Source organism: Haemaphysalis longicornis, unplaced genomic scaffold, assembly GCF_048455015.1.
Source record: "Haemaphysalis longicornis isolate Haplotype H1 unplaced genomic scaffold, Haemaphysalis longicornis Haplotype H1 scaffold_6, whole genome shotgun sequence".
In the NCBI taxonomy this organism is placed as follows: domain Eukaryota; kingdom Metazoa; phylum Arthropoda; class Arachnida; order Ixodida; family Ixodidae; genus Haemaphysalis; species Haemaphysalis longicornis.
In genome coordinates, this window is record NW_027526407.1 from 36,999,405 (window position 1) to 37,287,762 (window position 288,358).

Sequence of the window (288,358 nt, forward strand, 5' to 3'; positions counted from 1 at the left end):
TGTGGCTACTGTTACTACTTTGCCGACTGCGATGCGGTGCGGCTGCAACTGAGGACAAGACGGTCGGCACAGCTGGGTGGTATCTTCCAGGCGAAATTGCGAAATAGACATTTTAACAGTGAGGCACTCCGACGGCTGTCCTAGACAGGTAAAAAATGTTAAGTGTGTGGCATTCCGAAGACAAGCAAAAATACCAAATACTGGCATGAAATAACGGCTTTTTGTGCCACGTAAACAAGCACACACGCTGGATGATGAGCAACCCACCACCACAAACCCACTTTTAGGTAAGCTAGTGCAAACAGTTCTAGAAAAATTGAGAGGGAACTACAGAACAAATTATTGGGGCGACAATAACTGCACTTGTCCGGTCGTTTTATTTTTCTTGTTGTTGTGATCTTCGCGCTGTAAGGTTTCGGTACAATTTTTCGATATAATATTTTGCATAGAAAGGAAAAACGTATGGTGCTTTTAAATGTACTTACGGTTTCTATTTTGATTTGGTAGCTTTATGCATACCAAACAGAATTTACATATTTCAAGAACGAGAGGAAGAAATACCGAACAAAGTATCCGTAGGAAAAAATAACATTGCTATTTATTTCACAAACGGGAGAAAGGAAAAAGAAAAAAATCAAGATGATGTTTGATAGAACTGTTTCTATACGGGCTGCTTTGACAACCTTGAAGCGTTAAACTACAATAGGGCCAATCACCGAAACAGAAATTTGGGAACACCAGAATATACAATTTGTCAATAAAACGGCAGATAAAAAGGCGCTTGTTTGCTAGGATAATGCTTGCAAATGAACCTGGAAAGTAATTAAGACATTCTGTTTGCATCGGCGTGAAAGCCGAACAAAGGAGGCAAAACCCGGAAGCTAGCGGAAGAGATAAGAAAGCGGAATTCATGTGGAGGCACAGAGTTAATTACGCTCTCCGGCGACCTTGCGAGCTTCGGTTGTTTGTTGTTAGCCCTCGCCATCTGGACTGATTAGCAGTACAGAAGCCAGAGCCAAGCAGCAGAACTAGAGTGGAAACTACACCACCAAAGTAGTCTTCAAATTTGGCGATAACAAATTTTGGCCCCTGAGGGTGTGCAGTCAAAGAAAAATAGATGCACGACTGCGACAAGGAAGTGTGAAAAGATAGAGGAAGAATTTAGGCATTCTGGATAGAATGAGCGGGCTGCAAATAAGACGAGAAAGGGCAATCGAGAGCAGAAAAAAAGGTCAGGGTCACGAGGCGCTTTTCGGGAGTCAGCTGAGATGCAGCTCCTGAAAGCAGCGCAGCGCATATAGCACCACAGCCGTGGCAATTAGCGTCATTAAACGACGTATTAGAGACATTAACAAGCAAAAACCGAATAAAAATGGTTCGCAGAAAAGTTGATTTTTAGCCACTGAGAAATAACTATGGAGCAGCGCGGCATAAACTTGATGAAAGTGAGAAGACGTAGGTAAAGAGGCTCTGCAGAAAAGCTGCTCGACGTTTCTTCGTGATTTTGGGTAACTGGTTTTATTACTGCACTTAGCTTTATATATATTTCACAGGAGTCGAAACAACTGCCCCGGTCTCCAATAGGGAAACTATTTCAGCCTATCTTCCGCTGCTTTTTCTCCTGTTTTTGCTTTTTCCGGTTTTTCCGAATAGTTTCTGCTGTTGTGGACTTGGTACGCAAAATAGCAGGTATACAGGTACCCAAACAAGCAGCTTTGAAATGTAGCTGAAGGAAAAAAAGCACCGCTTTACAAACGGTTTTCTCTACATTTAGAGGCGCTATGTGCTTTAAAGTGTTTGTACGGGGCCCGGTGTGGCTCACGTATCGATATAAAAACCTATTCTATAGCCTGTATAAGGCTGTATTCAGCTATGACATAACGTAGAAATGTCTTCAGCCATCTATAGAAAAAGTTAGATTCTTTTAGAGACACACTGATAGGATCTTATCAGGCGCTATAGATAATCACGGGGTTGTCGATACGGAGGGCTAAAATAGTTATAAAAACGACTATAGCTAAACCATAAAATAACCTCAAGACATCCGTACAGACATTGATAAGAATAGCTAATGACAGCCTTACAGACCTATATAGAAGAAGCTAAATATGCACATAGTAATTTCTATACGGATTATTAAATACGTCCATCGAACCGGCTAAAGAAGAAGCTAATGACACCCGTAGGAACGCCTATAGAAATAGCTAAGGACAAACATAGAATGAGCTATACAAAAAGCTAAAGACAACAGTAGCAATGTCGATTCTAATAGCTAAAAACAGCCCTAGAAAGGGCTTTTACGTAAATTGGGCCAAATAGGTACTGGTAACCATTGAAATAATTTCTATAGCCAGTAATATGACAGTTTTCTATAGGGCTAGTGTAATTGCAAGCTTTTTATAGCGAAAGCTTCCTATATTTTTTCAATATGGTTTCGATGTACTCGCAGAAAATGTTGGCGCAATTCTCAAGCGCATAAGTAGTTACACTGCTTAAGAAGCAGCGTTCACATACTATACTGAATTCCTAATTTCTGCCAGGGATAACGAAATGTTAATTTTTGCCCCCATAATTTCGAAAATTTAAAATTTTTGCGTCCTTCGAGAAAAACTGCCTACCTTAACCCCGCATCACAACTGGTAAGTAAACATAAAACTTGCATTTTAAATACTTGAACCCATGTTCTGAGTCCGTCCTCCACAGGTGCCTCCAGTCTATGAGATCCTCAAAAGAGATTTTCGTATGTAGAAGCATCGCGGTATTATCCACTCAGCCGAGTAAGAGAAACGCACGGAGTAAAGGACAAACACAGAATACGGCCATTAGTCCTTGACATCTTTTCAAACCCTACTGTTCAATGTCGTAAAATTGAAGCTCGAATCTTTACATCCCAATCAAGGTAATCACGCACTAATAATGCGATGCCGTGAAGATTATTAGAGCCACTTTAAAATTTTGCACCTTTCCTGGCAAAATTTAGGAGCTTTGCAAAAGCGGCATGCGGGAGAACAGTCCCAAAGGGCGTCACTTCTATGTTTTATTACGGAGACCATATAGTCGCCAACACAACAACGACATCTCATTAATTAGTAGCATTCAAGTACTAAAAACAGCTGTGGTGCGCATGGTTGTTACTCACCATAAGCCTGCATCCCAGCTCCCCCAACGCAATGCCGCAACTATCCATTAATCCGCCTAACTTGTGGATTATTTCGTGGGAGCGATAAAGAAGCTCAGCAAAGACAGAGATTTTGCTTTCTTCGACGACCACTATAGAGCCTATGAATAAATTTTTGTATTTTGTGAAGCCAGCCTGGATTTCACGTTCATTTACGTAACATGCTAGGAGACGTGGTTTCAGGGATTCGACCTTGACTTGATGATTAACAATTTTAGGTAGTGATGCGAAGATTATATAAGACGAACTCGAAGGCACCATGATAATTTATTTGACTTATCAGAAGTTCGTCTTAACAGAAGCCCTCCCGCGTAAAAACTGCCCAGGCGTACGCATGAAGATGGTGAATGAAGTAGATGTACAGAAGTTGCTGCTGAGCACGAGGACGCGTTTTCGATTCCCAGCCACGGCGGCCGATTTTTGATATAGCCGAAAAGCAATAACGTCCCTGTGTAGAAGATTTCGCCTCACGTAAATATCCCTAGATGATCAAAATTAACCAGGAGCCCTCTACTACGGCGCGCATCAAGGACTGCGTTGCGTCAGCACATTACGCCCTACAATCAATCAATAAACTTACATAGGTGAAAAAAGAGTAAAACAAAAAAATCTGGCTACACATTTTGAAAGAAGACTTTCTTCAAGTGCTCTTGCCTGGTTTTATTCAGGACCAAGCGGGGAAGCAGAGCGTATGCTGGCTACCTCGAGCGACACCGGAGAAAAGTCAGAGAGGGAACTTTTCGCTTTCTCGGTGGTGAGGCAATAGGACTCGTGACGCGAACCGACGTGAAATCACATGCTCACGCTGAGAAACGGCATTGGTCAACATAGCTGCTACGTTCGCGAACCGGAAGTCTCGTTGTCGTTTTTTTTTGTACTTTTTATTGTCCTTGTTTTGCTCCTCTCTCTTTGAGAGCAGAGCGGCCACAAAACTCTCCCTTCCTGTTCTTCTTTCATTGATTGTCGCTGGCTCCACGGGTTGAAGGGTGGAAAAATTGGTAGCTTTATACGCGTGTCTTTTTTTTCGCTCCATCTCTTCATCATGGTCGGGTTTTCTTTTACATTTCTGTCCCTCTAGTCACTCGAATGCCCCGCCACACACTGCCAAGACTGTCATGTTCGCTACCCAGAATCTGCTGCAGTGGTCATCAACCCGAAAGATGTTATTGTTAACAAAAGAGTACATGCAAGGCTGTTCGCCTTAAGCGGATCAAGTTTGCAATGGTTCTATAGAACACCAAATGAATGAAACCACGTTGGTCGGTTTAAGGGAGAATTCGTCTAACCGATTTTGTCAAAACGGTAGTTCGTACCAGTAATCTCGCCACTTTTCCTGCGGAGAGTAAAAAAAACCATTTTTCTAGTTTCGATGCCTTGAGCGTGAATAATACGTTGATTTCCTGTTCATGCGGGTATCAGTAGCTACATAGTACCGTCTTCAAGTAAATATATAGACGAACGTTCTACAGCTTCCGCAGGTGCTGTTGTGCCGGAGCTCCCTAAGTACACAGACTCTCATAGAGAGTCAAACGTTTTTTTTTTTTTTCGCGCGGTAGTTCTCCCTTGTGCACCATTGACACATGCACACAGTATGAAAAGCAGCACTGAAACTAGGGGCATAATTTTTATATAGCGGGAAATTCTGAAAAGACCATTCCTGATGTTGAATTGTAAATGCCGGAAAATATTATTTCAACTCATGGGGCTACGTGTAAGCTTGTACGCAGGAGAGTAAGGTTATCCCTCAATCTGGTAATTCGTCTCACCGAATTACCGACAAGAAATTATGGTGTTCGTAAACTTGAATACTCACAGTAAAATAGCCCTCTGCTGCATTGTTACTGTCACGATTATTTACTAATGTGGCAGTCAAAACGGTGTATAATAAAAATGGGCTAGATCAGTATTACGTGGTAGGCCTAAGACAAATAAATATATTTGCGGTACTTCAAATTTTCAATATTTTTCACACCATTGTGGCTAGTCAATATGGGCGTGTTTCTTACGTAAGGCGCGTAAGGTTCATAAAAGGCCCCGCGACGTCGTTGGTATGTTCCTATAATTATATATAGGCTGTGCGTATAATTAATCTTATACCTGACTAGTGTCTTCCATTATAAATATATTAGCTTGCTAACTTTGCAACAATTCTCACTCATGACTAGTACACCAATTGTCTGGCAATAACTAACAATAGCATTACAGCAGGAGTTCCATTGTTGTGTGCAGTCAATATTCGATCAATACTTCACCATTTGCAGTGCAAGTCGAAATGTTTGCGCTGAAAATAAATCGACTCTGACAAGATTCTCAATGGCACATACATGTAGATATATAGTTCTGCATACTTTAGTGCACGGCATCTATTCACCTGTCTTGTGCCGCAGATGTGCTACACTAGAACAGACAAATCAGGCATAGACGGACCATTTAAACTCCAAGTAGTGCCGCCGTCTCCACACCCGCAGGCGGATGTAAACTACCCAGCTAGCACACTATACACACAATTATTGCAAAATATGCTTGCGCGAAGTTATATCCAGGCTATTTGCAGAAGCTAACTGGTGGGAACAGAACTGCCAGACTATTGTGTGCTTGGAACAGTTTCCTTGTGTTTATTTCTTACCTAGGTTGTAATCTTCGTTCTGGGACGCGTTACATCAAACGCATTATATTTGCCAAAAGATATCTCTCTTATTTTTGATAGTAAGCATATTTTTTTTCCATTTCACAGCACCGACCACAGTGTACCCGAAAGAGTTTTGTATCCTTTTCTTCTGTATTTGTTAACACACGCAAGTCGTAATATGTTAAAATAAGAGGACGCGAGGTATTCTTCATTGGTGATAATTTTATTTTGTATACGTGCATAGTGCTAACAACATTGTTTGAAATACAGAATTCTGCGGCTGGCTATAAACGACAGCTCAAACAAGTTGAAATAAAATATGTTTAGCTTCATAGTATTCTCTCTCGGCTCACGATCACCTGATTAATTCCTTTACGTCTAAACTCGTATTAATCAGAAAGAAATCTAGAAATATTGCCTTGCATCACCTAATGCCTATAGAGAGCTACGAATAATATACAATGAATAGTGAGATTCTCTCGCGTAATATACAAAAGACACAACGCCATGGGCCTGTCGGAAAACCTGCCTCAAAGTATCGCTTGACAGAGCTGCGGGCTAGACCTAGCATAGCTATCACCCCCTGTCGTCATTCTTCTCTTCATTCTGCATGCCCTGATATTTTCCTTCCGTTTTCTACAACCAGGGCTACATCAAAGCATGTCCGGTAGCGGGAAGAGTCGGTAAACAAGTCTGTATGTCTTGTTCGTTGGAATTGCTAATTGAATATTCGGGCTTCACAGAGATATATTATGTGCCTGAAGCTGTACAAAAGAATGTTTCTAGCTATTAAAGTGTGTATTTTCCGGAAAGAGGTGCGACAGTTGAAGAGTTCCTGTCACTGGCACGGTAATGAAGTGTATACGGATCTAACATTGACAGAATGACGGGACCGTGCTTTGTAGCACCATGGCTGTCACCGTATGCGTCATACCTTTTACACCTGCCCTTTCTATCTATATAAGCAGGAGTGCAAAAAACTGGCGAACGTATTTAACCGAACAGTTATCGCAGCCAAGGGCAAAAGCTTCATGAAACACTCGTCGCACAATGTTGTACACATACGTGGTATTGGAGGCAGTAACCACCACATGGTTGTAATCTGAGGTGATGGTTATGCAAACCCGTACAGCTTGCACAGTTCACAAAAGTTTCCCTGTACTCTCCTATATGGCTCGTGCAACTAAAATGGTTCGCCACGTATCTGCTTCCTTCAGTGCGAAATTGGCCGACAATACTCTCGTTCATCGCTGCCACGTAATTGCCTCCCTTCTCTCCTCGGCAAACCGTCTTCCCGCGCAGGTGTAGCTCTTCCAAAAGTAAACACAGTTAAAGCTTGGTTAAGTCAATTCTATTTTCATGCATTCCACACCTCGCCCGCCATCCACTGGAGCCTTCTCTTATTGTGCAACTTCTTGGAATGCCGCCCCAAGGCACAAGCCATGGGCGCTTGCGCGTTTGGAATTTTTGGGTCGAAATATTGTTTTCGAAACGTAATCTTACTATCTGTCGCAAACATCAAAGCGCATTGTAAATATTAGCCGTGTACATCACTACGAATATAACGTATTTGTATTGCTGTTGCTACGAGTACGCCTAATGCCTTCTTTTTCGTGAACAATGATGAAAAGTATAACGTTTGTTTCCAGATTTATTAGCTTCGAAACAATTTGCCTATATAACACTCTCTTTTAAGTAAAATGCAACCTTTGGTTGAAAGAATCAATCGACCGATGGAAAGGCAGACATACAGACAGAAAGGCGGGCCAAAATGTTCGGGTTTAAGTTGTCCTAGAAAGGCTATCATCTTATAAAAATGCACGTGACTTCATAGTCTTTCTCTCGAAAGCATCCAATTTATCCTAATTATATCAATAAGACGTGTCGCTGAGTTTACAGTCTCTACGTTTTGGGGACCTTATTTTTGGGCTGCTCCAGGGAAGAGGCGGCGAAACACGCAAAACCCTAATTCTTCTTTCTGACTACCCTCCTCCACATAATACCAGAAAACCACATTTACAGATAGCAAGTTTTACGCCGAGCCCTTTTAAAGAGGGTTTACATGTTAACAGTAGTACATTGCACGAAGACTGCTTTTTGAGCAATAAAAAAGTCATAACAAAACACCGATCTCCTTTAGAATGTTTCTTTTACTTTTATATGAAGGTACGTTCGCCCCAAGTGGCAATCTTACGTCGACTTTATGCATCGCTTTGTGGTTACACGCATCACATTTATCCGCATTATTCACATCTTCACTGAGAGGAGTCGGGCAGTGACCATAAAAGCGCTCATCTTAGGGCCACAGAGGATTCACGGATTTTTGTCACCATAATTGTTTCGCATTAAAACAAGCCCGTAGGCAGATATATAGGCATTGTGTAACTTTTGCTTTCTCTCCACCATGCGAACATGGGTTGGTGAGAAGTCGATTGGACAACAAGCTTCCTATTGAGTTGAAAATTTCTGTGGAGAGATTGACGTTTTTTTTTAATGATTTTTCCTCTTACTACTCCCCAGCCCTTTCAGTAATCACCGTACATTTCCCATGCTTTGACAAAGTTTACCATAAGCTGATGGGGACCTGCACAATAGCGCGAAGGAATACCACGAAGAGAGCAAAGAGCCAACAACGATCTAAAAATATATCACCAAGAGCCACAGGAAAACCTTTTTTGTACCGTCAAGCTTGTTGCCTTCTTTGGCCTTGCTACTTCGGATGCTTATACGTGCAAATTTCCCAGGAGAAGATATCAGCACCGCCTATGAATTTTAACAGATTCCCGAAACACCGGACACGTGACAACGTTTTGCGTCATCTTGTTCCAAAAAATGTTGCTCAACCCACTCAGTCATTTTAACGTCCCTCCATACGAAATACGATCCTCAGATCTATCAGGCGGGGAAGATAAGGGCACCGGCGTTTTCCTAGAAAGGAAACCATAACCCTTCCTACACGCACTGGCAATCGTAACAAAAGCCTCCCCACAGCCAAAAAAGGCGAATCTGGTTTGGGCGCACAATCTTCTCGAGGCATGTGACGTCAGTTCTGTCGAAAGACGGCACAGGTATCTAGCCATTAGTCCAAAGCACAGCCTTTATGTGCAAAGGCGATGAGCTAAGCGGCCCACGACGTTTAAGTTTCGTAAGAGATTGGCCGAGGTTCATTTCGCCTCCCAAAAGCAAAAAGGGTAAATGCTACAGCCCTGATGTAAAATAAAGTGGCGTCTTGCATTCGTTATGCCTGTGGGCGGTATCGGTGTTAGCGAGTGAAGAAGTTCGCACGCAGACCGGGTTCTGGTTCGAAGCAGGCAAGGCGCCACTTTCACCAAGTTGAGCTTAGAAAGGAGTTACAGCCTTTTTTCGACGGATGGAACGAGTTATAGGACGGGAGTTGCGCAACTCAAGCAGAGAAGAAGAAAGCTTTAAATAACGGCATAGAAAGCAAGATTTGGGCATTTCTTTTACATTCCGGACTGCTGCTTGTACAAATGCGGCTCCACGAAAGGGCTGCTAAATCAGTTATAAAGGGTTGCTAAAACTCGGAAACTCACAGGTCTGCTATAGAAGAAGAGTTGAATGCATATCATGAGCCTTAATTTAGCAAAGCTTTTTGTGGATCCTTGTACTTTGTTGCTATTTCTTTAAGTTTTTTTTCACTGGATGTCAAAATACAGGTTTATGCTATGAGAACACGCCCCTAGCCTATATGTCACTGAAGCTTGCTTAATGCTATAAAATCATAAGAATTTCTTTAAATATTTCAGAAAAAAGACATATTCTTGAAAGATATATTATTAGAACAATTAGGTATAGATTGTTAAAAAATTTCAACTGAGAAATGATTGTCAAGCTGGCGAATTGTGCTACCACAAGCCATGGTATATTAGCCGTAACTTATGACACCCAGTACACTCAGCCCAAATTTCTCTTTGTTTGTTATTAAAATACAAGATGTTCGGAAGCGTACGAACTCTTTCAGGGTTCGTGAAATAGCCATTGGCGTGCAAGTGCTACTTTCTTACTTTTCAATATTTTCTGTTCGTCCAAAACCTTCTTTAGACTTTCTCTCTCCCCGATTTCAAAGACTCTAACTATCGAAGCTTCCCGGGAGACTTCCGCCCCATGGCCTTACGCCTTACGCTTTGTCCTCTAGCATTTGGCCATTGGGTGAAGTTTTTTATGTAGAATGCAGCGCTTCCGGCTTGACGTGTTTGTTACTGCGATCTGAAAGAAACGATTCAAAAGCTGGCCTGCTCGCTGTGATAAAAGTTAACTCTTTCCTTCCCAAGCCTTGCGTAAACATGCGCGCACGCGAGGAATATTACCGGCATGGAAGAGTGCACGAAAGCAGATGAAGGCTGAATTTTAGAGACGTCTTTATGTGGGTGATACTAAGCGCACATCTTTCATGCGCCTTAATGACTAACCATTCATTAACTGCTTTCTTGGGGACTCCATTTTGTTGCTTGGGTAATTGTTGTGTCATATGCACTGCGGGTCCCTGCGCATACGCCCGCTTGGTGAGTGACATTATGTACCCTGTTCTCTGCTGCGGCTGTCGCGTAAAAAGAGTTGCGCCTAAACTTCCGCCTTCTTCTTCGGCCAACATCTGGTGACCAATAAACATGGTCGGCACGTCTCGGTTGACTACTGCCTCCGTCTAGCGAAGAACACAACAGTAATTGAACACGAATTCTTTACTGCCGCAGTGGAAAGTGGGTTTTCTGGTAGAAATTGTTGCCTTCGATGGAGCATGGGGAGTGCACTCTACTGTAAAATTCAACAAATATTGCACTATTTTATAATAAGTTTATTATTATTTATTACTTTATTATTCGCCCGGATTAAGTGGTTTAATGACCTGCTTGGGAAAGGGGAACCTTATGGTGGAAAGTTGGAGGCAGAATGAAAGAGGGGCGTACCTTGGCATGAGTGGAAACAAGTTTTTGAAATTCTACAGTATTTTTCACTTATGTGTCTTTGGAACTCGTGGCGATATTTTTGTGGCGTGCTTTTAAAGCAGTGCTTTTCCAATTATTGTTATATTTATTTTATCCACGCGTTTACTTTGATATGAGGCGAATGTGCAGATGGCCACATATTTTCCACCAGAACACAAAAGCTTGCTGGGAAACAGAACAATCTCTTCCCTTTTTATTTTGTAGCTACGCACTTCGAGGCACGTAGAGCTGACCTGAACGTGTTGTGTACAGTTCATACACACCGAGGTACGTACGCAATGGCTTCAAGGTAGTAACGTAACCATCTTGAGGGGTGTACCCACAATGTAGAATTTTCTATTTATCAAGTATAATGCAGAACAAACCACTGACGTTACTCAAAAATATTGCGGGGGATGCCCGCAATTTCTATGGATAGCACGCAATATATTGTCAGCAAAATCTGGTCTCTATAGGACAAAGCCATACAGGTATCGGGTATGCTTTATCGGAGTACAAAGGCACTCTTAAAAGTTGGTTTGTGTTTTCGTCAGCACATATATTTTAATTAAATTGTTACAATTCAAGATGCTTCTTGAAGGGGGAGGGGTCTCAATGTACCAAAATATTTGTAGGCAAAAGAAACAGTCCGTATATTTGAAAAGCCATCCAACAAAAAAGAGCAGTGTTGCAAAGCGACATAGCATAACCATAACCATAATTTTGGACAAGCATGAGCCCACCACACCTTTCAGTTTCTTTCCTGCATGCGGGGATGCGGATGCTTTTCATTAGTTTTCTTAATAATTGCCCTTTCGGTAAGCATCGCGTCCTATTTGAAGCTGTGGCTTATGCATCATGCAGATAACCAAAGACATGAATTCCAGGCCGCGCATTGCCAAGTGGCCAATAACTGACGTCTTTTCTTCGATGACGTAGCGCCTTCTCCTGAATTGCCGTCATACTTGTTCCCTTTCTTTTCGAAAAGCAGGATTTCCATTCAGCTATGGTACAGTACTTGTAGGGCATTTTTGGACTATATTAATGCCACCGTACATAAAACGAGTAAAATATGCAAATTAATATATAATGATTGGTCGTACAAATAATGTGCCAATAAAAATTCGGGGTAATAGTTATAAAATTACCCCAACAAGGAAGGGCAAAAAACACCACACTGTTTATGTGGACAAAAAGTGTGTACTTGATGGAGGACAAGTTGAAAAAAGTTCTTAAACTACAAGTTTTGGGAAGCTCACGAAATAATAAAACCGACATCGAAAGCCGCTCACGTTTACAATTCAAGCCTCTGGTGGACCAGGTAGCCAGAAGCCGGAATATAGATTTGGAATCACCTCCCAATGCCCGCTCTAGTCATAAACGTTTTGAGTGGTTACAAATACGCAAAAAACAGTGCTTCATAAAAAATACTTTGTTGGGGTAGAACATATCTAGTATAAAATACCCTTTTGATAGCACTGATGACGCGAGCTTCCTCAAATTATCAGACAACCGGTAACTGAGTCTACGCAAGCAGTGATTAAATAGGCATGCGGAATTCTTGAGTGAAGAAGATGGCGGCTTACAATTAGGCACTCCATTGTCATGTTTGTAAGATAAATGTTCATAATGAAGATACCAAAGTTTTGGCAAAGTTTTTTCTGGCGCCCGCAGAAACAATATAACCCTTTACCACCCGACATTTTATCTTTCGAGCGGTATTTTCTGGGCCTTCCAAGGTGTAGATGGTTATAAATAAATTTTTACTTGTCCACTATAGATTGAGGGCACCGACCCAGTGGGGTGCGTACCCGTGCGGCATACCTTGATGTCGGCTGGTGGTCCAGGTTTTGGTCACCAGCAGACGCTGGGTTTGTAGTTACGGGCTCTGCAAGGGTCGACGCACTGCTTAATGTAGGAAGAGGGTATAAGGCCAAGGTATGAAGTTTATGGGCACTCCAAAATTGTATCTGGTAATACACTGTGCTGCGCATAGAACGAAAATTGCCGGCAGCTAATTGTATCTGGTAATACACTCTGCTGCGCATAGAACGAAAATTGCCGGCAGCTGAATATTGGGAGGGGTAAATCAGGTGTTCTAAGGGGCCATGGGAGCACCATCTTCCCCTAATGTTTTTGAACGGTGCTGGCTTCTGCCATTGTTAAGTGGATGTTCGGGGTCAACTATTTTCTGGTAATATTACATTAGTAACTAAGAATTTAAATATACCTGACAAATGCTTCTGTCTTGATGGTCGAAAGCGGAGTTTTTCTCTGTCGGGTGTGCAGGATGTCCCTCTAGGGTAAATTCCTGGTGTACAAACATGCGGTTAGCGGCGTGAGCCACCGCATCCCCCTCGGAGTATTCGTTGCAAGGTACCAAAAGGGGATATCAAGGAATATGCTTGAGCGTGACATATACATTCTTTCTGATGGGGCCTGGTCGGTGATCGCTGCATTTCACCTTAAAGTGGAAGAAGATTGTGATGGCAAAATTTCTTTTCATGATCTCTAGAGCAACACAGGCGTCCTCAGCGGCATTGGCGTACGTGGTGAAGATGGCGAGGGCAGTGATATTTTATTCCGCTGTGTTCTTGAGGCACACCATGCGACCCCTGGCCTGGCCGGGGAAGCAGATAAAACTATATAATAGCGCTGTTTGGGTCACCAAAAGCTGATTAGTTTTTTTTCTTCTTGGCGGAAACCACTTTCTTGGAAATACAGGTAGTCAGTTTACAACTTTCAAGCTCGCTAGAAGTATAAATTTTTATTTGAATGATCCTTCATTGAAGGAAATAAAACTTTCTGCAAGAAAAAATAAAAATAAAAAGTACTGTTGAGCACCCCACACACTGATACACGCCGTAAGCCTACAGGAAGATTTTTTTGGACGACATTGCAAAACACAAATATAGTTGCCGATTCGGTGGGCGAACTTTTTTCTGCTTTTAGCTAGTTTATTTTAAAGAACTTCCGGTTTTTTCTTACCATCATCTGTGTTTAACACACGTTCTACTATTACGTCTTGGGAACCGTCATCCATACCGCCATAAGCCGGGAGCCGCCAGAACGGCTGACATGAAGAGGCATTAAGTTCAGTAGATAGAACAACATGCAGCAACCAAGGAAAACCCACGTGCCTTACTCACTCGTACGGCTTATTCTTATTGCAACGAGTGAAGAAGGCTAACAATAAAAATTATTCTTAAGCAGAGCTCCTCTTCCTCATCATTTAACCCTTCTGTTTTGGAGTTGTGCTGATGGTGGCCAGCGTAGGCAACATGCGAGAAATGACGAAACAGGCTATGTGTAGTTACCAAAATTTTATGAGAAAAACATGACGCATTTGAGCATAAATTAAGGTAGTTATCAATTGTACCACATTTTCGCTCGAATTTGCGTAAAAATAGTCGCAACAAAGAAACTTTGCAAACACTCCCACGTGGGAGGGGCGAGCGTCAAATCGTGCATTACCAACCTCTACAGCTACTCTCCTGCGCACTTCCACCTCAAGGCACACAACTCGGCGGGTTTTTTTCTCACGATATCAGTGCTGGAAAGCATACGCGCCACATCCGTCGTAATTACACCGTATTGGCATGCTTAATTACAAGGTGGACGTACGGCCGTGATTAGCCACAGCAGTACCCGAAGCACTGATAGGACGTCAGCGTTAAAGTGGCAACATTGCGGTCATGATATTCACTCTATGGTGGCTTTAACAGGCATACATCATTTCTCTTGAAGTTGGATTCGCTAATGTACATAAATGCATTGCTGAAAATGTTTTGTTCCGGGGTTATACGAGTAACCGCTTCAAAATGTTTGGGCAGTACACAGTTTAATAAATACCTTGTATGACTGCCTGTGCACCTATATATCGCATCGCATCCTGTAAGAAGCATACTGCAAAGTTGAACCAGCTCACTCAAACTAACCTACACATTTATTTGGTAATGATTTTTCGCTCGAACTCGGAGTTATTGCTGGGCAACTCATCTTCACTCAAAGTCAAGCTCACAGCGTGAGCAAGACTTAGAAATCAAACGGGCCCATAACTCACTCGGTCTCGCAACTCGAATGAACTCAGAACTGTGTCGCGCTCACTTGGATAAGAACCCTTACAGAAGCAAGTGGACTCACAACAAATACGAATGCGTTACCAAAATTTCATCGGCTTGATGAATCATACGGGCTGAAACTCGAGTGCTCACAATCCTGTCCGCCGAAAGACGGGATCCCGTGTCTCCAAGAAAAACGGAAACAATTTTTGCTCCAGATTTATTGCATCAATAGTTCCTAGGGCATAATAACAAGCTCCCCTTGCAAGCAAACGCAAGTATGTATTGAATACCAAACCCTTCATAAAGGCGGCATGTCTACGCTGCAGGAGTCCTTGATGGTGTCACTGAAGGCTTAACTTCGCTCACAGTGACTACGGTGTTACAGGTCTCACAATGATTTGTTGCGAATAGGATTCTCATTCGCTTGAAATAGACAAAATCAGCAGCTAACAATCAGCGATCAGCTAACAATGAGATAACGAACCTGATTGGCTCATTCGAACTAAAAGGGTTACTTCGGCATCACTGGGAAAATATTACGTCCACGACAACTGTGGCCTATATTCATGACTGAGCAAATTCACTGAGGCCCATACCTACACAAATGCTGGCCCAGCTTTTCCAGTTTTATGAGGACTTTGTTTAACACAGTCTCACATAAAGTGGTCTCATGCAGTTCCACTTGGGCTCAGATTCACTCAGATCACGCGTACTTATCATACCTCCGAATTACTCAGGCTCAAGGTCAGTCGGCCTTACAATCACACGGACTCAAACTCAGTCGGGATTATTCGTGCTTAAACTCACTCGCGCTCACGTGTACGCACTCACTCGGGCTCAAACTGATGATGCCATGCTGGATCTTTCGTAATATCAAGAAATCTTACAGCCTCTAAACGGAATTAGGATTACAGCGAAACGGCTAAATACAGACATTAAAAATATAGTTTATGATATTTTTAATCGCGCGAGGCGTATCGATATCTGTGTCAAAATGTATGAGTCATATATTATCTCTATCTTATTATTGTTAGCAAAATATGTTCTCCCCGAAGATTTTCTTAGCAGGCTAACGATTTTGGCAGAGAACTAGAGTTTTCTGAGAAAACATGAGCACTCAAAAAATTTCTTAGCCCTCGCTAGCCTGTTTGTAAAACGCCTTCTTCTACATTGTGTTTTATGCCCACACCTTTTAAAAATACTGTAAGACTCTCGCTTTATTCCAGGAAACCCACAGGCACACAGGAAATAGAATAAATTTACCGTCATTCATGTTCAAGCTTGCTTTGGTCCTTTTTTGGCTCGTATGAACGCCAATGAGCGTAACCAACGATGCGGGCATTCGCAAACACCGTTCTCAAGGGCTGTCCCAACATTTACCACCTCATAATTAAAATTCTCTTTGTCGTGCAGCGTAAATCTCCCTCGTCAATATTTTCATATTAAACACTTACCCGTTCACCATCGCTAACAATTGTCATGCTCATGACAGTGCATCGTAATTGGGGAAGATAGTCGGCGTAAACATTTGCTGTAATAACGTTTTCCCTTTTAATGGTCAAATGGCACGAGAGAGAGTAAACCCAAGCAGAAAAAGTTCAAACGCTTGCTGCTTGATATGTTGGATTAGTAAACATAAAGATGAAAGGCTTTCCCATTTTGTTGCTTTCTTGAAGTGTCCTCTCCTGATTGCACAAATAAGGGCATTATTATCAGACATACTACATTTGGCACATGAATTTTGCTCGATGTTGCAAAGCAATAAAACGTACAAATCGAAACATCTGAAACAGAGTGCATGTTCCGGTTGTAATAAGGATCGGGGAGGCTTGCTGCCCTAGGGCAAACTTGCGAGAGTGGGTTTACTTGCGACATTCCGGTTACGTTTGTTTTTCAAACACGCTCCACGACCTTGAGCAGTGGTATTTCTCGGGCACCACTTTACGAGACTGAAAAAATTATTAGACAAAATCCCAGAAAAACAGTGCAGTGTTATTTACTACCACAGTTAATGCTGCATCTTCTCGGCCTTCTAGTACCTACAGAGTCGCTTTATGTCTGATTCAGGTGAACTTTCAGCATTCAACAAAAAACAGGCTGTACTTCTTAACACTTCTCCCAGTAAAAACTGGAAATTTCTGCTCTTCTAAAATTCCTTTGTATACCATAGGGTTAAATCACTCGTCGTTGTCGAGTTGTCCCATCTGACGAACTTTGTAGAGCCTAAACAATTCCATGTTAGGATGTGTTTTTTAGTAATGCTGGGTGGCTACCAACAGGAAGTTATTCTGAGGAAATAACGCAGAAATTTCAGTTGTCCTTGTAAACCTACCTGAAGTGAAATAATTTTGGTGCTATTGCAAAGCTTGAATTTTTACAATTTGATTACCCAGAGAAAGTTGTAGGAGATCTGTAAAAAGAAGCTAATAATGTCTAGAATCCCCTTCAAAAAAGGCAAAAAAGAAATTCTGACTTTATGAAACTTTTTTATTCTTACTTCCCTTCCAAAGACTACCGACACGGACGCGTACCTCCAACTGCCGCTAGTTTGTCCGAAATCTGAGCAGCGATGTTACGGTTTTCCCAGAAATACTTGCTGCTGTTCCTGTTTACGTCCGAATAGGAAAAATAAAATATTTTTTTCCGGCACATTTCCAACGTTGTTTTGGTTTATATCACCCCAACGCTTTCCCGCCTTCGCAATCTGCCTTCCTCTTTGCCAGCCGTATTGGGGTAGTTTTAAATTCGGCCGCCAACTCGACCATTTCCAATAACAGCTGGATACGATGCAAGAGCGCTGTCGTCACAGACCGACACTAGTGGTTGTTCTTCCTCTCTTTGTACTTTCCTCGGAATTGTCATCTTGATCGTACTTGCTTCTGTGATTTTTCCTGGCAACATAAAAGGCTGTTCTCCTGACGGGGTATCGGAAAGGCCGTACACCAATTCTGCATATCCGAAAGAAGTTGGAAACCCATTGCCGCAAAGCGACGTTGTAGCTTCGAGTCCAAGCCAGCACTCCCCATTCAACCGAACAATGATGCGGCATACCAGAATTCATAAAGTGGACCTAATTACTATCTTCAAGAACACCTCTGAATAGCGAAAGAACACCGCAAGTTTACTTACTCAAAACGTATCTGGTATAGCAAACGTTATCGAGATATTCCGGTCGACGGTACGTCACAGTTACAAGTAACTTCTATTCCGGAATGAAAGTCAGGGCATGTAACAAAAAAGAAGCGACATCCTTAGAAAACTTCATGTCCCTTTGGTGCAACGGAGTGAAATTGTGTTTTTGCAAGTAATGGCTATTTTGTCAATGAAGAAACCGATAGTGGCAGATGAGGAATTTAAAACGGCTAAGCGACACACCACAATGATTCGGGTGTTCTGTCACGCACAAAGCTGTGCTGAAAGAACTTCGCAGCGCTGCTTCAACCACTTAGGAAACTAATGAAGATAAGCTTTTATGATGTAAGTTTTTGCACCAATTTGCACACTACTGATACGTGCTTGTAAATATTTGTCGGCAATCAGGGCTCATTTCAGGTCGGTGGACTAGAAGAAATCTGCTCCCCTTCTTTAAAGGCCAGGACAGAGATACATAACCACGCAAAAGTGTAATCATTTGCCAACCTGCGAGTGAAGTGTGCTCGTTCACATCACCTAATGGAAGAGCGCTGGAAAGAGATCCTGCGAAAAGGTTCTATGCACTCTCCGTATTCACTCATAAAACACAAGTAAGATATCTGCAACGACAGTCATTAGCGACGTTGAGACATTTTTATCCTTGAATGGTTCTGTCGATTGACTCATGACAACTTCCGGGCTGCTACGTAAACACCATTAGCCAAAAGTGGGTCCGGTCATCCGGCTATGACCGTATGGTGTTGTGGATAAGTGCAACCACACTGCACGCTTAAGTGATCGTCAACTGCGCACGTTGGTTGCCACACCTCGAAAAACATAGTAATGGCTTTTTCAACGTGTATCCGCAAAGGAAGACAACTCACGACTGCTACAAAGGTAGTCTGTCGCACACTAGTTTGATAGAAAATCTTGCTCATCATCTTGTAAGTATGGACCAATTTTCTTTCCCCGGTTCATGCAACGATTGATATGACTCGAAGGGCCTGCATATACCATATTTTAAAGCCGCACGGATAATCAGGTTTGGTGCTATTTAATGTTTACCAAGCATTGATAGCCGAAGGGTGGCTACCTGGTTACTTGAAACCCGAAGTAGTAGCTCGTGTGGTTAAACGTGCTGTTGTGCCATTGTAATTTTTCTGCTGCGAGCTTGCATTTAATAACGGAAATTTCGGCAAGATTATTGCAAATGAGCACAACCTACTAGAGCCCCCGGAGGCGTACAGCTAGGTTAATATCGAAAAGTTTAAGGAGGAGCATAATTATAGTCCTGTGAGTGAAGGGGAAAGCATTTTTTTCAGCTAGGTGCATTGCCACGTCCTCCAGGGATGCAGAATATAGCATGGAACCACGGCATCACAGTCACTGCAGCTAACAGATCACAAAGCTTGCTGATGCGACACTGCATTTACATAAGATGAAGGCCAAGGGTGACAGCGAGGGAGGTTTTCCCGCACGCGCGTTTGTTTATTAAAATAGCATCCACAGATCATTTCTGTATGTATTCTTTTCTAGTACGCGCTACATAAATTCGGGAACGGAATGCTTCTTTGACTTCAGATATTTCCGATGCATAATATTGAAGAACGCGAGTAAAGTGTTTTTTTTTTTATGAATGTACCTCTATGCGACGTGTCGCAATTAAAGGGAATTTACTCAAACTTGTTGCGGAGGCCTTTATCGAATGCTAATCAGGTGCGGATTCTGTGGATGTCAGCCGGATGCGCATTCTTTGGACCAAAAAGAGGTCACGCTTTTGCTAAATAATGAAAAAGCTTGCACTAAAAACTGATGTGCTTTCGAAGCACATCACTCGAGCATTGCTGGCTCAGCAGGCACTCATGCACGCAACAACAATACATTATCATGCGCAGAGCGACTAGCATGTCTATCCGCTGTCGCAATGGAGCCATAATTGCTTATTCTTTCTCCATTTTTCTAATAATATTATCCAAGAAACTCCTGTATTCTAGTTTTTACAGCTATGTTTTGAGGAGTTTACAAATACGTCCGAAAATTTTTGGAGAAACTCATGTGGGACTTATTTCGTTAATTTATCTAAATTATATGCAAAAATACTGAGATATTTGATGCTACCTTATGCTCGCCATGTCCTTCACGGCAAATTATTCCTCTTCAGGATAGTTTGCTTTCTTCCACACCACGTAAATAATAAATTTATATATATATATATATATATATATATATATATATATATATATGTATATATATATATATATATATATATATATATATATATATATATATATATATATATATATAGTCGTGAAGTGGAGTCCTTAGTTGCTGCAGGAATACGCACAAAGTAGAAGTACGCTCTTCGGAGACTTTATTTCCAACGTTTCGCCCTGAGACAGGTCTTCACGTTGGAAATAAAGTCTCCGAAGAGCGTACTTCTACTTTGTATATATATATATATATATATATATATATATATATATATATATATATATATATATATATATATAGCGAATCAGAATAGGAAATGAGGGGCTCGTTGAAAATAACACAGAAAGAAGGGTTGGCAGTCGAGACACTCGAGTCACGACCCGGGGGTTAAAAAGAAGGTCCCCTTCACCCCGATTAGTCCGAATGGCGCTGGCTACCACCCCCAAGCACAGGAAACAAACATACCTAACATAAATACCCCAGAAAGTGAATGGGAAAATCGCCCCGCCGGTAGCGTAGTGGTTATCGCACCAGACCGGTATTCTGGAGGTCGTGGGTTCGGATCCCACCTGGCGGGCATTTTTTCTTCACTTTCTTTCTTTCTTTCCAAATTCTTAATCTGTTTCAATGATCTACCACATCCTCCCCTTTGCTTTCCGAGGTTTTCTCGACTGCCAACCCTTCTTTCTGTGTTATTTTCAACGAGCCCCTCATTTCCTATTCTGATTCGCTACATGCATAGCGAGGGCCTCTGTTCTGGCAGTCTTGTTGCCAAAGGGAGCTTAAGAGGGTTCAAAGCTGGTCGACCACTCTGGACATGTCGTAGACACTCGAGTCACGACCCGGGGGTTAAAAAGAAGGTCCCCTTCACCCCGATTAGTCCGAATGGCGCTGGCTACCACCCCCAAGCACAGGAAACAAACATACCTAACATAAATACCCCAGAAAGTGAATGGGAAAATCGCCCCGCCGGTAGCGTAGTGGTTATCGCACCAGACCGGTATTCTGGAGGTCGTGGGTTCGGATCCCACCTGGCGGGCATTTTTTCTTCACTTTCTTTCTTTCTTTCCAAATTCTTAATCTGTTTCAATGATCTACCACATCCTCCCCTTTGCTTTCCGAGGTTTTCTCGACTGCCAACCCTTCTTTCTGTGTTATTTTCAACGAGCCCCTCATTTCCTATTCTGATTCGCTACATGCATAGCGAGGGCCTCTGTTCTGGCAGTCTTGTTGCCAAAGGGAGCTTAAGAGGGTTCAAAGCTGGTCGACCACTCTGGACATGTCGTAGACACTCGAGTCACGACCCGGGGGTTAAAAAGAAGGTCCCCTTCACCCCGATTAGTCCGAATGGCGCTGGCTACCACCCCCAAGCACAGGAAACAAACATACCTAACATAAATACCCCAGAAAGTGAATGGGAAAATCGCCCCGCCGGTAGCGTAGTGGTTATCGCACCAGACCGGTATTCTGGAGGTCGTGGGTTCGGATCCCACCTGGCGGGCATTTTTTCTTCACTTTCTTTCTTTCTTTCCAAATTCTTAATCTGTTTCAATGATCTACCACATCCTCCCCTTTGCTTTCCGAGGTTTCCTCGACTGCCAACCCTTCTTTCTGTGTTATATATATATATATATATATATATATATATATGTGTGTGTGTGTGTGTGTGTGTAAGCAGTCGCCGACCGTTTTCTCGAGCTCGACGGGACCTGCCGACAATCCTAAAAATCGGTAGTTCAAAAATAAGGATTCACTGACAAAAAAACCTTTATTGGCCCAACGGCTGGAAAAAAATATGTATGCGCGGTTGTACACACCGGTTGTCGCTGTCTGTAAAAAATAAACCTTTATTGGCCTAACAACTGGAAAAAAATATGTATGCGCGGGTGTACACGCGGTTGACGCTGACCACCTGCGCCGGTTCGAGGACCTGGCGTACGATTTCGTCATAATCCAACTCGGCACACGGCAGGACGGCACTGGGGATGTTGGTGAAATCTTCAAACATAGCCGCTCCCACATCGACACCACTAGCATGGAGGTCATCGAAAATGTCCGATGCTGCGGCAGGCGGCATCTCATCTGTGGGGTTCTGGACTGTGGGACTATCCTCGTCCTCACTGCCAACCACAAATTCCGCATGCCGAAAGCGTTTGCGGATCGGGTCCTGCGTCACTGCCCTCCAAGCATCAGACAGGATTCTGATAGCCGACAGCACATCCACAGCGTAGCTTTGGTCACTGTCCACACACAGAAGCACACGATTCAGAAGGCGCGATCGGTAGTGCAGCTTCAAGTTCTTGATGTCACATTGGTCTATCGCACACTTGTGGTATTCGGCGGCACAAATGCCACGGCGATCGCTTTCAGGCGGCTGATGTGCCCGTGGGCACCACAGTTATAACGAACATCAGCACCTTGCCATTCTGTTGCTCGCATGTACGGTCGAGCTTCCGCATGTGCTGCTCAAAGAGGTACTGCGTAATCCAGATGGCGACACAGGTGCCGTGAGAGCACCGAAGCTGCAGTCTAAAAAAATCGAACGGCGGGCTCTACGGCGTCCGAAATATCGGTCGTGGATATACAGGGTGATCAAAGTTAAGTCTACAGGTTTTTTTTTTTTTACAGGCGCTGAGATTTACGCGAAGTCCACCTCTGAAGTCAGGTTATGCGGCCCGGGGACACATATTTATGAGGTAATTATTGATGTAGGTGGCTTAATTAACTAAAATTAATTATTTCACTTTTTAATGGCTGCAGTAACCAGGCATGTTTGTATTCAAAAGTTAGACGCAATCGTGTTTCAACGCAGTTTCAATAGGCAGAATTCTTCTAGCGCATCCGCATTCCGAGATATCAAACGGCAAAATCGCATTGCCGTTCGCAGGATTACGCATGCAAGACAGTCTGCACCAGCGCAAAGCTCCTCCGTTCTGTGCCGTCCCTGCTGTGTACGGTGTTTAGTTCGACAAAGGCATACAGGCACAGGAAAAGTGATAACTGGCAGCCATTCATTCTTGGCTGGCGTTATCGCAATCTGCAGTACTCGGAACCGCTTTCGATAGACAGGAGAAAATGGAGGAGCTATGGGCCGGTCTTGACTTCTAGCATGCGTAATCTTAGCATGCCCATCTTTGAAAAAGACCGGCCCCCAGTCGAAACGTTAAAATAAATGTTGTTATGATTTTGAGTTTGACTTCTGTATCGTACAGCTAACCTCATTGCCAGTAACCTTCTATCTAACTATATATATGTATATACACATATATATATAACACAGAAATAAGGGTTGGCAGTCAAGAAAACCTCGGAAAGCAAAGGGGAGGTTGTGGTAGGTTATTGAAACAGATAAAGAGTTTGGAAAGAAAGAAAGCGGAGAAAAAGTGCCCCAGAAAGCGGGGGGGGGGGGGGGGGAAGGGGCAGTCGCCCCGCCGGTAGCGTAGGGGTTATCGCACCAGACCGGTATTCTGGAGGTCGTGGGTTCGGACCCCACTTGGCGGGCATTTTTTGTCCGCTTTCTTTCTTTCTTTCCAAATTCTTTATTTGTTTCGATGACCTACCACAACCTCCCCTTTGCTTTCCGCGGTTTTGTTTACTGGCAACACTTAGTGCTGTCCTCTCTCTCCCTCTCTATTTCTCTCTCTCTCTCTCTCTCTCTCTCTCTCTATATATATATATATATATATATATATATATATATATATATATATATATATATATATATATATATATATATATATATATACATATATATATATATATATATGCGAAAATTCAAGGCAGCCTTTTATTCAGGTGATCGGGGCCGAAGAACACCACATCACGCGATGATAATGAATGGTGATCTACAAAATGAGGAAGTGGCTGAGGCCACTGCGTGATAATGGGAATTTACAGGTGATGCATAGAAATGCGCCCTTGTAAGGGGATTAGCTGTCACGCTAGTTTGTACCTCCAAGGCGTCAGTGAGCGACTGGACGATGCGGCCACCCATTCTCGATTTTGGGAATCGGGTTGCAAAAGCACATTCCTTATTGCGTGCCCATTGGCATCTGTACGTAGAATGCAGTGTTTTTGCTTGTTAAAGTGGCTGAGGGCAGCTCCAGAAGTGAGAGCGGCTTTGAGCCGTTCAAATTCCTCTTCGCATTCGTCAGACCACTTAAAAGGGGTGTCACATTTTGAAAGCTTGTTGAGGGGAAAGGTGATGGTCGGGAATTTCATAACAAAGCGACGAGAATATGACGCCAGTCCAAAATATCTCCGGAGTGCCTTCTGATGTAAACAGCGGGGAAAGTTAACGACAGCAGCAATCTTGTCCGGGTCGGAACGAATACCACCCTTGTTGACCACGTGTCCAAAAACTTTGATACTCTTGCACGCAAAATGACATTTCTTCGTGTTGAGCTGCAGACCTGCCGTCGCAAGGCATGGGAGAACTTGGTCTAGGCGCTTAAGATGTTCAGTAAAACTCGTAGAAACAATGACGATATCGTCCAGATAGCACAAGCAAGTTTCCATTTTAATTCACGAAGCGCGTTGTCTATCATTCGCTCGAAGGTGGCAGGAGCATTATACAGTCCAAGGGCATCAATCACGTTAAACTCATACAGGCTATCCGGAGTTGCAAATGCTGTCTTCTCTTTGTCGTCTTCCCGCATGGGAATCTGCCAATACTGGGAGCGGAGATCAAGGCCGGAGAAATACTTCGCCCCTCACAAACAGTCGAACACGTCGTCACTTCGGGGCTACGCATAGACGTCATTGCGGGCGATCTTGTAAGGGCACGATAGTCTACGCAAAAACGGACCGATCCATTTTTTTGTGCACCAAAACAACTGGTGAGGACCAGGGGCTACATGACGGGCGAAATATATCGCGGCTAAGCATCTTAACTTGTTCACTAATAACCTCACGTTCAGAGGAGGAAACGGGGTACAGACGAAGGTGGACAATGCTGTTGCCATCTGTTCGGATCGGGTGACTGGCTGTTGACGTAGTTCCTAGTGAGGTAACATAGCAATCAAAGGACGATTTGTGTTTCCTTAATAAGTCCAGTAAAGAGTTCTTCTCTGTTGGTAAGAGGTTGGAGCTGATTATGGCTTCATGAGCATCGAGAGGCGCTACTGTATTGCCAGGACGGGAACCTGATGGTAGGCAGGAGAGTGGGACACCAGGGAGAGGAGCCGTGTCCACAATTGTCACTACAGTGGTGACTTCGGGAATGAGGATTGCTTCGGAAGAGGTATCGTTTGCAGCTAGCAGTGCTACCTCATGTTAGGAGCGGACCAGACAAGTAGGAATTACGACACCCTTGCGAGGAAACCTTGCGATTGGACTCGTAAGGACGTCCCCTTCACAGATGGTGTCGAAACGAACAGGAAAAAGTTTCTCTTCTCCAGGGGCAATATCAAAGCAACACTTGCAACAAGGGCGAGGTAGCGTTATCTCCTCAACGCTGGAGTACCCTGTCTCTGAAAGATGTGTTTCCGGTCGATGACACGATATTACGGCGCCCGCTGAGCTGAGAAAGTCCCACCCTAGAATAAGTTCGTTGGCGAAGGGAAAGCAAATACCGTCTATAAAAACACGCAAAGTGTAGGTCCCAGATGGCGCAATCATATTGTCGTTGGCCCCATACAATAAAGGTCCGCTGTACGGATTCGAACTTTTCGGAGACGCGCACACAAATCTTCGTTTATGACTGATACCGCAGCTCCGTTATCAACGAGTGCAGTGACATTAATACCTTCTACAACCACTGACAACATGTTCCATGGACGTTGCGGGGAATTTTCGAATATTCTTTGTAAAGCAGTTTTTCCGAAAAATTTCAGTACTTGGTTTTCCGCCGGGTGGTTGGGATCATGCAATACCGGTCGAAGGGGTGACACTGCCCGGCGGAATGGTGATGAGGAACGGCGCCGCGTGTTTCGAGAGTTACAAGTAGGGTCAGCCGAGTCAGGTGGAGAAGGAGCACGACATGGTGGGGGCGAATAATCGCGTTGGCGATATCTCTAAGTAAAACGCATGTTGTTACGCTCAGAAGTGTCATGTCTACGTCGTTCATCCTGTTGACACCGGCGACAGAAGCGGGAGATAGGAATTTCTGGCACTTCGAAGTATTTCGCGGGGCCCGTAGACATTGTGTTAGCGGGAGTCGACTGCACAATCAATGCGTTCTGCAGGTGCTAACATAGGAAGTGTAAACGTGTCTCCTTATTAAGTACCTGCAAAGCCCACTTAGGTCGGCTCCACGCTCCATGGAACGAGGAAAAGTAGGACAAAACTTAAGAAAAGAAACCGAGCGGAAAAGAAGCAGAAACTATTGCGGAACATAGTGTTAGAATGGGTGGATATCCATCCAAATCTATATGAGGGACATATTTGGCTTCCAGAAGCCCTAGGATTTAAGGGTATCACAGACGAAGTTAACTTCAAGGCTGTCGAGGGGACGAAAAAAAGATTAGAATGCTGGTGAAAGACAAGCAGAGAAGGGAATATTGCCTAGGACAGTTACCACCTGTAACAGGAAGAAAAGTATTTTGTTCCTAATAAGCTTTTTGTGCCTGGCCTAAGCAGCGCTAGTATTAAACCAAGAGTGTAAAACATGGATATATTAGTTCTTTTTGGTTAGATGACATGTCATCACCCCGCTACAAAGGGGAAACCAATAGTACTTTTTATCATCATCTTCCTTGATCAGGGAACACACTAGAGTGGCAGATATCTTAATTCAAAATAAGAATAAAAAATCCACTTCGGTTGGAATTGTAGTGGGACAAAAGGACGGCCAGCGGGCCATCAGGCTAACATAGTGGATACTGAGAGACGGGTCTAAGAGGCGGAAAGCCAGTGCCTCGATGGAGATATCAAATTAAATAATCGGACGCAAAAGTTAGCACTGCAGCAGCTTCAGACAGAGCGATTGGAGGTGAATGGAACAGGCTTACGTCCTTCAGTATACGTAATAGGCTGTTGTTGATAATGACGATTATAACGTTATTAGGTCCACCCTCTGACTTCTTACCTGACACCAGCGGCACTTTAGTTACGCATGCGGGGCAATATTTTGTAATTATAACAATGATTCGACTTTAAAACGGAAACTTACGACGCGGAAAACAGCAAGAGAACGAGGACACAAAGCTCGTGTGTCCCTTTGTGCAGTTATATTTTTGCTGTTGCGTCCGTAGAAATTAGCACTTTCAAGCAGAACCACGTAATACATTTGCACTCGCTCACCCAATCATAGCTGCAATAAATAAGCTCTTTTAGAAAGAGGGCCATTTGTGTTGGCTACCGGATGCAATGACTGAAGCGTTGTGGACTTCTGCTATAAAAACTTAAATCAGCAATGAGCTTGAGTACCTTTCGCTATTCAAGAATGTGTTTGCGCAATAGTTTCACCTACTATCCTAGCTGTACTGTGGGCTACTGCTCTCTACTACGGGGTAAATGCATGCGACTTTGACGCGGGCCAAAAACGCGGCGGCACCGTTGCACACTGTGCAGTGTTCACAGGGTAATAAAACCATACATGGTATTGCCGTAGCATTACCAAAACGCTGTAAACTGCAGCCCCGGCATGGTACGACGACGCAGGTTAGGACAATTTCATTTCCTTCCACCATTCGTCTTTACGTGTGTCCACAATTACTCCCCTGCCTACCATGCAGGTCAAGCAACTGAACACGAGCCGCTTTCTTCTGTATTCACGTAAAAGGCGTATGGCTGGCCTAGCACAAACAGCGCCGGGAAATGCACTCGAACCCGGGCCTACGACAGCGGATGGCAGGCAGCGTTGATCTATTCAGCAGCTCCTCGAACGCCTTACGGGCAACGCAGACCTGCTGAAACCCCTGGCAGCTTGTATTGAAATGAGAGGGCTCTTATATTCCAGAGGGAATTACCCCCAGATAGAACACTCAACACGGAGGGTGGAAAGTCATTTTGATGCGGCGCGCTTGCAACTGACAGTACGTTTATGACTTTCCTCAGCATCCCACAGCAAGCATAGTGCCATACTTGCGTTCTGTTTTGCATGTCTCGGTATTCTAAAATGCTCTAGTTCTAATAATATGAGGTCTGTTCAAAACTGCTTTCTTGGTTACCAGTTGGTTTCTTTTTTTTGAGACTCCGCCACTACAGCACACATGTTTTAGTACCGTCCATGAAGGAAGGGCGAGTAGCCAATCGCCAGCTGCATTGTTTTCTCTTTTTATTGATCAGAATGATTCGCTCTTTATCTCCTAGTAAAGAAATGAGGAAACCATATATGGTCCTACTTTTATTCAATATGTAATAATGAAAAACGGCAAATTGTTGTCACTGAATGCCCACCTCAGGAAAACTTCAGAGTTAAAATTAACGTAGACACTCCACCAGACAACGTTGGAAGTTTTTCTGCACTCTCCTTTATCCTATGAGTCGTTTCTACGTAGCACTTTGTTTCGTTACAGGTGGAAGCTTCCTTGGTTTTACTCGCACGATTAGCCACTCCTTGGTCTTCCCTTGGTGCACAATCGCGCATAGGTATCCTATGCGGAAACTTTGACAAATCAGCCATCAACCATTTGGGGAGCGCTGTGAGAGCAATATTTAATAAAATCTATACGTGTTAAAGCAGCTGCCGTGCAGAAAAGTGGGGAGGGCATGTGAAGCCATTTGTTGCCGAAAGTGTAACGAGCAATTAAAAACACCTGGCCAATTTGTGCCACAACCTACAAACAGCATTCTTTCTGCAGCACGGGGCCACAAAATAATGGCACCAAAGGGAGGGAACCGACATCGCTTTCGGCAACTCGCTAGACTGATTCCAGTGCCCCTCCTTATATATTCAGTGGAAATCGATGGCTGAATATACGGGACGCATTATCCTTGTTCTGAATCTACTTCTATTGTACGCACCAGTGAAGAACGTCGATCTCGAACTAGGTCCCACAAACCGCGCCGAGCATTCTGTATGAACGACCTTGTTCGAAACAATGCCGCACTGCCTACCAGTGCAGATGAGGCCGCAATTGTTCCATTATCGCAAATTCCAGGTGAACGCATTCGTACCGCTGCTTTCAAGTAAACTGTTGGCTTCTCCGCAGAGGCACACAAAACATGTGGCAGTAGTCAAATAAGGGGAGTTTTATTAAGCCGGTAGGATAACGGAAAAACAGAAACACAGCTTCCAACTTGATTGGAAAGATGAGCAGGGCGCACTGTTCAAGGAAACAAGAGAGTGTTTTTCAGAGAACCCCCTAAAGCCGACGCATGCGCGTACAGAAAGGAGGGTGACGTGCGTTCAAGTTGTGTTTTTTCATTGATGCAACCCTCTTTTATTATTGCGCCATTTTGCCCGAGGGCATAAGAGGAATTGAAAAAAAAAAACGAAAGTGGCGGGAGTCAAGCGGCTTCATGGACTACAGAATGTCGTATACCCTCAATGCGGAGTTACATATTCTTGTGAGAGCTTTTGCGAGCGTAGGGAATTGACTCCTGTGTTCCCTTTCAGAGTATACTGGGCTGCATGTAGCGTTTTTTTCTTAACTCTTTGTCTGTGTGACCCCGGTTAAATAATACCTGCAAAGGTAGGGTACTTCCTTATAAAACTAGCCGTATTTAAGGGTTTTAAAATGATAAGCATGGATGTCGTGTCCGTAGCATAATTTATTTCAGCTCTTTTCGTATGCCATAACTTTATATATTTTATATATTACTAATATTCAAACTCGATGAAACGGTCATAATAATGTAGCTCGATTCCCATAAGAAAAAAGCATGTATAATCAAAATGCGAAAACGCTTTAAAAAATAGGCTTTTTCAAGTCATGCAATACTAAATTTATGATTACACGTTTTATAGAAGTAAGAATTGGGAATTCCGGTTCGATGTTCACTGGCTGTGAACAGCAACGTATGTAAACAGCAACGTAAACCGCAACGTAATTCTGCACTTGTCATGGACTAACACACAGTTGAACACCCGTCCTACAATTCGGTACATATGTGTTTAAACACCTCATGCAGCTGCTATACATGCAAGAGTGCCAATACAAAACTGCGGTATAACGCCTGGATAAAGTCAAAAACCGCAGGATGAAGTTGTTCTAAAACGAAGTATTAAAAACCACGATGGCGATACAAACAGAAGGGCAAAAAAGTCACCATCAACCTGTTGGTATTAAAAACTTAAGTAGGTTTCTGTTTGAACAGCGTTTTTTATGTGTCGCGAATAAAAAACAACACGAATCATATATAAAGTGTAAAGTGGCCGTGTGTTTCTCCCTTGCATCCTTCTTTTCTGCTCTAGTGAACACCTGAACTGACTCCAACCAACTCGTTCAACTTTCTGCCCTAGGTTTGGAGAAACGCGACTAGAATGTCTCGGTGTTCCGAATCTTAAGAATGTATTTTGATGCGTAATATCTTTTGCCGCCCTAATGGCTTCATGTCAATACATAGGAGAGGGAGTACCTTTTGGTTTAGTAGTCACAGTTTCAACACTCGAAAGAATAGGACATATAAAAAATGTGGTTGCTTCGTCTTTCATAGGAATTGGTAAATCACGAAAGTTAGATGTGCCTTCACAGGATAAGTTGAATGTTTATTCTGCATAGATATGAACTTGCACATCGCTATTTATATTTCATTGGTGTGGAACCGTAAGACGTATCAACATTAGACAGTGGATTTTACGCGCCGGAGTACTGCGTAAACCCGAATAAAACCACAAGCGCTCGCAACCAATGCGAACCAAACCGAACGGTTTGCCAGCGAATCTTTTGGTGAAACCACTTTCCGCTGCAGCGAAAGAGCATAATAAGCGGGGCTGTCTTGTGGGTGGGCTTGGCTAGCGAGAACCTGCTGGCGTGTCACTTTCGCAAATGTGTGAACACTGCGTCCCTGCTCCGTGCAGTGTACAGCAGACGGTTCCGTTGCGACGAGCTCCACTGGCGCCAACTGTCGGCGTCCATTAGCACCATGATGCACTACTTCGCTTCCCCACTCTTAGACGGCAGCACCATCGTAATAGAGTAGGTTATAGGAAAGACCTATGGAGCGTGCATACAGATTGTACCGGAGTCGTTAAAGAGCCTGGCACCTCCCGTACCGGCAACGGGGCATCCGGCTCGAATTCTGGCGCCACCGCGTTTTTCTGGCGGTGTCATTTTCGGGACGTATATGATGTCGGGGAAATCTTTGTGGACTCCGGTAGAAAACAGTTTTGTGTTAAAAAATAAAAATAACACCTATGTAAGGAAGTGCTCTCATGAAGGTGTAAAAAAGATCGTCAATAAGAAAACGCGGTAAGACAAGTATGTATTACCACTTACATTTTGCATAGAGGTTTTTGGTTATTGCGCAAATTTAATTGTGCTGCTAGTATATTAAGGGAGACGGCTTATCAAAGCAGTAAAATTTTTGTCGCGACTATGGATGTATGGACAAGGCGTATCAAGAAACGTTATGAACCAGAGTAAAGGTAAAGTGTTTTTCTAGTGTTGCATGCACATGACTCGGCCATTAAAGAATAGATAACACTTAACCCACACTGTCGCTGTGAAGCAAATCTACATACCTGAAACCTAAGGTGTGTTCTATTAGCAGTAACTATATCCCTGAGAATCCGCTTCCAAAACCGCAAAATATTTCAAATACGGACTGCTGGCTGGTGATGTCCTCTACGGAGATGTTCCTCTAATGCGCCTGATCACGAGGCTCTGAAGTGTGTACCTCGAAGGTAATTCATTGCGACCAGCGCTTGAGTGTTGGACATTCATCAATGATCCCCGATCGTTCGTCTTAAGCGGTGGCAGATATGTCGTCATCAGGTTACGGGAGCCGGTTTGAGACTCTATGACCGTGGTAGGGGCATGACGTTGCGTGTGTCGTGGTCGTAACTATTGAAACCTGGCGACTTTACGCATGGTTGACATTTGGGACTTGATTGATAAACTCTCACGTCCAATGAAGAGAAGGCAGACAAAGAGAACTACATTCTAGATGAAGTTAAATTTCCTTTTTGGCTAGCACAACAAAATATCGAATAACCACACAATGTTAAACGTTAAACAGCACATTAGGAGCCATCATGCGGGTTTGTTTGATTTCTGTTTAAGGCAACCTCAGGTATCAGAAAAGGTAACGAACGAGACGTAAGAATTTCGCGTACAACTATGACGTACAGATAAACCCGGTTATAGCGACCTGCAATAGGCGCCGCAATTGGCTCGATATACCCAATAATTCGATATAACCGAACCCGTCTATAACACACTTTTTTCGTTTGGAGTTCGCACTGCACATGAACCTACTGCCATTCTTCATAACGAAAGGAACACATAAAGTATTCCATTACATGCCACAAAACAATCCATTAATTGGATACAATAAAGCTACTTCTCGCTTTAACTGCCTACTTCGCAAGAAAGGGGTGATGGTTGTTTTCACTTTCGTTTTGGTGGCACCAACTAGAACCGCATCCTACTTCAGGAGCGTGTCCTTCACTATCAAAGCAATATTGGCGGAGAACATCGGCTGGAAAAACACTTTATAATCTCATGGCTTTGCGTTGTGACATCCCAGTCTCTCCAGTGCTTTCAGCAGCACCAGCTGCCATGACATCGGCGACAACGTGTGCGCTTGAGGGTCTCACAGTGACGGCAAAAACGTCGTCAACACTAAGAAAATCCGCTGAGGAGACCCCTTTTGGCACTGCATCTGGAGCGTTGGTGAGCTCTTCGCGGAGTTCTCAGATGATGCTCTTTTGTTCCGAACTCGCGGGCTGGATGGGCTCCGTCGTGAATACCATGCCTCAGAAACAGTTACGGAAGGTGTCATGTGTCACGTCGGTCTATGCGAGCCTCAAAATCTCAATCATGACCAATCAGAACCTGAATCGCTGCTCTGAGACAACGCATTTCGGTGCAAATTGCAGGCGCGCCGAGTTCGATATATCCGTTGTAACTTCATTATAAGGAATATGCTTCCCGTGCATTTTTGTAAGAAATTTGCTGTTCTTCGATCTATAGCGTAATTCGCTCTATCCGAGCTTGTTAAAATGGGGTTTGACTGTAAATCATTCTGAGCACAAGCCTGGTAATTGAAGCAATGTCACAGAAAATACCATACGCGCAGGATGTTTATTTGGTTTTTGCATTCTTTAAAATCTGTGCTGCTGTTTTGGATTGTGAATCTTGTTGTGGCCTAGCATTGAATGTTTGTATCGGTATTGTATTTGGAAATATCGGTATTGGTATTGTTTGGCTACATAAATGTTTGTTAGCTGTTTTTGATGATATTATGTCCATTTTAGTGATTTTCCTCCGTTGGTGCACCTTTTCAATCTATGGAAATTATAAATTTTATTGCTGGGCACCAAGATTGCATGTTAAAAAATGCTTGTACTAGTGTTTTACGACAGTCTATGTTTTGGAGTGTTAGTTTTTTTATTGTCGGTAGCAGAAAGCCTGCATCATTCCGTACTTTTTCTTTTTGGACTCAGGACTATCCATTGGCTACGGGTCCAAACAGTCTGATGATCATTTGTATTGTATGATTTGGCAAATAAAATAAAAATGAAAAAATGAAATGAAATGTCGGCCTGCCATCTTTGACAATGTCGGCCTTTCAACACCAATGTCGGCAATGTCGACGATGACAATATCGACGATGGTGCTGAAAGCCCAAAAGGCCAAACTTATTTCAACGTGGATCACCCTCGATGCCTTGAAGCGTTTCGAATGGATCGGTCGTCCGAGTGATGTTCCTTACACTTTGCAAATGTCTGCACACATGCGAAATTTGCTCGTATAGCTCTTCTCCAGGCACCGGAAGTGAATAAAATCCTTGAAGGCAGGCTCCGTGAGACGATTTTTCCGCGGGTCAAGGGCCGCTACAAAACTAAAAAGGCGAACACCGCTAACAACCCGAAAGTGCGCGCCTCGCCGACAGCAAGCCACTACCAACTGTGAACCTGCCCACGCGGCTAGACAATCTAGTTGATGTTATTTCTTTTTTATATAAGGCCGGGGTTGCTGACCTTGTCCCGTGTATTGGCTGTCGGCGCCGATCACCACATTTCTATTCCGAACTTTTTTTTAGCTCAACTTCTGTTGGATCCGTATTTCCGCTTATGGGTTATTCCGAATCGGCGTCTTGTAGCTGAACTCGTTCGTCGAACCCGGAGCTGCGTGTCTCAGGAGCGAGAGCGTTTCGCTTTGCACTGAATCGTGCAGTCACGAAATAACAACATTGGCTGGGGTATGTTTTGGCTCCTGCGCTTTTCTGGTCTCTGCATTTATATTCCTGCGGATACGGCTTTTACAAACATGTAAATTCTAGCCTACGAACGGACTGGCAGTGTACATGTATTATAGAATGCATTCGTCCCTCAATGACACGATCGATGATGCATAAACAGGATGAAATAGGAAATGGCCACAGTTTTTCTTGTTGCTTTCGGTCTACGTCCTACGAGAGGAGATATGAGCTAAGTCTATAGGCATTGATCTCAGCTTACGACACTCTAGCGACAGACCTCATTGTACACACGATTCTTATTTCACTATTTCTGATCGATGCTGTATTTTGGTGTTACTCTGAACGCTTTAACTTGCTTTCTATTCTTTTACAGCATATTGTCTCTAGGTGTGTTGGCCTTCGGGGAGCGCATATTGGATATCCCGGTATTTACACTCAATGTGTTGCGACCGACATTTGGAACGGACATCAAACGTTTTGCTTATTTACACCATTGCGGATTTCCCGAAATGTCATTGCAATAGGTCATGTTGACGAACACGGCATGGTTAGGTGTTGTCTATTTGGAATCAACAAAGCACGGAAGATAAAATACCAATAGCTATGCGTGCTGGGACGCCCTCATGTTAGAGGTAGCTCCTGAGTAACCATGTACTGCAATTATTACAAACGTGCCTTCTCCCATCGATCGCCTCCACCTCTGCTTATGTGTTGACACACATATAGTGCCAGCACCGTATGTTTACTAAGAATAACTTCCAGGCGTATTTATGTGCCAGATAAGCGTTCAAAGCCACGATATATTTATATTTGCAGAAAGGTGAAGGTTGTAACTCGTGAACAATAAATATGTAAAAAAGCATCGTTTAGCTAGAACGGACGTCGCAAGCCAAGACCACTGCGAACATAATTTGCTTTGGGATGCTTACACTGCACCAGAAACTTTCTTAGTCATTCGCCTTAGTATGAGAATTACAAAAAGCTTATTCCCACATCAAGAGGCCTTGGAAGGAAGATTGAGGCCTTAGAAGACATCGCTGTGGTGAAGGCATGCCCGCATGGTGGGTTGTAGGATTCATTTGCTCCCGTTGCATGGTATCTTTTATGTGCCACATTAGTGACGCGTAGAAATTTAAATGTGGGTATCGATGGTTCGTGTGCTCAGGGAAAACTAAGCTACGACGTACAAATAGGTACAACACACGACAAAGCCGACATACGGTGAAGCGAAATTGAACCATTTGTTTTCCGTAACCTAGACCAAATCCGGTAATAGTCTTATAATGTCGCCCATGGATGCCATTTCTCAATCGTAAACCCCAAAGACCACACCCCGTAGAGATTGGCTGCCGTAGCTCCCTTTCCCTGAGTAAGGAATGCCCTACTGTCACAGTGACGGACGGCAGAGTTTAAACGTGGGGTCAACAGCAAGAAATACTTTATAAGTTGTCACCAAAAAAGCTCTCGTAGCTTTTCTGTGTTTGTATTCTTCGCTGTAAAGCTGCGTCTTCTTATGAGATCCTGAAATATTGCTTCCAAAGCTCCAGATATTTACCAGGTAGGAGGATTTGGGCGTAAATATCAGCAAACCGATCATTTCAGTTTCATAAATTTGGCCGTAATAGCACATAAAGTGTAAAATACAATGAACAACATTACAAACGTTTTCACTCATACAACAGCTTGTTTTTAAGAATTACGGAAGTGTGTGCAAAGTCTCCATTCCTAGAGTAGACCCAAAAAATGGCAAAGAGCTGAACTAATAGGTCTCGCTAATTATTTGAATATTGTTCAATACTAACACTTCCTTTTCGTTGCTTCCTAAAAAATTGAACGTTGAGTAGTGGCGATCCCGATCCGGAGTAAATACCCAACGAACGGCATATCCCAAAAGCACTTGCGAGCTCGCAGTCCGAAGTGTAGCTATAGTAACACCTTCAGCATTAAAAGCTGGTGAACTGTGATAAATAGGCCAAGAAACAATTAACCAAACGCAAACTCTCTTCCAGACAAGCCGATGCTGCAAGATAAAACCCGCGCGAGATCAGCCTTGTGACCTTCAGGCAACGTACAAATCATGGGCTACTATTGTAGCACCGTGTTACTCTTGCTTACAAGAAAAAAAGCCCCATTATGCGCATGGCAAACAAGAAAACCGACTGTTTGCAGTGTATTTAGGTGAAAAACGTAAGGCAAATATTCATATATAAAAGAAATGCAGGAAAATTGGGCAAAACTTTTAACCTTTTAAAATTTTGGCGCAAAACCAAAGCACCTTGTTTTCCTTTGATTTTGTTTTATTCGCAAGGTTTCAGCACTCTGGACAAGCTACTTTTGCAGCAACAAACACCACAATCATCAACTATGCGTAATGTAATAAAAATACCTCAGAGTTGAGGCATTTGTTTAGTATCCTAATATTTCTTTTTTCTACACGAGTAAGACGTTTTTTGTGTCGGTAATAACGCGGCATCTTCTACCACAACTGATTTCCTGCGTATTCAGCGAAAAGGTAAAAACAACACCATAGGCACTACCTGAATGACACTTAATCGCAATACTTTCTCGCCGAGAAACTGCTGAGGGCGAAATTGTCGGCTCCGCCATCGACATGGCGGGAGGTGAAGTGGCAGCAGCATCGTGCCCTGAACACGTCCTATGCGGTCTCAGCGTGTCGCAAGCTGCGACACGGTTAATGCAATCATCGACCAATTTCTCCCCCCTTCCCACGCTTATATTATTTTGCATTTCTTTTCTGCGGCTCTTTCATGCTCACCAAGACACACCAAGCTTGTCATCCCTACCCGCCTGCTATGTGCAAGATTTGCGGTTATGATGGGAACGGCAGACTTGATTTCCTTTTCTGTTGTACGCAAAGCTATCTAGATAGGTCGTCAATGGGGAGGATTCGCAAAACTTGCTTTTCGCCTGCACTAAAAATTGTAGTGTGGTATTTCCGAGTTGCTGCGATGGCATTTACAGATCATGGACTGCCCTTACCGAAGAATCACAGCTACAACTAAGCCGTTGTGCTATACAGCTGAATTGACCATAGCCTCGTTTGCCGGCTAAAAATTCCGGAAGGTCGCTGGCTAATCGCTTTCAGTGATTGTGGTGTCACTGGCTACTGTTATTTGCAAATTTTCAGCGTCGGAAGCAGATTGCGTGCGTTCTCACTTGTCGGCGCTGCTGCCAGCACCAACAAGTGGCTTACCCTTGAAAGCCTGCCGGTGGCTTACCCTTAAACGCACTCCAGAATGCACGTGGCATATTGTTGCGGCGGGAACCAGTATTTGGGATACTTCTACAGAATTTTTATTTTACGCAACGGTGGTATAGGTGGGCGAAAACTTCTGTACTTATGTCGTAGCTGGTAAAAAAGGGGCTGTTGTAAGGGATTGCAGAAGCGCGAGCATATTGAATGAACCAATATTTTTTTCAGCTTTAGCACTTAATTCATCTCTATTTTTACGCATTTTCGCTTCGCCCGAGAGATTACAATTACCGGAGTGGTATCTCAAACAAAAGCACACTAGACAAGTAAGCGACGTCAGTTCTGCATCCCTTGATACTACACCAAAGCAAAAAAAGATGCGAATTACACATGCACTTCCATGTATTTAAACCACAACATTGGAAAATACATCCCTGTTCTGCAAACTAAAAATATGGGACATAGATGGCTCAAATCTTGCGGTTTCAGGCTTAAGAAGAATTTTACATGCACTATTTTTAAACGGGAAGTCGCTGACCCTAGAATCTTAATGGAAATGTTCAGATTTTAATGGAGCAGTGAAAACCTCACACAGGGGTTTTCATGGTACGTTGAATGAAAGAATTTTAAAGCAATTTTCTGATGCGGCTTTGTATGGGTGATCAACGCAGTTGTTATTTTTGTCGCACTCATATTAATCGCCAAACGTCTGGAAACAACACGAGCAAATTTTATTTCGTCTAGTGTGGAGATGCTTTAAGCGATTTGAGGGTGTGAAATCGTGCAGGCCAAGTTTATTACCTTTGAGACGTTTCACTCGTACAAAAGCTTCAAACGAGCTTCGGGAGAAGTTTTACCATACAGACGAAGGACTTCTGAAGCAATGCGAGCGTCAGCTGAAACATGATGCACATGAGGGATCTGATTGAGCTCGAGCATAAAAAAGACTGAAAGCATTTATACTCACGTAGCTGTGGTTATATGATGTTAGGTACCCTAGATACATCGACTGGCGAAATGAGTTTTGCAAGCTACATATGAGTGCACTTCGGTATGTTTACCTGCATTTTTCGTAATTCTTCATAGTAAAAATAGTCCTGAAATAGACCTTGTCGCCCGCAAAGAGTTTTCAATAAAACTAAGTCCAATGGAAGTAAATATTCAACCCAGAAACATCAAAGCACCGAATTCTTACGCTTTAGGTACTCCTAGTGTAACTTGCGCCTCTAGAAGACCCACCATTATTACAAATGAAAAAATATGACTGCAGCCTGAAAATATTTTGCACCAGAAAGGTGACCTAAGTTATCATGATATAACTCATTTTGATTTAGACGGAATCATGAACATTCTCAAATACTTAACACAGATACGCACACACACAGGCATGCACGCACGTACGCGCAAATAAGCACGCGCTTTTGCGTCTTGCTAGTGCGTTTATTGCCCAGATACAACAGCAGAAGTCGGCAAATATATAGTGAGGAGTTCAGTGCAAAAGCCGAATGACTGTGCCACACATAGTAAAAACTCAGCGCTGGTGTTGATTGCTTCCCTTCGGCTCAGCATTTTTCCTAGTCGTCACTAGCACGAAAATGGTTTGCAAAAGGCTAAACGATCATAATTTTTTCCCAGTAATCAATTAAATTATTAGTGCAAAAAAGTACAAGCAATTCGAATAAAAAACACGATGCCGGGCATTATAACACAAAATTGCTCCTTGAGGCAAAGGAGGAGAAGGAGGAAACTTTATTCTAGCAAGTGGTCAGAGAAGCGCGATGGCCGCCGGCTTAAGGCTGGTAGCGACGACTCGTGAAAAAGAAAGCGAAGCGAGTCACTGGCAAGCCACTGCGTTGTATAAAAGAGTCCTTCCAGCGACTTGCTCATAAAGTTGATGGTCTATCACATTGGCCTTAAGGCTGAGGTTTATGACCTTTTCCAGCGTCCTGTCCGCACCAACTGTGACTTCTCTATAGTGAACTTCTCTATCATCCAAAGTTTTTTTGTTGGTTATACTTGAGCCCGACAATTTTGTCTTTTTGTCGGTCTGTATGTGTGTCCGTCCTTCTGCCTGTCTCATGATTCAGCCACCCGGCCAAAAACAACAGAATTCTGAAACCAGAACATTATGAACGCAAAAGCTTCGTAAACCACTAAACCAGGCACCACACTTGACACATGCCAGTAATATTGTGCAAAAAGGAAACGTTACTCATAATCGATGCAAAACCAATACATAATTGGTAGCAGGGAGTGTTGCATTTATTGAAAATAGGTGTGCACCTAATATTTGCGGCGGGTAATTTTTTTAAATACACGATGGAAACAATATATTCACGCAAAATATAAAAACAGCTCGCGCTCGAGACAGGACCTTGTGGTCTCATTCGGACTCCATGAGCGCTGAAAGGTTGCAACAAATGGTGCTCGAGCAATGGGACACAGCAAAGTTGAATTGGCTTGAGAAAAGGCCATGGTGTTTATCCTGGCCGCAGTGAAAAGTGGCGACAAGCGCGGGTAGGAAGTGATGCTGGGGAGAGAAAAGAGGTATTTAGGCGGGAGGGGTGAAAGGAGACTTCCGTAGTTCTATCACAATTGCCATAAAATAAGCAGATACGTACTCAATTTGTCTTGCTTTTTTATATATGGGATCCTCATTACCGCCGAAGAAATATGCTGAATCAGCGGCGCAATGCTAAACGCGTTCTTTGAACCCAGAAGCGCACATCCCGTAAGAACCAATGCATGCACGTGCCTGCTTGGGTGGCTTTGGGAAACATGCAAGGCTCAACCTTTATAGCCGACTAGCAGCGTAGAGGTAATAATCCTCAGATATTTCTCTACATGATACGATAGATGACACGAGAGAAAGAACAAAGGAAATAGTGATCTTCCCCAGGTTTCTCCGCTCTCGACCCGATTTGTACAGCAGAAGTCCTAAGCTTTGTCCATAGGCTTACTTCTCAGCTTACGACAGCGACCATATAGGACCGAGATATTGGTGAGAATGTGCATACGGTTTGGTATTGGGCTTTGTGCATTACAATCTGTATTCGCGTTCATCTCGACACTTGTATTTACCCTTATAATCTTCGTCATTCAGTGCGATCTACGTCTATCAGTTCGAGGCAAGCGCAAAAATATTATTTTTGTCCTTGCGCCAAATGCCGAGAGGCAGAATTTAAGGAAAAAAATACTGGCTTTCCGTCATTTACAGGACTTCAAATCATCCATAGCACGATTGCGCACGGCCATGTGGATGAAAAAAATATGGTTCTGTCACCTTTGTGCGAGAAACAACAAAGCACTCCACAGAGAAGATGATCTTATAACAGTAGCGTTGCCTGCGAAATTCTGCTACCGCAATAGATAATCACTGCGCTTGGAGTATAGCGGTTGTTACATGCGGTTCTTTTCTGTTCGATCCACTTCTCAAGAACAGCTGTGGTCACGCGTGTTCAAGGTCAGCTCCGTATGTCTACTAGGGATGTCTACCAAAAAAAAATTGCAGATGAACCCGCGAAACCATCCTCTAAATTTATGCAGTGGGCTATGACAAAACATACATTTGTTATAATATTAACTGCTTGTATGTGGAAAAGCAACTTTCATTTAGCGGCTATACTTCAAGCTTGACAACTGGGGCTCTAATTGGCTTTACACTAGAGCCGTTGCCCTACGCAGTTACTCTCATTCACTTTGTTCCTTCATGCCTAGTTTCCTTTATTCTGGTAATTATGGAAACTCCTGCTCACCAATTAGGGTGTTCGTAAGGAGTAATTACACAAAGTTTATTCGCACAAAATGGTCGAAAAAGCAATATTCACTCATAGTTTATCCGCAATAATATCTGGGTTATTTTAAAAAAGACAATGAGTACCGGAACACTAAATATCCTAAAGTTAAATTTAAATTTCATCTACGGCCTAGCAAAAAACGCATTGGCTATTTTTTTCATCCAGTAATAAAAAAAGTTATTACTTATTATTAATTTATTATTAATTTATTTATTAATAATAAAAAGAGTTTCCGGGCAGGGCGATCCACAAACGATCAATTAGTTGCACTGGAATCTTACATTAAGGATGCCCTATACACAAACAGTACTGCATGACCGTATTTTTTGACATCGAGAAAGCTCATGATACGGCATGGCGTTATGGCATTCTTGCAGACCTAAAATCCTATGGTGTAACAGGTAACATGCTGAACACTCTTTCCAGTTACCTGTCTGAACGAACATTTCGTGTCAGAGTCGGTTCGGCACTTTCAAACGTTCACTTGCAGGAGAATGGCGTGCCTCAAGGTGGCGTATTGAGCTGCACCTTGTTTATAGTTAAGATGAACTCTCTCCGAAAGGCACTGCCGCCAACCATATCCTGCTTGATGTATGTAGATGACGTTCAACTATCTTTCAAATCATGTAACATATCCATTTGTGAACGTCAGGTCCAGCTTGGGGTAAACAAACTTTCTCGCTGGGCAGATGAAAATGGATTTAAACTTAATTCTTCTAAAAGTACCTGCGTTGTATTCTCAAAAAGGCGGGGCATCCTGCCCGATCCCGACGTAAAACTCTTTGGTGATTCAATTCCAGTAAAAAAAGAACACAAGTTTTTGGGTGTGGCGTTTGACGAGGAACTCACATTGATACCCCACATAAAACGACTCAAACAAAAATGCCTAAAAACCATGAATATTCTAAAAGTCCTGTCTCACCAATCATACGGTGCAGACAAACAACTCCTGCTTCGACTTTATGCGGCGTTGGTAGGGTCACGGTTGGACTACGGAAGCGTTGTGTATGGGTCAGCCACAAAAACAGCACTTAAAATGCTCGACCCAGTGCTTCACGTAGGGCTTCGCCTGTCTTGTGGGGCATTCCGTACCGGTCCTGTCCACAGTCTTTATGCAGAGTACGACAAATGGTGCTTAGCGTACCAGCAAACTTATGTTGACCTCCTATATGCGTCCAAAATGTCATCAATGAATAACCATCCCTTTAAACCGATTTTTAATGATACGTCCACAACTAAACTCTTTTTAAACCGCCCATCAATTTCCGTTCCCTTCTCGCAGAGAGTGAGGGACGAGGTGACTATGCATGAGGTCTCCTTCTTAGACACATTCAAATCATCTCACACTGATCTTGTAGCACCATGGCATCTCCGTCCTGTGTCATGTGATATGTCTTTCATACGATACAATAAGAACAAGACACCGAGAAGTGGGATTTTGCAGCATTTCATGTATCTGCAGGATAAATACAGGGCTGCAGAGTTTTTCAGCGATGCATCTAAAACGTCCACTGCGATGTCTTGTGCTGCGCATGGTCCCAATTTCGAAGCATGTAGAACAATGAATGTTAATACAAGTATTTTTACGGCAGAAACATAAGGCATATTTCTGGTTGTAAGTCACATAGTTGAACATCATATTCCTACATCCATCATTTATACAGATTCGCTGAGCGTCGTCCGTGCATTATCATCCGGAAAGTCATCAAAAAACCATGTCATTAATCTTGTCCTCAAAACAATTATGGTAGCTTATTCCTCAAACCTTGGGGTGACTATGTGTTGGGTGCCAGGCCACTCTGGCATTGGCGGTAATGAAGTGGCGGATGAAATCGCCGCCAATGCTGCACTCCGAAGCACAGTAGACATGGCAACACTACCTTACACAGACCTCAAGCCACACATTAGACAACAACTCCGTAAAACTTCGCAAGCAGACTGGAGCCAACAGACAGACAACAAACTACACGTAATAAAACCACACGTGGGACAATACACTACTGACTCACACAACAGGAACATTGCAGTTACCTTAGCTAGGTTACGGATAGGCGATACGCATGTAACGCACTCGCACCTGCTCACGGGATCTCCAAGACCCCTGTGTAGCAGGTGTGGGGAGGGCCTATCCGTAGTCCACATACTCATACAATGCAAAGCACTTGACACAACACGACACAAACACTTCAGAGAACTCTACAGACATGTTCCCCTACACCCATCGTTGTTTCTGGGTGACGATGCCATGGTTTCTGTGAAACGCGTGTTTAAGTATTTGTCAGATGTTAGGTTTTTAAACCTAATTTCCTATCATGCATAATCAAATCTGACCCTATACATCATGGCCATCACCATTATCTTTATTGATCTTACTATGTCCAGTTTACACGTTTTATACCTACCTTTTGTGGTAATCACTTCTTTACATTAAATACCTTCTCTGGCGCTCTTTCCCTCGTCGGCCTTGCACCATTAAACACCAACCATCATCATCAATAAATAGAGTTACCGTTCTTAAAATTTTCTCAATACTCAGATAACTGAAGCAATTTATATGCTATGACAGCTGCTCGAAGTCGAGTTTGGCACTCACTTGTTCATTTATTTTACATCAAATAGTAGCAATAGGCAGTCGCGGGTCGCGGGTTCGATTCCCGGCCGCGGCGGCCGCTTTTCTGATGGAGGCGAAAAGCAAAAACGCCCGTGTGTACGAGATTTCGGCGCACGATAAAGATCCCCAGGTGGTCAAAATTAATCCGGAGCCCTCCACTACGGCGCGCCTCATCGCCTGCGTTGCGTCGGTGCGTTAAACCGCACAATCAGATCAGCAATAGGCAGTAAGAGTGCGCTACATTCCTTGCACACGGCACAATTTTGGGCTTGAAGGCAGTTATGGTGTTGTGATGTAGTACCTAGCGGAAAACAAGAGCGCTATTGGTGGGGCTTCTGCAATCTTACTCAAGTAACTTGTCTTATTTGAAGCGACCTCAATGGAACTGGTATTTAGGGCCTCTTTTTTCGTAAAGTGTAAGGTTCAATAAACCCCCGATACGTTATGCATTTAAAGACTGTTGTCCGTATTTATCGTTCACTGCCCAAATCAAGTGTTAGCAATTCCGCAGAATTAAAATAACTAGGTTCGCGTACCTTACTGCAAGTTCCAATGATTCCAGAGCAGTGCTCAAAAATGTAAAATCATCTCGCTGATGATCTGAGCATGTCGGCTGCTACGACATGGTTAATGCGATCAGCGAATGAGTTTCCCCCACTTCCAACGGCTATGTCCTACCACATTTACGTTGTGAAAGCCTGGTTTGGCCGGAGGACCATCCATTCAGCGTTTCATCACCATGCGACTATAATCTGCAAGATTTGTTGATAAAGCCCGAACGGCAGACAGGCTTCCTTTTCTTGTTATGCGCAATGCTATCTCCATGGAGGGAAGTAGTCGTGATGAATCGTAAACCTCGTATTCCTTCTTTCAATAGAAATTAGTAGCGCGGTATTGCCTGGTAGCTGCAATATAGGTTCGTCGTCCTGACTGGTATTTATAGCAGATAAATAACTATAGCTATCCCATTCTGCTGTGCAGTTTCATAGACAAGACGCTCATTTACCGGCGAAATAATTAGCACAACTCCAGCTAACAGCCTTCCTCTATTCTGGTAATAATTGAAACTTCTGGTAAGGGTTCGTCGTGAGAGTTCTAGTAAGTCGAGGGTTCGTAAGGAGGCAGCTCCGTCGCTTACCTATCAGTGCTGCTGTCGCTGCCATAGACGACAACAATCTGTCACCTACATCTGTGCTCACCTTTACTGCCCTGTTTGTACTTTCCAGTAACGTTGTCTTGACGGTCAGGATTAGATTAGGGTGAAAATTAAGTTAAAGGTATGGAGGACAGGCTTGACTGCAACGTCAAAAAGCCTATACGCCATGCACGCAGCGTTAAAAGAACAAATAACAATGACATCTGACAAGTGAATTGGGTGAATAAACGGCTAAATAATTTTATCCCCAGTGCCCGGCGACGCAGCAAATAGTATTACGAGTTTGCATCATTCTTGTTAGCTCTCACCTATTATATTTCCTTTTCGAGTCAGAATCACAGCGCTTCTATCAGCTTATCTCCTCTTCACCGTATGGCTACAGCATCAAAAATACATTAGCATGTTAGGTATGCCCCGCTTGCGTAATGAATTTGGTTACGAAAAACGAATGACAAAGGGGGAGAGGTGACCGAACGCTCTTCCAGGCCCTTAATAAGAGTTCAAGGTTATTGTGGCGTCACCTACTTGACACGTGCTTCCTGTAGCTGCGGAGGCCATTACCGAGTCGTGCTCGGGCTTTGTGAATTATGACCACCTCGATGGTACTACCGCTTGTCACGTGACACATTGACCCCCTGTCCATTGCGCTCCCTGGCGACCGTTCGAAGATGGACGTGACCATATGAAGTATCGTTTGTTCGTTCCCAGAGAGAGGTTATACGCAACCAGCCCTAATTAAACATTCGGCGAGACTCGTGACCACATACTGCAGCGAGCGTGACGATAAACATACAGCGGCTACCTTGGACTTCACTGGGGCGAATTTCCCATAAATGCGGTGGTAGCTTTGTACAGGTAAATAAGCCAAGAGCTGGTGTTTAACTGGTAAATAATGCTTCTATTTCTTTAACACCGGAAAGGTTACTGCGCTCAAAATGCCAGCCAATTTTCGGTCATTCTAATTGTATTTGCAGCACTGTGAACGAAAGTCGAAGGATGAATAGACGGTTTTGTGTACCGTCACTTATCTATCTGCCCAGCTTGCAGCACTAGGTTGTAGGGATTATGTCCTTATTTAGAGCCTAACAAGCGATAACATATTTCTCCTCGATGTTATGTGGACATATTGTAATGTGGTGTTGTAATCTCCCATTAGTACACTGCATGAAAATGATTGCATTCGATACGCCGATTTAAATTTATTTCAGAATGTTCACTGCAAAGTGTGCAGGTTATTTTGTTACACTAAAAAGTCCTGTTACATGTTTTTTCCGGCTTCAAAACACCCCTGTTTCCAACGTAATGAAAAATTTGTCAATCGTTTGTAAAAAAGTGAATAAAGGCCCACCCGACGTAGCCTTTCAGCTTTTATCAGCAGCATATATGTCACCTTCGTTAATTCAAAACAGTTTGTTTGTATTATAAGTATCTAAGATAGATCAATCCGATTACCATGCCTGTTTTGTAGGCGTCCCTGTGCACGTGTAATTGGTTTCAACTTTCTTTTGTTTTGTTTTTTGTCGTGCTGCATCTACGTCAGCATGTACAAGGTCCTACCAAAGAAAGGAGCACTGTTATGATTTCCACCTAAAGGAAACAGGCTGGTTGCAAAGAAAAGGTAACAAATATGGCAGAAATGCGGAGAAGACAATTTGAAACAATAAATTACACAGATTGTACTTTCGTCAGAGGTAAAAAGTACAGAGTGAAGGATCCAAAACAGGCGCTTACTTACAGTTAGCTTTATCAACCACACATTGACTAATGCATACATCGGACAAAATTAAAAATTTGACAGATGTCCATCTTAACATGGCTGGCAAATAAGCAGGTTAACAATGCAGACTGTCAGTGGCAAGAATCGAGTCAGGGTGCTCCCTGAAAAACACCCTATTCTACAGAGCTTCAACAAGACAGCCAAAAAAAGAATGATAACGCTGTAGTAAGTGCTCCGGAAAAAAAACATCCTTGCTGTGAAGGCTTACCACACGACGAAGTATTGGTCTTACAAACTATAGAAAACAGCTTCCAGCTTTAGTAGTGAGAGCGCGGTATGTAATCGTTTTTTACCTTCCAGAAGTACACGGAAAAAAGAAGCAAGCATTTAAATGAGATAATAAAGAATCGCTGACGATTATTATACGTCCTAGTGCAACATTCGCGTGCAGCGCGAACTGCAGTCCTCTCAGTTAATGCGCATAGCCGCTGCGTCTAAGCAAATGGTCGCAAGATCAGCGAAGAAATGGCAGCATTCGCTACTTAATCGTTATCCCGAAGCACGTTGCCGCCGCTGGGCATGCAGTTGTAAATCATGTTTGAACCTGACGGGCAAACGTGTAGGTTTTGTATGACCCACGCAACGAAGAGTATGCTCAACTGAAGATGAACGTGCATCACGCAGCGCGTGCGTAGATTCTCTGGCGCGGGCTCGTCATACTGCCCTTCCCCTTGCACTTTTGGAATACATTCATACTCCGCTTTCTTGCGTGCTCATATCCGGTGTCCTCTTTATTCTCGTGTTATCTAGTAACGCGTTGCCGTAGGGTAGCGACTGGGGCCGCCTCAGCATACTGTCCTCCGCCTGACACTTTGCCGTACGTTCATCCTCCGCATTCTTTTGGTCTACGATGCTCCCTTCGTTCGTCGGTTAGGTGGCCGACGACGCCGCCTCTGCGCCCTACAGCGAGCTCTAAATCACGTCGAGTGGCTCCAGAGGGCTCCGGACGGATGCGCCCTCCTCGCACGGCTACGAGGATGACCTCACTCTCGAATGGGTATGATTGTCCATACCTTCGAAACGGTGATCGGCCAGCCTCCGACGGATCACATCATACTTCCTCCACCCCACGTGACGAGTGAGATCACCATAATTGCAACTCTACCGCACGTGACCTCAAAAAGGATAACTTCGCCTTGCGAATTAGTGCACTAAGCAGCGGTCTGCTTGGAGACCCTTGAGGGGCATGTGCTGATAATAACAGATGGGTCCGTGCTTCCAGACAATTGGGTGCCGGCTGCAGCATTCATCGCGGCTGCCTTCGCTTCAGCCAGGCAGTGCCGCCTGCCAGTGGTCAGCAGCTCCACCACGGCAGAAATCGCGGGCCTTCACTTGGCTATGGACAATTTTAAGGAGCGCGAGCAGAACCTCAGCAACGGGAAAGTAGCCATCCTCTCAGATTCGAAACCTGCTCTCCTGAGGTATGACCGGGCCCACCTCAGCTGTCTCGCTGTACACAGTGTTGCCAGCTCACTGCACAGCCTCTGCAACCAGAGGCCTTAGCATTCATCTGCAATGGCTACCGGCTCACGTAGGCATCAAGGGAAATGAGGTGGCTCATCGCCTGGCAAAAGAGACGCATCATCCATCCACTTCGAAGAGTGAGGCAATCAGGCCCCTGGACGTCTCGCGGTACCTTCTCCGAAGGGACCTCCAAGCCATGCATCCTGACTCTCCCGAGTTGCCTCCGACAAGTCACCGCACGCGATTCCTTCGAGGGGACTGACCCGAGCGGACCATGCTCTCCTTCTTCGTCTGCGAATTGGCTGTCACCGCTGCGCAGAAAGAAGTCACAGGCTTGGCATCGCCAGTTCACCCGACTTCCCACACTGTCCTGCAATAGAGACACTCGCGCATGCCCTTTGCGAATGTCCACATCATTCGCAGGCTCGATCACCGCTGAAAGCGTCGTATGCAAAACTGGGATTGCCTTTATGCACCTCATCAAACCTTTTGTTCCCGGATTTCCACAAACCAAATCGCGAAAAAGCGTTCCGAGCTCTGCGGGACTTTTTAAAGGACATGGGTACTATCGGACCGGCTGTGATGCCGCCAGTACTGTCCTTGCTGCGCGGCTTGTGAACCGTTATCTTATACTCCCTTTCTATCTTTTTCTTTCCTATCTCTTTCCTGTCTATCCCCCTCCTAGACTCAGTCTTGATTGAGGTGCCCTCAACCCGAGATGCAGTTATCTGCTGAGTCGACTTTCGTTTCTCTTCTAATAAAACAAATCTCTCTTTCGGGAAGCCAAACTAATCCTGCTCCGCACTGAAAGCATAATTACAACGTCCATACTCCTGTGTGTCAGCGGAAACATAGCGTTCTCATGGCCGTAGTGTTCTAGATTTGATAATACTACCAAATTTCGAAACACCCGCAATGTCCCCACAAGAGTAGACTTGTGTTTTTATTAGGCTTGTACTTAAATCGGCAAAGGCACACCAGACCGAATACACGCGTTCCTTGGTTTCGCGGGGGTGAAAGGTGCGGACATCCCATATGTGAGGGTGGGTAAACAACAACAATGTAGGTGGGCTGTGTGGCCATTGGAAAGACGTATCGCGTTATCAGGATGGTAGCTTGACCTTCGCTGCAGCTGGCCTCGTCAGACATCAGAATGCAACGGCAAGATTTCAACGGAAGATTTACCCCCGGGCAAGATTTACTTGCCTGTAGCAACCTGCCGCGGTGGCTCATTGGCTAAGGCGTTGCGGTGCTGAACACGATGACACCGGTTCAATTCCCGGCCGTGTCGGCCGCTTTTCTGGTGGAGGCGAAAAGCAAAAACGCCCATGTGTACGAGACGTGGGCACACGTTAAAGATCCCCAGGTGGTTGAAATTATTCCAGAACCCTCCATTACGGCGCTCCTCATCGCCTGCGTTGCATAGACGCGTTACTCTCTGCCATCAATCAATACTCACCTTCAGCAGTCGATCGCGTACTTGCAACGGTAGAGCCAAAATGAAGGCCGGGTGGCCTACGCACCCAAACTACATCTTACTGACTTGGCGACGCTTGCTTCGGTTACAGAGAATAATCAAAAGAGACGTGCGACCTCTCACCTCACTAGCCTGACACTGCGATGCGCAGGTGATTGTAATGGGGTCATAGTACACTCCGATGCGAAGGTTTTCGCGTGCTCGAAAAACTCTTTTAACAGAGCCACAAGCGCAGCATTGCAACTAAGTGGAATAAGTTAAAGCACCAACTTCCCAAGAGCATTGAACCCCTGTGTTGTGTACCTGCCGGCCAACCTGCACGTGTGGACAAAGCAATCACTTCATGATTCCACTGCTTGCGATGACCTCTCAACAAACCTCCAAGCATGCCATCATTATTCTTTTACTCCGTAGTGCTGATGGAAGCTGACGTGGTAGGCGGGATTGAACTGATCAATAGTTCTTTTGAGATCCAGGTGGACTACAGCGATATGCCAAACACACAACTCTACGGCCTCAGAGGAGATTTTTTTTTCATAAATTCCTGTTTACTCTTGATACTTTGAAGGCGTATGCCCGGTGCTCACCTATTGTACTTTTTAAGGGCCTCTCTAGGTGTCCATCATAACCGCGGGCAGAATTGTGTAATCCTAGATAGGAATGTGATTGCTAGTAATACTCTTACTTCAAATAAAAATAAGCGTCTTGGCGTTTTTCGGCAGAAGCAGGACAAGATTTCAATGTTTCCCGCAAGCCGCAGAGAGACAACCTCTGCCTCATTTCTTGAAAGAATGTCGCCATTATTAGGCTTACCTCTTGGCTCCCTAAATTCGGTTTAAATGATGTCAGCACCAAGGCTTTGCTTTTGTGGTGTCGTTGAATTTTTTGTTCTACACCACATGCTCCTATCGTCAGGGTAATTGGGTTTTCGGAGTTGCCTAGCCCTGTGGCAAGAGAACAAGTGTGACCGAAAGCATGCCTTCTACAGTTGGTCTATACAGGAAAAAGTGTCGTGCAGTACGACCAAAAGCTGACGCCCCTTTCTCCCTTCTACTGTCTTGGCCACGGACACGGCTAGCCTCGTTGAGGTTGCTGAGGTGCCGCAATCTCGCTCGGAAACGCTGGAGTCGTTTGACGGCTACGTCTAGAGCTTCACTATCGGGTCACTGCGGCAGACCGGAGCTCCTTAGCAGCGGACCTTCAGTACGACCCAAAGCTCTATTTTAATTATGCGCATGTCCCCACGGAACCCACTCAGCCGATCCTAATCCAGCTTGATGAGGCCACAGAGTGTTTGCGATGGGCGACGCTCCTTAGATTTTTGTTCGGTTGCCTCTCGCCCACATTAATTTCCTTGATGGCCACATTCTTAATCCCTACCGTAGATTATATTTAAATAGTAACGTCGCCGTTGCTTGCTCCAACTTGTTAATCGACGACTTGTTTACTCGTCAGTAAGATTAGGAATATGAGAGAAAGTTCAAATTTATTATGCTGCCTCTTATTTTGTTGAAGCAGTCCAGGCGATACTGTATGAAGAATGATGTGATTAACTAGAGCATATTTTCGGCACCTTTGAATCCTTTTAATTAGATTGGCACGCATGTACCTTCTCCTGAAACATTTCTGGAGGATTTACAATCAACAAACCCGGTTCCTAAAAAACCGATATTGAGGAACTGGACACAATCGCCAAGTGTCCGTGATACCCTTAGAAATATTATTAAGCGTAATACTTTGCATACCATCCACTCCTTGCGCAAAGTACTTAGAAACATTCCTTGTAAAACAAGCGCATGTATCGAGACGTCAATAAACAAAGACAAAGCCTGCGGGGTAGCGCCCCAACGTGTAGTGCAGTGCGGGTAAATTATGTTCAGCTGGTTCGCTGCACGTCCCGCTATTAGAAAGCGGACAGGCACCTCCATTCAAGGCTGAACCAAATTAATTATTCCCTTAAAATTGATCTCTCTGTGGAAAGCCGCATGAAACAAAGTTGAGGGCACAATAGAGGTACTTCATCAAGCCCGCTCCACACGATAGGCTTTTCGTGTGGGCTTAGAGGAACCCCCACGATCATTTCTTTAACAAAATGATTTGCATATCGCCCTCTTCTTTTAACTTCTAATGGTTAAAGGAAACGTATCAGACTGTTCTGGAACTTTGTAGAAAAAACGTTTAATGTATGCCCCACAAAGCCATAACGGTCCAGCAACGGTCCAGCAACGGTCCAGAAAGCAGATGAAAACGTCTGTTCACACTATACATCTAGCATATCACGTTTTTTTTTGTATTCAAAAGGCTACTTTAAAACGGAACGAGACTAAAAGGCAAGAAAACACTTCTTTAACCACAGAAAAACCAATGTAAATAGCTACGTCAATTCCGGTGTCGTCCAAAGCAGACGTACAAAATTGTTTCTTCTCTTTCTTTATTTTAAGGTTTTTTTTTCGGTGTTGAAGTGTTTTTTGCTTTCGTAATATTTCACCGGCTCAAATATAGTCACGTGCAAAGCGAATTCCGCGTTTCACACAACCAAAATATTTTTCGCTCATATTGTCATTGCTATTTAAAAGTGGATGTGAAGAAGTACATGTTCGACCTCCTTTACCACTATACGAAACTAAGGCGTAATCAATTAGTTCCAACATAAATAAGCTATAATAACCCTTTTATATTCAAAAGGCTATTATGATAACGCTTTGCTATTCAAAGGTATTTCAATTTAAGATGTTTCATATGCGTGATTTGAAGCCAGCGTCGAAAGTGGCAGAAGGACGGCGTCACGCTTCTGCCGCTTTCAGAAAGCAACCTTTTGTCCACATATAATTGCTTACTTCACGCTACTAAGGAAGGAACAGAAATACGCACACCAATAACTATCTGATAACGGAATTATATCACGTTCGCGTAATCGAACATGCACATATATCAGTTCCCCGCCGGTCCGAAAAATACTAACGTCGGTTGGAAAGCCTGAAAGGTTTATGTTTCTTACTGCGCTACAGAAAATGGTTCTGGCCAGAACCAAATTATTGTTTACCGGACCGAGACACTGCCCACACATAAAGGCTGTCCCATAGTTCCGCTTCATCAAAACGCACTATATCGTCACAAAAATGAAAATTATAAAATACCAAGCCAAGCTTGAGATTTGAATCAAACGTTTGGCCTGCGCTGCGGAAACAAGAAACGCGAAAACGACGTTTGGCATTGTGCGATGCTGCAGCCCATATCACTTTTTTAGTCAAATGGTATGAAGAATACTGGCGATGACTCCTTCAAATGCGAGAAAAGCGCTTTCAATAATCACAGACAGCCAACAGGCATAAATAAACAGGTGCAGCGGCCCCATCTTAACATCGGCGCTACAAATTCTAAGAAGCACCAGGATCAAATAACTCTTACTGTTCTAAAATTGATGCCAGGTCAATCACGTCTCAATGAATAAGAGCGAGCCCACGCGGCATCCTCAGAATGCACCCTACTGGCCCAGTACCACTAACCGGGTGACCGAGAGCCTATACAACTGCACCAGGATGGAGAGTTGGGCGAGTTGGTAAAGCGACATGATTGGTTGGAAACGGCGCGTTAAAACAGGACCACGAAGAAAAGAACCGGACAGGATAGCGCTCATCCTGTCCGGTTCTTTTCTTCGTGGTCCTCTTTTACCCCACTGTTTCCAACCACCCATACAACTGCTGCGCAGTGCATTTTTGCAACACCACTGCCTGGCCAGATGTTTCTACCCACCGCTTCACGAGGAGCTCACCCGAGAAAATGCTGTGGATTGCGGAAACCACTGACAAAGATATATCCCCACCCTAGCTTTCTGCATATCCGACACCCTACCATGTATCCACCAACATGCGCACACTAGAGCGAACATTCAACACTGTAGCACAGCCCCTGTTGTTGTCAGAACACACCATCAGCCCCCATTATCCGCACCGCAACCTTCGAGCAGTGGAAGGCCGCCCTGTGCAGCTACGCTAGGACCTGGGGACGAGCGACAGTTGGCGCTCCGGGCACGCAGGACAGCAGGCGCCGAAAGAGTCGTGCATCGAGGGGCTATCCAGCTTTCTAGCGTGAACCTCCTCTCAATTGAAATAGATAAATGTTCATCACAACCACCCCCCCCCCCCCCTCATTGCTATCATTCGCGGACTTCACTTTGTTCACTGCGGGGATTTGTCAGACGACTCCATTTCAGTAATTCTGAAGCACCGGATTACTTTAAAGTGTATGCTTGGGCATCCGCGTACCGGGTGGTACTCTTATGATGTCAGACATATAGACATAGTATGAAAATTGAAATGTTGTTAGGTGAATTTCGTTTCTATGCCTATGCTCGAAACTGCAGCGTAGCATGATGAACTAGTTCTGTGTGAGGTCTCTTGTATATTATCAGAGAAAGTCGCAGACTGAATCTTTGTCAGCACATATAAAGCACTAAAGCAGAAACTCAAGACGTCTTTTTGTTGGTAAAGCTAGTTACATCACACCCAGAAGCCATCACTACTTTAAAGTACAAGAAACATTATGCTTAGCAAAGCCGCCGTAAATATAGTACCGGCTATAACTATGTCGGACAGAACTAAACTAACTCTCTAGTCCGTACATATTACGACGAGGGACTCGTACGCCTCATGTTTTCTGATGCAGTAGTGTCTTCACAAGTTTTGCCAGTTTCTTATTTGTCAATCTTCGCCAATGGAGATTTCAGGGCTGTTTGTGGAACTCCTTGACGTGCCCTTTTATTTTCACCACTCAGTGCATCTCCAGTAATCGCACTGCGGGTGTAGTCAATATTTATTAGACAAATAAATTTTCCGAACAGCCTCGGTGTACTCCGACATTTGAAATTGGAGACAATGAAGTCTTACAGCACCGAAAAAGGTTATAAACATAATGTGGTGGTTTTGGTTTGTGTTTCTTTTTTCAAAACAACTGATGAGTTCACGTCTATGTGGTTGAAACACCAAAAAAAGAAAGCAAAAACAAAACGTATGGAGGATTTTCCAATACAAATACCGCTAGGTCTTACCAAGGAGGCAATCCTTCACACGGAAGATTTTCCGAGCCATGCGCTACACAATTTATTGTAAGTAGAGTGTTCTTGAAAGCTTGTCTTGAGATAACAAGAATGTGCGGAGAAACATCAACGCCGATTGCGGCAGCTGGATACTCTATAGAACGGGCCATAAAAGCTTTGCCGGTTTACCAAGCTAGAATATGGAGTTCGGACCGTTTCAGTAGCTTCTGTTTCAAGTACCAGCAGTTACTAAGGATAAATGGCCTCGGGAAATAGCACGGCCGCCGTGGTGCTTTGGTTAGAGCTGCGCAAGAAACATGCTATTGAAATGCAGAAAATTTAGAATTACACCCACAACAAACACCCAGGCACAGTCAAAGACTGCTCTCTAAGCTCGATTCGGAGCACGTGGCTTTGTGAGTCATGGCTTTCCATTTTTAAACTGCCAAATGCTTCGTCGTCTGAAAGTCACACAGTCTTTGCTTTTTTGTTTAAAATAGTTTGATGTTTTAAACAGTTTTTACAAATGAACATACTTTCAGAGTAAAGATGCAATTTGACAACAGGAAAAAGAGACACACGAGAAACCGAACAAAAATGAACACGCTTTTTAATGCCGCCTGCATGTCACAAAATAAAGAATCGCCCAACTCTGAAAGCAACATAGTCTCGCGTGGCTACTCCGATCAACTGAATATAAAAAAGCCGCCCGCATCTTCCCACGGGGGGAACTTGAGTAAATGCGTCGCATCTACTCGAGTCAAGCAAAGCGTCACGTCAAGCGAAAGCCAAGCAAAGACGCCCTTGACTGAATTCCGAAAGCGCGCTCCGCCGCTTATATACGTTGAGGGGGCTGCGTAAGCCGGTCCCAGTCGACGACGTTGGCGTACTTGTAAAGCGGCGTGGACTCTAGGTGTTTGAGCCAAGCGCGGATGTTGCTTCGCCGGAGAACGGCACACCGGTTATATGCGCCGCGCTAGAAGGAGAGGAAACCTCGGAAGAGAGAGTACAGCACATGCGTCGGCCCCAGCGCGTCTGCCGCGGCTATGACGCAACGTGCCGCGGGTATGACGCAACACAATCCAACACAATCCAGTTTAATCCAATCCAATCCAAATCTAATCCAAGCCAAGCCAAGCCAAGCCAAGCCAATCCAATCCAATCCAAGCCAATCCAATCAAATCCAATCCAATGCCCCTTGCGAGAGAGTGTTCGAATCCAATCCAATGCCCCTCGCGAGAGAGTTCGCTATCGCCTCGACTCGACGCGCATGCGCAGTGAGCGTGCGGACTACGGACGCCAATGCGGGTGACATCGTGAGTTACTGAAATGCTCTGCATTTAACATTGAGATGTAGTAAAAGGCTTTGACTACCAAGCCGAAAATCCAGCTGTACACTCCGCAATGTCGTTTTGCGGTGCTAGTCAATGGCAGTTGTTCCATGCTAAGAACATCCTAAGAAACAGATACACGTGAACCTGATTCTGATGGGGCAAAATATTTCAACGTTTTTTTGTACATCAGCTGCTGGCATGTTTTAGGCAGTTCAAATCAGAGTGTTGATATTCTGAATAGCGCGGTTATGTTCACGATGACCCCACACCATTCCAGCCACGTGTACCTGTGGGGATGTAGATTTTCTATTTTAGCATTTGTTTACACGGACAATTTTGTTTTCGACTTTCATTGTTTTGTAGAAAGGAAGAAAAATGAGTGCAATGGCTCTCTTGACAGTTTGAAAAACAAAATTACTGTGTTGAAAACTCCCTTTAAAGTCCTGTTTATTTTGCCTGCAAAAAAACTTCTATTCACTAGAATTATCTTCTTTCGAATGCAGAAAAATTAACCTAACCAAAGCATGCCAAAAAATTGATCCTATTGTAAAAACTGTGTAGTCCAAGTTGCGCAATTCGTGTTTTTAGCGAATCTTTTTTATTATGCTAGGAATAAAGAACCAGAAGTATGTAAGTGCAATTATTGTACGTCGTGAAGCATCTAACCGCTTTTTGGAGGATGCGCAGATTTTTTTCTTACGTCTTTGATCTTGGTGTGCCCGATCGCTTTAAGCAAAAACTCCCTAAACCCATTTGCTAGCAATGGACTTCACTGCTGCCGCAGAATACTTACTAGTATTGACTATTTTCTATTATAACTACTGCTCACGTTAGGTATGCTCTCAAAAAGTCCAGAGGCATTTGTAACTATACAACTGTGCTTCGCCGGGACCTACCTATCGACCTGTCGCAAGACTTTAGAGATAAATTAGGTTTAAAGCGAGTTTTGGTGCGGAAGAAGGAGTTTGTCTAGACCCAAGGCATAGCCTATGCCCACATAGTTTTTTGTTATTTTCAATATTTTTTCAAGAGATATCGTGTTGCAGGATTTTTGTAAATCAGTTTTAGGCGATGTAGGAGCCCTAAGTTATAGAAAACCTGTAGTCCTATTACGACGTCACGGGACTAGGCAGGGTTAGGTACCGTGTGTCTATATCATTTAAAACTCACGAAAGTGCATAGTGTGTAAATAAACACCGGAGTACAAGCACTGGTTACCCGGCCACGTCGGGCTAAAGAGCCACATTTTCAAGCCCACTAAATTCATAAAAATCAACAAGCTACCGGTTGATTGATTGATTGTAGGATTTAACGCGCCGACGCAACGCAGGCGATGAGGCGCGCCGTAGTGGAGGGCTCCGGATTAATTTTGACCACCTGGGGATCTTTAACGTGCGCCGAAATCTCGTACACACGGGCGTTTTTGCATTTCGCCTCCATCAGAAAATCGGCCGCCGCGGCCGGGAATCGAACCCGCGACATCGTGCTCAGCGGCACAACGCCTTAGCCACTGAGCCACCGCGGCGGGTAACGAGCTACCGGTAATGCAACGGACGAAAAAATAAGTCGGAACCCACACTTCTTCTTTATTTACTTTACTGCAAACCTACTGTAGTAAATGCTATTTCGGCTGGCATATACACTAACTGCGCGTAACGAAGCATAAAAATATTTTCCGCATGTGTGTATAGTTTTGAATACAATCTTATTGGCGAGGAAAACGTAATAAACCTAATTACCGCTTGTGTTCTCACTAGAGTGAATAAAGTCACAGCTTCGTTCTGTATTTAGGTCGTTTCTATTGCATATTCGGCGCATTATTCCAAAGCGATAAAAAGGGCACCTTCTTCTGAAGCCCCCATCTAAACAGTTTTATTCAATAGCAGCATTGGTATTTGCCTTAATAGTAAAAGTATGGTGAAAGGTAAAACATTCTAGATGTACTGAAATATTTCAAACTTTTTTTCGGAAGGAGATATTGGGAGGAATTAAAAAAAAACATTAATCATTCATGGGAAGCTTTAACCCTCTCACTGATACCGCCTGAAGTCCATCGAAAATTCACTGCTGAATTCAAGATTCCACTGACGAGAATAGCCGTGGGCGAAGTGAACAAACAAATCCTTCGCGTGATCGGAATCGAACCACGGTGCTTCGTGTTATGAAGCCCACATGTATTTTATGGCGCCATTTCGACACTGGTGAAGTAGTTTTGATTTAGAGAGGGGTGCATGTACGTGCAAAATTAAACAAAAAGTTATGCACCACTCCGTTTAACGACGAAAATTGTGAACGCGAAGGTTTCTTCATGCGAAATCAAATGGGCAAGGGTCAATGCGATCGCTGCAACGAACAAAACAAAAACAAACGGAGAGTCAAATTCCAAGCTCAACGAGTCAAAGTCCAAAGCGTCTTCGAGTCAAAGTTGCAACTGAGACGGCAAGCAAGGAATCAACAACCGTCGTTATAGAAGCGAGTCATGTGCATGATGTTTTCTTCCTTTTCTGGTATCGTCTGTTCTTTTTCTCTGCCCCGTATTCTCATGATAAAATTATTTACCACAATTTCGTCCGTTTTTATGTACTGACGCGGCATGTTAACATTATTTACATGCCCCAATCAATTTCACACCTACTTTACCGAAATTTAAGGTACAAATGAGCATCTTTGCTTTTGTATTTAAACATAAACTTTTCCAGAAGTATATACTTTTCGTTATATGTTGTTATTGATAAGTTTGGGGTATTCTTATCATAAAAGGTAACTTACAGAATGGCGTAAGCCTTTCTGTAATTGCGGAACGCCACGGCTTTTGAAACAGAACGCTCTTATGTTCGCTACGCAAACCCCAAAAATGAACTTCAGCTTTATGTATAAACAGCGTTATTCTACAGAACTATTTTGTGTGGTACTCAGCTATCGCGCTTTGAGGTAATGAACGTTCTACCATTCTCTCCTTTCACCTCTATGCGACATGATGTAGAAAATTCTCGTATCTAAAGCAGTGCGGGGAAAAAGGAAGTTTATGTTATTTCCTGTTAAGCGCGTAAAACGACATTGCAACACAAGTTTAGAAAGCCGGTTTTTTAAAGCCTCAAAAATTGTGCTGAAAAAATCCGCGACAAAGAAATATGTCCTTTTATAAATTTTGCTTATTAGTTTTGCAGAGTTCTGCTTAAAGCCGGTGGCGCCGGAAGGCATTTCCTGAGTCAGCCCTTTAGGGCACAAAATAAAATATATCAATGACTTTCCCGACGTGAAAAACCTGCTGTTAGTTGAAAAGTAAATGTAAGAAGGCTCGTCCGCACCACAGGATTTTTTCGCGCTTAATTCAATCTCAATATTATGAACCACTTCACTTGGTCCAGGCACTCGAACATATGGTACATAATTGTGAATATGGATAGCCCCAAAACAGCATTCTCATGGTTATTTTTGCCCATCTTTTTTACGGCAAACAGACAGCGCACTTCTCGGCTATTTGTCTATGGAATTCTATGCCACCCACCATTAAGTCTTCTAACACATTCCACAAATTCAAAAAAGAATTAAAGTGCTACCTGATGTCCCTGTCTCAGACGTAACCAAGATTGTTCCTGATGCTTTGTTTTTCAGTGCTTTTCTTTTCTAAATTGATTTTGTTTAGTTATTGCTACCTTGTAATTTACTTATTGACTCTGCTTTACATCATTCTTGTACACATCCCTCTTTTCATTTGCTGCTATTATTCAGTGTATTTGAAGTTATTCTTGGCAGGAGGTCCCGCTACAGTCTTTGACCTTGGGACCTCCTTCTGTATATAACCCCCATGTATCATTTGGAGATATTAATAAATTGATTGATTGATTGATTGGTATTGCTGCTACGCCAGAAACCACACATATGCAGAGAAGGTCCGACTTATTTTCAAAAGGAGGAGAAAAGCAACCAGTCTCTCTTGAGGGTGCCTTTTTGAAAAAGAAATCACTGTGCTTAATAAAGTTTTCTTTTCTTTTTTGCAGCTGAACGCATGTCCCACTTAGGGAATGTCGATGACCGAAGAATAATAGGGCGTTTTATACTTGCAGCCCTTGGTCGATCCTAAAGATACCTTGTATATATGTTTTATTGTGAAGAGAAAGCGATTGAGGCGTCTCCAAACTTTTTGGGCCCCGTTAAAAAGTCTCATCAAGAAAACGAGTAAAAATAATACGACATGAAATTTTTGCGACACCTTGCAGATGTGACGTCTCAGAGCAAACAATGCAGAGCACACAGAGCCCAAGGTGGTAGTTTTTTGTTGGCGACCATGGATCACTGAAGCTTTTTCATGTGACATCGTAAGACCGGTGAAAAATAGTGGGAGCGCAAGAAGTACACGAATGTTTAATGTCTAGCTTTTTTGCTTACCTGTTTGAACCCTGCAACACCATCTATTATGACTGCTATTCTCATACTGAAATATATAACACAAACGAACCTTCTACATTGGCCTTATGGTATCTTTATATGTTTTTCTTTTTGGAGAAATATGAGGCTTTGCAGTTATCAACGTCCTACAGAGAAATGTCTAGGCTAGGGACACATTCAGACATGTTGCTAAGCGATCCTTTGGGCAGTGTTAAGCGATTATTTGAGAAACGTGTTCACTGGTTGCTACCCGCTATAGGTGCAATTCTGTTTGCACCAAATAAATAGGGTCTAGACTACTCGGTTTCCATAGCAAGTCCTCCTAACAAAGCGGTGGATAAGGCTGCATTGCTGCTCTAGAATTGAATGCAATGAATGATGAGCCGGCATTCTACAAGGTAGCTGGACGATAAGCGGAGCTCCCATAAATCTTTTATTCGATGAGGGGAATATAAAACACCATAATAATGTTTTGGTTGCCAGTGCTATACATGCAGTTGACATTCCTCGTAGAAAGTACACGAAAGAGCAGGCTGGCGTCAGTCAACTTTGTTTTAAAAGGCGGCCTAAACATGCATGCTTTTAAAGCTGCCTGTACGCTTATTTCGCAGAAAGAGTCTCTTTAAACACGAGCATAACTTGCCCCTCAGAGAAACCACAAGGTGATACTGACCCCATGGTCACACAAATCGTTTATTTAAGCGTAAAGATCATTTAAACACCGTTGAAAAGTGCTTTTGAAGGTTTTGAGCATTCATATTGAATAAAACACGCCCAGCTGTTCTTTACTGAAGCCCTTTTTTTGGCCGCATAAAACATTAGAAATGTCGATATACGTTGCAATAAAACAGGTTTACGCGAATATATCATACATGTTTTTTAGAAGAGGTAGATCTACTAAGTAACACAAGACAATGTTCAATTTTTACAGCCTCAGAATTTAAAAACATACCCTTTTCGACGTAATGCAGTAATTTGCAGACATTTTTTCTTCTAAAAACAAATATAACGCTGGTAACATGAAGGCCTGCGCCTCAGTATATTATTCTCACGTTTACGTCATGATGACTGTTCTGATTTGATGAGACAGGAACATCTTTCTTTTACGAGATACTAGAACAGGCCTGCTTGCAAAGAGTTAACTTGCCAACGGTACATGAAATCCTTAACACTGAAGGCGGATTTACGGTGTTACATGGATGCTGAAAAGACGGTTTAAAACCCAAGCTCTACTTGCCGTTGCTTGAAACAATGCATTATCAAAGACAATGGGCATCCTCGATTATCCAGTCCCTGATAGTCTGCAGGCAGTCCGGGCATTGTGCTCGGAAGCAAGGCTGCGCAGAAATACACGAGAAAACCGACCACCGGATCGCTACCCTGCTAATCCGCCGACGTTCCGGGACTGATAATCGATAAGTCCCAATGTACCCACATTGCTTCGCAGAAAAATAAACCACCGGAAAACCCCACTTTTGATGGCACAAATATTTTAAAATATTCACGGCGAACGCCTAAGCCCATTTGTCGCTCCGCAGTAAAATAACGCCGAAGCACATTTTTTTCTCTTCATGACAGCATACTTTTGTCAGTTTATGCAGCGAGAAAGATTCCTTTCTAGAGAACAAGTTACAAGAAGACTAATAAACAAAATTGTTTTAAAGTATCACCTCAAAATTTTCCCCGAAGAGTAGAAAGAATAGGTGCCAACTTGGAGCATTATGAATGTTTTTGTAAAATTTCAAAATTGGCACTTCAGAGTAGAACAAATAGGTGCCAAAATTGGAGTATTAAAACGTTTTTGTTCATCTCAATCAGGTTCCCAAATTGTCAACAATTTATACTCTTATTTTTCTCGCAGCAATTGCAAAATTTGCTGCATTTCATACTTTAGCCCGTGCCATCAACCAAGAGAAGATTTGTCATGCAGATTAGGAAAGCAGAGTGCTAGTTCCTGGAAAGCCGAAAAAAAAGCTGAGGCAGGATAGGAGAGGGGCGAATAGGAAAGGAAAAAGAAAGGCAAAATTTATCACCTTTGCCAGTCCGTGAAGAATGACAACTAGCGAAGCTTTGCTGTTTTACCTAAATCGACACATTTGCACCCGGAACAAATTACGTTTAACAAATATGTTTGTAATTTGCAACTTAGCACACTTTTAACTTGGAAGGACTGGGGTTTTTATAGCTGGACACAAAAAACCATTCGTTTCCCTCCTCTAGAAGCCCATATATTGACTTCAACAGGGGATTCCTCAAAATTTACAACTTTCCCAGAAGTACGTAATTATGAAAAGTAGATGAAGTTCGCGGTAATGTAAAGCCACCCAAGCGCCTAATTGTCATATAATTTGTTTTTGTGTCATGGAGATGAGTGCGGTAGAGTGCAAGCTCGAGTACAGCGGCGCAAAAAGGAGGGAGCAAGAGAGAACGGGAGGCAAGCGGGGAACGAAGAGAAAAGGGGAAAAAAGAGAGAAGGGCGCGAATCATGGGTGCTGCTGCCGGGAGCCGCCGCGCGGGGGAACAGCGCGCCACGCTGTTGGGAGCGTGCCCGGACCAGTGTCGCTTCCGAAGTGACGGAGAGCGGATTGCCCAACGTGGACTGCGGCGCGGCCCCGGTGTGAACTCCGCGCCCCTCGTGGTGCTTTGTTGCATTTAGCGAGCGTCAGCGCTAGCAAATCTCCGCACAACACCACTTCGGGCAAAGCGCTGCCAGTGGATTATTCACGCAACTGAGTGCCTGCGGCGTAAGGGGAATAGTATTTTTCGTTCTCGACAGCAACTTGTTGTTTTCTGCCTGTCATCGTGCCGCTGGGGTGGAGACTGTTATTCTTGTCACGTCGTAAAGTGTTCCTGGGTAAGTAGAGGAAGCTTCTTTTTCTATGCTGTGCCTTGAGCGGGGGTCTTGGTGAAAGAAACATGAATCCTAAGTGCTGTTTTTGTTCTTTTAAACCATGACTGGTGAGTAGATGAGCGGAAATTTGTTTGGTAGAGCAGTTTAATGAGCATAGGGGTGTTGTATTCAAACCTTTTGGGCGAGTAAACTCAAGTCAAATTGTGAGTAAGCGACCGAGTTATTGCTGTCGAAAATTCAAGCTTTTACTAGCTTTGTAATTTGTGTAAGCTGGAAGAACTACTGGCAATTTCGATGCAGTCAGCGCCTGAAGGGAGTTAAAGCAGGGAAGCAAAAAAAAAAAACAACGCCTAAATATTTACTTCAGCTTTAATGCCAGTGTATTCCCTCGAACAGTCAGCCACGCTGGTAGGTAGATAGCAGTTCGCGTACTGTTTTGCCTCAAACACCCGACGAAAAAACGTATATAAGAAAAAAAAGGCCAAAAAATGTTTTCGGGTTCTTAAAACAGGCGCCGTAAATTTTCAAGTGGGTGAGACGTGTAGTTGTGTACATTTTGTTACTTAAAAAAGTTTGTCCTCAATGATATATTTATTGAAACTATTGCAAACAACTGCAATGTGCTTCCATAAATTGTTGTTGCGCGTATGACACCGTTCAGGTGGGATAAAACGTGTCAATGATGGCTAACGCGTCTAAAAAAGGCCTTAAGCGACCGAAAACGGCTCACCACAAATTTAGATTCTTTTTTGGTTTTAGAATGATTCGTGACATATATTTATGTGTCGTGGCAATCATTCGTTTACCGAAAGGAACCTTTCTTTGTGGAAATATTTAATGTTTTTTTTTTTATTTTGTTGAGTGCAAAAATGTTGTCTCTAGAGCAGTTATACGCAAACATCGTGATGTAAAAAAACTTGCTTTACTTGGTAAACTCAGTAGAGACGAATGTTCAACCTACTAAAATTTTGACAAGTGAAGTACCACGGAATTAACAAAATCGTAATAGTTTGGCAAAACACGTATTTAAACACCTGAACCCCGCTGTTTAAACCCCTGTTTTTTCTCGAGCAGCTCGCGGCGAAACAATAATGCTCGGGATTGTTTTCATGATTCATAGAACTTCGTACTTATTCACGACGTATTTTTGTTTTTGTTTTCTACCCCTACGTATTTTTATACTGCCTGTTTTAGGAAGAAGGATAGAACGTTTTTCCCCAAAATACGTTGAGACAACGCAGTTTAGCCAGATGAGTTGAAACTAATTAAACTTTGACATATCATTTGAATAACTGTTGGTGTTATTAGCACTTAGGTATATACGCGGCCGGAATTTAAAATTACTACGCTTTGGTCTACTGGCAAAAGTTTGCTGCAAAACCTTTGCTTCACTGAGAGGCCACATCTGAACTATAACAAGTCAAAATTACGTACCGAATGTTTTTAGGAGTGGGTAAACTGATAAAATATTTTACTTAATTTTTCTTTTGTTGGCGTGACAATTAAGCCGAACAAACTCAGCTTACCCCACTACTTCTCACCTTTCTGATCATTTTCAGCGAGGGCTGCCACAAGTATTGCGCAAATACCTTTACAAAAGTATGAATACGTCAGAACATTAAAAAAATCTGGTGAATATTGCTATTGTGGAACAAAAATTTAGCATCTCTAAAAAGCATATGCACCTGAAAAAAAAATGAAATTGCAAATGCGTGAGCAGATACCTACTGGAAAACCTCAGCTGTAAATGGCAGAAGTATCCGATCAACAGGCTGCGTACTCTTGTCTCCTTTTTATATTGAGGAATTTTTGGTACGCCGAAGAATTTTTAAAAGAGATAAAAAACTTGTTTCGTGACATACAGACGGTCTGAGGAAGTTTCTGCCTTGTTGAAAAATACGAGAGAATAAGGTAGTGAACTTAAAAAAAAATGTATGTTTGATATTTTGACGTTGCGGACAAAAATATAAAACCTTGATCAATGCATCCACCTTCACATCCTCCTCCCCGCCCTCCAGGAAACATAAGCTACGGAGCCCGAATGATGCAGTTTTAACCTCCACAATACAACCTATCGATTACGTTAAAAGATACAGGTAAAAAAAAATCTGCTACGTTAATTTATCGACGAAATAAGTGACGCCTAATGATTGTGCGCATTCATAGGCGGTCTGCAGCCCAACAATAAAAATTCCAATTTTTCGGATAATTTTTTCAGTACATTTTTGTTACTGTGGTTGGGTAAGTTCTTGTTTGCACTACGGTTGAAACAGTAACATTGATTATCTTTATGTTTTCACGGTTTCCCGCACTCTAGTTTACGCATCAATTTTTATTGTACGAGAAATAATGCCAATGTGGGATGTTGGTGTAACGCTTCGTGTTGTTTCCTTGCAGGTGTTATTTTTGTGCTTTTAGAGAAACTTTTGAACGTCTATTGACTTGCTACATATGAAAGGGAATATTCAAAACCTTTATTTATTTTATTTACTTCGTAATATCAGCTTTCGCTTGCTGTCATTGTCAATGTTTCCCTCGCGCTCTGCTTCACAGCTCTGAGAGATCACTTTTCAACTAGCTTCCTGGCTATCAAACTTTTTCGTGCCAATGTGCTACTGGCCTACTAATCCGAATTCACCTTGATATTCAGCCTGTGCTCCACTAATCAAATTTAAAATAGAAAAAGTTAGAAGAGCAGTTTTCTAGCCTGGGTTGTTTGGGTAGCGACGCGGAAGGCCTTGGCTTCTTTGCCACTCCGGAAACACGTTGCGGAGCACAAACCATGCCACTCTTAGGCTTTCTGCAAAACCCCGGTGTCTGCAAACATGATACAAACTTTTTTTGAAAGAGTTGTGTTTTTATGGCCCCCAGCGCTTGTCTGGCGCCATGGATGTTTTAGTCCCTGAGAATTTAAAGATTTTAGACAATAATGTAAATTCTCCTGTGAAAGCGTGAGTTTCGCGACTTGGACAGTTACATATCCAAACAGCGCCCTAAATTTAAAGATAGAACGCTGAGCAAGATGCCACCATCTCACATACGGCCGTGGGGTTAACTTGTTTATCGCCCACTTTAATAGATGGCGCTGAAAACCGCTGAAATACCCGTGTTCGCACTTTGCTTTTGACGTGACTTCTGTGCCTGCCATTTTGTTTAAATGGTTGATAGTAATGGTGTCATAAAACATAAGCTATGATTCGACAAACAATCATATAAGTGGCCGTGCTGGTTACGGCAGTGTGTCAGTGTTACGTCAGACAAGCGCCACGCGTCCGACGGTTGTTTTGAGCAGCGTCAGTTGCAAAGTGCCGCACTAACTGATTCGATGCTTTTTTGTTCGTTCGTAACTTTAATCGTATACCCTACCATTCTCACTAGTCTAAAAAATATATGCAATAAATTTAAATGCGAATAGCCCGCTCAGCAACCTTATATGGCCTGCCTAATGCGTTTGCTGTTCCCGGCCTCAGCCAGTCGCACAGCTTCCCGTAAAACGCCATAGGTTCTAGTGAGAAAAATTAGCTGGTGGGTCGCATGAGCGTTTTTTTTTTCGAATTATACAGCTTGTTTTAGAGAACTTTGCGTTAAAAGGGTGTCAGTGGTATATTACGACGGAATCTTTCGAACGAACCAAACATGTGTTTCGGTTGCATGGCCCCTATAAAAGGTCGCACGTGGCACCAGTCTATCACCGCCTTGTCTGAGCCGTGGGAGCTCTTAGACAGGGGTGCGCTTCCTTTCACGCTCCTGGCGACAGCACCGACAACCACTGCTGATAGCAGCCAACATCGGGTGTAACGCGCACCGAAATTTGTGCAAGTATGAAATTCAGGAGTGCGTACAATGACACAATTCACGTTACATGTGCACAGCTTCATGAGAATGAAAAAAAGACAAAACTATGGGAAAACTAATTCCCTGACATCTAACAGCCATCCCTCTTGTGGCACGCTCCACATTCGCGGTTCTGTCCAAGTGTATCCCCTTGCTGTCCCCAAAATTATCATTTTCGTCGCCCTCGTAGTTATGCTCTTGCTGCGCACAATTTCCTACGTGTCTGAAAATAAAACGTGAGAAAAAAAATCGACGTTCGCAAATGCTTGTTTGCGTCGCTTTTGTTCGGTTAAATTTATGCTCTGTTTTGTTCTCCCATGTATTATACATCGGCCACGCTTAGCGTGCCTAGCTTGTTACGGTGGCCCTAACCGCATCGTCATGCTCATTGCATATATTTTAAAGCAACGTTCAATATTTTGTGGTTATGCTAGTCGGATCAAACATTTTGTCTACCTGAAGATAAACGGCTATTCTAACTAACAAGATATTCATTGACTGTCATGAAGAACAGGTTTAAAGCTCAAGCTGACGTTTGAATACACATCATAATGGCAGACTTTATTTAGTTTAAAACTTCATTTGGATAAAAAGAAGGCGCCACTGTGTGTTTACCTCCGGTAACGGAATTGTTACAACTGTGTAATGAATAAGACGCAGTTAAAGATAGCGTGTCCCGCTTACCACTCACTGCGTAATTGTTCTTACAAGGGTCCAAGAAAGCTTACCATTAAGGGGTCCCTGAATTAGGGGCGAAAGCACGGTTTTATTTTTAGGTAAAAGATGGAACACCGGAATAAAATCATGAACCGAACGCACAGCCTATATGAAAGAGAAATGGCGTAGACGAGGAAGGAATTCATTTACACTCATCCCAGGCTGTTTTCCTTTGGTGTCACGTAAGATCAACAAGATCGTGAGGGCATTCAACAAAAGCATGGGGGGTGATGCGTATAGCTTGCAACCTAAAACAGTATGTGTATTTGTTCTTTGATGACACGCAGTGTAAGAGGTCTTCCCCGGTCTGACTCTCCACCAGGAGATCGGAATTGTCGGCACGACAAAGGACGGTCTTCGGGATATCCTTGAATACGCCCTTCAGTGAAGAGTTATAGGCCTTTTTCGACTAGTACCAAACGACGCGGTCATCTGCACTGGCCAGCCTGGAAAGAGGTGGAATCCGCGCTCTTCAAATTGGCCAATTTCGCATTCCCTTGCTTGAGGCGGTGCTGTTGCGAAGTACGCTCGTGTGGACAAGCGTAGGCGAGTAAAAAAATTCTTGAAGCTGTTTATGGTCCCTTCATCCCAGAAGATTGTTGCTCCGCCGTAAACAGATAATGGAAGGACGAGCTTAATGCGACATTGCGCTTGCTGGAAAATGTATCCCTCCGAAGTCAACAGCGACGACAGAGCGTGGGATTTGAGACCGTCGGGGACAGCGTAGAGCGGATTTGCGTCGAAACTAGGGCCGCGGAAATTTATGTTACTGTGCAAAGGCAGTTGAGTTAGCGGTGAAAGTCACTGTGTAATTCCCCGGGCGGAATCGTAGCGGCCCTGACCTTTGAGTTTAAATGTATATCCACTCTTTGGGGGCTGTTTTGAAACGTCGAGGTTTCTACCCACTTGTTTAACAAAGCGCGGATCTTCTAGTTTGTAAACAACACTGATCCGTTAAGAGCGTTTCAAAATCCGACTTCTATGCTTAACTTTTGGTTTGCCCGATGGACGACTTTAGGGAACTCTGGTTCGGCTTATTCACTAAATGAAATTTTTCCGAAACCTGAGAGCCTTACACAGCCAAACGAGGCCCGCATAAAGCAAGCTTTCGGCGCAAATATACTGCCTGTATTCAGCTGAAATTCCCGCCTTATATACAATAAAACTAGAGTGCATAACTATTTCAGAGGGTTTGCGAATTACTCAAAGGCCCTATGGATTCAGCTTCGGTTTGGCAAATGTATTTTGCCCTCTGGGAAAACAACGTCGCACAAGCGATTTTTCTCCTACATAATCAATTCCAGGTACGTGAACATCAAGTAGCGATTTTTTTCTTTCGACCAAATGGAAACGAATATTTTGCTTCGAATAAATCCCTCCGGTATGAGCAGCCAACACGAAGTTGGTGTTTTTTTTCGTGCCCACGGTTCTCATTTTTTCAGAGGGGCCAAAATGGGGGAGACGTTGAATTCACAACTCGAACGCCTAGGGCAGGGCTTGTGCATCGGCAGCTTCGGGTACGTCACGCGTCACGTGCGCAGCAGTGCGTTTTTTTTCCTGTTTTTGTCGGACTAGGCGGCTCTGTGCAAACCGCAGCGAAAAACCCCTGTTCCGTGGAAAAATTGCACAGGATCGGTGCGTCATCCCGCGTCTGACATGCTGTGGAATTTATCGCATTGCCTTTTTGCCAGTTATGGTCTATAGTAAAGGTCTCTGCGATCAGATGTGAAGGAACCACATCTAGATAAGATGAGGGGATCGAGCTTGGTGTTCGGCAAGTTTTTACGCTCGACTGTCTCTATCTCTATCAACAACTGGTTCTCGTCGGTGCAGATTTTGGAGTATTGATTATTTATTTTGCCGAAGCTGAAAAACTCACCCAGCCGCAGCAGTGGAAACAAACAAAAAGGCTTGACTAAAACTAAATAGAATATAAGGAGATTAGCAAAATATCAAAAGTAAAGATGTCATTCGAAATTAGTTTGTTCGCATTGCTCTTGATGTATTTTCTATGGTTATAGTAATGTCAATCCTGCCGTAGACTACTTTATATTTGCGCTGGGCAGAAAAAGCAATATTGCAAAACAGTGCTTCAGTCTTGCAAAATGGGGTTCTATCTTCAGAATGCGATTGAACAGGTCTTGAAGCCTTCTGCTGAAAGCTGCACTCATTGGCTATGTGCAGTAATTGATTGATTATGGGGTTTAACGCGCCGAAACTACACAGTTTATGAGGCGCGCGCCGTAGTGGAGGGCTCCGGATTAATTTCGCCCAACTGGAGATCGTTATCGTGAGCCGAAATCTCGAACACACTGGCGTTTTTACTTTTCGCCTCCATCAGAAAACCGGCCGCCGCGGCCGGGAATCTAACCCTAGTCCTTGGGTTCATATGTGCAGCAATCAATATAGCATGAAAACTACACATTTTCACCTCTCAATGCACCTCTGCATAAAAAAAAATCTCGGATGCTTCTTGAAGCTTAGCGCCTGCTACATTGCTCGCCGCTTTCAACTGGGGTATCCTCACATACTTCTGCTTGCACCAGTCTATGTTCTTATGGGGACTAAAAGCAGAAAGAATAGACAAGTCACACCTATGCTTTGCCGGATCACCAGTGTATGTTCTTATTGGGACTAAAAGCAGTAGGAATGGACAAGTCACACCTATGTTATGCCGGATGTGAAACTAGATAAATGGGAAGGATGGTATGTTGGAGAAATTTCTGACATTTGTGCCAGGCAAGTGCTGAATAGAATTGACGTCAACACCAATGCTGCCAACTGCTGTGTTTCGCAAACAAATAAAAAGACGGCATAATTGCAGCACAACTGACATTTATTTACATGACACACACTCTCCTGCATACATATTCTCAGGTGTATAAACATGCATCATTAAAGCAGTACATAATAGCACTATTTCTTGTCATGGAGTTTCTAAGTGTGCTGGATGTGCAGGATAAAGTTGTCTAAGCTCGATAAAACTATTCACACAATAAGGCCATTTAACAATAAACCAAATACATAAATCAGTGCACTGGAACAATATTCTAAAACAAAGGAGATCAATTGTGCAAGTGCAATAAACTGACAGGACAAAAAGGAAAAAAATAATGTGTCTACACTCGCACAAACAAATATACCTTGTCGGTTGTTGAACTGCACTATGGAAAAAATGATGCAGGTACATTTACTGGAAATACATGAACACCTGGGCATTAAAACGTACAAAAATCACAACTTTTTATGGAACTCAAGGAATATTGTGAAACCAAGGACAGCGATAGCACAAGTGCAGTAAACTGAGAAATGTTAAAAATTACTATGTGTAAACAAACAAAAGCATCTTATTTGTGGCGACATTTGCGGTACGAGAGCGCTTGGACACAAATACCTTTGAAAATTCTGATTTTTTTCGCCATTCTATTGAATCCAACAATCTTGGCTCAAGCTACCTTCTCAGAACTTAGCAACGCCGTCTTCGCTTTGGCAGAGGCTTTAAGGACGAACAACCTTTTGTTGGAGAGCCCCTAACTTGCAGGCCAGAAGACTGTGGCACAGCTTTTGCCATAACACTAAAACTGGACTCAAGGAAACTCTTTGCACTACGCAATGCTTCAACGTCATCACAGTAATGAAGAACTGAGTGACATTTTTCCCACTGTGCAATAATTTCCTTACGCAGTGTCGAGACACCTGCATGCGTCACACTTGTTTGTGTAATTGCAGGCTCGGAAAGCACTTCTGCAGACATGACATCATTGTCGCTGTGTTCAATATGTGGGTCCATATCTGAAGACTGCAATGTCACCTGTGACCCCTCAAGGCACCCTTCCGGCAAGGAAAGGAAGGACCACCCTTCAATGTGGTCAAAAACAGCACAGAAGTGCTTACACAGATATTTGCTCTTTGCAAAATCAAAGCAAGTGCACGATGGTGTGTTAAAATCAACTGTGTGCTTTTCCTCACTGTTCTTTTTAGAGCGAACAGCAAATGTACATTTAACGCCGAGCTCCTCTATGTCGTCAAGGGTATATTCAACTGCATTCATATGCCGTCTCAACATGTGCTTGACAAAACTGTGGGGCCTGCCATGTAGATATGAGGGAACATTTTCATTCCACTGTCTATACAGTGCCGACTGTTTCATTGTTACTTGATGATATCTTTTTTCATTCTGAGGTAGATAGCTAAACACAAGAACACTTATCAGAGAAGCCAGTGATCGTTTCCCACTTGCACTCTTAGTGTGTTGTGCTTTCAGCACTTTGTTTTGAGCCTCTATGCCATTGTTGGTGCTCAAAACTACATCAAAACCTAGACGGTAGTAGGCCACCCAGAGCTCTTTGGCAGGCAGCCACACAGTTTCAAAATAGTTCTGAAGCTTCTCATTCTTCCAATGGACAGAATTGAGATCATCTTTAGCCCTTTCAAAGCTCTCCTCACTTTGAGAGTTGGCAATCTGCTTCATCAGATGCAGGACAACACTTGGATGTTCAACATTATTCTCTTTTCGACGAAGCCACCTATTCCAGGCTTGGAGTCTGTGAAAGTCACATAAAGATATGTGACTGCTGGGAAATGCCTCTCGAATTGCACTTATTTCAGCTTGACTGAAATCTACCATGAAGTACTGTGGAGAAATGCCAGGCGACCATTCTTTAAAAATGTTCAGGGCCTCTGCAATACAATTTGCTGTTTCAAACTGCACAATAAACACTCCAACCGTCGTGTACCCCACTGGAGTTTTCACAACTAGCAGAAACAACGGTAGAGCATAGTCACTCGTTTTATGTGTCGCATCTAGACAGACAACGGAAGCACCATATTTGGCAAACATCTCTTTCATAAACCTTGTTTGAAAACAAAAAATAAGTGTCTGTTCACACTCACCGGCCACCATCTCCTCTACATTGTCATTGACGACACTAGCTTCTGCACAGCCTCCTGCTGCATATGGCCGATAAAACACCTGTGTTTCTGGTTGCTCTGTCCTAAGCCGCTCGATTAGAACAGCTGTATTTTCTTGGTCAATTGTACTAAACCGGTCTTTCTTAAGTGCAGCCTGCACATGATTGTTGATGTCTGCATGGGTTGGGAAGTATGCCCTGCTGCTACAATTAGGCTTTTCTTTTTCTGCAAAAAGCACGTCATGGACATAGTAACGAAGACATTTATCTATGTCTGACACAGATGTGATGCCCTCTCTCACAAGGTCGTGGATGCGCAGGACAACATCTTTGTCAACAGTTTGACTAAATGCCTCAATTTCGCCAAATCCATGGTTCGTGTGAGCACAGAAGTCAGAAATCGCGACATATACCCTTTTCTCAGAAGCAATATCGCGCTCACACTGAAGAGCTTCACCCAGTTCCTTCGCTTTGCTGGCCTTGAAGTTGTTTTTCTTTATCCGACCGCAGGGCTGGGGCAGCTCAACCTACGAAAAAGTTTCTCAATTTCAAATACAGATCTTCCACATCTGGACATGAGAGAGATAACGGTGCCAGCTCATAGAAATGTGCATTTTCACTGTACAAAGACCGAACTATAATTGCCTACCTTGTGTTCTGGGTACAGTTCTATGTATTTCAAGTGCATTGCGGCTTTACAGCCTTTCTTTTTTGTGCCCTGTAGCTGCAGCCTCTTCTTTTTGATGCCTTGCCAGTCTGCAGCTGTTTCATCCTGTAAAAGGTAAACAAAATGAGTTTTGGTAGTGGAGGTCCAAAGGCTTATGCTTGAATTATATTTTTTAATCACCTATTTATGGTGAACACTAAAAACTGGGACAACAGAAGCCAAAGTGGAGCCCTAGTCCAGGGAGTCTTTTAGCCTGGCCTCTTCATTAGCATGCTTCCAGTTTTCACCTTCTACTTGACATCCAGATATTCACGACTGGTTACATAGGCAATGAATGTCTGACAAAGCCAACAAGAAATAACAGGAAACCTAAATATCAAATTTTGCAGTTTTTTTTGTATTTCAAGCTACGTACCTGGTGGTGAGCATCAGACTTCTTGTAATATTCGTCCCCAAAGATGCATTGCTTCGTTGCGTCTCCCGTCACCCGGAAGGGCACGAGGTCCAAATAAATTGGAACACCGCCGTTTGCGCTGTTGAACACAATGTTGCCTGCGAAGAAAAACACACATGAGCGCGCACTTCCTTTTGTTAAACACTACATCGTAAGCAGCACCCCGCACTCCACTGCTTCTAGTTATTAAACCACGTTATGAACGCCCGCTGCACGGTTTGTGTTATTCCGGTTTCACGCACGAGTCAACGGCGGTACGTTGACATCTAGCTTTACATCGATACTTGTTTTGTTCAGAGAAGAGTGTCGAATTCATTCTTTGCTGCTGCACGATGAAAACTCGCGCCATCCCCAAGCACAGCGAGCCGATCTGCGAACATTGAAACGGCCTCCAGACTGTAATACTTCAATTACTCGGGGATTTACAACCCCCCACCCTCAAAACGCTCCCAAAATCGAAATTCTGGATAAGCTTAATAACAACTGAAGTCTTTATCGACGATGACGACAGAAAGAAGAGACAATGAGGTCCTACATTTTACTCATTTATATCATAAGTGGGCTATAAGGACGAAAGAAAATTAAGTGAAATGAGATTAAATGACACCGTAGCAGCGATTGGCCCGAATTTCTATGAGGTTCGCGGTAGTCGGCGATTCAACGTGGCTCTGTGACAGCTGTGACAGCAGTATGTAACGCCGCCTTCACCGATGTTCGCTCACCTGGCTTTCTTCGAGATGAACGCACAGAAAATTTTACGTTGGCAGCAGCCAGGGATCTTTCCAGTTGTTTGACGTCATCTTCCGTCGTTAGGTACCCAGACCAAACACCGTCGTGAAGTTTCAATTCCTGCAGGTGCCTCCTAAGGATAGGCACCTGAACATCAGTGACGTCGCTCATTGCTTCGATAAGACTTCGCTCATTGCATCGAGTCAACGAATCGAGTGTTACAACGCACGTGAATCCACGGCCGGACTCTACAGTGAACGCGCTTTTCTCACGCGCCGTGCTCGCCGGCCGCACACGTGACGCGTGACGTAGACGAAGCTGCCGGTGCACAAGCCCCGCCCTAGACGTTCGAGTTGTGAATTCAACGTCTCCCCCAAAATGGTTTGTTGCAGCTATCACGCAGTAGACGTTGGCGAAATACTCTGTACTATAAATTCGCGTGTTGGAAACACGGGCACATTACTGGTGAGGTATTTCTTCACTACAATAATATCTGAAGACTAGTCCTCTATTGCGAGAAAGGATGCGCTGTGATAATCGCAGGTATACCTGACTCACTACAACGAAGCGGCGGCTGAGCTTCCGAAGCTGAGGGCGTGTATGTGCTTCACCTAGTAGTATGTTTGTGTTCATTGGCGCTAGTGTGTGTACGACTAAAGATCGCCAAGACTTTATTAGGTGGACCTTCAATGTTGGGTTTGTGCTTAAAAAATGTACGAGATGTGGACGGTGCTGTCGAAAATGTTGTTTATATGGGTGTAGAGGGCACGTAGAGTAAAACATGAAGACGCTCATAATGGCAGATGAAGGAGACTACGATTGACTGGCTTTTGGCCTTTTGGAGGGGAGCGGACTTGATAAAATCCCGCAAAAAATATAAATGTCTTGGTATACTGCAGCTATAGCCAGTACAACGTGCCAGTTTATCTTCAACCTACATTACGATGCGCCGTCAAGAGCATCGAGTTTTTTGGGCAAAAAGAAACCCATTTTGAAGGTCTTGCGTTGAAACCGTGTTCCAATATTGCCTATTGTTCGCCAATATATTATTGTTTATACTAATTTAACAACCATTCCAAATGTTCATTCGAGTTAATGCGGAAGGGGGTGAGCATTTATCTACAAAAAGATAAACTACCCATAAGAATAAACATTGGTGGGACTATATATTTTCAGATCCTAAATGCTCTTCAATATTGTTACACGACGGCAGGGCAAACGGAGGCCTTCTTGTGACTTTTTTCATCACGGTATCATGACACAGTGCCTGATCACAAAACGTAGGAGCCCAGCATGAAGGAAGGATCTTATATATGATATCAGGGGCTGACAGAGCCCGCTTGCAGTACATGCTTAGTGCATGCAAACAAACAATATCTCCGAAACTCCAGAACCATTTCAGAAAGTGCAAGCTCCCAAGCACCGTCGGGGATCAGAGAGTCTCTACAAAGCCTTGGACGTGCACGCAGCTGTAAAGAACGCCTTGAGATACGGGCTTGTCGTAATTGTAAAGCCCACCGATTCCTCAAACATCCCCCTCGCGAGGGGCACGATCAAATGCAGAGCATTTCCGGGGGCGCACGACGTTAAGTAGTTTGCGTTACGTTAATGTGGTTGCACTTGTGGCAACTGCTGACGAGAGAGCGCGGCGACGAGTGCATTCCAGCCTCGCCGACACCCGTCTTTATCACGCAACGATCGCGCCACGCGCGTGCGATTGTGACGTCACGATCACACCACAGATGTTGTTGATCCCGCGACGCGCGCGCCCCCACATGTTGGGCGCGAACCGACCGCGGAGAGAGCGCGCGATGCGAGCGGAGAGTAGGCGAAGAGGAGCGGGGCTGACAAGTGAGCGCGGCGATGAGTGCGTTCCAGCCTCGCCGACACCCGCCTTTATCACGCCACGATCGCGCCGAGAGGGCGTACCTGCGAGCGATGCGGACTACTACGGACGCCTAGAACGGGTAAATGAATTTCGAAGTGCGGTGAAACAAAGCAACGCTTATAGAGCACCTTAGTTTGGCTATACCTTGGTTATGGCTCACTATTGCTCTCCACCTGCAAGTAATCTTGCGAGTAGGCTGCGAATAACAAGATGGCAAGTTGGGCGAGTTGGTGCTGATTCATATCGACAACAGGCGCGAATCACCACTAATTTAGGCAAGAAGATCACTGCGTTCTTTTAAATCTGTCCGGTGATGCGTACTTGCACTCGAGCGTACTCATCTCCAATTGCCACAATGAGGTAGAACCGTAAACACCTCTCGCTGCTCAAATCACGTTGGCTAATTTTATAACCTTACTTGATGCTATTTGGTTCTCTCTTACCATTTTGCTTCCGCGTAGATATTCCTCTGGCTATAAAAGTGTTGATGCTCACAGAAGCTTGCCTTGGACCCACGTCAGAGCACCTTTTTCCCGTTTTGTAGCTTCTTCTGTGGAACCTTTCTCTTGGTTTACGCGTCTTAATGTAAATTTGTTCGTTTCTGTATTTGTGTTTTTTTATTTTTTTTATTTGTTTCTCTACAGTGGTCCAAGTAAGGTCGAGCAGTATTTCCCGTACGCATACCGCGATCTTGGAGTTCTTTTCATTCATCACTCTAACACAGGAAATAGTAATTATGTGCTGTATAACCAAAGATTAAACAGTGCAAATAAAAGAGATTAGAAGGAATTCTTGAGTGAATTCGTGCGTGAATCCAGGTGAATTCTTGGACCGAGGTTAGAAAAATGTTAATCACTTTGCAGCGTTAAGAAAACTAACCCATATTTTTATTTATCTGCCGGGCGTTCAGACAGCCTAGAAGAACCCCCTAATACTAGTCGACACTTCAACGTTTTAACCCAATTTTTGCGCCTTCCCAACGAGGCTAATTAGTCATATGGGCTCTTTCCCGCACAAGTGACCTCGAAAGCACCTGTGCATCAGGAGTCTGGTGCCCACCGCATGGAGGCGAATAAATTAACTTAGGCGCTTCAAGACGACATGCGCCGTACACGCGCAGTTTTTAAGGCTGCAATGTGATTTCTAAGTTTCTGCCGGTGAACTCTCCGTGCATATGTTACACCTCTAAAGTATGCTGCAATGCTAGCAACGTGCAAGCATGAAAGTCGGAAACCAAACACATGAAAGGAGTCCTGAAATATTCATGGTTAATACGTATAAATGTAGTTATTAAGAGGCCGCACATCAGGTCAGATTGGGTCTTTGCAAGAAACAAAACAGGGTGCAAGGCCATAAACACAAGTGGATTGCCTGAACGTGTGCGCGCGGCCCTTCTGGGGGTAGAAAAAGGCCTGTTACTATTTCCCCAGTGGTTGGGAGCATCTACAGAAAATTTATTCTAACGCGTGAATCAGGTCCACTTACAAGTAAATTGAAGCGTGGACCTTTGCCTTTAGGACATAAACCCACCCACTAAGGTGCAAATGCCGTTATTATAGCATAAAAACTGCTTGCTGTGGGTGTAATTTGCTCAAAACGTCTCGAGCTTGGTTATTGGTCGGAACTGCTGGATTCTTATGTGCTAGGTACGTTTTGGCCGCAACTTGTTTGTGTAGTAGTTGCGGATAATATTTTGGAAAACTTGCCCAGAGATAAATGTGCTCAGCCACCAACAGTTGCGGGAAACGTCGAATGGCGCAACTCAAGGAACAGGAAGTGTCGAAAATAGCAGGCGCTTTGTTATTCCTGCGTTCATCTGTTTGCCACATCGTTAACGCACCTATCTACAAAAAAATATCCCTCTGTCCACTTACCGCCAGATGTTTGCCGATCTTCTGCTTGTGTACTTACTAAACCGCATTGGTTGGTACTATTGTAAAGTAATGTTACTGTTTTTTGTGTATTGAGGAGGCAAAAAATTGTATCAGAAGCTATCGAGTTAGCGTAGCTCGGATAAAAATTGGCCACAATTTTTGCAAGGGCATTTTGCTGACATAGTGAAACAAGGAAGAAGAAAAGTAGTAGTAGTCTAGAAAAAAAGAATCGAATGAGAACACTAATTTACTGCAGCTGAACATCTTTTGAAAATGATGCTAGATAATAACTAGTTTAGATAAGAGCAAATTACTTAATTCCACCTTCAAAACAAAAAAATTGGCGGTGAAAGTCAACAGTGTGCTGGTACCATATTCCGAGTGGGAAGTCAACTGTTTTTTCTTCCCTGACTAAAGGGCGGTATGCAAATTAAACACACAAGAAATATTACTCGAAAAGATCTGTGGGCAAAAGATAGCACAGCAGCATTTGTTTCTAAGCAAACGTTGGGTTTAAATGCACCGTGAATATTTCAACATGGTTGGCCCCACACACACTCCGCTTCTTCTAAATTCCACTTCTGTTGAGCTTCCAATGCTCTTTGTTGTAAAAGCAAGTTAAATTTGGAAGAGTGATCCCAATTCAGGATTTTATTCGAGATTAATGCGGAAGCACTTCCCGCAAGCTTTTATAGGCAAAGCTGGAACCGACATGTCTCATTCCCCGTTTCCGCTTGCGGTTGGGTAAAGAAAATGGAGGATGCCTAGTACATAAATTGGACTATTATATAGCTGGAAGTGTCAGTGTACGCCAGCACGCACACATATGAACACATACCAGCACACGCACACACATAGAAATAAAAAAGTTGAGGTTACCAAATTGTTTCCGAGAAAGTCGGTAGTTGTGCGCACGACAAGGAGTGGGCTTTGCTTCGTATAAGAAGACGCTAGACTGCAAAAGAAAGTAAGCTTTTGTAGACAGAATACATTGTTGTCAATACAAATACAGTACCCACTCCAACACTGGTTTTCTTTTCACTATAAATTGCCACAAACTTCAAAACAACCATCCCAGATACCTTTCAAGCACTGCCGTTTTTTTCCATCAATAAAATTGAATAGGTAATCTGGATTGGTTGAGGTTGCTGAAGCATTTGTCCTAAGCAAACCAATACAGACCTCCCAATATTACGCCAGAACCACCTATTTCACACATCACCAAAGGCAACAGCCACGGCCGCCACTACAAATCCGCATACTGTTTGCTCAAGTCGCCACACAACTGGCCGCCATAAACCAAGATCTTCAGAATACTCAGGAAGAAAACCAGAAATTTCAGCAAAATATTCAATATATGTGCCTTCTCAGGGTTTTCTTTGAATCGCAGCAGCACCATGGTATAGAAGAACTGAGCCCGGTTTTTAAAATGAATACGTGATATAACAAAACTTTTACTTATTCCAGGGTTTCTGTCTGACAAATACGAGGAGAGATTCATCGTTGCATTGTGTCTAGTGATGCTTTGTATGTGTAACTATTGCAAAATGTCATTCTGAAGGCACCCTACCTGAGTCCGTGTTGGATATCGACAAGGCGTTTTGAAGAAACGGGAGCCTTATGAAAGAACCTGCCATCCTGTGCGAACAAACGGAGAGAAGTGCTAAAATATAGGCGTATATGGTGAACAAAATGTAAGATTGCAGATGGGATCAAGTTAGTTTCAGACAGCTGTACAAAGGGCATGAATTTGCTAAAATGAACTGCAATAAAAAGAAGTCAAGTTTATTGAAACTCTTCACCCAACCACCTTTTCGTACAAGAAATATCAATTCTAAACCTTAAAGGGTGCAGCAATAGTAAATGATGCATAGGGGTAGCGAGAGCCGCACGCAAAAATTTCAAGTTATTGAATGATTGATTTCTCGTTCTATTGCCGGCTTCTTAAATTTTAGGTGCCCCACATTGAAACTAACTCATTTACAGAAAATGGCAAGGGTAACTAAGCATAGGAATATTTTGCGAGATTTGCTTTCGGCAGCAAATGACGTTTAGTCTTCTGATGTACGTCGCAAAAAATTAAAATATTTTCTTCTACGGTGAACACACTCGAAAGCAAGCCTACCAACTCGTAGAATTTCTGCTACTTCATGTTTGCACTTTGACAATTCTGTGGTAGAGGATACAAGGCAGTCCCACAGTATTCCCACAGGAAAACATAAAGCGTACATGTAGGGAAGCATACGCTAGGGAAGTGAGGATTCCGAGTAGTATCATACGACAGAGCGGCTGGGAGGCTTTTACGGTTGCATGTACCTGGGATTTAAACAGGATGAGCCTTGTTTTCTGTCCTTGCCTAAACGGGCAAAAATAAACTGGTATAATGTATTCAAAATAACATTGCGCTATCTTATAAACTTTTACCTTTATATTTACTAATTGTGGAATATCACCGTACTCCTAGAGTATGGTGACAATTGGAATATATGCTGATACAAAAAAAAAATCATTTTTTTATGGTAAACAATGACGCGCTATAATTCGCAGCAATAAATTACTGATAAACATTCATTTGGGAAGCAGGCTCTAAATGGTATAATAAATTCAAAAACACTGTTCATAAGCCCGTAATTTCAATTGAGCTGAACACGCACAAAAAACCTTTGACATCGTCACAGCAACAAGTTCAGTGTTAGCAACCACCGCGGTTGCTCAGTAGTTAATACATTTTTTTGTCCTGCGTTCCGATGTAAAATATTCCGGTGCCCGCGACCTCTCCAAATATGGCAGAAACGGCTGACGTGCATCATTGCTCGGTACGTCTGTTTTTGTAGAATCAAATAGGCATTTTTACAATGAACCCAGAACACAATAAAATATAGCCATGGTTTTACAATTATACACACTTCCAAAGTATCTCTTCCGAATTTATCTTTATTGTTGACCGGCGGTACGACTTTTTCATTTCGGCAAATACCAAGTTTTTGTTAGAGCGGAAATTGAAGTTTTTTTTCGTATCTTTTTAGTTGCATAACTTAATGCGCTAAAGTTCCGACTGCAGAAAGGTACCTCCGGGAATTCGAAAATAAAAACAATCAATTATTGTCAAGCCCAATGGCCTTCCAAGTACGGGACACGCCTCTAAAAGCACGGATGAATATCACTCGTCCCTCAAAATTCGCCATATTTTCTTGACATTTTTTAAAGCCATTATAACACCGATAACATAGCAGTTTTGTCACGAACCTTATTGATTAGAGCCAGCGTTGTGATGAATAACCAAAACGTAAGCAATGTGCAGAAACCATCCAGGTGACGCAAACTTGTGTACCTTGGAAAAAGTTTATGGGACAAACATTTTCTGAAGAATGTCACAGCCTCTACATCGAAGATATCCATGCAAAAAAACGTGTCGATGTTCATTCCGAAAAGTATATTTGCGCAATATTTGCACCTAGGTCAATAAAAAAAACATTAACGTGAAACAAACTTCTAGTTTATTGAAGTCGTGATAAAACAAAGTTCTCTCTGTATTTTTCTTCATTGCTTTCTCTCATTTTTCTCCTATTTCTTTTTTTGTCCTCGTTAGAATATTTTTAGTATTTTCCTGGAAGCGTGGTACATTAACAAAACAAAACAAAATGCTCCCAAAAAGCAACGAAGTGCCAAACCTGCGAAGAATTTTGTGAAGGTCCTAACTTGAACGCTGCGCAGGTAAATAGTTTCAAGAACTTATAACTCTTTTGTAATCCAGTACCACTTGCTTTTCCAATATTTCAAAGGCAAAGTCTTGAGATGGGGAACCTTGAATGGAAGCAGCAAAAGTCAGCCTTGCAAAACTTTAGTGAGGTCGGTATCCGCCCTAAGCGCTTTTCAGTCGTTTCAATATACGGCTTTATAAAGATCTGTTGAAACCCTCGAGTCTCCGGTAGAAAGACTTCAAAAGGTAGTTTCGCTGAGCAGACACTTTTTTCTTCTCACGTTTCGAACTTGTGAGGTGGCGTTCACTAATTCTTTCCGCTCTTTTGGCACACACACACAAAAAAAATCCAGGCCACTCCCTAACACCGTGACAACGGTGCTCCCTTTAGAAAAAGACGTTTAATTACAAAAGCTAGACGCTTTTTTTCCTTTCAAAAGCGTCATTTTGCTTAGGTACGATTTCAAAGGTTTCGTGCATGGTCATCTGAAGGAACCCTGGAAAATACTCGAGACGCACGCGTAACAATGAAAAGCCATGAGAAGATCAAGCTTAAAATTGGACAGAACTTTCTTTGATATAGTCGCCGTGGAGAAAAGAAAAGTTGTTATAGCTTGTTCAGATCAGAGTGGCAAAACCTGCGACCTCTAGCCGGGTTTCCACTACTTTGCGGAGTCCCGGTATTGCTGCTGAAGAAATCGCACAATTTAGCACATGGCAATCTAAAGTGTAATATTACCTTGATTTTACCTGATAGTTGCCTACCGAGTACGGTTGTCACTAGGAAACTTTCACAGATTTCCCAATCTGGCGTATATGAAAAGCCTACATCAGAAAGAATAAGTCGTAGGAAGTTGCTTTGATTGAGCGCTCTATTTTTTTGGCTCCCTCCCAAACAGCCAGACAGAAATATAACCTAACTCGTCAAAGAACGTGCTTGATACTGTTGTTTATTTCACTTTCTTAGGCGCGAGGTTTTTAAGCTACCCACAAGTCCGAAATTATTGTAACCTCTAAAAAGGCGTATAATTCGAGCCCAAAGAACATCTATCCTCCTCAAAATGACAATTAAGGAACAGCGCGAACCTTTCCAAAATAAAGTCGAACACCAAACGGATCAACCCAGAAATGAACGGACCTTACTCATTTAGGATTCTTGGTATTGTGGTCGTCGTCCTGAGATGGTGCTGCGCATTTTTTATTTTATTTTTAACGTTCATGCAGCCTCTCCAAAAACAAGCCTCTACTAACGCGCCGGAATCGCGGAATCGGATAGACGTCCGCTTAATAACGCTAAGGACACAGGTTCAATGCGGCTACGGGTAGCGTTTTAATTTTTCTTCAGTTAATCCACCATCGTCATCATCGCTAGAAAAAGTTGGCTATCCTATAGTGCGTTTTCGAGGATTACCGAGAAGATCACAGCGAGGTTAAATGACCCGCTTTAAAAACAAAAAAAATGAAAATGCCTGCATAAAAAATGTAAGGCATTTGCTCTTTCAAATATCTTTTGCCGGACATCTCAGGGCTTTTAAAGGGGCCATGCCAACAAAACACAAGTTGATTTTATTCGAAAGATTTGGCCTTTCACAGTGCCCCCAGCGCTTTATTCACTGAGAAAGCAATGAATTTAATTTATAAATTTTTTCTCCCGCAAAGCCGGTTATTTTGTGACATCTGCCATTAGGTGGTTCTTCAAGCAAAATGTAAGTGCGCAATTTGGTCTGGAGCGGTGGTCCGAGCCTTGTTTACCGTCAGTCCTCCTAGATGGCGCCACCATACTGCTCCGTACGACTATTCACCTTCAATTCTTTATGCTATTTGCACCTGGCTCTTTTATGCTATTGTAGGTAGTAAGCGTTTCGGGAAATACGGGGTATGTTCGACGAGAAGGCCGCGTACGCCAACCGGCCAGAGCAGTCTGAGACAAGTCCAAAACGCCTCACTTCTGTGCAACTATAACCAGCATAGTGAGCGTAGTACCAACAACAGTACGTACTACCATTTCTATGTTTACGGGTACTTTCGTAACTTCCATTATTTCATCGCACCTTTCTTACTGCTATAAAATGAATATGCCTCAGAGATAAGCACAAGTAGCTCGTTCTGCAAGCATAGAAACCGTGCCTAACTTGTGTTTGCTTTGGCCGGCCTCAGCCAATCACGCGGCCGTGCTTATGAGGTCATATGTTCAAGCGCGGGAAGTGACCTAGTCAGTAGCCTGGCCAATCTCTTGTCTAAAATTGTGTAACTTATTTGAGCTAATTTTACGTTAAAAGTGGTGTCAGTATGATTCTGAAGAGGCAATCTTTCAAATGAACCAAACTTGTTTTGTCCGCATTGCCCATTTAAGATTTTTTTTATAGAAATCGGGTTTGAGAATGCTCGAGGGAGTGCAATATTTTTTTAACTACCCTAATGTCGGTTTGCTGAAAAATTGTCAGACGAAGTTTATTTGAGCGTTCGGGGAGTGTGTCGTCTTACGCAGCATAATTTCATTGAGTATAATAAAGTATTGCGAGGTTCGATGTTTTTGTTATTGCTAAGAGAACGTTCCTCTACCCAGCTACCCAGTTTCGTTGTGAAATGCGTAATTCAAATGATAGCTTCACATCACACGTCTTCACATGTTAACTACTACATTCAAGTAGTGTGCATAAAAATGCAAGGGTTAAACACCACTTTTACATCCCTATCCTTATCCTTAACTTCTACAAGTTTTTATCACCAGTGAAATAATGCGCGGTGTCTTTTTACCCCGCTGCCAAAGAAGTGTTCCGCAGAACTAACTTAACACTGCATAGATAGGAAGACCTTGCCACACATTTTGCTGAGGTTGTTTTAGCTGGGAATTTTTTTACTCAGCCCTGTATTTCCATGTTACTCGAACGTAATCTCCGGAATCTTTTAAAGCGAGAACAACAACGTGATACACAGTAAATCACCGCCTCGACAGCAGGCGCGGGATGTCATAAACGTAATTATGAAGCAGAGGGTACGGATATTTAAATATAGTTTTCTTACAATGGGCTATGAACTGTCGCTGTTTAGTGACTCCTCAATACGTGTAATAATAAATAAATTCTTGTATCGTAAAATTAGGCGTGTCTTTTGAACAAATGTCTGGTGTCCGCGGGCTTTGTGCCCAGGGAACGCGTTATTAGTGACCAATAGTTAAAATGCCGTCCATGCACCTTAGGAGAGGTGATTTCCATCTACAGCTACCTTGACCACAAATACCATTTTTGTATTCTTTTCAAGCAAATCTTTCCTTTGTGATGTGCTTATGGGCTTTCCTAAAGGGGATTTCTCAATGTGATAAGCTTTGCGACGATGCAAGGGATCAGGGAAAACGACCGGTCCTCCCTAGTGTCATAAAGTGGATGTATGGTGCATTTTAATATGGCTCAAACGTATCGCAAGATTACAGTGACAATAAAAGTACTTGATAGCATCATGTTGTAGAAGAGCGAACATGGCGGTTCGATTAGAATTTTTGTTTTTATTTTTAGTATTTGCACTGTTACATCTGGTATGAAGGCTTATACTACTACCTGATCAAAAAAAAAAACAGACCTTGAATACAGGCATATGTACAATGTACAACATAAGACATGCCTGCATCACGAAACGTAAAATGTTCTATTATCTTGTCTCGGTGAAACTCCCCTTCGGTGGGCACGTGAAGGTACGCATACATTGTTTGTATTGCGTCAGATAAGGATTGCCTTCTCTCGTTGCGTTTCATGCATGCTCTTTGTATTTGCAAAGTGATTGTACTGCATTTAAAGGGAGGTATTTTTTCCTTAAGTTTTTTCGGCAGAGTCACAGTGATATTAGTGTAGTTTTTCATGGTCTCAACAACTATCGGATGTCGTTTAAAGCATGCTTGTCGTGGTTAGAGGTGGGGACAAAGCATTTGTGTCCTATCAGGTCGTCATGTCAACAGTTTTACATGTGCAAAGGTGAACTCCCAGACGTCCTGTTGCCACACTTCACTTGAAAGTAGCGCAAGGGATTGTGATTGGGTTTCGCTGATTTTAATGTGCCTCAGAGAGGTGTTTATCGGGCGGACGATTTTAAACCTGCCTGTATTATTTTTATAAGGTGGTTACGTAACAGAATTTGAAGAGCGTGAGAAAGGGAAAATATCTGTATATTAAGCAATGAATTTCCAGTGTTTAGAAAATTTTCCAAAATGTGAAACTTGCTCCTTTTTGCTTATGAATTTTTTTCTTAGTGTTGCTCCCGCACAACATACACACGAAGTTTGTCGTAGTAAATTTATATAATTGTTGAATTCATTCTGTACAGAGCCCCAGTCCTGTTTCATTATTGCAAAGCGTGCGCACTGGAGTGCATGGCCCCCAGTGATTACCTATTGCATATTTTCTAATGTACAGTTAAAAAGTTTGCTGTTACGTTTGAGGGAATATTTGTGTGCGTAACTCAGAGCACTGCTATTGGTGCGTCGTATTTATTGCAGGGTAAACGGAACACCGCAAAAAATCTACATTTAAAAACGAGAAAAGCAGAGGCGCCATAACCAAACGAAATCATAATGTTTTTTCTACACCACAGGAGAAATCTACATGTAGGTAAAAAGAAAAGAGGTTGAGGATCGCAAGCCGTTCTCGGATATTAACAAAAAGACGTACCAATTAGACAACGAGACCACCGGCATTTAGTGCCGGTGGTCTCGTTGTCTCGTTGGTCTCGTTGTCTCGTTGTGTAAAGCCTCTCATCTCCGCGCTGTTTCTTCCACAAAAATTCTCTTCATTTCTACACCAATTTTGCATTGAGAATGACGATAGTGTCGATTTTATTCGCATAAGGTTGACAAATTGAATGACCGTCTTTTACCTTCCACTGTATTCCCATAGTATCATATGGTCATAACTGCTTCACTTACACGGATGCCCGAGCTCTCTCTATAAGTTCCCCAAAAATTTAAAGAAACAGGTATGTTACAGCGTTTTCAGAAAACACATCAAATAAATACGATATAAACACTTCTTACCAACTGAAACAGACAACGAACAAGTCCTGATGAATGTTCTGATCGATGCTACTCCTGGTTGCTAGACTTGGTTTTTGACATTAAAAACATTAGTTTCTCTTGACGAAGGGAACGCGAACATTTATTGTCTTTTAACAATCGTTGCAACAATCGCAGCTCAGACATCATTTGTTTCTTCCGCGTTTGAGGTAAACTGTTCATAGTTTAAATTTACACATTTAAAGCCTTCCTATCGATTTCTCATAATAACCCTCGGTAATCTTACTGAAAACACAACAGGCTTTTTTGCATGTCCCCATTGCACCACTTTAAAACGCATTCGTAAATGTGCTTACAGGCGCACCCAATTACGTGCTCTCAGCATATTGCACGCCTGTCGTGACGTTTCTATAATTTTTGTTAATTTCAGCTAAATATTCTTCACCCGAAATAAGTTTACAGTTTCATACTGACAATTCATATATAGATTATCGATTACGCAGTTTCCCGTAAAGGAAATGTTGAAGATTTTCCTTCCATCCCTATCTTCCAGCAGTGCCTAAGAAGAACCCCTCAAATATTTCTGGGAATTTAGTTTCTCTGGTTTTTACAAAGCAGATAAAATCACTTTCAGCTCTTTTATTACTTCTAGCAAAATGAAAGCACATATGTGTAGTATTGTTCCACTTCTCACAAGACAACGTGGTTTGATTAGAAGAGAAAACGGATAGGCAGCACTCACAAGTTTTCGTTTACATCTTGATCGAAATTGTTACAGACTGGATCTCACTTACTCTCTCATGAATCGCACTTTCTGTCGAGAGCACTGTGGGTGACTCCATTACATAAAAAATTCGCGCAATCGTAAGCATGGCGCACCATAATGGAAACACCAATGTCCTTTGTTACGAAGTCATTTACGTCCTCTGGCCGGTGGCGCCTCCTTCATGCCTCAGCGAATACAGATGAAGCGTTATCGATACCAAACCGGTTGCATAAATATACGCGTCAGGGCTCCACCCCGACCCGTCCGGACCTTCCCACGTCATCCAGTCTACCGGCTGCATACAAAACTAAACGCCCGGTAGGAGATAGGACGTAAAACTTTGTATCACATGAATACTAATTGTGCTTATCGATACCTGGTAGAGATATGAAAAAAGCAATACTTCGTTACAATGTGTACAAATGTTGTGAGTTGCACCAGGAAAAGCGTGGTTGCTTTCGATGCGAAGATGGGCCTTTTTAACAAGGGGGCGTTCTGTTTCTCAGAGAGCTAACCGTGCTTGCAGGCAAGAGACGAAAGACGGGCGATCGATTCACGCTCGGATTTTATGACTGCCTGGCCTGTCCCATATGCCACCAACCATCCGAAACGTTTTGCCATAAGTCGTTGCAGCAAAGTGGGCGTAATGTGCACCTCACTTGGTGTTCTAGGAACGTCAATAGTAGGAGCTGACGCAAATTGTAAATCCTGCAAAAGTAAATCTTGCAAACTACACCTTAACTCTGTGCGTGAAAAAATTGCACCGAGCCTTTTTTCTATCTATTACATAAAAAGAACGAAGCGGTGGAGAAGTGGTCGCAGTGGACTGCAAATAGAGAGAGAGAGAGAGAGAGAGAGAGAGAAAAGACTTTATTCAAAGCGTCCTGCATGGGAGGGAGCAAATCCGGCCACGCAGGGCGCGGTGCTCCCCCGTCTTACACTACGTCTACAGTCCTATAGGCGTGTGTCGGGCCTAGATCCCGTGGCTACCGTGCCCCGGCCCAGCTTGGACTACTCGGGCTCCCTCTAGGGGTTCCCTTTCGCCTCTGCAGGGCCAGAGCTGCCTCGAGCTGCTGGACGGCCCATCTCTGGTCCTTCGGCTCCGCAGAGCCCACACACTGTCTCACACGCGGCGGGTACGCACCGTCCTCAACACTGTCACAGCCCCACATGATGTGGGCCAAGGTAGCCGTCGCCCGCGCACACATGCTGCACACCTCACTCTCGAAGAGTTCCGGGCACACGTGGCGCGCGAGCGCCGGGGTCAACACCGTCTCTGTTTGTAGTTGGCGCAGCCTCACCGCCTCCCACATGGTTAAGTCCCGGTGTGGGGGCGGGAAGCCGCGTCGCTGTTCGCGGTGCCACTTGAGGATTCCGCCGTAGTCCGTCAGGGGATCCTCTTCTGCCGTTACTGTCGCCGCCTCTTCGGAAGCGGGGGCCGCCGCGTCCCGGCACGTGGCGAGACCACGGGCCGCGGCGTCCGCCTCCTCGTTGCGGTTCGGTACGTCTGGTGTCAGGTCTCGGCCCGCGTGGGCCGGGAACCACTTGAGCGTGACCGGCGTCGTCCCCCGGTCCTCTCTTAGGATCCTCGCTGCAGCCTCGCACACCGCTCCTCTGGCGAAGTTGCGGATTGCAGTCTTGCTGTCGCTCAGGATCGTGTGCACACCCGGGGCGCTCAGGGCCAGGGCGATTGCCACCTCCTCCGCCTGGCTCGCTCCCCGGACGCACACGCTGCACGCGGTCTTTAGCTCCCCCGTGGCGGCGGTCACCGCCACCGCCGCGAAGGTGTTCGGACGGCTCGTGCTCCTGGCGGCGTCCACGTACACCGCCCCGTCCTCGTCGCGATACTTGCGTAGCAGCGCCTTTGCCCGCGCCGCTCGCCTCTCCGCGTTGTTGGTGGGGTCCACGTTCTTGGGTAGCGGATACACAATCAGGCGTCTGGTCGTCTCGTCCCGCAGCGGCGTTGACTCGGGGTCCGGCGCTTCTGGGGCGCCCATGCCCACTCGGTCCAGGATGCGGCGCCCGACCGCGGAGCGGCCCAGGCGCGCCAGTTGGGCTGTTCTCTGGGCCTCGCTGATCTCCGAGAGTGTGTTGTGCACCCCCAGAGACAGCAAGGCCGACGTCCTGGTCCCGTTCAGCAGGCCGAGGGCTCCCGAGTACGCCTTGCGGATGGCCGCGAACCAGTGTAAGATGCTTAGATAACCCGACAAAATAGGACGCTTAGAGACCCCAAGCCGTCACGTATGAAGTGATTTGCGGCAGGCTTTTTTACCACTTATGTGGTGTTAAATACCTTTACTCAATTGCCCAGAAGGGTATTCCAAATTGGCGACCGTCACATACTTACCATTGTTACAAATGTGTGTTAAGCTCCCCGACCGGGATATTGGGCCATGTGAACCTACAACCACTGGTTTTCTATGGAGCTGCATTAGTATATCACTTGAGTCCTACTTTAAAAAGAGTGGGTGGGAGGCTATTGCAATGAGAAAGAGTATCCTTGTAATTACCTTGTTGCTTTCAGCGTAACCTTGCAATAAATACGTACAGAAGAACGAAGATAAATCGCTATACAGAAGTTTGCTTGTTGAACGCACTCAGTCAAAAACACAAAAGCTCCCCTCGACACTCTCACATACGCACACCTGCTTTTCGATCGTCCGACTTCAATAACCAGCAACCAGGCCGGGTACCTAATTCACATTGTCAGAAACAATGCCTTACATAAGGAACTTCCAGTGCTCCAGAGCGTCCACTTAGCGGCGTTCAGTTTTACTTGAGGGAATTTGTGCAGATGCGCCCATTGCATTGGAGTAAGTATTTTGGCGAAGACTGTAATATTTGTGGAATATTATTTAGAGAACGAATGCAAAGCCACGAGACCCCTTTGCACGGAGCTAACAGCAGCATTTATACAACCTCCCAGGCAAAACACTGTGCAAGTTTTCATCGGCGCACTTCCTCATCAGTTCAATTAGCAGAGTTGTCACCCAAACCTCAGCTCTTTCAAGTGCAGAGCGCTTTAGAATTCCGTCGTAACTCGTTCCCTTGTCATTCACTAGCCACCGCCACAATCAGGTGGAGTGGGGACGTAACGAACTCGTGCGGAGCCCCAGGGTGTAACCGCGTAACGGACACAAACAGAGGTCTCAAGAAACAAGTGCTTGATATATTCAAATCAATAAAAACTCCCGAACCGCTGGCGCTTGCAATAAATCTGCATGCTGTTTAGCGCAGAGAAAGCTTTTGGTGCATTTCAGGAAAAAGTTGTGTAAATAACCAGCAACCATGGGTCCACTTAGTTTGGCACGCCCGTTGGGTGTGTTTTTACGATAGTGAGCGACAAAACTGGCCGCCAAAAACGACGCGCTTCAAAGTGCGCAATAAGGCAGCGGCACGTTCGAGGTGAAAGCAAGCACAAAAAAAAACAGAACCGTGCTGTTCCACGCACAGAGCGCGCTAGAAATGCGATGGCAGGAAATTTTACTTGCTTTGAACAAAACCTCAGTTCAATTCTTCAAGTTCTGGCTGAGACAGGGAGGGGAAGGGCATGAGGGGAGTCAGTAAAAGCGGATAACGCACTACTTTCCCTCTGGCGAATAATTCCGCGCTCTGCACTTCCGACGACCAATAACTAGGGCCGTGTAATGCTCTAGATTTCCGCAATAATGCACATTTCGCGGAATTTCTACCCTAAATTGACATATTAGCGCAAATGAACATAATTGGTCGAACAAATTTTGAAAGACGAAGGAAATAAAAAATATACAAAAACTGCGAAAAGGGAGAACCCATTTCTTAACGCCATTACATCCTTATGCCTGTTCTTAGCTTTTCTTAAGGTCCTGCATTCATACAAATCTACAGATTTCGCGAAAGATGCATTTTTATTCGTTTAAATATCGTAGTTGGTCAAACTGCATTTGGAAAAACCAAAAAAAAATTGGAAAAGACGAAAAATAGCCAAAATGCCGTGCCATGTTACGCCCTTCATTTGCACAAACATGCAGATTTGGCGGAAGTAACACCTGTAATCGATATAGTAGCGTCAATGCAGATAATTATACGGACAGACTTCACAAAAACCACAAACGTTGGATGTACAGAAGTCACACTAAAGACAAGCGGCATGAGAGTGCTTCCCATTCCTAGACAATTCTCTAAATTTTGCAGATTTTTTGCAATGTTAGTCCCGGTAATTCTTATTCCCCGTCATTTTTTGCCACAAACTCCAACATACGAGCACTGCAGAAAGACCACAGCTCTATTGAACACCGAATTCCCATTCAGGTTAAAACTCGGCCTCAAGCTGATACTTTCTGTCTTGTTGTGTTCTAACAGTTCCGTATCAATGTTTTTTGTCCAAACTTGTGGTTGTAGAAACGTTCCCGAGCTGTTTGACGTGTGGATCTGCAACGCCACTTGCTGCAGTTCCCACTTTATAGCCGTTATAACTGCTTCACGGCATTACTGCCACTCGTTTATTATCGGCTGAACTCTGTCCCTGGTTCCCCTCTTCTCGGTGTCCTTGTTTTCAGTATTCAGTTTGGGGCATATCCATATTTACTCTGGCACCCCAAATTAACAAATCTTTCCCAGCGACCATACCCCATCCTTATCTCTGCACTTTCTTCAATGTCAGTATTAGCTGTGTGGCACATGGCTCAGGAAATCTGCGTATATCGTATATCGTATCGGTTTTACCGCTGTTATGGCCTGGAATTGAGCATTTGGTGCCAAGTGCCTTTGCTTAGTGTGGTGGAATGTTCTGGAGATTACGCGAAACCTGCATTGGAATGATACCGCATCCCTTTAGTGGCTAGCTTTGTCAAACGTTCTGCATGTGCATAGTTATCACAACGCAAACGCTTCATTATAAACTATAGGAGGCAAGTTTTTTTGGGGTGGAAAACGTATCAATTTATTTCCTACGAGATGAATATTTCACCAAAATTTCAGCGTTTCTTTTTATAAAGCCCAACATATAGTTCCGCCATTTACCCCACACTATTTTTATATGGCATTGATACGGACCATGAATAGGTGCCTATAAATGGGTTGTAGAGGTAAAACTGGTAAACACTTTTTCTAGCTTTCTGCACTGTTATGTTAAAATGTAGTTACAAAATATATGTGGCTGGTTTTCTAACTGCGTTCTCAGGCTCTTTCTTTCCGTGCTACAGAATGCTTAAGGAGGGTGTTTTTTTAAAAGAACCTCTCCAAATTTAAATGACAAGTAACGTGAGTGTTGATAATGTCTTCTGCTTATGCTTGTGTTGTTTGAAAAAGGCGTGAAGCTTCACCCTATTTGAAATAAATGAACTTGAAGCTGTTATGACAAGCAAGGTTTTAATTATGTTCTGGTTCACAGTATAAGCACTCTGCATAAAATATCTCAAACATCGACAGCCCTCAAACAGCCAGTTTGTTGTTTTACTTAATATTGTTATAGGGACAATCTCAAAGGTATCCCAACTATACGTGAACCCATACGCGCACCTCACTCACCCCTTCCTCGGCACCAAGTTAGAGGTCACCAACATAGTATACCTTCCCACTATTTCAGAGGATAATGCGACCACTCACTCCACTCTTTTCAGCACGCATTCTGATACTTTCAAGCCTCTCAGCACGGATAACAAAAGTGGCTGCAAAAGTACCCAGTTTATGTGGGTTATCAGAAGTAAGATATTCTGCTCAAATCGCCAAACATACAAAAGGGCACGAAGCACGACAGTTTCTTGATTTTTGCGCGCAATATAAATCGGGGCTTCGGTCCCACGCTAAAAAGACACATCTAGGCATTCCCATTGTCAAACACCAATATAAAGACAAAAAACTGAGATCTTACCCCTCGCCTACCCGAAATCAGCAGAGACTTCTTTTTCCCCTGGTAATATCAGAGGGTAACTAACAGCTGGAACTGGAACTGGGATTACTTTGGGTAAGTGCGAACCCGATTTCACTGGCTTGGGTAAGCGTGACGCAAGACAATAAGTGGCTTAGCTGACACGCACTTCGCTTCCTTACCCTTTCCTCACACATCTAAGAGCGCTTTCTTCAGATTGTTTGCTGCACCCGGCTGGCTCACTCGAGTGCTGGCACGCCGACGCCCCCGCAAAACCAGCGCAGCTTCTCTTGTTCGTGAACTACAGAAGAAAGGCAGAGAAAGAGTGAAAGATCCAAGCCGAGGGAACGTGTGTGTCATACAACAGACGTGGCGTACACTTGACGTCAACTTGGGGCTCTGATTTTCTTCTAACTTTGTTTATTGCAGGCAAGAGGAAATAACACGGCTGCACCGAGATACACCAGACGCGGCAGGGTAATGTCATTTTGCGATTATGTTCTTTCCTGTTTCGCGGTGTCCGTACAGCCTGTTTTATTAGCGATGAAGGGGGACGGGGAGACTTTTGCACGGACTACACAGCACTGGTAAGACATTAAGTACCCCAAACTTCTACAGCCTTGAGCCACAGCTGCACTAACATTTTTATGAAACACTTCTTCTGCAACGCTAGATGTTTTAGGCGACACCAGCTGGTGAGTTTTCTGGACACTTCGTGGTTGTGATCTTTATACTCAGCAATGATGTGAAAAATAACGATGAGAAGAACGGTGTTTACGGCAATTAAGTAACCATCAGTGCGCAATGTATGCCAAAGAGCGAAAAATATACTGTTTACCCGTTCCGTCCTTAATGATATTAAGAGAAGAGGACAGTTATCACACGGCAGTGATATCAAATTCCGTGAAGGCCTTCAACAGGCACTTCAACTAAATTGCCGTTTTGTGGATTATAGCCCACTTGAACCTGAGAAAAATTGGCGTGTCAAGGAACAGGGGATCATGCTATTCGGTTTAAAACTTCTGTGTAACGTTTCACGTCCGAAACTTTCTTCATTTCGGCCGTTGGCAGCATCATTTTGGTAATTGTCAAAGCATTAACCTACCCAATGAGAATATTGTGCCGCTATTTACGGGTGAAGGAAGTAAAATAGATATTTTTATGCTACTCAGATATAAGCATGTTCTGCTTGCACTGCAGTGCAAACAACACAAACGTCGTGGTTTGACGGTGCAGTATCCTGGCAGATTGGCACCATTGTTTTAAAAACGTGGTTGTTATGTACTAGCCGGCTCAGATGGAAAATGGAACCAACTTCTTCTTTTGTACTGGCGTTCCTGAAATATTCATACTAAACGCCTCTATTCTGAAAAGTGAAGCGATAATATTTTTTATAGAGAAATATTCCTTATCTCGATCTGTCGCTGCGGTATTCTGAATTCTGATGCTTTCAAAATTTATTCCTACAAATAAATAAATTCTTCAAGCAACTATTACACCTGAGAAAATTACAGCTGCCCATTGGATATACACAACCAGTGGATGCATAAGCATCAACAGCAACATAAAGAACATATCGCTTTATAAAACAATGAGATAATCATTCAGTGCATGGCGCTGAATTTGCCACGAAAAGATTTTTTGGATTTCTTGAAAGCATGATCACCTCAAAATAACCTGAATACATTATCTTTTCATTGCTACATTTTGTCTATTGACTTCGACAGGTGCACTATCTTGGATAAATTTTCCTTAATAAAACATTTCTGTACTGGATGTCACGCACACAGAAATAAGTGACCACCGGTATAATGCAGAAACAGAAATCAGTGCACGTTTCTACACACATGACGTATATGTTTGTGGACAATGTTTCTATACCCATATGTTTTAGTCGCTTTTCTCAGACATTATATTCGCATGAGTACTATTACCATTGTTCTCATGCTGCTCGCTTGAGCATGAAAAAATACTTCCATAGTTATCATTCAGTTGTGTGATGGAAGAACCCGGAAACGTTTGTGGTCAAAAGCATTTAGAGGAAGCTGTCCAAAAACATTGTAGAGATATACCGTTCGCAGGAACCATGTTGTATACAATCCATATGCATCCGTCAATAGTTTTAAATAGAATATGCTAATTCTGTAATATTTTGAATACTTCATGGTTCGCCTTGCCACCTTATGAGATGTTGTCCGGTTACTGAATATTCTCGCGAAGGGTACTATATTCACAACATAACCGCGCTTATACACTCTGCGAGATATAGTCGAGATTGAGACAGTGCTCGATAGTTTCACATCCCGTCTAAATCAGCTAAATGCAGCACGTGGCTCATCCCAACCATGGCAAGCATTAAAGTAAGTTCGCGCTACACGTGTTACCGCTGAGCTAATGTAAGTGCTGCGTGCACACCTGTCCTCCATCGCAAACAAATACCGTGCATCACACCGCCGCACTGTTCTCAGGGTCAGCCTACTTTAGTCGTAGTGTGGCGCATAAACTAAGCACAAAAGTAGTTCTCGGTGTAAAGCTGACGCGACACCGCCACGGTCTACTGCGTTCATGGCTTTTTCAAGGACGGTACAATCGCTGGCATACGGGCAAGGCCCATTTGCCGCCTTTGTGCCTTGCACCAAAAATATACCCGCACAAGATGCACACCGCCCGCAACCACGAGTGAGGTCGCGGTCCACCCATCTCCATTACGTGCAACGACCGACATGCACTTTTTGTTTGCACGTTTGCCGAAGAAGGTTGCCGCTGCTTATCGGTCGCGACTGCGTCAGTGTATGGTTGTAGGTAGCATCTTTGCGGCAGAACGAAACATCTGATCATTACTCTGGCTCCACTCACGATGTCTCCTAGTTTGCATCAGGATGGTTTCTTTGGAAGTTATAAAGCGACCACAGGATCAGGTGAGAAGAGCAGTGTCAGACGAAGATTGCGTAATAAATGTAGCGTAGCTGTAGCGGCACGGATGCCCTGTCGTGATGTGATCACTGGGTAATGTAGTTTCCTAAGTATGCGTTGGGTGGTGGCAGATGACATTCGCATTCCCAGCGCTTGATCCCTCTGAAACTGGTCTCGTTCTAGCTGTGATTGATAATAGCCCTAAAGCATCAGTTTTCCTACCGCTTCGGGGACATTCACAAAGAATCGTTGCGCAGGAAAGCGCTTTCTAAGCGTGGTATTGTTCCCTGGTATTGTGCAAGCGATCTCTCGCTGTTTGTAGATGCATAGTTATGCATTGCTTGTCTGCAATAGGGGCCTGTTTCGATTGAGAAACCACAAGGGCATCGATCGCGATCTGAACTGTTTGCCTGGAGGGGTGCATTACGGAGCATCGTCGCTTTTCTTTAAAAATGAAATAAACTTTATTCTCGAGAACGCCGTCTTCTCTCTCGAAGTTTACGACCTTGGTTAATTCTTTCTTGGATGTTTGTTGCCCGATTTGAACAGAAGCTATTTTGCAAGTCCAAAAATTTATTTTGAATCATTTTTTACGTTCGACGAGCATATCCCCGTACCCATAACGCGTTGTTTTGCAGTTTCAGTCGCGCCTTACAACTATTATCTGCTTAAACATACGTCAGAAATGATTAATATACTGAAAAACTCGTGTACACAATTTTTTTAGATATCCCGCAGGCAACAATGGTTGCTTCTCTTTGGCGCGCCAGGGCCATTAAAGAGCTGACGCGCAAGGTTTTGCGCGTCAGCTCTTCAAGGGCCCTGATCGAGTCTTTATGCGGCTTAGACCAATAATGCGTTCTATTAATTTGAATCGTTGCCTTTGTCCGGGATGGATTACGCAAAACGCTAAATGGTCGTTACTTTCGGGTCGACCCAAATGCTGCGAGAACTTAAAAGTTACTCAAAAAAGAGGGGGCGATGGGTAATTGTTACGATGAGCTCATTGCCAACAGGCGGGCCACTTATGAAGTATCACCCGCCGCGGTGGCTCAGTGGCTAAAGCGTTGCGCTGCTTAGCACGAGGTCGCGGGTTCGATACCAGGCCATGGCAACCGCTTTTCTGATGGAGGCGAAAAGCAAAAACGCCGTGTGTACGAGATTTGGGAACACGTTAAAGATCCCCAGGTGGTCGAAATTAATCCAGAGCCCTCCACTACGGCATGCCTCATCTCCTGCGTGGCTTCGGCGCGTTAAACACTACCATCAATCAATTAATAAACATCAGGGTGAGCGAATCGTGTTGCAGGGTCCGAGCGCTGACGATACTACCTTTTGTTCCTGCTAAAGTTACCAAAAAAAGACAAAGCTGTGAAGCTAATCCAAAAGTGAAATCTATGGTGATCATTACTTGCGACGTCAAGCTGAACGTGAAAAGAATCTGTTCGGAATTCAATGAATAGTTTCCAGTCTGTGTGATCGTCTTTTCTTGAGAAACGCCGTTACTCCTAGGGACCTGTAAGCATCGATATTATTGCATCAATATTTAAATCGATTGGGTTAATTCATCAGCAGTAAAAGTCTGTCGTCATCATCTTAAGCCTGTTTCTGCCCAGTGCTAGACAATGGCCTGTTCCAAATTTCTGCCGTGATTTTTCTAGTGCGAAGTTTTAACCAGTAACGTAGTTTATCAACGTTTCAGGCGAAATAACATTCAATAGGCTGATTTTAATCCAACATAGCAGTTATCACTGAGACGTTTTACTTCAAAATATTTATAATGCCCCGAAGTATTCATTGTACCACACATAGTTTTGCCGTTAAAAATACTCGACTTGCGTGTCGTTAGTGACTCTCTACGAAAATTGCTTTATTATTTTATATCTAACTCGGGATGACAAGCTAAGAGACGGACTACTTCCTTTCCCAAACCTCCGGAAATTTAAAAATAAGAGGTATATTTCACGCAAAGCAGTAATCATAGTGTATGTCTGTCAGGAAGCTTTGCACTCTCAAGAAACCACAAAACATTAGGTTAATGTGGTAACGCCACTGTAGGTTCGAAACGCCCCATTGGTATTAAACTAGACCATTGACGAATGACTGCAATAGCTTTCCCTTTTTCTGTCATCACGTTCTTAGACATTACTACCAACCCCTAATGAAGTATACCTTACAATCACGACGCATACTACGTTGTAGCGTTTTTGCCGCCACTCTCTCCGCCACCACCTTCGTGATTTTATTCAAGGCTGCTACTTGTCAAAAACGTTCTTCATAACTTTGTAGAATTATCTAAAATCTCGGAAAATTATAAGTTTCCTGAAGGTGCCCACTCCTATTAACACTACGCTTCATAACAAAATAGTGCGCCTTTTGTCGTCTGTGAGCGTGGCATTATGGCATGCAGTGCTTCATTACTACAGATGTTGAAGACAGACACGCCACTACATGTGGTTTTCAGTATTTTTACACGCTAATTTTTGCTCTCGAGAGTGAATTGGTGTTCTTTATCGTAAATGTTTCTCGCAAACCGTAGAACATTTTTTTTGGTTTCCGAAAAGGGGTTCTGTCAGACGCATAGCTGCCATCCGGAAGAACCAAAAGCATTTGGGTGAAGATGCAGCTGAAAGATTATTTATTTGTAACAGCCTTATTTTTATGACAAAGCAGTCCTGTGTCAAAGTTATTCTTCAAAAGGTATGTGAGAAGGACAAATCTTTTTAGCATAAACTTTCGGCGATGTTTTACCCTTGTTCGACAAGGGCTGCAAGCGCCTCCGCTCAAGACAATTTTCTCAATTTGACATTTCTATGAAATGTTTAGCGATTTAGAAAACTTGTTGCTGAAAGAGATAGTATAATAAAAAGACTGCATACAGCGCCCATCCAGGAGGATAAAGTGGAAAGAAAAGTAACAAATACTCGCGCAGCCCACTGCTATTGAAATGCAAATACATTTTTTTTACTTTTGGCATCACTGTCGGAATAATGTTCATTCTTTCGGCATGTTCGTTAGTGTGACAATTTTGATATTTTGCCCCTCAAACAATCTGGGTATCTTGTCTTCGTGAAGATACTATGAACATTGGAACCTCTATTGCACCGCGTTTATCCAAATTTTATTCATCATTCGTTTACGGGAGCCTTTAAACCAAAATATTCGATGATAATCCTAATAAACTTTTAAGATAGGTTAACCGCTACCCTGCGGTTTGAGATTCTACACGAAATAGCGTCAACGATGCTGCGGCTGACATAACCAACAGAGTAACGATAAAACCGTGCAGACTACAACTGAGGTGATGATGCCCGCAGGGCATTCTTATCGGGTTTGGTGACGTCCGAATTTGACTAAGTTGTGTGTTTGTGCAGGCTAAATTCTTAAGAGCAGGGAAGGCCTTGCTATTGACAGTGCACATTCTGTGGTGATCCACAGAGGAATTACGAATAGTTGACTTCGTTAGATGTGCAGATGACAACAGTGCATGACCTCACCACGAGTTTTAAAAATACCACCAGCCTCACTATGCCGCCCACATTCTCCTATCAAATAATATAAGTGCATGAGAAAGCCTAATGCGGAAGGCATCATGAGGAAAATGAGCCCCAGGTGCATATTCGCGAAATTAACATCTGTTTTCTTAACGGAGCCAGGGAGCATAGATAAGTTGCTAGGGGTATAAACAAGCATTAGGTAAACCATCTCATGTTCTCAAAGTGAGCTTTGCCTTGTATGACGACATTTCTGTAGAGGGCAATGAGCCGATCTGAAAGGTAAATCAATAGAAAAAACAGCGCGTGGGCGACACTTGCAAAGGGAAGACCTGACACAGACGAGTGCTATTGTGTGTCAAGTCTTCTTTTTATCGATGCTGAGCTGTGCTGTGTTTTCCATTATCCCCGCTAAAGAAACACGCCCGAATAACACCTTTATTGAAAGGCAGACAATTGAGTATTTGTCTTCTTCAGGCACAGAGACCCTGCATCAGCATGTTGTCACAATGATTTAGTAACAAAAGAATCTTGTCAATTGGAAGGGTTTCTCCCCGTTAAGTGTATCACTTATTTTCCGGGTGATATCTCATGATTGCCTATGCATCGGCGATTGTAAGCACTCACAGGGTCATCTGTTCCTGCTATGACAGTACCAATTTTTTTTTATCTTTTTTACTTTCTTCCCTTTACCCTGAACTGTTCATATTCAATTTACGTGATCTTGTCAACACTTCTCGCAGCTTTTTCCGTGAAAAAGAAATCTGACAAAGAACACCGTAACTTTTTTATATCGACGTAAATAGACAGCCCATATAGAGTGTTTTGTATTTGCTCCCATTCTCTTTTTTTACCTATACCCTTATCAGTCAAAACAGAATTCATGAAAATATTTTGTTGGGTTAAATTCAATTTTCACATGCCCTTATATCTGCACATTTTTATTATTAGTCTGAAGAGAGTCGTGTTTAATTCTGCAAGCACAAGCTTTGATACTGATTCAGGTAGAATAAACTCAGATGTTTAGCACAAAAACTAGCTCAACTTTCCACAGAACTTTGGGAGAAAGCCTTGGCCAGCTCCGGCCTCGAAGATCAGCTGCGCCTGATCGAAAAGGCTGTCGACGCGGCCCGAGCTTAAGGCATCCTGGAATGAGGACGCCTCTCTCAAGCATTTTCTGGATCGATTAAATTTTATTCTCTCTCTGTCTCTCGTTGTTTTCTCTTCACTCATATACAGTCTTTGTTTCTATAATGATAAACCCCGCTCATAATTCCTAGGTATTTATTTATGTCACGCATTATTGAATTCAAATTAAATTCAAGTGAACATCACTTCGAATCCTACTGAGAAGTTTTTACGCGAATCAGCTAGTACTGAAGTCGTTCCTAGCATGCACATTAGGTTCCTCTATTAGCTTTCTCGTTACCATTTGCTCTTCGGAAACATTTATTTATCACTCGTTTCCACAACCCGTCCCATTGCAGGCGAACTTTTCGTCAATCGTTCCATGCACTGTTTAACACGACCACTTCCAATCTCGCTGTAGAACTCCCAGTTACTAGACTATGGAAGTTCTCCCTTCCATGATTGAGCTTGAACTTTTGTTCCCCGGCATGTTACATACCTAGCTCACTTCCACTTCAGCAAAGGGGCCACTTTATTAGTTAGCTACAGTAGTCGGATGCACGTGGAAGGATGAGAGCAGCAAAATGGCGTATCAATAGTGCCATTAGGGGAATGTTAAACCAACTGCCGTGAAAACTGAATTCAACACGTGTTACAGAGGTAGGAAGGCCGTTCTCTGCAGGGAGATTTGGGGACTCCTGTTGGTATCTTTTTTTAAAAAAGTAATTACAAGAAGACTGCCATGTCGAGTCACTCCACCGATGTCTATTGGAAAGGTTATGGGAGAAGCGTGGCATAAATGAAGGCCGAAAATGCACCCTCGTGTAAGAAACCGACAGTGGCCACAGACCTCTGTATACTATTTGGGCGACTGGTTCACAAACTTTCGGCACTGAGTATATCAGCAATATGTTCATATCGGAAAAAGGTGTTAGGTAACATTCGCGCGGAAAAAAAAAATTAAGGTACCATGTCTGGGACACCACTGGCCAAATATGTTCCGCTAAGCTTGCAAAGTCACTCCAACGATTAAATAATGCCCGCACTTTCAAATTTTCGTTCCCGCGATCAGCGATTCTTCGATATTTTCTGGGGTAAAGTAAGAGAGAAAACCCACCGATTGGCGAAGTAAAGAACAAACCACGTGTAGGCACAGTTGTACGCTCTTTATGCAGGTTTTAATGATTGCGAGCCATTCTTGCATATTTGTGGAGTTTAATACGCCTTCCATAAACCATGACGAGTCGCTATGATGCAACATTACATTAAATATTGATCACCATTTTAAAGCGCACAGCAAAACGACTTTGAACTTATAGTCTACATATTCTCGGGCATGGTCAACGAAAAAGCGCACCGATTGGAGAAAGGCGCTTAAAAACAAGTTGCGACCCTAAAGTCGGTTTTACCAGGCCCCTATGATGGTCTTAAAGACTTAAAGCATTGTTGCTCCATAACTGCCTATGGTTCCTGTTATCCGTGCAAAATTGCAAAACACCCGCCGCGGTGGCTCAGTGGCTAAGGCGTTGCGCTGCTGAGCACGAGGTCGCGGGTTCGATTCCCGGCCGCGGCGGCCGCTTTTCTGATGGAGGCGAAAAGCAAAAACGCCCGTGTGTACGAGATTTCGGCGCACGTTAAAGATCCCCAGGTGGTCAAAATTAATCCGGAGCCCTCCACTACGGCGCGCCTCATCGCCTGCGTTGCGTCGGCGCGTTAAACCCCCACAATCAAATCAAATCAAAATTGCAAAACGCTGCAGAAACGGGTAACCTTTAATAAACAGTCTCAAGAGCGTATGGCTATAAATACACGTCGTTAGCTATGCTACTTTATGTGCTCGTAGTTTTCCTGCTAATAGGAAGCAAACCATTCGGTTCTCCTGCAGCAGGCCAAACTACACTGGGAGAAAGGAGGGAGACTTCACCCAGGTATTCATGTCTCTTTACGCGTTCAGAAACCATTTAAAGGTAGGGTCACGTAGCGGCTGCACCTTCAATTTTCTTTCAAACTTTTTTTTCGGAAACTAAGGCGACTAGTCCAGAATGTTTCTTAGACTGTCATTTTCACCTCGTTCTATGATTTCCTGAAAATGCCTCAGGAAAGGCGAGCTGTCAGATGCAAGCTTGCCTTTTGTAACACAATTTGGGTGCCTTGAAGCGCTTCAAATCACGTAGGAGCTGCCTGTCGCCTAGACAGATATACTTTTTTGGAGGTGGGGAGAACTAATTGAGCAATTATATTAAACAAATGACAACGCATATTGCGGTTTCAGCTTTGTGGTTGAGTATGCGTTTCGCTAGTTAAATAAGCAGGCCCAAGTCACCGTCACATATATCGTTTCATTCACCCAAGTGCTCCCAGGACCGAGAGGCGCTCTCTGCTGTCATCGAAGGCAGTTGCTACGTCACCAGCACAAATTTCCCGCTTAATTCACAGATTTCGAAACAGGACGAACGTAGGTCTCATCTTCTTAACGGCATTGCCTAATAGGAGGCGGTGATCAGTGTCGGGTATTGATTTTTTGTTCTTATTTCACATGCGTTCTGCTGCAAATTGCACAGACCCGGACAAGATTTCTCATCTAACGAAGACTCCCGTCTGGGGCTGTAGCCATTGCGACATGGCAATTTGCCATCGCAAATCCTGCGACGTGTCAGAGAGTACCGGAAAATTATCCGTGGCGCTAGTATAAAAAATCTACGTTGATATCGTGTTGCCATTTTCTTTTGTGCTTGCATTACTATAATACCTGTTCATCGAAGTATATGCAGCAAAATCCAAGTGATACAGCTTCCATTTTGAGATATCAAAAGCGTCATTGTGAAACTGAATCGGTAAAGCCAAAACACTTCTATGATTAGAAACTTTGCTTGTAGTTTCGTATATGTTGCGGGTGCCACAACAAAATAAAGCGCACATATATAACTTGCTTTTTCCCAAAGTATTAGGAGTGGCGCTCACAACAGCCAAATTTACCGCACCTATTTTTTTTATCTTGTCGTGAGGGACCACCCTGCAAACGGTTTCAGGAAATGGTAGATGATCAACACATTTTAAAGTGAAAGATTATTGGGCCATGGAAAATACGCCAGATTTGATTTTGCATTTCGCAATATTTACTGCTCGCCATTGCAGGCCCGCCTTCCGGTGTAGAGACGCTGGAAATGGTTGCTAATGACTGCTGCTAACGTATTATTCAAAGTTAACTCAGTTTGGGATGCAGCGACACTATTTTGTTTATGACATTGACATTTCTATTTGTCAGATATGGCACTTCAGTGCAAATGGCTTGTGTTTCGCTTATCGGAGTGCATTTAGTGGTAAGAACTGTTTAGTTCCCAAACTAAACATGCGATCGAGGGCGCGTATTACCCGTATTGTTCTTATAACTTCCAGTGGAAGGTGTCTTTAGGCAGATACTTCACGTTATTATTATCCACATTAAACAGAGTTGTGGACTGCCGGTCTCATCATTAACATCGCTTTCACAACCAGGAGTGAATCGCCGCACACACAATTCCAGTAATGCTGCATGATGAAAAAAGCGAATATACATAGAGAAACGAAGCCAACTTTCTATGCTCCAGACGTGGGCCAGTGACCCACGCCTTACCAATTGGGAAATAAGCAGACGAGTGCTGCTTATGTTTTCCCCAGGCGCGAATTTGGCGACGATAAGAACTGCTGCAGCTGCTTCTTCGTGGTCCTTCGCAACATCGATCGCATCGTTCAGGGAGCAAATCCTCTCAGTGGTACCCACCGTCTGGCAGAAGGTCCCGGATGCCGCCCTAGCCCCATTGCAAATGGAGCGCAGCGAGGACTACACGGCCGGAAGAGGCAGACACACGGATAAGGGGACATTGGCAAATAAAGCCGATCGGAATCAGGACTTGTTTTCCGGTTTTGGGATTGGGTGCGGGCGCCCGCGACTTTGCGTGACACGTTTGAGTTCAACAAACGCGCCAAGTGTTTGGAAGCCCAGCTCTAGTCATTTAATGGAAATACTGGTCATAGAGAAAAGAAAACGTATCCCAGAATAACCGGACATACCAAATAAAAAAGCTGTTTCGGCAACCGAAAACCGTACTGGCGAAGATGTCCTGTGACATAAAGCAGATTTCATACTTTCGAAATGACATCACCCTGCCTACGAAGCAGTTCCTCCCGAAAGGGTCTTTCTTAGAGAAGTGAAAGGTTGGTAACCATAAAATTCGAAGTTTGTCTGCTTGATGCAGGTTGGCGTGTGCCAGTCAGTGTCCTGAAGCCAATTCCATATTGAGACATTGCTGTTTCAACTGCGGTTAGCCGTTACAAGGTTTTCTAATGGCTTTGTTATTTTTGGTGTGAAGTCCGGTAACTAAATCTAGGAATCGGTTGCGGTCGACGAAGTGTTTCAAGAAAGAAAGTTAAGTGGCCTCTCTTGACCTTTACACAATCTCGGCATGACGTCGCCACCATCCTTCTTTTTTCACTAAAACTACTGAACGTAAGGAACCAGCAGGGTTTTCCATAAAACGTGTTGAACAGCGATAAACATATAGGTGTTTGTTTATGATACAGTATTTAACCTTAGAACAAATAGCTTTTGTACTTTGTATCCGAAAGACGTCGAATTTACACACAGAATCTCCTTGTAGGTGCCCAGTAACACATGGAAATCTGGAGACCTTTTAAGAGAACAACAGGGAGATTTTCCCAGTCGCCTGAGGAAAATGATACGCTCGGTAACAATAACCAGAAACCAGTTTATACAAAAGAAATGTTTCATGTGTCATTTAGGTGCTTTCCTGGCTGGATGTTTAAGTAAAATTATACGTATAAGGGCAGTATACCTCACTGCCGGCATTAGGCATTGTACAGAAATCAGGGTATCCTGATTATAGAAAAGTGCTTACGTCTGCGCTTTACTACGCAAATAGGTTGCAGAATTTATCTTCTTTCCTAATACACGTATTGGCCTTCTTGGGTTCTATTTAGCGCATAAAAGATTACTTACAATGGAGCGTTCCAAAGTAACGGGTGCTTGAAATTAAACAGCCTGGTTACCATTTGAAATTGCGTGCTGGGATTCAAACGTGCTCCCGTCATTCTCCACATATTCACCATCGCCCGCCAGACAAGACACAGCGCGTTTCTCAAGGCCGTTCTTTTTTTGTGAGCCATTTTCCGTGCTAGTTTGCAACACTTACAGACTAATGGGAAATGTTGGTACAAAAGCGCTGATACTTTCATGGTATATTTTCATACATAATAAAACGAGTGCGGAAATGCTTTCGTAACGTGAAACCCCATTACCCTCTTCATCATTTGCATTTCCCCCTGCTCGCAACAAGCATCATTTTCATTTGAAATACGGCATTTAACAAAAAAACCCACATTATTATTTCGGCGACTTCTTAAGCGTCGTGTAACACTTCATTTTATTTTACAGTGTATTCCGAGAGCTGTTATTTGAAATTTTCTTTTCAGCGAACTTTACGTTGGAACGTCGTTCGTCCCAGTTAATTCTCCGTATTAAGGTGAAGTAATACCAGGCTAGGCGAAAGAACAAAGTCGGATATCGCATCGGTGCAGAAACCATATATATCTACTCCCGCATATCTACACATACTGGTTACTCAGAGCGGTGAATCAGAGAGAGAAAAAAGAGCATCTCTCGCAGCAGAACGCACGCGCAGCAAGCTACTATGTTCAACACAGGTTTAAGTCACAAAAGGAGGGCAGCGGCGGCGGCTGTGCGGGCGCAGCAGCGTTTACATGGCAACGCAAAGAAAAACTGCCCGTTACTTCACAATTGGTAGGCTATGTGTAAATATAGGCCGCACGTTACAGCTTCTGTCGTTAAACCTTGAATTTATAAATTTTTGTTTAGGCTTTTAAATGCTGGAATTTACCTGGAAAATGAGCAGATCTTTATTCAGTACCTTATACTCAAAAATTGCTCCTTCCCTCTTCACGACTAGTTTCCGTTGTGCGGCATTTATTCGCTCTTGTACACTATGTAGGCGAGAGAGTTTGGCCTTGCTGTTTAATGAACAGGTTCAGATTCGCGCAAATTTGTCACTTCAGTGCATTTGTCATGCAGATCAGTAAATTAGAGTAATGAACAGCTTCGACCACTTTCCCGAAAATAATGGACATGGTGTCGTTATATCTTAGTCTTTACTCCAACAACCACGTTTTGGCTGCCAGTATTTCTGGTAATTTTTTGGCTTATTACCGTAGTTTGTACCTACCAGATCCGGTCAAACGGGGCATGCACCGTTACGTGTGTTACGCCAGGGAGCTTAAAAACTCCTTCCGTCTATTTAATCATGCTGGTGTCCCAAGTTTCCACAAGCTCTACTGAGCACAAAACCTGCAGCAGCCGTTTTTACAGAGCTGAATTATAATCAACTACTTCGATGAGTGCACCTGAAGAAAACATTTTTACGTTGATCACAACTGATTTCTAGCGGCTTTCGCAATACTTTTTCCGTCACATACCCACAAGACATCTTACCCTCCTCCCTGTATTCAAGTCTCACTACGTCTTAGGTTAACTGAACCGTGCCTGCATGGCCGCTGTCTAACTGTGCTTTCTTAATGAAATCTCTGATTTTGAAGCCACCCCGAATCCTGTCGAAGAAGTGTTTATGTTGTGGAAAACGCCCAGTCGTTTTGCGAAGCTACCGGGCCGTTTCGGAAGGCCATAAGAATACACGTAATACACGTTGCGTATCTCAAACGTCGTGCACCTGGGTTGGGGGGGATGGTGGTGAAGGGAATCATCATTTGTAATTTTAAAAACTCTTCGATATTGAAAAAAACACCACGTTTTAGCTTAGCGCTAACGGAAATATACTTGAAAACAATGCAACTAACATGAAATAAAATGGCGCAATATCTCGGCTCGTCATTTCCAATTTTTTCCTCCTGATTCCATGCATGTAGGACCACGTTCTCTATTCTTCATCGCATTTCGTTCGAAGTGCCATCAATAATCATTCTAGCACCCTTTAACTGCGTCACACCAGGCCCACACTCGCATATCAATCACCTAGGAGGTGTTTCATCACGTGCCACTTGTTGATATGTCACCGTAAGCTCGCTAAGCCCACGCTTGCTCCAGTCCGGTGATCGAAGCGCATTATTCATCACCCTCCAGAGCTTCTTTACATGAGTGACGCAAGAGTCCTCGCTTAGCAGCTTTTTTATTTCCAGGCGTCTTTATATCAAGAGCAGAAACATGTCATGAGAACTTGACATATGCAAAGCTTCTTAACAGTTGTCGCCCATTCTCTCAGGGATCGAAACGAAAACATTGCGAAGTTACCGCAGCTTCTGTTTATTTAGCTTAAACGCCGAGCCCAGTATGGGAGAAAGCCTCGGTTACGTAACAGTTTGAGGCACTACAAAGTGAAGCAATATTTGTACCCGTTGTTCGCAAAGGTGTCGAAGATGATGGCGCAAAGGGTATTGGGAAAAAATTTGACTAGGGCGTTTACAATGAGCAGCACGATGATAGACACAATTGAGACTACCAGGTGCTTATTTCTGAGGAGTTTGATGACAAGTTTATTATTGGCAATAGAAGCTATTGGGAGTGGGATAGAAAGTTAGCTGAAGTAACTCATGTTGAAAATGACAAGGGGCGCCAAGGATAGCTTTGAATAAATCGACTGATGCCCTGGCGAGAATGCTAACGAAAAACATTGCTATGTAGCATTTTTTATCCCTTTCCTGCCCACCAAAAATATTTGAGAAACAAATGGCCACAAGTAATTAAATTTTGTGTATTTGCCCCTTCCCAATAATGCTTAGACAAGTGAAAATGAAATGAGAGTATTTCCCACAGAAAACTGAGAGTATTTCCCACAGAAAACAAACCCACACATATGTGTAGGCTGGGCTTCTATACGTATGATCTGCGCATAGTCAGAATACCTTAAAAACGGCATCAGGCGCAAAAAACTGCATTGTTCCGCATTATTTATAAGTTTTATATTGCTTTCAGGGGTACTTATATTAAAAATAGGATTTTGTGAAAATAAATAATAATGAAGTTGTGATTAATTTAATTAATAATTATAATTAATATTATGACCTCAAATCCGAAGCTAGTTCAAGGTTCAGGCGCAAGAAAACATTACCAACGAGCCAGCACAAAACCGCGAGTAAATGAGACACCAAGAAAGCAAGAAAAAAATTTTTATTGCTAGCGCTGCAGTTCACGAGACCGCCAGCCTATACCGCCCAATAAAATTTTTGTAACGACGAAAGCCCAGCCCACACATTAGTGTGCGTGCATTTTTCAAGCGTGATGACGGAACGCACACGAAGGGAACCGGTGTATTTCTTAGCGGATCGCGTTTTTCAAATTCCTGCAAGTCGTGTCTTACGCTTGTTATTCAGAAAATACGAGAATGGCGAGAAGAAATATCAGTTTTCGCCTTGAAGGCGGCTAGCGTGATCGCGCCTGCTGAGGCGCCGTTTTTAATGTGCGGTTTCTCGTCCCCTGGTGGCAAAATGAGTGAGCTACCGAAACCAATAAAGTCTCGGAAGCGTTCGCAGCGGCTACCAAGGGCTGTAATACCGAAACCGAAACAGGCCCCACTAAGTAAACGAATTTGTTGACCCACACGTTTGTGTGGGCTGGGCCGTAAAGGGTTAAAGCCACCCTTACCGTTTCCCTCGCAGCAACAGACAACGATATCGTAGTTATTTTTAGTATTCTTATTTCAAGGTCAATCACACGTGAGACAAGAAGTGATTTGAAAGTGCTTCAGTCACAGCCGTGTTTATTCTCAAACTCACAGAGCATGTTCCATCTCTCACCATCGCTCTTCTTCCTTTTTAAGCTAGAAATGAAAAAGTCCTGATCCCAGCAGTAATGAAGAGAGTGAAGTAGGAATGAGTGAGATGTGTAATAAGGCTGTAAGTCAGAATTCGCATGCTGGGAAATAGCATGCAACGACGGGGAGAAAAGGTTGTATGAATGAAACAGGACCATCATATAGCACTTGTCCCGTTTCCTTTCTGCCAGTTGATGTCTCAGTTGTTTCGCTGCATTCCAGACCATGCATTTTATGTGTAAACAACTCGCCAAAACAGCCACACTGTCTTTTGCAAACCTTTTCAGGATCATGTTGTTTTATTCTTTCCACCCACCTAAGTATTTCCATCTGCCCGGCTAATCTCACAGGGTTCAAGTTATTGGACGAAGCGTTAAGCATAACACTAGTGACAGCAGTAACAGTAACAGTAACAGGCGTAGGTTGGGAGGTACTTGTATCTTTTTTTGAATCATTTTAAAAATCCATCTGCAATCTTGTAACACCCATTACCTCATCTTTTGGGCGAGGTAGTAAGGCTGACACAAGGTCCTCAACTAAATTTGTTTCTGTAAAAAGGGGTGCATAACTTTAACTACGACGTTTTGCCTCATCGGTGTTCCTTACTGCAACTTTATCTTCCATATCCTCTTGGAAATGCTGCTATAACTTTCACACACATTTTATTACGAATAGGCTGACCTTTCAAACTACTTCAGCTAATCTTCTAGGGTCATTGTCAGGCATCGTTGCGTGGGATGCGTAAAGGAATTTAATCTGAGCCAGCGCCTCATACCATTCGCTCGCGTCCTCCCTCCCACTTTTCTTTAAGGCTATGCTCCCCTGTTAGCTACAAACCTCGCACAGTTATGAGGTGGATTTTAATGTACTCGGCAGCTGTTCACTGGTCGCAGGTTTTAAAGGGGCCGCAAAATATTTTTGAAAAGTGACTGGACTAATATTACAACCAAGTGCTACAACTCGTGAACTATTAAAACTAAATCTCGCGTAGCGGGATATTTTTATACAAATAAACTATAGAAAGCAAATAGCTCAAGAAATAGAAAAACACGTGCGCTTCTTAGAATCTTGTCTCTTGGCTGAGTATGTCGAGCAATGACGTGGCTACATTGTAATTTTCAGTGATTAATAAAACGGCATAGTAATTACTCACTGTCATATCAGGGCTGTTTTCTCATCAGTAAATGCGTTACAAAGAATAAAGACTTCAAGAAACGGTGCAGGTGGCGGCAGGCATAGAAGTGTTGGATAGCTCAACATGCCTAAATAGGGGTTAGGGCTAACGTGACCCTCAAGCGCGAGCCATGCTTTGGTCAAGAAAAATTTCCATTGTTAGTGTTTACGTCTTGAAGAGAAACTTGTTAAAAACATAGTTAAAGCCCAAATACGGAAACCCAACATGTAATAAAATACAAGATGGGTAATATTTTACCAGGCCTTTGAACAAAGCCGGTAAATACAAACCAGACGTTTGATATTATGTTGGAAATTGTCCCTGTCCTGTAACAGTAGAAAAGGAGATTGTCTTCAGGGTCCACTTGGCTCGATAAAGATTTGTGATTTGTAAACTTTCCAAATGTATCAGAGCATGAAGATATAACTTAGAAAAGTTAGTGTTTCTTTTGATACAATAAAAAGGCAAAATGTAGATCGCAATCCGGGAACGAGTCCATCTAGTTCCTCAAGAAAGGCGATTTCTTACACGGAGAGCCAATATATATAATGCAGGTCGACATTTTTTACAATTGGCCTGTTCATTTCTAATGTGAAACACAGCATATTTTCATCTAGGACGAGATCGGTTTAACCCTAAGTGCGGGTAATTAATATAGCAAGCAAATGCAGATACCACTAAAATTCACTCTTCCTTCTCCCTTCATTTGTATCAGCCCTAGCCCTGCCATGTGTAGTTCTCGCAATTGCTTGAAGGAAGGCGGGTGTGCTGACAAGCAAAGTGCAGCAGCGCCTTTTGACAAAAAACGTCAAACATTACTTCCTGGTGCTAGTTAATATGGCGGGTCGTTGGTACTTGGATTTCCCGTTGCGACTTTTGTTATCCGCTAGTTGCCGCATATTTAAAGATGTTCCTTCGGTGTTTTCCTTAGTGTGTGGAAGTTATGCGCGAATCCCATTCTCTTGAGAGTGTTCAAAGTAAACAATGGTTTATTGGAGCTGTTGAAACAGGCCCAGAGTATATTAAGCAACGGCAGCTGCTGTCACAGCTCGGCGCCATGTGTGAATGGGTACCGCAAGCTAGTGAGCACTGTGCTAATGATTGGCGTTGCTAATGGTGGCAGCTCTTCCGGAGCTCCACACTAAAGAGGATTTCATGGCTGCAACACCGGAGCTACATAAGAACGTGGAGCAATACCCAGTGTGGACGAATCAACGACAAGGCGTGTCGTGCTGCCCCTATCTCTACTCTTTGTCTTCGGTTGATCCTCTATCTGTGAAACACGGCTGTATCGATTGCGAGCAGAGGATGTCGGAGTTGAACGCTCACACCACTTTCACGTACATCAGAAACAGGGGCTTTCCGTTCAAGGTTGCCGTAATTCGTTTATGGGGAATAAGGTTGCGAACGAGAGTCAACGGACTGGCCAATGAGCTGGGACTAAAGAGGAGGCAAGAAATCGAAAAATCACTTAATGTCCTCCGGCGATTTCGCTTTTCTAACAAGCATGAAGGTGGTGCGTGGTGCTGTAGCTCAGTGCTCAAGGACTTGCATTCGTGCGCGGGATCAGTTTCTGTACTAGTGTTCTGACTCTTAAAAAAACGACAATTCGTATTTATTCTTTTGTTTCAATAAACTGCTGTGATTACAATAAAGCGACTTACTAAACCATGATTCTAACAAGGCGAAAGACGTCATGACATTGGCAGCACTTATGGGATGGACAGGGGGATAACAATTCAGGAGAATACTGCAGAATAAAAACAAACACCAATGGAGTTTTACGTGTACCCTAGATTTATGAGGATCGTAGCAACGTCACTTGAAACCGCGACGCCAGCTTGACTTCTTTCCCATTCATGGCAACTTTTCCTCCGTCAAAACCGCAAAGTGGCGCCCATGATTCCGAATCCTGAAAGCATGAGGCGGCTACTTCTCAAAGATTTCTGGTGTGCGTTAGCGCCACCTTTTCTATTGAGCTCATCATAAAGCAAACACGTTATCCTCTTTTTTCTTTTTTTCTGACAAGTCGTCCCTTTCCTTCTGTCTCGCTCAGTCATCCCAAAGATGACGTTCGAAGACGCGGGGGTTGGGCATATTCCACTTGTGACGAGCAAGCGAGTTCGGTGCAGGAGCTGTGTACCGAGTGCTAGCGCGCTTAGCGCAATTCTGCACGCGAAATAAAATGTCACACTTCGCTGAAACACGCAATACAACGGCTTTTTCGATTACCACAAGCCAAATTTCGGCCGCTGCAAAGAAATGGCAGAAGAGCCCACTGTATCATATATTATGCGTTTTTATTTTTGACTGGCTTGAAAGTTCATTTTGGGTTTGCATGACTGAGGTCATATTATCCCTCAGTGAAGGTCCACATTTATAGAAATTTCATTTGCCGGGAGATATGCTTGGGCTATCTGGGAATATATGTTTTTCAAACGCCGCGACTTTCCATCATAATACACAGACGGTGCTTTACAGCAACTTTTACATTTTACACTTGTAGTGTTGCTCGAGTGCGAAAAGGATTAAAAACTTTTGAATACGTCCATGTTTGGTTATAGCAGGACAGCCCTGATAACATCTGCCATGTACTAGACACAAAACAATAAGGAGAAAGCCTGGTAATAAATGCAGACATCTTTAAGTTCAAATACACTACCGACACAACCTGGGCAAGCTACTAATTTATGTCGCTCAGCTATCAATGCATGGGTTTTAGTGCGCAGCCTCTCAGCGTCCGCTACTGTGGTGTGGCGGTAGCGACGGGGTCATAATCTGGCAAACGACGGAAATACTAAAGACTGAAAGAATATGGAGGAGGAGAGTGTCGCGATATTGTGAGGGGGAGGGAGGTGGGCTGAGGCGGCGCGAGATAGACGCTCCTCTGAAAGTGTGAGGGGGGGTGGAAGGGGCAGTATGCAAAGCCCTCTTCAAGCACGTATGTGAAATTCTCCATCTGCGTCTACTGGCCCCGGACAAAGTAAACGCAGAAGCAGGCATCCACGAAAGCAAGTGTTTTGTCTTTTCAAGCTAACAAAAAGCACCACAGCGCAGCAGGCGCTGAGTACTGCCCGTTGCTCCAGTAAGTCGTCGTAGTCCTAGTTGTATAGCTCATCCGAACAATTGGTCGTTGTCCTGGTTGTGTGGCTCATCTGAACAATATTAAATTTGCGCAGGAGGTTCAAACACGATTCGCAACATGCTCGGTGGAGCCGACGAGCCGCGAGATAACGGCAAAGTAGCGGGCACCGCAGTGCATCTGTTAATCACGCGATGCTTTTCTGAGACAGAGCAACTATGTGGGTTGAACGCGAAGACTGCCGTTCGGGCTGCGCACAAATTTCGCATTAGAGAGTATCGTAATCGTCCGCCAGTTTTTTGCAGTGAACGCGCTTTCTTTCTAAACTACGTAAGAAGTAACAAAATAAAGTGACAAAAATTATGGAAAACTCTAGTTCAGTAACCCACTTGTCTACTGGGAAAACTGTGGCGGCAGCCATTAGTCACTGCACACACCGACGGCTGCTTCATTTCGTGGGGCTTCCTGTTCCAATGATGGCTGATGGCTTCACTATGCCACAGGTCGGTGGTGCGAGTACACATCACAAGGGTTTGCTACCTTATCAGGCTCGAACGATGAAGTGAACGGAGCCTCTACAGTGCTCCTTTCGACCAGCATCCATTCGAACTTATGGGACACCAAAATCCAGCGCCGAATTGGTGTGTATAGCATGGCCAGACAACGTAGTCACTGGCCTATTTGTTCCGAATTGCGATGCCTTTCCGGCAATCGCTCATAGATGAAAAGCCCCTTGGCTACAGTGCTAGCTGAACGACCTGGTGGGCGGCTGGCACGGACTGCTGATCAATAAATCAATTCTTCTTTGCGCAAATTTCTTTGAGCCAATTGTTGGTTCCTGGAATTAAGCGAAGCGTAATAGCACCGAGTCGGGAAGCAAATTGTGTTGGCCTAACATATGCTTGAGTTCCTGAATACACGTCAAAGATTCTCACCCACATAACGTTTTTGGAGTACTGCGTTATGTACAATAATGTACTCCTTGCATACAGATGTGAACGACGCTTGCAAAAAACTTACGTCTGCACCCAAATCATTCGTTAGGTAACATACAAAATGCTCTATGTGCTGCTCTGTAATTAGCATGTTTCACCGTAAAACTGTGTATGGCCATGATTAGCAGATCGTCTCCGTGGATGTAGACCAACCGTTCGTTTTATGAATAACAAGGCTGAACACACGTGTGAAAGCAGACGATGGATGGCCCATTGTTACACCCTCCCCCCCTTCCGCCATGCCCTTTTCGCAAGTTATAAAGCTACTGAAACGGAAGGTTTATTTAGGAAAAGCATTTCCAAACCACCAAACCGGGTAACACACTTTGTGCTTGTCCAAATTGTTAACCATAAAGAAAATATTGGGCTTATTTGAGGCAAAACATCAACACAAACTGATTCCAGCAGAGTTCTTTTTAAAAAATGTGAGTTTTATATTTGAGGAAAGCAATCGTCGCTATTCCGTGTAGGCGCGATGAAGATATGACTCCTTGCCAAATCAGGAACGAGCTTAGCTGCGCATTCACTCTCTGTGACTTCCGAAAGCATGCGAATAGCGAAACAACGCCTACTGCGAGTCTTTTTGTGATACATACAAGATGCGCGACGCAACCTGTGTCGCGATGGTGGCTGCTAAAAAAATATTTCACTTAATAAATACACCTAATCATCTGCGCGGCCCGTGAACACGATATCGGTGCGATCTGCCACCCTGACCCTCAGATAAAAATAATTTACCAAAGCCTAGTAATCTTCGCGCGATTTGTAACTAATTTTATCATTTTGGGGGGACGTGGTTAGGATTATTACTGTAGCGAACTTAAATCCTGTAATCAATCATGCTCTGTTTAGTTTTAGGCTACCAGTAAGTTCGTCTGCAGAAACGGGGAAAACATCAAGTGCATTTAAGTAGCCACTTTTCCCATTTCGCGGTTGAAACGACTGTGGTAAAATGTATCCATGACTCCGCGTGCTTCGTCGATACATTTGTTCCAAGCTGTAAGTACGTGTTTAATATAAACTACACTGCTTTGTGGCCAATCACAATTGTAAAATGGTTGTTTGTAAAAGTGGGGAACAACCAATGTTGCCATACAATTGGTTGGCTGAAGGTAAAAAGGGCTGTTTGTGGGTGTAATGATATCGAGCCAACCACACAACTTCATTGCTTTGCAAGGGGTTCCTTGAGCATCCAGTCTTTGTCAATACCTTTCTACCGTTCACAGGAAATAGGGCTTATAAGGGCTTGAAATAGGCATCGACGTTCGAATCGATTTCTTTTTCAGCGGGAAGTTTAGAATACGAGTCCCTGCAGTTTTATCTGTTCTGACAGGCGGAAGAAAACAGAATCCAACAGCTGCTTTGGCAGCATTCATTACACCCAAGTGCCACCAATGCTTTTCATTATTGGTTTCCGCGGTGAGGCGCAGTGAACAAAAAAGGCGAGAGGCGACCTTTACCAATCACGAAAGAGTAAATAGCAGACGGAGGTCCAAAGTAACACAAGTAACCTTTATGTAACAACCGTTGAAGAGAAGGGCGAAGAAAAGTACGGACACAGAGATTTATACGCAAATTAGGTGGCTCCCTTCTTCATGTAACCTAATTATTTTCCCTCTTATACTGTTTAAAACCAAAAGGTGTAAGAAAAGCTCACAGGCTAACCCCGACTGATCAAAAGCCCACTATGATGCATGAGGCTATGGATATCGGAAATTTAAGGATAACTAACTATGAACAGATCGCACTGAGTGATCTTTTCAAAGCTGTATGGAGGTCCTGTTTGCATCCTTTACTGCCACTTCGGGCAGGGGTGCTGCTATCCAGAGGAAAGGTATGTTTACCCGGAAGATATGTAATGTATTATTATGATACGTAATGAGTTGCTATTTATCACTTACTTCGGCCTTCCCCTCCAACAGCCACACCTTGAAATCGAAGCGCTTACCATCCACGCGGTACCGCGCACAGGTTTCTACAGGTTGATTGCAGAAGAAGCAATGACCCCTGTTTCAAATTTTCTGTTAAAAATGTCTGGCAACCTAATGTAGACCAGAAAATCCGTATTAATGACATAAGAAGCACTCTACATGATTTTGGTTTTGAGAGCACTTTATTTTCGCAAGTAAAATGTCATTTTCAGGGCTCCCACGAGGCTGTCACTCTGCCTCGTGGTGTCTAAACCTGCCAGGGACGATGTTAAAAGGGGATGGCCGGTGCCTAAGAATACGTTGCTTAGGACGGATCGCGCACGCTCATCTCCGCTAAAAATATCTTGATGGTGAGGTCGGCAGATAATTTTCGCATCCGCATTGTTTGCTGAGGCAGGAATAGGCTCAGGCATTTGCGCAGCAGAAAAAGGCGAGACCGGAGATGAAAGTGGTTGATGCTCGGTTGCTGACTATTATGGCTTCACGAAATGATCACCCTAAGTTACAACACACAATACACAAGAAGAAGGTATAATTTCCGTAAACATTAATATTGTCTGAGCAACAGATCGTGCATGTCGGTAAAACTTCTACGTCTTCAAGTAACAAAGTGTGAGATGGTACTGGGTAAACGAAAAATGGTCGTATTCTGTTCCGCGAACGTGGATATCCAGAGAATCGGTTTTAAACCACAACAAATGCTGATGGGGGAGGGTATCAAATGTTTCTCGGCGTGTCTGCGAGCTTGTCGCTGGTGCTCGGCATCTCTAGCGGCCATAGGTGGGTCCTACGGTTCCAGATGCATGCGCTCCGTGGCTTGGGCAATAACTTCTCTACTTATTGAAACTAGCCTTGCGTAGACTTCAAACATAATCTGCATAGATAATCTTCAGCAAGAACCTAAGGAGGGGAGGGGGTCCAACTGTTCACAGGTGCCTTCCGCCTTATCCTCCATAATTCGGTTTGGATGGTTGTTTGATGTTCTTATCAATACGAATACTGAGCTCTATGCTGCATGCCTGATTAGTTTGTCGCATGCTTTCGATGTCTGAGGCGAAACTGCTGGGCCTTCTTAGGTTTTTGTTTACGAAACAAAATTTTCCGACCAACTAGAGGCTAACAGCTTCGGTGTAATTATGTAGCAATAAAGAGAAAGAAGTAATCTACCTTGAAAGTGGAGAGGGTGGCGTTGCCAAGGAAGCGTCAATTAGTGCGCGTCTCCAGTTGTTCATTCCGACCATTCTCGAACCAGTATCGTTCCGGAATGCTCCCGGTTGTGTCATCCCCCGCCAAGCCGTGCGGGTTCTGGGGACCGCATGATTGCACAGTGACGCCGGAAGGCATCTGCCGGCACGCGTCAGAGTGCGAATCAGTGGTCTAGGCATTCCTACTGTCCCTTGCGTGTGGTGCGACAGGCATTGTCCCGCAAGCGGCTTTACTTGGGGTAAAGTAAGGTCCAGGTGGGGGCAGTTTTATTCGAGCGATTGTTCACGCATCTCGTCGCCCTTTGTCAGCCTAGGAACGAGATGATTACAAATTCCTAATGATACGCGGATGGTTCTAACTCCTTTTTTATAAGCGTGACGCACAGTGTCGCAGAGTGCTTAAAACAGCATTCTTCCTCTAATCTGATTGAATGGGGTGTTGCTGGCTACTATGCTAATACTTTCAACTTTGCAGGGCTTATTAATCGTTGGTAGATCTTGACAATAACCGTAATTGCATTGCAGTGCATTTGACACACACTTTTCGCTTAGCTGGCGACCGTTCTCTACACGGGCTCTGTAACTGAAAAGAAAGTTGCTTAGCGTTCTTCAACAATACTATGAAAATGTCCGCTGGCATTTGTGGAATTTTCAGGTCCTTGTAAAGAATAGAGTTTACTTTGTCAAAACAAAATGAAAGCGCTCCCGAAGTCAACCGTCTACATACGGCGAAGCATTTAGATACACAAACTCCTGATATTAAAGAAGGATAAACGCTGTAAGAATGACAAGTAGAAGCTCAATAAACAACTGAACGTAAAACTCGTTGTAGTTTTACCGCCCTAAAGACCACAAAACATCAGGCAAAGTGCGCGCTTTCGCTAAATATTTACACAAAACCTCGAATTCTTCTACGGCGTGCCTCCACAAGGCGTTTCAGCACGATTCTCCAATGTCACTGGTCCTCCTAGAATCCAAGGTCAGTGACCTAGGTGCTCTTTGGTCACTGCGGCACTACGCGGATTGCAGCCCTAAACTATCCTTAGCATGCAAATTTCTCGGGAGATTGCCATGGCCCGACAAAACGCTGCGGCTCATAGCCCTGGCTGCAGCTCCCACGCAAGCACCCTCACTTTCTTCTTGTGGCTCACAAATTCCAGTGACCCCAAAATTTTCAACGCACTTACGCGCTTTCGTTCTACCTCTTGGCCACATCCCATTTCTGCTTTCATCTTTCCGAAGACCTGCCACATGTGTTGCATGTAGTTAAAGAAGTGCCGCAGCTGTCACTTTTTTTTACTCTAACTACATTCTTCCGCGTCGCTAAATTACCACTGCCTACAACAGCGAGCATACAACGACACAAAGGTGCGAAGATTCGTGGCTTAGCCGAGTTTCTTCGCCGCAAACATTACACGTAATAGGAATGGAAAAAGGTGTGAAAATATGTAGACACACAAAAAAAGAGCGACGAGGAACGACCCGAAACACAAAGAAAGCGTAGACAGAGAAACGAATGCTTGGCGGTGCTTTCGGTCGAGTGCGCTATGGACTCGTATCCTGCTGCGTTAAAAACATGCCCTCCCGTGCTCCGAGTCCAAGAATAGGGCCCCGTAATGTTATGAGGCCGCGTGTCTCGCGGAGCATAAAAAACGCAAGGTCGCGGCAAAAATATACACACAGGCCAGGCCAAGGAGAGTGTACGAGCCAGGGAAAGTGAGCAGGAGGGAGCTCAAGAGCAGAGAGAGCGAAATGCTCGTTCAAGACAGCGCTTTATGAGTCCTTTGCACGGTTCTGTCAACTATAAGTACTGTTGTGCGCTACGGGGTCGAGCACCCTATGGTGACAAAATTTAAGGGAACGCCTACGACCATGTTTTGTGAAAAACCGAGAAGGGTTTTCCTTTATAAAGATAGTTTTTTATTCTCTTACAAGGCAGCGAAATAAAGTGCTCCGTGACCTCGAACAGGAACCCCGCGTTATAAAAGAAGTGGGCAAAGAATGCAATCATATTTGCCGTGGGCAGCAGGGGATGCTTTTTTCTTTTGTTAAGGAAAAACGGGTATGAATGGCTGTTGCTCTGAGGAGGTGTCATGTTACTTGTGGCCTTCGGACCCGCAGCAACAGTAAATGTGCTTAACCCCAGCATGAGACACGACCGCATACGCTTTAAGCGCTGCTTTTGGGTAAACACATTTCCGAGATAGTTAATCAATTGTTCTACGGTTGTAATGTGCATGAGGAAAGAAATACATCAAAGAAGAGATAAGACATTAAATTCTTCATCTTGGTTTGAAACCAATTTGTGGTTTTGACCATGTTCTTCTGTGCTTTCAATTGTCTCACCACTTTCCGAAACCACTTCTTCCAAATCGAAGAGGAGCTCCGTTCTATTACGTGAAACAAAAAAATGACCCTTAAAAAACGGTACCTGTTGGTGCTATTGTTGTGTGTTTCTGAACACGGGGGCTGAGTGTGTTTCGTACTCCGATTCTGGAATTCTGTACTCTAAGCATTCCCCCTGGTGATTTTTCGTGCTGAGACCTCAAGATACTTTTTCATTCCGTATAGGGAAATTGTTACGCCACAGCATATAAAACTGTGAATCACGTAACAGTATGAGGAAAACTGACCCGATCCACAGAGAGCGTAGCGTAACTGCCGCAAATAATCTAGGATCTTAGAGATTGCTCGCCTAGCACAACTATTGTGCCTGTTGAACTTAGCCTAACGAGCTGTATGGGCTTTTTCCAGCACAAGTCTTCCTCCACCGAACAGTGCCCCCGGCGTCTGGTGCACACTACACCGCAACACATAGATTAGCTTAGGAGCTTCAAGGCACGTTATTAGGCGTCTTGAATGCCACCTCTGTAGGAAAACCCTGCTTAATTAGGAAATCAGGTTGTTCATTTAGGCCGTTTTCTAAACCCCTCACGGAAATGGGCATTTCGGAGGATATGGCTCTTGGCTGCGGTGGAACCTTTTATGCAACCATCGTATACACGTAAGATTCATGAGTTTCTTTAGTTTGATCTGCTTAAACAACGCCACATTTACATGTGCAAACGTTCAAAGTACGTTTAAAATATTTTTCTACGTGGTAGCCTAGAACGCTTAATTATTGCATTGGCCTTCCAATGCTTTCCAAAATGTTAAACCATGAAACGATTGCAATATCTTAGTGTCGATACCGAGAAGCATCATACGATAGGGCGGCTGATTGACTTTTCCTGCTGCAAAATCTCGTGCGTTATTGGAAAGAGCCTGGTTTTTTGTTCTTAGATAAAGTTACTAAAAATAAACTGACGCCATTTATTTATAAGTAAAAACCGTACCTATAAATATCAATACATATAAATTTACAAATTGCGGAGCATGGCCGCACTCGCACAATATGTTGATTATTAAAAACGAACTCATAAAAAACAGGTCATTATTGTTCTGTATGCATATATGAAGTCAAGTTACACTTTACAACAATATAATCAAGTTAAGCACGCTATTGTGCATCAGCATCTACGTGCCACAAATAATTGACCCTGTTCTTAAGCGCCTTATTAGAATCGAGCTGCCCTTGCACAATTTTTTGACCTCGTCCGGACAATGAGTTGGGTGTTAACACCTGCCGTGGTGGCTGAGTGGCTAACCGATATTTTTCGGGAGTTCCCGTGCAAAATATGCGGGCGCGTTTGACCTCAGCCCTATCTTTGACGATTTTACCTTTTGGTTGAACGGTGCTACGACTTTTTTATTTCGCCAAATGCTTATTTTTTTGCAGATAACGCAATAAAATATTTTTTTTATATTGGACCATATGACTCACATAACATATTGTCGTTCAATTTTGAACAAATTGAAGTTGCTGCTAATAACTTAAAACTGTGAAATAAACACGAAAAAATATTGTCAGGCTTAATTACCACGCAAGGACGCGGGAAACCTCAGCAAGCAAGAATAAAATTTTCTCGTCCATCTAAAATTCCCACATTTTCTATATTTTTGTTGAGGGCTATATAACATCACGCAGATAGGAGTTGAACTATGAATGTTATCTTTAGAGTTGTCCTTATGATGAATAAGCAACGAACAAGCAATGTTCTTAGGCCATCCAGCCGACGCAACCAGGGTGCCTAGAAAGATTTCTAGAGACAAGATTTTTCAGAAGTATGGCACAACCTTTACGTTCATCCCAGGCAGGGAAACTTGTTGATGTGCAGTCTTAAAAGTAAATTTACGCAATTCTTCCGTCCAGTTCAAGCACAGTATTAGGCACCGGGCGATCACCACCTTTGAAAAACTGCAAAATACTAATTTGGAAGGAACTTCCAAGTTATTGAACGCGTGAAGAAATAAAATTTTGTCTTTTCCTTCTTGCGTCTTTTATGTTGCTTCTTCTTTCGCCTCTATTTTGTCTTTTTGACGCCTTTATGAGGCGCCTTTTGACGCCTTTATGAGGCGTTTGCTAAAATCACGAAACAAAAAAAAATAATTGTGAGAAAAGAACAAAATGCCGAACCTGAACTTATTTCAGGGAAGGTGGTACGCGGAGCACGAAGCTCGTAGATAATTCCAATAACTCATCAATGTTGTAGTCTTCAAGTGCAACACGCAGTTCCCGAATTTTAAGGGCAAATTCTTTAAAGGCGCATCTTGAAAGGAAGCAGAAAAAGTGAGCATGGCTAACATTTAGTGAGGTCTCTATTTTGCCGTAAAAACTCTTGAGCCTTTCAAACGCGGATTTCAAAAGATCTGTTGAAACCTCCGAGTCCTCGGAGGAAAGACTTCAAACGGTGCTTTTCAAGAGCAGACTTTTGTTTTCTCACGTTTCGAAGTTGCGAGGTGAGGTTCACTAATTTTCGCTATCTTTCGTCAAACAAAACAAAAAATACCACAAAGGTATGGCTCAAGGGGCACTCTCTGACATCTGGAGCAACGGCCCTTTCTTTAGGAAACGCTGTTTAATTAAAAACGTTCTATGCTATCTTTTTTACGTTTCAAAAGTGTCATTTTGCTAAGGTGCAATTTCAAAGCCTTCGTGAACAAACATTTGAAGAAACCGTAGCAAATACGTGAGACGCAATCGTACCAGCAAGAAGTCATAAGAAGGTCGAGCTTCAAATTGTTGGGGTGAAGTTTCTTTGATGTATTCGTCATCAGCTCAATAAAAGATCTTCAGCGCGCCTTCTGTTTTTTGGGTATGAACACGTGTTATCCCTCATCAGGTTTCCTTCTTTCACTGAAAGGCTGTATAGCTGCTTAAGAAATCACGCTAGCCAGGAGATGAGAAGGTAAGGGTTAGTAATATCTTTATTTTGCCTGATCGCTGCGTAGTGAGTACCCCTGTCACTAAGGAACCTACTCCCATTTCACAATTCGGCGTACATGATAAACCGACGTCACATTGTGCTATTCCGTAGAATTCTCTTTTCCTGAGAACTGCATTTTGTTTGGCTGTCTCCCAAAAAGCAAAATATAAATACAATCAAACTAACTAAAAAAGGGGTGTGGTAATGTCATTGATTTTAGTTTCTAAAGGCGCGAGAGTTTCGAGCAATCTAAATACCAAAAGGGTTGTAACCGCTCAAAAGATCTCGAAAGAGAGCACAAAATGCGGAAAAAGAAAATAAGTGGAGAAACGATGTAAATTATGTTCTGTTTTAAATAAATCTAGTTGGAAATTTTAGGCAATGAAACGATGTATTTGGTAGAAATGAGGATATTCAAGGCTGGCTTTATCCAACACATTTACGTTGAATATTTTCTAATACTTCGGCGCTCGCCGTTTTTTCGGTCTTTGCCAATGGGGCTACAGTAGGCTGTGTTGTAAAATGCGTCTTATAAATAATAACTGCATGTAACACTTCTCTACATGGTAGGTAGTACATGGATAAGTTTTAAAACCAAAGGTAAAAACCCCGTTTTTACATCCTCATGCTTGTCATTACCTTTCGCAGGTTTTTATTGCGAAGGAACTGATATAAAATATTTCGAAGCGTCTTGGTACAATGATTCCAATCAACTGTCCAGCAACACGAACTTCACCGCGTATAGATCAGACGATGTTGCTGCACACTTCGGGAAAATGATTTAGCAGGCGAACACACTACTCAGCCCAGTTCGTGCTTGTTGCTTTAACGTACTATTGGCTAGTTTCAATTCGCAGCGTTTGTTCTGTGAGCATACTAGTTTGCGGAATAATAATTATTACCAGGCACCTTAACGTATTACAGCTGCTGGGTTCTCTTAAAGCGACGGCATGGAAGTGATGCACAGTAAAGTGCACGTTCGACTAAATTCTTGCGTAAAACTGAAAGGCGCACCAAGTGAAGTAATTATTAAGAAAGCAGAGGGCACAGGCAGTTCTTACAGGTTCCCTTTCGGCTGGCTTTCAAATTTCGGTGCTCAGTGACTACTCAATACTTGTCGCTATAAAGCAAGCCTTCTATCGTAGAATTACGCATGTCATTTGAACGAATGGGTTTCGTCCACGATGTTAGTGACAACTACTTTAAATGTCTTCAACCAAACCACTTGCCAGAAGTTCTGAAATCACGCCAACCTCAACCACGTGTCCTATTTTTGTTTATCTTTTCAACCAAACGTCTCGATTGAGAAGCTTTTCCCAGTTTGCCTAGAGGCGAGTACTGAGTTAGGTACGCTTTCCGGTGATACCACAGAATACCCAATATGACTGGGTATTCCTCGTGCGACGCAATTAGGCACTACTTTCATGATGGGGGCTATGCATTAGTTTCCTTTCAGGTCATAGTGACAACCGTTTTGTGTGTGTAAAGGTGAACTCGCAGTACCCTTCATTTGACAATGCACAGGGTGGGATTCAAGGGCTTGTGGTACGGTAGCTGTTTTTTCGAAGTGTCTCAGAGAGGTTTCTATAATGCAAAAGATTTAAGTCTCGTGGTATAAATTTTTATCGGATAGCGATGTAAAAAATCTGGAAACGATGAGAAACCGAAAAACATGTTTTATTTTTAAGCGAAGAATTTTAAGTGTTTATAAAATTTAGCAAAATTGACCCTTTCTTACTTTTATAGGGTGCGTTCTTTGTTGGACACAAACATCAGAGCTCTCGTATCAGTATTTTTTCTTAGTGCTTGCGCGCACACAATATACACAACAAGTTTTCGATGGAAAATCCTTACAGAGCGCAAAATTTGCTGTTTAGATAGCGCCAGCATTGTTGTCAAATATTGCAAACACTACACGCTGAAATAGGTGGCCCCTAGGGCATAGGTATCTTATATTTTTGAAGACTCAGTGAGCAAAGTTGCTATTAGTTTACGGAAAAACTTGTGTTCGAGCATACATTAACTTGCCTCATTATGTGCAAACGTACTCCCGAGTATGCAGAAAGAGGGAAAAATCGACTTTTAAAAACAAATGAGCACAAAACCGCCATACTCAAAAGAAATCATAGTGCTTTTTTTTACAAGGGCAAAATCTACAAATAAGCAAACAAAAAGAGTGGAAGCCCAAGCCCTTCTTTGCGATTCATGAAATAAACCGTACCCACAAAGGGAACTAGTACCCCATCATTTTTCAAGCCATCTAACTCTACGCTGTTTCTTCTACAAAACTTCTTCACTCCTGCACCGATATTTCCTGTGGAATGACACTTGTTTCGATCTTTTTGCATTAGGTTGAAAAGTTGTATAGGCTTCTTTTACCATATGCAGCATACGCATCGTATCAAATGGTCATCGGTGTTCGGCTTGCAGCGCCTACTAAGTACGCATTGGGAATCAAAAAAAAAAAAAAAACGATTACCGTGCTTTCAAAAAATACGGCGTTTTAATACGACATAAAACAGTTCTTGCCAACCAAATAAGGCAACAAATTAATGCAAATGATACGTGTAATAGTTGTTATTCTAGGTTACGATACTTCATTTATCGCATGAAAACATATGTTGCAGTTTACAAAGCGAACGCATTATTTTAAGATCTTTTAAGAGTTGTTGCAATGGTCGTAGCCTGGTCGTAGACACCGTTTTTTTTCATTTTTTGCGGGATCAAGGTACATTTTTATTACTTAAATGCCACATTTTTACAGCCTTTTTCTCAGTATCTTACCACACCACTGGGTGATCTTGCCGAAGACGCAACATGCTGTTTATACATGTCCAAATTATAGCAGTTTTTGTGCTTTATAACTCAGTCTTAAGAGTGGTAACGTAAGCACCCGATCAGGAACATTTTCGGAGAACTCCCGCGTGGGTTGTCTGTTCTATCGTTTTTGTCGAAATGAGCTAAAAGTTCTTCACTCAAAACAACTTTAGAGTTTTGCATCGACAATTTTGTGCATAGAATAACTATTCGGTAAGTTCCGTATAGGAAACGTTCCGTTTTATCTTGCCATTCCTCAGTGTAAGCAATGGGTAGGAAGGAATGCCTCGAATATTTCTGACCACTTATTTGCCGCTGTTTTTACTAAACAGCACAAATAACGCGGAGCCCTTTTAAGTACTTTACGCAAAACTGAAAGCACATATCATGTGTTGCACGCTTTCCTCTCCTGACAAGAAAACGCCGTTTGACAAAGGAGACAAAATGGACCGGAAGCAGCCCAGAGGTTTTTCTCCCTGAAACATTGATCAATATTCTTACAGCCTAATCTTGCTTACTCGCGCATTCACCGACCTTCTTTCGAAAGCACTATAGGGTAACGCTACTGCATAAACAGATCCACATCACAGGAAGAATAGCGTCCCATAATGGAAACACCAATTTCCTGTGTTATGGGATCATTTACGCCTTCTGCCCTGCAGCACCCCCTCCATGCCGAAGCGGATACAGATCAAGTGTAATGAACACAACGCCGACTGCCTGAATATACGCGCCATGGCTCCGTCACGACACGTACGGACCTTCTACGTCGTCTAATCTAGCGGGTGCGCCCATAATTGAACGCCTCATAGACTGTAGGTCATATAAAGAACTTTGTAATACTTCAACACCAAGTGTTCTGATGGGGGTTCGGAGGAGATAAAAATCTACATAGTCTATAGAAATGTGGTGAGCTCCACAAGGAAAAGGTGGCGGCAAGCCATGGGAGACTGACGCTTTTTAGCTAGGGGGCGTAGTGACTCGCAGAGAGCTTGCAGACGAGAGGCGTGAGATGGGCAATCGGATCACGATCGGCTCTTTATGGCTGCCTGGCCGCTCTCATATACCACTAACAATTCTAAACGTTTTGCCATCAGTGGTTGCAGCCGAATAGGCGTAATATAAGCCTTACTTGATTTCATTCTGTAGTTCACTAGCAGAAGCTGATGTAAATGGTGTAAATATTATAAACCACACGTCAAGGTTGTTCTCTGAAAAAAATTAGCAAGGATTTTGGTTGAAGTTTACTTCCTAAGGAGAACCAAACACGGCGCTAGACCGGTGCAGAAATGGTCACTTAGGACTGCAAATAAGGTGCCTAGAAAACAATTGTAAGGTAATCCAAGACGTTGAGTATGCATTGAACAGTGGCCGGCTTTACTATAACCACTTAGCGGGGCTAAACGCAAATAATCAATGACCCACAGAGGTACTTAACAATGGTGAGAATCACAAACTCATTATCGTCAGGAACGCATATTTAACTCCCCGGATGCCTAAGTGGGGCAAGTGTAACCTACCACCCAACAGTTTCTCAGGAAGATGCACTAATAGATCGCTCGAGTCATACCTTAAAGAGAATCTGCGGTACGTTACTCCAACGAGCAAGGTTATCTTTCGAAATTGAGCTTGTGCGCTTTCAATGTATCCTTGACACAAATAGGTACAGAGGAACGTATAGTTGTCGCTGTTCAGAAGTATCGCGTTTTAACGCAGCCACACAAAAACACAAGTGCACCTGCACTAATACAATCACACAGGTACGCCTGGTGGTCCGGAGTCTGACATCAGTGACCAGCAACCAGGATAACTACTTATTGCAGCTCTGTGAGAAAAATCTCGGGCCATCTTCATTACGCGAATCCTGGCAAGGGGCAAGCCTGCAGTGTATAAGTGTATTCAAGAAATCTGTCTCTCTCTTCCAGCGCGGAATGCACTGAATGGGCGCCGGAAAAGCGACGGGGAAGGCGCGATCACGGGCTTGATGAAGCGGTGGCGCCTTTTCTTGCATTGAACGGGATGCAAGTAAATAAACGAAAGCGACTGGTCGCAATTTTTCTTGGTGTCACAGCCCGCAGCATGCTAAGAAGCATGTTTTCCCGCAGAAAATCTGGCAAACCAAAGCAATTTCGAAGCGGAATTAAGCAATTTTTTTTATTCCCGGGAATTCTTGTAGACGTGCTCATTGCACTTGTCCAAGTATTTCGGTGAAAATTCTGGAATTTTGTGCTGTTTTACGTAGTGTACGAACCCAATGCTACGAGCCTTCTTTGCACGGAACGAAGAGCATTATTATCTTACCTAAATGACAAAGCACGGTGCAAGTTTTCACGAGCCCACTACCTCACCTCTTCAGTGAGCAGTGCTGTCACCTGGCGCTCATCTCTTTTTTTATCAATATGATGTTGTGATATTACTCGTGGTCCCTCCATTGTGTGCCATTTTATGCCACCAACCCCAAACGTAGTATACGAGCACTGCAAAATGGCCGCACCTCCACTGAACACCAAAAGTCCGCATGGGTTTCAGCCCGAGCTCCTGCTGATCTTTTTTTGTCTGATGATGTGTTAACAATTCCGTATCAACTTTTTGTGTCCAAGCGAGTGGTTGCAGCCATGTGCGAAATCTGTTTTACGTGGAGTTCTGCAACAATTCTTTTCACATTTAAAACATCGCAACCTATATGAGTCCATAACGGCACCACTTTCGCTTCGTCATGGTCGCTTAATCTTTGCCCATGGTTCCCCTTTGCTGGGCGGCCCTGTTTTAAATATTCAGTTAAAGGCCCTCTTTAAAACTCTACAGTAAAACGATTCTTGAAGCAACCATACGAACTCCTCATATATTTACTTATGCCCATGTCAACGTTATTATATAAATAGCACGTGCCCGAAGAACTCTACCCATAGTGCGTTTGGCCGCTGTTACGCCTTGTGTTGACCACTGGGTACAAAGTGGCTTCGCTTTGTGGGGTGCAATGTTCTTCTTTAGGCAGCAATAAGCATGCATTGGAATATTAGTTTACCACATTAGTGGCTACCCTTATGAAACGTTGCCTATGTCCGCAGTAATAAATACAAAATCCCTGAAAATTAAACACAAGGAGAACTTTTAAAAAAGGAATCAAATTATTTCTTCGGATAAGACATTTTACAATATTTTCGCGTTTCTGTCTTTATTAAAGCTGAAAAAATGGTTCCGTATTTTTACCTTACATTACGCTTACACCAATTGATGCGGATCATGACTAGGTGGTTTTCATCGTGTTGAGATAAAACTGGTGAAAAAATGTTTTTGTAGTCGGCGCTGTTTCATTACCATGTTTCTCTAAAAATCATCGTTATTTTTTTTCAGCATTGTCACGCTAGTTGATAAATGCTTATTCATTTTGTTCTGTATCTACAGAAGGTTTCAGAATTTTTTGTAGCGTGAGCTACACTGGCCGAGGTTGAGCAGTGTTGCGTGGCTTCCGGAGACCCGTGCTGTGCATGCGCGAGGAGCAGTGACGCTTCACAGCGCAGAGCTGGCCCACCGGAGCCGCTGCCGGCCGCGATTGGATTGGGTTGAATTCTATTGAATTAGAATAAATTGGATTGGATTGTAAATCGTTTTAGCAGCAGTAAGCATGATAACTAGCTAATCCTAGAGAACCAGGAAATCTAAGAATAACCAGCTAAATCTTAGCTCACGCTACGGATGTCCTGGAGTAGCCGAGCTAAGCCACTGCTAATTTTTCTTCTGAAAGCTTGTCACCAAATCGAAATGACACGGCACATGAGGGATCATAGTGCCTGCTGCCTATGGGGGGTTTCCTTAAAAAGCATGTGAAGATTTATCGTATCCGAAATAAATAGATTTGAAGCCGCCATGGCATAAAACTTTAAAATGCAATTGGCACTCTAGTTTAAACTCTTGTAAGAAGCCTCTCAAATACCGACTGCCGCCTTACATACAGTTTATTGTTTTGTTTAATTTTGGTACAACACATTCTCAGAGCTATCCCAATAACATAAAAAGCCCAACGCACATAATTGCGCGCCACGGTAGAGGCCACCATTAAGCTATATCACTTTACTATTTCAGAGTATAACGCCGGTATTCACTTTTGTCTTTTCAGTACACATTCTCATAACTCGAAATACTCTAAGCATGGCTATACAGTTAGCATCAAAATTTTTCAGTTTGGGTGTCTTTTCAGAAGCCAAATACCCTGCTCAGATGGCTGAGCATACTAAGCCAGCGACTTTCGTGATTTTGTGCGCCGAAGCCGGAGCGTGGACGCACGCCCACGCCGAAGACGCACACATAGGCGTCGCATCGTCAATCACATATACAAACAACTAAAAAGATCTTACCCCGCCCTTACAACCAACCAGCAGAAGCTTCTCTTACTCTTGGTAATAATGGAAGGCACCTCACCGCAAGAAGTGGAACTGGGATTTCTTGGAGTAAGTGCGAATCTGAGTCCACTCGCTTAAGCTAGCGGAACACGGGGCAATAAGTTGGAAAGCTGACACACACTCTGCCTCCTTACGCTTTCCGAACACACCCAAAAGCGCGCCCTTGACATTGTTTGCTGCACCCGACTGGCTCACTCGAGTGCTCGCACGGAAACACCCCAGCAAAACATTGCAGTTCCTCTAGTTCGCCAAGTGCAGAAGGAACACCGCAAAAGAGTGAAAGATCCACACAGGGAGAACGTGTGTCTCATAAAACAGATGTTGCGTACACTTGATGTCGCCTTCGTGCTCTGGTTTTTCTCCTTACTTTGTTTCTGCCGGGGCTGCCGTGGCTGCCGAGGCTGCCGTGGCAGAGACGCCGCATTGTATCGCCGTTTTGTGATTGTGTTTTCTTTCGCTTCGTGGTCTCTGTATACTCTTTCCTGGGAGCGCTGAGGTGTTAAGACAGGACCTCTCCTCGGAATAGACTGCAATATAACGACGTAAGGCACGCACTACTTCCACAGCCTTGAACCACAGCTATCTTAATATTTTGGTGAAAACGTTTTCTTTGAAGCACTACATTTTTTCGGAGGCACCAGCCAGTTTCTTTTCAGGAAACGTCCTGGTTGTAAACATGACCCTTCGAAATCATGGCAAAAATAACAACCGGTGAAAGGGTGCTAATGCCGATCAAGTGTGTACGAGTGCTCAGTATAATGCCAAAGATCTAAACATCTTCTCTTCACCGCTTTCGTCCTCACAATTATTGAGAGGAGAGGAGAGTTGTACCACACTAGGCATATCAAATTCCATGAATGCGTTCAACAGCCGTGACCGCTAAATTCCAATGTTGTGGATGATAGCCCGCTTGAGCAGGGGAAAAAATACTAAAGGCGTTGCACTAAAACAAAGGTACTCATTCTCGCCTTTTTAAAACTTCGGCCTAGCGTTGCAATCCCAACTGATTTTTACGTCTGTGGTTGGTGGTAAATTGTAAATAATAGTTGGAGCTTTAACCTCCAAAGCGAGCATATTGATCTATCGTATTTGGTTGAAGTTAGTAACAGCAAATTTTCTAGGCTACTGCGACAAATCACCCAGAGGTCTTTTTTGACGGCACAGCATCACTGCACATTGGCACAGTTGTTTAGAAACGTCTTTTTTTACTTAGTAGTCATCTCAGATGGCCCCATCATCTCCGCTTTTCGCAATAGTGTTCCTGTAACATCTACAGTAAATGCCTCTCTCCGGGACACTGAAGCGACACAATTTTCGGAAAGCTCTAATTCTACAGGGTATCTGATACCATTTTTCTGCACTCCCCTGACCTGTTTCTGACAGATTCCGCTCTGAGGTAAACGAGCTCCAGGGGACGAGAATAAATACCGTCCCCCGCAGCCTTGCGTGATCATTATATTAGCCTTAAAGCACGTAGCGAATTATTGCGACCAGAAAAAGCTGAAACACGAACTTCCTTCTACGGATCTCTCATCTCCTTATTCGCATGCTGTTGAAATACATTTCTACAAGAAGTAAGCATGCGAAGAACCATTACAAAAGATTAGGTTGTATTAGACCCGTCAAAATGAAGAACCACTTTATGTACGAGCATCAACAACAACATAACGAAGAGATTTGTTTTATAAAAACGAAAAGATGTCAATCGACGCATGGTGCTGCTTTTACAGCGTCAATTTTCCAGGGATTCCGCAGATCACGAACACCTGCAAATGCCATAAATGCATTACGTTTTCATAGCTTCCCTTGTCTATTAACTTAGGAAGATTGAGTATGCTGGATCAGTTTTCCGCATTAGGGCACTGAAAGTTAGTTCTAAACGGCATTTCACACAAACGCCTGTACAACGCAAAATTTTCAGCAACTTTCTACAAAAAAGTCGTGTTTGTTTGTGGACAATACTTCTATATGCATTTCTTTTCGTCGCTTTCGTCATACGTTGCCGACGGACGCATGAGAATTATTCCTAGGTGTTCAGATGCTACACGCTCGAGCGTCCTAGAAATGACTCCCAGAATCACCAGGCAGAATCACCCAAAAATGTTTTAGCGTCATACTATTTAGCGGAAAGGGACGAAGAGAGTTATAGAGATATAAAATTCCCAAGGACCATGTTTTGTACAAGCTTTTGTAACCGTCGGTAAGTTGCGTCCGTCAAAAGCCAACGACAGCATTCGATAATACTTCAGATGCTCCTTCCGTTCGTCTTGTCACCTTATGACCGTGCTGCCCAGATGTTTGATACTCCTCAAGAAAATGTAGTTGAATCCACAAGATAGCCGTTCCTCATACAATCTGCAAGATAGAACCGCGGTTGAGGGCTGTGCACGTTAGTTCCACATCACAACCGAATGAGTGAAATCCATGCTTGGCGCAAACCAACCATGGGAAATAGTGTACGTTTCTCGCGGTACACGTCTTACCGCTCGGCTAATGCCAGTGCTGCACGCACATGTGACTTTGTTTATCGCATAAAATACGGTTGACAAAAGCGCCCATGTTTCCACAGGGTCAGCGCGTGTGGGGCCTATGGCGCCTATGCGCCTATTGCGCGCAAACTAAGCACAAACAAGTTTTCATTCAACCAACAGGAGCTTGGGCTGCAAACGCGACGCTGACGCGACGCAGACATGCTCTGCTGCTTTTGTGGCTTTACCAAGGGCAGTAAAATCGCTGGCTTACTGGCGAGGCTCATTTGCCACATTTTCGCGATGCCGCAAAAACATACCGGCACAAGATGCACACCGCCCGCCACGACGAGTGAGGTCACGGTCCACCCATCTGCATTACGTGCACCGACCGACGTGGCACTTTGTGTTTTCACGTTTGCCGAAGACTGTTGCCGCTGCTTATCGGTCGCCCCTGCGTCTCTGTATTTTAGTCGGTAGTCTCGTATGCGGCAGAAGGGGACATCTGATTATTACTCGCGCCCCATTACAATGTCGCCCAGCTTGCATTAGAATGGCTTCTTAAGTAGTTATGAAGCGTTCAGGAGAGCACGTGAGGCAAAGAGCACGGTCAGTCGAAGATTGCACAACAAATGTAGCGTAGCAGCAGCGTCACCAGTGTCCTGTCGTGATGTGATCACTGGGTACTGTAGGTTCCTAAGTACGCGTTGGATCGTGGCAGATGACATTCGCAATCCATGCGCTTGGTCACTCTGGAACAGGTCTCCTAACTGTGATAGAGACAGCCCTGGAGCACCCGTACATCTCCCGCTTTGGGGACATTCGCAAAGAATCGTTTACCCAGGCAAGCGCTTTCTAGCGGCGTTATTGTACTCTGGTATTGCGAAAGTGATCTTCCGGTGCTTTGAGATGGGCAGTTATGCATTGCTTGTCTGCAATAGGCACTGGTTTCGATCAGAAAGCGCAAGGGCAATGCCCGCCATCTGAAATGGCCGTCTGGGAGCTACATTAGGATCGTCGTTGCTTCCCTTTCGAAATAAAATGACCCTTCCTGTGAGGACGCTGTCTTTTCTGCTGAAACTGAGGGCCACAGGAACTCGTATGTGAGAGATTGGTTGCACGATATTAAGAGAAATTTGTGTCTGAACCCAGGAGTTATTTTCGAATCAGTATTCGCAATGAACGAGTATATCCTGTTAAAACAAGTATTTTCTGTTTCATTTGTTCCTTAATAGTAGCACCTTCTTACACAAGAAGAAATAAATGTCAGATTCGAAAAAAACATGCCCTCTATGTTGCCCTCTATGTTGCGCAGCCCACAATATTTGCATTTTTAGGTGTTTTACCCTCGTCAGCTGTTTAAGGGCACTGATCGCATCATCATGATATGGCATTGACCCATAAAGCCTGCTCATGGTTTTCCCCGTTGTCTGTCCAGGCACAATTGCTCGGAAATGCTGAATGGCCTTTACTTTCGGGTCAACCCTAAATGTTCCGATCACTAAAAAAACCTAGTCGTAGTTGGGGCAGATGATCAATTCTGGCAATGTGCGCATTGCAAGCAGGCCTCCCACCTATTATCAGGGTGTGTGAATCGTGTTGGAACGACTGAGCGCCGATGGTCCTGCCGTTGATGATTGCGACTTATCCCGTCAAGCTGAACTTAAAGATAATAAATTGTCTGCAGGCTATGTCAAAGGCTTCCCTTGAGGAACGGGCTTATTTTTAATTTCCTAGATAAGATTTTATTCCTTCAACATTTCGATTGACTGGTGAAGCATTCTAAATCGGTCAGCAGTAGGCATCAGTGTCGTCATCATCAAGAGCCTGCTGGTGCTCAGTAGTAGACAACGGCCTCTCCAAAGTTTGTCATTGTTAATCAGCAGAGAGGTATCTTGTAATTCTCCGAGTACAAGCACTGACACTGACATAAAAACAATTAACTCAGAAGGGTGGCGTGCCAGCCAGTAGAAGGTGTACTTGTGTCGCCATTGATGTACACTGCCTATGTTTGCTTAACCATCAACGTCCTTTTTAAGCGCTACTGAAGTATCTGTGTCAAGCATTCTTAACATCAAATTATATTCAGTAATATTGGAGTTACCCTAAATTCAAAATGTACATATCAGTTTCTACGCAGATCACCTTGCACTCGAGGCGTTCCCATCACGTCTATACAGTTCCTTGTTAGCCCCGCCGCTACCATCTACTCGTCACTATTTACTATTCATCACACGTTTCGCGCGCTGCACGGTTGGCTGCTCTCGGGGTCGTGCAACAGCCCGTCACATTGCCGGCGAACCTATCGTCAATCATACCATGCATCGTCTAACACGGCCTCTTGCAATCTTGCTGTTGAACTCCTATTTCCTGGTGTATGGAAGTCCGCCTGTCTTCCATGGATGAGCTACAGCCTTGGTTTCCCGGAACTTTGCTCCCATAAACCACTTCCGCGAGATCATAGTGATCACAGCATCGCTTAACACAAAAAGGCGCATGCATGTTGAAGGAAAATAGGTACAAGAAGGTTTATCAGCAGTGCCATTTAGAGAAAAAATAAAACAACTGCCATGAAGCAGAGGTAGTAACGTACGTTTCCGTGCTCTTATAGCGAGCTTTGGAGACACCTGCGCGAATGTTTTTTAAGTGCGAAGCACTTCTTAGTCGGGCCAGAGTCCGTCAATGCTTTTCTGGTCATGAAACTCCCGGCCGAGTTTCGTTTGAGGACAAAGGCTCCCGCGAGAGGCGCCGCCGCAGATCGGAGGGCTAGAATATCTACATTGACGCGCGTCCCCTGTACAGAGTGGAGACACGTATGCGTTGCGCCGCCATTTTGGTTCGCTCGCTCGCCGCCGCAGCAAGTCATTGTAACGAAACCGCACCGTAATTATCGCCACAACGCGGTTTACTGGCGAAGTTTGAACCATCGTATCTGTATCGCGTTGCTGCGTCTTGTGGGAAACGAAAAGAACAGCGCGTTGAGCACTTCGACCCAATAGGGGCGGCACGGATCGTTCACAGGGTGTCTCCACCCTGTACAGCGGTCTGTTCTCGAGGTGTCCTACGGAGGGCATCGGGCCGCCGCCGCTGCAGCGCGCGTTCAGCCGTGCGCGGCAGAACTTGCGTACGTGTTTGGCGGCACTTTTCTGGATAGAAACGGAATGTTGGTAGTTGTGCCTTCAATTGTGGCTACAAAACGAAGCCGTCAGGATTGCAGCTCTTGCAGGGAAGCCGTTTGCGGCAGAACGCACGCTCAAAACTGCCGACTGCTATCTGTGCTTGATTTTTTAGAAGTCCCCACGAGCCCTGCTAACACCGCAAGGAGCGTCTGCTACGCGCCGCACTCCCCTCCGACCGCTTCGCCGGCTGCCCTCCGATCAACGCCAGCGCCGCGGCGCGGCCTCCCTGAGCAGCGTACGAAGCTCTCCCATAGCGTGACGGCGAAGTTTCACGACCAGAAAAGCCTTGACGGACTCTGGTCGGGCCTATTCCTGCTTCCACTGCCGTCCTCTGTCCGCAGCCTAACAACGGAGCTAGCTACCGTGCCTAGCAACGGCGCCGGATTTCCGACGCGTGAGGGCGCTCGCATAGCGCCTCCTCTCCCCCCTCGCCTACTCTCCTAAAGCCCCTTTACTACTCTCCAGCTTGAAACACCCTCTCTCGGCGCGCCAGCCAGGCCACTACACTATATAAAAAAAAACAGCATCCGGCGCTAGGTTTCGATCCGAGGACTTTGCGGCCGCAGCGCGACGCTCTACCGACTTAGCCAGGGACGCGACGCTGATGTCACTGTTAGTAACGCGCCTTATATCTTTAACGCATTCAAACTACGTCGTCAACGGCGTGCGTTGGCGACTCAGCGCCGTTATAGCGGCTGCAACAACCCTTAACGGTCCACTTTAGCGACCACAAGGCGGTCGTAATGACCGTCGCATACAACAACACAAACAAGTGCTGAAATAAATACTGTCGTTTCACTTTACTTTGCGTGTGTGTGTGTGTGTGTGTGCGTGATTACATTCCCTTTCGAACATCTCTCGAACATACACGTTAATTCACCAAGATTTCCGCAGAGGGACAAACGAGGCGTGTTAAGCCGAACGTGATCACGAGGGGGTGTTAATGTAACTAACGGGCAAAATGCCACCAAACTTCAACAAACTCCCCCTCATAGCATCAACCCGTGCTTCGCACTTCCTCATACTCCCCTTCGGGGAAATGCGGGGGAATCTTTTTTAAGTAAATAGAGTAATGCAATGTCGAGTCCCTGGACTGAAATGTATCGGGAAGTTCATGTCAAATGCGTGGCCACAAATACACGCCCAGAAATGAACCCCCATTTGAAAAAAAGACAGTGGCACAAGCCCTTCGGATCCATCCGCTAGTAAACCTGCGCAAAGCATGAGAAACTGGTCACAATAATTCAACCTTTTGTAAAGAGCATATAGCTACAACTAAACGTCGTAAGCGATGTTTCTTTATGGGAGCGGGACTACGATTCCGGGTAAGACGAAACAAAAAATGTACACCTGCTGCAGCCCTTTTTCCGCCCGCGGAAGTGGTGGGGACGAAAGAGACGTCAGAGGTGCATCCAAGGTTTATTAGGTGTTCAGTAACAAGTTAAAGATAAGTTTCGCAGGGGCTCACGTTCAATTTTCTGCCCCTACGACTTTTTCGAGAGCTCAGCCGAACATCCAGAATGTTTCCTTGAAGCGTCATTTTTGCATTGCTCTCAGATTTTCAGTAGCGGCTTTCGGAAGTGTGACATTCAGATACCAGATCAACCCACGTAAAACAATTCGGGTTCTTGGAAACGTTGGTAATCAACAAAAAACAGCCCGTCGTCTAGAAAGAACTATCCTATTGCTGGTAGTGTCCACTAAGCCGGCAATTTTAGCTTCCTGGTCGTGTATGTTCTCCGCTATGTAGATAAATGAGGTCTTAAGTCACGGTCGCCTAAGGCGTTTAATTTACTTACATGCTCCCCCTGCATAGAGGTGCTGAGGGTGGTCACCTGGGCGAGTTGCTAGGTTACCGGCACAAACTGGCCACGTACTTCACAGATTTCGAAACACGACGAAGCGAGGTCCCGTCGTCTCTAATGGCATTACCAAAGGGAAGGCGCTGATCAGCTTCTATATTGACGACTTTCTGGTATTACGTAACGTGCGTTCAGCTACAAATTGAATGGGCGCGTTCAAGACTTCTCATATAACGAAGGCGGCCGTCTCGTCCTGCAGATATTGCAACATGTCAATTTGCAATCACACAACTTGCGACGTGTTGAAGGGGACACGGCAATTATCCATGGTGCTAGTATAACAAATCGACTCTGATAACGTGTTTTATTATTCTCTATGTTCGTGCTGTAACAATTGTTCCGTAAAGCACACGCAGCATATGCCAGAAGAATACAGCCTGCATTATTCTGATGTCAAACGCGTCGTTTTACAACTGAATACGAAATACAACGTCTTCGTTTTTTAAACATTTGCTTGTATGTGCGCATATTGTTGCGAGATCTACAACAAAGTAAACCTCAGATATATAATTTGATCCTTCCCGAAATTATTAGGAATGGCGTTTCCAGCAGCCAGATTTACCATAACTATGCTTTTTTTTCTTCTGACGTGGCATAATCTTACAACATTTTCAAACAATGGTAGATGATCGACCACGGTCAAACCGAAATGTTATTTCACCATAAAAATTATACTCAAGTCCGGATTTAGAACGGTTGGCTTTACTGGTAGTCCTCATTAGATTTTACGTGTTGCAATGTTGACTGCTCTACAGTGCAGATGTAGTCACACCACAGAAACGATGGTAACGGCCGACAATGGCAGCTGCTAAGATCTCATTCAACGTGTACTCACTTCGCCACGCAGCAGCCATGCTTTGTTTGTTAAATTTGTATTGCTTTTTGTCAATATTGCTCCCTTCTGAGCAAACGGCTTCTGGCGGTCTTTTATCAGAGTGAATTGAATGACAAAAGCAGTTTATTCTCAATCCTGACCCTTCCACGCTACACAAAGACGCGTATTTATTTCAGTTGGTTTTGTAGGTGTCTTCTGGCTACTACTTCATATTAGTTCCACCTATATGTAACAGAGTTTACGAGTTACCGCCTCATTCTAACATTCCTTCCAAAATCAGTGGTATAAAGCAGCACCCACTATTCCAGTACCGCTTCAGAATAAAAAAAACCGGATAGACTTGGAGAAACGAAGCCAGCGTCCCATGCATCAGACTTGGGCTAGTTACCTACGTCTTACCAGTTGTGAAATACGTAGACGAGTGAGGCACATGTTTGCCCCAGGCGTGAATTGGGAGACGAGAAAAACTGCTGCAGCTGATTCTTCCCGCTCCTTTCGGAGCAAACCCTGTCAGTGGTACCCGGCGTCTGGCAGTTGGTCCCGAATGTCGCCGTGGACCTATTGCAAATGCCTCGCAGCCAGGGAGATACGGACGGAAGAAGCATACATACAAATAAAGGGACATTGACAAATAAAGCCGATCTGAACCGGGACTGGTTTTCCGGTTTCGCGATTGGGTGCGGGCGCCCGTGACTTCGACTGACACCTTTGCGTCCAACAAACACGCCAAGTGCTAGGAAGGCCAAATCTAGTCAGTAAACAGAAATTCTGGTCAAATCTAAAGGAACACTCTCTCACAACAAGCGCACATACAAAATAACCGAGCCGTTTCGGCACCCGGCCACCGTAGTGGGGAACATCTCCTGTAGCATAACGCAGATCTTACAGTTTGTAAATGAAATCATAGTGCCCAGGAAACAGTGCCGGCCGAAAGTGCTTTTTTTAAGTTTAGAAGCTGGTAACCCTAAATTTTGCCTTTTGTCTCGCGATGCGACTTGGCTGGTGCCAGTCTATGTCCTGTAGCCAATTCCTGTGGTAGGCATTCCTGTTTAAAATGTGGTTAGTGTATCGCAAGGTTTTTTAATGGCTTTGTTATTTTTGGCTTACATGTTCGGTAACTGCATGTACGAACGGCCTGCAGCTGGCAAAAGGTTTCAAGAAAAATACCGTCGGTGGCCTTCTCTTCGCCCTTACAGAATTCTTACCCAATTTTTCAGTTGTAGTGTTGTGAGAATGCGACAGTGCTCGATAAGTTTAAAATGCATCCATATTTTGTTCGCAGAAGATAAACCCTAACGACTTCTGCTGTGTCAATATACACGAAATATTTACGCCAAAGAACTGCTGCCAACAAAATCAGTCGTTGTTGAAATAATATGCACTAAAGCCACAATGTGTGCTAGCTAATAATTCCTCACATACAGCTATGAATCCTTGCCGTTGTCCCAGGCCATCAGTTCTGTCTCTGAACTAAGTGAGACGTCTGGAGATAAAGTGATGACAAAATCAAACAAGACTACTTCCCTAACCACCTTGTCTACCGGAAAGATCGTGGCGGCAGTCATTAGTCACTGGCATGGCGACAGGCGCTTCATTGCGTTGGCCAATCCTGTTCCGAAAAAGGTTTCTTGCTTTATCATGCAAAAATCGGTAGTTTGAGTACTCATCACAGGAGTTAGCTACCGTGTAATGATTAAATGATGAAGTGAACAGGGGCCTCTTTACTGGCCTTCGGCTAGGCCCTCCACGCGGTCCACTTACCGGACGCAATAACCCAGCGCCGAACCTTTGTGTGCTGTCTGGCCAGACACCGTAGCCACCCATCTATTTGTTCGGAAGTGCAATGGCTTTCAGACACTCGGCATGCAAATAATTCGTCTTTCTGCCAAGGCCCTTGATCAGCGACCTGCTTGGCGGCTGAGACCAACTTTTGATCGATAAGTCAATTCTCCTTTGCACGAGATCGTCTGAGCCCAGTTGGCGGCTGGCATTAGGATTCAGGATGAAAAATGGGTAGCCTAATATGCGCTTGAGTTCCTGAGTACACATCGCCAGATCTGTCCTGCATAACCTTTTCGGAGGACTACGTGATAACTCCTTGCTCCTTTGATATATATGCGAACGACACTAGAAAAAAGTTACGTCTGCATCAAGGGGATTTTTTATATAACACACCTATATTCTATGTACCATTGTGTCATCGTATGCTTTACAGTAAACTATATACAGTCGAACACGGATATATCGAACACGGCTATATCGAATTATTGTCTATATCGAACTCATAAATTATCCCCTTGAAAATTCTGTGTAAAAGTATAGGAATTCGTACGTTTATATCGAACCGTATTTTTCCCAACATTGCGTATATCGAACGCCGCGCGAGCTGGAAGGTGCTCTTCGATGGTCGCTGCACCCCCGATTGAGGTTGAGGAGGATATGGAGGAATGCGCGGGCATGGCGAAGAACGGCTTGCGGAACTAATCCTCCCTACCGGAACGAATTTGCGCTTGCCCAGTCGGGCCACGCTACCGGCCGCCGTAGCGTTAGCGGACGGAGCAGCCCGGTATGCTAAATCTCTCTAGGCACACAAGCCCGAATGCTCGGAAAATGTGACAATGCCAGGTAGGGATGCCCTAGCGTCACTAAATAAGCTACGCTTATAGTGACGCTAGGATGCCCCGACTGCGCACGTCCTTTTTTTTGTTTTGTTTTGCGGCTGCGTACGTTCCCCGGCTTGCCGAAAAAGGTTTTTTTTTCTCTCTCTGGGTCTGTCTTCCCCCGATGTCGTCTAGGGAAAGGGAAGAGGGAACGAAGGCGCTGTCGGCCTCCTTCTTTTGCATTTTGCTGCTGTTTGGCGAGTTGTCCCGCACCTTTCGGAGATCACTGTTTCCCTCGGAGATGACCATCGCGAGCGCTTTGTCGGAGTCCGTTCAGAGAGCCTTGGAAGTGTTACCTTCAAAGTTCTTGTGGTACGTGCACACTGTTCTTTTGCGTGCGTGTTGTGCATGGTGTGCGAAGGCGCAGCGTACTGCTGGAATTTTCTAGTTGTGCAGCCTCTAGAAGATCGAGACCAGCGTCTTTAATTTCATTTCCAGTACGAAGAAGCAGGCCAAGATCAGCGATTTTTCGTTCACGGAAATAAAGCGCCCTGTTGCGTCGTGAGTGCGGAATTAGTTGTCATTCTTGAATGCGACGATCGGTAAGTGATCGTCCGCCATAGGTGATGTCTCAGAGCCCATTGTTTTTATATCGAATTTTTCATATATCGAACTATTTCGCGATCCCCTTGGAGTTCGATATATCCGTGTTCGACTGTATGGCTGGGATCCAGCAGATGATCTGCGTGGATGTAGACCGATGTCTCTGTGGACGTAGACCAGCAGTTCAGGGTATGTATATAGTGGCTTAGCAGTTGCCTAAAAAAAGAAAATTCACAGCATATCCACGGGGTGAATGATGATGAGTGGGCGAAGCTCCTGAGGGGAAATCATCGGTAAAACCGTGACTCTTCAGTGAAAGTTCGCCCACTACATCTGTGTCCGAACGTAACGTCTACAAAGTCTCGCTTAAACCGCGCGTCGGCACCTTGGGGCTGAGCTCGCCTGATGCGTTTTGCAGACGCCTCACGAGCTCTCACTGCATCGGGGTCTGCCTGCCAATACGCGCGCTTTCTCGCCGCTTCCCGTTCTCTGACGTTTTGGAGATCCTCTTCGCGCCGCAGCCGTGCCGCTTCGCGTACGGCAGGGTCCTCGCGCCGTTGCCGTGACGCTTGGGCCTCTCGTTCTCGAACGCTGGGATCTTGGCGGCGTCGTCGCGCAGCCAGACGACACGCTTCGGCCTCCCGCTCTCGTACGGCAGGATCTTGGCGGCGGCGTCGCGCAGCTTCACGGAGCGCTTCTGCCTCGCGGGCTCGCACATCTGCAGCCTTATCCATCGGGCGACTCCGAGCGCGCGCCAACAGCGAACGGATCTTATTACAACGCTCCCCGCCATCTAGTAAACAATCCAAGAACTAAACTAGAGGTAGCCACGCCATCTAGTAAACAATCCAAGCGCATCTTTTCATCATATACAAGTACCGCCATCTAGTAAACAATCCAAGAACTAAGCTAGAGGTAGCCACGCCATCTAGTAAACAATCCAAGAACTAAACTAGAGGTGGCTACATACATACGTCGAGGATGGACAGACCCACGCCCTAAGGAGCTTCGCCCCTAAAACAGTTGATGAATGGCCCACTTGTATAGTCTACACTGCCGCTCTACTATACTCTTATGCCTTTATACACCTCTCTACTGCCGATGCATCTTTCAAAGGTTATAAAATAGCGAAAGAGGCATCGGCAGTGGAAAACAGTATACATAGATGTATTTTTTCTTCTTTATTTTTTCTTGGTTGTTTTCTTTTATTTCAATTTTTTGCGTCATTGGACGGATGCTGCGCCGCCTATCTGCCTGCCCACTCACAAGCACTGCGTGCTCAGTTGTGGCAATAAATACATCACGTACATAAACATTGACTAAAGCGTTATTATTGTTATTTTAACTAACCTTAATGTAAAAATTCTGCAACGACAAGATTTTCAAACCACCCGGTCCGGTGCCGTACTTCATGCACGTCTATATTGTCCAGCAAAAAGAAAACTGAGGTATATATTGGGCAAACCATCAATAGGAAAGTTGTTCTAGCAAAGGTCTGTTAGCAAAAATGGATTTTCGCTCGATTTTTGCAGTTGTAAATGAAAGCATGCATTCAAAACGATATGTTAACCAAACATACAAAAAGGGCTCGCGTCCAAGCCAAGACCTCGTGGCGACTTTCCAAACCCAACTGTAACGAACGTTATAATAGATTGAGCCGGCCCCAACAAACAAGAAAAACTTGCACTGCCTGTCCAAGCCTCCATTGTGTTAATTGTGACAGGAGAGAGCTGGGAGTAGAAGAAAGTAACTGGCGCACCGTGGAGAGGCGGCATGCTGCTACGTAATATTGGCGTCAGAAGACTGTCGTCTTTCAAAGCCGTTCACATGGAAGCGAGCCTATACGCCACACAGGATGAGGAGCAGGAGCAAAACTCTATTTACCATGAAGTCCAATCGCTCAGTGTGACGGTCACCTCCTTCTTCGCCCCTTCAGCGAGGCAAATATGGGTCGTTCGCTCTGAGGAGGAAGAGCGGGAATAAAAGGATCGGTGATCTCTATTTTGTAGAATAAGTACTCGGAGATTCAGCGGGCCCTCAAGCCTCGTTTCGTCGGCTCTTTAAACACGCCAATCGGCAGAAATTGTCGCTCCGCGGGCGGAGGCTACGCAGACATATTCCGCAATCAGGGGTCATCGCAGGTGCGTATGCAATCTCTGTCCCTTCGTAAAGCGTGCGAATAGTAAACGAAAGGCTACTGCCAGTCCTTGTGTATTACAAGTCACGATACGCAAGTTGTATCGAGAGGGTAGTTGGTAAAGAATGTTTTCCACAATACAGACACGTAATCATCAGCGCTGCCCTCAATCACGTCGCACGCACATTTGCAAATAATTGACAAAAGCCCAATCATCTTCAAGAACTTTGTAGCTAATCTTCTGGTTTTTTGAGGACATGTGATTAGGCTTAATACTGTGCTATACTTGTTCAAACCTAATCTGCTAGATTGTGTTGAGTTTTTAGACTAGCAGTAGGTGCGCTTGCCGAAATAGGTAAAACTACAAGTGCACCTATGTAACAATATTGTCACTTATTTGAGGTCAAACAGCTCGTGGTAAGAAGTATTGATTACTTGGCGTGCTGGGTGGAAGCATTTCTTTCAAGCTGCTAGTAGTTGTTCTTTTGATAAAGAATATTTTACTTTATTGAACCACGAGTATTTGTAGAAGTGAGGAAATAAAAATTCTGGCATAAATTGTCTGGGCTGATGGTATACGAAGTATTTTTAGGAATCAAGACATCAAGCCACCCCCCCGCCATCATTACATCAGAAAAGGTTCCGTGAGGCATCACCCTTTTTTCAATGCTGTTTTACTGTTCACAGAAAAATAGGGCCGACACGGGCAAGAAATCAACCTCGATGTTCGAATCAATTTCTCTTTCCGTGGGGACTTTTTAATGCGAAGCCCTCGAGTTTTTTTCTTCGACAGACGGACGAAACGCAATGCAGCAACTGCTTTGGCGGTACACATTGTGTCCGAATGTAAGTAACGTTTTATATTTGTAAATTCCCCAGGAAGCAACACTAACCCGAGGAAATGCATAAGGTAACCACTATGTATATACAGACAGTAAATAACGGATGCTGGTGCAAAATACAGCATGTAACCTCAATGCAATAACAATTCGAACGATGGACTGAATAAAAGTGCGAACACAGCTGTTTAGGAGGAAATCTGTTGGCTTTCCTTGTTCTTAAAACATGATTATTTGCCGTCTTCGTAACTCATAAAACCGAAAGATAAAAAAATAGTCCACAGGCTAACCACGGCTGATACAAAGGCTGCTGCTCGACATGACGTTCTCTTTATAGTAAAATTTAGGGACAATAAAAATAAAACCGACAGCAGTACACGAACTTTTCAAATCTCCTCGGAGGGCATGTTTGTATCCTCTACTGCCATCGGGCGAGTGGCACTGCTATGCAGACAATAGACACGTTTTCTCGAAATATATGTAATGTGCTCGTAACATGGGGAATAAGGGGATCTTCGTCGTTTACCTCGGCCTTCCTCTGCCAGATGCATATCTTGAAATCAGAACCGCTTCGCATCCACTCCATATCACCCTGAGGTATGTACAAGTTAAATGCTGAAAGGACAAAGACCGCCGGTTTGACATTGTGAGTTAAAGATGCCTGGCAACGTAATGTATACCGATAAAAGCATACTTAAAATAGAGAACGAGCTCCACGTGAACTTGAGTTTGAAACTCACAATAATTGACTAAAATAAAATGTCATTCTCAGGGCTCTCACGAGGCTGTCATTCTGCCTCGTGGTGTGTAAAGCTGCCGCGAACGATATTACATGAGGGTAGCCCGTGCCTGAAAATCCTTTCCTTACGACGGATACCGCATGCTCATGTCCACTAAAAATATATCGAGGTTGTTTTAGTGTGCCTTTAGAAGACTAAAGAAAATGTCCCCTGGCATTTTCGCTGTTGAAGTGGGATTTCCAGAGCACTAGTTAACAATAGAGTGCACTTTTTTATTATAAACAAACAACACTGCAGCAGTCACCTTTCGAAAAGTGTGCATGCATTCAATTACACCAACTGCAGATATAAAAAAACCTGGCCAATGCAATTCGAATGATGAGTATGAGCTGAGTAAACACCTAAGCATAAAACCCAATGCATTTCTCATCATCAGAAATGCAACAAAACCACATTCAAACAGCCCGATTTGGTTAACTATTCACGACAACCCCTGCTTTGTTCTACGGCGGACCTCCGCAATGCATTTCAGCGCACTCCTTTTAGGTGACTGCTGAGATGTCGTGGCACCCGCCAGATTGCAGGCCTAAACAATCCTTATCCCGCAAATCTATTGCGAAGTCTGAATGGCCTGTCAAAGCGTGGTGTTTCATTACCCTGGTTCGCAGCTGCCACGGCAGAACCCTCATTTTATTTTTGTGGCTCAAAAAATCTAGCGGCCCAGAATTTCTCGAAGCACTTCGTCACTCTGGTTCTGATTTCGCGTTTCTGATTTTCTCTTACCTATGATCGTAACATGTTCTGTGTGCAGTGAAGGAAGGCCATCAGCGGTCACTTTCTTTGACTCACTACATACTCCCGCATCGTCAAATGCCCACTGCCTACAGCAGCGAAGACATAACGTTACGAATGTTGCAGAATGCGTGGCTTATCAGCGTTCCTTGTCAGCGACCGTTAAACGACAGCGAACTAGAGAGAGAGATGTAAAGTTATGTAGATCAACAAAGAGGGATGTACGCGTAACGCCGCAAAATATGAACACACCGTAGGTAGAAAAACGGGAGCTCTTGCGCTGCTTTCCACCGAGTGCGCTATAGCCTTGTATCCTGCGGCGTAAAGACATGTGCTCGCTCGTGCTGGGTTTAGGAATATCACCCCGTACTTTTAAAAAGGGTGGGAAGCAACAAGCGCAACGTCATTGCAAAAAATAAACAAACACACAGCAGGCCAGGTAGTAGGAACGAGGGAGAGAGACGTTGAAGAAGAGATAACCTAAAAATAGGGAGACGGAAAGGCTCCCACGAGAAGTTGCTTTATGCGGCTTTCGCACGGCCCTGTCGACCGGGAGCGCGTTGTTGCGTTAAGGGGTGGAAGCGCACTACGGTGGTAAAATTTTGGTGAACGCCTACGGGCATGTTTTGTAAATAACCGAGAGGAAAAGACCGAGAAATGCATTCTCATTTTTGCTGTAGTTCTCTGTTTAATCATATTGCAAGGCGACGGAATAAAGTACTTCGTGCCCTAGAGCAAGACGCCACATAATGAAGGAAGCGGAAGAAAATTGCGATCATATTTGAAGTGATATGCTGGGATCGTTAAATTTTTTTACCTTTCGAAAAATAGCCCAGGGCAGCCATGCGCCCAAGCAAAAGAAGAATGGGCTCAAGCGCTTCAGGGAACATGCCCTCAAAGGCATTCGAGGCTGTTCCTCAATTTACACGTCCAGCATTTTGATTGATTGATTGATTGATTGTGGGGGTTTAACGCGCCGACGCAACGCAGGCGATGAGGCGCGCCGTAGTGGAGGGCTCCGGAATAATTTTGACCACCTGGGGATCTTTAACGTGCGCCGAAATCTCGGACACACGGGCGTTTTTGCTTCTCGCCTCCATCAGAAAAGCGGCCGCCGCGGCCGGGAATCGAACCCGCGACCTCGTGCTCAGCAGCATCCAGCATTTTAGGGGCGAAACACATTAGCCGCTTGGGCTGTCGTCGTCTCATGTTGTTGCGGCACTAAAACTCTGAGACACTTGTTTTCCAATGCCTTGCGCTAGAACGTAACGCGTACTAGAAGAATACCCCGGGACACTTGTTTTCCAACTCCAAGCGCTAGGACGTTTCATCTCCATGGGCAAAAACGCGTACTAAAAAACATAAGGTGGCACCAGTTTTTTTCAACGCCTCGCGCTTCAACGCTTCGTGATGGAAAGACACGAGACTTTCACAGCAAAGCTGTATACCTCTGCCCACCAACGATTTCATCTCCGTTGGCATAAACGACAAGGCGCAAACGCCTAAGACGCCGAGCTTCAGAATAGAAACGGTAATACACACTTCATCATAACCTCGAAGCCGTATCATACATCAAAACGGCATAACCGAAGCCGTACCATACACTTATACACTGCATGCCTCCCTTCCCCCGGTTTCACGTTTGTAGAAATGGCCTGGTTTTTTTTTCAAAGCGGTCTCTGCAGTTTTAGTGTTGCAAGAACCAGCAGCGATAAATAATCCAATAGGTCACCTTGAGTCAATAATGACCTTTTATAGTTTATATATTACGCGCGTCTGAAGATAAGAATATTTCAAATTACCATAGCCTTTCATCAAGCCACCTCTTCGAAATGACAAAACAGCTGTGTGTTGCCATGGGACGCGACAATCCTTATTTTCAGCAAAAATGGCAATCCAGGCACTGCGATTTATTTTTTTAATTTTATTTATTTATTTATTTATTTATTAAGTTATTTATTTATTTATTTATTTATTCCCTACTACAGACTGCCGTTTTATAGGTACCAGTAGGAGAGGTGCTCTGCAAACAGAATAAACAAAAAAACTACAATAAACTACACAGTAAACACGAGAACATCAAGGGGGAACACTACGGAAACACGGGTAGGGCAGTAAGGGGAGAACACTACGGCATTGAACATCATGTGTTCGGATAATTTATCCTCTGGGGAAAAAGCGAAAAATTTGGATAGCTCTCTGCGAGCGAAATACGGCGTAAACTTTTCCGGGGGATCATGGCGTAAATTTCGGCTTGAAAGAGGAGTTAGGTAAATGCTTTGGTCGAGCCCAAGATTTCTGTTACTGAAATAGGAAAGTAAATCTAAACGGAGTGTGCTCCGACGTGCCTGAAGTATACGAATTTTAATATCCCACAATAAAACCGTTTTGTGCGGTGTTGGGGGTCACAAGGCCAAAATTTAGAACATGAGGATCTAACGGCATTCCTTTGAATTTTTTCAAACTAGTGATGTTTGAAGATGTAAACGAATCCCAAGCTATACACGCGTACTCGAGCTTTGTTCTAACTAAACAAAATAACTCAACGTCTTAAAGTTAGTGGGAGCGTATTTAGGATTGTCTTAGAAACGCATCTTACATAAAGCAGCTGAACCTGCGTTGTCAGTGCGACCATTCCATGATAAAGTATTTGTAATGTAAAAATCAAATATTGGACAGACGGGACCTCTTTTAACAGTGACCACTCAAACAAGTTCTTAGAGCTCAAATGTCATTTCCTGCGGGTGATGGGCATTAGGGCACTTTTATCGGTTTTTAAAACCATTACTCAGCGGGAGCGCTAATTCGTTATGCTACTCAGGAATCTAGAAATGTATTCCTGGTGATTTGGACGTCTGATGTTTCAAAAAGGGCACAGTCGTCAGCAAATAGCCGCATTTCCACCCCGAGGCAGCTTCATACACGATATACGATATAATTTACCAAAAATTAAACGTAAATGTAAAAATATAAAAGTTAAGGATTGTTTTGTGTATCGTCTGATTGGCGCTCAATGCACTGTGATCCACCTTCAAGAACAATTAGGGTATCTCTCGTGCGAAAATCCTATGTTCGAATTCCTAAATTTACCTTGTGCAGGTTGTGCGAAAGTTCTGCCCCGCTTTGCCTTCACTTCGGAAATTGGAAACACGACAGCATTGGTCCCTGTGGCCACGCGTGGCCGCGTATTGGGCTCTTTTCGTTGAAAATGTCGTCGCTAGACGATAGTCGATCGACGCCCTTGCAAGTAAATGCATCCCTTCTCTTTCCCGCTGTCCTCTCATGGTGTTCCTCTCACGTCTCGTTCCTTACAAGATAACACGTTAGAGGTTTGCTCAAGTCAATTTAAAGTTACCATGTTCCACTACCCCAAGTCCGGTTCTTCGATGCCATTGCTGCCATACGGCAACGACACGCGTGAATCGAGGCACCCGACTACAACGTTTAGGGAGCCACCTTGTCTTACTCCACAAGCGTTCCAAGCGGAACGCAGAACAGTAGGCGAGGGGTTTGTGCAGTTGATGTAGCACTTTATTTGCTATCGCAAAAAGCAAGCAACCGGAATTTTTTAATAAAGGTACGCTGCAGATATCACTCATCTATTGATTTTCTGCCTTATATTTCCGTAATGTCTTGTTCAAGAATGCTGACAAGTATGAACATTGAAACCGGACTTAGACTTACAGGACTATTGCGAAGCAATAGTCTTATATGTTTGAATGGAGTGACAGACAGACAGGCTTATATGGTTGAATCGCTAAATTATATGGCTGAATCGAGTGACAGACAGACAGACAGACAGGAAAACCAAATTTTTCCCGTTGATGTAGCCCAAGAAAGACTATCGTCTTTTAAAACAGGGACTTGTTCAAGGCGACACCAGGGATGTCAAAGCTCGCCACACAGGAATTTGGCCAGGGCAGAAAACCAAATGAAATTTCTCAAGGTTATGACGTAGACTTCAGAAGCAAGCAGTGTACAAAGAAAACGATGAGTCTTACGAGATTGTGAAGAAACAGGCTAAGCTTTTCACAATAGGGGAGACACAGCCTGGTGCCAAAGATTCGACAAGAGTGTTTCTAAGCGCCCCCTGTATTTCCGTGGGTACTTACACGAATATATACGAAACAATGTGTATATATATTTATTTTTGAAGAAGGATGGTTCCCCGTCCGAAAAGTTGGAGTTACACGTTTATAAAAAAAAAATGTGGTTAGGGAATTCCCGAGGATCGAACGGAAGCCTTTGCACCTTAAAACCGCCATCTTAATTACTGGCTACCCGACAGGCTTAAGGGGTACTGGTTAGCAGCGATGGAGAAGAATACATCTGCATCTAATTGAAAACAAAAAAGAACACCTCAGGTGGTCGGAATCGAACCTGGATCCCTCGCGTTATGGAACCGATATCTATCCGATTGATCTGTCATCCTCTTTCCGCCGCACCGACACGCATTCCGGGCACATCGACACGCTCTGCTGCTTACGTGGCTTTTCCAAGGGCGGTACAATTACTGGATAACCGCCAGGCTCCTTTGCCGTTTTTTCGTCATACACCAAAAACATATTCGCACAAGATGCACACCGCACGTCCACGACGACTGCGGTCACGGTCCAGCCATCTCCGTTAGGCGCACCGACCTGCTTGGAAATTTCTGTTTTAACATTTGTCGAAATAGGTTGCCGCTGCTTTTCGGTCACGGCTGCGTCTCTGTATGGTATAGTCGGTAGCATCGAGTGCTTCAGAACAGAACACCCGATTATTACTCTGGCTCCATCCACAATGTCTAGTATGCGTCAGAAGGCTTTCTCGGGGAGGAACGAAGTGATCACAAACGCACATCAAGGGGGAGAAGAGCACGGTCACTTCAAGACAACGTATTAGATGGAGCGTAGAAGTACCGACCGCGGTGCAATGTCGTGATGGGATCACTGGGTACTGTAGTTTCCTAAGTACCTGTTGGCTAGTAGCCGATGACATTCGCAATCCCAGCGCTTGATGACTCTGGAACAAGGCTACCTAAAGGCGATTGAGACCACTCGAGCCACCATTTACCTCCCGCTTTGGGTACATCCGCAAAGGATCGTTCATGCAGCTGCGCGCTTTCTAGCCGCGGTATTGTTCTCCGGTGCTGCGCAAGTGATCTTTCGCTGCTTCGAGATGCGCAGTTATGCATTGCTTGTCTGAAACTGGCACGGTGTTCGATCAAGAAAGGAGGGCATTCCCCGCCATCTCAACTGGTCGCCAGGGAGGTACATTAGGGAGAGTCGTTGCTCCCCTTTCGAAATAAATCACCCTTCTTCTTCAAGACTCCGTCTTCTCTGTCGAAACCAAGGTTCAAAGCAACTCGGATGTTAGAGGTTTGTTTCCCGGTATGAAACAAAAATTTTGTTCAGGCCCACGAAATATTTTTCAGTCAGCATTCACAATGAACGAGTATACCTTGTTAACAAGAACTAGTTTATTTCCTATTTTACTCATGCCTAACTAATAGAATCTACGTACACCTACCGAAAGAAGTGTTATTCGATTAGAAGAAAATATGTGTACACCTTTTTGTTAACTGTGGCGCAGCCCACAATTGTTGCATTTTTAAAACGTTTTACCGCGTCAGCTCTTTAAAGGCACTGATCGCATCATCATGCGGCTTGCACTCATAAATCCAGCTCACGATTTTCATCGTCTGTATATGCAGAATAAGCCAAAATGATTAATGGCCTTTACTATCCGGTCGACCCAAAATGTTGCGATCACTAAAAAAAGCGTAGTCGTAATAGGGGCCGATGGGTAATTGTGACAATGGGGCATTGGAAGCAGGCCGCTCACTTATTATCAGGGTGAGTGAGCCGAGTTAAATGAACACGATCCAGGGATCCAGCCATTGATGATGTCGTCTGATAGCCGGCAGCTGAACTGCCCGAACAGTTTGTTGGGAATACCAGGGAATATCTGCAGTCTATGTGACCGTCTTTCATTGACGAACGCCCAAACTTTTGATTAACTGGATAAGGAGAATTTAGGTCGATTGGCAACACAGTCTAAATCTATCAGCAGTAGAGATCAGTGTCGTAATCATCAAGAGCCTATTTGTGTCCAATGCAGGACAACGGCCTCTCCGAAATTTCTCCAGTGATTGCTTTCGTGCGAAGTTTCAACCAGTCACGTAATAAATGAAGGTATTATGCAAGATGAAAGAGTTATATTTTGTTTGACGCTACCAATAAAGTCACCTGTTATTAATTTTGACTTACGTAATTTATACTACCTCCAAGTTAGAATTACAAATGAAATATTTCTCTGGTCAAAACAATTCAGTTGGGTGTCGTTAGTAACTAACATGAAAATAGCTTTATTGTTTCGTATGTAAATTGGCATGAAAAGCAGAGGCAATGGCTTCTCTTTTTATCAACAACATTTGTAGGAACTTTAAAGTAAATGGTTATTTTATATGCAAAGCAGTAATCGCAGTGTATAACTTTCAAGAAGCTTCTCCCTCTCAAGCACCCACTGGACATTTTTTTTCATCGTAACATCAGTGCATGTTCAAGACCATCGTCATTGCGATCGACTGAGAAACAATGGTTGCAAACGCTTTGCTTTGTCATGACATCAAGTTGTCATCTCTTAGAGTCAACGTGGAGAAAGAATACCTCACAATCACGATGCATAGTTCAAACCTGCGTCATTACCCCCACGCCTCTCCCTCCTTATCTCCTTGACATTCTTCAAGGACAATGCCTGTCAGAAACTTTTAAGTTTTATATTGCTTAAAATCTCTGTGAAATTATCAGTTTTTTGGACGTGGCCATTCTTAAGGAAGAAACGCATTAGAACAAAACACGTGCGTATGCAGGCAAAGTCCTACATACACAATGGTGTGCTTTTCCGTCTCGCAGGGTGTGGTGATGGCATGCATAACTTGTTAACAAGAGAACGTGAAGACAGACATTGCGCTCCGTGTAAAATCGAGTACTTTTACACTCTTTTCCCTTTTCTGAGTGAGGTATTACGCTCCATCTGAACTTTTTTGTCGTGGAGGCACTATTCAACTTTGTTTTATTTAGTACACATTTCTTTTTTTTTTTTGACGAAACTGTCCTAGGACAATGGTCTCCTTCAAAAGGCAAGCGACCAGGACAAGACGTTTTTGCAGGAACTTAGGGTCATGTTTTGCCCCTGTTCGTGGGGACGTGCTCGCACCATAGAGCTTGACATTTTTGCTGATTTAGAGTCCCATGACTTTTTTGGCGATTGATAAAACTTGTTGCTGAAAAAGATGGTTGAGTAAATAACAGTGCAGTGGCGATTGAGCAAGATAAAATAAATCAAAAATGCCCAAATGCACGCGCAGACAACTGCTGTTTATTTAAATGCAAATGCGATTTTTGGCGGTTTGACGTCATTGGGGTAATATACGGTAATTGTTTTTCTAACTACACCATCGATGCACCTTCAGAAAACAAAATGATAACGACGAATAGAATTGGTGATGCAAATACAGGATCACTGTACTGTATGCGTACTCGCAAACGCATATTTATTGGAAATACGAAAGTACAGTAGGAAGACACTGAAGAAACTGAACAAGATTAAAAGAAATTGAAATTCCGAAGTAGCTCTATCCGTCAGTCGGTACTGAATTTCTGCCAGCTTTCTATTCTATTTTTCTATTATTTTATATTATTCTAATGAAACATTTTTCTTACATTTGGTTTTTTCCCTAATTGGGAACATTTCTCCTATCTAGAAGTGAGGCTAAATGTTCGCCTTGCAGAGGCCTGCCAATTGTACGTTGCTGCTATCTGCCCACCGATCATCTCCATGGATCATAGAAAGAACGGCTCGTTTGGCCAAAGCACACCCATTCGTTGTTAAGCTGTATAGTGTAAATACCAGCGCTATCTGACTCGTTTGTATTGTGTACACGGTTTAGGGAGCATGATTCCTGCTTTTCTTTCGTCACAATGACATGCTTTTCCGCCATTTCTTTTGGTAGAGAACACATTGCGGACATTATATTTTACCGGAACCTTAGCGCCATCGTGCAAAAATCTGTCCGGGACACGTGCAGTATTGTTCGTTTTTCTTTAACGTCTTTCCCCCAGGTTTTCCGCCTTTATCTTCCGTTCCAGAATTTCTCACGACATTTGGAAACACTGAGGGAGAAACTGGAGGAGTATTGAGTCGGCTAATCGTGTTGCTTGAACTCTGGTTTAGAATGCGCGCGCCTGTCTTCTTTATTGCCATCTGGGCGATTATTTCGTAAAAACGTTTGGCGATAAACGTCGAGATGTAATAGGTGAAGGCAAAACCATAAAGCAATCAAGAGGCGCAAAGTCCATGGCTTTCCGTTTAATATAAGAAATTCTGAACGGCTTAGAAAAGCTGCCAATCGGACGCGATAGGCTAGCCTGTAAAGAGTTTTCACGGACGAATGCTATAAGCCTGTGTGCCGCGCAAAGCAATTGTATTCGAGGAAGGAAGTTGGCAGGACCCTGTTTCAGCGCAAGCTGGCCGTGCGCAACCTATTCTTGGTGCGCAGGTAGCGTACGAGATTTACCCGAAGGAAACATTGACGTCCGGAAGAAGAGAAAGTTTGGTTGACAAGCAAGATCTCTTTAGTCCATATAACAGCAAGCCATCCTAACACTTCTCGCGAAGCTACCGATCTTCTGAGAGAAGTTGCTCGAGGGAATGACTGGGGAGTCATTCGTAAGACGTGTGAATATTCGTAATACTCAAAATTCGTAACACTCCAATTCTCAAAATACACAAATACTCAATACTCAAACTTCGTAATACTCAAATTCGTAAGACGTGTGAATATTTACATGTGGTCTAACGTGATGTGTTTCAAAAGGGCCAAACAGACAGCATACAACGTTAGTGCCTCGGAAATAACTGTTCTTTGCATACTCAGTGCGTATTACTTAAGTGCCAGAAGCGTTTTTTAGTACAAAAACTTTAAAAATTTTTGAGATATCCATCGGAATAATAGTAAGCGCTACACATAAAACATTTTTATGTGTAGCGCTTAAAAAAAACTACAAAACTACCGAAAAACATAAAACTACCGAACGTCAGCATTCAAGTGAAATAGGCCAACATAACTGGAGACACCACTGTAATTGCGTAGTCATGTTTCGAAGCAGTGCTTAGGTAGCCGGCTTCAAGTTACACAAAAGTTATCTTGAAGCCTGACCTGCCGCCGTGATTCGGTGGCTAAGGCATTGTTCTGCTGAGCCCAAGGATGCACTTTCGATTAAGTGGCCGCGGTGGCCGCTTTTTTGATGGAGGCAAAAAGAGAAAACACCCGTGTGTTCGAGATTTCACCGCATGGTAAGGAAGTTCCAATGGTCGAAATTAACCTGCAGCCCTCCACTACGGCGCGGCTCATCCCCTGTACAGCCTTGTCACGTAAAACGTCATAATCAATCACTCAATCGATAAATCAAACCAAATCTTCTGAAGCCACCCTGTCCCGGGGAAAAGAAAAGTGTGTTGCACGTAGACACTTTTTTGCCGGTTATTGGCAACATACAACTTAGGCGCTAAAAAATTTTCTGAAAAAAGGCATCTTGCTTATATAACAGGACGGGTATTCTGCCGGCATAAACCATTTGTGGGCTCTTATTGTATTTGTGCAGAGACTATGAAAAGAAAGTATCGCCCGCAATTTGAATATTATTTCTGTATCAGCGGTCACCGATTCTTCGATATCTTCTCGGGCATAGTAACAGACAAAACGCACCAACCGAAGTAGATACAGGGCGTGTAGCAAATAGCAAAACTGGCCTCGAGTATTTTGAGCTATAGGCTCCTTATTGCACGGGTTAAACATTGTGACCCAGTCCTGCATATTCGTGGAGTTTTAAATGCCCAACAGGAACCACGAGGAGTTGCTATGATAATACAGTGCTTCAAACATTCATGACCATGCTAAGGGCAGAGTGAGGAAGATCTGGAGTGTAAAGTGGACATAATTTTGGGCAAAATCACCGACCAAGCAAACCGGTTGGCGAAACAAAAAGATCGCGTAAAATCGGATTAGGACCCTAACGTCGTTTACTTGTTATTATATTCGTAAAGATTTAAGGCATTGTTGCACCATAACGACTTAGGGTTCCTGTTTCGCCTGTAAAATTGCACAACGCTGCATAAACTGGTCACTGGAATTCAACGTTGTAAATTGCTATAGCTTTAAATTTACGGGGACGTAGGTTTCCGGCTAAGACAAAGCAAGACATTTGTATCTGCTGGAGTCCTTTTTAAAAAGGCTGAAGTACAGAGGACGAAGCGAAGGAGAGGCCAAAGAGGCATCCATGTTTCATTAGGTGCTTAGTATCCATTCATAGATATGGTCCCGCAGTAGCTGCACCTTCAAATTTCTGACGCCACTTCTGTTTCGGAAACTCTGATTCACACTCAAGATCTTGTAGACATTGTTCTGACAATCCCGGTAAAGGCTGTGAGAAATGCGGGAAATGAGGTACAAGATTAGGTCACGTCACACAATTCGGGTACCCGAAAATTCTGCTAATCAAGTAATAGCAGTCCGTAGTCTAGACGAAACTACCCTGTAGCAGGTAGTTTCCACTTAGGCGCCAATTATGTTAAGTAACCAACAATGCCTGCTACTGTTCTAACTGCCAGGTCGAGGATGTTCTTCGCTTGTTATATAAGCACGCTTTAAGTTACGGTCACCTAAACCATTTAATTTACTTACATGCTGCCCTTGCAGAGAGGCACTGTAGGTTGTAAGTGACGTGAGTTGCTAGGTAGTCAGCACAAATTACCCGCGTAAATCACAGATTGTGAAACCTGCCGAAGCTATTTCCCGTCGTATATGAGCATCGCCAAAGAGAAGGCGCTGATCAGCTTCTACTATTCTCGACTTTCTTATATTACATAACATGCGGTCAGCTACAAATTGGATGGGCCCGGTGACGACTTCTCATATAACGAAGGCTCCCATCTCGAGGTGCAGCCATTGCAACATTCGAATTTGCCATCAGAAAACTTGCGACGTGTTGGAGAGGACACGGCAGTTATCCATGGTGATAGTATAACAAATCCACGCTGATAATATGTTTCATTTTTCTTCGGTGTTGGTTCATTGCTTATTGAAGCACTGTTCAATGAAGCATTGAATTGTTCGTTGAAGCACATAGAGCATACTCGAAGGGAATGCAGCCTGAATTCTTGTGAGAATAAAAGCGTCGTTTTCAAACTAAATCAAGAAAAATACAAGGCCTCTGTTATTCGAAACTGTGCTTTTAGGTTCGTATAATGTTGCGACATCCACAACAAAATATACTTCACTGCCCTAATTATTAGCAAAGACACTCACATCAGCCACATTTACCGTAACTATTGCCTTTGTTTCTTCTCAAGCGGCCACACTCTGCAAATATTTTTTTGAAGAAATCCTAGATTATGGACACTTTTCAACCTGACAAGTGATTTGGCCATTAAAAATAGTTTTCAATTCCGGACACATACGGTTAGCTTTATTATTACAATAGGTACTGGTGAGTTTAGTCTACATTTTCGTTTGTTCACTGATCGCCAGGCCAGACGTGGCCCTGTAGTGTACAAACTCTGGTAATGGTAACAAATGACTGCTGCTGACATCTCCTTCTATGTGAACTCAGTTTGACATGCAGTGGTACTGATTTGTGTAAGACATTAGGATTTTTTTGGGAAGTAAGGCTCTCTTCTGAACGAATGGCATGTGTCGCTCAATGTCAGAGTAGACAGAATGGCAGGGGCTGTTGAGTTGAAAATGTTGAGCATTCCACGCAATCTACGACGTTTATTAGTGGCGAAGCCCCTCAGGGGCTGGGGCTGTTGGCGTCTCCTCTCGTCGTCCTCGTCGTCCTCGTATTCGTCGTTCGTCTCGTGTATTCACGCAACTAAAACACTGGGAAACTCGTTTAGGCCTCGCGCTGGAACGTAGCACGGGCTAAAAACATCGGAACCCTCCTTTACGCGTCGCGCTAGACAGCTGATGCTTTTATATGTAGAAAATCAGCTTGAAATTGGGAACATCTCCATTAATTACTTTTTACTCAAAAACCTTTTTTTTCCTTCTGCATTATTTTCAGTTACACAGATTTTATCCGCTCTTCTACACAATGTACGCGAGGGCTTTTGTTCTTGGAGTTTTGACCAAGGGTCCAGATACAGTAAGTTATGGCAGTTTACTGCATTCGTCCTATACATCAGAGCAGTAAAGTGTTCCTCATTTCGTCTAGTTCCCGAAAATACAGATGTGGTGACAGAATGGCTTGGCCTTGATCCCGAAAACTACACTTCTGACGACAGTTTTCCTGACAACTTTCCTTGGTTTATTTAGCGCATTTTGTACATAGCAGATCTGTCCAAATATGTGTCCTGCATCGTTAGGTGAGTCCTGCAGGGAGCCTAAAAAGCCTCGCTACAACGTGCTCACATTGCGGTCATAAGTGCCTGCTTATTCTATTGAGCACAAAACTTACACGAAGTACACAGCTGTTTTTTGGAGAGAAACACTACTTTTGATAGGGACACGGGAACATAACATCGTTGGGTTTGTTACAACTGATTAATGACGCGTTCCCCAATCGGTTTTCCCTGGCATACCCACAAGGTTTCTTGTCCTTCTCTCTGTATTGAAGTCGTAAAGTTAGTTACATTCAGTTAACCCTGCCTGCCCTGGTTGATATCTGACTGTAGTTTTTAATAAAATAGATGATTTGAGTGTACTTCATTTTTAATATCGGAAGTTATAATTTCAATAACGGTTTCGGAGGGCCGTAAATTATGCATGTCGGGTGCCTCAAATGCATTGGGGATTGGGGGAAAGCAATGGGCACCTCCCCCTTTAAAAAAGCTTCAATGGGGAAGCGAAATTCCACAGTTTAGCTTAACACTAACGGAAGCATAGTTGGGACGAATACAATGAAACTGTAATTAAAAAAGAGCAATACCTTATCCCGTCAGTGTCACTACCTTACTCCCAAGTCAGCAAGCGTCGTAAGACGTTGTCAATTTTCTATTGATTTTCTTCTGACGCGCTCTCAATATACGTTCTACCCCCTTTAACACCGTCTCACCCAGTCCACTATCGCTTAGCAACGACGTAGGAGGTATTCCATCACACGCCACTCGCATACGTCCCCGTAAAATCCCGAAGATCGCGGTTGCTCCCGTCCGGTGATGGAAAGGGCCATTATTCATCACCCTCCAGAGTTCCTTAACATGCGTGGCGCAAGAGTCGTTGCTTATCAGGCATAAAAGCTTATTTTATTGCCAGAGGTTCTATTCTCATGAGCACAAGCTTGGCATCAGAACTTGCCTTACGCAGAGCTTTTTTAACAATTGTCGCCCAATCTCTAAGAAAAGGAAACAAAAACATTTCGAAATTTTTGCAATGCCTGTTTGTTTTCCTTTACAAGGTGAGCGAAGTGACGGGTGAAATGACCTTGGGCCGCACAGAAGTTTGAGGCAATACACTGTAAAGAAATATTTGTACCCATCCTTCGCGAAGGTTTCGACGATGATGCGACTAGGGTACTGGGAAAAAATGTGGCATGCGTTTTAACATGAACGCCAGGAGGATGGATATAATCTTCATAACCAGGTCCTTATTGATGAAAACCTTTGTGACGAGTACAACTTTGACGGTACAAGCATTATGTGTGAGATATAAAGTTAGCTGAGGTAACCCAGGCTGCAAATAATAAGGGGCGTGAAGGATTGCTTGGAGTAGGATGACTAATGCACTGGAGGAAGCCTAAGAAAAACATTTCTGTGTAGCATTTTTCATAGTATTCCTTACTTACTTACTGGCAGCGGCAGCTAAAGCTATCATTGTTATTTTGAGCTTTTTTATTTTCAGGGTGAGTAAGGTGCTGTTCCAAGTGGTTATGGGGGAATGCTTTACTCAGTTTATTGCCAAGATCACACCGCCGGTTGCACCCACTCCTTTTGCTGCTAGAGAAGCCCAAGTCGGGATCCCAGGATAATGGCAAAAAGAACTATGCACGAATGAGTAAGACGTGGAATAAGAATATTTCTCCAAAATTGCATACGGAGAAATAGCATACAATTATGGGGAGAAGAGTTGGTGTAACTAAAACAGTACAAGTACATAAGGGTTGTCGTGTATCTCTTCTGCCAGTTTATGTCCCAGTTTTTCCACCCTATTCCAAACGATGCAATATCGCTATAACCAACTGTCTAAGACCGTCGCCCTGACTCCTGGTAACCTTTCACGAACGCCTTCTGTTATTCGATCCGCCCACATAATGTTTCCGTCTTCCCAACTACGCTTCCAGGGTTCAAGATAATGGATGAGGACTTCAGATAAAGACGACTGAAAGCAGAACTTCAATTTTTTTGTAAAAGGCACACATTTGGAGTTTCTTCACAGAAGTTGATATGTCTTTTGTATAAATAATAATATAACGCGGCATCCCTGTAGCCTAAATTGCCCCATCATTTAGCGAGGGTATAAGGATGCAACAAGGCATTCCACTAAACGGTATTTCAGGAAAACCAGGATGCATAACTTTGTTTGAATGAGTTGTCTCTTCCGTGCTCCTTCTTCAAGATCTTCTTGGGTAACTTGCTATGATATTCACTCCTACTTTATTAGGAATACAGTGACCTTTCACAGAACTCTAGCCAATTTTCCTCCGGTGTCATAAGGAGGCAGGTTGAGTAGGATGGGTAAAGAAATTTAATCTTGGGCTGTTCCCTCATAACATTCGTATCACGTCCTTCATTTGACTTTTCTTTATTTGGGTTACACACATTTGTTCCGCTAGCAACAACGCACAGTTGCGACGAAGCTGTGAATAACGCGGAAAACATTCGCTTTCACTGGTTTGAAATAAAATAAAAAATATTTGTGAAAACAGAATGGACTGCGAAAACTTCGAGGGAAGAAATTCAAAATTATCACACCCCAAAGCTAGAGCTCTTGTAGTAAAACTAAATCGCCAGTGGCTCTATATTTTATCGACATAGGCCATAGAAAGGAAATATTTCAAGTAATACGACAAACGCAAATGTTGTATCTTTTCTAATTACTCAAGCAGGGACATTGTTCAATCTCTATTTTGGATTTTGGCAGTTAGTAAGAAAAACAGCATAGGAATAACGCGCTGCCACACCCGGCACCCGGATTTTCAGCTAGGTCAATATTTTACAAACCGTGGGGATGGCCAAAAGAGGGTGCACATGCCACATACATAAACGTTTGAGTAGCTCCACCACCTTTAAATATGTATTAGGGCTAACATGGCTGTCAGTCACTGATTGATTGATTGTAGGGCTTAACGCGCCGACGTGGCACAAGCGATGATGCGCGCCGTAGTGGAGGGCTCCGGATTAATTTTGACCACCTGGGGATCATTTACGTGCGCCGAATCCTCGTACGCACGGGCGTTTTTGCTTTTCGCCTCCATCAGAAAAGCGGTTGCCACAGCCGGAAATCGAACCCGTGACCTGGCTGTCAGGCACGCGCCAAGTTGTCGACGACTGGAATTTCGATGGTGAACCTGTTTTGTGGTTACAAAACATTGTTTGAACCATTGTGCAAGCCGAGAGGAGGAAACTCTAAGTAAAGAGGAGATGCCTAACATTTCATTGGACCTTTGAACACACGACGGTAAATACAAACCAGAGCTTTCATAATAAGTCTGAAAATTGTAACCGGATTGTAATATTACAAAAACTTGATTGCCTTCGCGGTACATTCGGCTCGTATACATTTGTGATTATAAACATTTTACAAACGGATCACATCCAGAATAAACAATTCGGAAAAGAAGACTACTATTTCTTTTGTTACCATGGGAATACCAGACGTCGTTCGCAATTGGAGAACGAGTTCATCTAGTGCACCAGGAAAAGCCACCTTTCCGACGAAAAGACATTATACATAACACGGGTCCACATTTCCATCATGGTCGCCTTCTTTTCCACGGCGACAAACATGAAATAGTCATCAAGGGAGGGTTTCCCCCTAACTAAGAGGTATTCACCAAAACGTCGCTGGTTATTAATGCACGCAAAGTAGATGTCGCTTCGAATGCAGCCATTGTTACCCCTGCACTGGTGTCAGTACGAGCCGAGCCAGCCGTATAGCTCTCGCGAGTGTCGTACAGGTTCCTCTAAAACAGGAACGAAACCTAGTTCCTCGTTCCTTTCCAGTTTTAAAACGAGTTCCCGATGCGAGTTCCACTGAGGCGAAATGAACGCGTTTAAGTACCTTTTCGAACTTTGAAACACGTGTCATTTCATTGACGCTAAATTTAATTTTTTTATATAATTTATAGTGTCGGATAATCCTGATGCGAAGGAAAGTCACCAATTTAAAACACATCGAACTACGTTTATTATACGAATATAAACAGCGCCGGCAGCCAGTTTTCTGGACATCAAAAAGAATCCAAAGAAACGCTCCCAGACGAATTTTTTCAACGTTCACCGGGAAATCTATAGACATGCCTAATGGCAACATTAGTGTTCGCCTATGACAAGTGCAACGTGCATGGCAGTTTACACTTCGGTCTTAAAATCCACAGTCAGAGCTTGAGATGTGCAAATACACAGTTACTCACCCGCATAAATAGGACAATTTTTCGACAAGAAACCGCATTTAAAGGCGCAATACCCATTCTTTTATTCAACGCTTATTCACTCTTACCCTATGTGCTTGATGGTACTGCCTTGTTGTACTGGAGGAAAAGTTTGTTCAGACTTGTGAAGTTCTTTATCTGCGACACAACTAGTCAACTGGTACCACCAGGTGCCGCTAAAGATCATCCCGTGTCTCGGCTGGACGTTTTCGGTGCTTGAACGGGAAGACATCTGCGGGCGTGGATGGCGTTTCAAAAGCTGCGCAGGCTGTTTGGGCACCGAAATCCACTCTGTCTTTATGTTGATAGTCGCCTGATCTCACATAGAACTGTCTGGGACGAAGGATAACTTAAGCCATGGTAATAAGCCACTGCCGACAACAATATCACGCTTTCTTTTACGGTGTCCAAACCTGCAATTCCGAACAATTCATGAAAAATAATGGGCACGTATCTGCTCCTTTCCTTGCAAATGTTGACAAAAAACAAGAGCCGAGTGGCACCCTTACCAAGTAAATGCCTCCCTTCTCTTTCCCGCTCACCTCTCATGGGGTTCTTCTCCCCTCTCAGTCCACCCAAAACAACACGCCACAGTCAATTTAAATTTTCCGTCTTCCACTGCTTCAGATAGGGTGCTTCGATGCCAGCGCTGCGGTACTGCGGAGCCGCGCGTGAATCGGAACACCCTACTGCAAAGTTTATAGAACCACTTTGCTCTACTCCACGAGCGTTCCACGCGAAAACCTATATAGTGGATACCTTTCGTTACTTTCGACTTCTGATTTCTTAAAATGCCGCCAGTGCCTATACTATCGCGGGCGTCAGAAGGCAACAGCGGCACTTTTTTGTCTAGAGTTGATGTATTTCATTTGCTATCACAAAAACGAAGCATCCAAAAATGTTTAATAAAGGAACACTGGAAATATCACTTGTTTATTGATTTTCTGCCTTATGATTGCGTAAGTCTTGTGCTGGCTCAACAATGTTGACGCGTGTGAACATTAACACCGGACTTACACGTTCAGATTTGGCAGTGAGTATATAGGTTACAGACAGACGCAGACAGACACATAGACAGACAAGCAAACCGAAATTTCTGCGTTCAAGTAGCCCAAGAATGACTATCGTCTTTAAAAGCTAACCAGCTTTTTTTGTACTGCTCCCGTCGGCGAGGCCCCTTATTTTGACCATCAACACCTATTATTAACTGTATCGCGATACCCGAAGGGCGGATGATGAGAACTTGCCGACAGCCCAAAGGTAGCTCTTTTTCGAATATTATGAGCTAAAAAGAGTCCACATTTTGTTCTCCTCAATACATCCCTAATGACTTCTCTGGTGTAATAGACACGAAATATTTATGGCCAAAAAACTGCTGCCAAGAAAACCAGTCAATGTTGAATTTGTATACTCTAATACTCTAACACCCCAACGTGTCCTAGCTAATAATTTGTCATTCAACTAACAATGCTTTCCTTTGTCGCAATGCATCAGCTTTGTGTCACAACTAACTGAGCAGTTAGGATAAAAAGACTAAGTGATCAAAGACATTTGTTTGGTAACCTCCTTGCTTAGCCGGAAGAACGTAGCGGCAGTCATTAGCACAATGGACACGGTTACGGGCGCTTTGTTGCGTAGTCCGTCCTGTTCCCATATGGCTGAAGACTTTATCACGCAGACAGTCGGTTGTGCGCGTGCTCATTACAGGGGTTAGCTACCGTACCACGCTCGAGTGGTGAAGTGAAGACGAGCCACTCTACTGACCTCCGGCGATAACACCCTTGCGTTCAACTAACCGGATGCAATAACCCAGCGCCGAATCTCTGGGTGCCGTGTGGCCAGACACCGAAGTCACCCGTCTGTTTGTTCCGAAGTTCGATGCCTTTCAGGCACTCGGTACGCAAATGACTCGTCCCTCTGCAGCGACCCTTGATGAACGACCTGCCGAGCGGCTGGGACCGACTGTTGATCGATAAATCAATTCCCTTTTGCACCAGACCCTTCGAGCCAGTCGTTGGCGGCTGACATTAGGCAACCCGCAATAGCACGGAGTCGGGAAGAAACTGTGTTGGCCGAATATATGCCAGTTCCTGAATACACATCGCAGGATCTTTCCTGGACAACCTTTTCTGACGACCGCGTGAGATACTACTCATACCTTCCATACACATGCGAAAAACCACAATATACTCGGGGAGAACTTTCGGTGGCAATACAGTGAAGACTACGCAGCCGAACAACACCTTTTTTCAGGACACCTCAAAGTTCGTTCAACAAAAATAGTTGGCTCACAGTAACCCAAGCAGCTGAACAATACATATTTCTGATGTTTTAGTCTTGTATTGAAAGTTCCACTAAATTATTAGACAGAATAAATGAAACAAAGAGCGTTAGTTTTTTTTTAATTTTTTTGTTCAAGCTGTCCCGCTAGAGTCGCAATTGTAGCCTTCCGAAAAATTAAAGCCGTTCCACTCAATTTCAAAAATATCGGAAGTGCAGAGCAGTGATTCGCCATAATAGGCTGTACCGCCGTTATCCGCTTACTGCTACCACCCCATGCAATTGAAATTTCTCGCCTTCGCAGTGCTCGCGCGCCCCCTGCCTGAAACTGCTCCAGCGGGAGTTCTGTTCTCTTTGTCCGTTTCTCCCCGCACGTGCCGGCGTTGCACTGCCACGTTTTGCGTTTACTATCGTAAAAACCAACCCAACGGGCGTGCTTAACTAAAAGAACGCAGGCGCTGCTGGTTAATACGTATATTTTCCCTAAAATGTACCTATGGTTTTCATTGCGCTAATCAACAGAAAGATGTAGGAAAAGCGCCAGCGTTTCACAAGTTTCGAACGCTTATGTCTACATAAACCGCTTGGCTTTCGAAGCCTGTGGGGTACGCCGCGAGCATCAGTGTTACCACGGGACGCCGCCTCGGTGCTCTATATACTTGGGTCGACCGAGCGAGCTAGGACGACAAGGCGAGCGCCTAAAGTGCCCTGCACTTAAAAAACATGGCGCTGTTGTCGGTGGCTTTTGGCAGCTCGCCATTTAATTTTCCACATAGGATGGTGAAGAATCCTCGCTGTCAAAACAAACTAACCAAGTGGATTGCAAAGTGTACGTCTAGGTTTGACAAATGCAACTGGGACTCTCCGCTGTTTCCGAAATGTCTTCGGTTAGCAGTGTTCCGGGGTGAAAGAGCGTGTGCGTAGGCATGTGGCATGCTGTTCTTTCGGTGTACCGCGCCAGTACTATGTAAGTAGCCTTCATATGTCGGTGGTGCAGTTCTCTTTTGAGCTCCAAAAGAGTTTACAAATCAGAGAATACTTCCAAAGTTTACTGACAGATACGATACAGAGTATGGCGGTGTAGTACGCTGTCGATCTTGGTTCTCCAGACAAAGCGTTGGCTTGTGTTTACAAACATAGAAAACGTGAAGAAGGAGAGCCAATATGACTGCATGCTCGGTGATTGGGGTTTAGCGCAGTCAACCACGGAGCTGAAACAAAGAAATGAACTGTAGCAAATGGGCATCTGTCACGTCGAAACTGCAACCGAAACCAGTTTATTGGGAACTACTCTGGAACAGTTATAAAAAGCATCCGACTCCTCCCCCCCCCTACCCCCCATAGTTTACTCTCCGTTGCCATAGAAAGTTGTCCCCTAGTATATATAAACATACGTCTGCACCCAAAACATTTGTTCGATAATATTCCAATACTCAAAGTACCGCTGTTTCATCAATGTTTCACAGTAAGCTGTGTATGGCTAGGATCCAGCAGATTGTCTCCGCGGATGTAGACCAACGTCTCTGCGGACGCAGAAGAGCAGTTCACTTTATGTTGAAGTGGCTTAGCCAATGTGTGAAAAAGGATGATGGATGGCCCACTGCTCTACTGTTCGCCACTGCCAATGCCGCTTTCCCGAGTAATCAAAAGTACTATACGGGACGTTCCCCAAGCTACTAAATCCGGTACCATACTTTGTGCGTCTCGACATTGTTGAACAAGAACACATCTGGTATATTTGAGGCAAAATATCTATACGAAACTGGTTCTAGCAGAATTTTGTTGTTAATATGCATGTGCGCTTGATTTTTCAGATACCAAATGAAAATACTCCTCAAAAGAATATTTTACCAAAAAAAAGGGCTCGCGTCGAGCCAAGACCTCCTGGCGGATTTCCACATGCCACCGTAACAAACGTTGGAATGGATGGCGCGCGAGTAGGGTAATAAAAACAAACTTCATGAACGATCATCTTCAAGAACTTTGCAACTGATCTTGTCTGTGTTTTGAGTGCATGTGATTAGGCTAAATGCTGTACTACACTCGACCCAACGTAATCAACTAGTCTCGGTTGAGTTTTTATGCGAAGCTCTTTACGTGTAACGCCCCCCCCCCGAGCGTTCTGTCGTGACCGTTGGTTAAACTGAAAACTTAGGCTAACAAATAAAAGAAGTTACTGACAGAGAAACGGAGCGAGAGGCCGTCGTCTTACCGATTGAGCTACAAGCCCATGCTGACGGTGGACAAAGATGGTGCGCTCACCGAGATCATCTAGGGATTTCTTCACGCGTTCTCGCTGAATACCACGTGATCGCGTCACGCGACATCTCCCGCCTCTGTGCGCGCCTTGCGCATGCACTTGAAAATAGTAAAAAATAAAGGAAACTGACACCAACGCATAGCATATCCCTTCTCCTGCATCTCTGGTGGCACAGACGGAGGCGACGAGATCGAAGGGAGAAGTGAAGTCGTCTGACACCGGGTTTGAGCTTCCTGTAATTTTATAGAAAAAAGTTTCCTCTCATCTGCTGCACCAATACAACTCAACCAACCACAATTTACGGATCATGCATAGAATTAACCTTAGCAAAGACGATTTCTTTGAAGTAACAAAGGGTGTAGTGGAGTGCATTTCACTGGGCTGTAGTTTCACTCTTCGCAGAGCCATGTGTGTGTATTCAAGTTACGTCACATGGGTAATCGCTGTGGTTCTCATTTAGTGCTCCGCTTTTTCATCACCTTCACCGGGTAAATCGGTGCGCATTTTTTTAGTCCATCAATAGGTTGTCCTGCAGAAACAGGGAAAACTACACGTGCCCTCAGTAACCATATCGGAACTTATTGGAGTTCAAACGACTCGCGCTAAGAGGTTTTTCATGACTTCGAGGGCCGGGTGAATACTTTGCTTGAAGCTGCCAGCAACGGTTTTGTTGATAAAGAAGATGTTGGTTCAGTTTACTATAGTTGCATGTAGAAGTCAGAAAATATCAATGTTGGCATAGATTAGCTGGGCTGGTGGCGAAAAGGGGTCTTTCGGGGCGCCATGATATCAAGCCACCGACACAACTTGATTACATAAAAACAAGTTCTCTGATAATCCACTCTTTTGTCAATACTCTTCTACCGTACACAAAACACTGCTGAAACGGGCGCGCAGGGAAACCTCGACGTTCGAATTGATTTTTCGTTCCGCGGGAACTTTAAATGCGACGGCCTAGATTTTTCTCCGTTCCGAAGGATGGAAGAGGACACAATGCAACAGCTTCGTGCCGTGTCTATTGCGCCGGCATGTTACTAATGTTTTACATTTGCTTCGCAGGAACAACATCAACCATAGGAACCCTTTAGGGCGACCTCATCTGTAGTGAAAGAAAAAATAACAAGTTCTGGTGGAAAATTTAACACATAACCTGTATTTAATAGCAGTTGCAAGGATTGTCTGAAGAACCGTGCGACCACCACGATTTATACGCAAATCAGGTGGCGTTTTTGTTGATGTAACAAATATTTGCTCCCTTCTACTTTTTAAAACCGAAATGTGCCAGAAAAGGTCCGAGACTAACCAGGGCTTATCAAAAGCCCATTTCGCGACAGGACGCTCCAGTTACTGTAAAACTTAAGGAATAATAACAATAGAACCAACCGAACAGCCCGACTTTTACAAAGCTGTCCGGAAGAAACGTTTGCCTCCTCTACTGCCATACCTGCTAGAGGCGCTACTATGCACAGGACAGGCCAGCTTCCCCGGAGGATATGTAATGTACTCATAAGATAGGGAATAGCGTGTTCCTTATCGTTTGGTTAGGCCTTCCTCTGAAACTTGGATGTCTTAAAATTTGAGACGCTTCGCTTCAACTCGACGTCATGCACGGGTTTATACGCGCTAAATGCAGCAAAGACAAGGAATCTCGGTTTGAAATTTTGATTTAAAGATGGCTGGCAACCTATTGTAGACAAAGAAAGGCGGGCTTATAACAGACGAAGAGCGCGTGAATGTGGGTTTGGAACGCACAAATATTGAATAAAGTAAAATGCAATTTTCGTGGTTCCAGCGCGATGTTACACTGCCTGGTGTTGTCTAAACCTGCCAGACACGATTTTACAAAAGAGTAGGCCCTGCCTAAGAATAGGTTCCTTAGGACGGATCCGGCAAGCTCATCTCTGCTAAAAATATATCGAGGTTGAGGTCGGAACATACTTTTCGCATCCGCATCGTTCCCGGGGGCAGGATTTAGCTCAGCCATTTACCCTGAAGGAGGGGCCGAGACTGCCTAAGAAAGTGGTGCATCTACGTTGCTGACTTTTCAGGGCCTCATAAAATGGTCACCCTAAATTACAGCACACCACATACCGTGAGGGGAGGGGGTACTACTTATGAAAGCATTATAACTGCCTAATTGCCGGAGGGTACGTCGGCAAAACTTTGGCGTCTTCCAGTAACAAAGGCAGTGATAGCACAAATCAAATATGTAGCAAAAAAATCGGACGAACATACCTGCCTTCCAAGTGGAGAGTGTGACGTTGCTAAGGGACATCACTTAATGCGCCTCTCCTGTATCTATTTCCAACCCCAAGCCTTGTGGCGTGGTCCCGGTGGCGCCATCCCGAGCCAAGCAGCGTGGGTTCAGGGGAAGACATAATGTGGTCTATGACGTTGCAGTACATCCGCCGGCGGTAGATGTAGGAGTCCTGACTGTCTTTAGCGTGTGACGCGACGGTGAATATTAAGGAGGCCAGGGGTAACATAACGTCACGGTGTATACGGTTGCGTTCGAGCATTTCTTTACTCTTCTAGTTGCCGTTTGTCAGACTGCGGACAAGGTGCCTACGCGTGTAAATGATACGCCAATGCAGCAAGCTCTTTTTTGCGAGAAGACGGCGGTTTATTAAGCATTCTGCTTAGATGTTGGTGGCCCGGATGCAAACCTATCCCACATTATGAAGGCTCATTCATCGTTGGCAGATCTCAACAGTAGTGGCTCTCATATTTCAGCGAATGGCGCTCACATTTTTATCTAACCGGCGGCCGTTCGCTGCACGGGGTCTGTAGCTGAAAAGAGAGTTGTTCACTGTCCCTAACGTAAGCTAAAAAAATGGTAGCTAGAATGTTTGCTGCTAAAGTGGGGTTTGCAGGACCTTTGCAAATAATCGTGTGTACTTCGTCTTACAAATATAAAACACTCCAGCAGTCGCATTTCGACAAGCGTGTCAGCATTCAATTAAACCTACTGGAGACACAGACCAATGCAATGCGAATGGCAGGTATGAACCGAGTAAACGCATAAACTTAAAACGCAATATACTTCTAATCCTCAAAAAATGCAACTAAACAACACACAAACCACGCGATTTTGTTAGGTATTCACGAGAACCCGCAATTTGTTCTACAGCGGCCTGCGCAGTTGGTATCAGTAAACTCCCCCTAAGTCACTGCTAAGAGGTTGCGACCGACACTCGGCAGATTGTAACCCTAAACGATCATTATCCCACAATTTGTTTTGCGAGAAACAAATTACTCGCCAAAGCATGATGGTTCGTTAAACTTGTTCACAGCTGCCACGCCAGCGCGCCCATTTTCTTTTTGTGGCTCAAAAGCTTTAGTGACCCAGCCTTTCTCACAGGAATTGTGCGCTTTCGTTGTCCGCCTATGCTCTTTCCCGATTCTGTTTTTCTCTGTCTCATTACCGGCGCATAAAATGTGTTTAGTGAAGGAAGGCCCTCAGCTGCCACTTTCTTTCACTCTCACTACATTCTTCCGCATAGTCAAACGAGCACTGCCTACATCAGCGACCGTATAACGTTACGAAAGTGCGAGGATTCGCGGCTTTTCAGCGTTTATTCTCAGCGACCGTTCAACGAGAGTGAATTGGAAATATCAGTAAAGATATGGATACACGCAAAAAGAGGGCGTCGAGAAACGGTACAATATTTAAACAGAACGTAGTTGTGAAAATAAAGGTCGTGGCGCTGCTTTTGGCACAGTGCGTTATTTTCTTGTTTTTTTTTTGCTGCGTTTAACAGATGTGCGCTCTCGCGCTTCATACAAGAATAGCGCCCCGCACCCTTAAGAGGGTGGGGACAGCCTATGGAAGCAATAAACCAAGGCCACTGCAATAACATCAGCACAAACACGGAGCTAGCGAGAGAGTTCGCACGAGAAAAATAGCGTGAGTAAGAGAGGAGGGAAAGAGGGAAATGGTCCCACAATAGTGCGCCTTGTGCTTTTTTCGCAAGGTTCTGTCGACCGGAAGGACGTTGGTGCGTCAAGGGGTCGGTGCACCCTGGCGCTTTGAAATTTAGGTGGACGTCTTTGAGCATGTTTTGTGAAAGCCGCGAGGGAAAAGGATGAGAAGTGGTCTTGTTTTTTCTGTGTTTATAGTTATCCTCTTGCAAGGCGGTGGAATGAAGTACTCCATGACCTCCAGCAAGAACCCAGAGTACTGAAGGAAGCGGGCTAAAATACGATCATATTTGCCGTGACATGCCGGGGCTGCTAAATTTTGAGGTTTGAAAAAAACACCCGGCGCGGCTTTCCCTCCGTGGAGTTGTCGAGTTGTTGTTGGGCGTATGCAGCAGAGCAGGAGAAGAATGCGCTCAAGAACTGCGCGGGACATGCCGACGAAGACGTTACACGCTGTTCCTTCATCTACATGTCCCACCTTGTTTAGAGTCAGAACGGTCTCTCCTTATTAGAGTTGCAAGAACATGCAGCAATAAATAAGGAAATCGGACGTCTTGAATAAAAAATAAATTTTTATTCTTTGATGCTGCTGAAGGTAACAGTGATGTAAATAACTGCAGCCTTTTACGAATCCTCTTTTTCAAATAAAACACCGGCTCGATCTTACCACGGGGCATTGAAAGACCACTTAAGATTTCCTTTCTGACTCCTGCCAAAATCCCATGTTCGATTTTTTAAGCTCGTTTTTTATTTTGTAGACTTTATGCGAAATGTTGAAGCAGCTTTGCCTTAACTGACGAATTTATAAACACCATAGCATTGTTCACTGCTGCAAGAAACAGGGTCTTGTTCACTAAAAAACCAGAGATTTCGAAGCGTTACCGAGGGGAATTTATCCTGGGCAGAAAACCAAATGAAGCCTCTCAAAGCGGTTTCCAAGTCTTCAAAAGCGAGAAGTGCACAATGAGAACAAAGAAACTTCAAGGTGGTGTGAAACAAGAGGCCAAATTCTGCACAATAGGGTAGCCCCAGCCCGGTGCCAAAGCTTTGATAGGAATGTTTGGATGGGACAGCTATATTTCCGTGCGTGCATGCCTTGATATGTTGTGAAGAAATATATATTCTTTTTTGAAGACACACAGTCCCCGTCAGAAACGTTACAGTACGGCTGCTATTTAACGCCCCGGTAGCTATTTGCCCATCAGTAGCCATAAAATGTAATATAGGTAAAAATGTAATGTCGTAATCAAACGAGCCCCTCATTTTCCATTCTGATGGGCTATTTATAGGTACCATTGCTTTTTATCCGGCGCTAAATAATGCAATAATCAATGATTCACATCACGAAACCACCCGCCTTTTTCCTCCGTTGTGAATAGCTTAATATGCGCTGTTCCCAACTTTTTAGGCTCTATAATGATGCTAATATAGATGTTGTCAGGGGCGCCCAACAGTCGGAAGCCTATTTATGCTTCAAATTTTTCGCGTCAAGTAAAATAATACCACATAAATTACTCTTTCACTTATGTGAATAATTGCACAAATAAATAAAACTCGCATAAGGCAGGATTGCTTGTTTGTCCTCTGAAAATTTGTACAGAGTTAAATCGAAACGCACACTCCGGCAGGAATACGCAGAACCAGGATCCTTGTAAAGACCAGAGCGCAGGCAGACCGAAACGTTATGCTAGATTATGCAGTAACAACAGTATTCCAAGCTGATTGGATGCCCTGAAAAATCTGTGCTAAGAGAACCACTTCTAATGTCACAGTAGAGAAAGTACAAATTGTAACTTATTCTTAAATACAAATCCTTGCGAAATATGCAAGTTATTTACGTACTCATATTGATTCCCCAATATCCGAAAGGCCCTAGGGTTCAGCTTCTTTCATGCAACGTGCGTTGTGAAATCAGGAAAAGAAGCTTTTATTTCCGTAAATACTGTGGAGCCCACTGCGGCACAGTGCCATCTGTACATCCTCACACGTCTAAATATGAAGTTATAAAAAGGAGGGCTTCATTCTGACAGCATAGCTGTATTTAAAAATGATGCGGTGTGCGAAAGCTTCTGGGAACAATGCTATGTTCTGGTAGGATGACACAAATTCTCAGCACCCTGACTTCTCAGCTAAAAATATAAAAAAGGGCGCAAAATTTTCTGGACCAATTTTCTTTTTCTACAACTTTCTAACTAAAACCTTTACGAGGCTTTTTCTCGGCATGATGTTTCGTAGGAATGTCCACTATAAGAAAATGCGGCACAAGCATCTGGAGAAAGAGCGCTTCCATTAATGTGCTGTCATACCCACGAGAAGGCTTCATTTTTACTTGGCATGACTAGTTAACAAACTGAAAAGCTTTCTGTAGCTTCAGAACCATAAGGCATTGTGTTTAAAGGACGAAGGTTATTTTCTCGATATAAAAGCTTCATGCAACTTGATCAAGACAAACTTGTTGTCTCTGTTGTGTCTTATATTGTCGCAAGGCCCTTCTGGTGAGGGATAACATCTGACATGGTGTCTTAGTAGCTTGGACGTTGCGCTGCTGAGCTCCGCTGTTCAGCAGAAGAAGAGCGGAAATTGCTGTGTAGTGATTTCGGATGCACAAAGGATTCTCAGGTGTTCAGCATTTATTCGGTTCCCACCACGTCGGCGGGACTAATAGCCCTCCAGGCGGAACCTTATTACTTAATCAATCAAGCTTTATTACATATTCATGGGTACGAATGATAGGACCACAGACAGAAATATGTTCATATGCTCCTTCACAGAGTCTGTGCGCTTAGAACTCCTAAATTTGAATATCATTCCTGGGGGTCTACGAGAAAGCATGCCGTTAAGCATGCCAACTAAGGGAAGTACGCCACCGGTTGCTACGGCGGCGCTAACGCCGGCACCTGACTGCAGGTACAGTGTTCTCTCTACTTTATTGCATAGTTACGCGGCGAAAAAGGATATATACAAAAAATTCACAGGGTTGAGTTCCCCGCAAAAGCTTCGTGGCGAGCCTCTGGAATTGGTCATTATGAATCCTCTGTTTCTCCTCTGGAAAAGTATCTTTACGGTTAAGTCTTTGGTGTTCAATTAGCGTAAACAGTGGCAAAGACAGGGGTTTGCACAATGAGGTAAGAGAGCGAGTGAGCGAATGAGAGAGAGAGAGAGAGAGAGAGAGAGAGAGAGAGAGAGAGAGAGAGAGAGAGAGAGAGAGAGAGATATCTTTATTTGTCGAGTAAAGGCTGGTGCAAGGGCCCCGCCCTGTAAGAGGCGTCCCTAGACTGGAAGTCCTTGACTTATACTGACTGTACTTGCGCGGGTCACCAGGCTGAGCTGGCCGACCGGGTCCGGGCTCGCGAGGAAAGTCTTCCACTGCTCGAAGGTGGGGTTGGGCAGGGGGGGGGAGGGAAGTCTAGTTTAGAGTGTCAGGCTGAGGACAGTGAGCGCAGTGGGAAGGTTGTTCGGTGAGGAAGGTGCCAGAAAAAGCCCCTGCAAGCAAATTGTATTGGTCATTTTGAGACGTTTAAAGGGTGCCGTGAATGACTCTACAAAATCAACGAAAATTATGGATCATTATTCCTTTCGTGGCTTATTTAACAAGCCCGTCTTAAATTTTATAATGCTTTCTGGGCCCTTTGTTGAGCACAACCACGTATACTCTAGCTCAGGACGTTTGTTTTAGGAAATGGTAAAGATGATAGCGGGTGCTTGCAACATGAATCTCCTTACACACGACAACCACAGCACCATCACCTGCAATACAAAAGCGCTTGAGATATAGTAAAAAAAAAGCTAAATGAAAATATATAAAAACAACTAGTTAGGTTGTTAAGGCTTTCACGGCCATTTTTCGGGTATGATAAAGCATTATACGAGAAAGGTTTACAGCGCAGGCGCACGAAGGACGAAAAAGAACGTTGCACCACAATCCCTTCTGGTTTAACGTCCTTCTTCGTCCTTCATGTGCCTGCGCTGTAAACGTTTGTCATCAACCACCAAGCTCGACTGCTTCTTAGTCACTACAGGTGTGCTAAGATTGGTGGTTAATGTGTATTTTTGAAAACAACACTGTTTGCCTATACAAGGTTTGTGTTGCTTCCAAGTGAGAGCAAAAATACGCACTTGTTCCAGGCATGCACAACAAGCTCCACCATTCCCAGGAGGTTTAGAGCGACGCTTTCGCCTTTTACTTGACAATACACTTCTCCTCTGACCCAGTATCAAGTACCCGCACATTCAGCTACGATGATTGTAACATTGGTTTGGACATCCCTGAGTTATATTTGGGGGCTTTCTAAGCGTAAGCTTAAATAAGATTCCACCGCTAAACTGCAGAGGGCTGGAGACCAACGATTATATCCTGAATTTGTGTTTTTCGAGACCCAGTACAGTCACAGTGCCACATAGCAGCAGAGGTTCAGAGCAGAGGGGCCTTACTTACCAACGTTTGCCACCTAGCTTTCTAAGTGGTGCCAGCTGTTAAACGCAGTGAATGCGACATAGACATAGCCCAGTACACATCCGCTGATATGCATTGGCTCACGCTTTCTACGGAATTTTCGTTTCATCTGATTCCCAAAACGTCCACAACGTGACAAGCATAGCCCTCACGGCACACACGCGCAGATGCAGGATGACCAAGATCAATGCCACTGGCGGCTTCATTCCCATGCCGTTAACAGCATAAAGTCAAAAAAAATTTTCAGAGTTTAACTTATCACTGAAATATTTATAACACAGATTGGAAGCCCCGTTCATAAGCGTTAGGAATGACTGAGGCAAAAATACACAAATGGTTGTCTCCAACTTTAAAATTTCGGTTGCGAAACACACCAAGGGCTCTTTACTGCCACTTTATTGCACAATAATCTCGCATGCTACAAGCAACCCATCTAGGCAACTACGCCGTACTGATCCTGTTTAAAATTTCTCTCCAAACCTAAGCGATAGCCACCCCCATTTATCTAGAGCAATGAGGCCCTAAACCTCTCCAAAAGCCATTGCAACAGCTGCGCAACATATCTGAGATGGCGAACCAAACTTTCATCGTCGTCAAGCCTAAGTGACGTATAGTGTGAGGCCACAAATCATAATTAAACTTTCTGTGCAATCTTGCGGCCTTCGGCAACCAACCAACAACTGTAACGTCTTTTCACGAGTCCGTAACTAGGGAGTATTTTGGTGTGTATTTTTGGCATTAACTGGGAAACTTAACTCACCCATACATTTTGCCGTCCCGAATAACAGACCGGAAAAAAATGCCCCAATATTGAAAATAATAAACCACAACACCAGATACTCAGATCTCAGGAGGCATGAGAATTATGGAATCGGCCGACCTTCGTGCAAATGAAGCTGATGGAGAAGTATTTTATGATTGACTGTACCTTTGTAGCAAAAACTTCCGCGATATTTGTTTTTTGACAATTTGTTCACATGGTCATGAGGTTTCCCATTGCTTTTTAACCTTATGGCGGCACGTACTTTGTTTCACAATATTCAGACTCACCTTCATGGCAACTCGTTCGAAATTACGTGCCCAGTCAGCATCACGTCCGAACTAACGAGCTCTTGCCACCATTGCATTACACACACTTTCGCCGGGGCCAAATTTTAGTCTCTGATTATCTGAATGTATCAATTATTCAGGGAAGTACTACTGAGCTTTCTGGGATAAATAAGCTTCCACACTTGCTTCAGGCACTTTGCGGTGTATCTGTTCACAAGAGAAATAAGGCTTCTTATTGAAACAGCAGAAATTTTTCCGGTGTTTTCAATCGGTAATTGATTAGCCTTTTACGCCAAGACCTGTTGGCAAAGCCTGTGATCGAGTGGACAGGACACTGTCTATGAAAATGTAGAGGATAGGGTGCGGTGGCCCTTACTGCACTCACAGTTTTGGACTGTAAGCGCAGGTTTCGATACACAAACTTCCAAGTGTTATAATCGTATTGCAAAATTCAGTCAAAAAATACCATCACTGCCGAGTGGCCAAAGGTATGTTCACAGGAAGGGCAAAGTTGTGTTAACGCTGAGCAACTTGCACGAGGAAGTGTATTTTAAATGGAGCGAGAAAGAATAATGCGAATGAAATTGAACAAAAAATGATTTACGTTTAGAGGTTCCTGTAGAAAACGTAGGCACACGCAAAGCAGTTATTTCAAAAAGGAAATTGCCGTTCTCTCTTGGGGGGGTGCAACGATCGGAATAAAACTTCGCGGACACTCGTAACCACATTTGGGATATTCTCGTCTCCGGGAGCACAATACATTCGCCAGCATTCGCATGCCGAAAATGGATCTTGCCGGTTTCGTAATAAGCATTACATAACCCGTCACTGCAGTACCTAAAAGATTTACGCAACCATCTTTCCAATTTGTGGCTCAAGAGTCGGTTTCAGCGTTGTCATTTTATTTCGCCGAAGCAGGCCTCAATTGAGGCTTAACAAAGTTAAAGCTCGCTGCTCCCGGGGGGCAGTCTCTCGTCACATCTCTCGCGAATCGAGTTAAGAGCGACATCTCCTAGAGACGTCCTTGTTCATTGTCAGCAGGGCTTCAGTGCTTCCTTCATCTTAGGTACTCTACCACCAAAAGCAATCGCCGCTAATTACGTTTTATTCAATAGGCAGTCGTAAACGCGCCACAATGAGGAATTTGAACTCTCGCCGTCATGTCTTACGCTGGCTTTGCACTGGGGCGTTTTCGTAGGCGACACAGCTCTGAACAGGGGCATCGGGTCTGAGACCGCGAGCAAGACACTATTACCTCCAATTTTGACGGGAAAAGCTGTTTCGCTTGCTAAGCGGCTGGTCATCGTGTCACACCGCCGACTGTCTCCTAAGATTTCCCAAGCATTCCGACACGGCTACGTTTACGAGAATAGCCTCAGCGCTGTCGTCGACGATAAAATTTGCGCCTGGAAGAGAAATTTTGGTAAATCCAATACGTTGACCTCTGTTTTTATGTACTGGAGGTGACGACGGAACCCAAAGTGGGGCATTTTCCTAGAACATGTCGCCGTAGTCACTGGAAACACTATTGAAGAGAAGGCTTTTGCTGCATTTTGGTATCTGTTGCTTTGCGTTCACGAATCGCCAATATGAACCCAATACCCTTGTGGTGTAGGAAAAAGCTGCAATGATAAGAAAGAGAGAGAAAGAGAGAGAAAAAACTTTATTTAGAACCAGAGGTGGTTCAGACAACCCAATTACAGGCCGTCTTCAGCGAATGCTGAACGCAGCTCTAGTGCGTTTTTGATGTACTGCACTAGAGCCAACAGTTCCTCAAAAGTGGAGGCGAGAGTCAGCCAGATTTGGTCAATGGGATATTGCAGCTGTGTCGGTTTATGTATGTCAGGAATGCTTAGAATAGTGTAGGGACATTCCCATAGAATATGTTGCTGATTGGGATATCTACCCAAGTGTTTGCAGGCTGGTGGTTCTTGTGCCCTTCCTTTAGAGAAAAGATATCGTCTAGCGGGGGTGCATGTCGTTTTAGTCTGTCTTGTCTCAGTAATACTAATTGCTGCCTGTCTAGGTTAGGGTGAGGTGGAGGTAATTCGCTTCTGTTAGTATAGGCTTCGCATCGAGAAGGACGGCGAGTCTTGTACGAAAACTCAACAACTTTTGAAGCAAGGCAATTAGATCATGCGCATGATGAAAACAATCACCAACAATGATAAGGCAACGAGTATAGTTATGAGGCAAGCACTTCACCTCACACAGTTTGCTGGGTGGTAACTCCAGTACACCAGCAAATTTCTATTTCTCCGCTCCTGTTCTATGCGATACTGAGGGTGACCATAAAATGGGAGGCAATTTAACTTGCTTACAAATATTTTGAATAAGCGTTGTATGCACGTCAAATGATTCTTGTAAAAGTGCAAGCAGGTGCATGCATCCTCGCTTCCTCATGACCGACGTTCTCCTCACAAAGAACTACCATTAAAATCAACTTTTTACGTATAAAACGGGAAGACATGACACCCGGAACCATTCGGATTGCCAACTTTTCTTAAGCATTGGTTTTTCTACGATATTAAAGGGCAAGTACGGCGCCGTAACACAGTGCATCTGCCTCTAGCACGTAACCCCTATAGAATACGTTGTGTCTTCTTAGTGAAGTGGAACTCCGCTTAGAATGGGAAGTCATCCTGGTGTTCATAAGTGGAGAGCCGGAAGAGTAGTGGTAAAATGAGATGCCACAAACACGCAACCTCAGCACTAATACGGGGCGTAAACGCGGCTTAGAGCCTAGACACAAGATGCATCGTCGGTGTGGGCTTCCAATCATCCCTATTTTGTGAAACGTGTCAAAAATGCAAAACGGATGCGTGATGGCTAAATATTTTTTTGTTTTACTCTCTCGTAGGCTCAACCTGCACAGCACCATTGATTGGGAAACACTGGATGAGGAACCTCAAGTATTTCCATGGAATACCTGCGACCTATCGGTGAAGTCCGCTGCGCAATGAATCGTGACAAGCAGCGACGTTCGTCAACCACCGTCACGCAAAATCCAGCTTGAACAGTGCAGTACCTCCCTGACCAAATGACTTGAATACGGTACCACAAACGAAGAAGCATCAGCAGTCCAAGACAAGCAGTGTGGATTCTTAGTGCTTTACAAAAACGTGGTACCTTTAACCAGCTGTGCGTACAACAGCGCATTCCTAGGTGCTTTTTGCAGCTGGACGAGGAATGCCCTTTTCCTTGCTCTGAAGAAGTTGGCGGGAAACCAACGCTGCTCTACTCAAAGTGATGGACGTGGAACAGGCTCACTGTTCCACGTCCCAATTGTGCAGACATGAAGACTTCGCCCCGGTCCCGTAGTTTTAGCAAACCCAAAGTGGGAATCGTGTTGTGAGTAAAGACATCACAGCGATACGACGTGTAGTTACATCCAGAAACAGAGAACGCACTTTGTTCCACGACAACTGTGCGTACAGACTGTGAACGCCGATGGAGAACGTGGCGGTGGCCGCAGCGAGTTCACTGGAGGACAATGCCACTATACGGGAGTACTTGGAACTACGACTGGGCCCGCAACACATCTTGCTTCCCATTGTGATTCCGCTCACAGTGTTGTACGTGGTTGTGTTCGTGAGTGGCGTGGTGGGAAACGTGACCGTGTGCCTGGTGATCGCGCGCAACTCGCACTTCCAAACGCCCACCAATTACTACCTCTTCTCCCTCGCCATTTCCGACCTGCTCATACTCGTCTTCGGTAAGCCATGCACTCAATATCTTTTTGTCTGTCTGTCTGCCTTTCGGTCGGCCGTCTGCGTGTGAATAGGTTTTGTTGCCTGGATAATGCAGAGACAGCGGAAGAGAAAACGTGCAGGACGGCGCCTTTTTTACTCTAAGAATATCACAGAATGACTTTGCGATGTGACATCCACAGTATTCGAGGGCCGGGTATACAATTTAATTCTCTGCTGTGGGTTTTTCAATATTTAAAACCTCAGAATGTCTATCTAGCCGAAGGTCTGTGTTTCTTGCTGCGATTGTTATTTTGATTGGCACATCCACATGTACTTCTAAAGGCACAGCATTGCATCGTAATAATTAGGGGCGAAAGGTCCGTGCAATGTGTCTGTTCGCGTAACCGTATAATACTTACGTCCATATCGGAGTCCCGAACGCGGCGCAATGTTTTCATTAATTTCTTTTCGCATTCAGCACCACCCTCTAGAGTGGCGTCCTCTTAGCCGAACTCCCTGTCCTGCCTTTTTGAACAGGAAGTAAAGGCATACGTTCTGTTCGCCAACATATCTAGATTGCTTTCCACCAACCACGGTGGCTCAGTGACTAATACGTTCACATAGTGAATCTGGCCGCCACGGCTGAGATTACAGACGAAGATGAATGTAATTACGGTGTGAGGGCCGTTACAGCAAGATCGACTACCCGGCGAATCCCATCCACAGTGGCCACATCCCCTCGGAAGACACGTGTATTGTAGCCACAAAGCTTTAGACCAAGGTAGACAAAATTGTTTTCTGTGTATTGCAGATTTTTGAGCCAGTAAGCTGCTGTGTAGGTATATCTGCCTTAGGAAGACAGCAGCGCACACCATTATTCTACATTCGTTGGCTAAGATTTCTTGCGAACAAACTCCTTAGTAGCAAGGTCTTATCCTTTCTGGCATGAGGCAAAGGCCGCATATCATACAAATACAAATGTGCAGCACACTTTCTTTACAGAGGCCGAAAACGGACCGGAATACATTGTTTTTCATATCACTCACCTTGCTTCATTGCCTACTAATCACCGGGGTATCTAGGTTTTAAGCTATTTTATTCAAAAGGGAAAAATAATGACAAAAGTCTTATGAAAGACATGACAAATTTGATAAAAAGTTAGTCGGTTTAGCGTCATTCGATTTAGATTGCGTGACTCCAAAATTTATTCATTGCACAGAGTTAACAGAAGGACACATCAAAGGTACCTGCTTCGACAAGCATCAGGCAACAAATGATTGCCAAGATTATCCATTACAAAAATTTGCGCCGGTAGCTCCAATAATGCGGGCGTAATCTGAAGCCTATGGAACTGTTCCTGTGCCACATTGCATGGCTAACGCACCGTGAAGAATACGGCGAAACCTTACAAGCAGAAGAGTATGGTGGCTTAGCATGATACTCCGGGGTTGAAGAACCTTGTCATTTCTTTTGTTTTTTGGGTTTGCGTAAACTTCCTCTCACCGCCTACCGCCTTTGTTCCCCATCTGACACAAGAACTCTCCAGCAACAGGGCCTAAGAACTTTTCTCTAAACTTTTTCGACAAGTTTCCGAGGTCAGAGAACGAGACGCAGTCTGCCCTCTTTTTAGAGGAAAGAACAGTCTCTTCTTCACGAATATTTGCTGATTGGGTGAAGTAGTTATGCGGTTTTCTATTCAAATTCTATTGCCTGTTATGTAGAGAAAATACACTTTTTAGCTAATATATATATATTAGGTACTGTAGGCAGCGTTCCAGAAAAGGAAGTCCACTTCCTGCCACGGACATTTGGCGCAGGGCAGATCATTAAATTGCAAACAACAGAGCGCAAAGCCTCCGACTCATGCAGTACCGTTGGGCTGAAAAGTTCTTAAACTACACGCATGCGCGCTTCGTACTGATTTTTTGAGAATGGGCCCCATTCATGGGGGACGTGCTTGATCAAGAAGCGACGCAGGCAATTTATTTTTAGGCGTCCACACCCCCCCCCCCATGTCCACAGGTAATGCAGAGTAGGCAAAAACTAGACTGGTGAAGGTTCTGATGCGCAAATCTCAGATTGATTTGGTGGGCACCCTAATAAATAAATAAATAAATAAATAAATAAATAAATAAATAAATAAATAAATAAATAAATAAATAAATAAATAAATAAATAAATAAATAAATAAATAAATAAATAAATAAATAAATAAATGAACAAATAAATAAATAAATAAATAAATAAATAAATAATTAAAAAAATAAAACATAAACAAAAAATAAATAGGTTTTGCCTAATAGTAACACAGCCAAAAAGCATACTGCTTGGCTTTCTAGAACAACGGAAAAACACGTACGAGTAGAGCACAGCCCCAACACCCCACGAAAGCCAACTCGCTTGCTTGCCTTGCTTTCTACCTCCCTGAAGAAGCCGATTTTCTCCTAATATGAACTCGAGCATTAACTCCCAAATGGTCATCCGCCAACGTTGTTATCGTGGACGGTTGGTACAGGCGTTTATCTCTGCGACTTGCCCCTCTCTGGGAGACATAAAAGCAATTCTGTTGGCTACACCATAGCTTTGCAAGTGGCAACTAACACCCTCAGTCAGATCCTTGCTGTTTGATGTATTGTTTTTTTACAGAAGTGGTAGCCAAATAAACCAATAAGCGATAATAATTGGTAACAAAAAGCCAAGTTTAAGACTTTTATGCTTTTTTCTCCACTCCTACCAAAGTGCACAACCAATAATTTTCGCACCCCTAAGGCGAGGAAACGAAATAGCCTTTCTTTTTAGTCGAAGAAAAGCTCCGAACAAAAGAAAACAGGCTGACTTCCTGGTAGCAGGATGGCCCAGTTAGTAACAGGGAATTGTGATTTAGGAGTTGCTTACACTGAGGACCAACTCTAGCGAGTTGCCCAAGTTCCGATTTGTTGTCTCGAATGGCCCTTACTGAGACGCGTTCAGCAAAGTTAGTTCCGGGCCTTCGGGCACGTAAAACGCACTATAGAAAGTACTAGGCTCCCTCTACATTCATTCGGGTAGAATATTGTGGTGTCAATTTGAGTGAGCACTTTGGTACATTGCTAACTAATTGAAAATAAGCATGTAAGCCCAGCGCGCACTTCACTAATGTCGTCGGAGCTCCACTGGTAGCAATCCCTCCCGGCTAACGCGTTTCCAACTGCACAATCACTTTAATAGCAGAAAAGCATAATCAACGGAGTCTTTATACTGTATTATGGGAGGTAAACACCTCACCAATGGCTCCCTCTTGATAACGCTGCCTTAAAGAAATTTTGTTTCCCAGTGGTTTTCTCAAATAACGCCACACGGGACAAGCCCTATCCGCCACTGCTGCGTCATGGCTCTTCTTTGCGGTGACACGCTTTTCTTCGTATGGCTCTTCTTCGTATGTTTTGCGGTTACATGCACAGGCGACGTCTCGTGCCAGTGTCGAGTGCACTTAGCTTAGGTATGCCCGGTGCCGCAAGGGACGCGACGCTTTTCCGACGGGCCACGAGCCAAGTGGAGCGCGTAGACAGCGGGAAAGGTGGCGTCACGCGGGTGGTGAATGGGTCTAAGCTTAGCAGACACAGGTGATGTGTCTAGGGCTGGATGAAGGCCGAATGAGGCAGTGCGCCACCTTGGACGCTTGAAGCTCTATTTGAAGTGCTTGTTATTCCAGCCTCCCGCAGTACATTCTGCGTTGGTGGGCGTGTTGTTTGGGTCGTTTGGCTCGGAAACAGAGACCACTTAGCGACATTGAAATGGCACCACTCTAGGCAGGTGCGGTCAAGCTTCCCTTAAATTTTAATAGGGGAACTTAAATATATAAGGAAACATATAGTTTTTGTCCCTTTTTACCACTGCATGGTCTGTGTTGAGACCAGTTTATTTCCCAGCCACGGAACGTGACTTGTTTAAACTTCAGTTTATATCAACTGATTGGCTCACGTGATCGAATAAAAAGACACAGGTGGGTATTGCAACTTCGTTTCCGCAACATTTCTTTAAAATATATTCGCAGTATTATTACGTTGATCTACCAGCCTCATGGAAGTATCGAGTTATTGTGGCAAATGTGATATATTTGAAAAAAAGGTAATTCTGTACATTGCGGTGAACGTGTTTTGAAAGGCCTTTTAAAGTCACAGAGCTTTTAAAGTAAAGTCAGTATTGTTTAAGTGCACGTGATGCTGTCAACTGGTGCACAACAACGTGTAATATAGACTATTTAGAAACAGAATGCATGCAGTGCTTGACACGCTTCACAATGCTTAAAAATGATAGAGGTACTAATGTACGAGGAGCGGGTGCCCAGGAAATTGGTGTTGACAGTTTCAACCGATGAGCTCATAAATGCAACAATTCGAAGTGAAATAAAATTAGCGTAAACGAGCAGACAAGCGGACCACTCACTTGTAGGGCCCTCGGCCTCACCAGTATTGGGAAACTACACAGATTACTGCGCAAACGCTGCTTGTGCGAGAGGCAGACAACCTGTCAGGGTTTGAGGTTGTCAAGATTCCTAACTCAAAATCCCGGTTGTATGGAAGCCTAAATATATCCTTGTCTGCGATGGTACTACACATCCCAGCTCAACGCTTTTATCTGGCTACATCACTGACTAAGGGATTATATTTTCGAAGACTCCAAATGAAAATCATCAGAAAATGCGTGAGCCTTCATTCCTCACGCTCAGCTATATATTATGGAACTTCAAAGTCGGCTTCAGTGCTGTGCCAGAATAATTAGCAGCGAATACATTCATTAAAAGCCACATAAGCCATCTTCTTATGAAGCTTCAAAACTCGGTGGACATTTTTAAAAGCATTTGGTGGGGCGTTTTGTTGCTTTTTTTCTCTTGCAACTACCCGTCACACGGATTAATTTTAGTGACTAGTCGCAAACAGACGCGTGGGTATTAAACGGCCGTAAAAAGGCAATGCCGAAAATACATGATATAAAACTAAAAAAATCCTGATAACTAGACCGCCTTCACATCACATGAATGCTGATTATGAGAAGCTGGCTTCGTAAACCTTTCTTTGGCTGCATCTGTTGCGTGGCAACAGCCGCTATTGCGTTGTTGCGATAACACCCGTCCATCACTTGGAGTTGTTGATCAATTCACTCTCACGCTACAAACTGCTAGCCTCCTGGCCTGGTTAGCTCATTTGGTTGTGCGGCTGCTCCAGTTACGCGCTGGTCCTACGTTCGAATCACGAACCAGGACAAAGTTTTCTTCAACTGCGAAGTTTTTGAGAAAGGTGTACAGCTTTTCTTTTGAGGAGTTCGGCTGCATTGAGGTAAATGTCAAACTTTCCATCGCAGTCACTGATTTCCAATGACAATAACATCTCTCATTTAGCCCCATGATGTGAGTAAATCAGTTACTGCAGTGAGCTTAAGAGGTCGCGCTTAGGCATTGCGTTTTCAAGTTCATTTACAAGTTCATTCCGCGTACACCCTCTGACAACAACGTAGGTAACACGGGCCAAAAAGTTTAGCAAACGTAATTATAGAAGATTCAGGTGTATTACGGGAGCAGGACTCACTAAGCTCATAAAGTGGTATGGTGGAACGTTACAAAGAGCTTGTTTTCGCAGCGTAGGGATTGCTTGGCGCGTATAAGTGAAAAGAAGTATTTGTGAACACGGCGTGCCTCCGGGCATGCCCTGCTGCCAGACGCGGTTCTTTTTATCGTTCCTTTCCACAGAATATCTGCAAAGGTTGTGACCCTAGAGTTGTTTATATTCCAAGGCACAGGTCGTGAAGGTAACGCCGAGCAACGGCCAAGCTCTGCATCCCTGTGATAAGCATTGCCTATGCGCAGGGTTACCGCCGCTCGGGTATTTCCATGTCTTGAAAGTATAGGCGAAAGCCTGCCATACTCTGCCTCTGCAAGCGTCTTGGGAAAAAAAAGAGTGATGTGTCACTTCAAAATATATTGTCCACTTTCACATGGCACTGCCAACCAAAGAGAAAGTGAGCTTTCACGCAATACCAGTTAAAACACTTGTCGAGAGAGGCAACTTGCCGCGTCTCTTGCGTCCCTCTCATCGATGGCAAGATGACAGTTATGACATTATAAACAGCTGTTTTAATAATTTCTTTTTATTTGTAAAGAGTACCATAGCGAAAACATTTGTGTGGCTCTGTTTAGGAATTGTAATAATTTATTTACGGTGGTAGCCATAGCGAAATATACCTCAGCGTTTCCGCTGGCGTTCAGGTGAAAACCGTAGATGAAGTAGATACCGCGATGTAATCCTCGCCGCATCAAATGTTTTTTATGACACTTCTCAAAAGCTCTAATTAGTACGGTGAAAGTACGATTTATTTTGGGCTTAAAGCACCGACGCTACAAAGGCGGTGAGGTGGGCCTTAGCGTGGGGCTCGGCATTAATTTTGACCACCTGGGGATCTTTAACGCGCGCCCAAATTTCGAACGCACGGGCGTTTTCGCTTTTCACCTCCATCAGAAAAATGGGCGCCATGGCCGGGAATCGAACCCGCGTCCTCGTGCGCAGCAGCACAACGCCTTTGCTACTGAGAGGGTGGAAGCTACGAAGTGTGCAACGGCGGTGTCCCTAGGCATCGCTATGTAGCGGTTACATTGCCCCTTATGTTCCTTGCTTCCGTCATAAAATGGGTCACTGTTCTTCATAACGAAATAATTTCAGGTCAACAAAGACGGCTTTTATAACCTTCATTTAGCTTTAGCGTTACATCTGTTTTGGTTTTTTTCTTGCTTTTCCCTTAAAATGCCCTGCGTGGAGCTTCTCGCCCAAGCGGAAAGACAGAGGAAATTGAGGATCTCCGGTGGTTTCCCAGTGGCTTTTTACGGAACAGGCGGAACCTGGAGCCCGTACTCACTTGTACACTTCCTCGGGAGATCTGGAGTTCGTTCATTTTGTAACCTGCTGTGTGTCAATGAGGCACAGTAAAGCCGAGCCACTTTACAGGTGAGGGTTCTGGTGAACGGAACTACCTAAAGGTCTCCTTCCACACCAACACTTGCGGGTGAGATAAGGCTTGCCGGGCGCAAAACACAGAGTTGAAGGTTTGATCCCGGACGTGGAAGCCATTTTTTCTCGAGGATGTAATGAACGTAAACGTGAGGAATTGTTAAACAATTTGAATCCCTCAACTACGCTTCGTCTCACTTCCTGGACGCAGCTCCTGCGCGTAAAACTACAAGATGGACTTTCTTACTCAGATGCGTTTGCATTCCACGTCAGTCGACGGTTGTGAGCTCGAAGCTCGGGTTACGATGTGGTGCTGATAAGAAAAACCAGGAAAAATAATTCAATGCTTTCCTTTAACCTCCCCCGTTCAATGGCTGTCAGAAATGCGGATAGTTAGAACAGTTGAAGTATGGGGTTTTGCGCCATTAGGAAGTCATTGCAGTGAGGATGGTGCAAACAGCGTGCACCTGGCGCAGATGTACGGCCGTACATCTCGTCCGGACGCACTACGGAGTTCTCCTCATCGCCGGGTATGATAACGCTTTAGAGTTCCAGGATAAGGCGCGAGGCCTAAGTGTGCTGGATTTTGCTCCTAGTACGTAGTCTCATTGGTGCACGGGCCACCCACCAAGCATGACGTAATTTCTTGCTTCTGGTTTCTGGGCCATCAGGCAAGCAGTACGTGGAGTTGTCCGTTGCCCTTGCGGCTTAAAATATTCATCGGCAGAATATATAAAAAAACAATATTCAGGAGCACAATAATTATTCTGTAACTCTATAAAATCTTTTAGTACAACTACGTATTTTTACTTTGGGTTGTTTTAATTTTTTTAGTGATCACAGATGCACTTCACGAACATTCACTACTCTCTTGCAGGTACTCCTGAGACACTATGTCAGATGGGGTTTTTCCGCAATCTTCACTGCGTTGTTTGGTACTCCACAAGGTCCTTTAACGAAAATTTGTTTACATTCAAAACACCCCACTCTTTTCTTACATCTCCTCCTATGCTGGTTGTTCCACAATTCATTGCGTCACCTCGTATGGTTGCTGATCACCCTTTGCTTGTTTCTGGTTCTTATTCGCCAAGCGTAAGCATTTTGCTGCAAAATAATCGGCACTCAATAATAAAGAAATCCAATTGCAGCCACAGCCAAGTGCCACCTGCTTTTTTAGCATTCATAACCTCCAAGGTGGTTCACTGGCTAAGGCGTTACGTAGTTGGAAAAACGGACGCGGGTGTGGTCCTGGCCTTTGCAGCTTTCTTTCTGGTGTAGGCAAAACACCAAAACTCGTGGGTGTCGAGATTTCGGCAAATATTAACCGCCCCCATGAGGCCTAAGCGATCCCGAAACTTTTTACTACTTCTTGTCTCAATGCCCAGGTTTCGTCACTTGAAACGCCCAAACTTTTACTTATGTAATTTTCGCTTTTATGCTAAAGAAAATTCACTTGTAAGGTGCCCTTTTTGTTGTTTCTTCGCCTCACATTGCAGTGCCTAAATGATGGTGTTAGTTTTACCATGAGGTGGTACAACTCACGACTGTCTAATGGCTGACAACAGGCAGGAATGTCATGAACAGCTAATTTTTTCCCCTTCTCGCCGTCTAATACACTTCACCTTATTTGAGTGTTCCGGAGGACCGCAGTCTCGCATGTTTCCACCTGCCTCTATTCCTGTTCACTTCCGTAGCATGAATGTAATGCCGCACCAGACTCACCTCCTCCCCTTATTTCTAAATATATTTCCTGTTCCCCGTCCTACTATCTTTGTAGCCTTTTTTTGTCGTGCCTATTCTTGACTCAAACAAACCAGAAGAGGCAAGCGCTTTTCTGAGAGGTTTTATATAGCCTTTGTCTTTGTTTGATTTTTGTTACGCAGTTTTTTATACTTTTTATCGCAAGGTTTTTCGCCGTTTCGAAACTAAAACACCATCGATATCAGTAGACCCTGAGAAGCTGACATTCAATGCTGAACTCCAACCCCGCCACATTCACTTTAAATATAAAAGTAGTTGTTTTTGATACACTTGCCACTCAGCTGTGCATCTAGGCCACTCTAACCTGTACTCGAAGAGTAGTTGTGCTATATTTGCAGTTCAACTCGCACCTGTAAAAAAAAACAGCGTCTTTTCTCTCTCCCACGCCTATACCTCTCAGTCGTCTGACGCTTAAATGTGTGGTCTGAACACAAAGAAAACTGGCAAAACGGCCGCAAAGATGGAGTTGGCAAACGTTGGGACGCACGTACTAGTTACAGAAACAACTTTTCATCACGTATTGGCACGGGACTGTCCGATACACAAGCAAACCCTGTTTTTGTCAACAAGTGGCTAACTGTCTCTTTACATAAAGGCGCGAATTACAAAAGAATTGGACAGACTAAACATCTTCAAAACACCGAAACATAAGAACACTAGGCTGTTGAACCATGCATAGGACTTCACAGCTTAACCTATGCACATAGGTTGATGTTAGACGCAATTGTAACCACAAAACGTTGCTAGTCATACCAGCAGAAAAAGCACCCCAGGGGCAGAAAAGGCACATTTAGTGGGCGAGTGCATGGGTGCACCGAATCGGGATGCTTGCAAGAAGTTCATCATCTTCAAAGTGTGTAGGGCTCCGTAGTCAAGGGCGCCAGGGGGTTTTGCGTGATTGTCACCTTTTCGTCACGGTTTAGTTGTCATTTTTTAGTTGTCTGCGAATTGCACTCCAATGTCCAGTTGTCTGCAGCAAACTTTAGTCGCAAACCATAAGGCTGTTCCGCCCGCCTACAACCACTAACGTTACCTTCCTTCGGTGGACGATCGTCAGAATAGAAGGAAATAAAAAAGCACTTAATCTAAAACGGAATGCGGCCCTTCCGTCTCGCGCATTCGTTTCTGTTTTCTTTCATGACTCATTGGCGTTTCCACCCCAGGCAAGCATACTGCGGCTAATAATTACTTGCTTCTTTTGAGAGCCGCTTTCTTGTATGTGACTTTTTTAGTTCCTCGCTTTTATTTATTCCTTTTCCTTCGTTTAGGCGACAAAAAGTAATTCTGCCGATGATACTACCACTGATTGTTATCGCAAGCTGTGCAAGTTGGGCAAGGCATGTCTGTGTTTAAGTGCTGCCCGCTTTGTGCCATTGGAAACATTTGGGATATAGTTTTATTGTGCTGCCTCCTCTTTCACTGTGTCTGAGTGTTGTGTTGTAACTTTTTGATGAAGTTCATGGCATTGGGCAATTTTATGTGCGCACCCGTTGTAGACGGGGAACCAAAAAGCTCTTTTATTATGAAGTAAGATGAAGCGAACCTTATCGCGTCACGGCTGACTGGGAGAACTGAGTCCAGCTTTCAAGTAAACAAAGCGTTGCTAGCCGCCAAGAAGGATTGAAAATGTACAGAATGATACGAAATGTTGTAGCTAACACAGTCTTGTGCATCGAAAGATGGGTCAATCTGTGCTGCGTCCAAGATTGCCTCGCCACGCACTATAATCACAATCCGGACGTGACTGCGCAAGGACGTAAAAATAAAGAGAGGAAATATAAAGAAAAACACAAAATGTAGCGTGATTGTAGTTAATTCTTCTAGGCAAATAATTCTGCGCCTCTTTTATCCTGCAGCTTTCATATGAAACACAGGCGACCTAATGCGAGTTAAGCAGTCCTATTGTGAGTTAAGCTTGAATGGCAGATAAAAGGGTTTATGAGTAAGATGAAGAAATTTATAAAAAAACTGATGTAATAGAACATTATAAAAGGCACAGTTTTTGTTGTGTCTCGAATCATTCTGCTTTATTCACCTTGCTACGAACTGACTTTATGGAAAAATAAAGAAGCCAACCAGAAGTTGGCTACAGCAGGAGCCATCTGTGCACTACATGAACATAACATGTAAATCATTGATTTGATTGATTGATTGATTGAGTGTAGGGTGTAACGCGCCGACGCAGAACAGACTATGAGGCATGCCGTAGTGGAGGGCTCCGGATTAATTCTGACCACATGGGGGTCGTTAACGTGCGCCGAAATGTCGTACAAACGAGCGTTTTCGCTTTTCGCCTCCATCAGAAAAGCGGCCGCTGCTGCCGGGACTCGAACCCGCAACCTCGTGCTCAGCAGCGCAACGCCTTAGCCACTTAGTCTCCGCAGCGGGTACATGTGAATCATCGCTATAGGGAAAACCAGATTCCTAATGTTAGCTTATAAACTTGATCTGCTTTTAGTAGGTTATGTAACAGTGTACTGGTTGGCAACGTTGTTTTTTGAAAGCCACTTACCTTGACTAAAAGGCTTGACTGCATCTTTTAATTGTGGTGCCTGTTTAATTCCTTACCTTGCGCAACAATAAAACCAGTGAACCAGTCAATGATTAGCACCACTGAAATGTCTAGAAGCCAATACACAAGAGAACCATAACACGGTTCAGGGGAATAAAAGAAAACTACTTCAACGGTTTTGTTTAGCCGGGACTCTTCTGCTATAATATAAATCGCGAAACTGAGCACTGCGCATGTGTTCAAAATTATTTAAAAAAAATGAAAAGCACGCCCCAGGGCCGGAACACTAAACCTCGTGTTGCCGCAATAACATTGTTATAAAATATTATAAAAAAAAACAGCGGAAACATTTTCTTTAAACTGCGCGCACTTAGTCTGATGCTTTTCCTGATTTGCGGTAACGCAATTTTTTTGGCGATGTATAATGGCAAACAATAATGCCGCACAAATGATAAAGAATAGACACCTCGTGAAGCCAGCGCTTGATGTCAAATGATCAAAAAGGACACGCCAGCTCATTGAGAGCCAGAAATGATACCTAGCTGCAATTATTTCCGAGCGCTAGATTTTTTTGTGGTAGCTTGCGGAGATGCAGTAACAAAATGCGAGAAATGGCGAAAACAGGGAACGCACTACTATGAAAAAGAGGATTAAGTTTATAATTACGGCCGCCCAGGAGTGCAGGGTTAATTGGACGTACTTTAAAGAGACCAGGTTTTAGAAATCACGTATGCCCGACCGTCTGCCTTGATAAGTGCCCAGGTGTCCCTGTTGTATTCAGCACCAGATGTCTGCTAATCGGTTCCTTTTTTCGCTTTTCTCGGGTTCATGGCGCGTGTGTAAATGTTCTTAGATCGCGGCACGAGGGGATCAAACGGCCAATGGTTTCTTTAAGAATGGCAACAAATGTTCTGTCCTACTTCGACTTCTTTATTTTTCATGCTCATTAACACTCCTGGAGCAAAACTAGGCAACAATTGGGGTTGAATTATGCATCTAATTACACGAAATGTTTCGTATTTGGAAGTGCTTCAGATGCTTTGTCAATTTCATCTAAAAGAAAACTACCTGCTTATGAAGAAAAACATATAATTGTCATTATTGGGTAGTGTGATTGCTTATAAATCCTCCGTGTCTTTAAGGCGTACTATTACGATTGTGGATGAGAAGTTAAACTAACACATTTTTGTATTTTCTTTGCAACTCATTGGAGATTTGGAGATTGTATGGTCCACCGATTAGCGGAAAACGTTTTACGACGGGTACGAACAGTCCGATATTGAAAGTTGAACGCACGCAGCAACATGTTGCTGGTGTTCTTTCTAATCAGTTCCTCGTTTTGCTTCGTCACCCAACCCCGCTTTGTTGCATTTTCTGTCATATTTTAGGAATGCATTGCGGGCTTCAGTAAGCGAAACCGCCGCCGTGCAAGAGACGGTGCAGATAAATTACAATTGGCTGTCAGAAACACAGCTGACAAAGCCATATTGGCACCCAATCACTCACTTTGGCGCGGAGAGAGTGGCCATCCGTACGCAAGATGATGCGGATCACACAGCGGAAGACGTCACTATGGGAACAATGAACGTTCGGCCAATGGTTACGCTCAACCCAAATTTTCTGCTCGAGGTAGAATGATTACGGCGTCAACTGTCGCGTCGTTAACACGAAAGTAAAGGTTCCTTGAGGCTACGACTGAAGCGGGGCATTAGGCGTTACATTATTCTTTTACGTTCAACGTCAACAGCTGGCTTCCATCGGAACGCTTCTCTTTGCACTCATTTCACTTCATATTAAGTACTGGTTGACACCATAATTCTTAAGATCGCAGAAATAGGCCTGAGCACACAAACAGCAGTGAATACGCAGACTTGCTGTGGTTTGTCATGCAAAACGTTGCATACTCACAAAGTAGGGTATACCTGCATTAGCTTTCCCGTGTGTGGACACTTCCGCAACAAGGAAAGAATAATGATGATGATTACCTGAAAAGATTGATTAGTTGATTTTTATTGATTGATTGATTGATTGATTGATTGATTGATTGATTGATTGATTGATTGATTAATAATTAATTAATTGACTGTGGGGTTTAACGCGCTGACGCAACGCAGGCGATGAGGGGCGCCGTAGTGGAGGGTTACGGATTAATTTTCACCACCTGGCGATCTTTGAAGTTCGGCAAAATCTCGAGCACGAGCGTTTTTGCTTTTTGCCTCCACCAGAAAAGCATCCGCCGCGGCCGGGATTGGAACCAGCGTCCTTGTTCTCAGCAGCAATTAATTTTGACCACACGGCAGTATTTGACATGCGCCGGTATCTCGACGCACAACTACACAACACAGACCTTCTGTTGCGTAGTTCTGCTTCATCCATGTACAAAATTTTGTGCTGTTCAATCTTCAGGTTCAGGTCACCACACGGACAACATGGTGCAATATTGTTTAGTGCTTGGGACCTCTTAAACACAGTAAACATAAAACACAAGTGCATAACAGAAGGGAGGTGGTATTTTGACTTTAAGTGCATTTTGTCCTGGTTTTAAGTGATGCAACTTAAGGTCAACATGCACCTAGGTTAAATTGGGTAGAGAAGAGGCGGTTAACTTTCAGCAACAAAATAGGCTGACGTCCACTGGGCTAACGAGAGGGCTGATGAGAATAGCGGAAAGGTCTGGGAAAGTATGAGTAGCTTACCGCCACAAAGAAATATTCAAAAATGCCCCTCTAGGTGCATTTCCCAAGGAACGCGTAGATGCCGTATCATTCTTCCATTTATTTTGGCCATGACACTTCCCCCGATATCTGTGCACAGCTCGTACGAATATGTATAGTTTGTTCCCATCGATTCCGACCAGCTGGCGCATTTCTACTTATACGTAGTTTTATTTACAGCGTGTCTTGTATTGGCGTAAGTTAAATACCGTAAGCATAAGCTTGGGTTAGTCATACCCGAAATATACACGCTACCAAAAAAGAGATTCAATTCCTCACACCCTATCGGGTGTTCTTATATTAGCAGTTACTTCGGAGCACCTATCGCCGTAGTTTAAACCATTATACATCTTCTGAAAGGGTGGTAAAATTGAAAACGTCAGTAGCTATATACGACCTATACACCACATACCAGTATACGACAAAAAGACCTATATACGAATACGAACTAAACACGACATACCTATATACGAGAAATACCCTTATATATGACATACTAAGCAATAAACTCTGATTCCCAGTTGTGATTTTTAACACCTCATTTAGAGCTTACCAAGAAGTGTGGAGCAACGCTGAGCAAGGCAGTTTGAAAAGAAAACTTATTCGATATAAAAACTTACCCGCAAAGACCAAACTGCCGGTGCCCCCTGCTTCAAAATCTTCTCAGGTGCAATATTTTTCTTCTTGGGTTCGCAAAAAGCCACTTTGGATGTCTGAACTTTTTTTAGATACACACGTATCAAGTAAACTAAGCATATTGGAACGTCTGCTTCTAGATGAAGGCTAAACGGTCGCCCACCCGCAAGTAACCAAACCTTGTCGTCCTCTATAATGCAGTGCCTTTTTTTTAAACAGGTGCTACCTTCTGAGGCCAAGTATGAACAAAATGTCAAAATCAGCAAAAAAAAACGTCTAAACATCTGCTCTTTCTTTTATTCAAATCGCAAACCACACAGCCTTGCATAATATATGCAAATCCCATTGGTTACGAAGTCGTGGGTTGACTAGAGTAAAGAGACGTATAACGCGTTTTGTACCTTTTTGTGTAATTTTTAGCGGATGCTCACTATGCATGCGTAAAAAAAGCAGCACTTCTTATTCTTTACTCATGAAAAAGACTGGTTTGGCAATAAACCTTAGTGCAGAAGCGGCAATACAAATGGGAGAGACGGGACTGGCGCTGATGCAACTTCGTTAACTACTATTGCGAATACTGCAAACAAATTAACCCAGCCGAACGTTTTGTATTGGACGCCGATGGATTTGGACTAGATTTTTACATTTGCACTTTATGCGGCTGTTACGAGAATGATTTACAAAGAAGCGCAAGGGAAAATAGAGATAAAGGGAAGCTTGAGCTGACATAGGAAGAAGGGTAATAAACACTAGAGGATCCACATAATCCTTTCTATCCAAAGCAGAACGTTTTATTTTGCGGCAACCTATCTAAAACTAACCCCTGAAATAAATATTTCTTCACCTTATCCTCTAAAAGGAATGAACAAAGTGTGCATACAAAATGTCAAGAAAATGTCCACTGCGTGAAGGCCCAAATACTGAATATAAGCGTGCCTTACTGTCGTAGCTAAATGTAACTGAGTCAGCGTCGGTTCTCCCCAATTCCGTTTGGTCAGTTCCATTTGTTCATAAAAATTTCATCTTGTTTTGTGGCAAGGTATTGTTTATGTTAAACTCGCCAACGACACCAACAATAGTGACCACTAGTGTAGAAACTTTACAGTTGAAGAGGAAGAGAAAACCGGCTGTTTAAACAGCCGCATACATGCTACATATTGTCACGTATCCAAGCACGACCCAGGTTTCCTGAGGGAACAAAACTTTTTTGTAGCAAACCTGTGCTCGGCTATGAACTCAAACGTTCGCACAGCGGTGACGAAGCAGTCAACAAGTCGCGTACACAGGCGAGTGTAAGCGATTCGAATAGCGCTGCGGCTGCCATGGGAGCATTTATCTTTTAGCGCGATTGTTTCGCGAAACGTCGAATTTCATCAAAAACACTAGAGATCAAAGAAGAATGTTTAATGCAAGTGACATTCTCCCACTCTCCCTAGCAAAATAAGATAGCCCGTGCGGCATTCAAAAGATCGCCACCGGATGGTAAAACCAAAAGACAAGTATACAAGCAGAATGCATCGTTCGCGGCATTACCTCCCTATAAGAGTTCATATACCCGATTCTGAAGGAAAATGACAGTAAAAACAAAAATGGCCGCCATCATGCGTATGAAGGTTTCACGCGAACCACGTGGACGACTTCCGGCCGCGTGCGCCGTCGTGATGTGCCGGAATCAGTGTCGGGGCCAACGTCGTTGATAAGTTGGCCACCACGTCGTTGGATTATGTAGGCTCAGAATTACAGTCACAGCAGCTTCTCACTCAGTTCGCGACGTGGAATGGGATTCCAAACCCACACAAGATCACCTGGGTTATACTCGGCATCCCGGAGTTGGAAGGTTTACCGTCCATCATACGCAAGCTGCTGGGACGTAGTACGTACGCGATCAAGCTGGCGGGCTCCCTCCGCAAGCTGCAGGTATCCTTTGACGTCCGCGTTGAGGTCTTCGTCGCCTACCTCTGGCTGCATGGCGTCGAGCACCGACGTCGGCTGTTGACCGTAGACAAGCAGGAATGGAGCCATCCGCGCAATTTTCTGGACACCTGTATTGAACGCGACCGCAACAATAGGTTACATAGAAAGCCTATAGGCCATGGTCGTGTTTAGGCGTTAGGTTGGTTCCTTCGTCTGAGGGTGATATGCCGCAGTCTTTCGGTGATTCGTGTCACTGGAGCGCAGGACGCCTTGCATGAGCTCCGCAGTAAATGCCGTTCCGTGGTACCTGACTAGTACCTCAGGGGCTACATATCGCAGCGCAAGTTTATGTCTAACGAACTTCGCGACTTCATGTGCGGTCCCCCTCGGAGGAGCGGCAGTATCTGCGCAGTGGGTCATGTAGTCGGTCGCTATGACAATCCACTTGTTCTCGGATCGTGACGTAGGGAACCTGCCAAGAAGATACGCTCCGGTCTGTTGGAAGGACCTCGATGGGACGGCGATCGATTTCGGAAGTCCGGCGGGTCTCATCGGCGGTTTTTTTTGTCGCTGGCAGTCGTGGCAGCTCCGGAAGTAGTTGGAGACATCGAGAGGCCAACAGTACTTCGTCTTGCTTTTTCCAATATTGCGTGCTGTGCTTAGATGTCCAAAAGACGGGTTGTCGTGACATGCTTCCGAAGGTTCGTCCCGAAGGTATACGAGGATAACAAGAAGATAGTTTGTTCTCGTTCGCGGGTTGAAATTTTTCTTCACGACGATGGAGTTTTCGAGGCTGAATGCAGGTAAACTGCGTTTGAAGGCCCTTGGCACGCTGCGTTGCGTCAATCGAGGTAGTCGATCACGATGCGTAACTCCGGGTCGGCACGCTGCTAGGCGTCTAGGTCGCTCCGAAGGCTGCGCCGTTTTCATCAGAGTGGTGGATCGATGGTGGTGCGAGACAGGCAGTCAGCGTCGGAGTATTTCTTTCCGGATTTATACACTGATTACAGCATATTTTCTATACAGGTAAAAGAAAAGTATCAGTTTAAATGTTGACATAGTAAAGGGCAGAAACGACCACTAGAAACACCCCGTTTTTTCGCTTGCGGGGATTTGACGAAAATGGTATCACTCTTTAATATGTAGAGATTTAAGATGTAGATGTAGGCCTATATTTTGCGCCAAACAAGTTCTCACTCTGAATACTTCAACGATAACTTTGTATACGTTTTCGTAGGATTGGCATAATTATGGTATAAAATAACTATTTTTAGAATTACGTGTCATCGCTTACATATCTGAAAAGAATGGATGGCAAATAAGATTTCCGCGTGCAATGTAAGAAAAAAAATTTCATTCCACGCGCTGGTCTTTGAGCGTCGCCATGATTTCCAAGTTCCAACACTCACTAATCAATATTTCGCATTTCAAGACTCTCAACTCTCGATAGGGCTAGTTTAGAATGTTCAAATTTAATATGACGCAGCGTCGTTCCTTGATAACGGGATTTTAGAAAACTGTGCCTCAACCTTTCAAAATTCTGAGCACAATGTGCCTGAAATCCTGCGATGTCCAAAAAATCTGCGGAGTTGGCCCCCCGAAGAAATAACGAATCTTATGGTTCATCGCTACATGGCGCACGTAACTCCCAATGTCTCCTTTTATAGAAACAAAGGTCGGAGAAAACTGTTACTTTACTTCGCACAAGACTCAAAACAGGTTTCTAAAGCTCTGTGGTACAAAATCATCGGTACTACTAGAATCTGAAACGTTTCCCGCTTTATGCATAGGCAGGGTGATGACGTAACTAGAAAAGCAAGAGAATTCCTTTCATCAGTCGTTATGAACCAAGTTTTTAGGCTTCAAAACTGGAAAATCAAGGTATCGTGCTTTTTATTGCTTCATCTTGTCTATCGACAATAAAATCTCATCACTTCCTATGGTGCTTTCTTCTGAGGCAAGTTTCTTCTGAGGCAAGTATTATTGTTATGTAAAACAATGGCAGCATCTCCACTCTGTGGATGATGGCGAGGGTGCGTAGTACGGGGTCTCAAAATGACATCCAAGTTGCGCCCCGGGTGGCATCCGATTTGCATCCCTACCATCATTCGATTTGAGCCGTGAGTTGCACCTTGATTATTCCCCAAATGAAACTGCATGCAACTCACGGCCCAAATTGAATGGTGGTTGGGGCGCAAATCGGGTGCTGTGCGCACAGATAGACGCGGACAGACATTGGGAGGTCCTAATACACTCCGCACCGTTACAGGCGAGGGTGTAAGGCGTTTGACTCACGGGTACTAACTCACGGGCGTAGCGCAATGGGTAACACGTCTGGCACTAACTCTGTCTGGTCTACCAGGCACAGCCTCGAATCCTGCCGGTGCGTTTGTAATTTTTTGCAAGTGTAAATGCTATGCGCACGGACGTGGACGGATATTGTGAGGTCCTAAGGTGCTCCGCACCTAAAATCATCCGTCGTGGGTTCTTCTTTTGCTACAGTGCAGATATTTTGCACATTTTAGCAGTCTCTGAGATAATACCAAGGGCTTTCTTTTGCCCCAGTTTCTATGACACCTAATTGTTTTTGTCGCATTCCCGTGCTTGCAGGCCTTCCCAACGACCTGAAGCTCTACTGGCAGCAGTACCCGTGGCGACTGGGCGAGGCCCTGTGCCGGTTCAGGGCCCTCGTGGCCGAGGCTACTTCGTACGCCTCGGTGCTCACCATCGTGGCATTCACGGCGGAGCGCTACGTGGCCATCTACCACCCTCTCTTCCTGCAGACCACGTCTAGCCTGACACGGGCCGTCCGCATCATCGGCGTCATCTGGGTGAGGCAGCCAATACGCTGACGAACATGGCTTTTAACAAACGAGTTGTTTGGGTGCTGACCACCGATCATTTATTTTGACAGGCAATAAACCTGCATAGGCAAGATGAAGCAGCTTTTCTTCCCCTTTCTTGTTTTTGTTTGCTGGGAAAACTCGAAATTAGATGGTTAATGTATAGACAACAATGCAGAACACGAGTCATAAACACCCAATGATAGTGTGTCCTTGAATATATTCTATGCCAAGCTCTAGGCTAGAGCAGGTCCCTACAATTGTACCTTTGTCTTGAAAAATCCTTTGTTTTCTGCTTCATACAACCAAGAGAGTGGATCACGATTTCACTCCTATTAGATAATTTGAGATTTATATCACAGATCCGGGAACGAAGCAGCAGGATGAGCAGTGAGATGGGCATGGCACTCGGGTGCGCCGGCAATGCAAGTGGAGTAGGCGGTAGAACACATGGCCTCATCAGTGTCTTCCTTGAAACAGTAAAAAGTATATTGTTCCTTAGGAGGTACAGTACTTGCCCTAAATCCGGAACACGCAGCGGAGCCGAGATACCCACTGTACAATAAAACAAAAGTCTCTATATGCTGGGCAGGTTACGAAGACCATACAAACGATGACTATCTGTGCGTGTGTTGGCCCGCAGATGAACAATTGTGCCACTTGTCATCAACTTAGCCGTACTCCCATCGGTTGTTTGAAATAAAAACTTTTTGTAGCGGCCAGTCTGGCGTCCAGAAAGAGTGGTGGCAAATAAGTGCGATGCCTAAACATTTCTATAAATTGCTGTTACCGCGCCTCTGATTGAGCGCAGTTTTCATTTATTGTTACATACATTAAACAAACATTTCGAGTTCACCCGAAAAAAAAACATCCAATCAGCACATAATGAAGATTGTATAAACACGCATTATAAATATTGGTGTGCGGCCGGGTAACGGTTTTCTCTAGAGCTTTAGTTTACGCTTCACCGCGCCTTTCTTATTATTGCGTTATCATAAAAAATTGCGACATGTTTCTACTTCGTTTGATCTGCACTGCGGAGTCCTCACCGTTAGGCCGCCAGCCACATAATTATTATTCGGGCAAACTTTCTGTTGCCCATAAAGTAACATATTGTGACATAGCGCCAAATAAACACTATAGTCATTACGTCTATAGACGTAGATAGTCCTGTAACCCGTACACTGCTGATTTTTACTGGTTTCTGTAATAGCAAAATACCAAAATAGGAAAACAATAAAATAAGACTCAGAAGTTCAGCACTCCACCCCATTTGGAGTAATGAACTAAAAAGTTTGCTATTTTTACATTATATCACTTATTATTTGCCCTTGCTAGCAATTACATTACCTCTAGGGTTTGGAACCGTAAGCTTTCACTCATGTGACTCTTTACGTCTTGAATATTTTTATTGTGGACGCAAGTTTTTTAAAATCCACAGCTCTCTGCTATAATAAAATTACTCTCTGTTTAATCTATGTTTTGCTACAGTGTGAAATAATGATGACTGGGTGACAAAAGTCTCACGCGAAGAAAATGGGCGCCAAGAAAAAGGGCTCTGGTTATGCCATCAAGCATATACATAACTCGTAGAATATGCGTCATTCTTCCACCGTGAACACAAAAAGTTGAAAACTTGCCATTCAATATAATGCTGTGAAGCCCACTCTTCTTACGCTTTGCATGAATTCTCATCAACTACTATTTCCCGCCTTTGTGAATGAACCATGGGCGCAAGGTACCTTGTATTTACGGGCCATATGTTGAGAACAATGTGCACGTACATTGATTTAGAAGAAAGTCTGTACATTGCCACCTCATCGCTACAAAAACGTTTTTTGAAAGTGGTTGGGTATAAAACACGAAAAAAGTACGAACACAACGTGTAAGCCTAAATGCGTACCCGATATGGTGCAGTAAGTGGCCATTCAACATCCGAGATCCCTTTAACCGGAAAGAAATCGTTACCAATAGAGCTATGGGTTTCCGGATTAATCCCTAAAAATTCGAAACGCTCGCAGGTGAAATTTTGGAAAATTCAGATTTATTTGGTAAACATCGATTTTAGAGCCCACGGCGGCAAAAATGACAATTGAAGTTCAGACTTTAGGATATCGGATACGTGATCGGCACCACTGGCCATTCGAACTTTTCGGAGATAACTAGGAATTGTCACCAGTACCACAAGGAGGCTATTTTTTCCCCTCCACCCCACTTAGTTAGCAAGGATTACCTACCCTTACTTGCTTGGACACAAAAAGCTTCTGCGACATCACGTGCCGTGACATGCCTGCTTTTTCACTAGTTTTACATTTATCAAGACGGGTGCACGTTTACACTCTTTTAGTGCACCTTGCAAGTTAATGTGTCTTGAAAGTGATGACATAAGCCAGCTCATAAAATATTTTGAAAACTTCCAGAGGTATGAAGTAAGTGACATTGTTGAGCCAACCTCGTCTTGGAGAGTCGACGCTGAGCAGCGGCCAGGGCTTTCTCGCTGCACGCTGAGGCTTCTCGCCCTACCTATTTCTAGGTGGAAAGTTAGAAAGGCCATTTTGTATGCTGAAAATCATAGATCAAAAGGAGCGCGCTTCTATCAACGATAACAATCTCGTAAAGTGTGCTAGTGGGAATTTGAACAGGCTTGAAGTTTGTAATATTAGAACCGCACATAGTTTACATATAGCTATTCGTGCTTGTGTACATGTATGTGGGTCTCTCATTGAAATCTCTGAGACAATAAAAATTTGCTCCTAGTGCTCTTAGGTGTTCATGTTGAGATATCATTTCACTTATAATTTGGAGTGTTTAAAATAAAGCGGAATAAAATCTGGATTACATTACGGAAAATTTGATATTTATAAGATACAATATTCGAAAAACAAAAACATTTTGCATAAAATTAAACTCCGATCAACACCGTCTGAATTTTACCAGAACCAAAGTCCGAAATTTCGCAGCCCAGTTATAAAGTAAAAGACCATGTGGAACGACATTTATAATACTATTCAGGATACACGGCTTTGTGTATCTGCAAGACACATTTTAAGTGTTATTGGAGTCTCTTTGGCCTACATCACGGTCGCTATGTTTCATTTTATGGTTGGTTATGCAGCTTATTAGGTCCAGCAAAGCTCTTCACTGCTAAACATACATTGCGATTTGTCACCCCAGTCTACATTATTGCTGAGAGTTTGTGATCGCATAAGAAGAGGAAAGCGACATTGCTGTTAGGTTGTTCTAAACCCAGTTGGAAAGTCAGCTGTATAAAACAGCTGAAGGAATGATGTCATAAATACCACGAAAAAAAAAGAAGGAACTTCATTGCTTCATGCTCTTCACAACGAACTTCATGCTCTTTACAACGAACTTACAGTGTACGGAATACGACGTAATATCTCGAATTTAAATTACAGAAATGGCTGCCATTTTGACTCAAAACACGGAAACAGCCGGCAGCAGATATATCGCATTATCATAAAAAACCAAGGTAATATTATGTACTTGCAAACTGTTGAGTATTTTCATGATTGTAAAGCAAATAACAATCTTCGAAGTGGTGAAACCTTCTTGCCTAATAACAGTTACCCGCGTACATTGCCTGTTGTTAAAACTAACGATCGAAACTTGATAATCCCTTCTGCGAGATGTTGCCCCTTGCTAATAAGCTAATAAACCAATCGAAGCTCAACTTTTCAGCGTTTTTTAATCTGTACAAATGATCGAAATCCTAGGGCGTCGTTTCAAAGCCACTTTGCTCATATCGTCCTTATTAACCCCTTGTGCATTATCTGCCTAACTATTATGTACGATTATATTGCTTGGTTTTGCAGGTGATGTCCCTAGTGAGCGCCATCCCGTTCGCCGTCTACACAAGAGTGAACTTTGTCGACTTCCCCGTGGGCTCGGGCCGCGTTGTGCCTGAGTCCGCCTTCTGCGCGCTGCCCATGGACACGACGACTGTGAGCCTGCCGCTGTTGCAGTGTTCCACGTTCGCTTTCTTCTGCCTGCCAATGACCTTGATAGCCGTGCTGTACCTAAAGATAGGTATCCGGCTCAGAAGCCAGCCGGCGCCAGGACAGCAGGCCAGGCAACAGAGGAGGCCAGTGCACAGGATGCTTGGTAAGCGGTTCTTCCTCTTAGGTCAAACTGCAATTATCACAAACTCTGTAGAATACAGATGGCTTGCAGATGTTAGGTGGCCAGAGAATCTTTTTGTGAAAAGAAACTGCCGTCGTAATACGCAGTATAAGACAAGGGCTAAGGTTGAACACTACAAAACCCAGTTATCAGCGAAGGCAAAGACTCTACGTAGGCTGTTTTTTTTTTGAAAATTTGCCTTTTCCTCAGATTCCGCTTCCTTTCGCATAGCTCTACGTACTCCGTTATTTGATTACTTCCCTGAAAGACCGGCGCAAACAGCAGAGCTACTGCGGCAGCCATGGCGAGACACCGATACTAAGCGACGGAACAGCAGCCGTTCAACCCTCGCCTAAACACGTTATTCGCTTGGATCGAATCACACCCACAGACGGGACAGGAAGCACAAAACAATCCAGCTATGGCGGAGCAGCCGTTTCCCCCTCGCCTCGTCATGTGGCACCAGAGAGGAGAGGGTCCGAGAAAGAGAAGTGACGAGAAAGGCCCCGCTTGCTTGATGGTTGCCAAAGGTCCCTTGGGACACAAAGAATGACCATCAAACCTGTAATATTGTAGAGTTCTTGATTTAAAAACTTATGTAAATTCTCAGCACTAGTGACCGAAGCAACAGTTAGACAAAACTACTTTAAGAGGACATTTGAAGTGCATAATAGATTTGAGTTTTTTCGAGTTTGAGCTTCAGTTCCTTTTGTTGAAATGGTACCTAAACAGGCAAAAAATTGTTGTGCCAACAGCCGCAGGTAGTGGCTGCCGAAATTGAGATGTAGTATAGCTGTAGTAAAATTACTGAAGTGCAGCTGCGGCGAAAAGCTTCAAACTTACGGTGTGGACCCAGCGCATCTGTTTGACCAAATAAAACACGCAAATATTTTCAAAGTGTATATTTCTTCTACCAGACCCTGTTAAGAAGAACAAGGGCGCAATTTAAAATTTTAAAATTAGGCGCTATATGTAGTTTTTCCAAGCAAAGAATTTATATCTATTTTCACTCCAGAGAAAGTAGTTCACTAAACGTCTCGCCCCACGTCCACCCTTTATTCTAGTGGCGGTTGTCATCGCGTTCTTCGTCTGCTGGGCACCCTTCCACACGCAACGCCTGTTGGTGGTGTACGTTAGTCCAAGCCAGTGGACCACCGGACTCCGAACCCTCAACGAGGTTCTCTACTACACGGCTGGTAAGACTTTCTCAGCTACGTTGGAGCCAGCAATTAATTTTCTTTGTTTACTATCGCCTTTGTTATAAAGATCACATTATTTCTTAGGCTACTTCCGTGAAAACGTTCGTCTGCCCATCTGTATATTTGTGTCTGCCTCTCTAATCCGCCATCTGGGATCTGGGCAAACGTTTCAGAATTCCACGAGTAAGAGTGTATGTAGGGAGGGTCCTTCCAAACAACTAAAACTGCCGGCCTTAGTCACAGATGTCTTGATTAGGTTGCTCAAAGGCAGCCCTCAAAACGTTTAAGACAACATATAAGCATTTACCCAGCCATTGCCATGTTTTTTTAGCCAAGAACATACTTTGGAATGGGTTTTGACGTACTAATAAAAACCAATGCGTCAAAATGTCACAGAAAGACTCCAGCACCTGCTAGATAAAAGTGAGCTCAAAAACAACACAGCTCTCGCTCGTGCTGTTCTAGGCAGAGTAAGATACAAAAAAAACAAGAAGCAACTGAGCGCTATCCTAAAAAAGGCATGCTAGCACCGTAAGCGGCAAAATGGAATTGCATGGAGAGAACGTCCATGCAGTGAATCGCTAGAAGAGCGAGATAGGAGTAAAATAAAGTGAGGGGAAGGAACGAAGAACGGCAAAGTAGTAAAGTGGCAGGCCGGCAAAAAATATTGTTTCGACGACATTTGCCGTCACGCAGTGCGACAAAGGCATCTTTTCGTAATATTCCTGAAATTTTAAACGGCAGAAATGTTTGATTCTCATTTCGCGACTTCGGTATTTCTGCTGGACAAAATTTAATGGGTAAAAAATGCGCAACCCTTATATACTATTTTTTTCACCCTTTTGCATTTCTTTTTCCAGGTTGCCTGTACTACTTCAGTGCCACAATCAACCCAATACTCTACTCACTCATGTCCGTCAAGTACAGAGAGGCGTTTCGAGATGCCCTGTGCACACTCTCCAAGACCAAGCAGCGGCTGTCGGCCGGGGAATTCGACGCGGCCGCCACGGTGGTCATCGTGGGGGCCAATCACTCGATCCTCGACAACACCAGGCTCAGCACGCTCAAACCATACTCCGTCGTTCAACGCGTGGACAACGGTGGACCGACCACCGATGACACCGCAGACCTGGCCATGAGAACGCTCATTCAAACCGTGCTCCGTGTTAAGCCTAACCAGGAGCCGGTGGAGACGTCTCCTGAAAGTGACGTGCCTGAACACGAAAACACAGTGCTTAGCGGTTCAGTCGTTGCGAGTGAAAAGAACAGTGACGCGTCGGAAACGATCGTGTGAATTGTCTGGTTTATTCTCTCGGGAATAATCTGGCGTTGAGGGAAATGTGCGCTCAAGTCCTCATGGGTTTCCCTACGTATTTATCATGTGGAGCTCTGTAGCTTGTTTCCTTACATGATTGATGGGAACCTCAGAGACACTGATAGCCAGCAGGCCTACCAGAGGCGAAAATGTCTCTCCAGTTTTTCAGCCGCCGATAACAAATCTAGCTTGCAGGTTTGTCAGGGCACACATCTTCGCGGCATGGCCTAAGCATTAGCTTTCGAGAGTTTGCCAGATTCAAACAACAGATATTTTATCCAGCACCGTCCAGAATGACTACAGCGGCACAGCTGCGGCTTGCGATGACCATAAAAACTGATGAACACGATGTCACACAGGATGTCAATATCTAACAGGACCAAAGAGGACGTCAACATATATGAACAAGGAACGTCCTATGAACGTCCTTCAAGGATATGGTGAAGTCCATACACCACGATTGCCTGGATACAGCGCTGCAAAATTACTCGCAGCAGCTAAATAAAAACCTTAGTAGCAACGCTAAACAAGCAAGGCCCAAGGTGTCTGAAAAATATCACAGGATTTGAACAGCATTATTTTCCCGACCACTTCTGCCAAAATTCGTGCCGCATGTGCAAACAGCCGTCATGGTGGAAACGATGTCCTCGAGAAAGGCTGTTCCAATATACTTGCCCCATATTGATTTCCGAAATTAACAAAATATCGTCTCGAGAGCTCGTGCTGGAAAGTAGGCGCACCGGACAACACAGTGGGAAGAAGTGTCGAACTGCTTTCTCTAACCGCTACACCCTGTGTCGTGTGCTACCGGCCAAAGTTGTCTGTAGAGCACCACAAACTGGACCCAAGCGTGTTTTTCGACCCACGCGAGCGTAAAATTGGCAAAACTAAAGCTTACACCAAAACTTAATCTGCTAATACGAAAAGTGATAATTTCGTCATTATCCGGTGCCTCAAACTTCTTCGGCCACGTTCGTCGATTCAAGCACTGTAAAAATTAGCCACTGTCCAACACATTTTTGTCGAATGAATTTCTCTTCAGTAAGGTGCTTTTTTGGATTTAAATTGTTTGGTCTTCCAGGCATTTAATAAGAAATAATCACAGCACTTTAGGCCGGTGAAGTAAAGAAAAACACTTTTTTTGCGGCTTTTGCTTGCTGGTAAGCAAGACGCCCCACTCTACTAGAGAAGCTTTTATTGTGGAATGGTTTCCCACGACCGAAACAGGCGTTTTTTGGACACGCCTGTCTCTATGAAGTTTGTACAAGCCTTGAACTGAATTGTAGGCACAATATTACGGTAGTGATGCGTGTTTGCGGTCTGCCTTTAAGGCCTGCTAGACACTACTTTGAATAAAACCTGAAGCAGCTCCAAACATGGGTGACATAGAAGACGCAGGGATGACCTATATTCGAGAAAGAAAATTAAGATTTGGACATATTTGCGCAACTTCGATAAGACAAGAGCCCACCTAAAATTGCCTTTCGGTTGTCATTTCTCGTATTTTTTACGTTATTCGGAAATATGGCTCTTGCTTTGAAACATAAAAAATTATATCACTGCTGTGCTCATAAAGGGAACGGCTTGCAGAAAGAGAGAAAATTTGGTAGCGATATCTCGGTTGTATTGCAGCCACAAATCTATGCCGAGAGCAGACGGAATGGCTGTTTGTGGAACGTGGCATGGCCTTCACATGAAAAACGCATGACGCGTTTTCAATGCTTCAAGCGTGTCCGGTGAAGGTGGCTGAATCATGTGTTAGTAAAAAAAACGAGCTTATTTTTCAGTTTAAACTCACACAGCCTTCACCATGAGCATGCGGTGCTAAAAACGCACTCTTGTTTGTGTGGCGTGTACATAACCTCGTGTATCTATGTGTACATAATTCTAACAAAGAGGTCATGAATTTTTTAAATGTGCGCACTGCCAAAAGTTGACACACAGAGTAAACACTGAAACGACTATCTATTCTTCATAAGTACCCGTGCTCACGAACACATTCCCGACAGACCATATCTCCATAGCCCTTGTACTTAAACCTGTTGTATCCCTAATTCTACACACACAACGATGGTTTATTATGTGCGCGAAAGCTATCAATTATTAATTTATGCCTGGATTCCTTGCTGCTCTTTTTCGGGCCAACACTAATTACTCTTCGGGGGCAACGAGGTGAACAAGTCCGCATACATGTGGGGCAAGAAATACAAGAAAAATTACATCATTTAACACCTCATTGCAAGAGAAGAAATCCTCGTGGCTCTTACAGAAATGCACACTAGTGCACAGTATAATGTCGGACCCAGTGTTCGCAAAATCCCCTAGATAGCAGGAATTTAAGGCACCTGTCGAACGTAACTGCTGGGCTTACCGGGTTGAGAAAAAAGGCATTTTGTGTCGTGGACTTCCAAGTCTGGACTCCCAACTAAGCCACCTTCGCTATACTTCTTGAATTAAAACACCCAAAATAAAGCGTTTTGAGGATTTTCACTAATGCCCAGTTGAACTATTTTTAAGATTGCGATATCACCATTTTTTTGTATTTATGCTCTTAGAAGCGTTTCGCGAGACTCCGATCGGTCAACCGTTCTGCAACAGGCTGGGTAATATTACCGCGTTTATTCGTATTTGCGATTCCTACTTATAGTTTTTCTGACTGTGCCGAGATAGCAGTTTTCTAACGGTATAAAATTTGGGTGACTGTGTTGCCATCTTTAGCATTAGCTCCTGCAGCAAAAAAAAAAACACCTAACAATAAACAGCTGTAATGGCTTCCGCCGTAGTGCATTCACCTGTCTAGTTATTACGCCTGGTTTTGTATACTATGAACAAAAAGCATTTTTCTACGAGAAACCATTCTTTAGAGCTACGGAATAGTGAAAGCTGCCTTTCAATTTCGACCATTAGCCAAATTCCGTCTAGGCTGACCAAACCCTATAAAAACATGCAAAATGATTTCTTTTTTCAGTCCTCAGCCATGCCCATGCGGGAAATAAATTACCCGTATTTTTTCGTTATCTTCTTTATCCGTTTTTTTCTTCACACTTTTGATAGCTCTGCGTCAGACCAAGCTTTCAAAGGACGAAGCACTCTCAAAAATCAACCGATATTTTTTTTGTGGTTTTAAGCATGCAGTCATTTGCAATGCTTGCTTGTGTAAGCTACACACGACAGAAGCATAACAGGTGTGAGCATTCGCCAGAACACATCCAGCTTAGGCTGAAATCGTGCCTTCAAACGACTTTTTGCGGTATACAAAAATACTTTGTGAAAACCCCACTAATCACAGCCCCAACAGTGCGCGGGTATAATCTATCCCCCAATGGAGGTCAGCTATTCGTGGTTTTGTGTTAGTCAATAAGGAAACTACGCAAGAGTGTGGTACAATATACGAGCCATCTCTCATTTTGGTAGCATAAAACAGTGATTTTGGCTCATCCTTCATGTAAGATTTATTGCAGCATTTTCATCCAAACAACATCAAAAACTAGAGTGCTCATTATTTTTAGTGTTTTATCAATTGTGGGGTGTAGAAGCGCGTTTTACCTGAAAGCAACACTTGATAAGCATAAAAACACGGAATACCTTGTTTTAAAAGAAGCCTTACACTTGGCCATGTTTTTCTAAAACTATATCAATGGAACAAATAGGTATTCTTGTTCTTCTGAAATATTCGATGGCAAAATGTATGGTAATACCACGAGTGAGTTACAGCACAATGTAAGGAATATGCGTACGTTTGTTTCACTAACAATAATATCGAAAGCAGCTTAGGGTTCTAAGGCAAGGAGCTGTTTTTGAGGGGCTTTACAGTCGTGAATTCAAGCTTGTTTATTAGGCACCTGTAACAGCAGCCACTTCTCGCTTTAAAAAAAATTGCTCTTTGCAGCTGTACAAACTAAAATAAAAATAATTCAGTCTTTGTTGCTTCTGCTCAAAAGATTGAAGCTGCTGAGTTTTTTGTTTCGTTTATCCATAACCTTTTCTCTTCATGGATACAAAAGTTGCAATTACACTTGACAAGCATCATGCAAAAAGTCTATCCTACATTGTAAAATAGTTCGGCCAGAACGTTATCAGTAGAAAATAAAGCCGAACCCTTAAAATTCACTGATGATCATTGCTAATGAAGTTGCTAATGAACCTGAATGCAGTCGCACCGTTTAATAAAACACGAATAAAGGCGATATCAGGAGTCTCGCAATGATAAAAGCGGCTACTAATCCAAAGCTACGCGCTGCTCTATTACCAACCCCTTGAACTTTGCCTCTCTAAAAAAAGAAAAAGCAAGGAGTCCGGGCTTTTTACGTAGACAACGTTTTCTTGAAATTGAGCTGGTCTTCCGGTCGGGGCTCCTAGTCCTGTCTTCTTTGGGAAGAAACCATCAGGCTTACGCCACATTCGTCGTCGGCAGCTAAATCTCACTGCACTAACCGTGCCTGCAATCAGTACAATTTTAAATATACAAATTGCTGAGTTTTTACCTGACATAACTCATTTGTGTTTTGATGTTTTTCTGAAATAAATCAGTTCCGGTTAGAATGTTAACAGATCCGCCGCTTGGGCGTTCTGTGTTCGCAACGTGTCTGCTCACTGCACTCGTGGGAGTGTCTTGGTCTGCACCTGTGCTCGCTATGACTGGATCGTTTAATAGCTCATCTAGTAGCGGCGTTGCGGGATGGCCCCCATTTTTACACATCTAAAATGACCAGATAATATTGTACTGCAGAAAAATGACGAAAGAAATATTTAAAAGGAAAACCTATAAGAATACCAAATCAATTTTTAGGTCACAGAAAACGGGGTAGGAGTAGTGATAGGGCGCTGCACTACGAAATTGTGGTTTGTGCGAGATGGTTTTCTGCGGGCCGTGACCCGTTGTTGTATAGAAAACCTGCCCCGACGAAAGACAAGCTCACATTTATTGGCTCTAATTATATTGAGAGAAGATTAGCGCGCAGGGCCCCTTTACACATACAGACACACAACGTCGTAATAAAATCGACGCCAGAGCCCTAGACTACAAATAATTGTTTCTTTCTTTGCTACATGAGCATGTTGCTGAGATAATTTTTGCTTCACCAGAACAAGCACCGTAGCCTAGAAATTAGAATAAACAAAGGAGAGTCGTTTTTCAGGAAAGCCGTCAACGTTTACTCACCCGGTACGCATGTTCATTCCTTGTCCCTTCAAGATGCCGTATGACTGTTTGAAGAAAGCAGTTATTATGCTTTGCCTAGAAGGTCACTACTCATAGCCTTTTTCATCTACCCTACTTTAGCACGTCATCTCATAATAGATTTTGCTTGTCTACGATGTAACCCCATCGAAAGATTAGAATGCGCCATGGCATGTTCACAATTTTTGCGGGTAAGCTCATTAGGTTCCTTCGCGGGCCTGTTATGAAATTTATTTCCAGAAAGGTCCCATTGCACAAACCGACAAAAAATCTAACTGAAAACTTAGTGTATATAGTTCATTACATGTGTCATGTTGTAAAGTCGTATTTATTGCATTTATACCTGTGCCGTGACCCGGACTGCCTTATCAGCTTCGCTGGCATAACAGTGCTTGTTAAACTCAATACACGAGTTACTAATCACGGTGTACGTCTCAGCACCAAGATGTTTAATGTCCTTTCTGAGTAATTAAACCCTGTAAAGTGTTCTTTGTAGCTGTGCTTCTATTTCATTTCGTAAATGTTGTAAATCTCCTAGTTCTAGATAGAAAATCACTTTTTTGTACGGTTGTTACAAAAAAGCTCTCAAAGTACCTGCGTACTTGTGCCCCCTTTCATCGTTTCAAAGACCGTCTCTGTGTCCTGTTCAACACACTTGTAAAAGGGCGACAGTGTATACACGCCCCGCATTTACTTTCTGTATTAGGCCGGAGTGGGCAAAAAGCGCCCCGTGTCTCACCCCACCAAAACACGGGCAAAATACGGCAGAATTGGTGACAGCTCTGATCTTGGCATAGTCTAATGCTTGATCTTTCTTATTGGTATGCGTTAGATAAACAATGCTGAACGACCGGAAGAACTATTGGAATGCGTTTGTATGGTTTCAGAAGGTGCTTAGCATAGAGAGCAAAACTACGTTTGGTTTGCTGATTGGGCTGTCAACCTTTTAGGCGGATAAAGTTTTTTTTGTGTGAAAAACTCACGCTGAGATATCGATCAACATAACTGTAGTAACCCATCTGTTTTTGAAGCCGATCCATATTTTTTTTATTTCGTATCGTACAAGGAAAATACGTATAACATTAACGTTTATCGCGCAAGAAAAAGAAGTGTAAATTTAGGTAACAAAGGCTACTATGAAGGACTTGCTTGGCCACATTGTAACGGAGGGTCAAATACAATACTTTAGGCCAAAATTTTATTACTCACTCTCAGCAGTACACTATAGCCTGCGTGTTAATGCTAGTGTTTCAGTTGCATGGAGGGGAAAGCATTAACGCCCGTGTGTCGAGTTGTCGAGATTTCGGCGCATCCTAAAGATCCCCAGATGTACAAAATGAAACCACAGCCATCCACTACGACGCGCCTCATCACCTGTGAAGGATCGGCGCGTTAGACCATATAATCAATCAATCGTGTTACGCGGTGCTTCAAACACACACACACACACAAACACACGCACACACACGCACACACACACGCACGCACAAAAAGTAATTTGTTCCTGCAAAGGGCGTTATCAAGGTGGGCACAACGGAAGCAGGGTATGCTTATCTGCTGGTTTAAATTCCTGGTGCTTGTGAATACAATGAATATGTTACTTGCCGGAACCTGTACAGTCGACAGTCGCAGTGATCGAAGTACATTTTTATGGTGGCCCATTTTTTTTTTCAGAAAACAAATTCGTGTGCGTGGAAGTGCTGCTGCTTGATGATATCTATAACATATTCTAAAGTGCTTTCATCAGACGGTGTTGTGCACATTTGTTGTGTTTGTGTGATGGCCCCTTCCTGCGCCTATGCTTTTGTGGTAAGCCGGTGGTTGCGTTGTACTTATGTAAAAAGGTGTAATAAAAGTTGTTCATGTCAAAAGCGGGAGTTCCTTGTCCTATGGTGCAGATCAAGTTGCCGATGCAAGCATACAGAGGATGGTACTTCTGTACTGCCCAAATACACAGAGACGAAGAGACGCTGCTTTTTTATAAGAAAGAAACCGGTAAGCCTTTTAATTGCAGGGCTTGCTGTCCCACAGGATAAATTTAATGAGATATGGTGACTGCAATTAACAAGATAAAAGACAAAAACAGTACGTAGGATGGTAATGACATCGACGTCATTGTCACACGAGTGAAGACACGGCAGCTGTCCATAGATTGCTGTGCATGTTCATGGTCAATTGAGTTGTTTTGTTACTTCAATGGCAGCCTTAGTGAAGTTTCGAGTATTTAGTAAAACTACAGTTACGTAAAGTAGGAATGCTGGTAAGAATTTTCCGCGTGGAACTTGAGCACAAACGATAGGAAAATGTGCACATTTCAGAGGAGCGAACGCCATCCCATCACGTTACAGCTCTCAAACATTTTTAGTGAATGTCGCCTATCTTATTGCAGCGACTATTGGCGTACCGCATGCTCTTAAGCTTAATAAAAACCTGAAAATGGTTTGGACAAAGTATAGTAATACTTAGCTACACGATGTCACGATGATTTGGGAACTTCTCTTGAACCTGAACTAGCCGCATGAAAACTGCGGCAAGACTAACATTCCATTTCTTCTCCGATCTATTTTATTCCCCACGTACAATTGCTTCGTTGCCGAGGGTAAATGCTGCTTACAAAGCTTGAGGGTGTAGCCGGCTAGCAGTACAAGTTAGCCCACAGCATTACATATGCATCCGGGTTTACAATAAGATATACGAATCCACAAAAACATTAAACATATTTGGTGTACAACGTAGAAAAAAAACATGATCATTTTTATTGGAATACAAGCTTCCCAAAAGAAACGAAACCGACATTTCTACCAATAAAATATATTAAATCTATGAAGAAGAACAAAGACGCTGCGAAGTCTGATAACTAAACAGCAGCTACATGTTTGAAGCTCTTTCGAAATATTCTTTGTAATTATTAACTGTAAGGGAGGTTGCGCAGGATACAATGTTGATTTGTAGTTTCTTGTGGGACAATGTACAACGTGGCACAAAATTAAAGCTTCAGTCACTTACCGCTGTTCTTCTATTACCTATGCAATGGTTATATTATAAATCATTTTTATTTCAACAACAGACCGTAACTCTAAACCCTGGTGGAGACCAGTGACATCTTTCATTTATGGACAGTTACAATTTACGGATGCCCATAACTTAGGGCGGCCATTCTTCCTACACACTAAACTTTTTTACACCCTTTTTGGCCGAAAAGGGTGTAAAAACCTTGTCCCATGGCTAACACCCTTAAAAGGTGTTTTCGCAAAAAAAGGGTGTACGGACGAAAAAATGTGTAAGAACAAAAAAAGGGTGTTGCGCTCAACACCTATAAAAAAGGGTGTTTAGGATGCTCAACACCCTTAAAAACGGGTGTTGAGGACGCTCAACACCCTAAAAAAAGGGTGTTGAGCATCCTCACACCGTCTTTTTAAGGTGATGGCATGCGCAGTACCATGGTGCTGCGCGTGTCATCACCAGGGCCTTGGAGGCTTACGACCTATCACCATGGTGCCCTAATGCAATTCATGGTTACAGGTGTATGTCTGGAGGCTCTGTTAGTAAATGAAACGCAACAATTTCTGACTAATGGCACAATTTCAAGTTATATATACAGTTAGCCCTCGTGGCGTCAAACTTGGATATCTTGAAATTTTGGTTAACTTGACATGACACACACAAAAAACGTAGTCTGAACAAAAAAAAGAAGAAATAACAGAACTTCAGAATTTCATGCCCGTGACGATCACAACATTGGTGCACTAGAGGGACCACTGAAAACAGTTATCAGTGTGCTCACTACACATTAGCACTCAAGTGATACAACTAGACAAAACTGGACCCCCACTACAATTGCAATCATGTTTTCTGGTGGTGGCTTCTAAAAACAATATCAGATGTGATGTGCACCTGTAGAGAACTTGTATTGGTATTTGTCGTCACAACTTTTTTAAAAGGCACACAACCGCATTTATAGGTTCAATTGACCATAAATTGCACAATTTCTTTTGTGTCAAAAATCTTGAGACTGAAGCCGAACGAAACTATGTTTTCCGAACAAACTTTTACAATCGACAGTAAATGTCGTAACATAAAAAAGAACCAAGAATGTGTGCAAAATTCTGTGCATGAATCCTGAGACTAAAACTAATTCACAACCATAAAATATGATTGAGGCGTCTATTACCAATATTTTGGCAACTTCACTTTACACTTTACAGCCAAGCACATACCAAATAATAAGATACAAGCAAATATGAACTTCCTTCCTTCCTAATGCAATCTGGTGGACACAGCAGTCTGAACTATAAAGAAAATTTATCTTTGACCCATCCTATAGCCGGCTATCATTGAATGCAAGCGGCACTCACGGTCTTGGTGGGCAGCAGCAGCCAGGAAATGGCCTTGACGTGAGGCAGCAGCCAGGAGATTGTCCTGAGGTGAAGCAGCAGCCAGGAGATGGTCTTGAGGTGAAGCAGCAGCCAGGAGATGGTCTTGAGGTGAAGCAGCAGCTTGAGCGCCTGCAAATGAAACACACCAGCAGAGACTGTCACACGACGTCACTCATCTCAGCAAGATAAGTGCCAAGTGGCAGTGCAGTAGGCGAGTAGTCTCTACCAATGCCAGGAGCAGCCGCGAATGTCTGCAATGGCCACTGGAGGGGCGGCTGCAAAGAAGAAGGGAGAAGAAATAAGCAGCCCACTCGGAGACTGTGGCTCCTGCTGTCCACAAGGCAAACACTTACAGGAAGCAGAGGATGCATTCCACGTTGCTGGAGCACGGAAGCATCTTGGACTAGAGGTCGAAGTTTGACCTGCGTGTGAAGGAGCAAAGTGGAATTCAGGGTTTCGAGTCTGCCAGTGAAACATGCCAACAACGCAATGCAAGCGGCACTCACGGTCTTGGTGGACAGCAGCAGCCAGGAAATGGCATTGAGGTGAAGCAGCAGCCAGGAGATTGTCTTGAGGTGGAGCAGCAGCTTGAGCGCCTGCAGAAGAAATACACCAGCAGAGACAGTGTCACACGACATCACTCACCTCAGCAAGATAAGTGCCAAGTGGCAGTGCAGTAGGCGAGTGGTCTGTACCATGCCAGGAGCAGCCGGGAATGTCTGCGTTGGCCACTGGAGGGGCGGCTGCAAAGAAGAAGGGAGAAGACATAAGCATACACTCGGAGACTGTGGCTCCTGCTGTCCAAGGGCAAACACTTACAGGAAGCAGAGGATGCGTTGCACGTTGCTGGAGCAGGGAAGCATCTTGGACTAGAGGGCGAAGTTTGACCTGCATGTGGAGGAGCAAAATGGAATTCAGTGTTTCGAGTCTGCCAGTGAAACATGCCAACAACGCAATGCAAGCGGCACTCATGGTCTTGGTGGACAGCAGCAGCCAGGAAAAGGCATTGAGGTGAAGCAGCAGCCAGGAGATTGTCCTGAGGTGAAGCAGCAGCCAGGAGATGGTCTTGAGGTGAAGCAGCAGCCAGGAGATGGTCTTGAGGTGAAGCAGCAGCTTGAGCGCCTGCAGAAGAAACACACCGGCAGAGACAGTCACACGACATAACTCTTCTCAGCAAGATAAGTGCCAAGTGGCAGTGCAGTACGCGAGTAGTCTGTACCATGCCAGGAGCAGCTGGGAATATCTGCGATGGCCACTGGAGGGTCGGCTGCAAAGAAGAAGGGATAAGACATAAGCAGCCCACTCGGAGACTGTGGCTCCTGCTGTCCACAAGGAAAACACTTAAGCGAAGCAGAGGATGCGTTCCACGTTGCTGGAGCCGGGAAGAATCTTGGACTAGAGGGCGAAGTTTGACCTGCGTGTGGAGGAGCAAAATGGAATTCAGGGTTTCGAGTCTGCCAGTGAAACATGCCAACAACGCAATGCAAGCGGCACTCACGGTCTTGGTGGGCAGCAGCAACCAGGAAATGGCATTGAGGTGAAGCAGCAGCCAGAAGATTGTCTTGAGGTGGAGCAGCAGCTTGAGCGCCTGCAGAAGAAACACACCGGCAGAGATAGTGTCACACGACATCACTCATCTCAGCAAGATAAGTGCCAAGTTGCAGTGCAGTAGGCGAGCAGTCTCTACCATGCCAGGAGCAGCCGGGAATGTCTGCGTTGGCCACTGGAGGGGCGGCTGCAAAGAAGGGAGAAGACATAAGCAGCCCACTCGGAGGCTTTGGCTCCTGCTGTTTACAAGGCAAACACTTACAGGCACCAGAGGATGCGTTCGACGTTGCTGGAGCAGGGAAGCATCTTGGACTAGAGGGCGAAGTTTGACCTGCGTGTGGAGGAGCAAAATGGAATTCAGGGTTTCGAGTCTGCCAGTGAAACATGCCAACAACGCAATGCAAGCGGCACTCACGGTCTTGGTGGGCAGCAGCAACCAGGAAATGGCATTGAGGTGAAGCAGCAGCCAGGAGATTGTCTTCAGGTGGAGCAGCAGCTTGAGCGCCTGCAGAAGAAATACACCAGCAGAGACAGTGTCACACGACATCACTCACCTCAGCAAGATAAGTGCCAAGTGGCAGTGCAGTAGGCGAGTAGTCTTTACCATGCCAAGAGCAGCTGGGAATGTCTGCGTTGGCCACTGGAGGGTCGGCTGCAAAGAAGAAGGGATAAGACATAAGCAGCCCACTCGGAGACTGTGGCTCCTGCTGTCCACAAGGCAAACACTTACAGGAAGCAGAGGATGCGTTCCACGTTGCTGGAGCAGGGAAGCATCTTGGACTAGAGGGCCAAGTTTGACCTGCGTGTGAAGGAGAAAAGCGGAATTCAGGGTTTCGAGTTCGCCAGTGAAACATGCCGACAACGCAATGCAAGCGGCACTCACGGTCTTGGTGGACAGCAGCAGCCAGGAAATGGCATTGAGGTGAAGCAGCAGCTAGGAGATTGTCTTGAGGTGGAGCAGCAGCTTGAGCGCCTGCAGAAGAAACACACCGGCAGAGACAGTGTCACACGACATCACTCACCTCAGCAAGATAAGTGCCAAGTGGCAGTGGAGTAGGCGAGTAGTCTTTACCATGCCAGGAGCAGCCGGGAATGTCTGCATTGGCCACTGGAGGGGCGGCTGCAAAGAAGAAGGGAGAAGACATAAGCAGCCGACTCAGAGACTGTGCCTCCTGCTGTCCACAAGGCAAACACTTACAGGCAGCAGAGGATGCGTTCCACGTTGCTGGAGCAGGGAAGCATCTTGGACTAGAGGGCCAAGTTTGACCTGCGTGTGAAGGAGAAAAGCGGAATTCAGGGTTTCGAGTTCGCCAGTGAAACATGCCGACAACGCAATGCAAGCGGCACTCACGGTCTTGGTGGACAGCAGCAGCCAGGAAATGGCATTGAGGTGAAGCAGCTGCTAGGAGATTGTCTTCAGGTGGAGCAGCAGCTTGAGCACCTGCAGAAGAAACACACCGACAGAGACAGTGTCACACGACATCACTCATCTCAGCAAGATAAGTGCCAAGTGGCAGTGCAGTAGGCGAGTAGTCCGTACCATGCCAGGAGCAGCCGGGAATGTCTGCATTGGCCGCTGGAGGGGCGGCTGCAAAGAAGGGAGAAGACAAGCAGCCCACTCGGAGACTGTGGCTCCTGCTGTCCACAAGGCAAACACTTACAGGAATCAGAGGATGCGTTCCACGTTGCTGGAGCAGGGAAGCATCTTGGACTAGAGGGCGAGGTTTGACCTGCGTGTGAAGGAGCAAAGTGGAATTCAGGGTTTCGAGTCTGCCAGTGAAACATGCCGGCAACGCAATTGCAAGCGGCACTCACTGTCTTGGTGGACAGCAGCAGCCAGCAAATGGTCTTGGTGGGCCACAGCAGCCAGGAGATGGTTTTGAGGTGAAGCAGCAGCTTGAGCGCCTGCAGATGAAACACACCAGCAGAGACTGTCACACGACATCACTCATGTCAAGTTGCAGTGCAGTACGCGAGTAGTCTGTACCATGCCAGGAGCAGCCGGGAATGTCTGCGTTGGCCACTGGAGGGGCGGCTGCAAAGAAGGGAGAAGTCATGAACAGTGTGTTCACTTGCAAAGTAAGTTAATGACACGCAGAAAGAGAACTTACAATCTACGTGGGCAGCTGCTGAAGGAGGAGTTCATTGCTGTCACGCCATGAAGTCTGTCTGTCTGGACCTATTACATCAATGTAGTGGTGAAATTAAATACTCCAACAACAATCCTGCACTATTAGAGGGCGGTGCAAGGTGAAAAAAATACATGCTGAAAGGACACTGGAGCCCCATTCCGTAGCAGGTAAGGAATCTGCCCCTCTGATGACTGCAAAACTGAATGAAACCTGGAAAAAGTAAGCTGCGAAACTTGTGAGAAACTTTAGCACACATAAATTGTGGAAATTACGTGTACTCACCAGCAGCAAAAGACTCCTTGGATTATTCGGGGCCTCGTCAGTAACGTTGATTGCATAATGGTGCATTTCCTGTATGCATAGGTAGGATTGGAGACGCAAAGGTGGAAAGGTATCCAGTAGACAAAACAGTAAAATGGTGCTCTTATGTCGAGCAGGTGGCTTGCGCTGCTGTGGTGGCTTCCTGTGTGAAAAAATGCTGGGAATGGCATTTTGTTCCAGCTTTTTAACGCCAAGCTTCTCCAATATCCATTTCTCAAATTGGTCTTCGGTGAAATGATCCTATTGAGAAAGACGAAAATTGCACCACAGAGTCTCAGATCTGCCACAAACGCTCCGCAAGTATAGGTATAATGCCAGACAATAGCGATCGTTCAAACGTGGCAGGGTTGAATTCGCATTTCTGCACTTGCTCAGTGCCACATCCAACGTCAACTTGCGGCTGATAAATGCTGAACAAAAATAGGTCTGCTGAGAATACATTTACATCGCGTGTTTTGGGTCACATGACAATGACCGGATATGCTACACCGTTGACAATTAAAATGAAGTAAGCGCACAACCTGCAAGTTCACGCCCTCACATGTAAAGCAAGCGGGGCAAACATGCATTTCAAGTGGCCACTCAAATGCGCACGAATTTAACGAAGCGACAACAGAAATTACGAATGAACGCTAGCGTAACGGCGCGGTCACTAAATTAGGTAAGCTTTTTACCCTAGCCGCAAACTTTTTTCCCTTTAATTGCCCCAATGTGCGCCGCACGTTGCGCAGCAAATCGCTTCAATGTCATAACAACGGGCTTATAATACTACCGGGGGGCCTACACAATACAAGATTCCACGCAACAGAGCCCACACGCACTCTGAACGCATTCGCTACACGGTCGGAAGCAAGCTGCCATCGACCAAAACGAGCCCGAATGCAGCTGAAATTCTTTGCGGTACGGCAACCGTACGACCACCGGCTGGAGATGCTACGCCCTTGATTCCACCAAAAAGTAAGAGCGCACACAACCAATACACGGACTCATGCCTAAAGGAAAGCTTACGACGTGTGACAAACTGCCCGCAGTTTGTAATGCCTGCTTAGAACAAAGGGTGGTCGACCGTTGCACAGTGAATACGCATTTCGTCGTAAGTGGCCGCTCAAACGTGCGCACAATTTGGCAAAGCGGGAACAGAAAGTGCAAAAACTTACCTCGCAAAGTCGTGATGATAGCGTGGGCTTGAAGTCAGCCCGTCCAATTCTGTGCAGCCAAACTTTTCTCCTTTCTGCGTTGCGTTTGCCGGTCGGAATTAGGAAAAGTTTTTTTTCCATCACTGACCTTATTCAAGCACCGAAGGCACAACAACTCGGCACAACAACACAAGCGAATGGACAGTGGCGGCGAAGAGAAGAAAAAACAAACGCGGGGACGAGGTATACGTCACTGGCCGTTGGCCAATGGCGCGCGGCGTTCGCCGGCTAAAAAGAAAATGGCAAGAAACGAAGGAGTAAAGGAGCGCGGGCGAGGGCGAAACGCGGTGAGATCTAAAGATGGCGCTACCTTAGTAATTTCAGGGAGCGGCGTTAGCGTGCAGCTGGCGTGGCGAGGAGAATGGGGGAGAGGCGCGCTGATGGACGCCGGATGCGTGCATCCGGCTTAACTTGCGTTTAACAAGGCGAGTTAAAGAGATGCGTCGCATCTAAAAGGAGCGGTTCGTCTCCGCAATCAGGGATTTATACACGCCGCTCAACACCCCATGACACCCGTCCCCCCACAAGGATTTGGAACCCCCCCCCCCCCAAAAAAAAAGATTTCACAACCACGGCCTGGCACCCCGCCCAGGGATTCATACACACACCCCCTCAACAGTCCCCCCCCTCGCGGAGGATTTTTACACCCTCTCCAAATCGAAATTCTGAATAAACCCCGGGTCGCAATGGTTGGATACAGTGCACGGACTGTGTAAGCCCAAGGTGAAAAGGAAACCAGCGGCGAAAATTCATCGGTGCCTTTCAGAAATCGGCCGCGATATCAACGGGAAACGTGGTGTTCTGTGCGACCGTTTCGAACGTAGGGACGTAGGGAACGTAGGGAATATAAAAAAAAGACATTCGGCTAGCTATTATAAAAAAATTGTGAGTTCTGTTACCGTTTCAGGGCATCCTGTAAATGCAATTATGCGTCATGTTACAAATAAAAGCGACTGAAACTGCTGTCAACTGAATTCCTGAGATCGGGGCTTCCTGATTTGTCCCTATGCTTGTTTTTATGCAGTGTTAAAAGTCGCGTTCGGGAAAGATAGAGCTTTCTACGAGCCACGGTGTGCAGGTTCATTGGGATTATTTTGGCCGTTCAGTAATTCCCGATGGGTCGCCGCTTTTTGACGTTGTAATGAAAACATATTACGGCTTCCGTGCGATACATTGAACGTCCAGGAACATAACTACAGCATACCACTCTTGTCAACACCGTTCGTGTGCACATACGGCGCGAAACAGGCACAAAGCGAGCCCACAGCGTGCATTCGCCCGCTACCTCTCAGCGGAGTATCCACACTGGCAGCGCGACGCTGTCGCCTCCTACAGGTCAATTTCGCGACGAATCTCGACTCAGGATAGAGACGGAGGCGGCATGAAGTGTAAAGTGAGGCTGTAACCATACTCCCTTTGTAGATTACTGTGCCACACTGTGCAACACACAGTGTGAGGAAGCCAGCTTACAAAAATCAAGCTTACACCGGTTCTCTTGAAGTCGGCTTCATCTACAAACACTAATGTACTGCTAGGAAGATTTCGTCTCCAGCTGCAATATAGGACGTGTTATATCAAAATAGGGAGACTCAGCGATCATTTTAGGGCGCAGCCCTTTGGCGCCCGTCCCTGGGCTCATCCGCGTCGTCGAGACCGAGCGAACGATGGGGAGAACGATGAGTGAAAAACGAATGGAAGACCTAGGAGTCAAAGAAAGCAAAGAAGGAAAGCGTCGCGACATTGAGAGGGGAGGGCGATTCGCCGCGGCGGCGCGAGCCAGCGCTCTCCGAAAGTGTGCGGTGGGGAGGGGAGGGGGCAGTATGCTGTGCCCGCACGAGGCGCTCGACGGCGCGACGCTTGGCGAAAACGTGAGGGGGCATGCGCGTGACTATAATGTGCGTTCGTTTAAGACGCAGTTCGCGTTCCCTTCCTGAGACGCACTTCTCGCCGCCATCGCGGAGGCTCACCGTCGAGAGAACCCACGAGTGATTGATTCCTCAACGAACTGCAGACATCAGGAGTGGGTGCTGAACTGCGAGTGAGGCAACCGGTCGTGCGCTTCGTCAGCCGCTGCAGCTAAAAGAGCTGCCAAAGCGGAAGCCCAGCTTCGCTGACGCCAGAACCCCGAGTGAGTGCTGAAGAATGAGCGAGGCAAAGGGTGCATGTGCTTCGTCAGCCACTGGAAATACGAGCTTTCTGTAACCATACAAATATGTCCGTCTGAAATTATGTGCCTCAGCATATTTTGCACAGTCAAAACAGCTAAGCAGTTGTGCCCAAATATCGTATTAGGGAGAATCATAATCGCCAGCCAATTTTTTATAGATTTTTTTTCATGCGCTGAAAATTGGTGGTCTACTACGTTCGGTCTCTCGCGGCAGCTGATCTGCTGGATCCTAGCAACAGACAGCTTCGCTCGAAAATCGTATGTCTTCCTCTACCAAGCGCCGGCTGCGGCCCTGCAGAAAAGGATCGGCGGCATTCTGAAGGAGGGCGCCACGGGCTCCAGCGATGGCATAGTTGCGTCCTCTGAACCGGCGTGCGGAGTTGGGGGCCGGGACGGGGCGAAACTTTCCAGCTCGGGGGAGGGGGGAGAGAGCGGGAGGAATACGAGGCAAGTAACTGTGGCTATCATTAAATAGCGCCTACTGGTCATCACGTTTCTGTCGCAAGCTTCACACAGCCTTGAGAGAGTTTAATGTCTGCTGCTACCTCCTTTGTTCTGCTGTTGCTGCCGTTGTGAGCCGTTGTTCAACGTCCCTGAGAAAACTAAACTTAAATGACACATAATCATAAGGCGATGCAGTAGGCTGAGTAGGCTGATGATGATGATGATGATTGATATGCAAAGTACGCTCATGACACATCGGAGTTTTTGCTTTTGATTCCCTGTTTTTTTGTTGTTGTTTTCGTTGTTTTGTTTTGTTTCTTTCATGTTCGTTCTCCTTTTTTGGCGTTTTCAACCCCGAACTGGAATTCTGTTTACGTCTCTGACGTGAACATAGCAGCTTTAAACGACACCGTTGCTCTTGGGAAACGCCTCGGAAGGTTATACAATTTCCCCTGCCATTGCGTCAATTTTGAAGGCTCTAAGGAACTGCCAACATGCGATAAGCAATAAGTATCACAAGCGCTGATTGAGTCGAATGAAAAAAAAATGCGACCTTTATGTTTTAAAAAATCTGCCAGCTCCTTTTCCTCATTTTCCGTGGTGAGACTTGGATGTTCCCCCTTTCAAACGCTTGCTTTCCACGTTGTCTTTCACATAACCAATTTATAATTCACAATTTGTACGTGAAGGTATCAGCAGCTCAGCGTTTACAAGAGCCCAGTGGGCTGACATATAAATTAAACGCAATGAAGTGCTAATCGCTTAAAACATGACATCATCTTTGATTTCGGCTCCAAATTGCATCAGCCAAATTGTGGCTGATCATTTATTTATCCGATCCCGTATGATATCTACTTTGCAGCTAGCAGTGATCGAATAAAAAAAGGCATCATGTAATTACAGCAGTTTAATGGCGATCGCCTACGTTCAGCGAGAAATGCGCTATAATAAGGAGCCCGAAATTTTCCGCCAGCAAATGAAGAAAACTTCGTGCCACCTATTTGCTAGCGAGAATCGGTCAAACCAGGCGTTATGGGTGTTAGGGAAAACAATGTTACATCAGATACCTTCATTGCAAAGAGCCTGAAATGAACTGTAAGCATTATCTAACTGGCTTAATTTGAAGCCTATAAAATGCGCTGGCCATGTTGCGAGTTTTTCTCAAAAAAGGTGCGTGCGAGAATGCGGCTTCCCTCACACCATCCACCGCACCATGTTGCTCACGACATACTGCCAGGTTCGGAAGGCTAAATTTGGCTGATTGCTTGCATGTTTAACATCGTGCAAATAGGGTGTGATAAGCAAAATTTATATGTTAACCACGACATGAAATTCAAGATTATGTATGTTTGAATACATTATGACGTGACATGGGGCGTCGCTAAAATTGTTAGTCACGACGTTTTCTCTTCTCTCAATCAATACAGGGGAACTAAGGCTCTAGACGTTTGTTAAGCGGTCAAATAATCAATTCCATAGGTAAAGCCGCTCCATGCAACCAGAAATAACACTTCGAAAAATTCACTTCGGTGTCCCTGTAAAGGAACGATGAAAACCAAATGCAAGTTTGGTTTATTAAAAAGACTGTCTTGTTCCAATAACAATGCCACCAATTTTATAGAAACCTTCAAACAAATATTCGAGATATTAAAGGAAATACATGAACCAGATTTGGCGTTTAAATGTCCAACGAGATGGACGGTCCAACAGTGGATATTCCGTCTCGGTGGACCTTCCATCTCGTTGCACATTCAGGCTCGATTGGACCTTCTGTCTCGGTGCATCTTTCGTCTCGTTGGACATTTAGGCTCTTACTCCGGAGCACTCTCAAGTTACCTTCAATGACCTCTACCGCAATATAGTTGTGGGACGTTCTGGATTTCCACATGCAATAACTTTTACACGATAATTTGAAGTGAAATGTACGCCTGGTACCTATCATTTACGTCGTAAAATTTGAGTCTGCCTGCAACGCTATTGACGAAAGCAAGCTTGGTCGCGAGTACGTTGCTGAGAGTGCCCAAATAGGACGTGAGTGTTTTCATTCGGACCTGTTTTATCATACGAGAAAACTGTAAGGGTTTTTCTTATTTTTGTGGGTGTGCACTAATATCAGCGAAAAAATAATGTTCCCGAGCTTCATGCGCATGGCTGGCAATGTGAGCGCTAAGCAAACAAGCAAACTGTCACATGCGCTTACCGAACACATTCAGTTAAGCCACTTACCTACCGAAATATTGAGAATATGTCTCTAGACATTACCCAAGAAGGCAGTCATGTCTACAAGGCCGCCAATGTCTATACAACATCAGCTGGAAAAAGAGGCACTACTGCCAATTTTCTAATTCTATTTTTATTTCATCGTGGGGGCTGCTCGAACACAGGTAACCCTGACCGCATTGTGACCTATTGAAGCTTCAAACATCTGTCTTGTTTCGACAAAATATGTAGACCCAAAGTTGTCACTGAGACATTTATTCACTTCCTCGCAGAAAAGCGTCGGGGGTAATATTAGGCCCTGAAATGAAGACACATGAATCTCACAATACCGCTCTCCTCCGGTGTCCATGGCTGAACTCCCAAAGCTTCGTTTACAATTTCAGGCGGCTTTAGTTGACGTGTTTCTTCGCCTGAGCATGGCCTTCTAAACCCTAAAGAACTTGTAATCATTCCGCGACAAAAAAAAAAACTGGGGCCACTGTACATTCCGAAAGGTATAAGACTAAGGCTGTCTTGAAAGCTGTGAGAGCATTTGGAGAGTAGCTGACTACATTCATTTTAGATGCGAACGCATCTCATTCACTCGCCTTGTCCCTGCATCCACCCGGCGTTGTCGGCGTCCGCCCCTACCCCATTCTCCTCGCCGCGCCAGCTGCGCTCTCCGCCTCACCCCCTCTCCTCTCCGATAGCGAACACTCTCTCGCGAGGGGCATTGGATTGGATTCAATTGGATTGGATTGGCTTGGCTTGGCTTGGATTGGATTTGGATAGTGGATTGTGTTGGATTGTGTTGCGTCATAGCCGCGGCAGACGCTCTGGCGCCGGCGCTTCCCCTCACCGTTATGCGTGCTATAAAACGCGGCGCCTGCGCCGCTCCGCTTCATCGTTCCAGCGCCGTTCCTCCGCTGTCCAACGCTGCAATGTGAACCCCCTTTGAGTCGCATCTACACAGGGGTTCCCGCGAGGGGAGGTGGGAGTTTTTCTTCTTTCTTTCGGTTGCCTAATGCTGTGCGGCACAGTTGTCTTCAGTATCTTTTCTTAAACATTTTGTATAAATACACTCCTGCGGATGGAAATACTCTTCCTCTGTCACTCCTGAGTCACACTTTACAATGTAAAGCGTGGAAACTAGATAGTTACATGCAGGCTTCAGCAGCGACCGATGAGCTTACACGCATCTTGGCAACACTTAATTACCCAATTTTTTTAAACATACAACTTAAGCTAGTAATGCGTTAGTGCCGTTCACGGACCTGAATGCAACATTGTTTCAATGAGAATTGCATTTTTTAGGTGTGGCTTGGTTGCAAAGACTATTGTTAAACAAATTTTATAAAACCTATGTTTTTATAGAAGGGCTTTCGTACGGGCTAGTTTGTATTTCATAACTTCCCTGTTAAGCGCACAACAAACACGGACAGAGAAGACAGATTTTTGTCTTCTGTGTCCGTGTTTGTGTTTTTGTGCGCTGAAAGCGAACGTTATGGTGTTATCGCGTGATTAGGCCGAATGTATATATGCATGCCGTCTTTTCAATAAAGATCCTGTTCCGAGGTATTCCCTGTCCCGTCCTTTCACCGTGCGTGTCTTTCGCTGCGCGGAATTTTATTTGTGTAATATGAGCCAAATCGCCCAGCAACTGTCTTACTGAAGTTCCAGCTGAAGCTTTTCCATTCGTTGGTACCTAATTCATGCAGGTTCACAGAGTTTTATGGTGGTTCTAAGGATGCTTGTTATTTTCATATTCTGAAGGTTATTACCTTTATGGCTGCTTTTACTCATATTAACCTAGCGCAGCTATTACTCTTTTACCCTGTTTTTATTTCTGATGTTGTCATTCATTCCGTGTGTCGCCTGCAGTAAAAGGACTTCCTTGTTTCGACCCACAGTAAAACCTTAGTTTGTTATTACCAAAGAAAGTAAACAAGGTATCACGTAATTACAACACATGGCCTAAGAGTTCAGCACTTTGAACATGCAACGGTAGCGACCTGAGTTTGCTCCGTTTTTTGCGCTAGACTAGAACTCCCTAACCTCACTTCTAGGTTTTTCGGAAGCTATCACACCGCTGCAGCCGCCATTTTATTTTAAAACTCACAGTGCGATGGAAGGTAGAGCATTGTATTCCACAAATTTGTGTAAATGCATTTTAGACCAGCCTTTTCATTTCCTTTATTTAGTAATGACTGTGATATGCCTATAGTGAACGACAAACGTTGGGTTTGTGGGAAGCCAAAAAACTGCACGGTGCCGATAAATATGCTTTGGTTGCCGCGTAAACAATGCAAATGCACCTGGAATTTTTTAGGGATAGCTCATAACGCTATTTGGGAGTATCTTTCAGTTCAGCAATCATAAAAAAATATCTGTGATGTTCGGCCAAGTTATACCATGCATTACGTGCAGGACACCTTGTAGAGCATGAGTATTTTCGGTTCTGTCGTCTTGAGCACCATTGAGTGTTGGCGCTGACGCTACCATTTAGATTTAGATGAATTGATTTGTTTCTGGGCCAGCTTGCTTCTGCTTGGGTCACTACAAAGGCGACGAGGCGTGGTCTGACCCCTGTGGGCCGGCAGCCACAACAGTGACCACCGGCTGCATCACAGAGTTTAATGGCCGTGAAATCCGACTTGGGAAGAATACTTCGAGCGCATCGAACTGTAATTTGTCGTCAACACGATGACTCAGGACGGGGACAAGAGGCCGGTGCTGCTCAGTTGCTGCGGGTAGAAAGCGTACTCCGTGGTATCGACGCTCATCAAGCCCCTGCGACAGCCGAACGTGGAATACCGGGACCTCTTAGACACCACGGAGAACCGCGTGCCTCTAAATCCGCCCGAACTGTATTCGACGTACGTGTTTTTGAAACGGGACCAGGAATGTGGCACGTCGCGTGCCCACTACGCCATCGCCTTGCGAAGGTAAGCCAGTAACTGTGGGTTCGGCTGGAATAAGTATCCACTCATTGAACGGATACTTGACGGGTTGGATTTCGGAATTGCCGATGGAGTCACAACAACGGCTGCTGGGGGAAAAAAACAGACGATCGAAGCAGCGTACGAGCTCGCAGTCACGGCGGAGACTATAACCTGCAGCTATGCAGTACCAAGCTATCACCGAAAAACGACGAGAAACGGAAGCTAAGCTAGAGATGTAGATGTAGAGAATGTAGGTAGCCTGGCTAAGACGCCGAACGCAGAATAGCACGAAAGCCAACAAGTCGCGGGGGCGGTCAGGAGTGTCAGCGGCATTGGTTTCGGTGTTTAGGCAACCACGCTGTGGCTCACTGCAAGCTTACATACGCAAAGTGTTTCAACAGCACGGTTAAAGGGCACTGGCGTTTTTCCGAGAGGTGCACTAAATGTTAGTTGAATCTGGACGAAGAGAAATATTACTAACCCGAAATTATCTCTACATAGTTGAGCGAATGCATTACTCAACGACACCAACAGAAGGGGACTTAAAAAAATTGGCCGCGTATCTGCTCCTTTCGTTGCAACTGCCGTCAAAACACGATAGTCTTTATCGGCTTTTGCGAAGTAAATGCCTCCCTTCGCTTTCTCGCTCACCTCTCATGTTGTTCCTCTTGCGTCGCGCTCCTCCCAAGGTAAAGACGCCAAAGGTTTGCTTAAATCATTTTAAATTTCCCGCGTTCCACTGCTCTAAACCGGGTGTCTCGATGCGAACGCTGCCGTACGGCGAACACGCTCGTTAATTGAGGCGTCCTACTTCAACGTTTATAGAACCGCGTTTCCCTACTCCACGTGCGTTGCAAGCAGAACGTGGAACCTATCTAGTGGAACCTTGCGTAACTGTTGCCGGTTGATTTCTTAAAATGGCGCCAGACGCTATAGTGGCGCGGGCGACAGCAGGCGACGGCGGAGTGAATTCTTTTTCTGCAGTTGAAGAAGTATTTAATTTCGCAAAAGTGAAGCATGTTTGATTTTGTATAAAGGAACACTGCAAATATAACTTCTGTATTGATTTCTTGTCTCATATTTACGTAATGTCTTGTTCTTCTTCCACAATGTTGACAAGTATGAACATTACACCGGACATAGACGGGTAGATTTATCTGTGACTATATAAGACTATTGCGCAGGCACTGCTTTGCTTTGGCCGGGTGGCTGAATCGATTCACAGACAGACAGACGGACAGACATACAGACATACAGACAGACCAAAATTTCTGGGTTTAAGTAGCCCAAGAAAGACTATCGTCTTTAAAGCAGAAATAAGATCTAAAGATTTGTCTCATGTAATGATACGACTATCATGAAACAGCCCTAAACATCCGACTTTATATACCAACACACAAAAACTAATGCAGAGCACCATCAGACTTTCAGAAGAGAAGTAATATAGGAAGGGCTAGGAAAAAAAAAAGATGTGACAAGCCTAGCCCTCAAGAAGTCTCTGAGTGTGTGCATCCCATTTTGCAGAAATAACTGACCATCAATCGACGAACGACTCAAGCTAGCAGTTCTCTCTTGTTGCCGCATGGTGCCCACCAAACTGGCTCAAAGTGGCCTCTGTAGAACAAATATACTTCAAACATTCGGCATGATTTTCAGTGGTGACCGAGAAAAACATGGGGGATAAACTAACATCTTTCTTCGTAATCTCTGGTCTTCGCAGCAGACGGAGCCACAAAGTCCAGTCGACCACCCTTCTGAAACAACGCCATCTTCATGCCATCTCTGTCGCTCCCGGTATTGGTGAAGCTTCTTCTAGCTCACATACCATCTTCTCTCCGGCCTCGATGACATTTACCCTTCCGACCCGGAGTTGTGGTTCACCTTGGTTAAAAACCACTTAATTTAGCGTCATTCAAACCCGCATGACGTTTGTCATCCACAATGATGTTGACAGTCCTGTATGTACAGTAAAATATCTTAAGCTTTATTACACTAAGATACTACTGGGTTTGATCCTCCTTTCAATAACCTCGCTTGTGGTAAACTATTCCCGCGCACCCCAACTCTTTTTTCCACTACTTAGCTATGCAGCGTGTCCCAGCTGTCATGCACCCACATTAAAAAAACTGCAATGGCGTGGGTCGAAGAAAACATAGTTCGCAATGCTTCTAACACAGAGGAGTAGCGACCAGTAATTTTTTGTTTATAATACCTAAATAAAAATTCTAAATTGTTACATAACTTGGGAAGTACTGTCTTAATTATTAAAGTGTCAGATAGGCGCTTGTACGTACCCGATATAGGCGTCTAAGTGCTGTATTTTTAGCGACCAACTGATTGCGTGCTCATTAATTTGGACTGATAAAGAAACCCACGAAACATGAGAAATACCACGTGACGTCGCTCTCGCCAGCATCATAAACCAGCGCCCCCAAATAAGCAGATTTTAAGAAACGGCGTCGGCTGTCACACCCGAATAGAAGAGGGCATCAGATCGATAATGGCATGCATTGGAAAAGCAGCAACACCAAATCTCGCGGAGCACGTATGGCAGAAAAGGCACAAACTCAGTAGTGATTTGTTCTTTCTTTTCATTATTTCATTCGGCTAAATCAAAGGCAGCTGTTTCAGTGCAGAGCTTTATTATGCGGGCGGAAGAGCTGTCACATGTATTCTTCATATTTCGTGGGGCTTCCATATAAGTCAGAATTACTCAGTAAGAGGGTGTCTCAAAATTCCGCAGTGAGGTGCCTCTCGCGGGTAACTAGAAGTGCTTCATTGACACTTAAATAATTAGGATTTTTTTTTCAAGTCAGAGTTTATTTACAGTTCTTAATTAGGTGTAATCAATGAAAGAATTACTGGCAGCTACTCCACTGTGCTGTAAACAGTATGGACAAGGTTTTGTTCGAGTAACGCCATTGCAATTTTCTAAAATGTTGTATATGTGGCAGCTGCAGAAGGAGAAGATGACGGCGGCGAGAAAACAGGCGTTAATGATGATCATGATGATAGGATGATCAAAATGACGACGACATCGACGACGGTTTCTTTCACTCCCGTGCCTTTGAACACTTGCTGACTGCTTTTTTCAAGTCTCAATTGCCAGACGATGCCTGATGTGAAACCGTCACGATGACCCAATTTGATTACTTTCCCAGAATCCTGCTGGGACACTCAAATGTGGGCTAATTAGGGTCCAGTAAAAAGCTCAGCCTGTAAGTACCACAAGAAAATTGTTAATTGAATTGGCAAAGCCCGAGGGGCCCAGATATTTCACCAAAAAAGACTAAAAAAAGAACAAAGAACCAAAAAAGAATAAAAAATAAAGGCTGCAGGAGGAGAGCAGGACTTGGCAGGAACAAAAAATGCTTACTGCAGAGTTTGCACGACCATGCCTCTCCAGCGCTGTCCCGAAGGGTCATTAAGGACTCCCCTTCCATTACTGTCAAGTAAAAAGGATGATGGCAATGAAAGCCCTCCCCATGTGACGACAGAAGTTACGCTCTAGCCTTGGTTACCCTGTTCCAGACACCCAAACCCCTTTCTGAGGCAACCATAAAATAAATACAATTTGCATGCCCAGGCCCAAAATTGCGTTATGAGAAGCATTTATTCTTTGTGGGTAAATATTACTACGAAAGACCGCAAATCAATCCCGAAAATGAAAACGCCACGCATAAATATCCAGCCAGGTGGAAGTTGCGTACACGGTAATTTGGACGAGAAAAACTATGATTCCAGCGGCGTTGCCTAACAAGCGCCAAGAGGAGGAAAATAAAATTCCATTTTGCCAGTTCTTTCTGCTGTAGCTTGATTTTATTTAGTTGACTTAACAATATTGCAGGCCAATAATTTAGCCCGAGCAAGAGTGGGTACGAACGTAGAGTACACAACACAATGAAAATATCAGGAAAAATTAAAAAAACAACAAATTACCAAAATGCGTTTTTCACACATTGTGATTTTGGTCCGAAAGCTTTATGGAATCTACTTTATTCTAAAGCGATACCAACAAAAAAGTTTGGCGAAGATCATGTTACGGAACGGTGACTCATAACTGATGTTAGATTGAAGAGATGTGTTGTGTGCAAAAAAAAAAAAATACTTGGCACTTACCCATGGTGAACGCACTTTTTAAAAACAAAGAAATACTCCATAACCTGGAAAGTTCGGCAAACGACCCCATGCTTGGATGTACTCACAGAAAGACAATCGTGTTAGGAATACTCCAACCTGCAAGAGAGTTCTATCGGTACAGTGGAGGGCAAGGAACGGTCGGCTTATAAAAACGACTTAGGTTTATAATTTTATGAAACACTCTTTCATATTCCCCGGCAACAATTTGAAAAAAATTGTAGTTGACCCCGCTTTTATTGGAATCGGTAAAGTACTAAAGTGAAAGGTGCCTTCACAGGAGCAGTTGCATGTTAAAGGAACCTCCTTCGCGTTCGAAGGGTTAGCGAGCCTGACCCCACCAGACGAAGTGATGCCCACCGGCAAGAAAAAAAAACGGTTTATTCTGGGTCAACAAAACAAAAAAATCACATGCACAGAAACAGCAGCTTGAAACACAACGGTCATGAGAACAATGCCAGCGTGGAGGGTGCCTCAATTCACGCGCCTCCCCCCTACACGAAGGTGCTGGCATCGAGACGCCAACTTTCGGCGTTCATTAGCGTCACGATGCGCTACTTCGCTTCACCACTTTAAGACGGCCGCACCACTTGAATGAGTGATAGGGAAGGACATAAGGCACGTTCGTAAAGAGCTGCTCACGTCTCTGCTCTTATAGCTCAGTCGGTAGAGCGCCACGTACCTACCGTTGAGGCGAGAGGGCTCGAGAGGTATGGGCTCGAATCCCGGCACCGCAGTGCCAGTGGCACCTCTCCTGGAGACGTCACTTCCGTCACAGAAATGGCGTGTGTAAGATTTGTTGTACCCGGGCATAAAACACTTCACCGTTAAAATGCAGTCCTTTTAATAAAAAGTTTGCATGACCAATCTCTGCGAAGCTCGCTTAATGAAAGTTGACCTTGTTGTTGGTAGTTAGTTGTTGGTAGTTAGTGTTGGCAGTAGGTAGTTATGGTTGGTTGGTAATGATGTTAGTAGTTAGTGTTGCGTCATAGTTGGAGCTTCATCTAAATAGGAATTTTTTGGTCAGCGTTGCAAAATTTTGCCGATCAGACGGTGCACAAGGGTCCAATGACAAAATAATAATTTAGAAAATATCACATGCTATTCGCACCATGTGCTTCGCTTCGAAAGAGGTTCTTGTATTAGCAGCATACTTTGCCAACAATGTCGGATTCATTACTTATTTTATTTGTTTTCAACATACTGTTTGCCACTTAGTGGAGGCTTTTGCAGACACTAGGGGCACACAATAAAAACAGTGGCCGTTCCCTTCCGTTCCTTGCTGTTCCTTCCTGTGCATTCAAGCGCTACTGATAACGTGTATAGACACCATCGCTTGCTTTTCTGTTTTTCTAAACAACGCGAGTGGCAAAGGGGCACTTTGTTAAACGTAATGCGATTTCAGCTTTACACTATCTACCTCAGAGAACTAAAGGTGGTGGTAGATATCTTAGGAAAACATTTTTCATAGTCCATTCGGAAGTTCAAGCACACCCAGAAGTGGTCAGGGCTTCCAGGTGTGTTTTTTTTTCAAGAACCGCTTTTACACAAACTTCGTCAGTCACAAACCACTCCGTAAAGTCTGCACCACGGGCAGCTAATTACCGCATGAATGTACGAAAACACGTTTATGCATAACTTTCGCACTGAGCGTCTTTTCTTTCTTTTAGGCTACCCTTTCAGTATAGTCAATTAAACGATTCTGAATACCTGATTTACCTATTACCTGCCCTTTCCGACCAGTACATGCGATACGGCAACATTTCTTGCGCCGTCCATCTAAGGGCTAAACGGATGAGCCCTTGCAACCAGTTTAGCAATTCACTTAGATAGTGTAAGCTTAAAAACAGCGTGAGGAACACTTGTCGAGCTTTTGTATTCCAATTTTGTTTTTACATTTCCTTTCTAGATGAGTGAACAAATAATTTCTAGGATAAATGCATTAAGCCTTCATAAATTCATTGCTTGACGTAATGCCTATGTGAAATCAAAGACCAACCTTACGGCTTCTGCAAGTTTTCTTTTTTGGCAATTTAGGCTCCTCGTTTGTATGCTCAAAACGACAAGTGTTTTAAGGAATGTGTACGCTACCACCCGCTCTTAAAAATACAAACGAGACTGTGGGCACTATCTAAAGGAATTACTAGTGGCCATAAACTTCCAAAAGAAGCAGGATTCAGGATTTTGGCGTGCTTTTTATAAACTTGGCGAATGAAGATTACCTCTTTTCTTAAGAAAATTTAGTTTCGCACAACGATGGTAACGTACACTTGAACGAACGATCATTTTAGGGTAACAGCATTTTCAACGGCCATTCCTACGCCTTACGACGAGCATGGTCACGAAAGGGGCTGTATTTTATAAACACATCATAAATATTTATTTCAGGCGTTTGTAACAGCGCCATTCGCTTTTGCTAAAATACCAACTTCCGCAATATTTAGCATGTCGGTGCGTGCATACGTGACATGAATTAGACGCAAATAAGTGGCTCATAGTAGTAATTCTGGTTGCGTAACCTAATGTTGTCAATGTTGCATATAAATTTACAAACTCAGACTCTGGTTCTGCACTCTACTGTATCTGACTAAAACATGGCTTAAAAGGTCTTGCGATTGACTAGGCATGACATGCAATCAATTACAAAAAGTTTAACGCAGCAGTAAAGCGTGAAGTTGCTTGAGCTGCAGTTCGTAGATCAGAAGAATTCTTCACCCTTCTACGCCGGTTTGAGTATAAAAAGAAGCCCTCTAATTACATCGCAGGAGCGCAGAGTAGACGAAAACCTGCGGCACGCCTGCTCAATAGGTCTTGGGTGACTGTCTAGTGTGCCTTGACGTTAGACGGCAAACATATTGACAAACCTGAGCTCAGTTAACACGCATACCGTAGACAATTCATGGTGATTAGTAGAGATCCCTAGTCCCAAAGGGATGGTTGGGGGAAAAGGGGTAGGGGGTCACACCTCACTAACGTAACTGAAAAACACACGCACGCTGTCTAATTTAGACAAAGTAGAACAAAAATTTAGTTGCACGAATTAAAACCCTCCTTGTTCCTTAAAACGACGTCAAAATTTTCAGATCTTCATTAAATGGATTTTTTTTTTATTTTCTGACAAGGACAGTCTGATTCTTTTGTACGAAGATGGCAGTGAGCACGGTGTAGCAGATATCACGCAACGTGGCACGTTAGTAAATCGCAAGGTCGGCGGCCTGTTCTTGCCCATCGTATCGGATTGAGAGAACGACCTATCGGGATTGTGCATTCATTAAGCCAGATTCGCCATTTGCGGAATTATTTCGTACGAAAAAACAACTAGGACTGCTCAAGAGCATTTCAGCACTTGTGCTTTTTTTTGTGGTCATCCCTGTGGTATTTACCACTGCACTTTCTTCCTGGGGTAGCTTTTTTCTTTTGCCATGTCATTCTGCAAACTCTAATATATAGACATTGTCGTACAACTTTTAGAAATTATTTACGCAGATGAATCTTACGAATATTGTTTGGCCAAACATCAAAGAAAACTTGAATTTTTATTATTCTCATGGGAGGAAATTGATAGCCATAAACCTAAATTGCAGGTCATTAAGGGAAAGTTAATGAGTCCGCTGAAGAAGAACGTTAAATGTACACTTGAGATACTTTGAAAGTAGTAAGTGGGCGCTCGTCCTACAGTATCACCTAGAGTCTGCGTTTGGGGATTACGTCTTTCAACAGTATGCTAAACTGAAGGCCCACCAATATTTACTGGTCCCACGTTTCTGCTGTTCTAGGGCACACTAAAGGAGCCATAAAAATAAATGATTGGTGCCAAATTTACCTTGCCACATCAGCAGGCAGAAATCCACAAGCTACGCAATGTCTGTTTCTCCCGTAGCCTATACATCTCTCTCTCTCTCTCTCTCCGTCTCCCTATTTCTCACCTCTGCCTGTTCCTTTCTATCTAGCTTTGTATCCTGCTTGTAAGCAGAAACACCTGCTTGGTCTAAAATGAGACAATTGTTATAAGGGCCTAAAGGTTAGCAGCATATTTTTCGAGCAAATGAATGACATTGTTTTGGTGAGTCTCAAACAGCTAACCCTTGAAAAGAATACTGGCCAACATTGACTGTAGAGACACAACATTGGCTAACGACTGATTTATTTATGTATTTTTTTTTTTCATTTATACTGCTATCCACAATTGGGGCCATTAGAAGGTGGATTTACTCAAGACAACAAAAGAAATAACGCTAACAAAGCTTCTCAGCCCGACACAGAGACGTAATGTCATACACAAAACGAAGGCCAAATTTGGGCACAGATACCTATTGTACGCAGTGGCCATGCTATTGGCCTCGAGGCCATACCGTGGCGCCACCTACGAGTGACATCACTTGTAGGACGCCGAATCGTGTTGTCGTCTGCTACAGCAGATTTCCCGTGCGTATGCGGAAGCGTGTTTTTTAAAGACGATAGTCTTTCTTAGGCTACTTAAGCCCAGAAATTTTGGTCTGTCTGTATGTCTGTCTGTCTTTCTGTCTGTCTGTCCGTCTGTCGGTCTGTGACTCGATTCAGCCACCCGGCCAAAGGAAAACAATGCCTGCGCAATAGTCTTATATAGTCAGAGCTAAATCTACCCGTCTAGGTCTGGTGTAAGGTTCATACTTGTCAACATTGTTGAAGAAGAACAAGACATTCCGCAAATATGAGACACCAAATCAATACAGAAGTGATATTTGCAGTGTTCCCTTATAAAAAATCAAATATGCTTGACTTTTGCGAAATTAAATACTTCATCAACTGCAGAAAAAGAATTCACTCCACCGTGGCGCCCCTATAGGCACCATTATAGCTTCTGCCGCCACTAAAATGGCGCCACTATAGCTTCTGGCGCCATTTTAAGAAATCAACTGGAAATAGTTACGCAAGGTTCCACTAGATAGGTTCCACGTTCTGCTTGCAACGCACGTGGAGTAGGGAAACGGGGTTCTATAAACGTTGAAGTAGGGCGCCTCGATTAACGCACGTCTTCGCCGTACGGCAGCGTTCGCAACGAGAGACATGGTTTAGAGCAGTGGAACGCGGGAAATTTAAAATGATTTAAGGAAATCTTTGGCGTCTTTACCTTGGGAGGAGCGCGACGCACGAGGAACAACATGAGAGGTGAGCGGGAAAGCGAAGGGAGGCATTTACTTCGCAAAAGCCGATAAAGACTATCGTCTTTTGACGACATTTGCAACGAAAGGAGCAGATACGCGGCCAATTTTTTCTTGTGGCCACCATCTCGCCCGCTCCTTGTGGATTTGATGCAAATTACAAAAAAAAGTTGTCTGTAAACCAAATAATTCGGGTAAGCAATCAGCGACTCGCTTGTTCCCGGCGACACCGCCGCGTTTAGGTAGTCAATTGCTACCATCGCGACCCACAGCTCTTACATACGCAGCCAGCTAACGCCAAGGACGATGCAACTGATGCCGACAAAAGTACGCTGTAAATTCATTATGAAATACTTGTGACGGGACATGTGTGTGCAAGCAAACACCTTGTAACAGCGACGGAAACGCGTCGCTCACTTAAGATCTCAAAGCGCGAACTGCTCGTATTGCCAGGTAAATGAATGACGCGAGAACGCTAATCAGATTGCTTCGCCGCACATGCTTAAAAGTATTGTTATGGTCTGCAGTTTGGCTTGATCAGTGCCTATTTCCCCTACGATGTTTATATAGTCATGCCCGGATTTGGTTAATCTCTGCCGTAGCCTGTACTCTGCACGGCTCATGTTTACTTTTCGCGACTTCTCCGCAATGTATGAACGTTATAAACGCGAGTTTTCAACGCTTTCGAGCGGGTTCGGACAAGGCTATATTTAGTTTTCATTAGGTGCTCGGCGGGGTAATTTATAATTGCAGCGTGTTTTGTATGTTTACAGTAAGCCGGCATTTCTCAAGCATCAATTTCGAAACTCACGACTGCTCACAGAAGGCGAGGCTGCGTACGAGGAAAAACACGTCGTTAATGATTTCGGTAATGGGGATATTTAGAATGGGCGAACCGAGCGTTGCGGGTCCCCAAGAAGTTAGAGGAACCCAAGCGCAAGACGACGGGAAGCGCGACGGGAGGGCCTTCGCCAACATCTCGCAGCCGGCTTCGGATGCACGTAATCGGATGTTGGGAACTTTAGGCTTGGCTCCGCAGCAGATATTTCATCCCCGTTAGAGTTGCGAGTGACAGTCCCTAACAGAACGTTTCGCCGCACTGGGAACTCTGTAAGCGCGGTTATTTCCGTTGAAGCGATCGATGATCAAGATACCTGCACGGCCTTGGCCGATTCTTGCGCGCAAGCACAGCCATCCTTCGGCCGCTCGCCCCACAATGCTTGAACGGGCCGGCGCTGCCGGGACCGACCTCCGCGGCCGGTCGGCGTAAATCGCGGCATATATTTGAGCATCGCTTTGAAAACCACAGCTGATGACACTACCTATCAGAATTTTTCATCACCCTAACATCCACTTTCACCAATCTGGAACTTCTTTTCCACGACTTGTGTGATTTTAAAAAGCGGCGACAAGTTGTTGCTGCCGCGACCTGCGTCGGTTCAAGCCGCACCGTCGGCTGTGCGGGCAGGCACGGCGGCTGCGTGTGCTTCTGCGAGCAGTTATCGCTTCACGATTTCCTGCTTTATACATTTCTTGCAAACAAGGGAAATCTAGAAACTTCACTCGGCGATCGTCGTAGTCCACATTGTTGATCGGGAAAACAAGCCGCTGCTTATGCTTCGGTCGCATGCGTAATACACCACCACGCTCATGGTGTTTGCGGATAATCTACCACAGTTGACACGGTTATACAGTCACCATTAGGTCGAACTGAACTGCGCTTGACGCACTGAGAATTAACTTCAAACGAAGGAAATTAACACGAAAATACTTTTAGAACGCGCTTCCTAAGCGATGTGTCACGCGCTGCAAGCCAACTACGCAGCAAGATAAGAACGGTGATCCTACAAGTGACGTCAAAACGATCGCAGCGCCGGCCTCTCCAGTGGTGGGCCTCGCGGCCAATACCGAAAATGAAGACAATCAACGCGTGATCAGCAACAAGGTCTCATTGGCGAAGCAACATCCCCGCATACAAGCTCCCTGAATACAAGCCCGCATGATACTCCCTAAAATGACATTTGTGCGCAGGCCGAAGTGTAGTCTTCCGCGTGACGTCGCATACCTACTGCGTTTCACAAAGTGATTGCCGCATCAGCGAACGCATGAAGTCACGCTATCGTCTCTGCAGTTACCTCTTAGCGAGTCACCGCGGGAGGCCGTGTCTCGGGCCTTTTGCATTCCTGTTATCCTCGTTCCTGCCCACTCTAGCTTGGGTGCCCTATTTGTTCTCTCTGTTATCTCGCTGCGCGTTTCCGCCGGCGATTTCGCGACATCACAGCGATGTACAAATCAAACAGGCTCCGATTTCCGCCTCCGGCGCCGGGCCTGACTAAGGCTGACGAGCGCTGGCTCTTACGGCTATACACAAACACGGTATTGTGCCCGGCGATACTTAGCACTTCAATCCGGCCTTCTCCGGGGAATGCCCACACTGTGATCATCCGTGGATACTTTCCACATGGTGTGGGCGTGCCCATCCAACCCGGCGGTCCTCCCAATCACGTCCCGTTCCCCCCCCTACCCGTGAGAGCTGGGAGGCTGCCCTGCTCGGCGGCTCGACCTTGGAGGGCCAAAGAGCCCTCGTGGCCAGGGCGCGCGCCGCCGCGGAAGACACAGGGGTCCCGGACTAGGGACTCCTCCTAGAGTTTCTACAGGGTCGGCCCTTAAGGCCGCCCCTATCTCTCACTTGTACATAGTCTTAATAAATGTCTTTCACCACCACCACCACCACCGCCGACCGCCCTCCCACTCCCACTTTCTTCATATTTTCCTCCTCCGGTTTCCGGATCATTCTATCTCGTCGTCAGTGTCTCCTTCATTCGCTAGATTATAAAGAACGACGGCGCGTGAAACCGCACCAGGGTGTGCTTAAGTTCTACGCAATAAAATATCTTATTTATTCAGCGTCACGCTTGCTACACTGAAGTACTCTAAAGCTAAGGTAAGTGTGTATAATTTCAGCTTCCCTCAAAACACTCCCTAAAATGGTTCCGCTCCTGTCTAAGCAGGTGCAATCCAGAGATTTTTGATAATTTTCACGTAGAAGTTGGTTTACAGCATTGGGCACTGGTTTCAAAAAACTTGTATTTTGTTAAACCGATGCACGAAGGAAGTTTATTACGCAGATATCTAGGTGCATTGTGACCCCTTCATTCGGTGTACAGATATATATGCCTGTACTGCACAGTGTTCCATTTATCAGTTCCTAAAAGAAGGGCGATTTAGTTGTACAATTGAATAGGTCGCCAGGGTATTGCCTCCGTATATGAGTATCTAAGGCACTAAATCATGAGAGAGTGAGTCATTCTTTTGTGTATCGACGCTGTGCCTATGCTGCCCAACTCTTGTTATTTTCTTCAATCTCTAATGACGTCATCCACGGCTTGCACACCGCATCTTATGCCTATACTAGTGCCAGGCACATTGCCAACACTAACCTTTTCCACGTGGAAAAGGCTCCATCATCGGTTAGGACATCATTTTGGCTTACCACAATATTATGCGCTAGAAGTGAACTAAATAGCGTTGTACTACACTTCATTTTTGTTTTTTTTTTCCTCTACAAGTCCAAATGTAGCTTTTCGAATAACTTCGATCAAGTTACGACTACATTTTAATGGTTCTTTTTACCCATACGTTCATGTTTTGGATTCCCTTATATGTTCATTGATTTTCGTTATGGCCTTTAAATTGCCTTGCCATGTGTTCCAGTTGCTCTAATACGTGTATTATTATAAATCTTAACTGCCGCCACTTGAAGATCTCGCCATATTAAACAACAATTTGTATGTATGGCCTTCTAACTTAGATAGGTCTCACTTGAAAAAAATACAAGCATACTAAACCTGGAAAAGCCGTTGAAGATATTCTCAAGCACACGTGGGTTAATCCCGTCAGATAAACAAATCCAAATATAACAGTAAACTATTCGGTTTACCGAACTTACGGGCTTGAACAACTGAGTTATATACATTTTTTTTTACTTGGTAAAACTGTGATATTATGTAAAATGTATTTTAGATTAAAAATCTGTGCGGGTCAAGTAGATTGACTGTATAAAAAAATATTCATTTCCGTTAATGCCACACGAGCGACAATCCTTGAACACATCACTAAAAAACGCAGCTCAAGGTGTGGGCAAGAGTTAGCGCTAGAAAGAGTGTATGACACAGGATTCTTTGGGCACAGAGCTTCCCGCCGCACTTTTAATATTCGTTTTGAGCAACGTAATTTAAGATTTTCGTTGAAAGTACAGAAGATTAACCAGAGCAATTTATGCGGGCAATTTTCTTTGGTATGGAAATTTCCGGTAACAATGTGTTCCGACGATACTTTTTCTCGTTTCTTTCTTATATATTATGTTAGCAAAGCAAGGAAGTAAATTAGGTATCTGCGAAAATCCTCAAATTTATTGCAATATTTTTCCAGCTCACGTGTTTTAATCAAGTTAGTGGGGCTTTGTCCCTGTTTGCTCGACAGGCCCAGTGTCGGGGAGGTATCGTGAAACGATATTTCGCTACGCTGTATACACTGCAGCTGCCGAAGTTTTAACATATCGGAACGTTAAACCCGAAGTGCACAAGCCCGCTTAGAGGCTAAGTTAAACATAAAAAACTCTCGTAGCTGCTCTTTGATAAGTGCTATGTATAAAATGACGTTTTTCTTACCCCCTTCTTCTCTCGAATGCAAGATTTACAGCCGGCAGTCGTTTACCCTTTACCCTAATTTATAGTTAGACGCCTTATCAAGAAGCTGTCAACCCGGCAGTAGTAGCTTGAAACAGATAAAAACCAGCTATTCTACATGCAGAGGCGAAGAACTTTTCGCTAGCCGTGGACGTCGGCATTTAATTAGGAAGTCGCCTTTCATAAGATTTTGTCACAATGGAACGCTAAACTTTTAATCATAAAATACCTGAGACACGAGCACCGAGACCACCGTTCTCTGTGAACGTGTGTTCGTTGTCATTGGGCAAATAATAACCAGCTAGCTAGTGAGCTTTTAAAATGCATTTGTCTATTGTTATTTCCACTAAGTCGGAAATGAAGGCGTTTTTATCAGTGCAGAGGAACACGGGAAAGAGGAAAATTGTAGTAGTTTTATTTAGCGACGACGCGTGAGAAAATGATGTAGATGAAATACCTAACCTGCTTTTATTTCTTGACATTTTTGGGAATTTTAGCTGTACTGCTTTAAACATTTATGCCTTATGTGCGAATCGCTTTTTTTAAGCACAGTTGTTGAAGCCTTGCGACATCGCCTTTTTTTGTCAATTATATTGAACTTTGCTTTCACTAGAATTGGGGATGTATCTTTGCAAAAACTCTTTTCCACACGTTTTGCAGTAGCGGTATCTTTTCCACCGCAGTATCGTGCAATACTTACCAGAAAGCCAGAGGTGCCCCCCATAGGCTGGGCCCAACGCTCCATGCATTAATAGTGAAAAAAAAAATAAATTCGTCATCTGCTAAGACATCCTTGGAATACGTGCTATGGGCCCGCTCTGAAAAAGCCTCAATGAATGAACCAATACGTTCGCCGTCCGGGTAGCTTTGCTCGTACACGAGTAACTGCCAAATTGTACAGCCACCGTACTAGAGAAATCTGCGGATAGAAGGGAAGTTTTATGTTATCAAACGCAGTAGCTCCATGGTATCAAAGGTAGTAGCTTAGATTGGTCCTGCATATGCAGGATTTAACCCTAGTTCAGTGTTTTGAAATACAGATAGCTAGTGCTAGGAATCTTTTCTTCTGGGGAACACATGCCCACAGCCGGCAAGACGCTGGAAAAAAATTTCATTCGTAATACCAAAAAGGCACTTTAATTTCCGAAGTATGAGAGAAATATATTTTTTTCGATTGCCGAACCTCCAGGCACTACCATAGTATCCATCGGATTTCACACATCGTTTTAACCTACATCTCTGGCATGTATATTTTAAGCTTACGTTTACTTTTGCTCCAAGTAAACTATTAGATGAAGTACCGTTTTATTGATATAAAAGCGATGCTCTTCCTTGAACGCAGTATTGCATCATGAACATATTATGAAAACGGATTTCTGCTTCACAGGGAGTACTTATCTTCTTCTTAGATGCCTTGCGGCCTTACACTGCCTGCGTTGTATACAGCTCGAGTCCCAGTATTCCATGGCGATAGCCTCCAAGGGTGTTTTCTGACACACGCCCTTGACTGCATGCCAAGTCGGTGCCCTGAGATGAAGTTCATGTTTATATCCGAGTAACCATTAGGAGTATTTGTAGGCCAGGCGTTAAGGCCAAACCGCATGGAGCTTTTTTTCACGCGATTCGCGAGCGTCGGCGTTGCGCGTGGGTTTTTTCGACACCCGCGTCGACGATTCCGCGCCCGCGGCAGCATCTGCCTTGGCTAGATTTTAACGCGCGTCGCACGCGGCAGTAGGAGGAGCCTGGCGACTTGCGCCAATGGGGAGGCGCCCGCCTCATGGCGGCTGTTTCGAAGCGCTGGGGGCAGCCGTCTGGCTCCGCCGGGGACGTTTAGACTTACCACACCAGCAGATATTGAACGGGCGCTTTCACTAGCGACGCCGATGATGTTCTATAGTACCGTTTTCATCCACATTATAAGCTCCTTTAACGCACAAGCAACTTCGTGCGTGCCTTGAGCGGCATTTTAGAGAGCGCTTACAAGCGGTCGCTCGAGCTCCCGACACCACTTCGCTGCCGAAGCCGCCGCCATGTTGCCGCCGCCGGCCGCGGCGCGCGCAGCGTGCGGGTGGCTCCGCGGCAGCGTCAGCACGCCTGTGGCGTGGGCGGTGCGTTTTCGCAAGCAGAAAACGCTCCATGCGGTTCACGCTTTATACGTTATACGTCGGTCGGAGACTTGAAAAAACAAAACGAAAGCGAATTTTTTTGTCGTCCTAACGAGATGGCCTTTTTTAAGTGTGAATACACTTTATAAGCGCAGTGCTCCTCTATATTTGAAAAAGAAACAGCATCCGGAGCCAGGTTTCGATCCGAGGACTTTGCGGCCGCAGCGCGACGCTCTACCGACCAAGCTACGGACGCGACGGTGATATCAGTGTTAGACGCGCCTTACATCTTTAACGCATTCAAACTACGTCGTCAGCGGCGTGCGTTGGCGACTCAGCGGCGTTATAGCGGCTTGATAACTGCGTGGTGTACACGTGATACTACAAACCCGATGGAAGAGATGGAAGAGAAGGCGGCGAGGCGGTGGGCTGCGGGGGCCGAGCGCAAGCGCCGCAAGCGGGCCGACAACCGTGCATTCGCACTTTCACATTCTCCCCCTCGGGGAAATGCGGGGTAATTTTTTGTTCAGGCAGACATCTTTTGGCGATACACGTTAGACACAAATTAAGAGTGTCATTGGCCATTAAAATGACTGCGTACCTGATTTGCTTCCACACACCTCAAGGTGTTGGATGAGCCTGTTAGATTTGTATCGCCTGTGCAACATGCTACATGTTTTTTAAAGTTCAAACTGCTTGTGGAAAAGCCAGGCAGCGGGAACATCATAAATTTTCGCGTTAGAAACTCGGAAATTAATTGTTATTGTTTAAAAATAGGTTTTGTTTGTGGGGAGCTAAAGAAAATTTGGAGGTAAAAAATACTTCATAAGAACGGTGGTTTTGGCTAGTTGGTGCATACTAACCGGATTCAAAACAGCGCAAAAACACGGCACAATAAACAACAATCCAAGGCGCTGACAAGACACTGTTAGGTTTATTCCACGGCTTGCGAAATATACCGAAGCAAGGAAGGCCAGGAGAAATCATGAGGAAGTATATACATTAAACAGTTCACACAAAGAACACAGAAACTATACACCTGAATTGACCAAATAGTGATCAAAGCTGTTACAGCGTTGCGATCTGACACGTGGCGAGAGCCGTGAGGTAAGGACAGGCAATTGCTGACAGTGCAGCATTGTTTTTTGTATATTTCTCAAGGCGCGGAATAAATCCACCAGTTTCTTGTCAGCGCCATATGTTGTCGTTTCTCGTCCCGTCTTTTTGCGCTGTTCTAAATTCACTTCGGGATAATTCTCAGCCATTCAAAAGCCAGTCATACAGAGGCTTGAAGGTCAATTGCATTATAAGTTTTGACCTCTTGAAAATGGTCTTCACACATAAAAGTCTTCGAAATACAAATATGGCAGCTGAACTACGCGCGTACACGATGCAAACCTACAGCAAGAAATCCCCGATTTTGAAGGCGAATTGGAGAAGAGCGATGCCATTAGGCCCAGGCTGAAGAGACGTTGGAGCCGTCGAGCCAGCGAGGAGCGGCCGGCTGACCGGGGGAAACCTGCGTTAAAGTGAGTTATCCAAAACAGACGAACGCGAGTTTTCCTACTTAAGCATTGGCCTATGAACTTTGCGGAAGGTTCGCTTACACTTCCATCACTGAGAACTTCGAAGGCGCGTGGGGCTCAAACACAAAGTCCTCCAGATGCAAATTTAACAGTCTACCCCTGGAGTAAGACCACCAACAGAGTACCACCGGTGATAATAATACATATAGCAGCACAACCTTGCTGAAGCAGCTGTATTTGCAAACAGTCTCGCTCACACACTTTCGGCATGGCAACGCCACCTGGCAGGATGGCAGGCCAGCACGTCACTTCGGTTTTGTGACTGTTTGTGCGATCTGTCAGAAGATGCAGCGTCCTCTGCCGCGGAGCTATTTCAAACGTTTGAATTGAATTGAGTTTATTTCGAAACCATGTTGCAGAAAGACAAGACAAGGAAGATCAAAAAAAAGCCTTGAAGTGCCGTCGCCACATTACGCATAGAGCAGCGGGTCAAGTATGACGAGGAATTAGAAAAGGTGGAATACCGAGACACAAAGCATTTCATGGGGCTACTAGTCACACCTCAGTCAGTTTAGAGGTACGTACGGTAAGTAAAAAATAAATTTACCGGGGTGAAATTTCAGTAATCTTGGTTTGTAGGCAACATATACAAAAATATACGTCTCCTTTCTTGCCTAAATTAAAGAATATTTATGGAAGGAACATGTTTCGGATGTAGCCTCACACGGGCACACATTGACCAACCTAACCTCTTTCTCTCACGCACATTTTCTTCGTACATGTAATTTCTGGTGGGTGCTCTTTGAGCACCTCTACATAATTTCATCATCGACAGCCTACGAAGGTCCACTACAGGACGAAAGCGTCTCCATTTGACCTCCAACCGCTCCTGTCGTGCTCTTGTCAGGTTTGACCCCCAATTTTTCTATTTCGTCCCTCCGTCGACTTGTTGGCCTTGCCGTTCTTCCAGACCCGTCTCTCAAAGTCCACTGTGTTAGGTCGCTTGTCCACTAGTTGGTGATTCATCTCAGAACATGGCTGCTCAAGTCCATTTCTGTTTCTTCAGTTGAATAATAATCTCTGCTCGAGTTTGGTCCCTGACTTGGGAATCTCGTTTTCTGAGCCATAACGTCATTCCTACCATCAATTGAACCATCGCGCATTGAGCTGACCGAAGGTTGCTTTGTAGCTATTTATTAAGGCGCCAAGTTTCCGCTCCGTGTGTTATCACCGGCAGAACGCATTGGTGTATTAGTTCTTCAGTGATAGCGGCAGCTTACATTTTCATTATTTGGGGATGCTTGAACGATACGCCCCAGCACGTACCTATCCGAAGCTGGATTTCTTGCTCGTGGTTACGGACAGCACAGAGCACCTGTTCAAAGGAGTTAAACTGTTTTACTTGCTCTTATTATGTCGCTACATGTACTGATGAGGGCATTTTTGGGAAGTTCAATTATTATTACTTTGAATTTGTTCATAATTATTTCTTTGCCTCAAGACTGGGCTTTCTCATTGCAGTTCTTCAACCATTTTTGCAGGTGTTCTGCAGTTTCTCTTAGCACGATTATCCGAAAATGCCTCAAGTCATTTTGCCCACGTGGGGCGTGCTTTTTCCGCTCCTTCGTAGACAGAAAGTGGGCTTCAATCCAAACAAACGAACGCGACTTTTCCTCCTGAAGCCTTCGCCTATCAACTTTGCGGAAGGTAAACTTACACTTCCATCACTGAGCACTTCGTAAGCCCATGGGACTCAAATACAGTCTCCCAGATGCTAATCTAACATTCTACCACTGGGGTAAGCCCACCGGCACAGTATCACCGGTGAGACTAATATATACAGCAGCACAAGCTTGCTGAAGCACGTTTAGTTGCAAACTGTCGCGCTCACGCACTTTCGGCATGGCAACGCCACCCACCCATATCCGACAAAGAATACATTGGGAGACGGAAATAGTTAGCAAAGACATGCAAACGTTGACAAACTATTTTTTTCTGAATACACATTGAGAGCAGCATAGAGACCGGTACCCCAAGGTCGGTCCTTGAGAGCTAATCAAACAACGGAAAGGGCGTGTCCTAAGGACGCCTTCGGATTTCATTATCTCGACTTTCTATCGTTCCTTTCTACAGATAAAGAGTAAATAATGGCGCCCGTAAGGAACTGTAGTGTTTTTTGTATTATATTGTCTTCTGGCTATTGCACCAGCTCCAAGACACGAGTCTCATGTCAGATTGTCTCGCTGTACTTGCTAAATTACAAGACCTTCCACACGCTCGCAGCGACTGGTTATACAAAGAGCTCCACTGCGACGAAGTCAAAAGACAGACACTGCGTCTAGCGCCGTAAGCGCGAACAATGCATTTTGAAAGACACCCGTTATTGACGACGCAAAATGTGCGTTGTTGTGTGCTCGCACAGTAACTCATATTATTATCTACATGCTTGACCTGTTGAGGGCGCCCAGTTGCAATCCCCATACCACATGTGTAAGAAGAATGCACTGTGTAGTTGTAGTTTGTAGGTATTTTCCTCTATATGTGAAGTTTATCGAGTGAAAGGCCGGGCATGTAGGTAATATCTGAATGAAGTCTTCCGACTGCTTGTAGAGGGTACTCCTGAGTTTTCTTTCCTCTGCCACCATGTACACATTTTTCAACCACGGATCGAAGCCAACTCTTTCTTTTCTACCTACAGCATTTTTGCGCTAAAGAGCACTATGTGCTCCGAGAAGGAACTGCCTCTCTCAGCCATATGCACAAGACGTACTAAACGTAGGGCCTTACGGGGACAGTAGATCAATTTACAGGCTTTTTTATGAGACAGGCAATGAGTCAAGAGCCCATTGAAAGACAGGTTTGCTTAATATTCGCCGGCATTTGTTCTGAGCCGTTACGTCTCACGTGACGGACGCTTAGCATAACTTTTCGTCTAGGAGTAGCCAGATGAGCTGGAAAAGATGGGGCGTTGTTAGCCCTGTTCCTTCAGTCATATGCGCGACAAGTAAACCCCTCAAACAATTGCAGTTTTGAATTCCTCTAACGGTCCACTGCTAGCTCCTGACCATAGTGACGCGCAGTTCGTTTCTAGCATTTGGCTTGGTTAGCTGTGAATAAAACACAGATCCAAGCTTTGAAACATTGTTTTGTCCTACAAAACTAAACAGCGCGCATAAAATAAATTACCGTTTGCATCGGCAGAAACGTCAATTAGGAGTAGTCACACAAGTGGTAACTGCAAACCTTGGCTAGGATTGAATACTATCATACGCCACGACTGTCGCTCGCACCTTCCCAAAAAATGTAATGTTTCCGTGCTTCTGAATTCTGCGTGCACTTGTTCTTTACAGTACGCTTTTTACACAGAACTACACCAATGAACATTTGTTGACCTCCAAACCAATTGTGACGCCTTGCGATTAGGTGCGCCTCAAATTGGAATTTTGGTTGCCCCACCCTAATGCATTCCATCTACTGGCCTCTCTTTTACGCTGAAAATGACAATAAATATGCGATAGAGCATTACCGCAATTAGTGGTGCTCTCGGCAATAATTTTTATCTTCTGGGTATCATTATAATGTGCACAAAAATCTCCCCACAGGGGGTTTTTCGCTTTGCACCTCTATGAGAAATGTAGCCTATGAGGACGGGATCGAACCGACGTTCTTGGGCTCCGCAGGACAATGTCTTAACCACTGAGCCGCTCAAAAAACAAGACAGTGTAACTAGACGCCTAAAGAAGACAAATAAACTCAGAAAAGGCGGTCTACGCACTTCACTTGTCAAACTCATGCGTGGTTAAGTTCTACCCTAATCCAGTATGTGTACCGATCAAAACGTCGGTGCCTTTTCTTACACCTCAAAGAATAGCGCCTACTAAGATGGGGCGCGGCCACCTGCCATCTGCCGGGGCGTTAACAATGGGTTCTGGAAACACGTATGTCCAGGTTCCGAACCCGCATGTCCACTACGTTTCGCAGACTGCAGGGAAAAAGGAAGTGGGAAGCTTGCCCGGACACAAGCATCAAACATGAAGTCGAGTCATGCTTAAAGCGAAAGGGGGCCGTTTGAAGGTTCCTGTAGGGGAATGTACCACGTTATCCCCCCATGACGGGAACACCGGTCACAAGAAAAACTCCCGCAGGGTGCGCTCTGCCTTTTAGCAGGCGAAATTCGCTTCGCTCCGTTGGTCATGGCGGATTTTATATGCATACTTTGCTTTTCCTTCCCAAGTGTACGTTTCAAAAAAGTGTGTTTGCAGGCTGATGCCACGTTGATTTTTCTTCTTGCTTCGGTATCAATGCAGCTCTAGTTGTTTGGTTGCCGCAAAGTGTTTATGCCCGTTTACGCGATCAGAAAAAGCGAATGCTTTCGTCGAGAGTAACCCGTGATGTCGTTTACACTTTCAGTGGTTACCTAACGGCTCTTTTGCGAAGATTTGGCCTCCTTTAAAACAATTTTAGTTGGCTGAGGCCGATACTGAACATTTAATACGCATGTTCTCGAAAACGAAAACCGCTTGAGACAGTCGACTAGAAAATCCTTCGCAGTGTGCTGTGCTACACTGGATGTCCACAACCATTTGGTACAGGACAAAAGACGTCACAAGAATCTGGTGAAGTCTTTCACATAGCCAGAATATATTTTAATGATTTCCTATCAACCTGCACTTTCGCCCGATTCTACTGTACGTTACAATATTTGACTTTCGTATCTCATTTCGTCACGTACTTATTTTTGTCATTTTGCTCACCTAATTGCATTCGCCAAAACAAAGTATCACGAAGCTAAAAAAGGTGAGGTTGATGCTTCGTGGTAAAGTCACAAAAGCGAGCGTTGTAAAGTGTGGTGCGACGAGAATTGGAACAATTTAAAAATTTTTCCTGAGCGAACCGCTGCTCTGCTCGCTCTCAAACTTCACACGAAGGTGGAATTTTGTGGTGTATTTTGTTTAACACCAGGAAAAACGACGATACGTACCTGTTTATTCTGAAAATAAATAAAAACTATTTTCGCCTATGGGAAAATTGCGGCGGATTTGGATTTGCGAGGCAGCGCAAGTTGATCTTGGAACGGCAGCGCCACCTGAGTATTCAGAGCGAAACGCACGTTTGGAATTCGCCAGGAGCAGACGATCAGAAAATGTGAAAGCGGGTTTTCTGATCGTCTGCTAGCTGATTTGGCTCATTCCTTGGTGAAATTTCTAATCGCCTGCTCCACCATTTGGCTCCTTCCTACCGTGAATCCCAAACATGTGTTTCGCTCGGAATACCCCAGGTGGTGCCGTCGTTCTAAGATCAACTTGCGCTGGCTCGCACGTCCAAATCGGCCGCCATTTTCCCACAGGCTAAAATCATTTTTATTTATTTTCAGAATTAACAGGTAAGTACCGTCGTTGTTCCCAGTGTAAAACAAAATAAACCACAAAAAGCGACCTGCGTGTGAAGTTTGAGCGCGAACGGAGCGGCGGTTCGTTCAGCAAAAAAATTTTATTTTTATGGTGTTCCAGTTATCGTGGCACCACCCTGTACTTGGCACCTAGTCGGGTATGTGATTTAGCCTTTCTAGGCTTGTCTTTAGTTGACTCTTACGCCTAGGGTACTAACGTGCCAAGAAACCTCGGATTAATTAAACGTCGAAATGCCGCTGCCTCAAAAGTCGCGAGGCCTCCAAGCATAAATACAGGTCCAATGAATTCGAAATTCCGAGGAAACACATTTGCAATTATATGCTGTTACATAGGCATGTAATGCTGCGCTGGTTTACGCGAACACACAGACGCCAAGAAACATTCGGCGCTATAAAGGGGCCACAGCTTCTTTGTGAAAGGCTTGTTACAAGACCACTTCAGTGATAGCATAACTACACCCTCAAAACGCTGACCTTGAAAGGCATAATCTTGGCGTGTTCATCACGCATATGGCCGCCGACGTGAACTTCAGCTTTAAAGGTCGTTGACATGAGCACGTAGTAGCTATTGCATGTGCGGTTTTGCTTTCCGTAGTTGTTGCTTTTGCTCTGATCTGATTCGTATCTTTTAGCCGGCATTAGCCCGCGCATGCAGAGAAGTCAATGTGCTCACCCTTAAGCTGGCTATTACCCCTTGTTTTCCGGTTTTTGTTATCCGTTGTGCCCTTCTATGAACCACGTTCTATGTTTAATACACTTAGAGGGCTTTGCATCATTACGTAGGAGGCTATATTTCCCCTCGGGTTATGTACCTGAAATCGCATTATTTATTCGTAATGACATCACTATGCCCCTGTTCACTGAGCGGGCTTCATTAGATCACTGGATCGTGACCTGAAGACTGTGACGTACACTAGCGAAACAAGCCTGTTATGCCATTTAAATGCCTTTTTAATGCCGTAAACGGGTTTTTTTTTGGTTAGAACCTCATGTCGGCTAGTTGGTGACTCGTAATAAATTCTGAGAGACTGGTCTTGCCAAAGCACTTAAGCAAGCTTTAAAATTTTTGAAATAAAAACGCGGTTTTGCATCTCTTTATTCAGAAGCTATTTGCTCTCAGCGTGATTTCTATGCACCATTATAAATAGAGATAAAAATCACGCAGAAGAGATGTGGTCAATGACCCTTATGCAGTGATCGGTGCATACTCACTGTCACACATACCCCGCTTTATCCTTGGAAAGTATCCCAAAAACGTTATGGAATTTACGAAGAAGCTTGCCAACTCTGAAAATTTATGTAGGAACTGAACTGGTGCAACAAATCGCGCACAAAACGAGTCGTCCCGCTGCAGATGGCAAATGCATTTTTGCGATAAATTCCTGACGTTGTTCGAAAACAAAACTTTACGCTACCAAAAAAAAACAATCCTTCTTTTTGTGCCCCCGCCCGAAGGTATGAATAGAGAGCAACAATCGTGCGACATAGTAAAATCGTGCAAACAATCGTGCGAAGTATTGGCACAATCGTTCATTGCCATCAGCAGCAAAACAATATTCCCATTTGGAAAAACCCGTCTTCCAAAGGCTTCCACATGCTTGAGGTGCGATGTAGTAAACGTAAATAAAAGCAATTTCACTGTATGTAATGCTTGTCCTGGAAATATAGTAAATTTGGCGCACAAAGTCCGATGTTCTGTTATACAACCGATGCACAAACATGAAGTAAGGTCTTCATTTTAAGAAATAATATGCTTTATCAGCTTCTAACACGTCAACGTCTTGTGTCCTTGTGTGTTCGTAAGGCGTCTCTCGTAAATACGTCCGTCTTTGCTCTTCCCTCCATCTGCATGTTTGCATCAGTTAGGGCGGCCGGATATCACCTGCTCAAGATGCAGCTTGCTAGGGTTTCCTTTCCCGCATTGTCTGCACAACTGACGAAGCACGATGGCGCATTGTGCGTGGTCTACTGAGGACATTGCCCCCTAGGAGACATTAAGCAGGTTCCATTATGGGGTGCTATTCCAGAAGGCCCGAGTGTGAGCGAACCTCGGGCAAGGCGGAGCTGTGGCGATAATAGTAAGCTAATGGTAGTATTTCGGGGCAGGGATAAAATGCTTTAAAAAGGTGATTCATGCTATCTGCTGATTATTGAGGTGACGTAATCAGTCCAGGGCATCGCGCTTTAAGGGTGCGTGACTAGAGCGTTACGCATCTTTCAGTGCGTTCACTCGTTCCCCAACTGCACTGGAAGCTACTGGGGGCAAGAAACTCCAACTACTTTATTTTATTGTACCTTTTCTCTATTATTCTCTATTTAAATACAAAGTTCACTTTATTTTCTGTTCCAGGAGTTCATATGAGCTTTTCGTTTGAAATTTTCCGTCCTAAGAAGTAGTTTCTGCCGTGGGTGGGAGACAGTGTAATCACGGGACAACGGCCGACTCGCAAAAAAAGAAAGCACGTGATAGAAGCGCGCCACGTTGAAAACAGTTCCAGCTCGCATTACGTTATTGAACCTTCCGCTTTTCCACACAACATATCCTCGGCCCTGTTCACTCTGCCTACGTGCTTTTAAGGCGAATGACTGGCGATACTTATTAACAACTTCTTTTCTAATACATTGTACTTGCGCTTTTTTCCTCGCGTTAGATTCTTTGTCTTTTCGCACGGATTAATTTCTGCTTTACGTGTTTGCGACAGTTTCTCCTATTTCATTTGTTCGTCTTAGTGTGCAAGCAGACTCAAACAAGCCACAGCCTCTCTAGAATCGGGGTTCTGCGAGCATGGTGTGAACCTGTCCTACTCCATTGACATCACTTACGGGCTTCACTCTGCACGCACTATTCTACAGCTGTTAGTTTTCAACTTCACAGTGTTATGAATTTTGCGAACCGGGCACGTTAGTTCCTGAAAGCTCCCAAGTTTGGGCCAATTGCCAAGTGGCCATGTGTTACGAAGGGAGGCATAGCAACAAGGACAACCACTTTTCATATTTGTGTTCTTTATTTTGTTTAGCTCTTCACCTCTTTTGTTCGAAGAAGCTCTCCACAGTCGTTGTTTTCATACAGTTTATTCCCCTCACAACCCTTTCTTCCTTCGTGCCCTTCTCACTCCCGCGTACCCTCCCTCTGGCGTCACGCGGTTACTTTATTGTTAGCTCTCCCCTTTACTCTCTTTTCATGCTCTGCTTCCTGCCATACGAAGGTGACGCTGAACGAAACCCGTTGAAATGTGCAAAGATCGCCTGTGAAAATAGGCACGCGCCGTTGATTGTATTGTTGCGAGGATAAGGAATACATGCAACAGGTAATCAAGCAATCGCGGTATGCGCCGTGCCAGCATTAACCTTGTGGAAGAGGAAGGTAGGATTATGTCCTATCCAGACGCGAGGATATATGCGCCAAAGACGTGTCAGGGGAAGAAGATGAACCCCATAAGGTGCATGCGCGAGAAACGAGCTGGGATGTTTCTTTTTTTATTGCGATAGCATACCCGATGGCATAAATACCTCGTTACAAGTATAGATGAGCTCCCGTTTTACGCAGAAACACAAGGATGGAGCGGTGGTGAGGTCCGCATATCCACCGACGAAGGTCAGGTGGTCTGCCATGGTGGAGGCCTGTGCCTCGAAGGTGTCGTGTTCTGGCCGCTTCCAGTGAAGTGCATGTCCATAGCAAATGTTCTGTGTCCGCATCTTCGGCACGAGCCGTGCAAAAAGGGGGAATTCTGCGCGAATGGGGCATGGTAGCGTGGTGGCTCAACGCTAGGACCTTCGTTCCTATCGGCTTCACCCCTGCGAATAAACCACCTCAACCGGCTATCGGTGCGTCGACGGTCGACAATATATGTAATACGTATAGGCTGTCCTGCCAGTAACCTTTTCACGAGAACTGCGCGTCCCGCAACCTGTCGAGGGAGTCTGTCTGTCGCGCTGATGGTAAACAAAACGCACAGCCATGCAACACTTCGTTCAAAACTGTTTTGCGTGTATACGATAACTGAAGTGCACGCTCCGGCTGCAAATGGATAGACGCGCGGTAGGAACCCGCGGAAGCCATGCCCGCCAAATCACCTAAAAGAAAGGCGAGGCCTTGGAAACACGTCTCCAGTGATCGTATTGCTCACACACTTGACGGTCGACTGGATGTGGTCGATGGTGCGATCGCCACCAACGCTTCTGTAGAAGTTGCCCGTCGCGTAGAACCACAGCGTACACTATACTTGCTCCTCGACGGTCATGGAATGAAAGCCGCCTCTAAGTCGTCGCAAACCGGGGTCTCTCGCGAGACGACTGCACAACCAATGCACAGCACTTTTCGAGAGCTAAAAACAAGCTCGGAATTCCTCCTTCGTTTAAAAGACCTGTCGGGGTAGAAATATGCCTGCTACGGCAACCATAAAAAAAAAAAAAACCACAGGGCAGCAGCGGCCACCACGGGGGTCCCGAGTTCAACTCGGCCGTGAAAAACCATGCCAGATTTTAGTCCGAGTTCTAATGCCAGTCAAACAAACCCAGCTCATTCGTGGGCGCGGCGTAACAACCGAAGTCACACCCACCTATGGCGTCCACTTTGTGTGGGCTAGCGTCGAAGCCACAAAATATTCATTTGATGCCTGCTAGCAGCGACAAGAACGTAGCATCAAACAAAAATGAAGTCCCCAGGCCACCGTCAGCCAATGGTGGCACAGTCGCGGAGGTGTTCGGTGCGAACTGGAGTTCAATATTGTACGAGCCGACAGAAAGGCCAAGACAAGATTTTACCACTGGAGCCTTCTTCACAACCGCGAAAGCACAGTTGATGACAAATGACCCAACTGCTACGTATAAAAACGCCTTCTCTAATTCTCAAACACGCTCTTGACACGGGACGAGGTCTGATAAGCGCCGGACGTGCACACTTCAAGCCGTAAACAAAAGCAATATTTGATGGTCGGGAGCAGAGCGCGTTCCGCTCGCTGCAGGGGACCCCTTTGATTACTTGGTTTTCCCTTGCGCAGAGTTGCACTGGGACTACCCTCAAGCCAAGTAGAAAATACAATTTAGTAGAAGAACAGAACACCGAGAAAAACGGACCGCCCCGCGCCGGGCGGGGCCACCAGCTAGGCTGGGGATTTCAAAATAGGAGTGGGGTAATCTAGTTTATGCTTTGGAGTGAGTATTGCAGATCGATTTCGGATGGTGCTGCATGGGGAAGATAGCACAAGCCGTACTTTATTCATGTAACCGGCCCCAATACAATGCGCTTAATATTCCAGGCATGCTGCGCGCGATTCCGGTGGTTTCGCTCGAGGTGTATCGAATGCTCCAATATCTCTACTTTCATAATTAAAGCAGCGTGACACTCGGGAGTAGGCGGAACTCGGGCCTTCTAGAATAGCGCCCCTGGGCGCAACGTTCGCGCTAATTCACGGTCATTACTCTGCAGTCTGTAACATGGTTACGACTCCCGAACTGTGAAGCAAGGCGTGACGTCGCGTTGCCAGCCCCGCTGCGCGTTAATTGGTGGCGGCAACGTCCACACTAATTACAGTAGTCAGCAACAACTAAAAGGGAAGCCCGTAGAAAAGGCAACAACACGTCATTGCAATATTATAATCCATGGATGGAAATTATTCTATCCGTTTATTAGCGCGGATAACGATTTGGTAAATTGATAAATCTGCATAAACCCCTAATGCTTTGTTTACTTGAAGACAAGTTTAGGTAGTGTGTATCTGTGTATACGATTTGCTATTCTTGATACTTAGCTGAATGTAAACAGCAGTCCACCGAGGTTAGCGAAAATAGAAATAGCCCTTTATTATTTTGTTTCCAGCGGTGTTATATATGGGTAACCTCGTCACCCAATAAAGACCCCAAACATCAAAGTCACTTTGCCTTCGCTTCGTGTTGCACCACAGAGAATAGCAAATGCTCAATGAAAATTAGAAAATTGTCAAGTGTAACAGGACGCTCCTTGATTGGTTATATTTAAGAATATAAGTGTGCTAGTTGGAAACTTGGACAAGGACCTAGAGCCTGCGAAAGAGTACTGGTCAGAGCTAGAATATTGCCTAACGTTGCCAAAAAGAGAACATGCAACCTGTTATGACCGCACGGGTAAGCCTATCTGTCACTGAGACGAATATGGCTGAAGCTTCCTAGATTCTTCTATGAAAATGCGCTTGCCCATACTGTTCTGCTAATTTCCTCATGCGAAGGCTGGGGTTAGAAGATCAGGAGCCATTTGTTAGTGTAGCCTTGGGGATAACAGCGTACATTTACATCAAGGTCGAGAGCTGGGCTAGTTGGTATACATTCATGATTTATCAGCGCAAATTAAACGGGACGAGGGAGGAGTACACAACACGAGCGCTCGTGTTGTGTACTCCTCTCTCGTCCCGTTTAATTTGCGCTGGTAAATCATGAATGTACATTTACATATTTTCTCTGTGATTACAATAGTCTAACTCGACTGGACCTAGTCTTGATGGCGTACTGCAGAGCGCCAAAATCGTAACCATGCCATCCAGCGGCGGTGCTCGGACGTCGAATCAAATGCGCGCTGTGTGCACAAATTTTACATAGCGACAGTACTTGCCTACTTTCACGCATTTGCATGAGGTGGGGATATTACCTCCCCGGTTAAATTGGCAGGTTGGTCAAGATTAAAAGGGCGCTTGGCGAAACATAATTTTGCCGCGAAGCATGACGTTTTGTAGCAGTCGAAGCATTGGGCAAGAAGACACAACATGCAGCAAAAAATTATGTCCCAGCACCTGAATCAATCAGCTGGAGGGTGTCTAAATATTACGTATGGTAGACGAGTTGGGTGTTGGGCTGGTTGGTACATACTTTGAAGAACGGTGGAACCCAGCCTTGAAGACGCGTACACGAGTAGAGAGCAGGACAACACACACGCTCGGACTGGCAACATTTTAATGAATAAAACTTCGAAGGAAAAGCAAGGATAGGGCATGCACCGTAAAAACTAAAGTAAGAAGGTAAGCTAATGACGCAATTCAAATTTGGCTTTTTTTCTTCAAAAATTCTGCTTCTTTGCCTGATACCGTTAGTGAGGGAACACCGACGCACTTATTCATAAAAAGAACGTGAAACTTCTGTTACGCAGGTGAGGTCCAAACATGCCTACCCGTTGCCAAGGTTGTGAATGCACCCCCCTCCTTGACAAAAACACAAATGATTGGTAGGAGAACCGCCCAGTGCGAGCGGGAGCTTATCGAAGGTATCAAATGCGAAAGCAGGGTTTGGATAAGTTCGTGAGTATTTCGTCACTAACGGTATCAGGCAAAGAAGCTGAATATTTGAAAAAGAGCCGAATTTGAATTGCGTCATCAGGTGACCTACTTACTTTAGTTTTTATGGCGCATGGCTTTTCCTCTTTTCCTTGAAAATTTTATTCATTCAGCTGTTGCTATTCCGAGCGTGTGTGTTGTCCTACTCTCTCCTTGCGTACGGGTCTTCAAAGCCGGGTTCCACCGTTCTACAAATTATTTATGAGTGAAGGTCTCTTATAAAATCAGTCACAAAGTTGCCTCATTTAGCTTCGCGCTCGTGTCGAAACAAGAATTACCCGCCGCGGCTTCTCAGCGGCTATGGCGTTGCACTGCCGAGCACAAAGACGCGGGTTTGATTCGCGATCGCGGCCACAGCTTTTGCGATGGAGGCAAAAAGCAACAATGTCCGTGTGCTCCAAATTTTGGCGCACGTCAATGATCCCCAGGTGGCAAAACTAATCCGCAGCCCTCCACTACGGCGCACCTCATCGCCTCAGTAGCATCAGCGCGCTAACCCCGACAATCAATCAATCAATCAATCAATCAATCAATCAATACAACACGAATTCTGTCATAAAATTGTACCAGTCTGGTAAAGAACTTTGTCAAATTGGTTCCTTTATCGTAAATGCCAGTTAGTTTAGTTTGAAAAGGTACAAAAAGAAATAATCGAAATGTTTTGAGAATGTTTAAGGTTTTGTTTGACCCCCGGGGAGATGCTTTGCTGAGATATATGATGCTCAAATTAATAAAGGAAGCGTATTCAGGTGCACAACGGAAAGCTGTCTGCTAAGGTTGTGAGTTAACTACAGTGTTGCGGACATGACATCTCTATTCCGGGCCTCCCGATTGTTATTTGTATTTTACTTATAAGGTACTGCAAGCCATTTTTAAGGCCCACAGAGAACGGGGTAGGAGATACAATGTTCACGATATGTGAACAATGCAGAAAAAAAAGCAGAAAGCATAGCATAAAAGCAGCACAACCATCATCATAATCAAAAGCCTATTTAGGGCCACTGAAGGACGAAGGCCTCCCGTATTGACCCCCACCCGCTTCTGTTCCGCGCTGCCGGGGTCCATTCTTTGCATCCGCCTTATCCCTTTTTGTTTCTCCATCCTGTTAAAAGCCTCCCCTTCCTTCTAGTCTCGTATCCTGGCGTCTATTCTGTTGCCCCTGCGGTACACCTGTTGTCAGTTAGTAGTACTAAATGGCCAGCCCAAGGCCATTTCTTTTTTCAAACTTGAACAATGATGTATTTCTATTCGAGTTTGCTCGCAAGAAAAAATAAAAGCACGAAGAGAAATCAGAAGAAAAGCGTTCTAAAACCCCCTATTTCCCACAAGAGTGCATCACAAAACGGGGTTTGAAAAAGAGAAAAACCATTTATAATGCACTAAAACAAGCTATAGAAATTGGGACAAGAACCCGTCGCAGCTGATATTTTACATGTTGAGTGAGTTTTGAATAGATCGGAGTTGATTTTCTGCGAGAAATACATGGCTAGGAACGTCATTTTTATATGAAATGATTCTTGTAAGAACGAATTTTTGTTTCTCACTTCTCGCAAAAATTGGAGTGCGTGTATATGAACGGTAGTTCCGTGTGGGTTTGGTGGATTAGGCCTACAGGACACAAAGAGGTGAAAGGACAAACTTTTAATCCCGACGCCAGAGTGGAAAAAAATCAATACTAGCAGGCTTCCTTCCAGATTATAAAAAGCTAGTTCAATTGGTGGGCCTTCGTTCAGTACGCCGATCATGCCTGTCATAACGGTTGTATATAAAATGGGCTGCAAATCTGTTAATTTGCCCTAGTTTGATAATCTTTTAAAGCAAGCTTTAGTGTCATCACTTATGTCGTTGTAACTAATGCGCCCTGCAGGAAAGCCAGCTTTCTCTTACGGTGATGAAGAATGATCACGAGTAAAGTGAAATAAAATACGATTCGCGTGGCCGGAATCGAAGCTGGGTGCTTCGCATTATGAAGCCTTCATCTGTCCAATTGCTCCGTTTTGACCTGCTCGCAGCGAACGCCAAGCAAAAGCACCGATTCACGCCGTACACCCAAAACCCAAATATCAGGCCTACGGAGTGCACACCCAAGAGTTGATGATGATGATGATGATGTCCTCAAATGTTTTGGCACGTACCCACAAGAGGGGATTGGCCAGGGCTAAACCGGTTAAATACGTGGGGACTTCAAAATCCTTATTTCCGAAAAGAGGCTGTAAAAGGAAACTTCGTTGTGAATGAAACCCGAATTACCATTAATCAGCACCGTTTAGCAATTCAAACGACCTGAGGCAGAAAGAAAATTTTGAATGCAATTATATATATCCCTTCTTGCAAACCCGAGCTTTGATGCGCCAATAGATAATATAAGTGTTATCGATTAAGTCAACCCCAACCGCTCAATCGGCTCCTTCAAAAACAGTTGTCTAGCTGTTGAGAAACGGCGACAGTCGAGAAAAAAATGTTCGATTATTTCGGGGATCTGGCACCGCACACATAGTTATGTAGGTGAAAGTTCTGATCTGAACAGATAGAAATTAAGCCTTGGAACCTTGCAGCGCAGCTCGGTGAAGGTTACCTCGCATTGCCGAGGGCCACAAAAATGAACATTTCCCCCGAACTTTAACTACTGTGACTATTCTAGAAACGTGATGCGTCCGTCCACAGCCGCATGTACTCGAAGTGTGGGATTCGCCATCAAAAGAATCCCCCACACGAAAGCTTCGCCTTCAACCATCGTTGTCATGAGACGGAAGTGTGCCTAATTTTTGCTTGTATACGGTCCCAAACAATATATGCACATTCTATTCTTGACCTAATCAACGTGTTGCAAGCTAAACGTATAATATGCGGGGGCGAGTGTCTGGGTAGAAGTCTTAGGAGAATACGTTTGCGGCGGGCAGATGCAGAGACAGCATCGATGTGTTTGGACCACGTCAATTTACTGGTACGTGCTACTCCCAGGTACCTAAAGCGTAGGTTTTGAGTAATTGCAAGCTTTTTAATTCAGCCTTGCCCCTTTAGATGCTCGCGCGCATGAATACTCTTTTTCAATCAGATTTTTTTTGTCTCGAAGCACCACTCAGTAAGTTTGGTTTAAATGCTTTTAAACTGGAGAGTGAAAACCTCAGCACATATTCACTCATCAATGTTCTTGCACAAAAAAGCTGAATCCAGTTTATCTGCACTTTAAGAAGTTCTAGGGTGCTTGTACTACAGTGGTTGCATCTAGCAGTAAATGCCAGAAAATATCATGCCACAGGCTCTGGTTTTCCCGCTTAAAATTATAATGTTTAATTACTGAATGCCGTAATGTAATCGTACTGCAAAGGTCTGAACGACCAAAGGTCTGAGCGACCGCAGGAGCAAGCACCCCCACTGCACAAGTCCGCAAATGCTCTAAGGGGAATGGCATCAATACGTCACATGTAATGTAACTGCAGCGATGAAGAAGACATAACATGTAAGGATCTTTCTCACTGCTGCTACCTCGGGGCAACTCTGCCGGCCACGTTTCTTCTCCTTTGGCTGTAGAAAGTCTGGCAATATTGCTGTTTTCTAGCCTATGATTGAGACGGTGGTGTTCTAGCCTAATGAATTCTGGCAGGTGCCGTAAACGTACATCGCCAGCGTTTCATGTGAAATGAGTGTCGGTGGCAACATGAATTACCGCAAGAGACGGAAGCGACAAACAAGGCAGAGGAAAAAGCCCTGCAACCGGCAGTGCGCCAAAAAGAACACAACGAATGAAACACCGCGCCACTAACTCAGATTGAATGCTGCGTAAACAGGGATAGTCATGAGGCTGTTTCGGTGTCCACTCTTGCAGGATCAATTTATAAACGTCGCCTATTTAGGTTGGGAAAAAGCATTTTGGCCGCTTTTTGTCCAAACCATGTCCCTTTTTCGGGCCAGCCTATGAGACCAGCAGTTTAAGCAAAAATTTATGAAAGTTACATTATACAAAAGATTAAGTCACTGAGATTCTGTTTAAATAATGGTAAAAGAGTGATTGTTTTGAAATAGGTGTAAGTAAAGGTTCCCAAAACGTGTGCTTGACACACAATGGAGCGCGTTATTACAGGGATCCAATAAACCCAGGCGTCATAATTGCATGTACGTTCCTCTTTAAGGTTTTCTCCACCGTTAGTCACCACCAACAGCGCAACGTTTTCATCTGCGCTAAAGGGAAGATAGAACACCTATGTGTTATATTTCTTGGTGATCCCTTTGAACTGTTGAATATCATTGTCTGAAATCACAATTGCGTAAAACCTGTTTCTTCGTTTCTTTCTTCTTTTCTTTCTTTCTTGCCCCGGCTTCACAAAATGCTGGGCATCGGGAAGAAAACGCTGGTTCTGGGCAAACAGGAAGTGAGCGTCTCTCCCAATCACGACTAAGCCAGAAATGACGTATACAGTGTATAATAGGAAGAGGCATTGACTCCCTTTTAATATTGGTGGACTCTATGATTACACAGCAAGTTTTATTATTGTGGTGTTTTTGTGAAACGTTTTGGTGTTTTTATGCCGTATTGCATTTGGAACTTGGTATATCAATGACACGGATTTCTCTCTTCGTATTGCAAGACCGTTCGAAGCGCAAAACATAAACGAGGGACGACGAGAGGGCACAGGAACACGCGCTCCCTGTGCCCTCTCGTCTTCCCTCGTTTATGTTTTGCGCTTCGAACGGTCTTGCAATAGAATACCAACTGCCCAGAAGTCCGCCCTAATCAGTCTCTTCGTATGCGTTGCACGTGTTTTGTCAATCGCCACACTGCGCGGGTGAAGGGTTAAATTGTGTCTTTTCTTTGAAACATCGCTTAAAAATAAGTACAGCCTCCTGAATGTGTCTCCGATTTCACTTGTTTTCAGAGAGCTCCAGATACTTTTAGAGCATATTATCCAGTTCCTTACTGAACTCAAATATACTGTTTTGTCTGCTGTCTAATTTGGTATTGTGAAGCTGGGTGCCACTGAGCTCCACTACAATTTTGATGTAGATGCAGCTTCGAACAGTTGCCCAAACGCAATTTTTAAACGCACCAGAATCACCGCACACTCGAGTATGCTATTCGATTTCCTGATTCTTAACGTGAATTTCACTGATATCAAAAGTATTCTTGTGTGTTGAAATTTTTACGATCATTTCGGTAGTTACGTGTGCCTGCAGCGACATGTTTCATTCGAAGCGCCTAGTTGTTATTACTGTAAGGCAATCACGCAATAAAAGCTCGGCAGGTTTTGTAGTAAAATCTTAGGGAAATATAGAATGCCTTGCACACTGAAAAAAGTGCCATTGCTGGATTTTATTATCTCTTAACAAACTCAAAACACTAAGCGGAAGCAATTTTTTACGAAAAAAAGTATCAATTTAGGAGAACAATGGGGAAACCAGGTGTCAATAGGTTCCTCTTCATGCCCTATATTTTTAAAAATTAATTATACAGCATAAGTATAAAACCCACAGACCGAGTGGGTATTAAAATCTAAACAGGATACGAAATAAACCTTACATAGACATATCAGCGGCCCAACTTCAGTATTATAAAGATATATGTAGCTTATTAAAAAAGCTATGGTTTTTAATAATGCCACTTTCACACAATCTAAACCCTCGTTTTTTCGTGTTGACTCCGGATAACCTGTCTGTGCACAGCGTCGACTTTGATGGTGTCGCTTTAGCGAATGCATTTATTTTGCCGTTTGTTTTGCGCTACCATTCACTCCCAGTATGACTCAGGTCTGGCTGCTGCGTTCGGCATGGTTATTTTTGAGGTGTCGTTTTTGCTCCCGTTACTAACAATGAAGACACTTCTGTGTTTTGGAGTATTAAACACAGTACGCCTTGGGATACCCATTATTCCCGTATATCACCTACCATGTTTTCTATTGACGTGTTTGCGCCGACATTGCGGTCGATGTATTGAGTATTGAGGTACCTCTGTATTTAAGGGACTGGTGTCGATCTCAAATGCTATTTCTGAGAGTCTCTCTGACTTTTACTATAGGGACCCCGCTTTTCACCCATAAAAAAACTACTCAGCACAGGTTTTCTAAAGGTGTTCCCTACAACGCCACTTTAGGCCCATAATAAAATTGCAACTTCCTACTTTTAGTCGCTTAGCACGCAAAGGGACACTGAAGTGAACTTGTCAAGCTCCCGTTTTTGCTTGCACTTCGTATACTGGGTCAAATTAACGCGCGTTTCATCGTTTATCCGGCTGCTAAGTCGGTAATTATTTTAAAAAGCTTGGAACAAGAAAAACTATTATGCGCGGTCTGTGGTGGCTGCACCAACTAAACACTGGGACGTGGGGAGGAGATGCACCATCATTGGATGATGTCGAAGACTAGCATTCAAAGAAGTTTCAGTTTCGGTTCTGTAAAACAACATGCTTGTCATCCGACGTTATCGTTGGATGGGCAGTCTGGATATCTCACTAATCGTCATTCCCCGCTTCTGTCATGTTGTCGGCTGTAAAATGCATTAGATAAGGCTCCCAGGAAGGTTTGAAATCGTACGTAGCAATCATAGGCCTAGGCAGTGGATGAACGCCCTCCGCGTCACCGCAGACACTCAAATGCCATGTGCTTTTCACGCATATTCGCAGCAGCTTGCCTCACTCATGCCTGTATAGTTAAAAGCATGTTCGCACCAGGCCAAGGATCTGGTGATTCTAGCCTGTGCCCACAACCCGCAAGTTGTCGGTGCTTGTGGCAACAGCACGCCAACGAGAACTCGCTAGCGCATCAGTGTAAGTATGCTTGCGTTCTACGAACTCACTCGTGCAGCAGTGAACGTTACGCTATAAAAATGGTGAACTCAGTTTAGAGAACATCGGTCACAAACAAAAAATCAACTGAAAAAATTATGCGCAGTTGGAAGAGCGCCACGTAGATCCTGTTGCGGCCAGAGAGCCATGGGAACGAAACAGGGCGCCGCCTATCTATTTCTTTTTATAGTGGACGGCGCTGACGTCAGCCCAAGCCCTGACGGGGCTGAAGATATGCGCATGCGCTGTAGAGTGCGGACGGCGGACAACGACAACGAGGGAGGGAGGGACACAGCCCCGAGCACGACATGTTTCGCATCTAAAAAAGCATGTACTCTCGGAGATTCTAACTTGCTACTTCAAAACAAAAATCCTAGCGCTTCAGACCACTCGCCAACAAGCCAGCGCTGCCGGGGTTGGATATATAAGGTATATAATATGTAACAATTTCACACTTTTATTTAGTTTTAGCATTTCAAACACCTTAGGTGACTATTTGTTGTATAGCGCTCGTGTAGTAAGCGTCCCCGAAACTTCCACAATATCTCACGCCTAGCAATTGCATTTCTTAGACGGAAGAGCGTTCGCAAATGTACAGTCCTGCTGCTGACCACTGTGCGTGTTCACCCAGCGCAAAAAAGTGCTTCCTGCTCCCTAGTTGTACGCTATACGGTAAAATTTTCAGTTAATGTTATTTCCTTGCTACCTATATTGACTTTTCTGACTCTTCTCCCGCCTTCAAGTGACCTTAGATTTTCCTACTAGCGTACCAGTCAGCGAAGCGTCGCATGTGCACTTGTGCAGCGCTTGTGTGGAGCGACCCGGACTCGGAGCTTCATACATTGTACAAACTAAAAAAGTAAGGAAAGGCACATTCTTCCATTCACAGATGTGTTGTGGCTTAGTTTCAACTGAGCGAGCGAATTGCGACTACCCGTCGGCGGCCGGCGGAATAAACTCTGGTCCGACAGACTGTGTCGGATTGTCGGCGAGCCGTGCAGGAGCGCAGCCATTTGCCAAGTCACCTCCTCCTGACGTCACACGAAAACGCCACAGAAAATGAGCGGGGGTGCAGAGAGTAGGACAACATTCTAAATTTGATTTTTCTACTAAATAAAGTAACGTAAACACGCTCAGAGCGGTCGAAACAAGACCTATGGACTCCGGACTACAATTTGGGCTAGTAATCTCGCAATGTTCGCAAATCACTTCAGTGTCCCTTTAAACATCCAGGAAGTATGCGCTGCGTTTCAAGAGAATACTTTTGAAGAACGCTAATTTTAATCTTTTATGCTGGTGTATTCTGTATGAATGTCGCATTTTAGCAAGTTCAATATCACGTATTTCATTACTTCTACCCCTTTCTGGTGTGTGTGAAGTAGAACTCACTACTTTTAACCGCGGAGCTGTTTGCGGGCTCGCAATGTCCGGCGATGACGCCCGTCACGCCATGCGAAGGTACCCAGTGGGGCCTACAGATGGCGCCAGCGCCTCGATGGTCGTCTATGCGCGATCTCAATATAGGGGCCGATAGACTTCAAAACCTCCGTGTATGAGCTTCGAATAGCAAGAGCTTGATGTGCGGCAGCTGCACCGACAAGACTGGGAAGATTTCGAGGTGTGAAAAACACGAACACGAGACGAAAACGAGTTAAGACAGATGCGAGCCACTGCCAACCGAAATTTATTAATAAAAAACTGCATTTATAATAAAAACTGCAGTAACACATTACGTCTTCATTTTATGCCTTAACGTCTTGATTACGTCTAATGTTTTGATTTTGTTTATTCTTACGTCGACAGCCTCCTTCCGTTATTTACTGAATTTCACTTCTCTCTGGTTTAACAATTTGTAGAGCGACGTGGGTGAATTTATGTGATGTGGCATGGGTAATCGTTGTGGGTGCCGTTTGCAGCTTTGCTTCCCAACCACATTCACAGAGTGGATTGGCACAATTTTTTTTGTTTGTGCAGTCTGTGCGTAGGGATGTGAAAACGTGATCATAAATTGCAATTTCGGGCTGTCACTTATAATTTGGTATGCAATATTTCCATCTTTCTCGCAAATTCACCAGTGAACTGCAAAGTTTAGCGCCGCTACTACTTTGCTTAACCAAGAACATCCAAGACACACCAAGTAACAGCTCTTCCGTCTCACGCTGGTCTTGAATCACCACATCAAACGGAGATAAAATTTGTTCCGCCATGGCTTATCGATGACGCCGACAACAACCAAAATAGTTCTCTTGTTCAACAACTTGGTCAGAAACTGATAAAGATAGCATTTAAGAAAGTGAAGAAGGTGAATTAAAAAGGGAATGCGAATGTTTTTGTACGTAAGGATGATAAGATGGCATCAACACGTGCTTTGCGCAGCAGACGCCAAAACATGTTTGGGGACGTACGCAATGCTGTTTAGTGAAATTCGAACATTATAGTCAAGCAACTTTTGAACAAATCACATCACTTCTGTTTCGATGTACCAGGGATTTTAAGAGGGGTACTTCGACCCTTATCCTGGTCATCGCCATCGTTCTATTGCGAAGACGTTATCTTTAAAGGAGCCATGAAGACAAAATACAAGTTGGGTTTATTAAAAAGACGGCTTAGTCCCGATAACAATGATACCAATATCATCGCAATCTTCGAACAAATAACGGAGATATTAAAGAAAACGCGTGAAGCAGTCGCGACCCCCTAGCCAATTTCCCGCAACTTTTCTATGGCGTCACGGAACCTTATTTGTGCGATTGGCAGCCGCCTAACTGACCTGTCGTGACGACACACGACTGGGCGTCTGTAATGGGGCCTCTAGTTCCATTTGACCGCATCACTTGAATGCTAACATGCAGTTAACGCACTGAAAATTATGTTTTATTGTTGGCCCGTATGACGTCACTCTTGCTCATAACACGTCACTGTGGCGCAAAATTTGAAAGTTGTTAAATACTTCTTGCTTTTTTTTCGTCAAAAAAACCTCTTTTGGGGCTGTAATGGAGCTGAGTGAGATACTGAATCCTAGTTCTTTCAAATTAAACGAAGTTGCATTTTCTCTTCATGGCTCCTTTAAGGACAATGACTATATACGTCATTGGGTTGATTCTTGAACGGGGACACCAACTTTACTATATTTACGGCCTAATCAAATGCACGCAGTAAAAAAGACAGTTTGAAATAAATCTCGTGATTAAACGCACAAAAATACGATTTTACTCTATAAAACCCGTCTAAACAAAACAATTGCCAATCGTTGCATCCAGTTACCCCCCAAGCGCAAGTGACAAGCTTCAACCAAAAAGGCTTAGTAAACAAGGTGGAAAAGAAGTTTTACTGAAACAACGATCTTGTTGGCATTTGCCTGTCTTACATGCAGCCGATTTTAACTTGCAATGCCGCCACAGCTATTATCGAAACTGTTCTCTTCGTGTTTTTGCTGCACTGCAGACAAGTGGCTCGTGTAAGCCGATGTTACAGGCACTCAATCACGCTTAACTCGGTAATACATCATCGGGAAAACACACCTCCCCCGCAAGCAACTCATCGGGACTCGCGTTTGGAGAGACGCGATTCATCACACTCAAGAACGTTTTTCCGCACGACGAAGGCAGCGTTCTCTAACCCTAAAAACCCATCAGTTTTGATTTCCACAGTCTCATTATTTTTCCTGTAGGCCAGCCACGCTAAGCGTGATTATGCGAAACCGGCCTAAGTAGTTATATTCGATTACCATTTCCACTGCCTCGCCATCTATCTCAAACCGCTGTGCTGTCCCGAAATTATTGATCAATACTTTAGTTTGCTGCATATTAATTTTCAGGCACACGGTTCTACTGTGTTTTTTCAGTGTGGAAAACAAGCTTTGCAATTCGTCCCCCGAGTTACTTAGCAAGGCAACGTCATCAGAAAATCTGAAGTTACTGAGGTATTCTCCATTAACCCTTACTCTCATCTGCTCTCAATCCAATTGTCTGAATGCTTCTTGTAAACATGCGACGAATATCGTATGAATAGAGTTAAATGGGACAAATTTAAGGTGAAACTCTCTACCTTACTGAAGCTAACAAGGAATACGCGCTTCTCATATCGTACAGATACGAAAAGTTTGATAATAGTTCCACACATTTCATATTGATTACAGATTGTCCTAGGGCTGCTTCCCGGTGGGTTATCCACGTGTTTAAGGATATGCGCCACGTCAAAAACAAATTGAGAATGTCAGCACACGCAGTTTTGGCTTCTTCTACCAAGGGCACTCCAAGTGTAGAGGAAAAACACTGCCTCTCGAAATTTCACAACTTAAAACGGTAAGGTAATCAAAAGGTGGGATGCCAAATTCTGCAGCCTTTCTGATTTTCTCAAAGGAGTTAATAAAAACAGGCTCTCAGGTCCCCTATTAGCATTATCCGAACGAAAAATAGAATTCAGGATAGACTCGGGAGAGTAAGATTACTACACTGACTTTTAAAGACAACCTGAAGATTCATCGTTTCCCACGCGGGAATTGGACTATTAGAGTCTTATGACATCACCAGCCGTCGTCAGTCTGCAAATGATGCGGTGCTTCTGCCAGTCCTTCGGTCTAAATGGTTCGCTCAATCCTGATATCTGCTGGTATTCATTGTAGGAATGTTTTAGAGCGAAAGCTGTACTACGCTACCTCTTTAAATGTCATTCATCGTGTCGCAACAACATTCAGCCACCAACTCACAAGGAGTGTATTCCTTTTTGTGCAAATTGCGCAGAAAGGAAGACGTGGTTCGCCGCTGCTGTACCACGTGACAACGCGAGGGTGAATCTGCTGCTTCACGTGTGTATTAGCACACAGATACGGCTGGGCACGTGCGCGTGTGGTTTAGGGCAAGCGAGCCACATGAGTTAGCGAGGGTTAAGCTTGAGATATGTTTGACTGAGCCGCAGAAGCAAAGATTAGCGAGCACACAATGCACGCCCACAATAGTGCTGCTTTGCCGCAATTAAACGGACCTTGCAACGCTTTTGATAAGCGCTTTCACTCCTTCCTCTGCGTGTGGAAGCACTGCGGATGCTATAGTTATCGCCAGCACGAAGAGGCACTGCGTAATTTTCTCATCGCACCAGATATGCCTTCCATTTCTGCTTTAATTTTGTGGCTTTATTTTTAAAGATGCAATCGAAAAGCGTTCATTGCTGCAACTGAAGGAAAACTGGCCAACAGCCGCTACATGGTCTTAGTGACGTAATTCGAGCCATCGAAGAACGTCAGGACCAGGGGAAAATATAACAATCTTTTGAGCGAGTTCACAAGTTATCTGGTTTGCATACCACCGTAATTTTTGGCTGCAGTTCTTTGCGACCTCCTAATCTAAGTACTGGATGTCTTAGGTTACTACTTCCTGCAAGCATTTGAAATTTCAAAAACAGTGGAAAAAAGTGTTACAGGGTCCCTTTAATCGCAGTTTCGGCATCCATAGAACGCCGGATGGGCTGTGTCTGCGTGGCCCTCGGCGCTAGCGGAATGAATAATTCAATCATCCAGTAACTATGCGCCTCGAGCTTCGCGATCGCTGCGCCGCCTGCCGCGGCTTCTGCGCGGCGCTTACGAGAGCAGCGCTGCATTTCTCATTGGGGGTCATGGAGGGTTTGGTTCTTTCTCGCTCCTTTTGGCCGCGCCCTAAAGAACTTGTTATGGTAATGTCGGTAAGCAAATAGTACGTTCACGGCACTTCCAAAAACAGCTGCGTCTTGGTAGAGTGCTCGAACGCCAGCAAGAGCTATCCGGGGAAGCGTTCCGCGGGCTTCTAAGCCGCTCTTACGGGGGTGGGCGATGGCAACAGCTTATCATCGCAGTCACCTCCTAATACGCCAGGCACGTGTCAAATCTGTTGTCGCGCCGTTTAGATCTTGTATTGGCACAGTACGAGGTTGGTTAAATTTCGCAGCGCGGACAACGAATTCGGCTTTGTTTTGATATATATACGCCGTAGAAATGTATGTTTCGGGGATGTGATTATCCAATCTACGACAATATCGTGTGCCTTTTATGAAAATATTAGCCACGCGAAAATGTTAAGTATATTCCGGGGCTGTAGTTGGTTAAATATGTGCGCGCTCACGCCTTACAACCAGGCCCATGTAAAGTTAATGAATCCACAGAACAAATAAATGGTCTGCCAAGTCTGGAAGACAGAAAATGGCTCCTACGGGAAAGGAAAAAACCTAGAGCAGCTCGAAAAATGCTAACGGGTCTAAACCTAAACCAGGTAGGACTCACCAGATGAACTAGAAGCGAAATGCACTGCTATTTCTCAAGAGATTAGGGGTGGGAAGAGACGGAGGTGGACGCCTAACTATTGTAGTGTACAAATTCGGGGCGAAATCAAGGAATGAAAGTTTTAGAAATCACACACAAGCTGTGCGTTCACTTTCCTTTGTTTATCAACTTCAACAAACGGGTGATCGCCCAGCGGACGCATTTTTTAGATATACGGGGTAGGCAGTTCACAAGCGAGGAAAGGCGCAGTTGAAAGAGACTGGTGTCTCGTAAGGCCCTCTGATTTCAGTTTGTGCTAGATTTTGCAGGCTCCCTTAGCATATGAAGATGTTTTGAAGAAACGCTTAGTCGAGGATGCGGATTACTCCGTAAGCCCATCTCCGCGTGGCTCATTGAGGAGGTATGTAGCAGATGAATATTTGCGAGCGCTCACCTCGCGACAAGACGATCCAGCATAAAATCTTCTGTCGAGTGCTGTTTCTAGAGTATAATTTCGCATTCCCCGTCGTACTTCTTTGTAAAATGTTTGTGAAATTTATGCCAAATCGCCTTGATCACAGTAGTGATGAATATCTGAGGCAAGCGTAACTGCCGGGCTGTCAGCCATGATTGCTTCTCCAGATTATACAAGCACACAAAATCGATTTACATCGTAGTGTATGGCCGTAGCTTGAACACCTGAGGAAATGCTGCTCACAGAGACATTGTTAGTAAATTTCAGGACAGTGGAATTGCAATCAGCTTCATACATTTGCCGGCTTCCCGAAGTTGGACTGTGACCCACACCTGGTGCTTATACAGACCTAACCTGCCACACTAATATTGTATCGGAAATGTTTACACACTCGTAAATATACCACATTTGCGAACCGAGAGACTGCTTCACATAAATGTGTATTTCCAACGCACACAAGCTGTCAATCTCAGTCGTGAACGTGCCGCAAAACCAGCGGCGGCAGCGAGGAGCGGGCCGGAGGCTCCCGCGGCTGCTTTCGTAACTGGCCGCTAGGGGGATTTAAGTGGCGCCCCTAAAGGCAGCGCTCGAGGCGCATAGGCCGACGTCCCTCCGCTAAATGTCAAACAAAGCCGCACGTTCACTATACATTGTGTGCATAGACATTGCTTTCGCTCGTGGACTACGTTTAGATGTTTTAAACCGATTGCAAAGCTTTTGTAAATCGACGTTTGCAATATTCATTTGTTACGTTAGATACAACCTAAGTTATGGTAACAGGAGAAAAAAATAGAAACGCGTTTCCTGCGTTGATGACCGCTAATAACTATCTCGTAGATAGGTGAAAATTTCCAGGCTTGTCATTACTTTCCCGTGCCAACTAAACATGTGAGCGGTTGAAAAAAAACATAAAGTAACATAAAAATAAACAAAAACATAAAACATTGCTTTTCTAGTTTTTTTTTTTCTTCCGGAAAAACATTAAAATTGAGAGTTTCTCCGGGGAAGTCCGCTGGGATGCGAGAAACCTGCACTGAGGGAAACGCTTTCTGCAACAAATGCCTCTACATGAAGTCGTCCGCTGAATTTGAGAGCGGAAGTTCTTCTGGGACATCTGTGATGCAGCACGTAACTATTATATTTATTTCAGTGTTAAAAAGAGTTCGTCACGGTATCAAACCTCTTAAGTGATTTGAAGGCGAAAGGCAGTGATTATCGAATAGTTTTTCAGAGCTGTATCACGTGTGCGGGGCTGTCACACTTGCCTGTCAAGCGACACGCATCGGGATATTTCTTGATTCATCCTGGATAGCGGGTTAGCGCGGTAGCTTGTACCCTTAGCTGTGGCTTTAACGACTCGGGTTAAAGTCCCGTTAGAATAAAAAAACATATTTTTTATTTTGTTTGTTTTATTTTTTTTATTTACTTATTTTCTTTTTGAGCAGCCGTAATTTTGTTGCATTCATGTAGTCACCAGCAACTAAGGCGACTAATCGTATTTGATGAGACAGTTAAGGCTTGTACTTTACAATTATGTTCAGCGTTTTTTAGATCAGTGCGGAATCATCTTTTTAGTTTTTTATATTGTTCTTTACAAAGGAAACCACCAAATAGTTTACAAATCTCTCAAAATCATTTTTTTAAATTTGCATCTCTAGATACGACCCGCGTCAAGCGGGCATGAAGTTTTTAATACGTCGTACAAATAAAATTACTTTAAAGTTTAAAATAACAATAATCACGTGGAAGCCGGAAGAAGGATGTCAGGTTTCTGCGAAGAAGTAGAAAATTATTTTGGAGAGGGGGAATGTGTGGCCTTCCCCCGTTTAGAAACCCACTTTCGCTATTGTAGGAAAACGCTGACAGTACCAAGCAGCCTATAAAACTTCAGATTTGTGCTAAAACCCTCACTTGCACAGCTACGAGGTGACCCTACTAAGAAAGAATATTTGCCAACCTTCTTGGCCGTCTTACCCGCAGCGCAAGTTTCAATCTAGTGTAATCCTGTAATCTGAATGCACTTGAACTTGTCGGATTTTCATTTTTTATTGCTAAAAAAGAAACCTTTCTGGTCTTAAATGAGCGATTTGGCTGCCCTACGACTTTCTGTTCTATGGCAGAAAGCTACAAGTCAAAGCAAAACACTAATCCTAGGCTCCATTCACAAGGTATGTAGTTGCTGATGTTCCCGCAGACGAAGAGCCGAATAATAATCAAATGCTGTATTCGTCTGATTGGCTCATTAAGGCATCCTGAGTAGGGCGCCGATACAACAGGCATACATGCAGTACTACGGTATGGAGTTCGACCGACATCGAACTTTTATCGATAGTAAGGTCAGTGTTAAAACGATCACACACCTCCAACCACGTTCAAAAGTGTTGCGTGCTTTAAAAAATCCAGCTCGTTCATTGCTTCCTATCAGTTTTAATCATATCATACTGCTCAAATATAGGCTGCCATACACGCTCCTCACAATTAGTTAATAGAGATCAGTTTGATATATTTTTAATATGTTCGCATGTTCACGCAGCCGATCACTGATACAGCTGCCTGTTTGGTCTGTTCAGCTACCGCTACACGAGAAAAAAATTTCGTGGGCAACATAGACGCAACATTTCAATTATTTGCGAGCTTTTTTGTTTTCAGAAAAACGCTTTTGATTGAGTACAATAATGACCCTTTTGGAATGACCAACAAGAATTGTAGGACCTTATATCCCCTTTATACCCCACCTCAACGCTCCCTTGTCGCGTTGTTCGAGGCACATATAAATAGGGTACGGCAACGATGTTTGGTTTTTCTTGTGGCCATTACCGGTAGGTTTTGGCATATTCTTCAATTTTTAGACAAGGCGTGCTAAAGCACTAACAATGGCACTAGCATAAAAAAACTTCTTGTGTTAGCCGTCCCACTTCTATACCAATGGTGGAATCTACAGATGACCACAGGAGCTTGAAGAGCTGCCTTTTAAAAGGCTCTGCTGTGCACTTTTTTACAAATTTTGAGAATACCGAAGAGTAGAAAAAATAGCACACATTGTCTGTGTTAAATGATAACTATACGCAAGAAAATTGCTTTACAATCAATGGGAGATTCTTCCGTCTCGCAAAGTGTTCTTACTTGAGTTTTAAAAAGAAAGATTCTTTTAAAAAGTTTGTGTATGCCATGATTTTTAAGTCAAATTGATCGGAACATCCGAGACGTAGCAAAACAAGTCAAGTATTATCGTCTGGTTGAGGATAGACATCAACTCCTGTACAAGCGCAATATTACAACGTAGCTACTGAACGAACCAAGACTCAAGGTACTGGCACTGCAGTATCGGCGCTGCCATTTGGGCCATTGGGGATAACATGTACTTCAATTTTTGTCTTTTTCCCACAGGAATGTCTGTCATCACAACAACAATTGATTTTAGCCTAAGCGCAAAGCGAGGCGTCGTCTATGCAGCGATCTGGCTTTGAACTTCTCTTCTTAAAACCACCTGTCACGCTTGTCGATAATTTCGCCCATGTGCACGGCGTTGTTCTGATATTAAGAGAACCCGTAAAATTTGACACCACCCAAAACTTCTTCAGCCGGGGACAGGATCAAAATGCTTTCTTGATTCATTTTCAGAAACCTCCATGTTTTTTGCCGTTCACTTTTACTATGCAACGTCGCCACACTGAGCTCGACAGCGATTCCACTTTGGGGATGGGGGAGGTAAAAATACAGGCAAAACGAACCTGTCCGCATTCTGGGATAAAGGTGTGTCGCAAAAAAGGCGCTTGTGCAACGATTAAGCATGTTGCCTCCACCCACGTTGCATATCTCCGCCTAATTGCTTCTCTGTCTTTTACTCGTTGGACAATCATTTCCCACACTTTTGTTGTCTCCGCCCAATCGTTCGAAAATGTTCATGATTGATGAACTTAGGCCTCGTCGATATCATCCTTCGCGCCGATCAGCGTTTAAGCATCGACCACCCTCATAGTAGCGTGCTCAACATGCTAACAAGGCGTGATTAATTTTTTTGATGCCAGGCTTACTTGCACGCCACATTTTGTTTCGCATTATACGATATCTACAAAGAAAGTACCCCTTGGTTTATTAAAAATAACGTAAATGCTTACACTCTTTACCAGCGTAAATTTGTAAACTGTCGTGTATCCGTTGGAGTGGAAACAGTTTAGGCTTATTTTATGTTGCCAGAATGTCTGACCCAGGATGGCTGCCTTAGGTTACAAAACACTTGATGCTCTACAAAGTAACGACTGTTCTGTAAATTGTTGCACTTCTCGTGTAGGCATTATATGCCATTAGTTTATGGTGTACAATGTAACTATTCTGGTACACATGATTAAATACCATTCATTATTGGCTCCTCAAAAAAGACTTTACAACAATCTCACTAACTTACCATAAATTATTTGCCTCACTATTTAGGACCTACAGACAGCTGAAATCCTCACTATAGTATTCAGCCCAAATCGCTTGATTAAACCCATAGAATTAGTGAAACAGACAAAAACAAATCGTCCGGTAATGATGTGTTTACAAAGAAGAAGATGGGTGTGTGATACGCCATGCGAGTGCAAGCAACACCACGCGATCGCCGGATTCTGTTCGGCCGTCAATTATATCAGACACCGCTTAGCCACGGTCGTTCACGCTCATCAGCTGGCGTGCAAAGCCGACCGTGATGGTAAAGGCAGCGGTATCACACCTCGTAGTTGGGACTGGCCACCCACTGCCGCTTTCCGTATTTATTTTTCTCCTGCGTTCTCATCAATCTCCGTGCAAATCACCAAACGATTGAATTGTGTCATTTCAGCTTTTTCCTAGGTCGCTCAAAGCACCGTAAATCGTATTTTCTGGGACGGAGCCAGCAAGCCTTCTTTCCTTGACGGCGTAGAGCAAGAACTAGAGGAATGTGATGGGAGCGGATGAACGAATAAGGCCGGCCTTTACACTGCGGCTGAAGCCTATGTCTGTGGCTGCTTCGCCTCGCAGCACTTCCCTAATGGCCGTGGCTTTCTAACTGTACCAGTTCAATTACACCACTGCTCCGGGGAGCTATTCCTGCAGGAAAGCTGCTAGATAACATGGAAGTAATATTGGTCTCGCTACAGCGCAAACACACTCCGCGGATTGACTTTGCGATCTTCGCTCTTTTTTTGCATTGCTTTTATACCTCGTCTAACACAAGTGATGAGATGATTTGAAACTTGAATGAAACAAGTCCTAAATTTTTGGTTTCAGACACTGGCGTCCTTAGGTTTAATGCAGAATGGAGCCTACCTTCAACCCGTTTTTGACCAGAAGTGTTAAAAAATCACCTCATCGTAGGCATCCCCCGGTGGTATTGATGTTTTCGATGTATTGCGCACAAACGTTACAGTTTCGATAAAGCTTCGAAGTAAATCTTCCAGCAATATTACATTAAGAAAATTTCAGCGACTTTTCTACATGGGTCTCTACACAGCAACAACTATTCGTTAAGCTAGCATATATAGCCAAAACGAGCACAGAGAAATACACTGGTATGCTTGTGAAAAGATAGGTACTTTCAAAGACAAGTGTGGTCGCTTTGCGGAACCATTTGAGACAAGCGCACCTCGACTGAAAACATCGAGGTTTTGGCGCTGTCATTGCATTTGCTAGCGTAAAACAATACATGGCAGTTCTCTGGCGCCCTTCGGCGAGCGAGAGTATGGGAGCAAAAAGACACAACTTATTTTGTGCATTTGACTGGATAACGGGGTAACACTCAGCCGTACGGGGTATGAAATATAAAAACATAAATTTATAATGTCACTCCAGGTTGTCTACTCTTTTTAGTGAAAGGCACATAACGTTTTCTTCGTTCGTTGCCTTGAAAAGGCACTGCTTTTATATAGGTTATATACACTGGCGTGGAACGCCTGCTGGCCACCATGTCCGTGCGCCTCCATGTCAGCGCCTGCGCGTCCCCGTTGCTAAAGCGACGTCGTATTCTTGCCCACTTGCCAATAGATATCGCAAGCCTACCAGGTATATATGCACCCACTGCTAGGCTACCATTTCATCTCAACCGGCGTGTGCTTCAACAGTAAAAATTTATTCGGGAGCAATACTTAGCGTTTTACTGATCGACTCGGCAGTGGGCAAGGTGTGGGCGCACCTGTTTCAAAATCCTTGTTCGCAGGCAACTGCTCTGAGCGTAGGCTTTTCGCGCATCGCATCACTTTCATTCGCAACAGCGCGTTTATAATCCAGTGCTGATGGGGAGTGCTCAAGGGACACAATATAACTGAGATTATGCATATCTGCGTACACCTTCGCGGGTAATCGGCTATTAACGGCACAGATGTCTACCACCGGCGCCACCTTTTTGAGTGAGATGCGTACGCATGCACTCGGACGGCGACCACTTTCATGGCAGTTTTCAGTGTTGCCACGAGAAGAAAATAGTCATTACACTTTCATTTTAATACCATCTATACACAACGTGTATGCGAATGTAGGACCATCCATAAACCTTCTTTTAATCATACAAAACTTCGTTTATGCCATTTCTTGTGTGTTTTTAAATGCGTACTATGAAAATATCCTTTCATAATATTAATAATAATTATCATCATTATCAGCCTATTCAGGTTCACCGCACGACGACGACCTCTCCCATTCACCTTCATTGGACGAGACAAACCCATACCGAGTCCCTAAGCAAATTTAAAATAAAATGATGACTCGCAAACACGCGGTAGACGCAACATCGAGCTTTCGTATCAGAAATAGTTGCCACTACTCAAATAAACTTGGCACCATCTCACGGCATCTTCGGGAATCGATATTTTCTGCGTTCCTTTTCGTGTTCGCAAGATAGTACTAAAGAAATAGACAACCGAACTGCACCGGGAAAATTGCTTTTCCTTCCAGCGAACGTATTTTGAATGGGATGCGCACAAAGCCTCTCCGATAGCGTGTGAGGGCGAGATGAAAGAAGCAGCCGGGATTGCGTCCGTTCTTTGCATTTCAAGGTCACCCCCATTGTGCGGCTGGCGGAGGCAAAAAGCGTCAAAATACGGTCAATTTCCGAAAAGTCAAAGGTCAATATTTATCAAGTCAAGGTCAAGTCAAGTCAAGTCAAATAGCCGAGTCAAGTAGCTTAGTAGGTCAAGAAGCTTAGTAGCCGACAAATTCACATCAAGCATGGTCGTATTTCACAGTGATATGCTGATTGGCGGTAATTTGAATTATTAAAGAGAAAAATAGCGCTAAAGAAAAGACCAAGGGGACACTAGACACACAGCGTAATTTGGAGGTTTTCTGCTAGCCTTCTTGTTGCAGGCCTAATAAATTGACAGCAGATAAATGCAACACGCCAGTGCTCAACCGCCCAGTACCTGAAATTGGACACATGCTTCTATTCCCAGAACATGCCTATGTATCCTCTGCATTGAATGGAAGAAAAAAAAAAACATCATGCGTTGTGAAGACTACAGTGACTAATACTGCCGAAGAAGCCGCCAGAACTCACGCCATCACTACAGCCCAAGACACAACCACCATAATCACAAACTCGCAGACAGCCTGCAGGATTTATCTACAATGTAGATTTTCTAAACTGCGCTTCATAATTTTAAACGAAGCCGAACAATACTGAAGTTTATATAGTCTGGATGCCAGGAAAGAAATCCCTTAGGGGAATGAAGCGGCTCTTGCGTGCTTCCTCGCTTGTATACACCGGACCGTTTCTGGGGAAGTCATGACCCCTTCCACTCAATCCAGAACCTCTCCTGCGTAACAGGGTGATCTTGGCGGAGTACTGGCACAAGCAGTGCAATTTTCACAATCCACACTAAGAGCTGGAAAGAGATGAAACCATCAAATTCACACGGCTCCGGAATAACACCTATTCGCACCGCACATGACTCTAAGGCCTCTATCGAACGAACTATTAGCTATCTGTAATGACTGTCCAACTGCCACCCAATGCCATCAGGTGTGAGAGGGCCAGAAAACACCAAATACGCAACCTGGTGCCAGCTGGGTATGGTGAAAACGGCCCTCCCAGCTAGCCGCCGCCCGGATTATTCCGGACTATAAGTCCCCTTCACTGAGCAGGACCCTAACAACCGAACGTGTGGGCCTCATTAGAGATTTTGTTTATTCATTAGTTTCTTTATATTGGTCTGAAAATTGCATGGGATGAAAATTTTAGCCTTGAAAATTGTTTATGCTGTGTTTAAAAGGAGTGCGTCTGTGTTCAGAATAAAAACATCATGTAATATCTTACTGTAGGGCAAGGTACCTCGTTAGTAGATAGCCCCTTAGGTGTGTTTGTTAACCTGGATCATTTTCAAAGGGTTTACGCTGGGCAACGCTCTGGTCGTGAGTATGTGCTCGCTGAGTAAATTTGACGAAGCTCAGGTCTCAGAACAACAAACAATAACAAATATTACACGCAATTTTAAAGTGCCTTGTAGTGACGAACCAACAGAAATGCCTACAGGAGTTAAAAAAAAAACACCTCATGCACGTGACAAAACTTTTTCGCCTCAAATCAAGCCATTGAGGGCTAATCTGAACTAGACATCAGATCATCGTAATTGTAGAGCGCGTCTGGGGTGGAATATGATCTTGTCACCGAAACGCGTGTCGACAATCAGAGTATAAAGATTTTTTCAGTGTTCTAAATTTACATGCCTTCCTTTGATCATCGTTTTTGCACAAACAGACTTCTGATAATATGTAAATAAACAGTTAAAACGTGTCGTACTGCATCACCTGTTTTTGTCGTGCGGTACAAGGGTCCAGGTATCGAGATAAAGTGAAGTGGATCAAAGACGTGAGATTCGTATCAAGATGGGACATAGAGTATCTGCATACCCTGTGTGCAACCTTTTAAAGTTCCCATGAAACTTCAATCCATGGATACAAGGAAATTCCTGTCCCTATGTTTGGGAAAGCCAACCGGGTACAAATCGTTTGTAAAAAACGCTGAAAACATATCATTCAGAGTAATTCACCGAATTTTTTGTAAAATTTCCCAGAACATTCTCACGTCAGCATGTTCAAAGGCGGCTTCTGCAGTGTAAGTGTGAGTGAACCTGCCAATTTGTCAGTAATTATCTCCGGTATGACACTTGCAACCCGATTCAATGCCGGTGAGGCATATAGATTAGCGTTGATTATATGAGCAGATTGCGTTATTATACGCACGTAAGGAAACGGGGATTGCTGAGGCATCGTTAGAAAGCTGAACGATGGATTAATCACAATCAACGCCCAACACATAGGGGACTCGTGCTGCTGCTGGCGCATATAAGACAAGACTGTGCCGCAATACCCTCGCAACAGGTGAATTCACACTCCCATATATCACTACTGCTTTGTGAGCATTTTGATGGCACTTTGAAGAAAATGTAAAAAAAGTGAGAAATTTTTTGTGTAACAAGAACTTTCCGCAAAGACAGTCGGCATCCCGGCTGGAGTGGTTGCAAGCTTTCAGCGACACCGATAACCGAAGCGCTGCCGACGAGTCCCTTGAAATTTACGACGTATATGTTATGAAACACAAATGAGTAAAGATAGTTCCGTATGCTGCAGCAGCCAAAACGACCATCTCTGAGAATCTTAAGGCGCGTCTGCAATTTCAATGGACATACTGGGGGTGCCAAATCCAAACAGTCACATCACAGGGCTGGCGAGGAAGCCTGGTTCGGAAATGCGTCCACAAACAGCCCAGTAGTTCCCATCGCTTACAAAGAACCATTTCTCGCTCCAGCGACAGATGACCAGGTGTTTGGCAGGAGCCGCGATCCCCACGATCACGACTGGTCCCGATGGTTTCCCTCTCGCGACATAAAATGCATTCTGTAGCCAGTGAACCGTTAATGGACCACCGAATTTATTGCTCATATATTTTTGACGCTAGGCGGAGCCGCTATGGCTCGCAATTACCCAGCGGTATGGAAAGTCGGTAGGCGAAAGTGGGCTTTACACAACGGTTTAAAGGCAGGTAACAGCAGCATAGACGACCAAGTGGGCACAGAGAATGGAAGCGAAAAAAACCCTGGAGACTTATAGGGCAGAGAAACGGGAAATTAAGGAGGGATTCTGTGGCAGTACGAGAGGCAGTGCATTGCTCTTCAAGGCACGGGTGGGGGGCCTGAGATCCCGGGCATACACAGGTAGCTACAGGCCGCAGGATGAAACATGTGCATGCTGCGGCAGGGATCGGGGCACTATAGACCATATTGTCAGAGGATGCACAGTGATACGACCACTGCGGGATGAGGTGGCAACGACGCTGGTGGAGGCTTGGGGATTTGGGTCGAGGGGGAACCTCAACTTCATGGGCAAAGAGGTGACGAAGAGGCTGAGAATTTAGAGCAGCGAGGGGAGAAAAACGGTGGTTGGAGTGATGAGTTCAAAACAGCGAAAAGAAGGAGATTGGAGAGAGGAAGCAAATCTATTAGGTTATCTGGGAGTAGGGCATGTAAGCGTAATAAAACAGGCAAGTGGGTTGCTCACAAACGAAGCCCGATTCAAAGGGAGAGCCACTAATCAGCATCGCCACCACTATCATCATCATCATTGCTTTCTTCGGGGCCTTCGAGTTCCGTGAAGGCCTATGCCTTTTAGGTTGCGCCCATTAACATACTCCTTCGAGAACAAGTCGTACAAACATTCCCGTTTCACATTTTTTTCAGTGTACCCTAAACGTATCGTACGTGCAGTGCACGTATAAACAAATATACCCTGGCAGAGGAGGTCACCATAAATTATTAAAACTGCAGCACTGCATTAGCGTTTCTTTCGAACTCGTCATAAAAAGCTCGCGTTCGATAGAGCTTTTGAATGCTTCATGCACGCAGTCTTTGCTTAGTTTCTAGGATTATTCGGTACCAGTTCTAGAGAAAAGAACAGTCACAGCGCATAAAATTGGGTTTTTGCTTTTCTCCAACACTAGCCCATATTGGAGAAATCTTTAACATCTCTCGTTTTTCTAGCGTTGCCAACCGGTGTCCAGAGAAAACCTATAGCAAAAATTGCGGAGTTGCTAGGCAAACATACAAAGCAAATACAGATGCGACAATTGAGGCCGGTGCCACTCGCCCACGTTGCGCCAAGAAGCGTTTGTGCTTGAGCGCCTAGTTCTAAAATTGGGTTCAGCGCCGGCGAAAGCGGGCGGTGTGGTTTCCGGAGAAAAGAAAGCAATTTCAAAGTGAAAAAAGAAGAGCAAAAGAAAACTGGTGAGAAGAATAAAGGTTTAGGACGGAAAGCTCACCTGAGCGAACTCAGTGTGCGACACAAAAAATGATCTTCTACTAACAGTGATTTATGCTTGTGGCAGTTCCGTCCGCCGGAAGGATTCTAGAGCGTCCGTAGGTCAAAATTAGCACCGCACTATAGGCCTCAGTAGAAAAGTAGAGCACACCAAACTTAGTTTTGTAATATCCAAAATGAAAAGAGAGCGGCATTTTTAAACTTTCTTGTTTCCCTCTTTTTCTTCAACTTTTGTTTTTGCAGCTGAGAAGACGCTACAGAAGGCGAGCAGTAAAACTGCTTGGTCGACAACCGTTTACAACGAAGCCACTTAATTGCTGAAACGTTAACTCAAATGCTGAACTTGCCTACCCTGCATAGTATTTCGTAAGCTATGAAACACCCTGTACCAGGAGTAGTAGTATCTCACACTCTGGACGGGAACATAATTGAACAGGGTTCAGTGATAGCCCGGTGAGCGTACTTGCAACTTGGCTTTTCGCTGTGTTTCCTTGGAAATGCACACCCGAAAATAATCCCTTTGCCTTTGGCGACGGCGAATGTTCCAATATTTCTACTCGACAATCAGTTTTGTGCAAACTTAAATAGTTACTAAACGTTGCTGCAGGTTCATCTTGGCCGGCTTACGATGTTATGTGTGTGAACATTCATGGCGGTACGTGCGTTTTTTTTTTTTTGCTGCCAGCTAGGTCGTGTGGATGTTCTTCAGTGGGCCCCACAACATAAATTATTAAAATTAAATGAGGATTAGGCGTTGCTCCGGTTCAAACATACTCCTGCTACTAAGCACAGACAATTTCTCCCCTTTCCACTAGAAAAAGACAACCACCATTATTCAGCGCACGATATTTTCTAAATATTGCCTCAGGTACGGCCCAACAACCGTGATTTTTCTAAAAAAGACGTGCGTGAGGTTTTCAATTTGCTTCAAACGCAGGTGACTTATCTGCACCAACTTCAGTTGTGTTTTCAAATAAACTCAATGTCAACGGCAGCTTTGCATGCGAATATATAGAGAGCTGTTTACTGGCCGCTGCACTACACAAGTATGCAGGTTTCGGTTATTTTTTGGCCTCACCCACATATTTCCACATAACCAGCGAATGTCAGCTGCGAGGGCGATTAAAACTTTTATTCGTAATGTCATAGACTCTCGTCTGTACGAAATCAGGTAAAATCAGGTAGTACTTGCAGCGCAGTTTATTTTACTCCGCAAACGCAACGCAGCGGTTTTAAGGTGCTTGTCGCGACCGTAGGTGGAATACAATTCGTGCAATGTGAGTTCTTGCCTTGACTGACTCCGCGCTGCGCGCATATAAACTCTTGAGGTATTCTGCCCTCTATTCCACTATTAGTTTTTACCGAATATTGCCAACTTATACATTTGCTTTCAACTTCTGTAGTTCGCCGACGATGAATTTCGATTTGCCTGTACACATTTGATTTTTCGTCTATGTCGTCTTCTTCGCTCCTGTCTCTGTTGACGCGGGGCCTTAGTTACTAATTTTCGGCCACTCCTTTTTTTACTTCTAGGCGCTTTCGCTATTGCCGATGGGAGTTGGCTGCCCCAAATGATACGCGTTTACCTCTGTTAACTCTGCTTTTAGTTCACCTACAATTTGCTTTTCCTAAATATTTGTTACTTCCTTATTTCGGTTGGATAGTAAAGTGACGAAGGGTAAGCGCTGTTTTAGAACAAAATACGTAATTTACGGGCATTTTTTTCCTTACATAGATGTGTTATAGCATGGTTAGCCAGAACAACGCACTCATTATAAATATATAAATGAACCACACATTACCGGAACCGCATAATTCTAGCTTCTCCTGTACATTTCTGGGAAATTAAATTTTCCAGCCCAATCTTCCCCCTTAAAGCTTGATTGGCGTCAAAATGAAGACTACTAAGACGCAACTACAACGTCGGGTAGGACGCTTATGGTGTTACAAAAAACTTAAAGGCGACATCACCTCAACTTCCGTGTGGCATCGATTTGTGTTTTGAGTACCTGCAAAAGGAACACGGTAAGCTTGAGTAGCACAATCTGCGTCGCATTTCCCTTAACTACCAAAACATCAAGCTTTACCTACAGTTGGTTTGATATGTATTCCGGAGGAAGCTCACATTACAAATATGTAAAGCTGAATTGGACATCTTCAGACTGCTGCATAACCATTGCTTCAAGAGCAGCTCCAGAGATAAAAAGAAGCTCCTGGACGAAACCTAGAATTTTTCTACAACAAAAGGCGTGCTGCAAAGGATGAGATAAATATATTTATTCAGCCGGGATAGAATGTGCAAGGGAAGCTTAAATTTAGACCAGCAATTTTATAGTTTCTATTCTCATTGCTGGCCTATTCTTTTTGAAAAACAAACAAAAGAAAAAAGCGAGCTTTTTGTACCCCGCACTACTCCTCTCCCTTGCACAAAAGAAATCCGGTCCACTTTGAACGAAAGCAGATTAGGAAGGAAATCTGGGAATTCTTTGTGGCGCGTAAAAAGGCTTCCGCTTTCCAGACGAATTCCGCCTCACAGTAACCATCAAATGGAAGGAAGCTGCAATTCTATTGTGCAACTTTGACGGACAATAAAAAACGTGGGCCCTACCTACGGTTCAATGATGGCAAAAACTTGCAAAGATGGCAAGACTGCAATGAGTGGGTGAAGCAAAACGGGTCTGCGAGGGGCGCCGTAAAGACAAGCAAAAGACAGCAGACGCGACTGTTTGTATTTTGCAATTTCAAAGTGTTTGGTAATACTGATAATAATTGAAACCTACTCCTACCGGGAAAGTTTATAAAAACAAAACCATTTCAGTTCCGTACGGCAGCCGAGACGCCTTTGTGCGGGGGACAAAACTTCTTTGTTTTTACAACTTTCCTTGTAGAAGTCGGTTTTCATTCGTCGTAATGTGTTTTCCGAACAGACCGGTTTTCATCATACTCTTGAGTTTTCCGTAATAGTCTACCGCAGGAAATATTAGAAGGACGATAGATTTATCCCAATAAACCAAAACACGGGCGCAGCTCTACACGAAGGCCTTGTGATTCTGCTGGAGTGGCCCAGAAGGGCGGGTTCTTGCTAGGTGTGCTAAACTTTGTACCGATGGTTTCCTTCGGTGCCTAGTGAGATGAAACTTCCCACAGTTGTGTGCTCTTCAGGAAGGTCTACTTTACGTAAATTTGATTGGGGTGGCAGCAATAAAAGATGCGTTACAATCGCCTTCAGTAACTACACTCCTCCCGTAGTACACCGTGTATGGAATGTAGACGAG

At 44.2% G+C, this 288,358-nt stretch overlaps 2 protein-coding genes and 2 long non-coding RNA genes across 4 annotated transcripts; 1 reads left to right on the top strand and 3 right to left on the bottom strand.

Moving 5' to 3' along the window:
* The first annotated feature begins 63,175 nt into the window (after nt 1-63,175).
* On the top strand, nt 63,176-214,582 carry LOC144142478 (neuropeptides capa receptor-like). The gene is made up of 6 exons (XM_077674020.1): nt 63,176-63,518; nt 180,691-181,545; nt 200,647-200,867; nt 204,713-205,001; nt 206,084-206,215; nt 207,079-214,582. The coding sequence occupies exons 2-6, from the start codon at nt 181,281-181,283 to the stop codon at nt 207,510-207,512; spliced, it is 1,341 nt and encodes a 446-aa protein (XP_077530146.1). The 5' UTR covers nt 63,176-63,518; nt 180,691-181,280; the 3' UTR covers nt 207,513-214,582.
* Nucleotides 71,110-74,407, bottom strand: LOC144141492 (uncharacterized). Its single transcript, XM_077673048.1, has 3 exons — nt 74,059-74,407; nt 73,626-73,748; nt 71,110-73,503 (listed from the first exon to the last, which is right to left on the bottom strand). Exons 2-3 carry the CDS (start codon nt 73,662-73,664, stop codon nt 71,533-71,535), a joined length of 2,010 nt encoding a protein of 669 aa, XP_077529174.1. The 5' UTR covers nt 73,665-73,748; nt 74,059-74,407; the 3' UTR covers nt 71,110-71,532.
* A 2,907-nt stretch (nt 214,583-217,489) lies between the features above and the next one.
* On the bottom strand, nt 217,490-217,983 carry LOC144141493 (uncharacterized). The gene is made up of 3 exons (XR_013316618.1): nt 217,908-217,983; nt 217,784-217,831; nt 217,490-217,684 (listed from the first exon to the last, which is right to left on the bottom strand). It is a non-coding gene; the product is annotated as an uncharacterized LOC144141493 (long non-coding RNA).
* Nucleotides 217,984-219,707: 1,724 nt separating this feature from the next.
* LOC144141494 (uncharacterized) lies at nt 219,708-220,078 on the bottom strand. Its single transcript, XR_013316619.1, has 3 exons — nt 219,988-220,078; nt 219,835-219,903; nt 219,708-219,756 (listed from the first exon to the last, which is right to left on the bottom strand). It is a non-coding gene; the product is annotated as an uncharacterized LOC144141494 (long non-coding RNA).
* Between the last annotated feature and the right edge of the window lie 68,280 nt (nt 220,079-288,358).

What these genes read in the sequence shown, in the direction of transcription:
- LOC144141492 (XM_077673048.1), bottom strand. Translation starts at nt 73,664, where the DNA reads ATGCACTTGAAATACATAGAACTGTACCCAGAACACAAG. An exon ending in AACTGTACCCAGAACACAAG is followed by an intron (nt 73,504 to 73,625) that starts GTAGGCAATTAT and finishes ACTTTTTCGTAG; the next exon opens with GTTGAGCTGCCCCAGCCCTG.
- LOC144142478 (XM_077674020.1), top strand. Translation starts at nt 181,281, where the DNA reads ATGGAGAACGTGGCGGTGGCCGCAGCGAGTTCACTGGAGGACAATGCC. An exon ending in CCTGCTCATACTCGTCTTCG is followed by an intron (nt 181,546 to 200,646) that starts GTAAGCCATGCA and finishes CCGTGCTTGCAG; the next exon opens with GCCTTCCCAACGACCTGAAG. An exon ending in GCATCATCGGCGTCATCTGG is followed by an intron (nt 200,868 to 204,712) that starts GTGAGGCAGCCA and finishes TTGGTTTTGCAG; the next exon opens with GTGATGTCCCTAGTGAGCGC.